This window comes from Malus sylvestris, chromosome 9 (assembly GCF_916048215.2).
Source record: "Malus sylvestris chromosome 9, drMalSylv7.2, whole genome shotgun sequence".
NCBI classification, from domain to species: Eukaryota; Viridiplantae; Streptophyta; class Magnoliopsida; order Rosales; family Rosaceae; genus Malus; species Malus sylvestris.
This window is the reverse complement of record NC_062268.1, coordinates 4,901,681-5,128,592: the sequence shown is the minus strand read 5'-3', so window position 1 is coordinate 5,128,592 and position 226,912 is coordinate 4,901,681. Positions and strand designations below refer to the sequence as shown.

At 38.0% G+C, this 226,912-nt stretch overlaps 13 protein-coding genes, 3 long non-coding RNA genes and 1 pseudogene across 79 annotated transcripts in view; 6 read left to right on the top strand and 11 right to left on the bottom strand.

Annotated features, from left to right (window-relative positions):
* The first annotated feature begins 3,146 nt into the window (after nt 1-3,146).
* Nucleotides 3,147-4,714, top strand: LOC126582962 (uncharacterized). The gene is made up of 4 exons (XM_050247246.1): nt 3,147-3,368; nt 3,499-3,606; nt 4,074-4,148; nt 4,310-4,714. The coding sequence occupies exons 1-4, from the start codon at nt 3,235-3,237 to the stop codon at nt 4,539-4,541; spliced, it is 549 nt and encodes a 182-aa protein (XP_050103203.1). The 5' UTR covers nt 3,147-3,234; the 3' UTR covers nt 4,542-4,714.
* A 451-nt stretch (nt 4,715-5,165) lies between these two features.
* On the bottom strand, nt 5,166-24,025 carry LOC126582961 (auxin transport protein BIG-like). The gene is made up of 14 exons (XM_050247245.1): nt 23,625-24,025; nt 23,259-23,365; nt 22,567-22,732; nt 16,399-22,472; nt 15,660-16,277; nt 15,347-15,527; nt 14,610-14,844; nt 9,972-14,516; nt 9,648-9,870; nt 8,930-9,331; nt 8,251-8,394; nt 7,137-8,156; nt 6,286-6,792; nt 5,166-6,183 (listed from the first exon to the last, which is right to left on the bottom strand). The coding sequence occupies exons 1-14, from the start codon at nt 23,881-23,883 to the stop codon at nt 5,359-5,361; spliced, it is 15,306 nt and encodes a 5,101-aa protein (XP_050103202.1). The 5' UTR covers nt 23,884-24,025; the 3' UTR covers nt 5,166-5,358.
* A 1,442-nt stretch (nt 24,026-25,467) lies between these two features.
* LOC126582960 (uncharacterized) lies at nt 25,468-27,067 on the top strand. Its single transcript, XR_007609641.1, has 3 exons — nt 25,468-25,569; nt 26,318-26,461; nt 26,544-27,067. It is a non-coding gene; the product is annotated as an uncharacterized LOC126582960 (long non-coding RNA).
* Nucleotides 27,068-41,494: 14,427 nt separating this feature from the next.
* On the bottom strand, nt 41,495-144,486 carry LOC126582944 (uncharacterized). Of its 50 annotated transcripts, none has more exons than XM_050247192.1 (7): nt 144,234-144,486; nt 143,451-143,876; nt 143,385-143,411; nt 124,981-125,070; nt 63,263-63,280; nt 54,288-54,443; nt 41,495-42,144 (listed from the first exon to the last, which is right to left on the bottom strand). In XM_050247192.1, exons 1-7 carry the CDS (start codon nt 144,397-144,399, stop codon nt 41,651-41,653), a joined length of 1,377 nt encoding a protein of 458 aa, XP_050103149.1. In that variant the 5' UTR covers nt 144,400-144,486; the 3' UTR covers nt 41,495-41,650. The 50 variants fall into 50 exon arrangements, with proteins under 50 accessions (XP_050103149.1, XP_050103153.1, XP_050103145.1 ...); XM_050247196.1 differs by having other exon boundaries at nt 143,394-143,411; XM_050247188.1 differs by adding an exon at nt 54,444-54,461 and having other exon boundaries at nt 54,288-54,398; nt 143,385-143,876; nt 144,234-144,485.
* On the top strand, nt 79,658-81,430 carry LOC126582958 (uncharacterized). Its single transcript, XR_007609639.1, has 2 exons — nt 79,658-79,754; nt 81,238-81,430. It is a non-coding gene; the product is annotated as an uncharacterized LOC126582958 (long non-coding RNA).
* On the bottom strand, nt 82,593-85,266 carry LOC126582954 (AUGMIN subunit 5-like). 3 transcript variants are annotated; one of them, XM_050247236.1, is made up of 5 exons: nt 85,112-85,266; nt 84,713-84,922; nt 83,791-84,013; nt 83,251-83,383; nt 82,593-83,099 (listed from the first exon to the last, which is right to left on the bottom strand). In XM_050247236.1, exons 3-5 carry the CDS (start codon nt 83,889-83,891, stop codon nt 82,971-82,973), a joined length of 363 nt encoding a protein of 120 aa, XP_050103193.1. In that variant the 5' UTR covers nt 83,892-84,013; nt 84,713-84,922; nt 85,112-85,266; the 3' UTR covers nt 82,593-82,970. The 3 variants fall into 3 exon arrangements, with proteins under 3 accessions (XP_050103193.1, XP_050103195.1, XP_050103194.1); XM_050247238.1 differs by lacking the exons at nt 84,713-84,922; nt 85,112-85,266 and adding an exon at nt 84,216-84,367; XM_050247237.1 differs by lacking the exons at nt 84,713-84,922; nt 85,112-85,266 and having other exon boundaries at nt 83,791-84,367.
* On the top strand, nt 89,166-90,856 carry LOC126582955 (MADS-box protein AGL24-like). Of its 2 annotated transcripts, XM_050247240.1 has the most exons (5): nt 89,166-89,400; nt 89,478-89,540; nt 90,003-90,199; nt 90,320-90,420; nt 90,520-90,856. In XM_050247240.1, the coding sequence occupies exons 2-4, from the start codon at nt 89,484-89,486 to the stop codon at nt 90,381-90,383; spliced, it is 318 nt and encodes a 105-aa protein (XP_050103197.1). In that variant the 5' UTR covers nt 89,166-89,400; nt 89,478-89,483; the 3' UTR covers nt 90,384-90,420; nt 90,520-90,856. The 2 variants fall into 2 exon arrangements, with proteins under 2 accessions (XP_050103197.1, XP_050103198.1); XM_050247241.1 differs by lacking the exon at nt 90,520-90,856 and having other exon boundaries at nt 90,003-90,210; nt 90,320-90,352.
* Nucleotides 105,283-110,814, bottom strand: LOC126582951 (uncharacterized; annotated as a pseudogene).
* Nucleotides 133,864-135,012, bottom strand: LOC126582956 (uncharacterized). 2 transcript variants are annotated; one of them, XM_050247242.1, is made up of 3 exons: nt 134,565-135,012; nt 134,356-134,481; nt 133,864-134,148 (listed from the first exon to the last, which is right to left on the bottom strand). In XM_050247242.1, exons 1-3 carry the CDS (start codon nt 134,709-134,711, stop codon nt 134,110-134,112), a joined length of 312 nt encoding a protein of 103 aa, XP_050103199.1. In that variant the 5' UTR covers nt 134,712-135,012; the 3' UTR covers nt 133,864-134,109. The 2 variants fall into 2 exon arrangements, 1 of the variants encoding a protein (XP_050103199.1); XR_007609638.1 differs by lacking the exon at nt 133,864-134,148 and adding an exon at nt 134,272-134,286 and having other exon boundaries at nt 134,565-135,011.
* Nucleotides 141,298-141,586, bottom strand: LOC126582959 (uncharacterized). Its single transcript, XR_007609640.1, has 3 exons — nt 141,534-141,586; nt 141,368-141,378; nt 141,298-141,334 (listed from the first exon to the last, which is right to left on the bottom strand). It is a non-coding gene; the product is annotated as an uncharacterized LOC126582959 (long non-coding RNA).
* On the bottom strand, nt 143,042-184,835 carry LOC126582952 (uncharacterized). Of its 2 annotated transcripts, XM_050247235.1 has the most exons (3): nt 184,609-184,835; nt 183,551-184,184; nt 143,042-143,222 (listed from the first exon to the last, which is right to left on the bottom strand). In XM_050247235.1, the coding sequence occupies exons 1-2, from the start codon at nt 184,772-184,774 to the stop codon at nt 183,559-183,561; spliced, it is 792 nt and encodes a 263-aa protein (XP_050103192.1). In that variant the 5' UTR covers nt 184,775-184,835; the 3' UTR covers nt 143,042-143,222; nt 183,551-183,558. The 2 variants fall into 2 exon arrangements, with proteins under 2 accessions (XP_050103192.1, XP_050103191.1); XM_050247234.1 differs by lacking the exon at nt 143,042-143,222 and having other exon boundaries at nt 183,350-184,184; nt 184,609-184,834.
* Nucleotides 155,774-164,692, bottom strand: LOC126582957 (AUGMIN subunit 5-like). The gene is made up of 6 exons (XM_050247243.1): nt 164,650-164,692; nt 163,929-163,974; nt 158,492-158,604; nt 158,093-158,302; nt 157,454-157,639; nt 155,774-156,680 (listed from the first exon to the last, which is right to left on the bottom strand). Exons 4-6 carry the CDS (start codon nt 158,300-158,302, stop codon nt 156,462-156,464), a joined length of 615 nt encoding a protein of 204 aa, XP_050103200.1. The 5' UTR covers nt 158,492-158,604; nt 163,929-163,974; nt 164,650-164,692; the 3' UTR covers nt 155,774-156,461.
* Nucleotides 184,836-192,969: 8,134 nt separating the features above from the next.
* LOC126582943 (AUGMIN subunit 5-like) lies at nt 192,970-199,116 on the bottom strand. The gene is made up of 10 exons (XM_050247183.1): nt 198,247-199,116; nt 197,349-197,891; nt 196,906-197,041; nt 196,458-196,616; nt 196,060-196,269; nt 195,424-195,609; nt 194,913-195,072; nt 194,155-194,350; nt 193,615-193,747; nt 192,970-193,463 (listed from the first exon to the last, which is right to left on the bottom strand). Exons 1-10 carry the CDS (start codon nt 198,771-198,773, stop codon nt 193,335-193,337), a joined length of 2,379 nt encoding a protein of 792 aa, XP_050103140.1. The 5' UTR covers nt 198,774-199,116; the 3' UTR covers nt 192,970-193,334.
* Nucleotides 199,117-202,116: 3,000 nt separating this feature from the next.
* Nucleotides 202,117-205,657, top strand: LOC126583833 (E3 ubiquitin-protein ligase At3g02290-like). Its single transcript, XM_050248365.1, has 5 exons — nt 202,117-202,389; nt 203,220-203,583; nt 203,967-204,393; nt 204,884-204,993; nt 205,438-205,657. The coding sequence occupies exons 2-5, from the start codon at nt 203,464-203,466 to the stop codon at nt 205,462-205,464; spliced, it is 684 nt and encodes a 227-aa protein (XP_050104322.1). The 5' UTR covers nt 202,117-202,389; nt 203,220-203,463; the 3' UTR covers nt 205,465-205,657.
* Nucleotides 205,658-208,042: 2,385 nt separating this feature from the next.
* On the bottom strand, nt 208,043-210,259 carry LOC126583968 (uncharacterized). Of its 3 annotated transcripts, none has more exons than XM_050248533.1 (8): nt 210,093-210,259; nt 209,778-209,913; nt 209,354-209,476; nt 209,206-209,249; nt 208,945-209,070; nt 208,652-208,736; nt 208,408-208,464; nt 208,043-208,313 (listed from the first exon to the last, which is right to left on the bottom strand). In XM_050248533.1, the coding sequence occupies exons 2-8, from the start codon at nt 209,901-209,903 to the stop codon at nt 208,233-208,235; spliced, it is 642 nt and encodes a 213-aa protein (XP_050104490.1). In that variant the 5' UTR covers nt 209,904-209,913; nt 210,093-210,259; the 3' UTR covers nt 208,043-208,232. The 3 variants fall into 3 exon arrangements, with proteins under 3 accessions (XP_050104490.1, XP_050104489.1, XP_050104491.1); XM_050248532.1 differs by having other exon boundaries at nt 209,778-209,907; nt 210,093-210,258; XM_050248534.1 differs by having other exon boundaries at nt 209,778-209,910; nt 210,093-210,251.
* Nucleotides 210,260-213,167: 2,908 nt separating this feature from the next.
* Nucleotides 213,168-217,415, top strand: LOC126583958 (ultraviolet-B receptor UVR8-like). Of its 2 annotated transcripts, none has more exons than XM_050248516.1 (9): nt 213,168-213,321; nt 213,531-213,796; nt 214,226-214,419; nt 214,512-214,559; nt 214,992-215,064; nt 215,189-215,360; nt 215,891-216,322; nt 216,406-216,597; nt 217,106-217,415. In XM_050248516.1, the coding sequence occupies exons 2-9, from the start codon at nt 213,538-213,540 to the stop codon at nt 217,149-217,151; spliced, it is 1,416 nt and encodes a 471-aa protein (XP_050104473.1). In that variant the 5' UTR covers nt 213,168-213,321; nt 213,531-213,537; the 3' UTR covers nt 217,152-217,415. The 2 variants fall into 2 exon arrangements, with proteins under 2 accessions (XP_050104473.1, XP_050104471.1); XM_050248514.1 differs by having other exon boundaries at nt 213,248-213,429.
* A 3,079-nt stretch (nt 217,416-220,494) lies between these two features.
* LOC126583965 (truncated transcription factor CAULIFLOWER A-like) overlaps nt 220,495-226,912 on the bottom strand; it is a 13,083-nt gene continuing 6,665 nt past the window's right edge. The window contains exons 2-9 of one of the 7 annotated variants that reach the window (XM_050248524.1): nt 222,771-222,849; nt 222,162-222,226; nt 221,719-221,818; nt 221,542-221,583; nt 221,252-221,293; nt 220,968-221,131; nt 220,717-220,834; nt 220,495-220,644 (exon numbers count right to left, since the gene is read on the bottom strand). In XM_050248524.1, the coding sequence (XP_050104481.1) occupies nt 220,624-220,644; nt 220,717-220,834; nt 220,968-221,131; nt 221,252-221,293; nt 221,542-221,583; nt 221,719-221,818; nt 222,162-222,226; nt 222,771-222,849 (631 nt within the window). In that variant the 3' untranslated portion in view covers nt 220,495-220,623. Of the gene's footprint in view, nt 220,835-220,967; nt 221,132-221,251; nt 221,294-221,541; nt 221,584-221,718; nt 221,819-222,161; nt 222,227-222,770; nt 222,850-226,912 lie in introns of all 7 variants that reach the window. The other 6 variants (XM_050248527.1, XM_050248525.1, XM_050248523.1 and 3 more) reach the window with 6 other exon arrangements.

The window sequence follows — 226,912 nt, the reverse complement described above, 5'->3', positions numbered from 1 at the left end:
ATATGTTTTAAATTAAAAATAGAACTTTTTGTTTTATCCCTTGTTAATTTAGAGAGAATTAACTTTCTATTGAAGTGTATACAATCCACGACACTCAAAATTTTGTCTAATTTGGTTGGGTTAGGGTAGGTGTAGTTTCCATTGTGGTAAAATGGATGCATTTGCTCTTTATTTTAACTTATTGGTTTTGACATATCATTCATTTTACCTAATTAAGTAAAGTTTTTGTACTATAGTCTGATGATATTCTTCTTCATTTAGAAGTAAGAGATCTTAGGTTGATATCTTATAGATGACAAATTTGATACCAAATTAGGTTTTTCATTATGTGACTTAGTCAAACTTCCCATTCTTTTAGTATAAAAGTATATCGATGTATTTAAAAAAAAAGAAAAAGTAGAGCTTCTTCATTCACATTGGGAATTCCAAAGTTGGGAATATATATATTGATAAAGAAAGCTGAACTACATACCATATGACTTCTTCGAAAAAATCAAAGACACAATTATTGTAAGAGGACAAAGTTTTTAACCATCCAAATATTACTAGTTAAGAGATTTCCATTTTTTGTACAATTGATGCCAAAACAATCAGGCTAGGTAATCCTTTGGGTAAAAGGTACAATCATCTATTTATTTGGGGCCTTTTCGTTTGCTCATTTCAAAAAAAAAAAAAAAAAACTAATGAAAAGGGTTTGAAAACTTTGACTTTTAACGATAAGGCTAAAATAAAGGATAAAATAAATAGTACCATGATTGACTTTTTAGTGTAAAAATATGGTTTTTCATTAAAGTGAACAATACCGGGAACTTTTCGTTAAAATTCAAAAAAAAAAGAAGCATATATATATATATATATATATGAGACGGAGACGAGATACTACTTTTTTTACACATAATGTATTTTAACGATATGAATCATCGACCTCTTAAGTCTTTCCTTAAAAAAAATTATGTATATAAAATATCAACAAAATCTAAAACCATATGACCATTGGATTAAGGGTTTACAATTTCTTTGTAGAATTATATTCGTCCATTTTCTTCACTACAAATGAATATTGTAATAGTTCTGGAATTGTCTAATGTTTTTGGAAGGATGATATGAATGGTGTTCTAAAAGAAAAATGGCTCGGATCGTTAAAATATATTACGGGATGAACCTCACAAAATGTTAAAAGATTGTGTAAAATAAATGGTGTCATGGATCTGCACTATATATATACATATATATATATATATTTGTTTTTTATAAAAAAATGTTGAAAGTTCAATTGAGTGGTTACATTGTTTTACATTGCTATTTTATTGCTCTGCAATCAGCATTGCATTTTTAGTGATGGGCAAATGAAGGTAAACCTTGTGATTGCCACTTGCAAGTCTGCAACCTGCAAACAGTGATGGGGCAATCTGCAGAGCTGAATTTAGTGTTTGCGGTGCCTGACTACTTCCCTGTCATCACATATGGACATTAAACAAACACAAGTTCTGTTTTGGACAGTTTTTGGCTAGCTGTTAATAGCTCTCAAAGATGTCACTGTGATAGTAATTCAAGCTAAAACATTATCATGTTATTTTATAGTATATATAGTGTATGATTGACTTACGATAACCGCCGCAGTAGTGACTTATCCGTTGTATACAAGTTTGTTTTCTTACATTTAGGGGTAAAGTAGCCAATTGCCTTGTTATTTCTTTCATTTAAGTCAGTGAGAGTCCTGTGACCGTTTGTGCTCATGTTTTGCTTAGAGAGAGAGAAGGTTTGGAGTTTGCAATTGTGACACATGCCCGTGATATCTGTCAGTCTTTTGACAGACCAATTTGGTTTTGAATGTCATTTGATCTGAAAATGCAACACACATTCATTTGTTTATGAGAAAGCGAATGAATATTATCTCCGGATTTTACTGTCCTAAGCTCAAAGATAAAGAATTGCGAACCAATCAAATTGAATCATGCGGCCCTCATTAATCTATTTTACTGGCCTACTTCACACAAAACAAAGGCCCGATCTATCTTTTGAACGGTCTGAATTTCTTGGTTCTTAAACTCTGGACAATGAAATCTGGAGAGGATCTCAACTCCATTATATAGAACAAAAAGGTAATTCAAGCGTTAAATTAACCCACATAACTCACATCTACGTCTAAATATGAAATAAGTAACATGTTTGTGCTTTGTTCTTCCATCACTCATCATTCACATTCACTTTTTGGTCAAAAGTGAGACTTCTCTTCATTTTGTTGTGCTTTGCCATGTAAATGAGCGGTGCCCTCATCTGAGTCGTGGGCAAACTATGAACTTTCGCCATAAAAACTATGTGTAGTTCAGTTGCTCTACACGATCAATGATTTGCGTACAAGAATAATCATTCATGCGACCATGGGATAATTAAAGTGATTTTTATGTATTTTTTTTCTCATAGAAATTTCTATAACATTGGTATACTGTCATTGTAGTGTCCGTTGTAATGATACAAAAACATGTATTTTTTGCACGGTTTGTCACAGTTATGGTACCCCCCCCGGGCCGCAAGTTCTCATTTGGGTGGCGTTTGATCATTTTCAATTGATTCGATTCGACGATCAGAAATTCGGAGAAATATGTAGAAGGTAAAAAGGGTTGTGTAGGTATCACCATCCTTCTCCTTTATCCCCCCTACATACGCTATTTATTCTCGTCATTGAGTTGAACAAATTTAAAGTGGTCTTACTTATACTTCTATGACCTTTTCTTTTTTAAAAAAAATTATTCTTATTAAAAAGAAGGGAATGGTTAAAACTATTAGAACAATTTAAGAAATGAGTGTTTTAAACCTGTGAAGTCTGAGTGAAAACTCAACATCCTATCCACTAGGATATTGGACCACATGTATTTTTTATTTTTATTTTTATTTTTATTTTTAATACTTGTACGACTATATCTTCATCAAAAATCAATTAAAAACTGTGAATTACGTCATCGTTGAGTTTTTGCGTGATCTTTTACAAGTGCAGTAAAATAACATTACTGAGTTCAATAAGCAAACGTTGGTGAATATTCAGCATAAATGTAAAAGGGCTTGAGCGATTTGGGCTTTAAGGCCCAAACCAAATATTCAAATGGGCTTGCCTGGTAATTAAGATTGAAATTTGCGTCCCAATCTAGGGTTTTGCAACACTTTTTCCCCCATTTTTTTCTCCAGCTAGGGTTTTAGCTCTTTCATCTCTCTATCTCTCTCTGCGGAGAAGGAAGCATGAGGGAGCTCAAGTTTCATGAGAAGAAGCTGCTGAAGAAAGTTAACTTCTTGGACTGGAAAAGAGAAGCAGGTCACAGAGAAACTCAGGTTCTGCAGCGCTACCATGTCACCGGTCGCGACGACTACAAAAAGTAGGATTTCATTTTTTTTTCCCTTAATTTCATGTCATTTTTTTCAGGTTTTATCAGTCGATTAATCTTCCGATGAACTGGGTTTTGTTTCTTTCCAATTAAAAATTTGAAAAAAAAAATTGGAAAATAGGTACTCGGGTTTGTGCCGGATGGTGCAGAAGCTGGTGCACATATTGAAGCAGTTGAACCCGAACGATCCGTATCGGATCGAAATGACCGATATGCTCTTGGAAAAACTGTGAGTCTTATTTTTGTGTGCTTCTGATGCTGCATGTAGTTGAATTGATATGTCAGTTGAAAGTATTAATATTACAAAGCTGCATAAGAAACCCTCATAAAAAGTTGCCGAATTTTGGTCAGTTAGGTCCTAAGGAGTGTTTCTTATGGACATTATGTGTTACACTATGGGTTATCGAAAAACAAAGTAGTGATCGAGTCGAAATTTAGAAAGTTCAACCCCTCAAGTTTGGTTGTTATTGTGTTGAAATAAAGAGAGAGGTGTTTGGGATGTATCGAAATTGAGAAACTTTACCCCCGAATTGTGTTCATTATTGTGTGACATAAAGAGAGAAGTGTTCGGGATCTATTCAAAGAGGTTCCGGTTGTAGATGACTTGAATATTGTATGATCCGAACTCAATAGGGTTATGTCTGTTTTAGCATCATCTTAAGTGCTCCGTGCTTAAAAGGTTTATGTTGATGACAGGTACAATATCGGTGTGATACCATCCAAGCAAAGCTTGGCATTGTGTGAACGCTTGTCGGTGTCATCCCTTTGCAGGTAATCTTCTCCTTCCTTACGCTCAATGAATTCTTATGAAACTATTGACAGAAAAGTTTGCAACAAAAGTTAGAAGACGTTCTGCCTTGGTAATTGCTAGTGTCACTACTTTATTTGACACTGTCATGAGTGATGATGGCTTACCATGTCTACGTTTACAGACGGAGGCTTTCAACCGTTTTGGTTCGATTGAAGTTTGCTGAACACCTGAAAGAAGCTGTCACATACATCGAGCAAGGACACATCCGTGTCGGTCCAGAAACTGTTACTGACCCAGCATTCCTCGTGACAAGGAATATGGAAGATTTCATTACATGGGTGGATTCATCGAAGATTAGGAGAAAGGTGCTGCAGTACAATGACAAGCTGGACGACTACGATGCAATGAATTAGGGCATCGTAACTTTAGGGTTCTTTCGGCCTTCTTCTGTTGGTGGCCGAAAAAAGAAGAACCACATTTAGTTTGCCTGGTGTATCATGTATTAAACACCTCAGATGGAGGGTTCCTTCTTTTGTTTTAAACACATTTTTCTCTACGGGTTCAATACATACATACTTATCAAGAATTTCCTATTGAAATGAGTTCGGCTTCTCTCCTAATCTCCTCACTTTCATTGCTAAGTCCCGTAATAATTGCAGATGTGTTTGGAAATGCTTTTAAAATGATTGAAAGCACTTATGATGAAAATGTTTTTGAACTCAATTTTTAGTAAAAATTTAAGTGGATCATGAAAAAGCATTTTGTGAGAAGCACATATTTGGTTATTTCTCTAAAATCAATTTCACAAAAAACGACTTCAGTCGTTTTGAAAGCAATTCCAAACGATTTGAAAGAACTTCCAAACGAGTCTATAGATTGATGAGTTAAACCGATCTGCAAGCAACTTCCCACCAAACCTCGAAATTTGAAGAGAAGCTTACACTTAAAGTAAAATTGTCAAAATTGTCGCGGTAGACTCATAGGGCGAAACATATAAATTTACCAAAATTGCAGATTTTAGGGAGAAAAAAAAAAAATTACACTACCAAGGAGCCATATGCACACAACACACTCAAGAAGATACAGAGATATGTACGTAGTTTCAAGATTCTGAACCCCATTTTTCATGGGGTATGTAATTTTACAAGTATCACTATCGCCTAAATTAAAAGAAAACCCGGCAGATACTACGACAGCAACGCATACGACGCCGGTAGCTTAACCCAACTCTCAGCCTCTCCCCGCATCGATTGCTGCACGTACAAAGTCCTCGCAGTTGGTAATGCCACCAGACAGCACATCAGCTAATACACCAATTATGTCAAACGCCTCCTGCAAATCGCTTGCGGAACTCATCTCGTCAAGCCACGATAGCATTTCTTTCGATAAATCCACCATCTCCTTCACGTTCAAAAGCCGCTCTTTCATCACTACCTCCCAAGCTTCCAAGCTTCCACTGTCATCCCCCTTCGATACTTTTGATGTACCTTCTGCTCGGGTGGGTGCCGTATTTGCTGGTTTTTTTACCTTGAAGAAACGTTGGAGCTGCTCAATCAAGCCAGTGTAGACAAGCATTGGTCGAATGACGGACAATAGCTCATCAGCACCCCCGATCTCTGCACTAGGACTTTGGCTTGTATTACCAGACTCTATCTTGACTATAGGAGATGAACTGGATGATGTGCGACCTGCTGACCGGCCATGAGTGTGCTGCATGTAGGCATGGTATATTCCACGCTGCAAGAAGGCACGGCGGTGTTGCAACCAAGATTCATGAGATTCCGAAAGAAGTGAATTCACCATCATAAACTGGACAGTTTCTTCAGATCCCATAGACGGTTGTTTCTCAGGAGTGGAAGGCCTAGAATCTGATGCAGACGATGACAAATATGCTTTCAGAGACTTGGCTATTGTATTACGTTGAGATGGGCTTCCCTGATCAAGAAGGTGACGTGCCATTTGGATCATGAAAGGAAGAAATCTGGAGTTGCTTTCCCTTCCGCCACCCCTGCTTTCTGCACTAAATGATGCCCCGGTCGCAAAACGAGCTAGCATCTACATAACAAAACATTCATAAATATAAGGTCCACATTCAAGATAATATACAACAGAAAGGTTAAATAACAAGACAGAAAAAAGTGAAGGAAAATACTGTACCAGAACAATGTCATAAGTCAACAGCCGAAGACGGCTCCCATCAGCACGCCCAAGAGCATTGAGGTTGTCCCAGAACTGGTCAACATAGCGAATATACTGAGGTAAAGGAACAGATGGACCTCTCACAGGAAACAAAGAATTGCAAAGAGATTCATTGTTTCGAAGAGTTGCTCCTTCCCACTCTTTCTTTGGATTCTTCAGAGCAGCATCTGCTCTCTTGGCTTCCTGATGGCACTGGAAATGAATAATGTTGAAATAACTAACAGTTGTATAAACACACTCCCCACGTGCGCTTCCAGAAGTCCCTGCACCTAAATTCACTCGCTTGCTATAAGAGTAAACACCAAGTAGGTCAGTGGGCCTCAAACTGTAACCCTCTCGGCAAACCATGCATGCTAAGCCATCCTCCTCCTCTTCCTCCACGTCTTCTAAACCTTCAAGTAATGGTCGTGAAACAACAATACGCTCACCACCGTCTGACGCTAGCTCTTGTCGCATTCCAAGATCCTGAGTATTTGGATACGAAAGGAACCATCAGTTTCACCGCTAGTAATTAGTTCTACTCATTTTCTCAATACAAATTACACGAACATCAAATAAGAAAATAAATACATTAAGGACTAAATTCTATCCTAATTTACCATGAGAATCATATTGCTTTCACTCGCTGACCCTAAGGAAAACTAAACTCCTGTTTTAAGTCGAGAATAGATATTTTCTACCATCATTTTCCATATCAAATTCAGTAACATGATAACAATCTACTTCAGTAGGCACCTGCTTTCATATAATTCATATATAAACTATAAAAAGAATTTTCAATTACTATTAAAAAATGCTCAATGAATTACCTGAAGCAATTCCTCTCTTTTCCTTAGAGCTCTACGCCTCATTTCATCCCTAGTGGCATGTCTCAACCTCCGCACCTTCTCCTCCAAAAAGCCATCTCCTTTTCCCTCCTTATTTGAAAGGGTGTCCAATAAGTTTTCAGCCCTTGCGCCTATCTCGTTTTCCCCCGAGACCCCTTCCAAAGCATGAAGCAAAGGTAAAATTCCTCCCTCATCAATACACTTTTGAGTGGCCAAATGTCCTGTTGACAAGCCTCTCAGCATAGACAATATCAGTGGGACAGATGGCAGTTTTAAGCCTGTTGCCCATTCTGCACTAGATTTAAAGCCAGCCTGTCCTGCAACTGAAAAACTATCACTCAGATGTCTAACTGCAACGCCAGTAATACCCCTCTCAAGAATAATGTCTTTCAATCTGTCTCCGCAGGAACTTGTTTTAAGAGACTCAGATACCCTTACAAAATTTTCCAGCGTGAACCTCTGCTTGGCAGCTTGCTGGGCGATGCTTTCATCCTTTGGGTCATCTACATGTTCTCTTTCCAGCCGGTCATATTCCCTCCAGTCCTGCAAGGGTGGGCTGAAGTGCTGGATAAGCACTTCCATTGCAGCAGGTTCACCATATGTCAAGTAGGGCAAGATTCTTGCAACCATCTCATTGTTCCTCTGCTGTTTGTTTGATTTCTTAAGGCCCAAAGGATGAGATAATCTCTCCAGAAACATGAGGACTATTTTCTTGGCCTGTTCACCCGTCTCTTCACTAGTGACAGTAAGAGCACTTTGTGTGATGCTAATGTTATCACTTTCATTAGCTTCCAGAGTCAGACTCTCAACAATGAGAAGTATGCCTTCAGCTGGCTCCATGGCATCAACAGAAAAGGCACGTCTCGCCGTTTCAAGGAGTAGACCTAAAGCTCCTAACCTCAGCAAAGCTCGCCTGTTCTCTCTTATTTTACAACAATGCATGAGGAGATTTAGAACAGCTACCAACTGCTCTTGGTTGGACTTGAAATCATCTCGCAGACGCTGTAAATCATATTAAAAGTCAGTTATTTCAGCAATATGTAGCAAAAGGTTTCACTTCAAATGTCAAGTAGGAATAATGAAATAGGAAATGCACCTGGATCATGCTCAATATAATTTCCAGCCCACCATACTCACGAACAGCACCTGCAATGGCAAACTCAACCTCTGGATCTTGTGACTCCTCTCTATCTTCTTCCAATTCTTTAATCATAGGCTCAGTTGCTTCACCATCTAAGCCCTGGAAATTGTACCCAAAAAGAGAATAGTTATGATCAAAAGAATATCAAGGTAAGAGTCGCAAGACCAAAAATAATAGAAAACGTGACGTATTGATCCATTAGGAATAAATGATGTCAGGTTGCATTTGGATGAACAATTTTGAAATATGAGATTAGTTTCAATATCAAGCTTAAGTTGGCTGTTATAATGAGTACCTATCTTTAGATTTTAGCAAAATTCATGGATTGATTCAAAATTTAACACAAAATGAATTTAAATGATTGGGTGAAGCATAACATCTTAAATCTATGCTTTACATGATCTGTTAGAGATTATACATGATTTGATAGAGAAATAACTTTGTTTTTCTATGGAATTTAAATGTCAGTTTTGTTTGAACTTCATTTATGCAATTTGAATGGAAGTGTGACCAAACAGCCTATATATCATATATTGGTACAGAAATGGAGAAAAGGCGACTCCTTTGTCATTTAGAAGAAAATCCTTATCAGTATGCAGACTTGTACATGGGAAAATACACAGCTATAACAAACCTGAAGCCGATAGGTCACTGTCATAGGAGGAGAGTCTCTAGCTGATGGGACAGCATTAGGCGATAACAATGTCGTATTGGCTATGGCATTCGAAGATTGACTTGACTTCTTCCAGACTTGCTCATAGACTTGAGCTATGCTCAAATCAAGAGAGATGATGTTCCCAGCAACTAGCAATTCCATCCCATAGTCATCTTCAACAAGACCTAGCAGATCCAACTGATGGCAAATTTTGTTCTTGACATCACGCATCAGAGGACCAATCTCAGAGCTAGAATAGGGATTCTTTGTCATAGATCCCCTGATGAACTCTTCTTGTGTATGTGCCTTGTTAAGAACCAGCAGATACACTGGCTCTGGTTTTGATGGGCATATCAGATTGCAGAGCTGCTCCAGGATAAACTGTTCATATAGTTGAATGTTAGTGCTGGCACCTAAGTCAGTGAAAGCAAAACAAAGGAACCCCATGCTTACATATACAGAAACACAACAAAAAAGAAAGCGGAGAACACATGCAAATATGAGAAGGTGAGCCTTGTACCAACTATAAAGAACCCAAGAAATATTGGCTTTTATCTAGACAGCAAAAATTTTACCTACTACAAAAGTGTAATTAGGTATCAGTACATTATAACTTTGATGAGTTATTTTGATAAACCAGTCTTAAAGCATCATTTACAAGGCAGAGAAAACCCGAATGTTAGTTTATCATCCATACCAGACAAGTTCGTCCTTTTCTCTCCTCCCCATGGTTTTGCAAACCACAGACGCAGGCTCTAATGAACTGCCGCTTATTTTCGCTGCTTTCAAGCAGAAGGCTATCTAAAAGGTCTTTTAGAAGCCGATTGCAATCACTAATCAACTTTGTCTTCTGCACTACCAAGCCGCGAATAACAATAAGAGCCTCAAGAACTTCCGACAGCAAATTGTCTCGCATGAATCTGGCATTAATACAAACAAAATTTGCTAACCACAAAAGTTGTTTAAAAAAATGGAATCAGTTAAGCACAAAATTTGAAATTAGTAAAGAAACCAGTCATACCTGGATCGAATATTCGGAACCTGCAAAAATTTACCCAGCAGCTCTATAAGCTTGTGAAGTATGAATCCTTGAGAAATGTCAATACGCATGCTCCTTTCTAGAGATTCAACATTGCCTACTTCTTGAGTAATTAGTTTACAAATTGTACCAAGACATCCACGCACAGTCAAAAACAGGCGAGCCTCTTCTGAATCTATCATCTTGAACAGAGACTCAAAATATTCTGCAGCACTTTCACCAGCAGAAAGAGTTGCAGGTAGCAAGGACACTAGTAAGTTTAATAACCGAAATCGTCTTGATGTACTCTGAGCACAGAGCAGAGTTATCAACATGCACATCTCTGACCTTATAGATTGAGAGCAAGCACTAAGAGCAAGTTCTGTAACCCAAGACCCCAGCTCAAATGCTGACAAGTCGTTCTTAGCTGTCTTACTAGTACGCCTCTTCCACCTGAGTGCATATTTAAGAGCCAGGAATTCTTGTCTCTGAGGTCGAGTCTTCTGGCTACCAACTTTAACAGACTGGGACACTTTGTACTGCCTTCTAACAAAATCAAGATATGATGCTCCCTTCTCCCACTCCACATAGCTTAATAATTGAATGTCCTGAGTCTTCTGAGATGCATCCCAGTTCTTATCTAGTGGTTCTGCTGACTTGGTACCACCACTATGTCCGCCCAAAGATCCAGACATATTTGAATTACTTTCGTCCTTGATCTGCAAACCAGTGCTAGCTTTTCCTGTATTAGGCTCTTTATCTGGTACATCAGGTTTTGGAGGAGTACATGCCTGAGATATAACCCTCAGACAAGGAAGAATGACATGCTCAGAAATGGCAGGATGCTTAGCACCCACTTTGATAGAAGAAAATAGCAGCTGAAAAACAACACGCAATCTTGATTCCCAAAATTCATCAGTGAGAGAACATACTTCTGACAGCAATGACAACTCTTCACGAGTGGCCAGAGCAACGTCCATGGAGCGATGATGTTCAAGGCAGTACGTAACCTTTTTCTGAATTAAGCTGTTCAACTCGGTCACTGCATTTATATCACCCTCAGAGAATGCACAAAGAACAGCCCTAGCTTGGACACGAGCTGTTTTAGGACCTTGATGAATGTTATTTTCAAATAGTTCCGTTAAAATGCCAGCAGCAACAAGCTGTTTCTTGGAATTTGGATGCTTTGATAGGACCTGTAGGATTTCAAGACACTGTGTCGCAAATGTAGAAGCACAGCCATAGCAATTATTTGGAGATCTGGAAACCACAAATCTGGAAGCAGCCACTCCGTTAACAGACTGTTTCTGGTGCAAATAATTCATCAAAACCCGGCGTAACCCTTGCAATGTCTGGACACTTTTGCTGACAGAATCAAAAGCTGCTTTGCACTTCTCACCATACAGGACACCAAGAAGAGCTATTTTACGATTGATCTTACATACAGGCCCAGGTAAGGAGACCATCATTTGCTGCACCGAATCCTTCTGTTGTGAGTCTATTTCAATCTCACCAACACTCGACACAATCTTAAGCAGGGGCTTCTTGAATCCTAGAAGTTGCTGATATTTCCTATGAGCATTTTCTGATTCAGTTTCTATAGCAGCCAACCCTCTCTTCATATCTTCATCATTCTCCATGTCATCAAAAGCAAAACTTGGCTTTGCCATGAAGTTGAACTCAAATCTACCATATTTACTATAGCCACACTCGTTGCATAGAAAGGAGTCCAGATTTTCATAATTAATGTTGCGGCATTGCCTGCACTGATAAGCATTCTCATGGCAATTGCTACAAATACCATGCTTATCAGTGACAGGTCGACTGCAACGTGGGCATTGCAATGGTTCAAGAGACAAAGCCTGGAGATTTTCGTAGAAGGAATCCAGCTCAATCATGAAGTTACAAGCTGTTATTGGAATGGGAAAGTCCACTTTCAGTTCAGTCTGATTGAAAGTAAGATGGCAACTCTTGGCACGTTTCCAAAGAGACCAATTATTTTTCAACTCTGACAAGTCAGCCACGGGTCGGTTGTTGTAATACAGGTTCAAGACTTTCACTGATTTAGACTTCCGCGCATCATGGACGTTCATGGTCACTGTCTGGATGGTGTAACTCCCAGTGCATTTCACTATGATGCGATTGTCAGTGAACTTTGTTTCAGATTTCAGACTTTCTAGCTTCATCCTGCTGTATGGCACCTCTGGAGAACTGCAAGCAACACAAGGCTCACTCTCAAGATAGTACCCATCAAATTCGACTAATCCACTTAAAGTGTTGTATATGCGGGAATTTGGATGATTAGCTAAAAGCTCATTTTGTGAATGAAGTGTCTCGAAGATGCATTTGACTACATCAGGGGTTAAGCATCGATCCACAAGCTCACTGCTCTGTTGCTTTGAGCTGTCATCCAGAGCTTTACCCAGCAACCATGTGATAAGTTCAGTATACTCAACAATATTTTGACCATACATTGGTAGACATTTTACTTTCTCCAAGAGAGTCACCACCATAGTTTCCTTGAATGATGACTTAGCATGATGCCACACACCATAAAGAACACACTTGGCCTCTGCACGCACAGAACTAGAATTCCATTCAAGCAAAAAGCAATCAATGAATTGCTTCAAGACATCTCCACCCTTGTCAGTGAAGATATTTATCAGAGACTCCACATCCACATAGGACTTTTCCGAACCAGATTCTGTTCCTTCTTCACCTTTCTTCTTCTTTTTGGAATCATGAGATTGTGTCCCTGATTTGTTTGAATTCATACCTGAATCCACAACTTCAGTTTTCTGTAATGAATGACCAATCTCCTTTCCTGTGTAAAAGGAAAGATTCAACAGCTTCAAAATCTGAATAACTGACTCTTCTCCAAGATAGAACACTCCATTAATCAAGAATGGTAGGAAATCTGAATGTTTCAAACAGTACTTCTGCCAGTTCCGAGGTCGTGCTGCAGCTACTTCAGCCATAGTAGAGAGGCACTTAACTATCTTAACACTTCTCTCATATGACAAATGACTTTGAAACCCGCCCGACTTGTTTACATGCTTGAAAAGTTTTTTCATCTCACTTGAGAATTGCCAGGAGTCTCGCACAGTGTAATAGTGAGTTTTGCTTCCACAGAGATGGAGGAAAAGCCTCCTTGCATATCTTCTCACAAAAGTTGTGTGAGGATTGTTAATGTAACTGCAGAGAACATCTTGATATCCATCTAGCTTCAGATCCTTGCCAGATGAGATCTTTGAAACCTTCTCTTTCTCCCCAGTCTTGTCTTGCTTTTCAGGTCTAACCAAGGTGTACACCAGCCGGAAGGTATTCTCCAACAACAATCTATGGTAGTCAACAAAGATATCTGTACGGTGGGCTTTTGCATATGAGTCTGAAAAGAAAGGAGAAAAATTGCCAGCTGCTACATCCCTTCGAACTGTTAATAGAGCACTACATCCAGAACCAGGTCCTGCGTTTTCATAACTAACAGCAGGGGACTTAAAAACATGCACTAGCTGTTGCAGTATCTCCATCAGGTAATTGACAACAGATTGTTGCCTAAGAGAATTGCATGCTCGGAGCAGCTGGGATGCAAAGTCGTTTTTCTCTTGATCATCCAAGGAAGATGAAGCAGCAACCAAAGTGGAGGGCGAAATCTGGATGATGCTTTTATCATGTGTATCTGTTGTCCCACTAGGTTTTGGCGTAGAACCATCACTGCCAGGCTGGTGCCAGTTTCGTAACATCAATGTAAAGAACATGAAAACAAGTATTGCAACTTCCCCAAATGTAGAGCGGGATTTAGTAACAAAAGGTTGGTTCAGATTAAGCTCATCCAGAAACCATCTAATCAATTTCTCCAAATCTAAGCTTTCAGGCTTCGAGATATCTATGAAAGGCCCACCAACAGCAGATGATAATCTGTAGAAGAGCTGCATAACAGGGATTGCCTGGACCCCCGACATCGATTGCATCCACCCTTTTAATTGTTCAAGAAGCTCAAACAGAAGTAAGGAATTTAAAGCCCGTTTCGAAGCAGAAATTGAAACAGAGTCATTCACTGAAGCAGAAAACTCCCCAGACTCATTGGGTTCCAGGTCATGAATTGATGGGGCAGAATTCTGAGTCCTGGCATCTGCAGATGCTTGCAATATGCTTGAATCACTTACATCATCTGGTGTGAAGTGAAACTCATTGCCATCTCTGCCTAATGATTCCACTTCAATGGGTATTGCTGTCATAGGATGATCTCTGGAGTGCGGTAGAGGGAGACGATCTGCATCCAGTACTTCATAGCATGCCTCACACAGATCAAAATCAGGACAAATAGTACAATGCCATCGCCTTCTGAGTATAGGAACAGTGGTGCAACCATCACAACAGTATTGAACAGATGAAGTGATTGAATCTTCTTCAGTTGTGACTTGGGCTTTTCCACCAGTTGTGCCGGCATGCACAGGTGCAGATACTGCATTTTCTGCAACATCATCGGTGGCCAACATAGTTTGCTTTGGAAATGGAACCTGAAGCAACCTTGAAGATATTGCCAAGCTGAAACAGAAATGGTAGTCCAAGTGAATAATAGAATAAGCTAAAATCAAGTTGAAGATATAAATAAATAAATAAATAATAAGAATTTACTACCTTGTTGATGTTTGAACAGCCTCATTGGACGAAAAGAGAAGCTTTTTGAATAATACAGCAGCAGGTCCAACAGAGTGTACCCCTGTATCCTTTCCATGTAAAGCCAGGCATTCAGCATAACAATAAATGAGCTCTACAGAAGAAATAACAATGTTGTTCATTGTTTGTGTGTCAAGCTGCTCTAAGTCCAAAATTCCCCAAAGAACTTGAATAAGCCCATCAATAACTTCAGAACCTGGATGAGGGATAGGAATCACAGATCCGTTAATTGCAAATGAAATAAATGACAGATGCAGGATGAATACAGCAACCCGTGATAACAAACCGAAACTTATGCATAAACTTGTAACACCACCCAAAGTTGGGTGAACAAAAATTAACCCAGCTAACACCACGAAAATTCCAACATAACATTTTAGCAAAACACAATTGCAGGAGAAATAACTTAAAAGTAATGCAACCATCCATATGATTAATGTACAAGAATCATATCAACTTTACAAGAGAAACTACAAAGGAAGTAATTCAACAAGCACTTGATTAAATATTATGGAAAGTAACCTACCATGAATCAGATGCAAATAACTTAAACAATTAACTATATTGATTGGACATGTACCCTATGTTATTTATATGAAGATCTGGTTCCTGCTTAAGGTTCATATACTACATTCAACACAAGAGAGTGAATTCTTAAAAATGTAAGCAATTCAGTGCACTGGATAATGTGAAACTACCATGTATCTCCAAGAAAGTCGCCAGATTCGAGCGCCGGTGCAATGCAATCTTAGATACAGCACGCATCTGGGCTGTAAACTCTTCAATTATCCATGCCCCTGCAGTACCACCAACCCCAAGCCTTGAAGAGAGTACAGAGGTTGATTTCACCACTCCAAGAAGCTGCATGGTGTCCTTAACCTGAAGAAGACGATATCAGTTAATAATTAAACAAATGTCTTCATTTCCTCATGCATAAATAAGGACGCTGATAGAATTGCTAAACTGTCATAGAACAACAGTGGGTAATTTATTAATTGCTAATTCACATACTTGATAGTAAGTGTCCTTTTTGGTGAACACAGCCTGCAAGACATGGCAAGCAGCAGCCTGCAACAAGGGCTCTCGATCACTCTCAAATATTTTTTCCAATAACTGCTTGCACCTGAGTTTGCTCAGCTCCGGACTAATTTCCTCAACTCTTGAGCAACCACAAGACCTACACAATGAGTAAATCCTGGATAGAATCTTAAGACCATCAGCTATGACCTGCTCCTGCATAGGAGCAGACTGCATTGACCGGCGTTTTTTCCCAGATCCTGAAAGCAACGAATTACAACCAAGGACATGAGCTTCCATATCAAGTACGGCATCCATCTTCTCTTTCCAGCCAAATTCATCTTTAGCTCTACCATATACTTCAAGACAGTCGATTCTAGGCAAAGCAGATCCATTAGATGTGGGTCCAACAGAGATTGTAAATTCTTCATCAGCAAGGAGTGACTCGGCAACTGTAAATGGTATATCATACCAAGACCGCATGCCCTCATCTAATTTAATCACCCTATGGAAAATAGTTATATCAGAAGGTATATGGTTTGCTGATGTATTACCCACATACACACGAAGCCCAACCATGATGATATCAGGGTTCGAATTGAAGACGGATATCTGAGGGGAAAAAAAAGTAATGTTAGAATCAATAACTATAGAAGAAAGGAGATGAAAACCAAAAGATCAGACACTAAAGCATGCCATGAGTGTCAGGTCACTAGACCCTAGCAACAATTACCTTACATCCTGCAGGGCTTGGACCTTCTAGAAAGCCATCCTCAGATGCCAAGCTCTGCTTAGCCCCTTCAGAATCACCATTTCTGATGGCATCGCCACCCAATTTCACATCTGCTGTTATGCACACTGTTTTCTCGAAAAAGTCAAGCGGGAATTCTGGGTTAGTGCCAGCATAAGCCTTGTTGCTGAGAATTCTGGAACCCAATTTTTTTACTTTCTCCGCTGTTGCACTAGCATCGGCATCAACTCCCATTGGGGTATGTGAGTATATCTGCAGGCTACCATCATCATGTAAAACAAGACAGTGAATCTTATCTTTGGATAAAGGCTTATAAGCAGTGACTCCAACTAGAGGTGAAGTAGAACCCACTGCATGTCGCAAGTTTTGTGCAAATAACTCATGCGATCCCATTGATACAGCAATGGCAGAGTTCAATTTTATACTTGAGAAGCAAACAAATAAACCACTGCCAGCCAGCAATTCCTTCCAACGATGAAGTCCAGCAGACCGCTGTTTACCATCTTGTTCCTCCTCATAAATGGTAGATATTTCACTTAGAGATGAGGCATTGGGGCTTAGCCGTCCTACCAAGGTAGTGCCATCTTGATAAGATAGGAAAAGTAATTTGTACGCTGAAGAAAAGTACAACGATGAGCCCTTCACGTCTATTACTTTATCCTGTATCGGGATTACTTCCTTCAAAGGTGTAGCCCCCATATTACCTTCGACTGACAATTCTAGCCTGAACAGCTTTCCATGTTCTGAGAGAACAATAAGATACATCCTTCCCTGAGAAGCCACAACAAGTGTTGCATCCACAATCACATCATCTGGCAGAGTGAAGTAGTGTATAGGACTGATGTTGTCCTGAGATAGATCATATATTTTTACAAATTTGTTGGTAACGACCATCAACTGAACCTGAGAACCTGGAACCCAGTCAACCCGTCTAATATGTGCACCTTGCAGTGCCAGTTCAATGGCAAGACGATCAGTCACTTCACCACGAGGATTCACTGTGAGGACCTGGCAATCTTCATATCCTGCTACTGCAAGATAATTCTCTACCACTGGATTGAAAGTAAGATGCACGATTTCAAACCGAATAACATTCTTAGAGAGAGGCTTAACATTGGTCTTGTCTGCTGTCACTGGTGCAATGGTTGCCTGTCCAATCAACTGCCCAACATCAAATATAGCAACCTTATCACCTTCTCCAACAGCGAGTCGCCCTCGAAGACTGACACTGAGCAAGGATTTGACAAGAGACCCACTAGCTAAATGTGATTTAAGTTCCTTGGCATTTGAATAGTCGGCCTTTATCTTCAGGTCTAGGGACCCACTTTTATATGCCTTCTTCAATTGCAAGAGTTCAACACCAAAAGAAAGCATTTTGTCTTTACCAAGAGTGATTTTATTATCTTTTGACATGTTGGAGTCTCGTTTACAAGTTATATATGCGAACAATGAAGAGCAAAGTTCAAGCACGTGACCTTCAACGTCAAGTTCTTCAAGCAATGGCGTGATCGCATCTTGAAGCTCCCTGGGGATGGATAGTCTGAGAGGGTTATCTACATCAGTACTGGTATCCTCATCAAAATCTGAATCACTTTCAGGCAGCTGCTCTCCATCATCTGTGAAGGGTAAGAAAGCCTGGAAATTACTAGCACTACGGACTGGCGCGCTACTACTTCCAGTGAATTTGCGTGGCTTTAAGCACTGACAGTTGCTTCCTCTAACACCCCCAGCTCCACAATCACAAAAGAAACGACTAGAGCGAGAATAAACAACACGATGACCGCGATGACAAACTTTTGCACACACAGAGCAACAGCCCTTTGACACTGTTAGATCACATGTATAACAGAAGTACCAGTGTTGTTCCATGAAATTGCTACCACTAGAAGTAAATGTGCAAACTTTAGAAGCAAGGGCCTTTTCACTGTTAGTATCCTCTTCATCATCCTTGTCCAAGCTGGCCACCTCACCATCAGAAGTTCCATCATCCTCATCCTCATCTACAGAAGTTGCATCACATTCAAGAGCCATGGAACCACCTTCTTGATTAGAAGAAAGGACCAATGCCTCGGAGTTTTTCCTTGATCCTACTGGCCTTGGAGCCATAGATCCCACACCAAGAGCATTTACAGGCAGAGACTTCCCAGACGACCTTTCCTGGGTGTTCTTGCCAGACCCACAATCGCTTAAGACACTCCCGAAAAAGCCGAAAAGAAACTTCAGGCCTGGTAGCAGGCAATCATTGCCAGCAAGCTTCTCCATCAGCATTATGGTCTGCTTTAAAAGCAATCTCACTGAAGCATCCCCCTTAGATAGTTGAACAACGAACTGGAAAAATGATTTGGCAACATGAATATCAAATTGCAAAAATGCAGGTTCAAGGGAAACCAGAACAGCTTCAAAAATATGACTCTGCAGTTCTGTTGATTTCAAATTAGAAGGTGAGGATACGATACATAAAATAAAGTTCATGGTTGACTCTCTGAGAGAGACGGAACTTCCTTTTGCACTATTAACTCCACCTGAAGCTTCCGTAACACAACCTAACAGCCTCTTCTCCAACCATTTGGAAAGCAAAACCAAGTCCATGCCAAGAAATTTGTTTTGGATCTTCTGTTTAAGACCAGGAAACAGCTCTCCAGTTAACAGAGCAACAAAAAAGTTAAGAACCTTTATGTTAACTGTTTCAGAGTCACAATTGTGTAGAGTGTCAATTAGAACCAGTAGATCGCCACGCTGCACACAAAATAGCTTCTTCACCTGCTCAGGGACATCTTCCATACCAAGATAGAATTTAAAATAATCAACTTTTACAGGGTCTTTCCTTAGGCTATCCATCGTATCAATAGCTTTGGTAACTATGCACTCATGGATACTGCTGTCACTTACTCCTCTGGCATTGATATCCCTTAAAAATCCTTCTAGGTGCTCTAATAGAATTAAATTGGCAAAATCTGATGCTCCCAAGCCTACACTCAAGCTGTCATATATGGTTTCACATTTCCCATGAATGCTTTCAAAAATCCTATCAAACTTGATTGTCACTACCATATCAAGAATTTGATGGAGCACTTCAGTCTCCAAGCAGACATTTCCTATCATATCTTTCATTTTAAGCAGACCAACCAGAATGGAAACGATCCCTCTAATGTTAAGAATGCAAGAAAAGAGGAAACCACTGGAAGTCCGAAGATTCAATGGGAAACCATGCAGCATCCATTCCCAGGAGGCCCTACACAAAATTCCTGAAGCTCTTTTGTCAATAATAACATCAAACTTTGCCAAAGGGTCAATGAGAGACTCCAGACGGAAAGAATAAGTGCCAGTCTTTCCTAGCTCATCCTGAAGGCATTTGTCAAATCCTGAATGCTTAAAAAGCAATAATGGCGAAAACCCATCAGCATCCTTCTGGCTATTACCAAAGGTAGCAACAAAAGCTTTCTGATAAGCCAGTAAGTAACTGTTCAGCAAAGATGAAAATGTCTTCAACAATATTGAAACTTGATCAGCATTCATTAAAGAGGCAATCAGCCCTTCAGCAACAGCAACATACTCATTGTCCTTAGACGCGTTCTCTATCCAGTTTGAACCCATTCCTGGGACTTTATTCTTCATGCCATACCTCCAGATCCCAACATCAAGCAAGGAGAGTGCCAAAGAAAGCCATGTTGCATTTCTCAAGAAACCCCAGCCTAATTCCTCAGTGTGATCAGATATATGTTCAGTATGTAAGAGCTGAAGCAGCCGAACTATAACTTCAGAATTAGTTTTCGCACCAACAGCGGCCTGATGACCTAGAATTGAATGGCTGAAGAAAATGAAATTTTCCATGTCAGAAATGTCAAGATTCTGTGGATTGCTACTTGAAAGAACCTGATGGTCCCTTGAAGTACCGATTGTTGGAAAATCCCAACAAAGTATGAAAATGTATCTTTCAACAATAAGATCCTCCACCACTGCAGCCTGTTTGCCTTTCCACAACCCCAGAATTAAGGACATGGTTGAACAAATCTCATCCCAGTTCAAGCATAAGGAGTCAATATCCACATAATCTATGGACAGCAAAGCAGGGAAGGCAGATATATCAATCAGCTGATGAATCAAGGGACTGATATCAGACTCTTCTTCAAATGATGCACTCATTACATTCTTAAATATCACTGAGACCCAAGATGACAAATGATCATTCACCCCAAGCTGTGCATTAGAGTACGGAGCCTCCCTCAATTTGGACCGCAGATGTACAAGCAAGGATGAAGGACAAGTCTGTGGGTAAAATACCATATGTCGAAGCACTAAAACTAACCTTGAAACCAGTAAAGCCCAGCAAGACAAATGCGTACTGTTAAAACCCAAAGTTGGAGCACCAATTGCTCGAAGAGCAGAAAATATTAGGTTCGCCTGTGATACTTTTTCCTCTTTGGATGATAAGTGAAATGCCACAAGAAGAATCTCAATGTGAAAAGCAGATGGAAGGGCCTCAAGAAGTTCCTTCAAGGTAGGGCAATTTAAAGAAACAGTTTTGGTCTTCTCAACAACAAAATCAACAAACCCCCTGAAAATTTGGGTTCTCAAGCAGCTACCAGCCAAACCCACCCTACAGAAAAGGGTGTGAGCTAGCAAGGTAAGGGTCTGATTATTGTAAACGAAAATATCATTCTCAACGTTCAAAATCTTCTCAACCAAGTCCTCTTCTATCGAATCAGATAATGCATGGCGGGTGACCAGGTCTTGCAACAAATCAAAACAAAGTTCATGGGTATGCCCAATCTTTTTCTCTTCATGTGAAAGGGAATAGCACTCAGGAGTCCTATCCTCGGGACATCCCTGGCTGTGGAGTAAGGACAGAAAAATATCAATATGGCTTCTGCTAAGCTTTGCACAACCATCCTCAAAAACAGACGGATGCCATTCAGGAGAGAAGATGCACACTTTAACAAAGCTCAACAGTTCCATAGCAGCTTCCATTGGCATATTACTCTGGCTGGAGCTAGAATTAGCAACCACTGATGGCTGATCATATCCGTCTGTAGACCCACGACCAGTCTCAGAGAAAAGGTCTCCAAAAAGGGGCTCGTCTTCATGGCAAACCACATTTTCTAATTCAGAGCTGCAAGTAGCTTTTGCACAGCTAGAATATGACCTCTCCGCTTTTGGTCTCAGTTTTACTCCCTCGGAATGAAGGAAAAAGATAAGATGCATCAGATCGTCCATCCATTGTTTTGAGGAAGGGAATATTATTTGCACAAGATGTTCAAATGTGTACCTTTGGAGTAACGGAATTTTCTCAGAATGAACAAGGCACAAAGGAGAATCAATAAAATTGGCACTACTTCCAGTAAGCTCTGTGTCTAACTCCTTCCAATTGACAGCCCGACTAGTCTGTCTCTTGAGGTCTTGAATGAGCATCAACATGTACACAACAATACGTGGAAAATAAGCTAGTGGGGGCTTCAGGTTAGCAGCAGCCTTGTCATATCTCCATACAGAAGCATCTAAATTGTCTAGCATGGAAGCTACCACACAGACTTGGACATTCAGGAAAACACTGCTGTTGCAGAAAGTAACCCGAACAAGTTCAAGAAAGTCTTCCAATAGCAAAAGACTGAGGCTCTCAAAACTACCCTCAACTGCAACGTGGCTATTTACAAACTCGAAGCAAGGCCTAAACAACCGAGGCACTGCATCAGCAAAAGAAGCAACTGCTTGCACCAATGATGCATCATATTCAATATATGGGATGTCCTTTGTGAGACTTCCAAGTAACTTTATGATCCTCAAACTAAAAGACAACCTCTTACAGACGTATGTCCCAGCACTCTTCTCATCAAACATATCTGGGAGCACAATGAGTCCCTTGCAGAGCAAAATCAAACGTCGAATGCACCCTGCGTGAACAGCTGCCCAATGCTGGGATAGAAAAACTAATTTGTTGAAATCCTGGTGGAAAGCAGGCCCACCAAACCCAGTGGCCTGCCTATCTGATTGTATGCACTCAGAAGCTAAAGACAAAAACAGACGATCCACTGGTTTCTCTGCCCTTGAACAATTGACACCTTCTCAGAAACATTAAAAGTATCTCATCAGTATCAAGTAAACCATGATGCAATAACACTAGAAGACATCAATTATTATGAGCAAAGCTCTTACCTTGAGGACCACACTTATTGTGGTTGTCAAGATCATTACCACAAGAATTATGGGTAACAGATGGCAACAAGTCCACCAGGCTATCTACAGAACAAGGTTGCAGTGTGCCAGGTGTTTTATCCATTCCATCGATCAATGCCATCTCCAAAAGATGCACCATATTATTCTGCAAAACCAAACAAAATTTGGATTATAAAAAAAAATTAGAGCCACAATTCACCCCTCCCCAAGCGTGCATAAACACGAATCACCACTCATAAAATGCGCCAACCAACAAGAAAAGACAATTAATTCAATAATACACTGCACTAGAAAAAAAGTTTGATCCCCACCATAGTAGTTGATTTAACAAATATGAAAACCAAGTAATCTGTTTTGTAGCACCAACAACCATACAAGCTGATATTAGAGAATAATAGCAAAATGTGCATGAATAATTCATAGCGCAATGGGAGTTTTAACAAAAAACCCACGGTATGTTCACTTTTGACAAAAAACCACATTTTTCCACTAAAAAGTCAAACCTGGTACTATTCATTTTACCATTTATTTTAAAACTCAAAGTTTTCAAACTCTTTTCATTAGTTTTCCTAAAAATAAAACCAGCTGCCTTTCAAATGATTATCGCGCAAAAGTAACATTCAAACTAAACTAATCATAGCAACTTGACATGGGAAGAAGAACTAACTAACCTGAATGCTCATATCTTCGGTGCTAAATTCTGATCTTTCCAAATAACATACTGCAAATTCCAACGACTGTTGCACAATGGCAACTATTATAGCATCCGCTTGATCCACTGTACAGGCAATCAAAACAAAATTAAGTAAACTTATTACCAAAACACTTCATTAACGATCCAAAATTGCAATCTTTAAGATTTATAAGCAAAAAAATAAAAAAAAATACTAGAAATACATAGAAAATTAGCTGCAACTTAGAAATAACTACTTCGAATATCGTCTACTTCTATATTAACAAGAAAGCATCAAGACTCAAAAAACAAACAAAAGGCAACTAATTTCACGTAGAAGAAGATGAAAAGAAGGCCACAGTACCCGACATAGAACGAGAGGCGGAAGCGACGGCGTAGGCAATCGAATACACAGCTTGAATTTGCGAATCGGTCCATGATTGGAGCCCTAGCTTGCCGTCTCCGTCGGCCTCAACGCCGCGTTTTAGAATCGGGAGAAGGTTCTCGAGTCCAGGTCTGATCGAGTCGGAGGAGGAGCGCAGTCTCTGTAGGAGATCAGTGGACGAGATAGGCTTGCCGTCCGAGTAGACGGACTCGGAGAGTCTGGCGAAGGTCTCGGCCATGGCGAGCGAGACGATCGGTGAGATGGTCAGTGCATCAGAGAGCGAGAGAGAGAGGGGAGGAGGAGGAGGAGGAGGAGGAGGAGGAGGGAGGAGTGTTGTTTGGGGTCGGAAGTAGTGATGGAGGAAATTAAAATGGGTTCAGGGAAGAGAAGGGAAGAAATAAAAATGTTTTAAAGGAGGCGGAGAGGAATTTTAAAATAATTGAAAAAGTTTTTGTTAAAAATATTTTTGGAATTTATTTTTAGTAAAAATGCAAATAAATCTTGAAAAAATATTTAAAATGCTTATTGCACATAACTGGTGCTTCTTGCAGAAAGTATTTAAAAGTGATTTTGAAACCTAAAAACATTTTCTCTAAAAGCGCTTTTAGCCATATTAAAAGCACATCTAAACAAGTTTTTAGTAAAAAGTATAAGATTTGTTTTTAACTATTTAAAACAAACAACAAAAGAACAAAGTATAGTATTATTCACACACTTATTTTCATCAGCGCATATCCTTGTTAGTTTTTTGCCATTAATTTCTTCTATTGTAAAAAATTAAGAACAGTGTGCGAAGTATAATTGGGTATATGAATGAATAATAACCAATTACCTATAACTTATCATTTGTTATTTATTGTCTACCCACGACGAATAGGGGTACCCGGTAGGCCTAGAGTGACATACGACATTTAATTACCATATTATTTTAAAGTTATGGTTAATTATAAGCTCACACTAATAAATTCGCCTGAATAAAATTATCTTATTACTTTGATTTAAAGTGAATTAATTATAAGGGTAATGTTAGGAATATCAATTTTTAAAACCAGATATGCAAACTAAATGATGTGTTACCAATAATAAATAAACATGTTAATTGATATTTAATTATAATCTAATCGTCTACAATCACATTATTTGGTTTAAAAAAATTTTGATCTCCCTAATATTACTCTAATTATAATTAGCCTGTGAACACTACTTTGTAATGAAGTCCTTGCGGTGTTAATTATTTATATGAAATGCATCTTTCCTTGTGACTGAATCTCTTCAACCTTCCCCGTCGAACTCCTCTCCTCTTCAGACAAACAGATTAAGCTTTAATTTTATCAAAGAAGCTCATATAAGATCAACGGACAAAAATTATCAAAGGGTGTGTGAGAAGTAAAATAAGGTGTGTGGATAGCACATTCCTATTTTTTAATTCTACAAGTTAGTATTTAGTTTTCTAAATCTAAGAGAGTGTATGGGCGAATATGTAATTTAATCAATCTAAGTTGTCTTGTTGGGATTTCCTTTTTCTTTTGGGTCAATCAAATGCACTTTTTATTAAAGCAAATAGCATCAATTGAACTTTGTGGATTCTTTTCTTCTCTTTTCACTCCTTCCTATAATCTCACTCTCTTTGTATGAACCATCCCTGTCTGTCCTCGAATCTCCACCACCAACCAATATCTGTGGGAGGGAGAGAAAGATAACATGGCTAGCTAGCAAGATCGGCCTCTAGAATTTAGAGTGACAAAAAAAATGGCTTCTTCAAATCCTCCAGAGCTTACATTGGGTCTTAAACTGGCTAACATTGAACATGTTTCACAAAAATTGTTTGTTCTAAATGAGCATCTTCAAAAACATCAAGAAGAGCTCTGTAAATTAGAGGCGTTTCGAACAGAGATGCCTCAATGTGTGCTTCTCTTGTTAGACGGTGAGCGCGTTATCTGTTTGTTCCTGCATTTACACATTTGGCTGGCTCTAATTTTTTTCCTATTACTCTTTGAGAAAATAGTTGGACGGTCTGATATATGTTAAATTAATTACCTCTCATGGGTTTTTTTTGATTAATTTTTTTTGCCTCATCGTGTGCTTTTTTTTATTATTGTCAAACGATAAATTTTATTAAATTAATTACTGATGAAATTTGAACCACGCTATCATGTAAGGATTATGTTATTGTAAATGATTTGATGATAGTGTGCTACCTGTTTAATCCATATCTGGTCGGCCCTTATTTATATTTTTTACCCTATTTCTCTTTAGAGAAAAGAGTTGAATGATTTGATATATATTAATTACCTCTCTTGGGTTTATTTTGATCAATCTTTTTTCTTTTCTCCTTGTGTGCTCCTGTTACCGAAACGGTGAGAGTGATATCTGTTTGTTCTCAAATACACACATGATCATTATTTTCTTTCCTATTTCTCTTTTAAGTAAATAGTTGAAAGGTTTGATTTATTTTGATTTATTTATTTTAGCCTCATTACTATTGTATGAAACGGAAGGGTGCTACTTGTTTTTACTGAGTTTTACACATGCGGCAGGCCCTTATTTTATTTTTATTCCCTATTTCTCTTTAAGAAATTAGTTGAAGGGTTTGATACAAGTAAAGTTACCTCTAATGGGCTTACATGATTTTTTTTTACTTATTCAATTTTGTTGTTGTTGTGATCATATAGCTATAGAAGTCCTCAAGAATGAGAGATCGAAACTCAGCGATCATCAATCCGAACGACGGAGTGCGTTCAAAAAAAATACAAGAGCTCGTCTCCTCCCTTCGACCCTAAGCCATATGGCATATAGATACTACTGATCACAAGCAGGTAAACAAGGTGACATAGACATGCAAATGTTCATTACTGATTTCATCTAATAATTTGTCTCATTTTAATTATTTTGTAAAAGGTGATGACTTTAATGTTCCCAATCATCTAGTCGGATAGGAATGGTGGCGATGAACAAAGAGAGCCAACCCTACGCCGTTCCCATGTGATTTGGACATGGCGGCCGACGATTTTGAGATAGAGTCAAAACCACAGGCAGAACCGGAGTCCCAGCCACAGCCACAGCTTCCACTGCCACTAGCGCTGCCAAACATGAAGAACAAAAGGAGGAGCTGGACGCCGGAGCTCCATGCACTGTTTCTGGCGGCCTTGAGTTTAATTGGAGGTCCTGAAGGTGAGGCTAATGAGTTGTGACAATATGTTCATAGAATTAGTTGAGTAATTCTTTATGGTGGGATATGATATCTAGTACCGCAGGTTTCTTGCTTGATCTAATATGTAGTTTGTTTATGAGCTTATTGTTGAGCAAAGTAAAACGAAGTTGGTAATTAGGTGATAATACAAGATCCTCCAGCACCATTTTTTGTTTCTTTGTGAGCCCCAAAAAGACGGGCATGCTCACAAAGATGTTTCGTTTTTAGTACTTAGAACTTGAAAGATGTTTTACAATTGTTTTTTGGTATTACAAGTATGTTGTATTTCTTTGGTTGAAACAAACATGTTGTATTTCATGTGCATTGCTGTGATAGATAATTTCTAACTAACATATCTCAAACTGGAATAATGACTTACATGACATTGGTACACCGTTACGGTGGTGTCCCAAGCAATTATAATAACGACAATGTAAGTTTTTGTTCTTATTTTATTGGCACAGAACGTCATATGATTATGTATCCGTACTATATAAGTTGTTTTTCTTAACTAGTGAATAAATTTTTAAATTGGCATTGCCAACACAGTGTATGCACATCAAATCAATTTCCAATTGCGACAGAAGGTCTGCGGCTTTGTCTGCACGAAACAAAACCCTAGGCCCACTATGGTCAATGTGGAGTCTTATGTTGTGCAAGGACTTGAGGGGCGTACGTAACGGTCTCAATGTCGGAGTACAGCAACCGGCGGGTGAGGGGTAAGGCGACGCAACATCATGGCCCGTACTTGTAGAGGTGAAATTGGTGATGGTAATGGTGGAGGGTTGGGAAGCATGGGATTTTAGGAAGAAGGTCAAATCATCAAGGGGAAGTGAGGCGAAGTAGCCACCATAAAGTGACTAGTGTCAAGGTGAAGAACAGTTTTCCCGGCAATAGAAGCTGCGGCGGCTATCACTGATCCAGGAAGGCCCGTTTAATAATAAAGGTCAAAGTTAGTAGGCTTAATTGGACCGTCGTCGTTAAAGAGTTTATTCATAGCTTTTGGGGAAAGGTTGAAGACTCCGTTAAGATTCCTTCCTTTGCAAGGAAGGTCCCTGCAGATTGAGAGAAAGGACTTGCAGACTACAAATCTGCTTGAAGTCAGACTAGCAAGTAGTGTGTCTCAGCACGATAATATTCATCATACAAACCAAACCACCTACAAAAAAATTCATAAAATATTAAAACTTGATGAGTATATTTCATAGGGAACTTCAACGAAAAGTTCCCGTATTATTCACTTTAACGAAAAATCACATTTTTACACTAAAAAATCAATCATGGTACTATTCATTTTACCTTTTATTTTGTCTTTATCGTTAAAACTCAAAGTTTTCAAACATTTTTCATTAGTTTTCCTTATTTTTTATTTTTTATTATATATTTAACCCTATTCTTAGTATATTTTGGAAGAATTTTGATACTTTGAATTATATTTTCAATATAGGACTTTTGACTTCCTCTACAACAAAACATAATCAAATGGACGAATTTTGGATTAATTCCAATTGGAGGACGTTCGGGGGTCACTTAGCTCAATCGTATCAAAAAATCAGATTTTTCCACCAAGCGGTTATTTTCTGGTGATAGAATAAAAGAGCAATGTGCAGTGCTAGAATAATGACGTTTTGGGCTTGAATTGCATTTTTTGAGCCCAAGATGACCTATGATGGATTCATGGCCTTCTGAAGATGTGTTTATAACATCTTGATCTTCAAAAAAAAAGCTATCATGGGTCGGATTTGGAGGATATTTGAGGCTAAAACGTGGCTGGATAAGTACTTGGCAGATTCTCCTAGTTTAATTAGGATTTTATTTTCTAAGTTATTTTATTATTATTTAGTTTCCTAATTGGAACAAAAGACTACAATTTAGGGTTTGTGCGATGGCATAGCAGCATAAATTGCTTGGCGTTCTCACCTTTATGTACACTTTCTTTTATGCAACTTTGGTGACAGAGAGTAATTGTTAGGCTTTCAGATTTTCTACTTTAAGGTGTTTTCATTCATTTTCTTCTTAATAATATTTTCTATGATTTTACTTATGAATATACGTAACTAATTCATTTTGTTAGGGCGAAACCTTGAGCCTTAGCATGCATATGTAATTTTTATTTAATTGTTTATGATTGATTGCATGCAAACTTTGAATTATTAATCACCGTGATTAAAAATATCTAAATGTCTTAATGCCTGATCACCATTAGGATCTTTAGAAAAGTAATTTGATGCAATTTTGGTCGGAAGGTTCTCAAAAATTGACGCTGGCTTCTTGTGGTTAATAATTGTAATTTCACTTAGAATGAACACCACGTCTTAAGGGTTGCATGGTTTTTCAAAGGGTTTTTATAAAGCATAATGAGTCTCTCATGTTCAGATTTGATCCGAACGTCTGGACGAATTGCATGTTAGATATACGTTCTATGTTGGAGGTTTCTAGTAGAATATAAATTAGGAAAACCTAACCTTCAAAGTGGTATGTATAGATCATAAGTAATTGGTAAAAATGCATAGAATTGCTAGGTATGGTGGAACCCTAGTGCTTTTATAAATTGGTATTTAAAACTTTTTTTCTTTTATCATATTATTTTTAATTAAAATTCGTTTTTAATATTATCCAATTGCAAAATCTCTTTTGTCAATTTTTAATTCTAAGTAGTTAATTAGGAATTATTTCTACATAAATTATTCAAATAGTCCTTGAGGAGAACGACCTTGCATGAGCATCAACATCCTTGTATTTTTGCAAGTATTTCATGTGATTTTGACCCTATTTGCATAGACAGTAAAATCGCTATCAAAACTCAGTGTTAAATTGTTAATAATATTTGCGGAAAGTAAGCATAAAATTTATATCTGGGTATTTTAATGAAAAGGGCTTGAGTTAAGTTTATGTCAGTGGCTAAGGTTATGATGATTTTGTAGGGAACTTTAATGAAAATGGTTTGGGTTAAGTTTACTTTAACCAAAAATCATCATATACTATTATTTAACCCAAAGGGCTTTATATTTCATGATAAGGACAAAACTATTATATATCAGGCCTTATAAACCTTGAATACACATGGGTTGAATTAAAGGAAAACTAATGAAAATGGCTTGAAAACTTTGAGTTTTAATGATAAGGACAAAATAAAGGGTAAAGTGAATAGTACCAGGATTGATTTTTTAGTGTAAAAATGTGGTTTTTCGTTAAAGTAAACAGTACCGGATGCTTTTCGTTAAAGTTCCCTTGAATTAAAAGCTCAAAACGAAATAGATTTTTGTTTTTCCAGCTCTTACCCCTAACGGAACCCCACTCTGCCAGCCACTCCCGTTAGAAATAGACTTTCCTTTTTTTACAAGTATGCCACTTCCTCACTAAAAAAAATTGAAAAAAAAACCCCAATAATTCATACGATCACAAATCCCATCTTGAATTTTGTTCGTTCTTGCTTCGTTAATTTTAAATCGGAGGGAAAAATGTTAGGACCTGTTGGTTGCTCAGAAAATTTCACTGAGATTTTGTTTTCTGTTTAGAGTTTGAAACTTGCAGAACTAATTTCAATGGACGAAGCTCAGAATGTGAGGAGCCCTCATTTTTTGGGTTTTATTTTGCTGATTTGAGCTCCGAAAGACTGAAAATCCCATAAAGATTCATGAGAAAAATGGAAGGCAGAATAACTGGGTTAGTTTTGTTGTTCGACCCTAGCGGCAGTGCGTGGAGTATTGAATTGATTCAACAGAATGGTGTAGTACCCACATTAGTTTCATAAATAGTCAGTTTAAGAAATAATCAGTGTTCAGTTTAAGAAATAGTGATAGTACTGATACTCAGTTTAAGAAATAGTGATAGTATCCGTGTTTAGTTTTCAAAAATAGTCGGTATTCAGTTTAAGAAATATTGTAATATTTGTATTTAATTTCAGAAATAGTCTGTTTAAGAAATAGTATAGTATCCATTTTTAGTTTAAGAAATAGTACATCTGTCTAGTTTCAGATATAACCATTAAAAAAAAAGTTTAATGAAATAGGCTTGAACTAATTTTATTTTAATTAAAAAACATCCTATAATCTTCTTTAATATAAAAGGCTTGAAATTAAAAAACAGGACAAAATACAACATAACAAAAAGAAAAACTAAAGCCTCGTAGGTAGGAAATAAGCCCACATGCAAAACCAAATTTTTTTATTCCAACCAATACCCTTCCGTCAGTCCAATTCCATCAGAAAATTGAATTTTCCTAGGTTTGAACTGAGTGAAAGGTTTGTCGGGGCCACACTCCCATTAAATATTAGTTTGGTTGTTGTGTGTTGTGTCTGCATGTCCATGAGTTTTGGACCAGGATCCTCTCCTGAGCAGATGGAGATGATCCTCCTGATCAGACCCATCGGGCCATTCATTTTTTATCAAACGGCTACAAACATGAGGTCCCTTTAAAAGTTATAATAATTATAGCCGTTAGATAAAAAATGAACGGCCCGATAGGCCTGGTCAGGAGGATCCTCTCCATCTGCTCAGGAGAGGATCCTGATTCATGAGTTTTAGCCCCCAACTCTCTTCTCCTAGTATTTTAGCCAATAAGATGCGTCACATGCCCCACCACCTTCTCTAATCTTAAAAATTAGAACCTTCATCCCCAATTATTACTCCGTTGTTATTATTTTAATTATTAATTTATTAGCACTATAATTAGGCATATGTATGTAAGTATATCCACCACAAAATAGCATATTAAATTTATTAGCACTATAATTAGTCAACATCTTCCTCATTTGTTTGCCATATCCATATACTCATTTACTTGCAGAACATTAATCATATATAATTAAAATTGAATTGATTAAATCTCGAATGGTCTCAACTATCAAGGAAAATAGAGGAACTAAAATGAGAAAGAAGGATTGCTTATTTACTAATTTATAAATTAGTAAGAAATTAGAGGAATTGAATTAAGAAGGTTTTAGACTGAGGAAGATTCAAAATCAAAATCATGTTAAATGCTTATTAAAATATTTATAGAATCAAAGTAAGATTAATATAAATTTCATATAAGCTATTTATAAGTTAAACACTAACTATTTCTTAAACACACAGTCTCTCTCCCTCACTATTTTAAACTGATTATTTAAAAAAAATGAACACGGGTACTACAGTATTTATGAAACTAAACTCTAACTATTTATGAAACTAAACACAGCTACTACACCATTTCTGAAACTAAACACTGACTATTTATGAAACTGAACACGGGTATTATCACAATTTCTAAAATTAAGCAATGATACTATCATTATTTTTTAAATTGATCACTAACTATTTTTGAACTAAACACGAGTATTACACTGTTTTTGAAACTAAACACTTACTATTTCTAAAAATCGACCAAGAGTATTATCACTATTTCTTAAATTAATCACTGACTATTTCTGAAAACTAAACATGAGTATTATCACTATTTTTTAAACTGGACATTGACAATTTCTGAAAATTAAAAACCTTGATCATACAATATGCACTCCTATAGATACAAATTCAAGATCAAATGTGTATGAACCTTGAGCATTGATTTCTTTCGTATAAGGACAACAAAATCAATATCCCTTGGGGAAAAGTGCAAAGAATATGCCTGCCCTTACACTAGCGCAGAGTTCCATTGACCCTAGCTTGGCAGCAATTCGTGCTACGTACGCAACCATCCACAACAAATATTGTTGAGATATACCAACGGGGTATTTCCAATCAGCTGCAGGAATCAAGAGGACAATGAGAGTGAATCATAGGCCAAATCAAAATATTAAACAAAATAAAATTTAAAGCTAAATTGAATGCTTAAGTTTCATGAAGAAAAATGGTAATTCGGTGACATCGTTCTTGATTGCAAATTTGACTTGCATAGTTATCTTCTCTTGCAGCAAGCTGTGAAAACATATTCAAATGTTCAATTCTACTGCAAACCAACCAATCTTTGTTAGCCTTATAAGGTTATACAATTAAAACACAAGCGAAAGAGTGACTAACCTGATTCCAATGGCGGCCATGGAAGTTGAGCACAAAAGTAGCAGAGCACGGCAACACCATGATCTTCTATAAACTCCTAACCGAATACAACTACTTTATGGGAAGCATTATGTTGTGTGTTATAGGGCTTATAGGGACCGGTGTTTTTATATAGGCTAAAAGCTAGGGTTTCCATACATAAAGGAAACCTAAACTTACTTTATTAGCCTCCAAGTCAAGTATCATAATCATATTCAATTAAGGATTCCATCAATCCTATTTCCAATATAAGACACCTTATATAGGACTGATATCTTTAAGAGATCAAATCACAATTAACATTATTCTCCAATATTACATTCCTATTACATGTAGTAGACCACTTAAAGGTTGATTTATATTGGATAAATCCAACATTCTCCTACTTGGTCTACAAACTGTAATATTCACGTTTATACTTGAGATTGGAGACTAATGTCACTTTAGTGGCCATGTAAGAGTGATTACATCTCGTCCTTAATGCAATTTCTGTCAAATGCATTTCTTAACATGGAACTAACAAGGTTGTAGGGTTGACACAACCCAGAACCTTCATAATCACACATGCTAAGATCCTCATTCACATGAAACACAAATTATGATCAAGAGATGAAACTTTAAATAAACTTTAAATTAACCAAAATGTCTTACTTTATATCATCTCAGGTCCACTTTATTGTAACTCACAAGTTACACTTTATGCTTCTTCGAAGCCTTAAATCTGCCAATGCAGATATCCTTCATCTAATGAAACCACCATAACCTGCAGGTCTGAATACATCTCCAAAACAATCATGCATCACTTTCATTAGATCAGTAATAATACAAACAATGTTTGTAGCCAACGGACACAACTGAAAATACCAAATAGGCACATGTCCAAGTAAAATATCCCAAAAACTTCATAAAACAAATTAATTCAACACTTGTGAGCAAGATGAATTAATATGTTTCTGACACTGATCTATGCACCATACCAGTTACTTTCATAGTGATTTCCAACACCTGCGGGCAAGATGGAAATCCTCACAACTGAGGTAGTACATAAACCATGTCATGCCATTTAATATGCAATTTGATAACAATTTGATATCTTATATATATTTTATCAGATGATTGACTAGCACACCAAAAAATGTGACTTAATGAATCCAACTAGAGATTAAAATGAATACATGGATTCTATACATACCTTATAGGTCATCTGCAACTGTAAGACATTACTAACACGAAACTCAAACTCCCACTGATCTGCAACATCGTTACTTAATTTGCAAATCAATACTTAAATCATACTTTTGAAAATATGCCTTTGGGAGTAGCCTTACTTAGTCAATGAATGCATATTACCTCAATGAAAGGTACAACTAAGCTTGAAAGCATTCACTGCTGTTACACAAAACATGTATCCAACAACCATCTTATATGTATTAATAAGTCCACATTTATGCTAAGTCCTTATGAGCCCCAAAATAAATGATCAACCAAGAAATCCAAATGATTGCAAGTAATAGAAAATGTACGCATATACCAAGTATCCATTCGTGCAACTTAAACATATTATAGACATTCAAGTAACACAAATTCATGGAAGATAGAATAATGCTTTAATAGATTCATGCAAGTCCACTTAGTGCTCAAAATTTTAGAACAACTCCCACTAAGTTTTCAGAGTTTATACTTGCAAATAAGTTAATGAGTGTGAAGCCCAATTTTTGTTCACTAATTCTCCCACTTGGGCAAACACTCGTTAATATATTCTTTCAAAGATGTTCCTAAAGAAAATTGCTCTATATTTTAGACATAATAAAATAGACATCTCAACCAACATAAAGTTGTCAAACAGAATTTCAGCAACGAGTTACACTTACTTTAGAATTAATCATAATTAATTTATAAGCTTGATTGCTACCAAAGTTATACTGATCAAAATTGACATACTAATCTTCATAAAATAAAAATATAGAGCCGTTTTGGGTCAAAATAGTAGTCTAAAATCATGTCTCAAAAAGACCAACACAATCTGCCAGTAAAACTGCCTATACGAGCATGGGTTACTAGTAAATTCACCATAATTAAAATACATGGCAGAAAATTACGAATATTTGTAGAGACATATTAGACATCTATATGTTGAACATATCCAAAATTCAGGTCATTTGGTGACCATTAGACGTGTCATTCACCGGATTTAAATCAAGACACACAATCTGCCAGAAACAATTATGTAAATCTATCATGAATTTATATATCCATAACAAATTCAATTTCATATCATTTCAATTTCGATGTCCAAAAGAAACTTTAGTAGTCAAATTTCATCCTCTAAACCGACATCATAATTCAAATTGAAAAGATTTACAAGCATAAGACTTAAACAATGCGTACCTTAGCAATCATTGATTAACCTTCATGGATCCAATACTTTGCATCAACAAGTCTCATAAAGAGATACAAAATACATCATGATGCAACCGATTTCCATGCCTTCAAACCAAAACCTTTTATGGGGCTCATTGTGGAAATATTTGTCCCTAATGGCATGGAACTTTATCCCAATTAACTTCATGAAACTAAATTAATTTACACCTGTAGGCAAGAAAATTAACTAGTTTCTAGTACTAGATTTTATGTCACAAAAGTTCCTTCATGAAAAACTTCCACACCTGTAGGCAAGATGAAGGTTTTCACAACTTCTGTGAAATAAAACTCATACTATGCCATCTCAATTAAACTAAAAGAAGTAATCCACACCTGTAGGCAAGAAGATTATCCCTTTTATTCTAATTAAGATGCAAAATTGACCGAAGTAACTCAAAAACACAGTTTCATCGTCAACTAAGCCGTTGCGGCTTGCTTAGTTGAAAGGGCATTGATCAACTACGCCCTGAAACGATACAAGAAGTCACATGGATTAATTAACTGTAAGTGACAAAATTATGATAACCTGATTCGAGTTTTGAGTCTTGCCAACAAATGGCACTAATTCCTTCATGACTCCCTTTGACATTAAATTAATCTCAAGAAACCTGACAGCATACTTGAAAGAGATTAATCACATATAGAACAAATTTTATTCCACCAAAAGAATGTCAATACTTATCATTATGGAGTCAATTGTTTGAAATAGAAATACTTTATGTAATGCAAAAGAACAATACATTCCTTTAATTTAAAAACTAAATTGCTCAAATGTTTTCTTAAGTCAAACGGGTTCCTTTTCTTTTGTACCTTTCTTTCCGTAATACAAGGCTCCTAAAACATTAGCATCAAAATCGTGCATTAGCCTTGTAAATACCAAATTAAATAAAGGAACTACCAAAATTCTTTTCTTCCAAAAGAAACATCTCCAATACATGCCATACATTAGCCTTGATTAATTTCTTTTCTTCTCCCCTTATGGCACATAAAAATTGATTGATTAAAGCATTGTTTAAATTCTTTAGGCATGGGAAAAACTAATAAACTATATACAAGTTTGAAGACTTATGCTTATCAATTTAGTCACATGCTTTGAATGAAATACATACCTTATGCCTTCATATGTTCACCACTTCTTTATAAACATATTTATAATCACATGACCAACCACAATTCTCAAATAAATAGTTAAAATACAAATGAGAATTGTCACATAATTACTACAAACCTCATTCATCTGTATACTGTACTTGTTCTTGCCACCGAATGCTTTCTGTCACTCTCAGTCAATCCACAAGTTATGCATCAATTTCATAGTTAACTAGTCACGTACAATTGAATGACTATACTGAGATAGGAAAGCAAAATTATAGACAAAACTAATTTGATTAGTCAAGCAAATTTCTTATGGAGTTAATATCATTATAAACCGTACTTGAATTAATCCCCCATCATGCTTAGTATACTGCATTACTAATCAACACATTTGTGTTAGGACAACCCAATCCCTTTAATAAAACACGCCATATGTCAATTTTGCTCCATGCTTGCATGCTTAAAATTGAATCCATATTAGATATTTCCGACAGCAACCAATGACATGGCTATTTAATTCAGTCTATATATATTTCCTACACATGTAATGCAAAAAGGAAAACAGAACCTGCAATAATCCGTGAGGCATTCGAAGGGTGGTTAGTGTCCCCTTGTTGCCTGTCCACCCAGGACGCACCTCACACAGGTGTTCTCGCGTGTGGCAGTAAAACCCCCTTAAACTTGCGGCTGGAGCTTTTGATTCCAGCAAGCTCGCTCTTATGTGGCACTAACAAAAATTAGCCGCGAACAAACAAGATAGATTTGACTTTTACATACTTCTTGGCATGTTTGCATATCCCAATTGCCGACACTTATGCAATTATTTCTTGTTAAATTGGAGTATCACCTCAAGCCATTTTGTAGAGAACAAATCAGTGAATGTGTAATAGAAATTTATGGCAACCAAATTATATCATAACGGTACCTTAATTTACTGGAGTAATAATTCAAATAAATTGCAAAACCTTAAATTTATCATTGCTCTTCCTGATCGAAAAGAAGTATATTAACATATACCAGATTAAAAATTGATAATGTCAATTCTTAGTCAAACACATAAATCATGTGCCTATTTTTATACAGTTGCCAAACATAAAATAATTGGATCCATATTCATGACATACTTAACTGAAACATGGTATTCAATGTATGTACATGCTCTACAATACTTAGCACATCACTCATGCAAGTACATATTTATCTTATTACCAATTTAAGCTTTCAGGGATCAACCCAAATATATATCAGCCAAAATATCATAAACCATCATGGAAATCAAAGTCAATGATACAAACCGTTTTGCTATGGTGGATGACTTCGTTCTTGCTAATTGGAGGGGCCTCTTCAGTAAGGTCAGAACAAATATGGCATGCTTACAAAAATTGAGATCATCAGTGGCACATGGTAAATCATTCCAACCAAAACATTAGCATGAAAATTGAAATAGAACGAAACTATTATTCTTCTCAGTGCCTGGTTCGTGGTTTTATACTTGTGATTTCATGTGTTTCTAACGCAAGCTATTTTCAATGCTTAATATGGCTGGTCAAAGGGAATCACTTTAAATTATATTTGAAATAGAAAAATCTCCCATGGTTTCCATTGTAAAATAGTTATGATACCATGATTTATATATAAGAATTGATACCACGATTTGCATTCGTGCCATAAAATTATTAAAATTCTTGACTAAAACCGAATGGTTATATAACCTATTAACAATCATCAATTGTACCGATTGAAACAACATGGTGGTGTTGCCAAGTATATGCAATCATAACATGGATTAAAAACGCAGCTCATAAAAATATTATATAGTCCAACCTAAACCCTAATAGGTTTTAATCATATAACCAATGGCTCTGATACCAATTGTTAGCCTTATAAGGTTATACAATTAAAACACAAGCGAAAGAGTGACTAACCTGATTCCAATGGCGGCCATGGAAGTTGAGCACAAAAGTAGCAGAGCACGGCAACACCATGATCTTCTATAAACTCCTAGCCGAATACAACTACTTTATGGGAAGCATTATGTTGTGTGTTCTAGGGCTTATAGGGACCGGTGTTTTTATATAGGCTAAAAGCTAGGGTTTCCATACATAAAGGAAACCTAAACTTACTTTATTAGCCTCCAAGTCAAGTATCATAATCATATTCAATTAAGGATTCCATCAATCCTATTTCCAATATAAGACACCTTATATAGGACTGATATCTTTAAGAGATCAAATCACAATTAACATTATTCTCCAATATTACATTCCTATTACATGTAGTAGACCACTTAAAGGTTGATTTATATTGGATAAATCCAACAATCTTTACATTTCAAAAATAATTCATTTATTAATTTAAACAATAAAAGTTCTACAGATCAAAAGCAACCAGAAAACTCCAAACACTTAATCATTTCATCTTCTTAAAAAATCACTTGAAAAAGATATGAGTAAAATATTGCGAAAGCCCAGAAATAGTCAACATAATCAAAACTAGAAGACCCCAAATATGCAGAAAATAAATAGAGAAAAACAAATCCACACTTTTCACAAATTCGAAACCAAACGTACCTCTTAGAGTCCATCTTTAAGCTATCTCTGATGATTGTCAGAACTCGCTCGAACTCCTAGTTATTAGTGGAAGACTGGTCGGGAGCGTCCCCAACTTCTCGAACTTTTCTTGGCCTTGACTTCCTCATGGATCACAAGGGTAGCGTCATCTCCATCATAGACGATCATATCGAAATTATAAATTGAGAAAATAACAGAGAGAAAATGACATGAGATTTGTAGAAACTTGTAGAAACCGTACATAAGTTTTTTTTTATTTCATCCGAAGTGAAACAGATTTAGGCCTCGTTTGGCAGTTCGGATTGTACTGACTATTTCTGTTGGATACGATTAATAGTCATCTGATCAGGTACTGACTAAATTAATCGAACGTTTAGTTCAGTATCGGACTAATGATCGTATTATTTATATTGCGTTTAATATTATAATGGACAAGAGAAATCAAACTTAAAATAAAATTAAAAAAAAAACTGAAATCATTTCTCAACTCTTTTGTTCCCCAGATCTCTCCGCCGCACCCCCCCCCCAAACTCCCTCCCTCTCTCTCCCTTCTTCTTCTTCCCTGATTGATATCCGACTCCAAAGCTTTGCAATTAACACCCACAGACTCAGTTTTCCTTCACTACAATTTCAGTCAAGAACCTTTCTGCAAATACACCATGTTTCTTTGCAAGACCCGGTTGCAGAAGAAGTCCAGAAACATATAATCCCTGCCAACATCATTGCAGGTTTGTCAATTTAGTACATTTTCTCATTTGAAGAGATGACCAGGTACCTCGATTGGCATCAGAGCATCTAACGTCAAATTTTATTTATGAAAAATTTCTATTGAAAAAGCAGCTCTCTATGAAGGGAAAAGAATCAAGGGTTTCCACTTCTGTGCCCCTAACAAAAGAGAATGGAGGGTAAAGCCTTAGGCCCTATTTTGGGTCAATGGTGATTTGGCCAACGGTGAAGAACAGAGGGAGGGGGAAGAACAGAGGGAAGGGCAGAACCTGGGAAGAAGAAGAAAAATGACAAACGAACTGAGATTCAAACGAAGAAGAAGAATTTGAGAAGATGGACCTGAGATTTAGACGAGAGAGCAAGAGTGCGTCTGGAGAGGAAGAGAGAGCGTCTGGAGAGCGAGAGTGCGTCTAGAGAGGAGCCCGACTAAATTGTACCGTGGTTTTCGACGGTACAAGCAAGCGGGTATAGATCGTATAAAAAAGGTGGGCCAGATTATTTAATCTGGTGACTATTTAATTCAAAGGAACATCAAACACCATACTCCGTATTATTAGTATTATTTGGTGACTTATACGGTGTGCCAAACAGGGCCTAAATAAACGGGAGAAGGGGCTGCCATCAGGTAAAATCAGAAACTCATTGTTTGAGCCAGTTTTGATTGGGCTGATTTAATGTTGGGTTTGTCCTAACAATTAAATAAAGTTAGTAGGTGGTTTTTGGTTAAGATTCAAAGTTGTGAAACCCTTTTCATTATTATTATTATTATTATTATTATTATTATTTTTCACCAAAAGGAGAATGATTTTGTGAAAACAATCCAAAACCATAGTAACTAGTCACTAACTTATTCTCCAAAACCTAAACCCTAAACTTTTTTCTTTTTTTTTTCTTCACAAAACCATTACCCTGCTACTCGGTCGAAATAGGAGTTGAAGTAGATCGAACTCGATGGAAACAGGAAATGTGTGTGATACGGCTCGTCGCGCTCAAAGAAGACAACCTAGTTATGCAACGTTGTAGTTTTAGAGATATTTTTCAGTGTACTGGGAACACGGCTCGATACACTAACTATCATAATACAAGTTATTGAAATTTTTTTTTCAAGTATCCAACTACTTATATTATAACACTTATTGTACCAGACCGTTTTTTTGTCATATTGAAAAATTTATCGTCGTACCGGGCTTAGCCTCACAATAGGCTATCAATAATGTTGTTCAAATTTGCATTTGGCGAAAATCGATAATAAGACCCCTTACTTACAAGTGAAAAAGAATACCACTAAACCGTAGTACTAATTAAGTGGCTAATAATTGAGATAATATATTATGTTTATCTCTGAATCTGCTCTCTTATCTTGAAAGTTGGAGTTTCTATGATATAGTATTGTATCGCCGTATTTGTATTTGTCTTTAAACGACACATGACTTGATTGACAGTATCTTAAGCCTTTTTATTTTAAACTGCTGCTATGTATATACACCCTGATCGCTTGCTTCAAGTTTTCTTTCATTTTTGTTTCCTTCCCTTGTATGTGTTTTGAAGAAGTTCAGGCATCCTCAGAGGGTCAGTTTTTATTCTTTGTTTGGAGAGTCATGGGTTTTGTTTGTTTGGAGAATGATGTTAGTAGTTGAAATGCATATACGGCTCAAAATTTATGATATAATCGTACATGTATGATTAGCAGTTAAATTCTCTTACATACAAGGAGTCTAGCTAGTAGTATATATTATGAAAATAGTAAGGCAAAATCTCATTAAAAATAGGGATCCTATACAAAGTAAATAAAAGTCTGTCAGATGATATAGTTAAAAAAACACAAACCCTACTGTGTAAAACATATATATTCTTCTGATAATTGCACAACCAAGAACCAACCATACAAGAATTTTTACATAATTAAAAACTTAAACCAACACGTAACACCTTATTTGAAAATTAATTATACATGATTCGTAGTTAAATCTATTAATTAGATTAGATCAAGGTGAAGTGCTTTGTTTTGAAGAAGAAGCTGGGGGGATTCCAGGGATCCGAGGCGTAGGTGGGAGTGGGAATGGGAATGGAGGGAGGAATGGGAGGGTTGGTGGTGGCGGTGACGGCGATGGAGTGAAACCAGGTATAGGTGGCAGGTTGGGAATCAATGGTGCGGGACCTGCTGGTGGAGAACCTGGAAGAGGAGGCAAATTAGGAATTAATGGAGCCGGTGGGGGCTGAAATGGATTAGGGATAATTGGTGGAAAGAAAGTATCTGGATGGACTACTTCTTTATTATCACCTAGTTGCCCATTCTTTGAAGTTTTGGAGTTGGACGACCCAGATGAAGTTTTTCCAGCAGCAAGGGGAGAACCTGGAATTCCAGGAAGTCCTGGGAGGCCTGGGAGACCTGGGAGGCCTGGGAGTCCTGGGAGTCCTGGGAGTCCTGGGAGTCCAGGGAGGCCTGGGAGGCCTGGGAGACCTGGGAGTCCTGGGAGACCTCCTGGGAGACCAGTTGGGGTGGGAGAGAGAGGAGGAAGCTGTGGCAGTGGTGGAAGATAAGGGATCCTAGGGACGGGAGGGAGATCAGTCATTGTGGGGTCCGCCTGAGAGGGGGATGGGAATGCCAGCTCATCAGTAGGAGGGAATGAGAACTTCTGGGAATTTAATTTCTTGGAATTCTGAATGCTGGGTTTCTGGTTGCATAAACCGGGTTGCTTGAGAGGCTTGAAGGTGAAGAAACCAGCAGAGAATATGTGGGTCCCTTGCTTTCTTGCCTTGAGGTGTAGGGAAGATGAGGTGGCTGATGAGGCAACAGCACAGTAGGGTTCACTGCTGCTGATTAGTTTCACAGAGCATCCTTCAATTTTCTTCACATGTTTGCTCACTGAGAAGGGCAGATGGACTTTGAATTGTCCATGGCTATTTGTTTTCACTTGTGCCTTAAAACTTGGTTTCGTTGAACTCCCATCATTGCATTCCACACCAACAAAAGCCCCTGCACAAAAACCCCATCAGATTATTGATGTTGTGGAGAATGCATTCATAAGATGTCGGGATGTTTTGTTGACTGACAAAGAAATCGACAAGTTACTGATGATATAACTGTTTGGCAACAATGATATCGACACATACAACTGATGTATCCTCCATCTTTTCTTTAAGAGAAATAATATCCCAACACTCGTTGTCTGTTGGAAATAAACTGTGATTGAAAGCAGAATCCTACGGTCAAGAAGTTAGATTAGGTGAGATTTTGTTGTAATTGATTTGTGTTATTTACTTTTTCTCATAGGAAATATCTGTATAAAGGGTTTACAATCAGCAGTAATGAAATGTTTCATTCTGGCCAATTCTATCTCTCAGCAGTCACTTTATTGGATTTTACATTTTTTTTCCTTTTGTACACCTTTGTTTATTTCTTTTTTTTTATTTTTCTTTGATTTATTCAAATTTAAAAATTAAAAAGAAACATGAGAGAAGGGAGAGAGAAGGGGTGTACGGAAATCATTGAACGAACGTCTGTTCTATAGCCAGACTACAATATAAAAAGAAACTTGATGACGAACTTTTTGAAAATTTGAGATGAATTTACCTGAAATGAAATGGCTGGTATGTGAGAAATCCTCTTGGAAACATGTGTCACAGTAGACAGTGCCTACAACAACTGCAGAAGGATCGTTCTTCTCATGGCTAGCCTCTGAAGGAGTATGAAATGTAAGAGTAATAACCAGAAAGATAACTGTAAGCCAAGACATGTTTTAGAGCCTATCTTTTCCCCCTCTAAGAAGCTTTCATATTCCTGACTCTAAGAATGAGTTGATACAGGCTGCCTTTTATACAATTGCAGAGGCTTTATAACTAATATAAATATTCTCTGTAGGATTAGACACTTTTTTAGGCATAAAAAAGGACACTGCTAGACTATTTTCTGCAATTCACAATACGTACGCAAAATTAACTCATTAAATTAACCGTGATTGATAGACAAATAAGGAATGACTGTTTTCGAAATTTATAGCCTGCGGTCCATCAAGCTTCATTATTTCACTCATGGAAAAACCAGTCAACTGCAAACCACAAGAAGTGAATGTAGCTAGGTTTCATTTCCTACCACCAAACCATACAAGAAAAAAAAGGGTAATATTTGTAATGGTGGGCAAGTAGAAACAAGGAGGTCCCTAATTTTTGTGTTGCTGTGTGTTTTGTTTATTTTACATTTATTGAGGTTGTTTCTTTGTTGGTGTAAGAATGCCAAAGAGAATAGTTGGGTCCCCGTTGGTTCACGAGATAAGTAGAGTGGCCACAAATTTCATGAGGATGAAGCTGTACACCGTCAACAACAGGTTGCTGCATTCATGTTTTCTCTTCACACAGAAACAAATGATGCATGGGCGCCTACTATATTGGTAAGAAACAGGTATATATGACATTCTTGTGAGATTCTATCGTGTAACCAATGATCTCTCTTTGCATCTATCGCATACAAGCAGATGATAAGCTCCTATCATATTGACTACAAACATAGATATATATAAACAGAAATATCTTAATTATAGATCTTAGATTTGATAAGAGTTGTAGATACAATGTGATATATTTGCGGTTGTCTCGCACAACATAAATACATGTGAAAACTAAAACTCACAAAAACAAAAATGGCAACTTTCCATGGTGTCAGAATATGGTATTTGAGCAGGGAATAATTAAGATCTTATCATGATATAATAATGTGACATTAATAAGGGAAATGCTTCTACTCCAAATCTCGGGGATGTCTTCTACTTCTATGAGGACACTTAGCTGAATCATTAGCATCATTATTAAAAGAGAAATGCTACAGAGATCCCTTTAAAGTGGGACTCTCTATGAATTCTCTGCTACATCACAATTTAATATCAATTTCTGTGTTAATATTATAAAATATTATGTCAAAAACATAAGGTAACAAAGAATTCATAAAGAATCTCATTTTTTAGAGAATTTCTTTAGCATTTCTCTTATTAAAATTTGCTTTAAATTGTCACCAGTAAAAGGAGAGAAAGTTTGACTAATGTGATGATGTGTATAACATCCAAATTAGGGTTTCTCCGTACACTCATGTTGTTGTTTGCACCAAGTTTCTTTTTCATCTAAATATCCTTTCCTACCCACAATCTGTTTATTTTGTCCTTAATTGAATTTCCGCTTTGTGAGGAAACCTAAGGCTACTTCAACAATTCTCATTTTCCAATAACTGCTTGGAAGTTTAGTGAAAAACTTCTCTACTGATAAAAGGGAAACACTTCGGTGTCACCAAAAATATATCCTCGTCTAAAATATTTTACTCATTACATAACTACAGTCGTATTGTCCACAATCGTAACGTACCTTGTCACATGCAAGAAATATTCCCCCACATGACAAAGGCACAACTCCAGAATAGTACTGTCAAATGGATTTGCACTGGAATTGACAAATTGGCTGCACGAAGTTTTGCATTGAGCTGCTAACAAAACCACAAACATGTGCCGTTTCATTCTTTGTCCGTGTTGCAATTTTTTACAACGTAAGGCGGTTCTTGAATGTCCAAGTTTTATCTACGACAACCAAAAGTCCACTGCTATCTTGTGATGAAATGTTTTTCTTTTATACAGTTAAAAATGGATGGCAATTCAGTAGTGTTTGATTTATCTATATTTGTGTTCGTATCTACTCAAATTGATCGATGTACAAATAATTCATATTTATTGAATAAAATTGAGAAGTTTTCATCTTACTAATATAATAAGATGTAAACGGTGTTGCTTGTTTATTTGTATTAACGTGTTGTGTCTGAAATTATTGAGATATGATTCTCGTCGGATCTTCTTTGTGAGGATCTTGGATATCCTTTAATCATGTCATTTCATCGTACATCGTATGGTCAGAAATTATTTTAAATTATATTTATTTAAAATTGAACATAAATAATATTTAAAAAAAACTGATCGCACGATTTACAATGAACGAACAGAATTAAAAAAATGATGCTTTTGTCCAATTCGCTGTCATCACGGGTTACAAGACGTCCTGTCTTCTCACGGGCGAGTTTAAGCCTTGTGGGGGAGTGACATGGGCTAGGTTTAAGGACTTTTACAGGTCTCACCAATTTTCAAATGGTGTCAAATTTGAAATATATAAGATAATAGTGTTATTTTAATTTGTTTATCTTCGGATTGGGTGGTCTATTATTATTGGAACTATAATCTACACGTCACACTTGAAATATGGCATTTTCTCCTAGGAGGATCCTCTTTGTAAGGATTATAGGGATTTTTCAATCACATCCGTTTATCATACATCGTGCGGTTATAAATCATTGTAAATTTTTTTATATAAAATTGATAACAGTACCTGACAAAAACTAACCGCACGATGTACGATGAACGAATATGATTAGAGGATCCGACAAGGATCCTCTCTCCCTTTTCTCATTCTATATGAGTGAATTTATGCATATTTTAAGGTTGTAGGATTAGCCGAGCTATTGAGAATAAGAAAGAGAGCTATTATTAACATTTTAAAATAATCATCATGAACTAGTAATGTAGCTAGAATTTTCAAATAATGAAGTCATAATATCAACAAAAAAAGCTTCATTGGGCCATTTCATCAAGCACCTAGTAAGCACCTATCAATTCCTGTCAACATGTGCCAAAAGTTTTTATGACAACATATGTTGACAACTGCTATTATTTGTACAGGCTAGTTGAGGGTGGATGCAGGATATACTGGAATAATGTTGAAGATTACAAAGTCTTTTCAGCTAAAGTATTTCATACAAGAAGAAGAGAGAAAAGGAAGACAAATATGATAGAAGAAAATAGAAGATGTAGGAGGAGAACGTTGTAATTGAGTTTGACTTAGCTATTTATAGGTGTCAAATACAATATACAAACAAATATACATAGGGTTTTTAAAGTAATTGTTAGGGTCAAGAACAACTAATGACCCTATACTGACTCCGCCATTGTCATAAACTCTCTTCGTGATAACATATTGTGACTTTCAGTGCACTGAAGCATAAATGTAATAGATAGAAGTATAAAATTTTGCTTCTTTAAATTTCACCCCTTCGTCAATGCAACGCAATATATAGTAGATTCTCAAGGAGTTTTAGATCAATGTAATTGTATATTGTACCCCATACACGTATTGACTCAGGCAGGGCTGCAGGTTAGTTATGTAAGAATTATATACCATTATCCACATGCATCAATCCCCAAGCCCACCAAGAGACTTCGAAAGGCAAACCTGACTCCATTTAACCAAGTTAACTTTAGTTTTGGATTGAGTGGAGCTGCAGATGAAATTCTTATTCAACCTGTCAAGTTGATCACAAATGGTAACTGGTAATTTTCACTGTCTACATGGGATATACTGGGACAACGAAGGTGACAAACTGAACAAGAGTAGCCCAACCAGCAAGAGATAACAAATTCACTTTCCAAGTAGAAAGTCAAGCTTGAGCCTTTTCTATCAGGCCTTTGTAAGTGTTTTCAGTGATGCAAGAATGAATGAGACCAAGGCTTTGAAGAAGTGGCAAATTTGATCCAGGAAGAACAGAGAGATCCCCGAGAAAATAAGCATTAAATTGTTAATAATATTTGATGAAAATAAGCATAAAATTTTACATTGGCTACTCATTAAATTAAAATCATAGCAGGTGGCTAAAGTGAAGAATGATTTTGTGAAAACAATCCAAAACCCTAAACCCTAGTCACAAAATTATTCTCCAGAACCCAAAACCCTAGTCACAAAATCATTACCCTGCTACTCGGTAGAAATAGGAGTTGAAGTCGATCGAACTCGATGGAAACAGGAAAGGGTATGTGATATGGCTCGTTGCGCTCGAAGAAGATGACCTAATTCTGAGACGTTGTCGTCCGTACAGCTATTGGCCTCCTTTTAATGAAACGGTTCATAACTTCATTTCATTGGTCTTTTAATAGGTTTCTCAGTGGCCCGTATAGTAAAGCATGACCGTCGACCCACTTCTATTTTTCTTCTCTCGGCAAAGGTTACCCAACAAACAAGTATATCCTTTTTCATCCTTGGTTAATATTCAATTATAATATTATCTTTATCTCTGAATCCCTGCTTCTCTCCGGACTAGTGAGCAGTTATACTGAATCTGTTTCAAAGTGGCGTAAGAGACTCGAGCATTTCTTTCTTCAATTTGGGTTTGTGCATTTGTCTTTTTTCTACGATATAATCATATGTGTATTGAACTAATAAGTGTATCGTACTACATTGCTGTACTCATATCTGTCTATGAACGAGACATGTGATAAAGTTTGTTGATCTTGTGTTTTTGATTGAGTGTTTGAATCGGTTTTTTTTTATTAGGATGGCAGAGAAAAATGGAGAAAACTAGAAGGTTGGATACTGGCTTAGCAGCCTTGATTGATTAAGTAAGGTGAGATTTTACAAGGGTATGGTGCATTGCCATCACCCATACTTGTTTAAAAAAATGATTGACAAGAGACTTTAACAACCATTTAAGTCTTACTACTCCAGATTACATCCTAACCCTTCATTTGGGGGTTAAGTGATTTAATCTGGAGTGTACACTTGTCACTCACACACTTACACCCACATTTAAACAAAAATAGCCGTTGGAGACTAAAACCCTTCATCTTCTTTCTTCTTCTTCGATGCAGACAACACCCTTTGCTCGGGAGCCCCTTGCTGCCTTTGAATCCTCGACTCCAGGAGCTGGTTAGCTTCCAACACTCCATTCTAAACTGCTTCTGGGAGTCAATCCGAGCAAGCCCCTCAGGTAATTGAATCTCTCATTCGGTAGTGCTTTTGTGAATATGTCTGCGATCTGATCTTATGTGCTGTAATAGATTAGCTTGATTGTGTTGTCCTGCAATGCTTCTCTGATGAAATGATATCTTCTCTTGATGTGTTTTGTTCTTTGATGAAATACTAGGTTTTTAGTCATGGCAATTGCAGAGGTGTTGTCACACAAAAGTGGTGTGGCTTCAACCTGCAATTCACCAAAATCTTTAAGTATGAACCTTAGCCAAATAGCTTGAGCTGTAGCTTATGATGCACTCACATACTCTGCCTCGGCTGTGGACAGTGCAACACTTTGTTGCTTCACAGAGGCCCATGAAAATACCCCTGATCCGAAAGTGAAAGCATAGCCAGATGTGCTTCTGCTATCATCCTCACTACCACCCCAGTCACTATCATAGAATCCAATTAGAATAGATGACTTTCCCATCTCATATTTGATCCCATAATCAAGAGTTCCTTGTACATATCTTAGCACTCTCTTAGCTGTGCCCATATGTATCTTGCTAGGATTCTGCATAAACCTAGAAAGTAGGCTTGCTGAGAACATTAGATCCGGCCTTGTTGTAGTTAGATACAATAGACTGCCAACAATGCTTTTATAGAGACTAGCATCTGCAGGTTCACTTCCATCCTCATTCTTAAGCTTCTCATTTGCAATTAGGGGTGTAGAAACTGGTTTGCAACCCTTCAAACGAAATTTCTCAAGCAAAGTTTCAGCATACTTCTTTTGATGAATAAAGATGCTGCTTACTTCTTGAATTACCCCAATGCCAAGAAAATGATGCAAGAGGCCTAGGTCAGTCATTTCATACCTCTTCATCATCTTTTCTTTGAACTCTTCCATCATTGCAGCATCATTTCCAGTGTAGACAACATCATCCACATAGATTGAGACAATGAGTGTCTTGTTGTTGCTTTCTATCTTGGTGTAGAGTGTAGCTTCACTAGGGTTTTTCTGAAATCCTTTCTCAGTGAAATAGGAATCAATCTCACTGTACCAAGCTCTTGGAGCTTGTTTTAGGCCATAAAGGGCCTTCCTTAACTTGTACACTTTTTCTGGAAACTCTTGACTTGTGAACCCTTGAGGTTGTTCCACAAACACCTCATCCTCTAGCACTCCATTTAGAAATGCAGATTTAACATCCAATTGATGCAGCTTCCAACCCTTCTTGGTTGCTAGGGCTATTAAGGTCCTTATGATGTCTAACCTTGCTACTGGAGCAAAGGTTTCATTGAAGTCTACACTAGGCTTCTGTGAGTAACCTTTGGCCACTAACCTGGCCTTCTTCTTTTGCACAGAGCCATCTAGATTTAGCTTCACTTTGTACTCCCATTTTACACCAATCACAAGCTTGTCACTTGGTCAATTTACAAGTTCCGTCATTCTTTTCTATCATTTCAAGCTCTTCCTTTATTGCTTTCTTCCAAGCTTTGTCTTTCTCAGCTTCTTCATATGTTTCTGGTTCTACTACACAATAATTACATGTAGCATAAATCTTATCTAGGTTTCTCAACCTTACTGGAGTTGAACTAGGAGTTGTTGTCTGTGATTGACTTAATTGTGGACTCATAGTAGCTTGCTGTGGAGTCCCTTGTATGTCACCATTATCTGTGACTTCTTCTTGAACTGAGGTCTCCATAGGCTCCCTTGTTTGCCTTTTGCCTAGGTCAATTTGTAGAGAGACACTGTCCTTTTCCTCTACCATTGTATCCTAGTTCCACATTGAGTTTTCATCAAAGATAACATCCCTTGATAGGATTATCTTCTAAGTCAACACATTATAAACTCTGTATCCTTTCTCACTGGTACCATAGCCTACAAAAACACCCTTGTTACTTGATTTCTCCAACTTGTGCCTTAGTTAGTGAGGGATGAGAGTGTAGCACACTAAGCCAAACACTCTCAGATGCTTCACAGAAGGCTTCCTTCCACTGAACACTTCAAATGGAGTCTTTTTCTCCAATGCTTTAGTAGGACACCTATTCAATAGGTACACTGAGGTGTTCACAGCTTCACCCCAAAATTTATAAGGCATGTTCTTTTCATGCATCATAGACTTAGCCATTTCGACTATAGTCCTATTCTTCCTTTCTGCAATCCCATTTTGTTGTGTTGAATATGCCACAATGAGTTGCTTCTCCAACCCCACATCTTCACAAAATGCATTGAACTCATGTGAGGTGTACTTACCTCGCCTATCACTTCTCAGTCTTTTGATTGGGGTATCCACTTTGCAATTCCACCATTGCCTTGAACTTCTTAAATATTGTGAATACCTCAGACTTGAACCTCATGAAATACACCCAACATATCTGTGAATAGTCATCAATGAAAGTTAGGAAATACTTGTTTCCACTGATTGTTGTTGTTTTCATTGGTATACACACATCTGAGTGAATCAATTCGAGTGGCTTTGTTGCCCTCCAAGCCTTTCCAGCTTCAAATGAATCTCTGTGATGCTTGCCAAACACACACCCTTCACAGGTTTCATTGCATTGATCCATCTTTGGTATACCTTGCACCATTTCATCCTTTTGCAGATTTTGTAAGTTTGTCATGTTTAAATGACCGAGTCTCTTGTGCCATAGCTTCATAGAACTTGTCACACTTGCTCTCTTTGCCATTTTTTCTAAGTACTTCAGCACAAGTGGAAAGCTTCTGTTTTTCACTTCCACTTTGGTCACCAAGTTTGATAGGGATTTGTCATCATAGATCTCAACCACAGTTCCCTCAAAGAGTAGGAAATAGCCATGCTCCATCATTTGACCCACACTAAGTAGATTCTCATCCAATCCAGGCACTAGCATTACCTCCCTTATGCATCTTCTTCCTTTCTTGGTGTTGATAACCAGAGTTCCTCTTCCAGTGGCTTTGACAATGTTTCCATCTCCCATTTTCACTTTTCCAGTGAAGTTTGTGTCGATGTCAATGAATAATGACTCATGTGCAGTCATGTGGTTGCTGCAGCCACTGTCAATGTACCATACTTCATAGTTTCTCTCCACTTTTGCATTGAAAGCACATAACACATTTGCTTCTTCTTCCACTTGATTTGCACAGTTCACTTGTTGCACATTCTTTGATCTGCAGTCCTTCATAATGTGCCCAAACCTGTTGCATTTGTGGCATCTAGGCTTGTCCTTGAACCAACACTCCCAAAGATGGAATTTATCACAGTGCTTGCATTGTTGCTTGGTTCTTGGACCTGCATTGATGTTGCTGCCTTAGTTAGGTCTTGAGTTGTGATACCCTTTTCCTTCCCATTTCTTGTTCTTGCCCTTCCATTGTGGTTTCTGATTGCTTGCACTGGCTTGACTATTAGATCCAACATTGAGTGATTGAAAAGCTTTCTCAAGTGCAGAGTCAGCATGCCTCTCGAGCCTTTGATTAAAAGCTCTTAAGGATGCCATCACATCTTGTACACTAAGAGTTTCAGCGTCTTTGGTTTCTTCTATAACACTCACTATTGAATCATAGGGTTTAGTCAAACTAATCAACAGTTTTTTGATAATTCTTTCATTAGGCAGTTCCTCACCATATGTTTTCATCTTGTTTACAACATCAAACAGCCTAGTGAAGTAGTCTTTTAATAGCTCATTTTCCCTCATTCTTGTATACTCAAAATCTCTTCTAAGGGACTGAAGTTTTACCTTTCTAACTTTAGTGTCTCTTCTGTACCCTTGCTGTAAAACTTCCCAAGCTCCTTTTGCAGTCTCTTCATTTGCTATCCTCGGAAAAATGGTGTCTGAGACAGCACCTTGAATGATTCCAAGTGCTCTAGCATTCTCCATCCGATTCTGCTTCAGTGTTTTGAGTTGTGTTTCTGTGAGATCCTCCTCTAAAGCATCGATCTCCATCTCAGGTAGTTCATACCTGTGTTGAACCATATCCCATAGATCATAGGATTTGAAAATGGTTGTCATTCTTATTCTCCAAAAATCATAATTCTCCCCATCAAAGACTGGAGCTTTTAGCTCAATGCTACTGCTGGATCCTTTCATTTCAGGGTAGTTTGTTGATTGTTGTTGTAGAAGACACTACGTTGGTACTCCCAGAAATCTCTATTTGCACAGATTACGCCCAGACTTTTTTTTTTCTTTAAGATCAGTAACAAAGCTCTGAGGCCATGATAAAGTTTGTTGATCTTGTGTTTTTGATTGAGTGTTTGAATCGGTTTCTTTTGATTAGGATGGCAGAGAAAATTGGAGAAAACTAGGAGGTTGGATACTGGCTTAGCAAAAATGCAGCAGCCTTGATTGATTAAGTAAGGTGAGATTTTACAAGGGTATGGTGCATTGCCATCACCCATACTTGTTTAAAAAAATGATTGACAAGAGACTTTAACAACCATTTAAGTCTTACTACTCCAGATTACATCCTAACCCTTCATTTCGGGGGTGATTTAATCTAGAGTGTACACTTGTCACTCACACACTTACACCCACATTTAAACAAAAATAGCCGTTGGAGACTAAAACCCTTCATCTTCTTTCTTCTTCTTCGATGCAGACAACACCCTTTGCTCGGGAGCCCCTTGCTGCCTTCGACTTCTCGACTCCAGGAGCTGGTTAACTTCCAACAACATGAATTAATCACTTAACTGGGAATACCTTAACCTTTCTTATTTTGTGAATGAAACTACTTCTATGTATATAAACCCTACTCACTTGCTTCAAACTTTCTTTCATCTTTGTTTCCTTCCCTTGTATGTGTTTTGGAGAATGATGTTAATAGTTGAAATGCATATATGGGGTTCAAAATTTATGGTATAACTGTATATATATATATGAGACTGTGATTTGTAGTTAAAATTATCTTATATACAAGGTAGTATTATGAAAATATTAGTGCAAAATCTCACCAAAAATAGAGATTCTTTACACATACCAAAATTTTAAACCAAATTTTGTAAACCAAATGATGTGGCTGTTGATGAATTAGATTATTAATTAAGTGTTAATTAATGTACTTATTTTCTATTGATGACACATAATTTGATTTGCAAATCTAATTTAAAATTTTGGTCGGCCTAGCACTACCATTACCCTTACAATAATTTTGTGTCCACCGCATACTCATTACAAAAAGCACAAACATACAAACCCTACTATGTAAAATATATATTGTTCCGATACTTGCACAACCAACCATACAAGAACTTTTACATAATTAAAAACTTAAACAAACATGTAAAACACTATTTCGAAGGTAATTATAGACGATTTGTAGTTAAATATAGTAATTAGCTTAAATCAAGGTGAATACTTTGTTTTGAAGAAGAAGCTGGGGGGATTCCGGGCATCCGATGCGCAGGTGAGACTGGGAATGGGAATGGAGGGAGGAACGGGAGGGTTGGAGGTGGCGGTGACGGTCAAAAAGTGAAACTAGATGGGACCCATTCTCGTAAGAGAAGAAAGAGGGAGAAGTAGAGAGAAAAGGGGAAGAGTACATAACACTAAAACATTCAACATTTCATTCATAATTCTCAGATGAGTAGGAAGAGACCTAAATACATAGAAGTTCAGGAAACTACAACTCAGAATACCTAAATGGGCTTATTATACTTAAACGGGTAGCACCCAATAGGATAGGAACCAGGTATAGGAGGCAGGTTTACGGGAATCATGGTGCTGAAACTGCTGGTGGAGAATCTAGATTGGTCACTTCTTTATTATCACCTAGTTGCCCATTCTTTGAAGTTTTGCAGTTGCAGGACCCACATGAAGGTTTTCCACAAACATGGGGCAAACCTGGAGTTCCAGGAAGTCCTGGGAGACCTGGGAGGCCTGGGAGGCCTGGGAGTCCAGAGAGACCTGGGAGGCCTGGGAGTCCAGGGAGACCTGGGAGTCCTGGAAGACCTGTACCTGGGACGCCTGGAAGACCTGTGCCTGGGAGGCCTGGGAGGCCTGGGAGGCCTGGGAGGCCTGGGAGGCCTGGGAGGCCTGGGAGGCCTGGGAGGCCTGGGAGACCTGGTAGTCCTGGGAGTCCTGGGAGATCATTTGGGATGAGAGGGAGATCGGGCATTGTGGGGTCCACCTGAGAGGGGGATGGGAACGCCATCTCATCAGTAGGAGGGAATGAGAACTTCTGGGAATTTAATTTTTTGGAATTCTGAATGCTGGGTTTCTGGTTGCATAAGCTGGGTTGCTTGGGAGGCTTGAAGGTGAAGAACCCAGCAGAGAATATGTGGGTCCCTTGCTTTCTTGCCTTGAGATGTAGGGAAGATGAAGTAGCTGATGATGCCACAGCACAGTAGGGTTCACTGCTGCTGATTAGTTTCACGGAGCATCCTTCAATTTTCTTGACATGTTTACTCACTGAGAAGGGCAGTTGGACTTTGAATTGTCCATGGCTATTTGTTTTCACTTCTGCCTTGAAACTTGGTTTTGTTGAACTCCCATCTTTGCACTCCACACCAACAGATGCCCCTGCACAGAAACCCCACCAGATTATTGATATTGTTGATAATGCATGCATAACATGTTGGGACGTTTTGTTGACTAACAATAAAATCGAAGTTACTGATGACATACATACTTGGCGACAATGATATCAACACATACAAATGACATATCCTCCAACTTTTATTCAAGAGAAATAACATCCCTACACTCGTTGTATGTTGGAAAGAAATCGCGATTGAAAGCAGAGTCTTACCGGCAAGAAGTTAGGCGAGATTTTTTTGTAATTGATTTGTTATTTACTTTTCATAGTTGTATAGTTGACTCATATACAGGAAATACTTGCATAAAGGTTTTTAGTCATTTTCTTGGATTTTACTTTTTTTTTTCTTTTCATTTTGTACCCTTTTTATTTCTTTCTTCTGATTTTCTTTGATTCATTCGAATTTAAAGATTACAAAATAAACATGAGTGTAAGGAGGAGAAGGTGTACGGAAATCATTGAAAGGATGTCTGTTTTATAGCCGGACTACAATACAAAAATAAATTTGATGAAGAACTTTTTGAAAATTTGAGATGAATTTACCTGAAATGAAATGGCTGGTATGTGAGAAATCGTCTTGGAAACATGTGTCACAGTAGACAGTGCCTACAACAACTGCAGAAGGATCGTTCTTCTCATGGCTAGCCTCTGAAGGAGTATGAAATGTAAGAGCAGTAACAAGAAAGAGAACTGTAAAAAACCAAGACATGGTTTTAGAGCCTATCTATTCCCCCTCTAAGAAGCTCTGATATTCTTGACTAGAAGAATGAGTTGATACACGTTGCCTTTAAGTTATATCAAATGCTGAGTCCTTATAACTAATGTAAATATTCTCTATAGGATTATACACACTTTAGATGTACGCAAAATTAACTCATCAAATTGATTGTGATTGACAGACAAATAAGGAATGACTATTTTCGAATATTATGTAGCCTGGCGTCCATCAAGCTACAGTATTACACTCATGGAAAAACCAGTCAACTGCAAATAAGAAGAAGTGAATGTAGCTAGGTTTCATTCCCTACCACCAAACCATACAAGAAAAAAAAGGTAATATTTGTGATGGTGGGGAAGTAGATAAAAAGAGGTCTCCAATTTTTGTGTTCCTGTGTGTTTCGTTGTTCTTTCTTTGTTGCTGTAAGAACGCCAAGGGAATACTTGGGTCCCGGTTAGTTGAGAAACTTGAAAAAAAAAACTGACTTTTTTTCCTAACTAATTGTATTATTAGTGTTTGTATCTACTTACAGGTTGATCAATACACGTACAACTCATAATAATTATTGAATAAAAGAAAGAAGTTTTCGTTTTACTAATGTAATAAGAATGTTGACTGTTTACTTGTATTGATGTTTTGTGTTCGAAATAGTCAGTGTAATGAAGAGAGAATGCATGGGATGCTTTTACTAACAAAAAAAGAGAACGGATGGTTTTGTCCAATTTCCTGTCACAAAAGACATGTCTTCTCATCACGGGCGAGTTTAAGCCTGCCTTGCGGGGGGAGCGAGGTTCAAGGACTTTTTCATGTCTCACCAATTTCCAAATGGTGACATATGGCATTTTCCCATTCTATATGAGTGAATTTATGCATATTTTAAGATTGTAGGATGTACCAGACCTACTAGCATAAGAATAAGAAAGAGGATTGTTATTAACATTTTAAGGTAATTATCATGAACTCCTCATAAATAATATCGAGACTTGCGAGACTTGCATTGGCGAAGCCACAGAGGTGTGTTCGCACCTCCGGTCGCCGGAGTTTGTTCCCAAAATCCTGGTTTCCACCCCTCTGATCTGAAGAAGAAGAAAACGATGGAGGAAGGAAATGTTAGAGAATAATTAACACTAATAACTAGTTAATTAGTTAATTATATGAAGGCAACATGAATTTTTCATGGCATAAGAGAAGACCATGCATGTTACTGTTGGAAATTTTGAGTAGAAATTTTTTTGTCCCACATTGGCCATTCCCAAAAGATTTTCTAATTTTATAAGGCTTTGTCCATTATAGAAAGTAATTAGAGTAATAGGCCTTGAAGAATAAAACTGGGCTCACTCTTGAGGTTAATTGGGCCTTGGGACTTTGCAAATTAAATTATTTAATTAATTGTTTTTAATTAATTTTGAATTTAATTAAATTATTTTTTATTTGAACAGACTCAATTGAAAATTAAATTCTTTAATTAATTTTGAATTAAATTAAATTATTCTTTATTTGAACAGACTCATCTTTTCATATGAAGTCTAAAGTTAATGAAAAAACGCAGAGAACACAGCACCCTATCTGAACAGATGTCTCCCAACAGTCATATCCCATTCTCATACTTGTTGCGAACATCTATATATACATCCATCTGTATGGCATTTAAGACACAGAAAAATCAATATTCTTCTTCTACAATCACAAATATCCTTTTTGAGAGAACCACACAAAAATTCGCCAGAAGTTAAGTTTTCTGGTGCTGGAATTCTAACTTGATCGTTGAATTCTGGTGAAGCAGACGTCCGTAGAACTACAAGCACTGAGTAGGGGCGAAATTTATGTTCAAGGACATTGCAGTACGCAAGCCTCGATCTTCAATATTTCTGTTTAATATTATTTTATTGTTCATATACTGTTTATTTATTAGCATATATAAATTTATCACATATTGTTGACATATCTCTAACAGCTACCTCTGCAATGTTGATTCGTAATTTTCCTATAGTGGTGCCAGCAACCTTTTTCTCCTTGGAGTCGTCCGAGCCTACAATTGCAATGTCTAATATTATATCACCCCGCTCCTCAACTTTTATATTTTTTTTCTGTGTGCCATTGCTATGTTTTTCTTTATTTTGCTCACTCGGAATATTATTCGGCAAAATGCTAATTTTTCACATCTAATGTTTGGTTTAGCCAATATCTGCACAATTAGGTGTTGAGTCGATCATTATTTTTTGTTTTTAGTAGGAGTAGGATTTTCTCCTCTCTTATTCACATCATCTTCCCTCCTCTTCTCTCACACATTGCTTTTTATCTTATTGTCTTTATAAAAAAATCAATATAAAATGTTGATATGACTTAACCATAACCGTTCAAGTAGGAGAGGGGGGAATAGGAGAGAGATTAGGAGAGGAGATAATCTTCCTCCGTTTTAGCATGTGATATTCACCTTAAAAAAGATTGACCTAATTGTATAAATAGTCCTCGTGATGATATGATATTCAGAAGATAGCCCATGTGGTAAAAAAATTCGGATTTATGTTCTTGTGGGAAAGTCCGTTATGATTTAAGCCCAAAAATCAATTTTCTGTTATTTCACGTGCATGTGATATAATCATATAATCGCTGACCTAATGATGATTTTGTGTTTATTGATTTGTTAGCTGTGTTTGTAATCCTTTTGCTATGTGGTTTTGCTGTGGGGAAGGAACGTACAAACATCCTACTCCTTTTCAGCCTATGTACAAACATCCTTACTCCTTTTCAGCCTATGACACATCCCTATGTGGTCTTGTTTGTAAATTTTCGTGGAATTTCTAATCACGTTAAATGTATAGTGTAAAGCAGCAATTTTCAACCGTACAATAATACATGAGATGTTTTTTCATCACATGGAGTTGTCAATTTTCAGAACAGGAAGACAATAATTGGACTGAAGTCTGAAGTGGTATTATTCAAAGCAGAAGCCTGCCCTTTCCTCCCGGCCGGCTTCCCTACTCTTCCTTTCTCTCCTCAAATCGTAACATAGAAGTGACGATATCCTCAGTATATGATTCCATACACGTATTGCCTCTGGCACGGCTGCCGGTTAGTTATGTAAGAGCAACTCCAGTGTAGGAGCCCTCCCCCCAGGCTATTCACTATTTAATCCACCTAGTGAACAGTAACTGCCCTTAATGAATAGTGCATTCCCCTGGCAATTGCCTTTTGCATCTCCACCTCTGCACTGAATAACCATGGCAATTGGCAATAAAATATTAGTATTTTTTTTATTTATAATTAATATTATATTATTTACTTTGTATAAATTAATATTATATTAATATTATAAAGGAATCCAACACTATCTCCAACAGTTCACCACAACTAAAAAAAACAAAAAAAAATGCACGAAAGCTGCGAGACAGAAACCATGAGCTCCCAATTGCGCGAACACGACGACGAGTTGTCGAAGCTGCGAGACGGTGCGGACGATGACAAAGCCAACCGCCTGCTGCAGCCGCAGTCCCTGTCGCTGCCGTCGTCGACATGGGACGAGGAGGAGGAGGTTGCGTTCGAGGCGCGAGAGAAGATCCTGATCTTCGACGATGCCGTCGATGACGAGTCCATGGCTGTCCCACCTTTTTCGTGGAAGAAGCTGTGGCTGTTCACCGGACCGGGTTTCCTGATGAGCATAGCGTTCCTGGATCCAGGCAATTTAGAAGGGGATCTCAATCATTACAGAGGAGATGATGACTGACGTCGCCCAGACGTCAGCCTTGTGTCACATGACCTTCGAGCTCTCGGGCTGGCAATCGCTGCCAGGCCTGTCGCTCGGGCTCCCAAACGCTGGAGCATGTCCACCGGGCAACAACCCACTGTTCAATCCACTGTCCCCCGAGCAAATGCTCCCGCTTTCTTTCTTACAACCATCAACATTAAGTTTAAATCAATTTTGAATGAAGAGCTTCCCAGTGGAGCAAAGATTCAGTCTTATGGGGTTTATCAATTTTGTGAGTATTAGAAAGCTAACCATTCATGAAAATATGCACAAATAGCGATGGTAGGTTCATCAAACATTGCAAAATCCTGCTCGAAAACAAATGTATTTCGCCAATACCAAATAAACCAACAAGCAATGGAAAATACTAACATCTACTCTAAACCCCCCAATATGAGTGATTTAGTGGTGAAATTAAAATGAAGCCAATCATGAAAATTAATTGCCTTAGGAAAATCTTTGACACTCAGGGTTATCTGTAATGGTAATTGGTAATATTATCTGCCAAGCATATACTGGACAACGGAGGTGTCAGACTGAACAAAAGTGGCCCGACTAGCCAGAGATAATGAATTCACCTTCCAAGCATAAAGTCGAGCTTGAGTTGGGGGCCACTCTAACAAGACCGATAGAGTTTCCAACTTTATCACTTGCCCAATCCGTCAGGTATAGAGTTTTACCACAAAAGACATTGATATTAGTTAGAGTAGTAATCATATTTATAGCCACCATTGTTGACTTCCCCCATTGATGTGGGACTGCCAACAGGAAGACCAGTTAGATCCCCAGAAAATCTTGTTTGTTGAGTACTCAAATAATATTCACAAGTGCTCCTGATCATAAAATTCAAGGAGCTGCTTCACATGATTATGCCGGGCAGCAACATTTAATCCATCAACACAGACCCAGTCAACAACAGTTGCTGTTGGTTGCTCCCACCTAGGGATGGGCAACAATTATGGTGGGTGGGAGTCCCACCATTCATCAAGCTGCAGAAACGTATTGCAGTTCAGACAATTAAAGAGAGGAAAAACAAGATGAAAACAAAAAGAATTTGTCTATACAACTACTGTACAACGGTTATGGTGGGTGGGAGTCCCACCATTCATCCAACTGATAACGTAGAAAAATGGACTGTCTATACAACTTCTGTACAACTAAAAAATGCAGACCAACTCCGCGAATGATGGTCACACACCAAACCCCTAACATAGTTGCAATCTTCCAAGCACTTCTGAGCACTCAAAATTGCAGCCTTAAGTTTGGGCAACCGTTTCTCCATGACAATTTTCTCTTGCTAAGCGCATGTTAATCTAAAAACATAGTCAGAGATATTCCTAAAAGGCTTATTATATTTACACCCCACATATTGTTGAATAAACTCCACATACTTAATACACCCCATATTTACTTTTTCAATTAAAATTTATCTTAATACACCCCATTTACTTCCTCCTATTACCCTCCCACCCCATTCTCAACATACACCTTACATTTTCTATATACACTCTACATTTTTTATATACCCCACATTCTTCACGTCTTATAATACTCAATCACAATCAAGATTGGAGGAAGATGAGGCTGCTGAGACTCTGTTGAAGGTGGCAGATGAGGTAATACGCTGAGGTTTAATGACAAAAATTCAAGGGTAAAAGCAGCAAGGGAAAGGAGAACAATCAGAGGGTCTCTTGTAATGTGAATTGCACTAGGACTTTGCCCAGATTGGCAAAAACGTAGCTGAATGTTGATGTAGTTTCATTGCATTTTCAGATGTATGAAAAAAAAACATATTTATTTATTGGTGTTGAATTGTAGAACAGAGATTGTGTTTAGCCATTTTATTAATATTATCATTTCTTTAAATTTGGGTTATGCTGTGAGATGACATACACAATGAAATATCGTTAATTTCTTTGCACTCCATTCAAGTTCTAATATGGCAGTTTCATCATTTTGCTTGCATTTGTTGGGAAGACAAAAAAAGTAATACGTTAAAAGTGATTTGGGGTTTATTCAGAATTTTTTTTTTTAAACCTAATAAGGTCAAAATTGGCATTGCATAGTAGAGTGTATAAGTCATTTAATATCAAATTTGAATGTGGGGTGTATTTAATAGTACGTGGGGTGCTAATAAAAAAAGCCTTCCTAAAATGCTTATTAATAAACATCACATATTTGAATGGTTTAATATGTAGAATGAATTTAACATAATAGTTTCTGGCACATTCCCTTATCTCACAATGCTCAAAATGGAGTTCAAGTTTATATTATTTGACCGAGGTTTGCTTATATTATGTTGTGCAAGGACTTGAGGGGCATATGTAACGGTATCGGCGTACAGCAACTGGCGGGTGAGGGGTAAGGCGATGCAACCATCATGGCTTGTACTTGTAGAGGTGATCAAATTGGTGGTAGTAGTGGCGGAGGGTTGGGAAGCATGAGAATTTAGGAAGACAGTCAAATCATCAATGGGAAGAAAGGCGCAGTGGTCACCATAAAAGTGGTTAGTGTCAAGGTACGTGAAGAACAGTTTTTCCGGCAGTAGAAGCTGCGGCGGCTGTCACTGATCCAGGGAGGCCCGTTCCGATAACAATAAGGTCAAGGTTAGTGGGCTTAATTGGACCGTCGTCTTTAAAGAGTTTATTCATAGCGGGGAAGGGCTGAAGACTCCGTTAAGATTCCTCCCTTTGCAAGGAAGGTCGCAACTAGAGAGAATGGACTTGCTGATTGCAAATTTGCTTGAAGTTGGACTAACAAGTGTGTCTCAGAACACTAATATTCATCATACAAACCCAACCAACTACAAAAATTTCATAAAAAATTAAAACTCCATGTTAAATTGTTAATAGTATTTGCGGAAATAAGCATAAAATTTTACATTTAGGTACTGATTAAGTTAAAATCATAGCCTACTGCTATTATTATGGTGATTTATTTCCCCAGTGGAGAACGATTTTGTGAAAACAATCCAAAACCCTAAACCCTAGTCACAAAATTATTCTCCAAAACCCTAACCCTAAATTTTTTTCCCATAATCATTACCCTGTTGCTCGGTCGAAATAGGAGTTGAAGTCGATCAAACTCGATGGAAATAGGAAAGGTATGTGAGACGGCTCGTCGCACTCGAAGAAGATGACCTAATTCAGGGACGTCTTCGTTCCGTACACCTATTTGCCTCCTTCTGATGAAACGGTTCATTTTTAACAGGTTTTCTCTAAGGCGCCCACATAGTAAAAGCATGGCAAACCCACTTCTTTTTTTCCTCTTTCGGCAAAGAATACCCATAACCTTTTTCAACCTTGGGTAATATTCAATAATAATTGATATATATAAATTTTTTATCTCTGAATGAATCCATGCGGCTCTCTTATCCTGAAATTTTGAGTTTCAACGATAATCATTGTATTTAAGTAATAATTGGATCGTATTATATTATTGTACTTGTAGCTGTCTATGAACGACACATTCTTGTTAGGGAAGAAAGAGGGAAAAGTAGAGAGAAAATGGGAAAAGAAGATAAAACTTAAACATTCAACATTTCACGTAGTTCCCTTAATATTTTTCATAGTTCTCAAAAGAGAAGGAAGAGACTATATACGTAGTAGTTCAGGAAACCACAACTCAGAAGACCTAAATGGGCTTATTATACTTAAACGGGTTACGCCCAATAGGATAGGAACCCAGCAGAAACCAGGATAGGTTGCAGGTTGGGAATCATGGTGCTGAACCTGCTGGTGGAGAATCTGGATGGGCGACTTCTTTATTATCACCTAGTTGCCCATTCTTTGAAGTTTTGGAGTTGGAGGACTTAGATGAAGTTTTTTCAGCAGCAAGGGGCAACCCTGGAAGTCCTGGGAGGCCTGGGAGGCCTGGGAGACCTGGGAGTCCTGGGAGACCTGGGAGTCCTGGGAGATCGATTGGGAGACCTAGGAGATCAGATTGGTTGAGAGAGGGATCAGGCATTTTGGGGTCCACCTGAGAGGAGGATGGGAATGCCATCTCTGAGAACTTCTGGGAGTTTAATTTCTTGGAATTCTGAATGCTGGGTTTCTGGTTGCATAAGCTGGGTTGCTTGAGAGGCTTGAAGGTGAAGAAACCAGCAGAGAATATGTGAGTCCCTTGCTTTCTTGCCTTGAGGTGTAGGGAAGATGAGGTGGCTGATGAGGCCACAGCACAGTAGGGTTCACTGCTGCGGATTAGTTTCACGGAGCATCCTTCAATTTTCTTGACATCTTTGCTCACTGAGAAGGGCAGATTGACTTTGAATTGCCCATGGCTGTTTGTTTTCACTTTTACGTTGAAACTTGGTTTTGTTGAAGTCCCATCTTTGCATTCCACACCAACAGAAGCCTCTGCACAAAAACCCCACAAAATTATTGATATTGTCGATAATGCATCCATAACATGTCAGGACATTTTGTTGTCTGTTGGAAAGAAATCGTGATTGAAAGTAGAATCCTACCGTCAAGGAGTTAGTTTAGGCAAGATTTTTTTTTGCAGTTGATATGTGTTATTTAATTTTGGGAGACTTTGGATGTGGTCTTTAGCTATGAATATTCTTTGATTGAAACCTTGTTGATTTTTAATTTTTGATCGAGGTCCCTGAAATTAATGTGATAATTTATTTCTATGTACGTTACTATATTTTTTAAATTAAAAATTAGAAATTTTAGTTGTTTATATAAATGAGATTTTAAATAAAAAATCATAATTTGTGGGATTAAAAATATTAAAATATAAATATACTATTGTGTGTGTATATATATAAACATGGGTACATTCATCAAAATTAACCAAAAAAATTATTGTATCAAAACATGGGTAAATTCTTCAAAATCACAAAAAAAGAAGAAGAAGATAATAGCTTAATAACATTAGTAAATTTCTTCGATTAAACTTGACATGGATACATTTTAAAATCAAAGAAAAAAGAACGTACCCATATAAGTTTAAAAATGGATTAGAAAAAAATTGAATAGATTATATATAAAAAAAATGGTACATTTTACATATAACAAATTGGTATATTTAAGAATGAGTACATTTGAAGATTAAAAAGTTTTAAATGAATGGGTACATATAATTAGCATGGGTACATTTAGCAAAATAAAAAGTACAAATAAAAAAAATATGGGTACAAATACAAATAAACTTTAAAAAATATGGGCACAAAAATAAATTAATATATGGGTACAAATTAAAATTGAAAAGAAAATTGATACAAATTAAAAAAGAATTACAAATTAAAAATGGGTACAAACTAAAACTAAAAATATATGTTAAGTCATAAATATAAATATACTAATTGTAACATTTTTAACATTAAATGAATATATTTAGAAATAAAAAAATATTTTATTATTAAAATAATTAATGATGTTATTAATACGCAAAGACCTTGATCAAAAATTGAAAAAGAATATGATTTTAATCAATGAAGTAGCAAAAGGAAGGATGAGAACCTAATTTCTCCTTTAATTTTTCGTAGTTGTATGGTTGACTCTTAGGAAATACCTGTATAAAGGTTTTCAGTCATTTAGATTTTACATTTTCTCCATTTGTACACTTTTGTTTATTTATTTCTTTTAATTTTTCTTGGACTTATTCAAATTTAAAGATTAAAATATAAACATGAGTGTATATAGAAGAAGAGAAGGGGTGTACGGAAATCATTGAACGGGCTGCAATAGAAAAATAAAATTGATGAAGAACTTGTTGAAAATTCAAGACGAATTTACCTGAAATGAAATGGCTAGTATTTGAGAAATCCTCTTGGAAACATGTGTCACAGTATACAGTGCCTACAACAACTGCAGAAGGCTGGATCTCCTCATAGCTAGCCTCTGAAGGAGTATGAAATGTAAGAGTAGTAACCAGAAAGATAACAGTAAGAAACCAAGACATTGTTTTACAACCTATCTATTTCCCCTCTAAGAAGCTCTGATATTATTGACTCAAAGAATGCGTTGATACAGGTTGCCTTTTATATCAATTGCCGAGGCCTAATATAAATATTCTCTGTAGGATTATACAATTGTTTTAGATATAAAAAGGACACTGGTTGGCTATTTTACAAGTACACAACAAAATTAAGTCAACAAATTAATTAATTGTGAATGACTATTTTGGAATATTATAACCTGGGGTCCATCAAGCTTCGTTTTTCCTGAAACGGATCCCATCCATTATGTGGTTGGCTATTTTACAAGTACACAACAAAATTAAGTCAACAAATTAATTAATTGTGAATGACTATTTTGGAATATTATAACCTGGGGTCCATCAAGCTTCGTTTTTCCTGAAACGGATCCCATCCATTATGCAAGAATCATAGGGATCTTTACATTTTAATCGTTTATCATGAATCGTGTGGTCATAAATAATTTTATTTTTATTATTTTAAATTAAACACAAATAGTACCTGACAAAAATTGATACATGATTCACGATGAACGACTGAGATGTGGAGATTGTGCAGCAAAAAATAATCACAAGGTGACACGTGAATTTTTGGGTAAAGAGGACAAAAATACCCTTGAGGCATATCGGGATTCCTACGCGCGAGCAGCAGACAATCATCCGTCAATCAAGTCAAAAGTGTCCAAAATAGGTAACAAATTCAAAGATATTCTCATCCATCCTCATCTTAGGTAATTATTTTATAACCTACATAACATTCCATTTAAGTGGAGGTTAAATGACTAATTAATGGATTAATTCCTAATTAATCCATTAATTACCAATTAAATCATCCATTACACCCCCAAAAATACCCAAGGGTCGGCCACTCTTTCTTCCAAAGAGGGCTGGTCATGCTCTATAAATAGGACTCCATTTTCTCTAAAAACCTAGTTCCACACTCTTGCAAAACTTCCAAAAACTCTCCAAATACTTTTCTCTCTAAATTCTAACTTTGGCATCGGAGGTTCTTCCGCCAAAGCCCCCCCATTCATCGTGGGCATGTGAGGCTCTTGGCCTTGACCTAAGGTGTTAATTGTTTTGTAGATGCAATTTTGTCCAAGAAAAAGAAGGCGAAAATTTGCATCCACAGGGATCCGTAGGATCCTCACATAATGGATGGATCCGGAGGGTATCCGTGTTTCGTTTTTCCACTAATGGAAAAACCAGTCAGCTGCAAACCAGAAGAAGTGAACATAGATCAGTTTCATTCCCTACCACCAAACCAGACAAGGAAAAAAAGGTGTGGGATGGTGGGCAAGTAGATTGAGCCTTGAGGTGGTTTCTTTGTTGCTGTAAAAGTCCCAAATAGAATAATTGGGTTTCGGTTAGGCAGACCTGGCAATTCCTGACATGACCTGATAACCCGACACGACACAACATAAAATTAACAAGTGTTTGGGTCGACACGATAACGAATTGGATCGTTATCGGGTAACCCGATAAGCACTTGTTAAGATAACGGGTTGGTTCAGGTATACATGTGAGTAACACGATACACGATAAGTAAAATATTAATTTAATAATTTTATAACCCTAAAAAAAAATACTATAATAGTTATATATATTAATTTAACAATTTTATAGCCCTAAAAACTATAATATATATTAAATATTAAAAATTGGTGACCATTGGATCGGCTTAAATATACATACCATTCAATTTCTTAAGTGTTATATGTACAAAATAAATAAATTTAAATCTACTTAATAAATATATATATTCATCATTGAACTTGATGGGATACGAATTCTACGAAACTAATTTCAACGATCCAATCATCAAACTTGTTTGTATATGCTTCGAAATCGTATCAGCAAAAAATTGCAAAAAACAAACATTCAGAGATCGAGATCGCATGTGGCAATGTGTGGTATGTGCAAATTTAAGGAAATTTTTTTTCTTTTCTTAACGGGTCATAATGGGTTAGGTCACTTTACCCGACCTATTAAGGACCCGTTAAGATAACAGGTGTGACATGACACGACCCGTTAAGATAACAGGTGTTACACGAAAACGACACGAACACTACAGACACGATCCGTTTGCCAGGCCTACGGTTATGTGAGAAACTTGAAAAAAAGATTTGAAATCTTGTTTTCTAATCAATTGCATTACGACACTTGATGTATCGAGTCCAACATACTTGATGTACCACTCTACACACGAGATATGTAGAGTGGCTACAAATTTCATGAGTCTGAAGCGTACACTATCAGCAACAATAGGTTGTTGCATGTATTTATTCGTGTTTTCTCTTCGCACAGAAACAAATGATGCATAGGAGCCTACTTTATTGGCTATGACATTCCTGTGAAATTCTATCGTGTAACCGAGGATATCTATCATGTACACACAAATGATGAGCTCCAACTATACTGACTAAAAACATATAAATATATACAATTGGGAATATCTTAATTATAACTCTTAAACTTGATAAAAGTTGTACATACAGAAAGATTTATTTGTGGTTGTCTCGCATAACATAAATACATGTGAAAACTAAAACTTACAATAAAAAATGGCTACTTTCCATTGTGTCAGAATATGGTATGAGAAATATTAAGGAGACCCTCTTAAAGTGGGACTCTTCATAGACTCTCTGTCACCTTACAGTTTACAGTCATTCTAGTGCTAACATTATAAAACATTATGTCAAAAACATGAAGTGACAGATAGAGAGTCCATAGAGAGTCTCTTTAGCATTTCTTATATGGTACTTGCAGGGAATAAATAAAGATTTTATCAATGTTAGAATATGAGTATGAAACTGAATATTATAGCCGGTTGTAGTGTTTCAATTGACATAGAAAAGTCTTGCTAGAAAGCTTAAAACTATCCTAATTCTAGTAGGATTGTATTTCATATATGATTTGAATTCATAGTTGGTATCCTATGGTGTTTCTAATAGGAGAATTATGAGGATTAATCTATTATAAATAGTGGCCACTGCTCTCACAAAATGCACGCTCAATATTGAACTAAGACCTATTGTTAGTTTGAGTACTTTTGGTTTTGAAAGAGAGGAGAAGGTGCATTGTTTAGAAGTCTGCTTTGGCTTCTTCGTCTACTACATTTACAGGTTAGTTTGTCATTGTGTTTATCGAATTGTGATTTTAATACTTGAATAAATTTGTGGTTCATGAGCTTAATCTCTTAACTTATATTTTTTGATAAGTTTAATCTTACATGTGGTATCAGAGCCTAAGATTGTTGCTCTTGAATTCAAATTGAAAGTTAAAAAAATAAAAATAAAAAAACAAACAGCAAAAGACGTGATGGTAAATTAGCAGTTGTCAAGCTTAGTTTGTGAGATAATATGTAGGTTTTGAATGAGTTTGCTATATGCATATCATGTTTGCCGCAATACAGGTTTGTAATATTTACGATTGCCTGCCAAACGAATGATGGCTAAATGTTGAATTCAATTTGGTAAAATTGAACTACTAAGCTTCAACAGCTATTAATTTTTCTTCTATGTGTTTGATACCATGATGATGAATTTTTATAAGAATTAATCAAGGATTCATTGGGTAATTATGGAATGCGAGTACATAAGCTATTGTTTTCGTGGGTCTGATCGGTTTGGATTAATGAATTTGATTATAAAGATGTTCATAAAATATGCCTTGTACAGACCAAATATAAGTAAGATAAAAGAAATATGAAATCTTGGTTTGAAGACATTAATAAGTTTTTTGTTTGTCCAAGAGATATTAACGTTTACGGTTTGTCTTTTTGCTGGGAATTTGTGTCGATGGGATTTGGGCCATCACTTTGGCGATGGGTTCGGCGGGTATGTAACAATGGCGATGTACTTCGATAATCTGCGATGATACGGGTCCACTGGAATTGGTGGTGATGACAATCCACATGGATGGGTCTCGAGGATTGATGAGTAATTTGTTTTGTTGATTTGTGGTCGAGAAATCTCGGTCGGGTCAACGAATATAGGTCCAGTGATGCATTTAGGTAACTTAGTTCATTGTTTCATGCATGATTAATTTGTTCTCTTATATGCATGATTATAGTGTGATGATTTAGAGCATGATGAATTAGGGCTTTCATAAGGTTTTATCTTGAATTGAATTAGGGCTTTTATAAGGTTTTATCTTGAATCCTTTTCTGCTAAACCTTTCTTCTCAGTTTCGAACATTTGTTATATCATGTCATTTTGCTTGTAAAATTGAGTGTCGTGCATCAATTATATTTTGATGGATATTATATAATAAAAGTTATATTATATAATATCAAGGGGCTTCCAAGTATAAAGAAGCACAAACACGAATCTATTTCAATATATACATGGATGCATAGTGTGCTGGTGCATGTATCTACTTTGCCATTCACATTGGTTAAGCCAAAATTTGAACTTATGAGCATATATGATTAAGGATTTTTGTATAGGTTGAGTCTCATCGATTGTCATGATGAAGCAAATATGCTTAGTCTTTCTGACGGCTTAAAAGAATGCTAACGATTTGTATGTTATGCATTGTTTCCCGTATGAATCTCGATATATATATATAATTATACGGAGCGGCACATGCACATCTTATTGTATCTATATCAAATAGAACTTGCATAAGTTTATTTGCATATTGATGCATGCATACAAGAAAATATGTGAACAGATGAATGAACATATATATGTGAAATATGCTTTGGCTAGAATCGTTATTGTGCATATATGGCGAATCTGTATACATTGGTATAAATTGGGTTTTATCTTGTAATGATCTTATTTTTCATTAGTTGACCCAAATTAGATTTTGTGGCTATATATATTGATCGTAGCCTTAAAAATTTACTTGTATGATTATATAAGTCAAGCTATAAATTTTGAGAATTAGCTTGTGTCATTTATATAGAGGAATGAGAAACAAATTAGATTATGTGACTTGTTGTCCATATTTTTGTACAACACAAATTGACATTGCCGAATGCATATTGATTTAATTTATGAATTCGTAAGAAAGCATGTGCTTATTGTATTGTGAAAATCATGGAGTTTAAGATGCATTCTTATTGTATAGGTGTATTTGTGATTTCATTTATGATGCATGCTTCCGCAATTATGTTTTCATTGAAATCTCAAATAGGGAGGAAAATGAATTTTGAGTTCTCCAAAAGAAATAGTGGTCTTGATTATCTCGTTTTAATCAAGACATATTGTTGTGATATATATCCAGACATTATCAAAATTTGGTTGATCTTGCTTGATGGATATTGAACTAGGATCAAATTGAATGCAAAAATATTGTGCTTGCTATTTTGATTTTGATCATTGTTGAAACTGGTGATTTTGAGTTTATGTGAGATAAGTTTTTCTGAATGGATTGTGACTATCTTTTGATACATAGACTGTTTGCATAATGGTTTAGGAGTATATTGACTAAACTGAGATTATGCAATTGGTGAGGAATTGGGAACCAATTGGTTCATATCTCCGGTTTCTTTATTGGTTGTGCAGTACATTTTGCTTATGCTTAAGTGGGAGAATCATATGTTCGAATGTAAGCATAAGGCTAAGAGTATTTAAGCCAGTCATTATAATTCATTTGGATGCTGAAAACCAATTTATGGTTTTATTGAAGCAATTGGTTGAATTATTTATCTTACTTAATTAGTTTAAGTAATGACAAGTTTAGTGCTATTTGTTGGAGCTAAACTTGACTTGATATAGTGGGAGAAAACTAATTTATGTGTTTGTTCTGGTCAAGTAAAAACACATTGTTATAAATACAAATTGGATGCATGTGATCATGGAATCTGTTTGCATATTGGTTGCAGCAATGTTTCTTTGATTCTACATTTTGAAATGTATAGATATAATATATGTGATGTGAATTTCTTATGCGATGAGACTAATTGATCACATTGATCACTTCTATTAAAAGTTTGCGAAGCTGAAAATTTAGCTTAGTTCATGCTCAAGTGGGAGAATATAAGATATAAAGATATGAGCATGATAGTAAGCTGGGATTGATTTTTGACAGCTTGTATGATTCAAACTAGAATAGAAGGTCATATGATAAGAATGCTAATTAAGGAACAAGATTGCAACTACACGAATTTGGTTTCCTATGTGGATTATGATAAGTCATTCACTGTATTGATTCTGATAAGTCATTCAGTGTATTGCAATGATTGTTAGTTAATATAGTTGATATTAACTTGTACTTAACTTGGTTGTGTTAAGTATGGCCTAGATGAGTGGGAGAAAATTGGTTTGGTTTTGCTACACAACATTCACATAATTACAAAGTGCAAATTAAGTATGTTGTGATTTTTGGGTTAATTCTGTGATAAAACAGAAAAGATTCTTAAGTTCCATACTTTAAAATGCATTGGTAAGTTGTATGTGAGGTTAAGCTTTTGCTATCCAAAAGATTTGGCGATCACTTCTATGAATATGAAAGACTGTGTGATTAATATGTTTCATACTCAAGTGGGAGAATGTTAGAACATGAGTAAGAAATTAAATATTATAGCCGGTTGTAGTGTTTCAATTGACATAGAAAAGTCTTGCTAGAAAGCTTAAAACTATCCTAATTCTTGTAGGATTGTAATTCAGATATGATTTGGATTCATAGTTGGTATCCTATGGTGTTTCTAATAAGAGAATTATTAGGATTAATCTATTATAAATAGTGGCCACTGCTTTCACAAAATGCACGCTCAATATTGAACTAAGACCTATTGTTAGTTTGAGTACTTTTGGTTTTGCAAGAGAGGAGAAGGTGCATTGTTTAGAAGTCTGCTTTGGCTTTTTCTTCTACTACGTTTATGGGTTAGTTTGTCATTGTGTTTATCGAATTGTGATTTTAATACTTGAATACATTTGTGGTTCATGAGCTTAATCTCTTAACTTATATTTTTTGATAAGTTTAATCTTACAATCAAGACATAATAATGTGACATTAATAAAAGGCTTGTTGAATTGTAATCTTGTCTTGGACCAAGACAATGGATCCAACCCATGTTGAAAAAGGCAACATAAGCACAATGGATGGTTCATGCAAATGCTAGAGAATTCTAGAAAAAGCATGTATGTTGAATGCATGCATAAAATATCTATGGTCTTTTGTAGAAAGACCTAGAATCTTGTAAAATTATGTGGACATTAGGAAAAAGCGAGAAATATCTAGAAATAAGGAAGGTTGGCAAACCTTGCCTATAAATAGGTGAGGTGTTAAGCTATGTAACAACCAAGAGAGTAAGTAGTGAGAAGTGAGAGTGCCAAGAGAGAAGTGAGAAGAAGCAACAAAGCCTCTAAGAGTGTTTGAGTGTTTCATCTTGTACTAAGTTTGTGAGTGAATAAAAATCTTGTGTAATACTTTGAGTATTCTTTCTTTCTCTTTCCTATCAATTCCGCTGCATTACATTCTTCTTTGTGAGATAAACATCTCCAAAGTAGTGAAGTCTTTTTAAGCCCCAACAAGTCTTTATTTGTATGCGTGACATCCAAATCTCGTTGATGTTGGAAACACGGTCTGATACATCATATGATATAAAAAGTTGGAAATTTCTTTTTTTTTTTTTACAAGTTTCCAACCAATTGTATTATTACACTCAGTGTACTAAACAGTGTTCTTGACACACTAAAAAATCTGTCTTTTCCTACTCACAATCTGTTTGTTTTGTTCTTAATTCAATTTCCTGCTTTGTGATGAAACCTAGGTTTATTGGATTTGGATCCACTCCAAACATTAGTGTTCGGAGCCTCCAAGTCAACAAATCTTGGCCGCACAAATTGAATCCAACGGTCTCCATTAATTCATTTTCCTAGCCCACCACACACAACCAACGGCCCTGATTTGACTTGCACACTAATCATCGATCAAGATTTGTGGACTTGCAGGTTCCAGACACTGAGGTCCAGATCATATCCAAATCTAGGTTTATCTACGACAACCACAACCCTCTCTGTCCCCACTGCAATCTTGTGATGAAATGTTTTCCTTTTATAGTGAAAATGAGTGGCAATTAAGTCGTTGTTCATATCTACTTATAGGTTAATAGTTATACGATAATTCATAACAATTATTGAAACAAAGAAGGGATGGTTTTGTCCAATTCCCTGTCATTCGCAAAAGACATGTCATGTCTTCTCATCACGGTCGAGTTGAGGGCTGCCGTGTGGGCGAGGGAGGATTAAGGAACTTTTCATGTCTCACCAATTTCCAAACTGTGTGAAACCTGCCATATGGCATTTTCTCATTGTACATGAGTGAATTTAAACATATTTCGAGATTGTAGGGATGTAGCCGCCTACCGAGAATAAGAAAAGATAATGTTATTAACAATTTAAAATAATTATCATGACCCCTCATTGATAACTTCGAGACCGACATGCATAAAACACTGTTTGCAAGTGCTGATAACAACTCTGAAAAATATTAGACTCATCATTCATGAGGAGAATTTTAGGGTTTTGGATATAATACATCAACGTAGTAGATGAAGGTATAAAATTTTGTTTTTTTTATATCTCGTCCGTTCATCAATGCAACGAGATATTGGAAATTTTCACGGAATTTCTAATCACTTTAAATGCAATAGTGCAAAAAGCAACACTTTTCATCCGTACAATAATACATGTGATGTTTTTTCATCACTTGGAGTTGTCAATTTCCAAAACAAGAAGACAATTGGACTGAAGTTGGTATTAAGCCAAGCAGAAGCCTGTCCTTTCATTCAATAAGGGACCAAGTTATAAGGATGGTATTCTTTCTCCTCCCTTTTTTTCTCCCCTCCAGTCTTCTTTCCTAGATATTTCTCTTCCCTCTCTACTTTTTTTTCTTCTTTCTCCTTACAAAGATAAAATTTTGAGCGTTTAAACAGGAGGGGAGGAAAAAAAAGAGAAGAGAGCTTACAACCATCAACATCAACATCAACATCAACATATCCTTTGTCTACTGTCGGTTGGTTAGGTAAAAAATTCTTATTTTCCTTCTTACAACCATCAACATTATCAATTTGAATAAAGAGCTTCTCAGTGGAGCAAAGATTCAATTATACGACATTGACCAATCTTCGTGAATGGTTGAAGGCTAATACTCACAAGATATGCACAAATAGCAACTGTAGGCTCATCAAACATTGCAAAATCTTGCTAAAAAAAAATTATTTTGCCAATACCAAATAAACCAACAACCAACGAAAAAACTAACCTCCACTCTAAACCTCCCAATATGAGTGAATTAGTGGTAAGATTAAAATGAAGAAAATCATGAAAATCAATTTAGTTGGTTATACATCCTCAACATCAGCCAAACTTTGCTTGCCTTATGACTATCTTTAAAAACATGAGGCGTTGATTTAAAGCCACATGTACATCTTTAACACTCAGGGTTATCAGTCGTAATCCCTCCAGCCTTTGATCATTAGTTATGAGCTTATCAAGAGTGAGCAGCCATAAGAAACTCTAAACTTTTGAATGAATATGAAGATTCCAAATGAGATTCTATCGCAAATTAGGAAAACCACTAGAATTAATGGCCAACATATTAACATCACTTGTGTTCCACACCTGCTACACTTATCCTCCAAAGTATCAAAACCAACTAAAATGCTAAGAATTTGTTCAACAACCTCATTTGGTAAAACAAGTAGTGTATATCCCAAACATTATTGTAACAATAATCAGCTACGGTAACCTTAAGCATATTGTCCGAGAGCAGGCAGCTACCATAATGAAGCAAAATACCACATTTAGCCCATCTGTCAGTCTAAAATTTTACCGTGTTACCATTTCCAAATTCGCCAAAGTAGTACGAAAGTTTAGTCCTTTCAAGAACACTTTTCCAAGTGCAAGAAGAGCCTAAAGCAGTTTGATCTTTGAGTAATTGACCCAATGGTCAATGTACTTGCCACTAAAAACTTTTGCCCACAGACCATTATCCCCTCCATCAATCTCCAAGAGTTCTTAGCAAGAAGAGTTGTTCATAACTCTTATGTTTTTCAAGCCAAGCCCACCAAGAGACTTCGGAAGGCAAACTTGGCCCAACCTTCTCTGCATACCTAAACTTTAAACCCTAAACCCTGTCTGCATATCATATACTGGGATAGTGGAGGTGGAAGATTGAACAAGACTGAACAAGACTGGCTCGACCAGCAAGATATGACTGATTTATAAGAAATAAGCCTTGTATTATTTCTTTCTTAATGAGTAACGAAAATACAACTCAGTATTTGTACACTTTCCTAATAAAGCTTAGTGATTAATTGTGCTTAATTAAATCTCTAATTACAGAGATTAGTTACAGAAACTGTTACAATTGAAACTATAACTGTAAAACACAGCTATACAAAACTGTTAGCTATGAGTTATCCCTTTACACCCCCTCAAGCTAATTGGAGGGGAACCCAGAGAAAACTTGGACTGAAGATACTTGAACCTTGCCTTGGACAGTGATTTAGTGTGAATGTATACAATCTGATGCTCAGAGTTGACATACAGAATTTTGACTAGGTTGGCAAGAACAACCTCCTTGATGTAATGATAATCAACTTCGACATGCTTTATTCATGCATGGAACACATGATTTGAAGCCAAGATATGGTAGAAACATTGTCACACCATAATGTAGGAGCATGAGAAAGAGGAAAAGTGATGTCCTTGAAAATCTTGCAGATCCAGGTAATTTCTGCAGTAGTAAAAGTAAAGGATTGATACTCGGCTTCAGTTGAAGATCATGTAACAGTTGGCTGCTTTTTTGCACTCCAACTTATAAGATTGAAACCCAAGTAAATACAATATCTAGATTTAGACCTTTTATCAAACACACATCCAGCCCAATCGGCATCCGAAAAAGTTGTTAGCTGCAGAGAACTCTTTTTAAACTAGAGTCCTTGATCAACTGAGCCTTTGAGAAATCTGGGAATACGTTTAACTGCCTGAAAGTGAGTATCTCAAGGACAATGAAGAAATTGACACACATGGTTCACATCAAAAGAGATATCCGACCTTGTCCATGTTAAATATTGAAGATCACCAACAATAGACCTGTACTCCTTTGGATCAGACAATAAGGTTCCAATGTGATCCAATTTATGAGTGCCAAGAGGAGTGGCACAAGGTTTACATCCTTCCATTTTGATCTTGATAAGAAGATCTATGATATATTTACCATGTGACAAGAAAATACCTTCAGATGATCTATGAACTTCAAGACCAAGGAAGTAGTGAAGAGGCCCTAAGTTTTTGACATGAAACAAAGAACTGAGCTTGTGAATGAAAGCTTGACAATCAGATGCATTTGGACTGGTGACTAAGATGTCATCAACGTAGACTAATACAATCACAAAGGAAGGATATGTATGCACAAATAAGGAGTAATCGGATTAAGAGTTAGTGAAACCAAGAGACAGTAATGTATGACCAAGCTTATCAAACCAGGCACGAGGGGCTTGCTTTAAACCATAAAGAGATCTATTGAGCTTGCAAACAAATAAAGGCTGAGAAGCATTAATAAAACCAGAAGGCTGTTGCATAAACACCTCTTCTTTGAGTGTACCATGAAGAAATACATTACTAATGTCCAACTGATTGAGAAACCAATCATTTTGAACAACAAGAGTTAATAGAATTCAAATGGCCACTGGTTTGGCAACTGGACTAAAGGTGTATGTGAAGTCAATACCTTTTTGTTGGTGAAATCCTTTGGCTACAAGGCGAGCCTTGTATCTGTCAAATGTACTATCAGGTTTTCTTTTTATCCGAAACACCCATTTACAGCCTACAATGTTTTGATGTGGAGATGGAGGTACTAAGGTCCAAGTGCCTGTGTTTTTTAGAGCCTGAAACTCTTCGAGCATGGCTTGATTCCAGTGAGCATGCTTCGAGGCTTGTAGATGAATGGTAGACACAAAAGTATCAATATCAATTGGATGTTTGGTGGCAGATAGAGCTTTTGATTTAAAGATACCTGCTTTAGACCTTGAAATCATAAGATGAGAGTTGGTAGGAATCAATTGCTGAATTAAAGATGAATGATCTGGTTGCAAAGGTAATGAATGAGATGATGATGATACTTGTAGAGAGAACTGAGATGGTACTTGTGAAGATAGAGGTTGCTGAGATGTTGTAAGTGATGGAGATGCTGCTGACTGTGATGCAGGCACTGTGGAAGATGGTGAAACATGCTGAGATATAGGAAATGAAAGATTAAATTTTATGGAAGAAGCATGCACTGGAGACTGTGGTGTTGATGAGGTAGAAAACTTCTGTACATCATGAAAGGGAAAATGCCCCTCATTGAACAATACATGCCTTGAAATGTAGATTATCTGAGATTGAAGATCTAAACACCGATATCCTTTGTGCTGAAGACTATAACCAAGAAAGACATAATGCTTGCTTTTGCCTTCCAGTTTTGAGGAAACATAAGGTTTAAGCCAAGGACAGTAGCTGTAGCCAAACACCTTTAATTTTGAATAATCTGGAGTTGTCTTGAAGAGGAGTTCCCATGGAGATTTGTCCAGTCTTGAAATTGGTAATCTGTTGATGAGATAAATGCCAGTAGAGAAGGCTTCAACCCAGAATTTGTGTGGGACTTGAGAAGAAACCAATAGAGTCCATGCAGTCTCTGTAAGGTGCCTATGCTTCCTCTCAACACATCCATTTTGTTCAAGAGTTGATGGCAGCTATATTGATGAGAAATACCACTATTTTATAAAAAAAAAGTTGAACACAAAGCTAGTGAACTCACCCCTTGAATCTGATCGCAAGATTTTTATTTTATTGCCAATCATGTTCTTTACATAAGCTTTGAAAGATACAAATATAGAGAAAACCTCAAATTTAGTTTTCATAGGAAACATCCAAGTATATTTGGTGAACTCATCCACAATCAACAAGTAAAACTTGTAACCACTGACAGAAGAAACTAGAGATGGACCCCAAACTTCACAATGTAGTAACTCTAAACTAGTAGACACAGAACTAGTATTGGAAGAAAATGATAGCTTATGATTTTTGCCTATGGCACAATATGTGCAAAAGAAAGATACAAACTTGTCCCTATTGTGAACAAGATTATGCTTATTTAATACTTGTCTAAACATAACAGAAGAAGGATGACCAAGCCTGTTATGCCAGGTCTTCAATGATGCTTTAGTGCTGAACATAGCAGAATGTGAGAAGGGCACATTGGAGAGACCTTGAAAGGGATAAAATCCTGCTTTAACTGGCCTTCGAAAAATCGTCATCCCAGAAGAATGATCCTTGATTTCAGAACCATCAGAATCAAGGGTCAAAGAGCAATGATTATCTTTTAAGAATTGATAGGCAAAGAGTAAATTGAATTTCATCAGTAGAACATAAAGGACATTACTCAATCTGAAATTAGCATGTGGTGTTGGAATGATAGAATTACTAATGTGATGGATATCCATACCTTGTCCATCACCAATGTACACCTTGTCTTCGCCAGAGTATGGATATGGAGATTGAATTGCAGATATGTCATTAGTAATATGGGATGTAGCACCCGAGTCCATCAACCAAATAGGATGAGATTGCTGAGAGCTAGTGTGAGCACACATAGCAGCAAGTTTTGTAAGAGGGATTTTTCTAGCAAAAGCATGATTCATTCTCTCATAACAGTCAATAGCTTCATGATCAAAGGAATGACATATTTGACAGGGAGTTCTTCCACCAGAATTAGAGTGATTTCCACCAAAATTGTTACGATTTCCAAAATTGTTTCTATAGTTGCCATGATTACCACCAAAATTGTGAAAGTTACCTCGAGGATTATTGAAGTTATTGTGAAAATTGCCACGATTATTGCGTTGAAAAGATCCTTGGCCACGATTGTTGTTACACCCACCCCCATTTATAAAAATATAATTATGTATGTATCCCCAAAATATTATGAATTTATCAATTTAGTCCTATTTTGACTACCCATTCAGGATTATTCCCAAGCTGCCACATGGCAGCACCCCAAGACTTTTCTCATTGCTCTCTCTGTCCCCTACCCCTCCCGTGAGCTTCATCTTCTTCTTTCTGTCTTTCTCTTCTCTCTCTCTCGGAATCCTCATCTCTTTCCTTTTCTTCACTGAAATCGCACACACACTCACACGTAAAGGCACGCTCGTGCTAGAAGGAGTCATCACTATCATCAATCCCTCATCAGCTCTCTATCTCTTTCCCGTGCTGTGAGGATGAAACCAAGGAACTCTCCGGCGAGATTTCCTATTCCTCTGGTTAGGTAAGCCTCGAATTCTTCCTAATTCGTCTTAGAATCTTGCGTGAATGTGTTTTAATTAGGTTTATTACGTTGTTGTTGAGGTTTTAGAACGGAATCAGGTCGGGGGAAGGCACACCTAGCTCCGGGGAGGCCGTGGGTGTCGAGGGAGTTTTCGGTCACCTCCGACCGTTTTACGGCAAAAGGAAGGTATAACGTTGTTCTTCTCATCTTGTACTTCAATTTGATACCTAGATTGGACCCTAAAAAACTAGGTTTGCAGTCGGCCGGAGCTGTAGAAGCTCCGGCGTTCTTCCCCGGCGCACCCAAGGCCTTTCAGGTCGTTTCCCAACCCATGGGCCTTAAGCCCGTTTTGGTTTTAGCCCAGCCTGTTTCCTTTTGTTTTTATTTTGTTTTTGTTTTTGTTTTATTTCTTTAAAACCCTTAAAGGCCTTCGGGCCGTTTCTTTTAGGGCCTGTGGCCCATTAGATCAACCCAAAACCTTTTTAGGTTTTGTTTAATTATAGTTTTAAGAATTAAGGCCTGGGGCCATTTTATTCAGGGCCTTAGGCCCGAGTGTATAGAAACCTTTATATTTAAGGCCTTTGGGCCATTTAGAGCTTGGGCTTTCAACCCTTTCCCAAACCCATTAACCTTTAATCCAAACCCAAACCTTTAGGGCCCAATCGGCCCAACCCAATCCAAGCCCAGTCTGACTTTGACCGTTTGACCCAGTTGACCGTTGACTTGGTCAACGGTTAGTGTTGACTTTGACCTGTCAACGGTTAACGTTGACTTTTTAAGTTGACTTTTCTGGGTTTCGTCCGGGACCTCTCCTAGGCTAATTTCGACGTCCTGGACCTGTTTTTGAAGTATGTTTTTTTTCCAAATTCAATCGTTTGAATAGAGTTTGACTAAAGGTACCCCTTTATGTGAATATGTGCAATTATTAACGGTGATTCCGTTATTCCTTTTTGGTACAGCTTTGCACCATCGGTGTACGGTGAGTGAAATCATGTTTTAATAATAGAAATGAATACATGAAAAGCATGATTTAATGATTATGTTTTATGAAATGTTTTGTGAGATAACATGCTTACTGAGGCTAGATTAAATTACTACTATTTTTCATATAACCCATGTTCTTATAGAATATCTGATGGATGACGATATGATATTTAGAACATGTTTAGAATACCTCTTTATAGTATAAATGATGGATGACTTTATACTATGAAGTTGTTTTTCAAAATAGATATATTCAATGGTTTTGTACTTACCTAGTGATCATTTCCGCTACGGGACGTAGGGATAGATTCTGGTCCGTCCCGAGCAACGGTTTGGTGTTGGTATAGGGCTTGGAGTGTGTTTCCTCTGGCTATTTAGCACAAAGATGGGGAGCTGGCATGGGGCCTGAAGTGTATTTTCCTTTGACTGTCTGCTCAAAGACGGAGAGCCGGCATGGGGCCTGGAGGTTATTGGACAAATCACTAGTGCTTGTTATATATATAAGTTATGAATTTGAGACATTACACAGCATGCTAGGTTTCGGAAAACCTATGTTTTTATTATATGTATGTTTTCATAAATCTGGGGGTTAGTAGGTTGATAACTGTTTTATTATATATATATATATATATATATATATATATATCAAATTGGTCCACTTATGTTTGTTTTGCGCCCCCTTCAGGACCTATGAACGAGGATTACGATTTGAGCTACGAGGCATTTCCCTACCAGTGATTCAGTGCTATATTTCCTCTGCTTCAACACCTATTGTAATATAGCATTTCTCTATCTTAAATTCTGCTTGTACTCTGTAATAGATGTATGCTCTGAACTTATGTGTATAACCATAATTTTATTAATTAGCAGTTGAACTTTAGTTTTGTATTATTAGTTCCTATTGCTTGTTTTAGTATATTTCTCAGCTTTTACTTAAATCAAATGGCTTTCGTCACCCTTCGGGTGTTGGCCAGCACGTGACCATCCCGATGTCTCGAGGACATCGGGATCGGGGCGTGTCAATTGTTGTTGTGAAACTTTGGTGGAGCATTATGATTAAACTGTTGAGCAACATAAGCAAGAGGAGAATTGTAATATTGTGACGGTGTAGGAAGAAGAGAAGGTTGAAACTGCACAGCAAAGGCATGAAAAGGCACAGAACCAGATGAGGCAATGCCTTTCTTTTTACGATTCATGAAGACTTCCTTATTGATCGGCAAACCATGAAGTTCATCCAGTGTTATGGTGGAAATCCTGACCATGATAGAGTCAATAAACGACTCATACTCATTAGGTAAGCCATTTAACGTAGCAATAATCAAGTCATGATCAGAGACAGAAGCTCTAGGAGCCATTAGAGAATCAGATAGGCCTTTAATTCTTTGTAAATAATCCGAGATAGGAAGATCACCTTTGTGAATAGAGTGAAGACGAGAACAAAGCTGATGAATATAAGCAGCTGAAACGCCATCAAATCGATGCTCGAGATTTAGCCAGAGTACTCGAGACGATGTGACACCGATGGTGAACGGAATAATCTCCTCAAAGAGAGTAGAATTCAGCGAAATCAGTATATTATGATCTTTTTCATACCAAATTTCAAAGTCAGGATTTGGAATTCCAGAGTTTTGACTAGATTGATCAAGAACATAAGGCGGCGGGCAAACTTCAGATCCATCAATGATTCCGGTAAGTTTATATCGTCGGAAAATTGGAGTGAAAAGAGCTTTCCAGACAAGGTAATTGTCACGCTTAAGCTTCGGAGGAACCATACAACTGATATTCTGAACAGTGATGGAAGAAATCGACGAGATCAGAGAATTTGAGGAATTAGGGTTTATCGCTGCAAAATTGGGGGAAGGAATTGCAGGATTTGGGGCAACAACTTTAGGCTGCACAGGAGACGAAGTCGAAGACACCATGATCGAAGATCAAAGGTCGAAAAAAAATCGAGAGGAATTTGCAGATGCACCAATCGAAGAAGAAATCGCAAGGAAGAAGGATCGAGAGGCGGTGAAGTTGAGAGGTGGTGATACCATGTAAGAAATAAGCCTTGTATTATTTCTTTCTTAATGAGTAAGGAAAATACAACTCAATATTTATACACTTTCCTAATAAAGCTTAGTGACTAATTGTGCTTAATTAAATCTCTAATCACATAGATTAGTTACAGAAACTGTTACAACTGAAACTAAAACTGTAAAACACAGCTATACAAAACTGTTAGCTATGAGTTATCCCTTTAGAATCACCTTCCAAGCAGGAAGTCGAGCTTGAGCCGTTTCTACCAGGCCTTTGTAGGTGGTTTTAGTAATGCCAGAATGAATGAGACCAGGGCTTTGTAGAAGTGGCAAATTTGATCCAGGAAGACCAGGGAGATCCCGAGAAAATCTTGTTTGCTGAGTACTCGATTAATATTCACAAGTGCTCCTGATCATAAAATGCAAGGAGCTGCTTCACATGATTATGCCAGGCAGCAACGTTTAATCCATCGACTAGGACCCAGTCAACAACAGTTGCTGCGGGTTGCTCCCACCATTCATCAAGCTGCAGAAACGTATTGCAGCTCAGACAATTAAAGAGGGGAAAAACAAGACAACAAAAGAATTTGTACTGCTAACGTAGAAAAATGGACTGTCTATACAACTACTATAGAACTAAAAAATGCAGGCTAACTCTGCGTATGGTGGTCACTCACCAATCCCCTAACATAGTTGCAATCTTCCAAGCACTTCTGAGCACTCAAAATTGCAGCCTTAAGTTCAGGCAACCATTTCTCCATGACAATTTTCTCTTGCTCAGCAGCCACATTTAAACAATAGCTCGTTGTCCTGCAGAGTAGTAGATACAAATTAAGTGCATGTTAATCTAACAAATAGTCAGAGATCCTAAAATGCTAATTAATAACCATCACATATTTGAATGGTTTAATATTTAGAATGAATTTAACGTAACACCAGAGCTATGCATCCTGAGTTTTGACAACAGATTAGAACAAAGAGCAAACTGTAATATATTTAGAATCTGGATGAAAAAAATTCAGAACATCCAGAGCAACAAACCATGTGAATCTTAAATGAAATAAGAAAGCAGTTTCTGGCACTTTCCTTCATCTCACAATGCTCAAAATGGAATTCAAGTTTGTATTATTTGACCGAGTTCCGCTTACTGAAACTTTCGGGTTTTGGAGGATAACACAGTCTAGTTTCCTGTAAAATAAGGCCATGTGAAGTTTTACCTTTCATATTCTTGTTGAGCTCTATAGGCATGGTTCAACAACACATGACCACTTTCAACAAGATCCTGTGGTGTATGGACCAAATTAATTGCCTTTACCATGTCCTCCAACACACTAGCTTCAGAACCACGAAGTTTCGAACAGAATTCCAGGGACTCTAGGATTGATGCTAGGGCAGCGTCTGAACCCTCCAAACCTTTTATCCAGTAAATGTAAGTTCGAACTGAAAGCACCCATTAAGCAGGCACACAAACAATGAAATAGAACAAAATAAGACATCAGAGCATGCATATTGTTGGGGCTTAAAAAGATTTCACTACTTTGGAGATGTTTATCTCTCAAAGAAGAATGTAATGCAGCGGAATTGATAGGCAAGAGAAAGAAAGAATACTCAAAAGTATTACACAAGATTTTTATTCACTCACAAACTTAGTACAAGAGGAAACACTCAAACACTCTTAGAAGCTTTGTTGCTTCTTCTCACTTCTCACTTGGCACTCTCACTTCTCACTACATGCTCTCTTGGTTGTTACATCACATAGCTTAGCACCTCACCTATTTATAGGCAACGTTTGCCAACTTTGACATTGCTAGAACTTTCTAGCTAGTGCTTAACAACCACACAATTTTACAAGATTCTAGATCTTTCTACAAAAAGCCTTGGATATTTATGCATGCATTCCACCAACTTGAATTTGCTAGAACTCTCTAGCATGTGCATGAATCTTTCTTTGTGTATGGGCCTGATCAATTGTCTTGGGCCAAGACAAGATTACAATTCAACATTATATATATGACCTTTTGCCTGGAACTTAGAGAAAAAGAGCCGACACTTCATGGAATGACGAGACATGGCTTATACAATGCCAGTATATGAAGTTACTAGTAAATTTATAAGCACTATTGAAGCTGAGATCCTTACCATGTTAACTTTTAGTAAAGAGGTATATATGATTTCAAGTTCTGATCTGCGGTAATCAAATTCTTCAATCTTCTTCCACTTCTTTTTCAAAGAACCTTCAACTTCTTTCCCTTCCGCACATAATTTATTTAAGCGTTGTATTTCAGACATCAGTGTATTCAAGCTAGCCCTCAAGCCAGCAACTTCTCTTTCCTTGGCCCAAACCTCCAGCTACACAAAGAAAATGGAAGACTGTAAAAAACCAGATGATAACACAGTGCAGGTTAAAAGTAACCTAGTATACAGTATACAACTATGAAAAGGATCAAAAGACTGAAACTAATCAAACCTGTCACCCATGGTGCTATTTCCACCCAAACTATTGGTAGTTAATACTTTTAATATGCAAGGAAGATTTACCTCAAGTTGCCTAAGACTGCCCACATTTTGTGATGTTCCTGAAGAAATTACATCAGTATTGCCATGCAAGCGTTTAATAAGTTTTTGACATAGATCCCTAACTTCTGCAGCTTTTTTCAGTGCATCTTCAGTAGCCAAAAATTTCTGAACATGTGCTTTCTGTGAACAATATATTCCAAATAACAAGTTAAACTCTTGCAACAAAACAAAAGCAGAAAATGTGGGGGTAAAATGGAACCGAGCAATTATTTCATTTAAACAGTATGGTCGTTTATGGAATTAGGGTTTAGACCAACTATTATACTTTGTATGGGGATAAATCATTTAGACCAACTATTATACTTTGTATGGGGATAAGTCATTTAAAGTTACTGATGACATACATATGTGGCGACAATGATATCAACACATACAAATGACATATCCTCCAACTTTTCTTCAAGAGAAATAATATCCTTACCACTCGTTGTCTGGAAAGAAATCGTGATTGAATGCAGAGCCTTACAACCAAGGAGTTAGGCGAGATTTTTTTGTAATTGATTTGTTATTTACTTTTCATAGTTGTATATTTGACTCAGATATAGGAAATACTTGTATAAAGGTTTTTAGTCATTTTCTTGGATTTTGCTTTCTTTTTTTTTTTCATTTTGTACACTTGTTTTTTTCGTTATTTTGATTTTCTTTGATTCATTTGAATTTAGAAATTACAAAATAAACATGAGTGTATGGAGGAGAAGGTGTAAGGAAATCATTGAACGGACGTCTGTTTATGAGGAGAAGGTGTACGGAAATCATTGAACGGTTGTCTGTTTTATAGCCGGATTACAATATAAAAATAAATTTGATGAAGAACTTGTTGAAAATTTGAGATGAATTTACCTGAAATGAAATGGCTGGTATGTGAGAAATCCTCTTGGAAACATGTGTCACAGTAGACAGTGCCCACAACAACTGCAGAAGGATCGTTCTTCTCATGGCTAGCCTCTGAAGGAGTATGAAATGTAAGAGCAGTAATAAGAATGATAACTATAAAAAAACCAAGACATGGTTTTAGAGCCTATCTATTCCCCCTCTAAGAAAGCTCTGATATTCTTGACTCGAAGAATGAGTTGATACAGGTTGTCTTTTAGTTATATCAAATGCTGAGGCCTTATAACTAATGTAAATATTCTCTGTAGGATTATACACACTTTACATGTACGCAAAACTCATCAAATTGATTGTGATTGACAGACAAATAAGGAATGACTATTTTCGAATATTATACAGCCTGGGGTCCATCGAGCTTCAGCATTACACTCATGGAAAAACCAGTCAACTGCAAATCAGAAGAAGTGAATGTAGCTAGGTTTCATTCCCTACCACCAAACCGTACAAGAAAAAAAAGGTAATATTTGTGATGGTGGGCAAGTAGATAAAAAGAGGTCCCTAATTTTTGTGTTCCTGTGTGTTTCGTTGTTGTTTCTTTGTTGGTGTAAGAATGCCAAAGGGAATATTGGGTCCCGGTTAGTTGAGAAACTTGAAAGAAAACAAAATGATTTTTTTTTTCTAACTAACTGCATTATTAGTGTTTGTATCTACTTACAGGTTGATCAATATACACAACTCATAATAATTATTGAATAAAAGAAAGAAGTTTTTTTCATTTTACTAATATACTAAGAGTGTTGACTCACTGTTTACTTGTATTGATGTTTTGTGTTCGAAATAGTCAGGAAGGAAGTGAGAATGCACATTGAAGTTAAAAAAGGGGATGCTTTTACTTAACAAAAAAAAAAAAAAAGGAAAAACGAATAAAAAGGGCTTGAAAATTTTGAGTTTTAACAATAAAAACAAAATAAAGGGTAAAGTGAATAGTACCAGGATTGACTTTTTAATGTAAAAATGTGGTTTTTCGTTAAATTGAACAATACTGAAAGCTTTTTGTTAAAATTCCCATTAAAAAAAGGATGCTTTTAAAAAGAAGAAGCGATGGTTTTGTCCAATTCCCTGCCATTCACAAAAGACATTTATTTATATATACTAAACTCAGCAACAAAAATACCGTTCATCATGTGAGAGAGAGCATTGTTCACTAACAGTGAAATGGCGGATTTGCCGCTGCTTGGTCTATTTGATTTTAGTTGCGCCATGTTTTACACGTGTTTGTCATCAGTGAAATGGAAGCAGGCTGAGAGCAGTTCCAGCGTGGGAACACCCCCCAGGCAATACACTATGCTATCCACCCAGTGAACAGTAATCGCCTTTTGCATTTCCACCGTTGCACTTCAATAGCCCTAGCAATAGGCAATAAAATATTAGTATTTTATTTATTTATAAAATAATACAAAATAATTTTATTTGTAATTTCGGATAAGAATTTTAACCGTTCTCGTTGCGCCACGTGTCATTATCCGAAAAGTTATAAAATAATACAAAATAATTTTATTTGTGATTTCGAATAAGATCTTTAATCGTTCTCCTTGCGCCATGTGTCATAAAATCTGAAAAGACAATTATTGGTGATGGATTTTCGATAAGATTTTTAATCATTCTCGTTGCGCCACGTGTTATTATCCGAAAAGTTATAAAATAATACAAAATAATTTTATTTGTAATTTCGGATATGATTTTTAATCGTTCTCGTTGAGCCACATGTCATAAAATCCGAAAAGACAATTATTGGTGATAGATTTCCGATAAGATTTTTAATCATACTCGTTGCGCCACGTGTCATTATCCGAAAATACAATTATTGGTGATGGATTTCCGATAAGATTATTAACCAATCACGTCGCGCCACGTGTCATAATCTTTGAGGATAGATTTCCATTAGATTTTTAACGAATGAAGGCATGCCACGTGACATTATCTACAACCTAATCCTTTCTGAATCCTCTATATAATCCACCATCCATCCTCGCAAATCTCACACCAATTTTCTCAAGATCTCTATCATTATTCATAGTTTCTGCTTCATTTTTACAATGTCTTCTTCTTCAAGGATGATGTGGGAAATCGATCAGCAAGAGGAATAATTGTTTAACCAATAAGAAGGAATGTTCAATCTCCAGGTGGCCCAAAATGAGAGGGAAGAGGATGAAGAGTGTAGAAGGAAAGATGACGAAGCAAGAATGGGCAGAGCCTCACATTCCCGTCGAGTCATCCAAGTTGTGGGTTAGATTTGCAGGCCCTGTCGAGTCATTGATTCTTTGGTTCTTTTCCCACCCATTTTCTCAAGATAATTGGTATGAATAAGACTCCACATTTTTCGCAACTGCATCTCAGCTAGTACACAACGCAACATCTTCAAGAAGCGTCATATTCGTACCTGCATTAGTAGTCATTTGTTAAAAAAATTTGGACTGAAACTTTGAGAGAAAGATAAGAATGTGGTTGAAAATAGTTGAGAAAATATAAATTTGTGGTGTAAGGTAGATGATAATGAGAAGGTATATATAGAAAAGTAAAAACAAATTTTTTTAAAAAATTTCAAAATTTTTTTTTCGGATTTTTATTTATTTTTAAATTTTTTTAATTCAACTAATTAATCTCTGCCTTTGGATTTAAAAAAAATTGAATTCCAACACTCCAGATTGTGCCACATGGCACAACGGTAACATTTTTGAATTTTAAAACTACTTTTTCTTTTTTTTATTTATAAAGGAAAATAATATAAATTGTTGATCCCAGATCAAACGGTTGATATTAAATAAGATTTATTTATTTTTTTTACCGTTGCAAATTTGACGGTCCACATTTTCTTGCCGTTGAGATCCAACGGACCATGGGAAGCCACGTGGTTTCCCAACAGTAATAATTTGAAACTGCGCCGCATGCCCCATTCGCTGAAAACATTTCGGGTGACGCGCCCAAAGCACGGGTGCAGTGCACGCGTCTGACAGAAAAAAATAAAAAAAGGAGCTGATGTTAGCCTTGCGTCAAATAGCCTTTGGGCTAACGAGTTGGCAATTCGTGACAGGCCTGGTGCTCGGGCCTGCTTGTCCCTCGGGCTCCCACAAGCTGGAGTCAATAAGCCGGGCTCTCGGGCCCTATTTGCTGGCCTGTCCCCCGAGCTCCAGCCAAAGCTGAAAGTGCTCTGAAAGAGCTGGGGTGTTCCCCCTGCTTCCTTGCTCTTCTTTTCCTCGGCACTTTTCTTTTCCTTATTTTCCATCGACTTCTCTGTTTCTATCTCGCAACCAGCTACAGCACCGATTCACCCTCCATTTCTCCTGCTTAGCATAAGAAAATCAAAGGGGTTCACCAGCGTGGGTTCCGTCGGATTCCATAGACAAGGGCGTGGTGACCCGGTATAAGTTTGGGGATTTTGTTTATAGCTTTGGATTCCCCATCATGGTGTTTACTTTTGTTTTATTTTTTTCTTTAGGAAATCATGGTTCTTCGGATTTGGGGCTTTTGTTTGCAGCCTTCAAATCCCTATCTATTTAAGGTGAGTGATTTCAAGATTTTAGAGTTTTGTTTGGTCTTCTCCGCTCAATCTCTATGGTCATATGTTGCTTCAGAAATTTGGAATGTTTGAATTTCTTTCTGGGTTTATATGGTTCTGCCTCTGATTGAATTTGTTTTTTGCTTCATGAAATCATCTGGGTTTTATTGATTTGATTGTATTTTGTAAAATTAGGGAGTTTTGCTTCTTTTTTTTTTGGGTGTTAATCAAGTTTGGTAAATACGAAATATTGGACAGTTGATTGTGGTTGATGGGTTGATCTGGGTTTTGTTTTACTTATTTAGATTTGAAATGCTAGGTTTTGTGGTCAATAATCCTTAAAATTATCAGAAACCCAGAAAATATAACGTAGTTTTTGAGTTTGTGGACATTTATATATATGTGGAAATTCGAAGTAGTTGGTTTATTTTATTTTACTTGAATTATTGTTTCTGAAAGGGGTAGGAAGAATTGGAGAAAATGATGAGGGAGAAGATCAAGATCAGGAAGATCGATTACTTGCCGGCAAGGCAGGTGACCTTCTCAAAGAGGAGAAGAGTGGATTTGAAGAATGCTGGAGAGCTGTCCATTCTGTGTGAATCTGAAGCTGTTGTTATCATCTTTTCCCAAACTGGCAAGCTCTTTGATTTCTCAAGCTCCAGGTACCAACCCTGTACAACATCCCACCGCCTTATAAATTCTTTCGAATTTTCCAGTTTGTTTTTGCAATTTTTCAATCCAGTGTTGGACTTTGAGAAATAAGTTTTGGAATTGCTTTTTAGGTATGGATTTTATGGGAGGCGTCTAGAAGGTTCAACTTTGATCGTCGAAAGCACGGGATGCTAAGGATCGACTTGGAACAGTTGCCTCGCATGCTCAAAAGGTCGTATACTATATGCTGATATGCTTCCTACAATCTTCGGTCTATGAGACTATGAGTATGGTGTCATTTTGCAATTGGCTTCTTTGTCTTTGCTTGCAGATGAACAACATTTTTTGGTGAACAATGGATTCAAATTCAGCGTCTTGAGCAGGCTTTTCATATTACTCAAGTAAGCATTTGTACTTGAGACTGGCTTCTCATTCTGTGTGCAAGTTTTATCGAAATGAGCTTTATTAATTGGTTTAACTCGGTTAGGACTATGAGGCTTCAATGGCAAGTGAGCTCTAGAAGATGCACATTCTTGAATAGTTTAGATCAGTCTGTATGTGTGAGTCAGTGAGGCTTCATTTAATCAATAAGAAACCACTTTCCTTAGGCCGTTGTGAAGTGTATAATTAGAGTAATAGAATGCAATGAAATATAATGTTTTTTTTCACTCTCTTTAGACTTTTTTTTTTTTTACTTTTATTCTCTTTGTGCAAGATCCTAGGCCGTTGTGTGGTCGTCGTTCTCATCCAATTTTCTATGGATATATCTAAGATTAAGTTCGATGTATATAAGCATTGAAGTGGTAACCTTTTCCAATATCTTTCATATAATTTTCAACCCTGCAGCAACGCGCGGGTACAAATTCTATCACGGGCGAGTTTGAGCTTGCCTTGTGGGGGGGAGTGAGGATCAAGAACTTTTTCATGTCTCACCAATTTTCAAATGGTGTCAAACTTGACGGAAAAGGTTCTCACCGGATCCTTTTCCTGGGGATTCTAGGGATCTCGTGACCGTTCATCGTATATCGTGTAGTTAGAAATTATTTCAAAATTTAAAATTTAAAATTAAATATAAATAGTACTAAACAAAAACTGACCGTATAATGTACGATTCATGATCATGATCAAGGGATTCTTAAGATCCCAAGGAAAAGGATCCGGGGAGGATCCTTTTCCAAACTTGAAAATGACACAAGGCATTTTCTCATTCTATGAGTGAATTTATGCATATTTTAAGATTGTAGGGTGTACTGGACCTAACAGAATAAGAAAGAGACTGTTATTAACACTTTAAAGTAATTATCAAGAACTCCTCATAAATAATATCGAGACGTGCATTGGCGAAGCTACAAAGACGCAAAGAGGTGTGCTCGCACCTCTAGTCGCTGAAGTTTGTTCCCAAAATCCAGGTTTTCACCCCTTTGCTCTGGTGCTGCATTTTGGTTTTCTATAGTGGGGCGTGTTGAAATTATTTTATATCGACAGGTCCGAGGGGGGCGCTCTAACGACACCGATACTATCTTCAACTTTAGCACTTGCCTAATTTGTGAGGTATGAGGTTTTATTACAAAAGGCCTCTGTATTAGTTAGAGTGGGGTATAATTCTATTTAAAGTTATTGCTTTTCTTTACCCCCACTGATGTGGGATTGCTAACACGCCCCCTCATGTGTAATCCCATTTAGTGGTTCACACGTGAAGATCCACACATCAGAAATTGAAAATCAAAGATCGGCTCCAATAGAGTCCAAACTTGTTTTTTCAAGAAGTGACTCTTAAGAACTCAGAGGCTGGCTCTATGTTGAGTTCAAGCTTGTTTCCAAGCCCACACTTCCAGGTGACAAGCCTTTGGTTTGCATAGGCCCGTAACTGTGGGCTCTGATACCATGCTGAAATTTTTTAGATTGATGGGCTTTGGGGGGGCAACTTTAACGACACTGATACTATCCTCAACTTTACTATCTGCCCAATCCGTCAGGTTTTACCACAAAAGATATTGGTATTTCCCACAAAAGATATTGGTATTAGTTACAGTGGAGTATTCCTATTTAAAGTCATTGCTTTTCTGGACTGCTAACAGGGCGTTGCTCCGTTTTAGTTTTTTTATTTTTTTTATTTTTTTATATTTTTATATTTTTATATTTTTTTTTAACCCAGGCCAAACAACATTGCTTTGCACCCGAGGAAACAAAAATTTAAAAATGAAACGAGTCAAACTACGTCGTTTCGCTACAAAGAGTTCATAAAGTTTTTTCATAGATGCTACCACAGCCTCTGCTGGTTCAAGTATGCTCCCTTTTTCCTCGAACACGCCCTGCAACAGAAGCACACGAGCTAATTAAAAGGCAACCTAAAACTAATCGCTAATATTGTTAAAGTAAAAGGTATTTAAAAAAAAAAATTGATTGAAACTTTGTTCTGAAGAAGAAGAAAACGATGGAGGATGGAAATGTTAGAGAGTGCTCTCTAGATAATTAACACTAATAACTAGTTAATTAATTAATTAATTATATGAAGGCATGAATTTTTCATGGCAGAAGAGAAGACCATGCATGTTACCTCTGAAATGTTGATTTGTAATGTTCCTAATAGTGGTGCAGGCAACCTTCTTCTCCTTGAGTCGTCCGAGCCTACAATTGCAATGTCTAATATTATATCACCCGGCTCCTCAACTTTTATATTTTGTCTGTGTGCCATTGTTATATTTTTCTCTCTTTTGCTCACTCGGAATATTATTTGGCAAAGTGCTAATTTTTCACATCTAATGTTTGGTTTAGCCAATATCTGCACAAGTAGGTGTTGAGTCGATTAGTATTTTTTGCTTTTAAGAAAGTTCAATGAAGAGAAGTTTTAGCATGTGATATTCACGTTCAATGAAGAAAGTTCACGTATAAATAGTACTCGTGATGATAGGGTATTCTGAAGATAGCCATGTGGTAAAAAAAATTCGGTTTTAAACCCTTTTGGTGAAGTTCGTTAGGTTTAAGCTCAAAAACCAAATTTCCATTATCTCTCTGTTAAATCCAAAAACGAAACTGTGAATTTCTGCACTCCCTTCGTTGTGGCTCAATAGAAATGGACTGTTTTCCAAATACCCTATCACCATTAGGTTTAAATCCGAATTTTTTACTACATGTGCTATCTTCCAAATACCTTATCACCACAAGAATCACGTATCCAATTAGCCCAAATAGATTTTATTAACCTTAGTTGAGCAGGAGAATTATTTAATTGACATGCATGTGATATTATCATATAAAATGACTTATCGTTGACCGAATGGATGATTTTGTGTTTATTAATTTGTTAGCTGTGTGTGTAATCCTTTTGCTATGTGGTTTTGCTGTGGGGAAGGAATGTACAAACATCCCTACTCCTTTTCAGGCTATGTACAAACATCCTTACTCCTTTTCAGCTATGACACATCACAATGTTGTTTTGTTTGTAAATTTTCATGGAATTTCTAATCACGTTAAATGTGTAGTGTAAAGCAGCAATTTTCATCCGTACAATTATACATGAGATGTTTTTTTCATCACATGGAGTTGTCAATTTCCAGAACAGGAAGACAATAATTGGACTGAAGTCTGAAGTGGTATTATTCAAAGCAGAAGCCTGCCCTTTCATTCAATAAGGGACCAAGTTATAAGTTTATGATATACAACATATCCTTGTCTTTCTATACAATAATTAATTTGAAAAAAAAATATATATCTGGTCTGCCAGGCTACCCCCTGCCTCCCGGCTAAGATCAGGTGCTGTTCCTCCCGGCCGGCTTCCCTACTCCGCCCTTCTCTCCTCAAATCGTAACATAGAAGTGACGATATCCTCAGTATATGATTCCATACACGTATTGCCTCTGGCACGGCTGCCAGTTATTTATGTAAGGATTATTATTTTCCTTCTTAAAACTATCAACATTAAGTTTAAATCAATTTTGAATGAAGAGCTTTCCAGTGGAGCAAAGATTCAATCTTACGGCGTTTATCAATCTTGTGAGTATTAGAATGCTAACCATTCATGAAAATATGCACAAATAGCGACTGTAAGCTCATCAAACATTGCAAAATCCTGCTCGAAAACAAATTTATTTCGCCAATACCAAATAAACCAACAAGCAATGGAAAATACTAACATCTACTCTAAACCCCCCCCCCCCCCCCAATATGAGTGATTAGTGGTGAGATTAAAATGAAGCCAATCATGAAAATCAATGTGGTCTGACTATTGTTTATACTTTCCAACTTTTGCCAAACTTCTCTTGCCTTAGAAAAATCTTTGACACTCAAGGTTATCTGGAATGGTAATTGGTAATATTGTCTGCAAAGCATATACTGGACAGCGGAGGTGACAGACTGAACAAAAGTGGCCCGACCAATAAGAGATAATAAATTTACCTTTCAAGCATAAATTTGAGCTTGAGTTTCTACTAAGCCTTTGTAGGTTTTTTTAGCGATGCGAGAATGAATGAAACAAGGGCTTTGTAGAAGTGGCAAATATGATCCAGGAAGTGTTGGAATTTTTTAGATCAACGAGCTCGAGGAGCCCCCTAACGACACCAATACTGTCCTCAACTTTACCACCTGCCCAATTCGTCAGGTGTGGAGTTTTACCACAAAAGGCCTCAATATTAGTTAGAGTAGGGTAATCATATTTAAAGCCACCCTTGTTGACTTCCCCCACTGATGTGGGATTGCCAACACGCCCCCTCACGTGTAACCCCATTTAGTGGTTCACACGTGGAGATCCACACATCATCAATTTAAACTTAGAGGTTGGCTCCAATAAAGTCCAAATTTGTTTTCAATCTTTTCAAGAAAATGATACCGATACTATCCCCAACTTTACCACTTGCCCAATCCGTCAGGTGTGGAGTTTTATCACAAAAGACCTCGGTATTAGTTAGAGTAGGGTAATCATATTTAAAGCCATCCTTGTTGACTTCCCCCACCAATGTGGGACTACCAACATGCCCCCTCACTTGTAACCCCATTTAGTGGTTCACATATAGAGATCCACACATCGTCAATTGAAACTTAGAGGTTGGCTCCAATGAAGTCCAGACTTGTTTTCACTCTTTTCAAGAAGAGGATCATCAATTGAAACTTAAGGGTTAGCTCCAATGGAGTCCAGACTTGTTTCAATCTGTTCAAGAAGTGCCTCTTAAGAACTCAGAGACTGGCTCTATGTTAAGAGTCCAAGCTTGTTTCCAATCCCACACTTCCTGGTGACAAGCTTTTGGCTTGCACATGCCCTTAATCATGGGTTTTGATACCATGTTGAAATTTTTAGATCGACAACTTTACCACCTGCCTAATCTGTCAAGTGTGGGGTTTTACCATAAAAGACATCATTATTAATTAAAGTAGGGTACTCATATTTAAAATCACCATTGTTGACTTCCCCCACCGATGTGGGACTGCCAACAGGAAGACTAATTAGATCCCCATAAAATATTGTTTGCTGAGTACTCAAATAATATTCACAAGTGCTCCTGATCATAAAATTCAAGGAGTTGCTTCACATGATTATACCATGCAGCAACATTTAATCCATCGACTCAGACCCAGTCAACAACAGTTGCTGCTAGTTGCTCCTACCTAGGAATGGGCAACGGTTATGGTGGGTGGGAGTCCCACTACCATGGACGGAGGGAGGTAAGGCCTATTGGGGGCACTTGCCCCCTCCCATCCTTTTTTTTTTCATTACAAATTATTCAATTAATCATTCCCAATTATTTTGCTTTGCGGATTATTCAATTAATCATATTAAAATAGTGAGAATCCTCTTTTAGTTTTTAAATGTCCCTTTGTCTTGTATATTTTTCTCACGCACTAATGTCTAAACCTTGTTGAGTTGCATGTATTTGATTAAGGGAGCTACTAGATCCACCCCGTTGTCTTATTTTCCCACCCATGTTATATTTACACCCACTATAAAAAGGTAAAAAATTAAAATGTTATTTTCCCACCCACTATTATTCCTAATAACCCTTAATATATATATATATATATATATATATATATATATATATATAATTAGAGATAAAAAGTCACAGAGCTATACTTCAATTATATGATGTCGACAAATCAAGATGACCCACATAAAATTATCTTTTACCTCTTCGACGGAAACATAATCATCTACTTCTTCCATAAAAACATCATTTGCTAAGTTCATTCTTTTTGCTTTCTCTGAATGAAAAGAGATGGGAATGATGAGTTAGGGTTTAAGGGAGACAAATCGTCTAAACATAGTGCGAGAATTATCACGCCCAAACTTTTCTTTTTTATTTTTTATAAAAAAAAAAGTAATGCAAAAGTGGGTAACTAAGGTCCTTGTTAGTCATTTTACAAATTGACAAATTTGTAATTAAAAAATTCATAAAAAGGTGGGTGAAAAAATAAGACATTGGGGGTGGGAATAACAGCTCTCTTGATTAATTAGTACAAATGAGCATTATATTGTCAACAATTAAAGACAAAATTAGCATTTGTAAAAGAACTAGCTTTATTTGTCTAAAAAAGGAGCTCAAAAATTTTAAGGTGCCCCCTTTTAGTAAAATTTCTGGTTTCATCTCTCAGTCCCACCATTCATCAAGTTGCAGAAACGTATTGCAGTTCAGACAATTAAAGAGAGGAAAAACAAGATGAAAACAAAAAGAATTTGTACTGCTAACGTAGAAAAATGGACTGTCTATACAACTACTATACAACTAAAAAATGCAGACTAACTCTGCACATGATGGTCACTCACCAATCCCCTAACATAGTTGCAATCTTCCAAGCACTTCTGAGCACTCAAAATTGCAGCCTTAAGTTTGGGCAACCGTTTCTCCATGACAATTTTCTCTTGCTACATGTTAATCTATTTTGATGCACAAAATCGGTGAGGACTTTGGTACAACAGAAAGTGTTAAGTTTGTGACCTTTGCTAGATTGCTCTGGTCACTAGTGTGGATAAGTATGTAAATGGATAGAGACAGAGAAGCAAACACAAGATGTACGTGGTTCACCTAGATTGGCTACGTCCACGGAGCAGATGAGTTCTCATTAATTGTGAAGGGTTTACACAAGTACATAGGTTCAAGCTCTCCTTTAGTGAGTACTAGTGAATGATTTAGTACAAATGACATTAGGAAATATTGTGAGAGAATGATCTCTATTTATAGAAGAGAGTTTCTAGTTTCATTCTGACATTGACACGTGTCGTGTTGTGATTGGCTTCTGATGTTGACACGTGTTGCGCTATGATTGGCTTCTGATGTCAACACGTGTCGCACTGTGATTGGCCTTCTGGTTGGAGGGAAACTCTTCTAGGTCCTTGACGGTATAACGTTGACCAGTGCTTAGTAGTTTCAGGATTGGTCAAGTATGGTACAAACAGTGCTCCCCTAAGTTCCCGAGTGAGGGAAGCTCCTCGGTTGGGGACTTGCAAGATCCAAGCCATTGAGTAATCACGAAACTTCTAAGTACCGAAGTGTGGTATCATTTTCACTTGCCTTATCTGTCTCATACGTAGATGTGGCATCTTCTCTGGAAGTACTTTTCCTCCATCCAGGGGTGGTATCTTTAACCGATGAAGATGCACAAGGTAATGTATCAATTTCACTTGAAGCTTACTTGTAGTTTCGGGCTTGGTCAAGTGCGATACAAACCCTATAGTATGAGTCCCCTAAGTCGCCAGGCTAGGAGATTTGCCGAAGGAGGTAACAGACAAGGTAAGCAATCAGACTTCCAAGTAAGCAACCTGGATCGGAAGTTCGACTTCGACTTCCGGTTGATTGTTTTCTTTCTCCTTATGTCGTAAATAGCACTAAGGATAATGAGAAGCAAATGGATAAGAGATGATATGAGATACTTTTGCTTTTGAACAAGTAACTTTCCGCAGGCTTATTCTTGAACTGGGCTGGAGGGTTTTCTGGTTTCTTCAAGAGTATAAGGCCAACTTAAGAATTTGAGGGTCAAAACAAGTCCATCAAATCTAGAGTACATTCGACCCTGATGATATGAGATACTTTTGCTGTTGACAAAGTAGTGGATATATCGGCACGTGTTCTGTTACGCTTGTCTTCGCATGCTTTCTTGTATCGTTCTCACTTGCCCTATTTGTTCCTCAGGCAGATGTGGTATCTTCTCTGGAAGCATAAGATGTTGAAGATGACTACTCGAGAGCAATGCCAGGTAAGTAATCAAGCAAGGGGTTCCAGGCAGTCAGTTCCTGACTGGAAGCTTGATTCTAAGTGCTGACTGATTGCTCTCTTTCTCCTTGTCTTGCAGGTAAGAATGATGCCAAAGGAAAAGACAGGGAAAAAACATGATATGGGATACTCTTTCTTTTAACCCTGGTGATATGAGATACTCTTGCTCTGGCGTGGCTTGTTTGTAGAGATATTATCGGGAGGAAAAAAAGCTAAGTATTTCGAGAGACTCTGCTGAGAGTGCCCTCTCGGATGTGAAGAAAAGTTGAGCATTTTTTTATTTGCAGGTTTGCCTGGCTGTGGAGGATGGAGGTCGACATATATAGGAGTATCCCTAACAATAAGTAGTAGTGTTATTCCTTTACCTTTCTTGGTCATAGCAATGTAGTGGGAGCTGCAAGTTTCACGTGTTTTAACTTTGTCAGAGCACTTTGAAAAAGTGGTATATGGTATCCGAAAAGCTGATGTTGCGTGTGAAGATTGCAGATAAGCTTTATCCAAGGAAATCTGGCTCTCGAAGTTCTGAGAGCGGTGCTCTTCGGTTTTCGAACAAGCAATCCTGTCGGGGATCTGGCTCTCGAGATTCAGAGAATTGTGCCTCTTCGATTTTTGAGAAATCAGTCTTGTTGAAAGTCTGGCTCTCGAGATTCGGAGAGCAGTGTCTCTTCAATTTTTGAGAAAGTAATCCTATTGGAAGTCTGGCTCTCGAGATTCGAAGGGGCGATGCCTCTTCGATTTTTAAGCACGTAATCCTATTGGGAGTTTGGCTCTTAAGATTCGGAGAACGGTGTCTCTTCGATTTTTGAGAAAGCAATCCTATTGAGAGTCTGGCTCTTGAGATTCGGAAAGCAGTGCCTCTTCAATTTTTGAGAAAGTAATCTTGTTGGAAGTCTGGCTCTAGAGATTCAGATGGCGGTGCCTCTTTGATTTTTAAGCAAGTAATAATGCTATTCCTTTACCCTTCTTGGTCGTAGCAATGTAGTGGGAGCTGCAAGCTTCACGTGTTTTAACTTTGTCAGAGCACTTTGAAAAAGTGGTATGTGGTATCTGGAAAGCTGATGTTGCGTGTGAAGATTGCAGACAAGCTTTATCCAAGGAAATTTGGCTCTCGAAGTTCAGAGAGCGATGCCTCTTCGGTTTTCGAACAAGCAATCCTGTCGGGGATCTGGCTATTGAGATTCGAAGAACGGTGCCTCTTCGATTTTTGAGAAAACAATCCTGTTGGGAGTCTGGCTCTTGAGATTCGGAGAGCGGTGCCTCTTCAATTTTTTAGAAAGTAATCTTATTGGGAGTGTTTTCTCGAATATGAGTAAAGGTTGGGCATTTTGGCCAATCTACCTTGCCACGGAGCACGGAGGTTGACACACATAGGGACTCTTCAGTTATCAAGTAGTGGTGTTGTTCCTTTACCCTTGTGAGTAATAGTAGGGTAGCTGGACCTTCAAAATTTATATGTCTAAACTTTGTCAGAGATCTTTGGCAAAGTTATCTGTGGTACCCGAGGAGCTGATGTTGCGTGTGGAGAGTGGTGTCTCTTTGAAATCCGAAGAGTGATGCCTTTTCGATTTTTGAACCAACGACCTTGTTACCCTTTCTTTTATAAGGGCACCAATTGTGTGCAAGAAGTACATTCAGAGAGTTATTGCTTGTATGAATTTTCCCCTTACTTCAGAGATTTATTGCACCTCATTTCTCCTTCATCATTTCTGAGAATGTCTGGCCCTTCCGACCGTCGTTTTGACTTGAACTTTGGTGAAGAGGCAGCCATGCCTTCTCAAGACAACATATGGCGCCCATTCTTCTTATCCCCTACTGGTCCTCTTACCGTTGGGGACTCTGTGATGAAGAATGATATAACCGCTGCGGTGGTGGCCAAGAACCTTCTCACTCTTAAAGATAACAGACTAATTTCCAAACGGTCTGATGAGTTGACTGTTAAGGATTCTCTGGCTCTCAGTGTTCAGTGTGCAGGTTCTGTGTCTAATATGGCCCAACACCTATTTGCTCGAACCCGCCAAGTTGAATAATTGGCGGCTGAAGTGATAAGTCTCAAACAGGAGATCAGAGGGCTCAAGCATGAGAATAAACAATTGCACATGCTCGCACATGACTATACTACAAACATGAAGATGAAGCTTGACCAGCTGCAGGAATCTGATGGTCAGATTTTGCTTGATAATCAGAGGTTTGTGGGTTTGTTCCAAAGGCATTTATTGCCTTTGTCTTCTGGGGCTGTACCGCGTAATGAAGCTCCGAATGATCAACCTTTGGTGCCTCCTCCTTCTAGGGTTCTACCCAGTACTGAGGCTCCGAATGATCACCTTCCGATGCCTACTCTTTCTGGGGCTCTGCCGATTGCTGAGACTTCTCATGAGCAACCTTTGTGAAGGCTCTCTCTTGTTTGTTTATTTTGATTCATGTATATATACATATTTGTAACTTATCGAAGATATCAATAAACAAGCTTTGCTTCATTTCAACGTATTGTGTTGAATACACCAAGGCCTTCTTCACTAAGTTCTTTGAATTTTTTCTTTTGTTGAAGCTTGTATGTTGAAGCTTTGAGAGTGAAACATGTATGTTGAGGTAGTACTTCCTTAATTTCCCGAGTGAGGAAAACTTCTCGGTTGGAGACTTGAAAAATCCAAGTCACTGAGTGGTCGTGAGACTTCTGAATATCAAGGTGCAGTAGCATATGGTAGGTGTCCCCCAAGTCTCCGGTCGAGGGAGTTGACGAATGTGGCATTTCCTTTTTAAGTGGTAGCCCAAAACTCCTCATTCATATATATATTTGTTATGAAAGTTGTTAGGCCTAAAGAAGAGGAGACCTAGGCGAATTTTTTTTCTTCGAATTTTTGAATTTTTTTTTTGAATTTTTGAATTTTTGAATTTCTGAAAAAATATATATATTTTTAAGCTTTGTAGGTGAAGCTTTGGTGTTGAAGCTTTGTAGGTGAAGCTTTGAGGTTAAAGCTTTGTTGGGCACCATGAATTGATCAAGATAGTGTGAAGCTTTTGTAGGTGAAGCTTTTGTGTTGAAGCTTTTGTAGGTCAAGCTTTTGTGGGTCAAGCTTTTGTGGGTCAAGCTTTTATGGGTCAAGCTTTTGTGGGTCAAGCTTTTGTGGGTCAAGCTTTTGTGGGTCAAGCTTTTGTAGGTGAAGCTTTTGTGGGTCAAGCTTTTGTGGGTCAAGCTTTTGTGGGTGAAGCTTTTGTGGGTGAAGCTTTTGTGGGTGAAGCTTTTGTGTTGAAGCTTTTATGGGTGAAGCTTTTATGTTGAAGTTTTTGTAGGTGAAGCTTTGGAGTTGAAGCTTTTGTTGGGTACCATGAATTGATTTTGCTTCACACTATCTTGATCAAGATAGTGTAAAGCTTTTGAGAATTCGTAGTTGTCCTCAATTGATGAAGCTTTTGTGGGTAAAGCTTTTGTGTTGAAGCTTTTGTAGGTGAAGCTTTGGAGTTGAAGCTTTGGGCCCGAGTGTTTCATTGCTAGGAATGTAAGAGGATTAGGACCGAGTTATCTAAATCACCTCTTTATTGAATTCATGCCAAATAGTCTTCGTTACATAGGATGCTGAACTGTTGAAGCTTAACACTTGTACAATGTGAGTTTACTTGTAATAGTACTTCAAGTGATCAGCGTTCCATGGATGGCCAATGGTCTTGCCATCGGAGCTTCTAAGCTTGTAGGAGCCAGGGTGACTGATGCCAACAATTTTAAACTGTCAATCCCAGTTTGGACTAAGTGTTCCTTCACTCGGGACTCTGTCGCAGAGTAATCTTTTCTTTAATACCCAATCCTCCACTTTGAAAGAACGAGGTTTGACCCTTGAGTCATAGTAGTTGGAGATGCGCTGCTTGTAGGCGACATTCCTCAAGTGAGCCTGGTTTCTGTGTTCCTCAACTAGATCTAAGTTGAGGGTAAGTTGTTTGTCATTTTCGCCTTGCACGTAGTTCTGGACTCGAAATGTTGCTTATTTAAGCTCAACTGGGATAACTGCCTCTGTACCAAAGGCAAGTGAGAATGGGGTTTCTCGTGTTGATGTCTAATACGAAGTGCGGTATGACCAAAAAACTTGGGGTACAAATTCTGGCCAACAACCTTTAGCCTTGTCTAAGTTGGTTTTCAAAGTTCGCTTGATTATTTTGTTGATAGCTTCAACTTGTCCATTAGACTGGGGATGAGCTGGGGAGGCAAAACATAAGTTGATGTTGAACTTAGAGCAGAACATCCTGAACTTATTGTTGTTGAACTGTCGCCTGTTGTCAATGATTATCGCATCGGGAATGCCGAATCTGCAAAGGATGTTCTTTCATACGAAGTCTTCTATTTTTGCCTTAGTAATGGTTGCTAAGGGTTCTACTTCGGCCCACTTTGTGAAGTAGTCAACTGCAACGATTGCATAGCGAACTTTGCCCTTCCCTGCAGGCATTGGGCCAATCAAATCAAGTCCCCATTGGGCGAAAGGCCAAGGGCTGATCATAGGAGTGAGCTGCTCGGGAGGGGAGTGAGGAATAATTACGTTGCGTTGACACTTATCACATGAGCGGGATATTTTGATGGCATCTTGGTAGAGTGTCGGCCAGTAATATCCTTGGCAAAAAGCCTTGTGTGCTAGGGATCGAGATCTAGCATGATCTCTGCAGACTCCTTCATGTATTTCCCGAAGGACAGTTTTCGCCTCTACGGGCGTAAGGCATCTTAGGTATGGTAGGTTAAAACCCCACTTGTAAAGTTGATCATTAATGATCAAGTAACAGGTAGCCTTGTATCGAATTTGCTTAGCTTGGACTTTGTCATTTGGAAGGGTGCTATGAGTAAGGAATCTATAAGTCGGGGTAATCCAACTATCCCCCTGTTGTAAGTTGCACACTTCCGCAACCATGGTGCTTGGTGCTGCCAACAATTCGACCTGAATTCTTCTCCCAATCTTGTCTTCCACCGCTGAGGCGAGGTGAGCCAAAGCATCTGTATGACTATTTGCCGCTCGAGGAATTTGGGTGATCTGGTAGTGGAAGTGCTTGAGCAACAATTGTGTTTGTGCCATATATGCTGCCATTGAGCTATCCTTAGCGTCAAAGTTGTTGGTGACTTGGTTAACCACCAATTGAGAGTCACTGAAGATATCAATTCGTTTAACCCCAAGGTGTTTGGCCAAACATAAGCCTGCTAGGAGGGCTTCATAGTCGGCCTCATTGTTCGACTCCTTAACTTTGAAACGAATAGCATACTTCATTGCCACTTTGTCAGGGGTCGTAAGGACTAGTCCTGCTTCACAACCCTGTTGGTTGGATGAGCCATCAACATATAGGCTCCATGCTGGGGCTGTTGGTTCTGTTTTCTGAGGTTCCGAGGGTAATGAAACCACTTCTTTGGGCGTAGAAACAATGTTAATAGGATATGTGAAGTCGGCGATGAAGTCTGCCACTGCTTGGCCCTTCTCAGCTGGCTTTGGTTAGTAGGAGATGTCAAACTCACCCAATGCTATCGCCCATTTGATCATTCGCCCGGAAGTGTCAGGACTTTGGAGTATTTGTCGAAGATGATGATTGGTAAGCATGATGATGGAGTGTGCTTGGAAGTAAGGGCGAAGTTTTCGAGCAGACACGACCAATGTTAGAGCTAATTTCTCAATGTTAGAGTATCGTGTCTCCTCATCTTGTAAGGCCTTGCTAGCGTAGTAGACAGGCCGTTCGACATTACCATCTTTTCGAATGAGAACAGAACTTACTACTGAAGCTGATACCGACAGATAGATAATGAGAGTGTCACCAACCTCAGGTTTGGAGAGCAGAGGGGCTTTACTCATGTAGTCTTTGAGGTTCTTGAATACCTCAGCACATTCATCAGTCCATGTAATGTACTTTTTACTTCCCTTAAATGCTTTGAAGAAAGGAGCACATCTGTCTGTGGCCTTAGAGATGAACCTAGTTAAGGCTGCCACCTTGCCAGTAAGGCTTTGGATGTCTTTTGAGGTTACCGGTTCCTTCATGTCGATGATTGCTTTGATCTTCTCGGGATTAGCCTCAATACCTCGTTGGCTTATCATGAAGCCTAAGAATTTGCCAGAGCCTACGTCGAAGGCACATTTGTTGGGGTTTAACCTCATTCGATACCTCTTCAGAATGGTGAAAGTTTCAGATAGGTTGGTGATGTGTTGGTTAGCATGTTTGCTCTTGACTAGCATATCATCAACATAAACTTCCATCCTCTTCCCAATCTGTTCGGCAAACATTGAATTGACCAGTCTCCGATAAGTCGCTCCTGCATTTTTTAGGCCGAAGGGCATGACTTTATAGCAATCACTAGTACAAAAAAGACTTTGCGCGACATAGGACCGTCGTCGCGCAAAGTCAAAAATATGTCGCCCAAAAATTAGCTAAACGAACCTTCATCGCCCAAGAACCGTCATGCGAAGGCATTGAAGGAAGGGTTTGTACGACGCAGTGCCTACCTACGTCGCGCAAAGCTACTTTGCGCGATGTAGGTCCTGCGTCGCTCAAAGTAGCTTTACGCGACGTAGGTAGGCACTGCGTCGCTCAAAGTAAATTTATGCGACATAGGTCCTGCGTCACGCAAAGTAGCTTTGCGCGACGTAGGTAGGCACTGTGTCGCACAAACCCTTCCTTCACTACCTTCGCGCGACGGTTCTTGCGCGATGAAGGTTCGTTTAGCTAATTTTTGGGCGACGTATTTTTGACTTTGCGCGACGACGGTCCTATGTCGCGTAGGCACTGCGTCGCTCAAAGTAAATTTGCGCGACGTAGGTCCTGCGTCACGCAAAGTAGCTTTGCGCGACGTAGGTAGGCACTGCGTAGCGCAAACCTTTTTTTTTTTTGTCATTTATATTTTTTTATTTAATTTTTAATAAATATTATAATTAAATTCTAAACAATAATTAATAAACCAAGAAAAAGTAATTAATTATAAAATATATGAAAATGTACGTTTGTCCGAACAAGAAATTAAAAAACTACAAGTCTTCTAAGTTTAATACATCATGCTACTCGGTATCATCTGGGTAAAGTGGCTGGGAAGTCGAAGGTGGAGCAACATTAGGTGCTGGCATCGTCGGGATTTGGAGGCCAGACATTGCTAAGGCCTGAACAATCATATTCATCCTCTCGTCCTGGGCCCTAATGTGGTCGCCCTGGGCCGTAACCTGACCTCTTAGGGTTGTCACTTCCTCCTTCAAGGAATTGACCTCTCCTGTGGACAATCTGGAAGAAGAGGCACCCGTTTCACGAACCCCCGCCTTCCCCGTACACCTAACAACCTTACCATGATGACGACCGAACTTCTGATCCAGGACCTCAATCACGATCTGAACATCTGCATCCTTGGGTACAATGACGTCCTCGATCGGGGTCTTTGGGGGAAGCTGCGATGTTGCTTCTTGGAGAATAACAGTGCTCTTTTCCACTATGTTTAATAACAAAATATAAATAATATTTGAACGATTCATAAAAATAAGAAAAATAACAATTACATATACTTACATAAAGCTGGTCACTATTCTCATTGTTGGGATGAACGTAAACATGCTTGAACAGGTCAATCTGTGGGAACTTAGAACCCTTCTAAAGAAAAAAAAAACATTAAGAAAATTTTATTAATCAATAATAAAAAATAGATTGTATAAAATTTCAAAATTAATATACTTTTACCTCACGTCGTGCCTCAACCCTATACGAAAAGGGCTTCGAACTGGAATGGTGGAGAAGTGTCTTTGAGTCCCGAGCTTTCTTGCCAACAACAGATTTATTCTGTTAAACATACAATATACATGTTAGTGCGACTATTTGAAAGAAATTATTAAAAAAAGCTTAAATGAAATAACAAAAACAATAAATTATTATTAAAGTATTATGTACATACCACAAATTTTGGATCCGTAAAATGTGTGCAGAGCCACTCCCAATCCTCTCGCCGCTCCTTATACTCGAGTGGGCAACCCTGTAGGCGAGCAATCTCCGGAGATTCCCATAGCTAAAAATGCTTGTGAAGAGCGCTCTTCCAATCTTTGTACTGGCTTGCAAAGGTCTCCTCTAAGTAGGCACTGACCTCAGGGGATATGTCCTCCATTTCAAAAACGACCTACAAATATGAAAAACAAAATGACAAACAAAATGACCATGTATCAGAATAATTGACAACTAGTTTATAAGATACTGATAAAGTTTGTCGGTTTACAATAATAACTAGAATCTTAATTTGTTAGGAAGCAAACAATATAATGTTTATATTCTGAAAGATCTCAAGAGTGGGGTTTTGATCTCCCATGCGAGCCTCTTTCCACCGGTACAGAGACCAAAGGTGGAAATTCAACATTTTATAGAGAGGTTGTAACTGCACTGACTGTAACTCAAGATCAACTATTCCAGTAGCATGTTAAATGATTTGTTAGGATGTAAGCCAACTACTATTATATATACTTTACCCAAAAAGAAAAAAAAAGTCATGCATGTACAATTTAATGCAATTCCATAAAGATAACCTATTGCATACAAGCATTTCATATCCCACTTTAACAGTCAGTTAATCATGTTGGCTTCCAAATAGCTGTTACTAAGGACATGCTCTAATTTTTACAACCAAAAACCAATTTACCCCTTAAGATGTGAGCTTCGTTAAAGTAATTTACAACATCATGCCTGTTTAAACTGGTTGTGCTTACAATCCAGAAGTAGTAAAACTGACAGAATGAAAATTATGCTGCTGCAACTACAGAAATCAAATTGTGTAACATGTTTATGAGACTCTTGTCCAACTGCAACCCACTAAGAATAGCATGTAGTAAGCATGTCATTTCTAAATGACCCAACAAATATTAGCAGATTCGAAGAAAAACTTCATAAGAAGGTAAGTAAATGTGTAGAAAGTGGTTACAGTAATATACAGGAAGCTTACAAAATTATAAACAATTTTTATATATAGGATCATTCATACTAGTTCGGAAAGTAGTGTCAAACCTCAGCTTCACGCAAGTGTCAAACCTTTAATGTTCAAACCATAAGGTTAACACTCAAATTATTTATCAAATTCCTTTCCTTAGCACAATTTCTCAACAAAGGATTTAACTTGACTATTTAAGGCTGCTTTCGTAGTTCACTTTAATAAATAAAACCAGGACAACAACTAAAAACAATTCACTATCAAATTGAGGCAAAGTCAAGAACCATACATAGGACTCGCTCGGTAAAAGATAGATTATTTGATTAGTATAGCCAGTCCCAAGAAGCACTTAATGATTAAAACAAAACAGCATGTATAGGCATAATGTTTAGGTATCACGATGTTGCTCAACCAGTGGATACTATGGATCAGGTTAACTGATGCACAACACAAGCAAAGCAATGTACTAGAGACGGCATGCATACTCACTTAAACACTATCATAAATCATTAAGCAAGGACGTAGACCAAAACTAAAAACCAATAAATATGCATCAGATAAGATAGTAATCCTTCCACCTAACCAACATAATCATTATTTTAACATTGGTTAACGGAATTATTTTTCAATTTCCTTCCCATGAAGCATTCAGACAACAAAGAACAGTGCCGCAAATCACTGAAATTAACCAAAACTAAAGGACCACACCTGCTCCCAATTATGAATAGAAGAAGAGTGTGCAAAATACATGACCAAATTATTCACCACAACAACACTCGGCTATCAGGTGCAAAACAATGAAATGCACCTGATTTCTCTTTCCCCCCTACATTTTCTTAGCAACCAAACAGAAATTGAGAGAAAGATCTTGACTTTATTAATCAAGATGATGGCCCTGCAATAGTTTAAGCAGAGAAAGATGTTGACTTTGCTAAAAATTAATTTACTAACCTCCAAATTATCTTGCACCAGGGTCCTCGTCTCATCGGGAATTTTTGCCCAACTCTCCCACCGCATAGGACAAAAATTCCTAATAATAAAACCACAGCAATTAACGACGCTGTTATGCTGCTGTGAGGTAACCGCTCCACAATGTCGCTCATCATACGCAATCTTGATCAAGGAGGCAGACATACGTACAAGCTGTAGCTCCTTCAACATTCGATTGGGCCCCTTGGTGTTTTTTTTTAGCTGCCCAAAAAAACTTTAATGGTAAAAACCCTAAGCTTAAATTTGTACAAAAAATTCAGCAAAACCTCCCCTAATCATAAAAGTACCTTAAAACAGTAATTCACAACCCGCAACACATTTTCACAATCATAAAAGTAATAGTTTTGAAATGAAAAAAAAATGCAACGTAGTGAGAATTAGAAAAAAAACTACCTGGTTGGGAGGCCCCATCCTCGACTCTGGAGGACAAGGAAGTGTGATCAGAAGGCTCCGGCTCGCGGCGGCGCTAGGGAGGCCGCCGTGCACTGAGGGGTTGAACTGACACTGATGACGTTGATGATACGGGCACCTGGGACGTCGTAGGAGTAGCCTCCGTAAGGGGTGTAGGCTCCCCAATCAATGGAGCACTCACGCTTGGAGCACTCACACCTGGAGCACTAGATGCTGATAATGCAGGAGCTGCATTGGACACACTCCGACGACGAGTGATCAACTGCGACATCTATACACTTTATGAACCATACAAATATAACATTAGAAACTAATCATTTCTTGCATTTGAAACTAATAAAATAGCAACCAAAGTAATATAAGTAATTAGAGCAATAATATCAATACAAGAATATTTAAACTAATCCTTTCTTGCATCTGAACAAACCCTAAAAGAGAATCACTATATAAGGATCAAATTAGTTAAACTGTGGCAGTATGTGTATTTTGTGAGCAAAAATGATAGATTTTTTCACTAATTTGTTCCACCTCATGAAAGGTTTAGAATAAACTTTACATGGGATATGTGGGTTATAATGCAACTGCTCAAAAGTACAGTATTTAAATGGTCGGGTCCTGCACTGCTTAAGTCTATTCAAGTAAAATTCTCATCTAAGGTAATACCGTAATAGCTTGAGGCAGTGGGTTAAGCAATCAGGCATATCATATATAAGTATGTGCATCAAATGTTTTCTAGTTTCAATCCCCTGTGAAAAGTTAACACTTCCTACAAATCTGGAAAAGCCATATGCAGGGCTCATTCTTCAGAACAAGAATACAGGTTTTTCACAACAACTATTTAAAAGAACAAGATATTCCAGAATACATCTAACATGCATGAATACTATATGCAAGTCAATGCCAATTAAATAAGCAAAAGGAAAATTTCTGAGGTATTTACCTATTAGGTTCATGTTATTCCCGAACTCACTCATAATATAATTAACTGACGATTGAGTCTGGGATGTAACAGTTAGCATCATATATGAGCATTATTATGCTGCTACAGGACAAGAAAATCATAATGCTCAAAAGACTTTGCTAGCATAATATTTACAAATCTATAGCAGGATCTCTCCATGTTTTAATTCGAAGTAAAACAAATGGTGGTAGGTCAAATTAAGTTCGAAGCTTGGTAGCACCGCCTACTGAAATTCAAAGCTTACTTTCGTTGACAAACATCAAACCAGTCCTAGGCATCTCTCAATAAACAGACGTCCTTCTTTTATTATTATCAAATTACAAGTCCTAAATTGCAAGTAAGCCATTCCTGTTCCATTTGTAACAAAAACCAAATGAAATTTACGGGTAATGAACTTTACATGTCCTTGTGACTGAGATTTCCCTTTTGAAAGAAAAAAAAACCCAGAAAATGAGTTTAATTTGGAGAAGGATGAGCTGAGTGTGGATGTGATGACTGATGAGTGAAAGAAAAACAGTTTAAAAGCTATGATTAACACTTAATTAAGAGAGAAAGATTGAGAATTTCACCAGGAGACTGACAGATAACCACCACCTCACAGCCGATGAACATGCCCTGTGAAGAAGAAGATCAAGATGCTATATATATATATATATTTGGTTCAGAAATATACAAAAATAAGTTGAAATTTTGTAATAGGGACGACAGAGTAAGGATTCATGTTTTTAAGGTTCTTCGAGAAAACCCACCACTGTGCTAAATCAGAACCTCAAACCCTATCAACTGAACAAAATCAACAGACCCACATAACCTCAAACCATCACAAATCTGAAACCCTATCAAATCAGAACCAACATCCAATTTTATCTGGAGATTTCGACAAAGTACTCAGAAATCAACATGCAATTTGACCCTAAACCCTAAATAACAAAAACCCATCGAAAATGAGAAACCCTTACCTTGATTTTGGGAACCTACTTCGCGTCGGCTTTGAGATTTGGGGGTTGAAGGTTGCGAAGAGGAGAGAGAGGTCTACGGGAAAGAGAGAGAAAGAGGGAGAGATGCAGGTCTACGTACAGGAAAGAAAGAGCGAGAGGGAGAGATGCATGTCTACGTGCGGGAAAGAAAGAGCGAGTGGGAAGAGAGAGGTATACGGGAAGAGAGAGATCTATGGGGTTCAAAAGTTTGCCAAACTTGGAAAATTGAAAACAAACGCCTATTTTTCACTATTAGAGCGCCAAAATTATCACATCTGACGCGACGTAGGTATACAAATTGACGTCACGCAAAGTAGTTTTGCTCAACGACTACATTAAGACGTCGCGCAAGGTTTTGTTATTTTATTTATTTTTTAAATATTATAAAAATTACTAAAAATGTGATTTTACTTCTTTCAAATTCAAATTTATTTTACATAAACCCCACAATAATATATTTTTCTAACAAAAACTCACAATAATTTTTTTTTACATATATATCATTAAATTTCTTAAGTGTTATAAGTACAAAATAAATAAATTAAAATCAACTTAGTAAATATATATACCATTGAACTTGATGGGAAACGCATTGTACAAAACTAATTTCAACTATCCAACCGTCAAACTTGTTTGTATATGCTTCGAGATCGCAGACGCCAAAAATTGCAAAAAACAAACATTCAGAGATTATGTAAAGGGACAAAACTTTTTTACGGTTATAAACGAAAAAGCACGATTTTTCTTTACAAGTTTATATTAATCATCATCCGAACTACAATAATTACTCTCGCTATCCTCACTACTATCATTTCCGGATTCCCATTTGTCTTCATCTTCGTTTTCCTCTTCCGATGCATTGTATTGAGGTAGATCACCAAGGTCAATTGATATTTCGAATTCAGGAAATCCAACTATGTCAAACGGTTCTTGGACAATATTAGTATCCCGGAGTGTTTCTTCACCAATTTATATCGAAGATGATAACTGTTGGTCAGCGACGTTATCATAATTGTCATCATGATCTTGTTATGGAATATCATATAGCCCTCTTCGATCAATCTTTTGAACAACTTTCCAACCATTGCCAGCTTTAGGGTCGTCTAGATAGAATATTTGTTTTGCCATTGTTGCCAAAATGTATGGGTCTTCATCGTACCAATGTCTCATAATGTTTACTGATAGTAAACCATGGTCTCGCTTAACACTCGTTCGGTTATGTGGGTTTGTATCAAACCAAAGACACTTAAACAATATCACTTGACACCTATCTTTGTAAAGCAATTGTACTACACTAGTTAGTTTGCCAAAAAAATCAATGTCTTCACTGTCACCCGCACCTGGGACATGGACACCACTATTTTAAGTAGACAACTTGTCATCACGTGTTTCCCCCAAGAACTTGATCCCGTTGACATGACAACCTGAGAACAATTCAACGTGAAGCGGTCATCTCGCCAAGTTATATAATTCTTCATCGTAAGAGGGTGAATTCAATTCCTTCAATTTGTTCATCTAATATAACATATACAAAAAATTAACTTGTTAGTATAACCAAATTTAAAGACGGGCATGAACAAGTTGGAAAATATGCTCAATTCAAACCACATACAACTTACATGTGCATGAAACCACGAAGGAAACAAGTCACGGTGCTTCTTGGCATATAAATGTGAAGGATGTTCCCGCTTCATCAATTGTTCATGCTCTTCAAGGTATGGCAAAGCCTCGTCACAATTGTTGAGTATGAACCAATGCGCTACCTCCATGTCCTTTTTGGTAAACGATTTGTCTTTTACAGGATCGCCGAATGGTCGTGCAATTTGGGGAAAAATAGACAGTTTCTCTTTTCTGACACCACCATCATTATTGTGTTCTGGACGATTGAAAGCTGTCTCAACATCTTCAAGATACATTGCACAAAAAGTAAGTGACTCATATGTGACCCATGCATCCACAAGTGATCCTTCGGGCTTTGCCTTGTTTCGAACACAAGTTTTCAACTCACCAAGATATATGCACAAATAAAAGGTATGCTACAAATTATTCAAAGCGTTCGTTGATCATGAATATGTTATATATATATATATATATATATATATATATATATATATATATATAGACGCTTAATTAAGTACCTTTCTATTGGATACATCCATCGACAGTTCACTGGTCCGGCAAGCAATGCCTCATCTGGCAAGTGAATCATCACGTGAATCATACTTGTAAAGAAAGCTGGGGGAAATATCTGTTCGAACTTGCATAAGACGTTCACTATGTCGTCCTGCAATTGTTTAACATCTGACTTCCACAAACACCTTGCAGTCAACTGCGAAAAAAATCTCGACAACAACACGATTGGTTTCACCACATCAAGAGGCAATAAGTGTCGAATACCAACTGGAAGAAGGCGTTGGAGTATCACATGACATTCATGACTCTTCATGTTTTGAAATTTACACCCCTTCACGTTCACACAACGCGAGATATTGGAAGCATACCCATCTGGAAACTTTACAGAAGAAATAAAGTTGAAAAACTCTTTCTTCCCATTCGGCTTAAATGTAAAAAAGGGATGGCCTTTCTTCAATGTACCACCGACATTCTTCATCCACAAGGATGACCTAATACCCATTCGTTCCAAATCGAGGCGAGCTTCGATCGTGTCTTTTGTTTTTCTTTCAATGTCTAGAATTGTCCCGATCAAAGTGTCAAACACATTTTTCTCAATATGCATAACATCGAGGTTGTGTCTCAATTTTAACTTTGACCAGTACAGAAGCTCAAATAACATACTCTTGTGTGTCCAGTTCAGATGTGTAGTTGGTCTGGGGTTACTGACCCCTTTGCCGAAATGACCAAATTCCAAACGGTTTAACTGATCCAAAATCTCATCTCTGGATTATTCTCTTGGTCTTGGCCGAGTTTCTTTTGTGCTGTCGAAGGATTTATCATTCTGACGCCACTCGTTGTCCCAAGGGAGCCATCTACGATGACCAAGATAACAAACTTTTCTTGCATGCCAAGATAATGTTACGTTCTCCTTGCATATTGGACATGCCAAATAACCCTTAGTCATCTATCTAGAAACCATTGCATAAGCGGGAAAATCATTTATTGTCCACATCACTGCCGCTCGCATGGTGAACATCTGCCCAGTATATTTATCGTATGTACAAACATCGTTTTCCCATAAATCTTTTAGCTCATCAACCAACGGCCGCAAATAAACATCAATGGACTTTCCTGGATCTTCGTTAATTAATAGAATTAACATCATGTATTCTTTTTTCATGCACTTCCAAGGTGGCAAATTATAAGGAAACACGACGACCGGCCAAGTGTTGTGCATTAGGTTTAAAACCCCGAACAGATTAAATCCATCGGTGGCAAGTCCTAATCTGACGTTGCGCGGGTCAGCTGCAAAATCAGGGTACATCCGATCGAATTCTTTCCATGCCTCTCCATATGCATGATGCCTCATAACATCGTCATTTACCCATCCTTCTTTATGCCATCTCATGTCGGTTGCGGTATGCATCGACATGTACAATCGCTGCAACCTAGGCTTCAATGGAAGATAGCGCATTACTTTTTGTGGAATCTTGGTGTTTCTATTCTGTGATGTCATTTTAAACCTCGGCTCATTGCAGACAGGGCATTTATCCAACGCTTTGTTCTCCTTATAGAACAATATACAATTATTTACACATGCATGAATTTTTTCATACCCCAATCCGAGACCCTTCAACACTTTTTGGGCACTTTTATGATCTTTAGGTAAACAATTCTCCTTTGGAACCATCCTTTTGATAACTCCCAAAAAGTAATCAAAACACTTGTTTGACAAACGAAACTTGATCTTGCCATGCATCAACTCCACAATTGCTGTGAGCATTGAAAAGTTCTCACAACCTGGATATAATTCTTGCTTGGCATTTTTCAATAGTTTTTCGTAGTTTTTGAATGCCTCACTGTCCATGGTTGGACGGCCGTCATCTCCCTCTTCTCCCCCTTCCTGATTGGTGTTGCTCGAGGCGTATGAATAAACGTCATTTAGAATATTCATAACTTGTTCATTAGGATCCACATTTGATTCAACAGTTTCCACTCGTGTCACGTATGAAGACGAAGCTTGGTCTAATCGTTCTCCATGATGACACCAAGTAGTATAGGTCTCCATCATCCCATTTCTTACTAAATGAAATCAAACATTCTTGAATGTCTCCCACGTTGAGTTGTTACACCTCCTACATGGACATCGGATATGAGTTGAACCTAGGTTATGTCTAGTTGCGAATTCAATGAACGCATGTATTCCATCCAAGTACTCAACAACACATCTATTATGATTATGTATCCACTGTTTGTCCATTTTGTCTGCAATCCGAATAAAAGTACAAGAATTACAACAACGTCTACAACGGAATCCTTATAAATGTGTTACCAAGGAATAACCCTTCGTGCTTCCCCACGCTCGAGAAGTAACTGCAAAATCCACCGTGAACCAGTGAGAATAAGTTGTATAGATCTTTAAGAGATGCAACTGCTACAACTAATAATATCTAGAAAAGTTTTGCATCAAGCGATCATATAAAATTGGAATGAATAGGTATATAGGTAAATGGAGATATAACTAATTAAACTATATGAAATTGGATGCCATTGAAAATCTACACCGCTGCTGGCATTCATTCATTTTATTCAAAAATTGGAATTAAGTACAATTGAAGCAAATTATGAGACAGATTAGGACATGAAAACTATTGTCTTGTCACCTTATTCCTCTGGTCAGGGCCCTATCCCATTCAAGAATGCACAGTTATGTGCCGTAATTTACGATTCCAATGGATTAAATTTCGACGTGGGCTAATTTCCCAGCATCTCCTTACAGTTCTTCAAGTGCACGTCGTAGATACATAATATCCACCGTGTACTCAAAGAACATCGGGAAATGTTACCAAAATTTCCACTATCGAAAGCTAATCTGTGGACCGCAAACTACAACACATAACTAGGGCATTCCCAAACTGTCCAAAAAATGGGACAATTCAATAATTAATTGGACCGCAGTCATGCTTTCACATCCATGCACGAAATCCAACTAATTCTCAAACGGGAAACTAAGCTTTTCCTGAGAAAAGGGTATGAAGTTAAGTAGTATTAACTTAGTACAACACAAAACAATTTTGTAGGTGATGTACAAAAATATGTGCATACAAATAAACTAAATCACAATAATTACTAAAACTAAATAAAATAGATAAAATTAATAAAAATTAATTTAGCGAAGAAAATAAAGTGATTTATGTACACTGTGACATCTCAAATGTAGTTAAATGTCTCTTAGACTTCATTTTAATATAAAGTGATTTATGCACCCTTTATTTCACTTTACGTATCTATCTCTTAATTTAGTCCTTAGTTCTCCTTATTAGTTCTCCTCTTATATGAGATACAATAGCCATGCCTCTGTCATCACCAATCAGAGTAAATAATGACAGTGAAAAAGTTGATTACAAAAGGTAGTAACAAGTGAAAAGAAACAAACTAATACCATAAGAACAAACAGAACCAATTACAAAGTTCTAATCAAATCGTTTCCTAGTTTAATTTTTGTTAAGAATTTTTAACCGGTTTTATCTGTGCAGATATTCCTAATTTGATGATCAACTGCAAGAGGGAAGTAAAAAACTGATTTTGTACCGTTAAGTTTCTGCAATTTCTTCTTGATTTTGTGAGCACATCCTTTGCAACATGTAATAGCCGTCTTTGTTTTTATGAACTTGGGAGGCCACAGCTTAGTGAAGTGGGGTGGCCATAGCTTGGAACCCCCTAAACAACATATGCTCACCTTCAAAATACAAGTCTGCAAGAACAATATACTAGATTTAACATTCTAGATTAATCAATATGATCAACGTAAAATGACTAATTAGTAATCATATAATCATAAAAATAAAGAAGAGGTAGCTATATATATATACATACAGGACCATCGTCATCATCTTCTCTCTCTGCATGCGACTTATGATAAGAAAGAGATGTAGCTTAGACTTTAACCAAACCTAAAGAAAAAGGCAGGGGAGGACCACAGACAACAAGAGCAAACATACATCCTCACAAATTCCCATATCATGCACAAATCCAATTTCAAAACTTTCCCTACAGAAATTTATGGATGCTGCTAATCTTATACAAGTTATGAAAGCCAATTTACGAAGATAATACGCAAGTCATTTACTAAGCATGAGACATTTGTTACTAAATACATTGACATATTCTGCTTGCTGATTGCATTTGCAATCAACTGATAAAATCTGACTTATGAATGGAACTAGGTACACAAACGTAAAACTGTACAAACAAGGTGCTTAAACTTGCAGACTGCTGACTTCTATGAACATAAGAAGATGGCGTTACTAAAAGGCTCATTGCCTGCTTACACTTGACTGACACAATCCGACTTCTAAATGCAACAGTTACATTGCTCATTCTCTTAGCAAGTGACTATTTGCAGATTTGAAATAAGGTGTTGGATCAAAACAAAGAAGGGAGTAGGTGTTGACAGGGGATCAAAACTGTAAACTTGAACAAGTGTTCAAATGATGATAGGCTGCAGTCTGAGGATTGGCAGCATCTTAATGTCTGTTTGATAAGTACTCAGAGCTAAATGTTACTCACGAAATATTATTAAGATATGTCAAACATGCAAGTAGTTGAAGATAAAGAATGTCTTAAGACATAGACTTGGGATTAATAAGGGATTAAAAAAGGAGGAATAAGTTCTGTGCTTTGTTTAATCGGTCTGAAAAAACGAATAAAGCAGGCTGGGTTTACATGGAAGTTTGTAGGCGATCATGTGTCTGCTCTCTTATTATTTGTCCTCTTTCATTTTCTTCCTTGTTATATATATATATAAAATTTCTCTAACAAATGATATTATCTACACTAAAAGAAGGCCGCTAAGCCGTGCTCTTGTTCCTAGTAATTTCTTAAGCTGTGCTCAGTGGCTGTTGAATGATTGAAGAGTAAGACGAATATCTGCACCATTCATATCTGCAATAGCTTGCATAATATCCAAAAGACTGCAACTTATCAGAAAACCATGTCACCTATCACGGATTCACTTATTGTGAAACTGTTAGTAAGACAAGCACCATCATTAACCTTACGTAAGCAGTAGCTCTTGTTCGCGTAACTAATGTGAGTACCAGCTGAAGAGTGACTTTCCTCCAGTCATCGGAACTGCTGGTTTTCTGAACCAAAATATGGTAAAGAAAGTAAAAACACAATGTCTCCAAGCCAAATACAACCTACAATTATGAAATTCTATGCAAGTAGTGAGTGTATTTTCAACGTATTGGCAAGTAGGCGACACGAATACCAGCTAGGCAACATCAGCTTGACAAATTTGATGTAATTAAACACGACTAGTTCACTTTTTTGACAAATGAATAGATCAATTCAATAATATGTACACATCATGAGAAAGATATAAGCATAATTTATTTCCCATGAATTTGGATGAATTTGCAACAACCATGTTTTTTGGTCATTGAATCCTTATTTTTGGATCGCATGCAAAGAATGATACATGAGTGGTGGAGACATAAATTAACCATATACAGTAGGAATATAACAATTGATTAGGAGCTCAAGATGACACTTCTACTCTTAACGTCGTGAGAAAACCATCTTCGTCATCTCAATGGGTCTAACTTCCCATTGCCAATTAAATCTTCCAACATGTTGGAGACATCATGAATTGCTTCGATGGATTGGACGCTAATTTCTTATCCATTTGATGGTGGCGTTTGAATCCATACATATACGGTATTTTGTCCTTCGTAAAAACAGCTAACCGGGTACTTCATCAAGGACATACCCATCATCATTTAGATGTTTTTACTAAAGACCAAAATTGCGCACGTATGGAGTCCTGGCCAATTGACATTTAGGCCTCACAATGCTATTCCTAGTAATTTCTTAAGCTGTGCTCAGGGTCCTCCTCACCTGGATATAAGCCTATTTGTCTTCCCCAACTAATTTATCACCTCTGCTTTTATGTACGAACAAATAAGTCGCTACAGAAAGAAGAGATCTGGTGTATAGAGAAAAAGAAAATCAGCAAGATAGTTATCTCCTTTGATTTTGCAATTTCAATTTCGTAAATGAATCACATGAAGGATCTACATATTATTAATTCAGTTTACATCATGTTTAAGAGCAAAGGGGAAGGATTGCAATCGAAAAAATACAAAGAATTGATATCAATTCAAACTTCAAACCTGATCTGGTAGACGGTTTTGAAGAGAGAGATGGGCAATGGAGGTAGTTGCTGCAACTGGGTATGCAGTTTCTGCCTCCCAAACTGATCAAATGAAAAGAAAAAAAGTTGTTGACTTTGCGCGACGCATCCCCACCTACGTCGCGCAAAACAACTTTGCGCGACGTAAGTGGGCATGCGTCGCACAAAGTTGGGAAAAAACGGTAAATTCTTTTGGTTTGGCACCAAAAGTTTACGCGACGAAGGACATCCTCGCGTAAAATTACGTCGCGCAAAGACGTTTTGCGCGACGTACGTACACCTACGTCGTGCAAAACGGCTTTGCGCGACTTAATTTTATGCGTCGCGTAAGTTTTCGTCGCGCAAACATGTTTTTGTACTAGTGAATATAGTCCCCTGTCAGTAGTGAAGGCTGTGTGTTCTTGGTTCAGAGGGTTCATAAGGATTTGGTTGTATCCTGAGTAAGCATCCATGAAGCTCAGGAGTTCACACCCTGTTGTAGAGTCTATAAGTATATTTATGAGAGGAAGAGGAAAGCTATCATTCGGGCATCCTTTGTTTAGGTCGGTGTAATCGACACACATTCTCCACAAGACCTTTTGGAGTAGGAGACTTTCCTTGGTCGGATTCTTCTTAACAAGGACAACATTTGCTACCCACATTGGATAATTGACTTCGCGGACGAAGCCTATGCCTTTGACTTTTTCAACTTCTGCCTTCATTGTCTCCTACAAATTCAACGTCATAGGATCTTCGCTTCTGTCTCACTGGCTTGGTTTTGGGGTCAATACTTAAGCGATGAAAAATGATATCGGGAGAGACGCTTGGCATGTCCTCGTATGACCAGGCGAAAACCTCAGTGTTCTCTTGCAAAAAAGAGATCAATGCCAACCGAATGGGTAGTGACAAGGTGGTGCCAATCTTCACCATGCGATCCGGATAATCTTTTAATATAGAGACCTTCTCCAACTCTTCAGCGGGTTGTGCTTGCTGGGTAAAAAAGTCATCTCGAGGATCATCGGGTTGACTGTTGCCACCGTGAAGATCCAAGTTGGCTTCGTCTGGGCTGGTTTTTATGACTTGGTCATGTATAGAAAGGGTTTCCTTGGGCACATGCAGGTGTTGTTGCTTGACCGAAGTGTTGTAACATGATCGTGAACTAAGTTGATCTCCTCTGATGTAACCATTGCCATAGTGGGTTGGAAATTTTATCAACAACATATATATGGATACCATGGCCTTGAGATCATTGATGCCTGTGCATCCCAAGATGACATTGTATGTCGTTGGGCAATCAACCACCAGGAAGTTAGTGGTAATGGTAGATGTGTAAAGGTCTGTACCAATGGTGAAAGGTAAGTGTATGCTCCCTAAAGGTTGCACAATATCACCGGAGAAGCTTATCAGAAGGGAAATCGAGCGATCGAGCAAGTGTTCAGCTACATTAAGTGCCCTGAAAACTTCGGCAAACATGATATTGACCGAAGCCCCCGTGTCTACCAGGATTCGTCGTACTTTAAAGTTGGTTATGTGAGCTTCCACGATCAATGGGTCGTGGTGAGGGTAGATGATACCTCTTTCTTCCTCAAGGTAGAAACATATTAGATCCCAGTTAGGCTTTTGATGCTTGCCTCCCCTAATGTCTTCCACGTGAAACACTTGGTGGCCATACCTTAAAGCTCGTTCACTATTTTTCATGGCCCTGTTGGAAGATTTAGATATGGGTGTGCCACCACTTATGGAATATATCACATTCACCTGGGGTTGGTTACGGTTACCCCTTGAAGGGTGAATGAGGAATTGATCAATTTTTCCTTCACATGCCAAAGCTTCAATATGATCTCGAAGGGTGATACACTTTTCGCCGTCATGGCCGTTATACTCGTGGTAGCAACAAAATGTGCCTGTGTTCTTCGTGGACTTGTAATCCAGGTGCCTCGGCTTTGGCTTCGATATCAGGTGTGCTATGCTGGGGTAAATGGCCACGCATGTGGCGTTCAAAGGTGTGTATGCCTCATACCTCGGGATATGGGCTATCCGGACACGTGCTTGACCCACTGTGTTGACTGCCTGGGGTCGGGGATTATCGTGGTGATACCCTTGGTTATCGCGGTAGTGTCCCTTACTCATTTTACTAAAATGAGACTAGTGAGGATAGAAATCTTTCCTTTTGCCCTGAGATTGATATGTCTGTTGACTTGGCAAAATATTAAGTAAGGCAGAGGGAGGCACCGCTGCTGTTTGGAAGGTCGAGGTCTTCTCATTTGGTTGGATCTGGCTTCCACTCCCTACTTGCTGATAAGGGGTGGCTGTGGGGGGTTTCCCTTGATATGTCCTTGCCTCGGCGGAGGCATGGTTGTAAGCCTATGCCATCACCTCAGAGTAAGTCTTCCAAGTGTTGGCATTGATCATGTACTTGAAGAAACAATCACGAAGGCTTGCCGTGAAGACCTTGAGGGCGATCTTGTCATCTACCTCAGCGCATCGAGAATACTCATGGCTAAAGCGACTGGCATACTCTCGTAGTGACTCGTCCGGCTTCTGGCGAATAGTGTACAAGTCATCTGCAAAATGTAAGCGATCAGTCTGAAAAATGTGTTGAGAAACAAACAGTTTCCTTAATTCCTCAAATGAGTCTACCGTCTCAGGTGGAAGACGACAATACCAGTTTAGAGCTCCGCCAGAGAGGGTGGAGGGGAAGAGAAGACATCACTCTTCGTTGGTATGCATCCGGTATGCCATGGTGGACTCAAAGAGGTTAAGGTGTTCAATCGGGTCCTCTTTTCCAGTATAGAGTTGCAAGCCAAGCTTCTGCTTTGTCTTTGTTTGGAGGGGGTGTCGAGGATCCTCCTTGTAAGAGGGCCAGGCCTAGGTTGGTTCCAATCAGGTATCTCAGCTTGTCGTTCGGCCTTCAACTTGTTTACTTCCTTAAGAAGTTGTATGACAAGAAGGTCTTGAGTGGAGTCATGTACCACTGGAGCTTTCTTTCGTAAATGTTCATCTCCTCTTGGAAGTATGAAGGTTTGATCAAGAGCATGTGATTTTTCCTTGGACTCGCCGTACTGACTTTCAAGGTATGTCTGTCGAAACATCTCTGAGCCCCCTATACCTTCGTGTTTCTCTAGGACTTGTTGCCCTTTCCCCAAATTGGTAGCCGGCCTGGGACGTGGGAGGGGACCAAGTCTTTCAGAAACCCTTGGGTCATTGATCTTCGAGCTTATGTGGAGGAGATTCTCTTGACATTGCTTTAGGAAGTCTCGGCAGTCATGATAAATGGATTTCGATCCTTCCAACCTTTCTGCAAAAAGGTGTCTTCCTCCACTTCTCCTGTTTCGGGTCGAAGCATCTGAGTTGAAAGAAGTCTCATGTTGATCAATGTTTTGATGATTAGCTCGCTCCTCATCAGGGATACCCATGTCGAAGGAAGGTGACCCTCCTTGTTGGGAGGCATCCAGATGATGGTTGATGTCCACAGGGGTAACGAGTTCGCGTGTTTGAGTACGCCTAGTTTCGTGGAGCATCTTAAAGAGCTTCTCATACTGCTCTTGGAGGACCTCATTCTTCATTGCTATCTTGTTGTTTTAAGATTCTAGCTCATCGACTTTAGCTTGAAAAGCAACCCTCTTTCCTTCCTTCTTTCGTTGCTTCACACTAGGTGCAAGAGGGGTGTCATTCTGTGTGTTGTGGCTTCCGTCGCTCCCCATGTTGGAGAGGGATGCCTGGTCAAAAGAGAGTGTACAAATGGTGGAAACCAGCTTAACAAAGCTAAAGAGAGTGAGAATAAGTGTCGTTCCCACAGACGGCGCCAAATGTTGATGCACAAAATCGGTGAGGACTTTGGTACAACAGAAAGTGTTAAGTTTGTGGCCTTTGCTAGATTGCTCCGGTCACTAGTGTGGATAAGTATGTAAATGGATAGAGACAGGAAAGCAAACACAAGATGTACGTGGTTCACCCAGATTGGCTACGTCCACGGAGTAGATGAGTTCTCATTAATTGTGAAGGGTTTACACAAGTACATAGGTTCAAGCTCTCCTTTAGTGAGTACTAGTGAATGATTTAGTACAAATGACATTAGGAAATATTGTGAGAGAATGATCTCTATTTATAGAAGAGAGTTTCTAGTTTCATTCTGACATTAACACGTGTCGTGTTGTGATTGGCTTCTTATGTTGACACGTGTCGCGCTATGATTGGCTTCTGATGTCAACACGTGTCGCGCTGTGATTGGTCTCCTGGTTGAAGGGAAACTCTTCTAAGTCCTTGACGGTATAACGTTGACCGGTGCTTAGTAATTTCGGGATTGGTCAAGTATGGTACAAACAATCTAAAAACATAGTCATAGATATTCCTAAAATGCTTATTAATAAACATCACATATTTGAAAGGTTTAATAAGAATGAATTTAACATAATAGTTTCTAGCACATTCCCTTATCTCACAATGCTCAAAATGGAGTTCAAGTTTATATTATTTGACCGAGGTTTGCTTCTATTATATTGTGCAAGGACTTAAGGGGCATATGTAACGGTCTCTGTATCGGCGTACAGCAACTGGCGGGTGAGGGGTAAGGCGATGCAATCATCATGGCTTGTACTTGTAGAGGTGAAATTGGTGGTAGTAGTGGCGGAGGGTTGGGAAGCATGAGAATTTAGGTAGACAGTCAAATCATCAATGGGAAGAAAGGCGCAGTAGTCACCATAAAAGTGGTTAGTGTCAAGGTACGTGAAGAACAGTTTTTACGGCAGTAGAAGCTGCGGCGGCTGTCACTGATCCAGGGAGGCCCGTTCCGATACCAATAAGGCCAAAGTTAGAGTGCTTAATTGGACCGTCGTCGCTAAAGACTTTATTCATAGCTTTTGGGGAAGGGTTGAAGACTCTGTTAAGATGCCTCCCTTTGCAAGGAAGGTCGCAGCTAGAGAGAATGGACTTGCTGATTGCAAATTTGCTTGAAGTTGGACTAACAAGTGTGGCTCAAAACACTAATATTCATCATACAAACCCAACCAACTACAAAAATTTCATAAAAAATTAAAACTCCATGTTAAATTGTTAATAGTATTTGCGGAAATAAGCATAAAATTTTACATTTGGGTACTGATTAAGTTAAAATCATAGCCTACTGCTATTATTATGGTGATTTATTTCACCAGTGTAGAATGATTTTGTGAAAACAAACCAAAACCCTAAACCCTAGTCACAAAATTATTCTCCAAAACCCTAACCCTAAATTTTTTTCCCAAAATCATTACCCTGCTACTCTGTCGAAACAGAAGTTGAAGTCGATCAAACTCGATGGAAACAGGAAAGGTATGTGATACGGCTCGTCGCACTCGAAGAAGATGACCTAATTCAGGGACGTCGTCGTTCCGTACAGCTATTTGCCTCCTTCTGTTGAAACGGTTCATTTTTAGCAGGTTTTCTCTAAGGGGCCCACATAGTAAAAGCATGGCCGACCCACTTCTGTTTTTCCACCCCTGCAAAGAATATCCATACCCTTTTTCATCCTTGGGTAAGATTCAACAATAATTGATATATATAATATTATATATATATATATATATATATATATATTATCTTTGAATCTCTTATCTTGAAATTTTAAGTTTCAACGATATAATCATTGTATTTAACTAATAATTGAATCGTATTATATTACCTTACTTGTAGCTGTCTATGAACGGCATATTCTCGTTAGAGAAGAAAGAGGGAGAAGTAGAGAGAAAATGGGAAAAGAGGATAAAACTTAAACATTCAATATTTCACATAATTCTCGAAAGAGAAGGAAGAGACCTAAATACATAGAACTTCAGGAAACCACAACTCAGAAGACCTAAATGGGCTTATTCTACTTAAACGGGTTACGCCCAATAGGATAGGAACCCAACAGAAACCAGGATAGGTGGCAGGTTGGGAATCATGGTGCTGAACTTGCTGGTGGTGAATCTGGATGGGCTACTTCTTTATTATCACCTAGTTGCCCATTCCTTGAAGTTTTGGAGTTGGAGGACTTGGATGAAGTTTTTTCAGCAGCAAGGGGCAGGCCTGGAAGTCCTGGGAGGCCTGGGAGACCTGGGAGTCCTGGGAGTCCTGGGAGTCCTGGGAGACCTGGGAGACCTGGGAGTCCTGGGAGACCTGGGAGACCTGGGAGACCTGGGAGACCTAGTAGATCAGATTGGTTGAGAGAGGGATCAGGCATTTTGGGGTCCACCTGAGAGGAGGATGGGAATGCCATCTCTGAGAACTTCTGGGAATTTAATTTCTTGGAATTCTGAATGTTGGGTTTCTGGTTGCATAAGCTGGGTTGCTTGAGAGGCTTGAAGGTGAAGAAACCAGCAGAGAATATGTGGGTCCCTTGCTTTCTTGCCTTGAGGTGTAGGGAAGATGAGGTGGCTGATGAGGCCACAGCACAGTAGGGTTCACTGCTGCGGATTAGTTTCACGGAGCATCCTTCAATTTTCTTGACATCTTTGCTCACTGAGAAGGGCAGATGGACTTTGAACTGCCCATGGCTGTTTGTTTTCACTTGTGCGTTGAAACTTTGTTTTGTTAAAGTCCCATCTTTGCATTCCACACCAACAGAAGCCCCTGCACAAAAACCCCCACAAGATTATTGATGGATAATGCATCCATATCATGTCAGGAAGTTTTGTTGACTGACAATAAAATGACAAGTTATGATGACATATCTTCCAACGTTTTGTTGTCTGTTGGAAAGAAATCGTGATTGAAAGCAGAATCCTACCGTCAAGGAATTAGTTTAAGCGAGATTTTTTTTGCTGTTAATTTGTGTTATTTAATTTTTCGTAGTTGTACGGTTGACTCGGAGGAAATACATGTATAAAGGTTTTCAGTAATTTAGATTTTACATTTTCTCCATTTGTACACTTTTGTTTATTTCCTTCTTTTAATTTTTCTCTGATTTATTCAAATTTAACGATTAAAATATAAACATGAGTGTGTACAGAAGAAGAGAAGGGGTGTATGGAAATTATTGAACCGGCTACAATAGAAAAATAAAACTGATGAAGAACTTGTTGAAAATTTGAGATGAATTTACCTGAAATGAAATGGCTGGTATTTGAGAAATCCTCTTGGAAACATGTGTCACAGTAGACAGTGCCCACAACTACTGCAGAAGGCTGGATCTCCTCATAACTAGCCTCTGAAGGAGTATGAAATGTAAGAGTAGTGACCAGAAAGATAACTGTAAGAAACCAAGACATTGTTTTACAACCCATCTATTTCCCCTCTAAGAAGCTCTGATATTATTGACTCTAAGAATGTGTTTATACAGGTTGCCTTTTATATCAATTGCTGAGGCCTAATATAAATATTCTCTGTAGGATTATACAATTTTTTAGATATAAAAAGGACACTGGTTGGCTATTTTACACGTACACAACAAAATGAGCTCAACAAATTAATTGTGATTGATAGACAAATTGGAATGACTATTTTAGAATATTATAACTTGGGGTCCATGATGCAAAAAAGACCAAGGGTCTCGAAAAGATAAAGGGTAGTAATCTGAGAATCATTCATCCAGAGGGGACGGAATCACTCACGTCTCTACGGGAATAAAACTTGGGAATCACTCGACTAGGGGCAACGAATTCACTCACGTCGTTCATCGTGTATTCATCCGACACAACCAAGTCTCACACTTGATTTTAAGGAGGAAAAAACTCACTCTCTTCTTAGATTAACTTTAATTCACTAATTTCACTACTTTAAGGATACATATGGAGCCCTTTAAATAGGGAAATTACAAAGCATTGGTATACTAAATATTTAAGAGTAGGATAGTTATTAGGCAATTCAATTAAAAGGGAAGGTCACAAAGGTTTTGGGAGATGAGAAGCCACGAAAACCTTAAATATATTTGTTCTCCATGCACTGCATCATTTTCCTCTTAAAAACTCGTCCTCGAGTTTCCTTTAATTTTGTTTTCCTTGATCTTTTGGATACCTTTCAATTTTTTTCCACAACAGCCACAATAGCAAAAGCAAATCCAGAGCAGTCAAGTTGTTCTGTCACACAAAATATTCCCTTGAACTCCACTGCCATGTTATTCCAAAGCAAGTACACCTTAGTTCCTCCTTATGAAGCTACATGTAAAATGTTTCCGCCATTGTACTCATATTATGTGGATAACCCCAATAGCCTTCATCTCCTAGCAGCATATAAACTCCTTGATGAGCCACATCAACGGTATACTCATCGTCATATTTGTCATAAATTGGTGGAGATTTCCAATCGACAAAACTAATCTCTTCAACGATGTGATCTTGAAATGGATTGATAATCATAACCATGATCTTTAACTGCAGCAAAAAACATGCTCTGATGCCACTTGACGTAGAAAAGACCAAGGGTCTCGAAAAGACAAGGGGTAGTAACCTGGGAATCACTCAACCAACGGCAACGGATTCGCTTGACATCTCTATGGGTATAGAACCTAGGAATCACTCGACTAGGGGCAACAGAATCACTCACGTTGCTAATCGTGGATTCACTCAATACGACCAAGTCTCACACTTGATTTTAAGGAAGAAGAAAACTCACTCTCTTCTTGGATTAGTTTTAATTCACTAATTGACTACCTTAAAGATACATTTGGAGCCCTTTAAATAGGGAGATTTCAAAGCATTGGTAGAGTAAATATTTAATAATAGGATAGTTACTAGGCAACTCATAAAAGAGAAAGTGACAAAAGTTTTGGGAGATGAGAAGTCACGAAAGCCTTAAATGTATTTGTTCTCCATGCATTGCATCATTTTCTTCTTCTCGACATGACTAAGTCTCACACTTGATTTTAAGGAAGGAGAAAACTCTTTCTCTTCTTGGATTAATTTTAATTCACTAATTGACTACCTTAAAGATACATTTGGAGCCCTTTAAATAGGAAAATTACAAAGCATTGGTATACAAAATATTTAATAGTAGGACAGTTACTAGGCAATTCAATCAAAAGATAAGGTCACAAAGGTTTTGAGAGATGACAAGTCACTAAAGCCTTAAATATATTTGTTCCCCATGCACTGCATCATTCTACTCTTCTCGAAAAAACTCGTCCTCGAGTTTGTATCTTTTTAATCTTAATTTGAATTTAGGTTTTCGACCTTCCCAACGATATGCCATCGGTTGTAATGTCCCCAAAACGTGATCTTTAAAAATGTGCTGGAGAATTAAAAAGCAAATTTGAACAGTTCCTTCATCACTTGGCCGTGACCACAAATTTACATGCCCGTAGCTTATTGATGAACTTAACATTGGACTATCAATCTTCTCATCTTGAAAAAATCCAAATCCTTCATATTCTGAACTTTCCAAGCTGCAAATATCTATCAAAGCATGTTCTTCAACATTCACTTCAACGTTAGCACCTGTTTGGATAGGAATCATCAAAACACCATCCTCCGAATACTCATCATATAGTGGAGGCAAATTCCAATCAATTCTTTGTGAATAAAACAGATCTTCCTCCATAAATATCATACTAGAGTGGTTTTCATATACCTGATTATTATTCATTGGAACAAGATGCTGGTATATCTCTTCGTTGAAAAAGAAACCGCGCCTTGCAAATTTTGCACAAAACGTACACCTTTCACTATTTGCTAGCAAATTGCTGCAAAAAAATTTGATTGAGGCACGATCTGTTCTGTTGGAAAGTGGACTCGCAGACCTTTCCAATTATAGGTAACCTTTTAGGTGACTGAACTGAAATTTGAAGAAGTGTAGAATCAACAACATGATTTTTTTTCCTTTTAACTCCACAACAGAAAACCTGCTCTAATGCTAGGGACGGCAACGATTCAGTTTGGGGACGGAAATCCTATATCTATCCCATAAACATGATAATTAACCATATCCATAATCGCAAAATAACCATCGGGGATTATCCATAACCATACCCACCGGGTAACGAATTTCCTATCGGTTAACGGTTATATCCATCTTCGTCAAAAACAAAAAAATTATATTCATCCAATTGGCGCACAATGGTTTAGTGAATACTAATTTTTTCATTAAATAGCCACGTCTAATAATAAATAAATAAAACATAACAATAAATGAATTTTGTAATACATTATGCGGCGAATAATACTATACTAAATACATTATGTGGCGAATAAGGAATATGGTAATGATGGTATAGTTTCACTCAAATACAATATATATATATATATATATATATATATATATATATATATATTACATAAACTATAATACATAAACCAAATAATATTATATATTATTCGGTTCGGATTCGGGGACGCATATGGATTGGGGACCCTTATAATCATATCCAAAACCATAACCGATTAAAGTTCACGTTTTTCCCCATATCCATAATATACCCAAATCCTCTCCATTTAGGCGGTTATCCACAGTTATCGGGTTTAACGGTTTGAATTGTCATCTCTATTTGATGCCACTTGATGCAGAAAAGACCGAGGGTCTCGAAAAGACAAGGGGTTGTAACCTGGGAATCGCTCAACCAAGGGGGACGAAATCACTCACGTCTCCACGGGGATAGAACCTGGGAAGCACTCAACCAGGGGCAATGGATTTACTCACGTTGCTAATCATGGATTCACTCGACACGACCAAGTCTCACACTTGATTTTAATGAGGAGAAAACCCACTCTCTTCTTAGATTAACTTTAATTCATTAATTTCACTACTTTAAGGATACATATGGAGCCCTTTATATAGGGAAATTACAAACATTGGTATACTAAATATTTAAGAGTAGGATAGTTACTAGGCAATTCAATTAAAAGAGAAGGTCACAAAGGTTTTAAGAGATGAGAAGTCACTAAAACCTTAAATATATTTTTCCCCATGCATTGCATCAGTCCATGAAGCTTCGTTTTTACACTAATGGAAAAACCAGTCAACTGCAAACCAGAAGAAGTGAACGTAGATAAGTTTCATTCCCTACCACCAAACCAAACAAGAAAAAAAAGGTATGGGATGGTGGGCAAGTAGATTGAGGTTGTTTCTTTGTTGCTGTAGAAGTCCCAAAGAGAATAATTGGGTCCCTGTTAGGTGTAAAACTTGAAAATAAAGATTTGAAATCTTGTTTTTTAATTAATTGCATTATGACACTTGATGTACCAAGTTCGACACATTTGATGTACCACTCTACACACGAGATATGTAGAGTGGCTACAAATTTCATGAGTCTGAAGCTGTATACTATCAGCAACAATAGGTTGTTGCATGTATTTATTCGTTTTCTCTTCACACAGAAACAAATGATGCATAGGAGCCTACTTTATTGGCTATGACATTCATGAGAGATTCTGCCATGTAACCGAGGATATCTATCACGTACACATAAATGATGAACTCCAACTGTACTGACTAAAAACATATAAATATATACAACCGGGAATATCTTAATTATAACTCTTAAACTTGATAAAAGTTGTACATACAAAAAGATTTATTTGCGGTTGTCTCGCATAACATAAATACGTGTGAAAACTAAAACTTACAATAAAAAATGGCTACTTTCTATGTTGTCAAAATATGGTATGAGAAATGCTAAGAAGACTCTCTTAAAATGGAACTTTTATAGACTATCTGTCACCTTACAGTTTACAGTCAATTATGGTACTAACATTATATATATTGTGCCAAAAACATGAAGTGACAAACAGAAAGTTCATAGAGAGTCTCCTTAGCATTTCTCATATGGTAGTTGCAAGGAATAAATAAAGATCTTATCAAGACATAATAGTGTGACATTAATAAGGGGTTTTATTTGTATGCATTACATCCAAATCTCGTTGATATTAGGAACACGGTTTGATACACCATATGATATAAATAGTTGGAAATTTTTTTTTTTAACAAGTTTCTAACCAATTGTATTATTACACTTGATGTACCAAATAGTGTTCCCGACACACTAAAAATCTGTCTTTTCCTACCCGCAATCTATTTGTTTTGTTCTTAATTCAATTTCCTGCTTTGTGAGGAAACCTAGGTTTATCTACGACAACCACAACCCTCTCTGTCCGCACTGCAATCTTGTGATGAAATGTTTTCCTTTTATGGTAAAAATGAGGGACCGGCTTCTCTGCCCTTCCATTTTTCATACATTCTCATCTCCTCTTATTTTGTGCTGTCACGGTTAAGTCATGTCAACATTTTATATTAATTGTTTAATAGAGATAATAATATAAAAATAATAATAATATAAAATGTTGACGTGATTTAACCGTAAACGCACAAATAGGAAATGATAGAAGTGTATGAAAAATGAGAAGGCAGAGAAGTCAGGTTGGAAAATGAGTAGCTATCTTATCTACTTACAGATTAATCGGTATACGATAATTCATAACAATTATTGAAACAAGGATGGGATGGTTTTGTCCAACTCCCTGTCATTCGCAAAAGACATGTCATGTCTTCTCATCACGGGTGAGTTTAGGGCGGAGTGAGGAAATTGTGTCAAACCTGTCATATGGCATTTTCTCATTGAACATGAGTGAATTTAAAATATATTGAGATTGTAGGGAGGTAGCCGCCTACCGAGAATAAGAAAAGATAACTGTTATTAACATTTTAAAATAATTATCATGACCCCTCGTAGATAACTTCCAGACCGACATGCATAAAACACTGTTTGCAAGTGCCGATAACAATTCTGAAAAATATTAGACACATAATTCATGAGGAGAATTTTAGGGTTTTGGGTGATTTTCGGTGCGCCTAAGCATCAATGTAGTAGATGAAAGTATAAAATTTTGTTTCTCTATATCTCACCCGTTCATCAATGCAATGGGATATTGTAAATTTTCACGGAATTTCTAATCACTTTAAATGTAATAGTGTAAAGCAACACTTTTCATCCGTACAATAAACATGAGATGTTTTTTCATCACATGGAGTTGTCAATTTCCAGAACAAGAAGACAATTGGACTGAAGTGGTATTAAGCCAAGCAGAAGCCTTTCCTTTCATTCAATAAGGTACCGTTTGGTATAAAGACGGGACAAAACGAGATAGAACGGGACGGAACAAAATGGAACGGAACGGAGGTTCCATGCTACATTTGGTGTACGCTCAGGCCGAAATGGAACGAAAGATTAAATGACAATCGTACCCATCCACTCCGACTAGTTCGACCTTACCTGAGCCACCTACTACGAGTTCAACGTCATCCCTCACATCTTTAGGCTAATCCTCGCCGTCCCATCCCTCGAGCGACTGTGTCAGCCACGTCCTTTCATTGGCTTTCCTCGGTGCCCTTATGTTCTTCCTCAAGAACCTTTTATCTGATATGAGTTTTCTTCGTTTTGCTATTTTCTTCTTTGAATATAGAAATCAAATGCAGAGAAAATTGCTTTTTGTTGGGTTTTTGTCACTTAGTTTCCCCGAAAATTTGAAGTGCGATAAAAAAGCTTGATTTCCCGGAAAAACAAGAGAACTCAGTTTTTGAGTTGATCTGTTGAGGTAAATTTTGATTTTTAATGAATATTTTATGCTACTTGTGCATAAATGGAGAGATCTCTAGAATTTTGATTAATTTTATTTAGTTTTCGAAGTGAAATTAATGAAAAAGATGAGGGGTATTGTCGTCCAAAAAGTTATAATTTTGTGTTCCATGGGCTAGAACGAGTCGTTCCAGGGGGGAGGGTGGCATACAAAATTGACTAAAATCCATTCCACGGGATAGCGTGTCCCAGGAAAATTGGCGCACCAAACGTGGGACGAGTGCATCTCCTATCCCATTGTGTTCTGTCCCATCCCACGTACCAAACGAAACAAGGGACCAAGTTATAAGGACGGTGTTCTCTCTCCTCCCTTCCTTCCTCCCAAATTTTTTTTCTAAACACAGAAATTTTTTTTTGAATACAGAAAATTTCCTCTCTTTGGCTTTCTCAAGAACCCTTTATCTGATCTGGGTTTTCTTCGTTTTGCTATTTTCTTCTTTGAATATAGAAATCAAACGCAGAGAAAATTGCTTTTTGTTGGGTTTTTGTCACTTAGTTTCCCCAAAAATTTGAAGTGCGATCAAAGAAGCTTGATTTCCCGGAAAAACAAGAGAACTCAATTTTTTATTTTTAATGAATATTTTATGCTAATTGTGCAGAAATGGAGAGATCTCTAGAATTTTGATTAATTTTATTTAATTTTCAAAGTGAAATTAATGAAAAAGATTAGGGGTATTGTCGTCCAAAAAGTTATAATTTTGTGTTTCATGGGCTGGAACATGTCGTTCCACGGGGGAGGGTGGCACAAAAAATTGACTAAAACCCGTTCCACGGGATAGCGCGTCCGAGGCAAATTGGCACACCAAACGTGGGAGAGTGCGTCTTCTATCCCACTGTGTTCCGTCCCATCCCACGTACCAAACGATACAAAGGACCAAGTTATAAGGACGGTGTTCTCTCTCCTCCCTTCCTTCCTCCCAGATTTTTTTTCTTCTCTCATCTTTACGTTGATGTTGATGGTTGTAAGCTCTCCTATCTTTTTTTTTCTCTTCCCACCTGTTTAAACGCTCAAGATTTTATCTTTGTAAAGAAAGAGAAGAAAAAGGTAGAGAGAAAAGAAAAAAATCGAGGAGAGGAAGAAAGGGAGGGGAGAGAATACCGTCCTTATAACTTAGGGACCAAGATTGTCCCACCTCATACTTTCCATCCCGTGCTACTTTTTCAGCCATTGATTTTATGACAAGTTTATTTAATGCTCCAGATTCTGCCATCTCACCAACAGCTTCAAAGTATCTTTAAAGCCCAATTTTCTAGGCTTTTTCTGCTGCCTTTCCTGCCCCCTCCTATATGCTTTTAAGATGCTTTTGTTTCTGATAATCATTTTACATTGCTTTGTTTTATATCATGTTTTGATGCTAAGACAAAAGTAGAGTGCCTTGGTTGGAAAATGAGATTTCATGCCAATACATGCTTCCATTACAAGCAGAACTTTTCTGCATATTCAAAATTAATAAGCACAAAATCAATAGATTCAAAATTACACACACAAACTTTGTTTTGCAGAAACCAACAGGATTCAAAACTATCTAACTCAATAACTTTGCCTACAACCTCTTGTACTTTACAATAGAAGCAAAATTTTCAATTAAGCCTTTGGTAATGCAGACTCAAGAATGGGCTTTCTGCAATCTCTATGTATGGCATAGCAGCTTCGGCAATAACAATAAGTTGGCTTCCTCTCTTCATCTCCAGTGGTCACCGCTTACATTCAAATTCAAAGCCTACAATAATTTTTTAAGGATACAAATAAAATTATACCATGAACATAACAAAAGCAATAAAAATATATGAAATATATCTGAAAGCTTGACTTGACCACACGTGGTAGAACGAGTGGGATTTGTTACTATACTGAGGTTCTTCATATGTCATCCATGGCATGGAATTAAGCATTTCATGTCCCTCTGACTATGAAAATTGCCACTCACCGAATTCAAAGTATGCACCACTGGAAAAGGTCCCCTTGGTTCAGCCATCACGGGAGCACAAAAGAAAGGTGGAGGAGAAGCAATATAACATCCCGCTCCAACGGTCTCCTTTGGCATACAAGTTTCCTTTAGAATGTCATAATATAGAAAAGTAAACCATATGACTTAGTTTACTGCTATTATAATTTTTAGAAAATTAATAACTTTACCTTCGATAAATGGGAGTTAGATGAAGGCTTCCTTTTGGCTATAGCTTTTCCCAAACAACTCTTAAGTCGTCTTCTTCCCCGACAAATCTCTCTCTTCTTTAATCCTTTTGCTTGGACAACAGTGGCATTATTCATGGGGAACATCATTAATCCATTATAGCTGGAACTTCCCCGTATTGTTCTTGAAAATCCTCAAATATTGCTTTCGTGTTAGTATCACCTGCTTGTTTGACCATCATAGCTGCAACTTTCACTTGTGCATTCTTATAACACAAGTTATATTCAGCTTGGTACTCCTTACACCTCTGATCATCAAGTACTCTCTCAAAATGCATGAAAAATTGTACCACATTATAGTCAGATTGTAAATACTCTTTTAACCTAGCATTGAAGCTCTCACTAATTCCCGTAGTTGTCATTCCTGCAAACTGCCATCTTTACTTATGCTTTAGCCCATTTTTTTCTCAACTTCTTTATTCTGTGCTTTCCCCTGCACATTATGTTTCACAAGTATATGTGCACATTCTCGATGATGATTCAAGCCAGCAAACACGATAAACGGACGGCCTACTCAATTAGTTTTATAGGTAGTGTCAAATGAAACAACATCTCCAAAATGACCATAGTCACTTACCATTTTAGCATCCGCCTAGAATATATTGGTTATTTGCTCTTCATTATCCAATTGTACTGCATAAAAAATGAAGGATTTTCAACTGTCTTACTTTGAAAATATCTCAACAAGCTTCCTGCTTCACCATACACCATTTTTCTTTGCCTTTTAGACAGGAGATAGTTCTTCTAATCAACCTTTGTATAACCAAGAGATTCCCTTCCTCCAAGATGCTTAGCCATCAACTCATAAGACGAACGAAGTGGGATACCAGATTCTTCTGCCAAGTCTAACTCAGCAGCCTGAGAGTCTGATATTTTTCGCTAAGATGGTAGCATATGTGCACACTCTGGTTTCTAAAGAGCACGATTGTGCTGTTCCTCAAATTCATGCACAAAAAACCTTCCATTAGATCTATTCAACTTAATAACCATTTCAGCATGACAACTTGTTCGTGTCTCTGCCCTTGGCTTATTTGTCTTGTAATCTTGCTTATCTTGGAGCCGAAAACCCTCCTTACTACAAGCAAATATTCTTGAAGTGACTTCATTAGTTTTCTTATTCTTGTAGTGACACTCTTTTCTAAAACTAAATCCCACTTCTTGTCTGTAGGCATTATATAAATTATAGGCTACTTCTTGTGAATCAAACTCCATACCACACCTCGGTGTACAATTGAATTCGTTCAAGTCATCATTGTTGATAATATTTGCTTCTTCAGAATCAATCATTCTCAATCGTATCTGCAATATAGAAAAAGGTATGGTAGAGAAAAGAATCAACATTTCAAACTTTGTTTCTTTACGAAGGTTGTGGGCTTTAATCAACTAGTATACTTCAAAATTGTTCTCAATTACTCTAGAAGAACAAATAATGGGACACATTCAATCTGAAAAAGAAGACCCCAACATGTCATAAAAAAGAAAATACAAATCCAATAGCAAAAAGGCGCAAAAACAAGTAAAGAAAATTACATAAACAGACCTGGGAAGACCCAATGAAGATGCAACATTGTAAAATGGCATAAGGATAGAGTTGCAAAAGGTAAGAAGATCAAACTTATTGCGATTTTGACTCAGAAATCGAATTGGCGGGAGGTGAAGTTTAGGAAAGGTGGAAGATGCGCTATACAAATGGTGGGAAATGTATGTTAGAAAGTTAATAACTTAAAAAATAAAATTTCTCACCATGTATATAAAAACACATGGTATATCACATGTGTTCTGGTCATAATGAAAATTTTCTCACTGGAAAGACAACAAAAAGAAGTTAGGAAATTGGGCTTTAAAGATGCTTTGGAGCTGTTAGTGAGGTGGCAAAATCTGGAGCATTAAACTAACTTAACATGAAATCAATGGCTGAAAAGTAGGAGGGGAGGGAAAGGGATAGAAAGTAGGAGGGGAGACAATCTTGAACCCCAAGTTATAAAGATGATATTATCTCTCCTCCCTCTTTCTCTCCCCTCCCTTCCCTGATTTTTTTCTTCTCTCTCTCAACTTTTTTCTTCTCTCTTTACAAAGATAAAATCATGAGCGTTTAAAAAGAAGGGGAGAAAAAGAAAAAGAAAAAGAGGAGAGATTACAACCATCAACATCAACATATCCCTTGTCTGCTGTCGGTTGGTTATGTAAAGAATTATTATTTTCCTTCTTACAACCATCAACATTAAACTTAAATCAATTTGGATAAAGAGCTTCTCAGTGGACCAAAGATTCAATCATACGACATTTATCAATCTTGTGAGTATTAGGCTTCAACCATTCACGAAGATATGCATAAATAGCAACTGTAGGCCCATCAAACATTGCAAAATCTTGCTAAAAAAGAAATTATTTCGCCAATACCAAATAAACCAACAAGCAACGAAAAAACTAACCTCCACTCTAAACCTCATGATATGAGTGAATTAGTGGTGAGATTAAAATGAAGACAATCATGATAATCAATTTAGTTAATTATACATCTTCAACCTCATCCAAACTTCTCTTGCCTTATGACAATCTTTAACAACATGAGGTGTTGATCTACAACCACATGTACATCTTTAACACTCAGGGTTATCAGTCGTAACCCTTTCAGCCTTTGATCATTAGTTAGGAGCTTATCAAGAGTGAGCAGCCATAAGAAACTCTAAACTTTTGAAGGAATGTGAAGATTCCAAATGAGATTTATCACATATTAGGAAAACCACTATAATTAATGGCCAACATATTAACATCACTTGTGTTCCACTCCAGCTACACTTATCCTCGAAAGTATCAAAACCAACTAGAATGCTAAGAATTTGTTGAACAACCTCCTTTGGTAAAACAAGTAGTGTTTACCAATATCCCAACCATTATTGTAACAATAATCAACTACGGTAGCCTTAAGCATATTGTCAGAGAGTGGGCAGCTACCATGATGAAGCAAAATACCATATTTAGCCCATTTGTCAGTCCAAAATTTTACCATATTACCATTTCCAAATTCACCATAGTAGCCATTCATACAAAAAGTTAGTCCGTTCAAAAACACCTTTCCAAGTGCAAGAAGAGCCTAAAGCAGTTTATCATTGAGTAACTGACCCAATGGTCAATGTACTTGCCACTGAAAACTTTTGCTCAGAGCCCATTATCCTCTCCATCAATCTCCAAGAGTTCTTAGCAAGAAGAGATGTTCATAACTCTTATGTTTTTCAAGCCAAACCCACCAAGAGACTTCGGAAGGCAAACTTTGTTACACCCTACCCCCAAATTAAAGTTAATTTCATATATCCCCTAAAAAGTTTATAAAAAATGGGTTTTAGGTCTTAAATGGTGTGCCCAAGTGGCCCACCCTTGATATCTGTCCCCCGTCTCCCGTGCTCCCTTTCCCCTCTCTCTCAGTTCTCTCTTCTCCCTCACTCTCCCTTATCTCTCCCTCTCGACAACTCTCTCAACCTTTTCTCCCCTGAGAAACAACACACACACACACACACACACATAGACATTCACCACTCCGCATCTTCACCATTTGGACTCGTGAGCTCCACGGATCCTGGAGCAAGGAAGAGCACTCAACCCTCATCGTATCGCGTACACCGGGACTGCACCACTGTGCAGTCTCCTCTCCGGCGAATACTTGGCCTAGGTGAGTCCATGAACCTCTTTGGTTGCGTTTTAGGAGAGGGAGAATAGGAGAGAGATTAGGAGGGGAGAGAATCCTCCTTCGTTTTAGCATGTGATATTCACCTTAAAAAAGATTGACCTAATTGTATAAAGGGATACTTTGGATGCGGTCCCTAATCCTCAATATTCTTTGACTAAAATCTTAATAGTATTGAAAGTTTGATCAAAGTCCCTTGATTTTGTACACCTCATTATATTACAATTAATATTTATATTTTTATAGTTTTGACATTAATTGTTTGATATTTTATGAGATTTATAATCCTATAAATTTAAAATCCCTCATTAGAAAACTATTAGAAACTGTTACAATTAAAAAAATTCAAACATTTTGATTGAATAAATGGAAAAAAAAACTATGTAAAAATAAGAAATAATAAATGGCAAAAGAATGTATCCATAGTGTTAAAAAAAATTGGTACATTTCACATGTAACAAAGTGGTACATTAATAAAGAAGAAAGGGTACATTATAAATAAATTAGGGTACAGATAAAAGATTAAAAAATTATGAGTACAAATGAATTTATAAAAAATATAGGCGCTAAAAGAAATTAATACATGGGTACAAAATAAAACTAAAAATAAAATACTACCAATTTAAAAAAAAATGTTGCAAATTAAAAGTTGGTACAAACTAAAAATATAAATATATGATACAAAGTTTAGGCATAAAACATAAATATACCATATGTAATTTTTCTATCATTGATTAAATACACAATGTCACGTGACGGTATACACATAGGTACAAACACAAATAAAACTTTAAAAAAATATGGGCACAAAAAGAAACTAATATATGAGTACAAATTAAAAATGAAAAAAAAATTGGTACAAACTAAAAATAAAAATATATGATAAAAAAATTTAGCCATAAATATAAATATACTAATTGTAACATTTTTAACACTAAAGGAATATATTTAAAAATAAAAATATTTTATTATTCAAACAAAGAATGATGTTATTAATACACAAGGACCTTGATCAAAAATTGAAAATGAATAGGATTTTAATCAATAGAGTAGCAAAAAGAAGGATGTAAACCTAATTTCTCCTTGTATAAATAGTCCTCGTGATGATATAGTATTCGGAAGATAGCCCATGTAGTAAAAAATTTTGGATTTATATTCTTGTGGGGAAGTCCGTTATGATTTAAGCCCAAAAACCAAATTTCTGTTATTTCTTTGTTAATCCCAAAAACAAAACTGTGCATTTCTGCACTCCCTTCATTGTGGCTCAATAGAAATGGACTGTCTACTAAATATCCTATCACCACAAGAGTTTAAATCCGAATATTTTTTTAAGGTCATGAGCTATATTACAAATATTCTATCACCACAAAGACAATATCTAATTAGGCCAAATAGGGGGCTTTTAGTGACCTTAGTTGAACATGAGAATTATTTAATTGACGTGCATGTGATATAATCATATAAGCGTTGCCTAATGATGGTTTTGTGTTTATTGATTTGTTAGCTGTGTTTGTAATCATTTTGCTATGTGTTTTTGCTGTGGGGAAGGAACGTACATACATCCCTACTCCTTTTCAGCCTATGTACAAACATCCTTAGTCCTTTCCAGCCTATGACACATCCCTATGTGGTTTTGTTTGTAAATTTTCATGGAATTTCTAATCACGTTAAATGTATAGTGTAAAGCAGCAATTTTCAACCGTACAATAATACATGAGATGTTTTTTCATCACACGGAGTTGTCAATTTTCAGAACAGGAAGACAATAATTGGACTGAAGTCTGAAGTGGTATTATTCAAAGCAGAAGCCTGCCCTTTCATTCAATAAGGGACCCAGTTATAAGTTTATGAGATACAACATATCCTTGTCTTTCTATACAAAAATTAATTTGGAAAAAAAAATTATCTGGTCTGCCAGGCTACCCCCTGCCTCCTGGCTAAGATCAGGAGCTGTTCCTCCCGGCCGGCTTCCCTACTCCGCCTTTCTCTCCTCAAATCGTAACATAGAAGTGACGATATACTCAGTATATGATTCCATACACGTATTGCCTCTGGCACGGCTGCCGGTTAGTTATGTAAGGAACATTCTTTACTTCTTACAACCATCAACATTAAGTTTAAATCAATTTTGAATGAAGAGCTTACCAGTGGAGCAAAGATTCAGTCTTAAGGCGTTTATCAATTTTGTGAGTATTTAGAGGGCTAACCATTCATGAAAATATGCACAAATAGTGATGGTAGGTTCATCAAATATTGCAAAATCCTGCTCGAAAACAAATGTATTTCGCCAATACCAAATAAACCAACAAGCAACGGAAAATACTAACATCTACTCTAAACCCCCCAATATGAGTGATTTAGTGGTGAAATTAAAATGAAACCAATCATGAAAATTAATGTGGTCTGACTGTTGGTTATACTTTCCAACTTTTGCTAAACTTCTCTTGTCTTAGGAAAATCTTTGACACTCAGGGTTATCTGTAATCGTAATTGGTAATATTGTTTGCAAAGCATATACTGGACAGCGGAGGTGACAGACTGAACAAAAGTGGCCCGACCAGCCAGAGATAATGAATTCACCTTCCAAGCGTAAAGTCGAGCTTGAGTTTCTACCAAGCCTTTGTAGGTGGCCCGACCAGCCAGAGATAATGAATTCACCTTCCAAGCATAAAGTCGAGCTTGAGTTTCTATCCCCAACTGGCCACTCTAACAAGACCGACAAAGTCCCCAACTTTATCAACTGCCCAATTCGTCAGGTGTGGGGTTTTACCACAAAAGACTTTGGTATTAGTTAGAGTAGGGTAATCATATTTATAGTCACCCTTGTTGACTTCCCCCACCGATGTGGGACTACCAACAGGAAGACCAGTTAGATCCCCAGAAAATCTTGTTTGTTGAGTACTCGAATAATATTCACAAGTGCTCCTGATCATAAAATTCAAGGAGCTACTTCACATGATTATGCCAGGCAGCAACATTTAATCCATCGACTCAGACCCAGTCAACAACAGTTGCTGCTGGTTGCTCCCACCTAGGGATGGGCAACAGTGGGTGGGAGTCCCACCATTCATCAAGCTGCAGAAACGTATTGCAGTTCAGACAATTAAAGAGAGGAAAAACAAGATGAAAACAAAAAGAATTTGTATTGCTAACGTAGAAAAATGGACTGTCTATACAACTACTGTACAACTAAAAATTGCAGACCAACTCCGCGTATGATGGTCACTCACCAATCCCCTAACATAGTTGCAATCTTCCAAGCACTTCTGAGCACTCAAAATTGCGGCCTTAAGTTTGGGCAACCGTTTCTCCATGACAATTTTCTGTTGCTAAGCGCATGTTAATCTAAAACATAGTCAGGGATATTCCTAAAATGCTTATTAATAAACATCACATATTTGAATGGTTTAATATGTAGAATTAATTTAACATAATAGTTTCTGGCACATTCCCTTATCTCACAATGCTCAAAATGGCGTTCAAGTTTATATTATTTGACCGAGGTTTGCTTATATTATGTTGTGCAAGGACTTGAGGGGCATATGTAACGGTCTCTGTATCGGCGTAAAGCAACTAGCGGGTGAGGGGTAAGGCGATGCAATCATCATGGCTTGTACTTGTAGAGGTGATCAAATTGGTGGTAGTAGTGGCGGAGGGTTGGGAAGCATGAGAATTTAGGAAGACAGTCAAATCATCAATGGGAAGAAAGGCGCAGTGGTCACCATAAAAGTGGTTAGTGTCAAGGTACGTGAAGAACAGTTTTTCCTGCAGTAGAAGCTGCGGCGGCTGTCACTGATCCAGGGAGGCCCGTTCCGATAACAATAATGTCAAAGTTAGTGGGCTTAATTGGACCGTCGTCGTTGAAGAGTTTATTCATAGCTTTTGGGGAAGGGTTGAAGACTCCGTTAAGATTCCTCCCTTTGCAAGGAAGGTCGCAGCTAGAGAGAATGGACCTGCTGATTGCAAATTTTCTTGAAGTTGGACTAACAAGTGTGTCTTAGAACACTAATACTCATCATACAAACCCAACCAACTACAAAAATTTCATAAAAAATTAAAACTCCATGTTAAATTGTTAATAGTATTTGCGGAAATAAGCATAAAATTTTACATTTGGGTACTGATTAAGTTAAAATCATAGCCTACTGCTATTATTATGGTGATTTATTTCACCAGTGGAGAATGATTTTGTGAAAACAATCCAAAACCCAAAACCCTAGTCACAAAATTATTCTCCAAAACCCTAACCCTAATTTTTTTTTTTTTCCCGCAATCATTACCCTGCTACTCGGTCGAAATATGAGTTGAAATAGATCAAACTCGATGGAAACAGGAAAGGTATGTGATACGGCTCGCCGCACTCGAAGAAGATGACTTAATTCAGGGACGTCGTCGTTCCGTACAGCTATTTGCCTCCTTCTGATGAAACGGTTCATTTTTAACAGGTTTTCTCTAAGGGGACCACATAGTAAAAGCTTGGCCGACCCACTTCTGTTTTTCCTCTCTCGGCAAATAATACCCATAACCTTTTTCATCCATGGGTAATATTCAATAATAATTGATATATATAAAAAATTTATTTCTGAATCCATGCGGCTCTCTTATTCTGAAATTTTGAGTTTCAACAATAATCATTGTATTTAACTAATATTTGAATCGTATTATATTACCGTACTTGTAGCTGTCTATGAACGACACATTCTCGTTAGGGAAGAAAGAGGGAAAAGTAGAGAGAAAATGGGAAAAGCAGATAAAACTTAAACATTCAATATTTCACATGGTTCTCAAAAGAGAAGGAAGATACTATATACGTAGAAGTTCAGGAAACCACAACTCAGAAAACCTAAATGGGCTTATTATACTTAAACGGGTTACGCCCAATAAGATAGGAACCCAACAGAAATCAGGATAGGTGGTAGGTTGGGATCATGGTGCTGAACCTGCTGGTGGAGAATCTGGATGGGTGACTTCTTTATTATCACCTAGTTGCCCATTCTTTGAAGTTTTGGAGTTGGAGGACTTAGATGAAGTTTTTTCAGCAGCAAGGGGCAACCCTGGAAGTCCTGGGAGGCCTGGGAGACCTGGGAGACCTGGGAGTCCTGGGAGACCTGGGAGTCCTGGGAGTCCTGGGAGATCGATTGGGAGACCTAGGAGATCAGATTGGTTGAGAGAGGGATCAGGCATTTTGGGGTCCACCTGAGAAGAGGATGGGAATGCCATCTCTGAGAACTTCTGGGAATTTAATTTCTTGGAATTCTGAATGCTGGGTTTCTGGTTGCATAAGCTGGGTTGCTTGAGAGGCTTGAAGGTGAAGAAACCAGCAGAGAATATGTGAGTCCCTTGTTTTGTTGCCTTGAGGTGTAGGGAAGATGAGGTGGCTGATGAGGCCACAGCACAGTAGGGTTCACTGCTGCGGATTAGTTTCACGGAGCATCCTTCAATTTTCTTGACATCTTTGCTCACTGAGAAGGGCAGATGTACTTTAAATTGCCCATGGCTGTTTGTTTTCACTTGTGCGTTGAAACTTGGTTTTGTTGAAGTCCCATCTATGCATTCCACACCAACAGAAGCCCCTGCACAAAAACCCCCACAAGATTATTGATGGATAATGCATCCATATCATGTCAGGAAGTTTTGTTGACTGACAATAAAATGACAAGTTATGATGACATATCTTCCAACGTTTTGTTGACTCGTAGGAAATACCTGTATAAAGGTTTTCAGTCATTTAGATTTTACATTTTCTCCATTTGTACACTTTTGTTTATTTCCTTCTTTTAATTTTTCTCTGATTTATTCAAATTTAATGATTAAAATATAAACATGAGTGTGTATAGAAGAAGAGAAGGGGTGTATGGAAATTATTGAACTGGCTACAATAGAAAAATAAAATTGATGAAGAACTTGTTGAAAATTTGAGATGAATTTACCTGAAATGAAATGGCTGGTATTTGAGAAATCCTCTTGGAAACATGTGTCACAGTAGACAGTTCCCACAACTACTGCAGAAGGCTGAATCTCCTCATAGATAGCCTCTGAAGGAGTATGAAATGTAAGAGTAGTGACCAGAAAGATGACTGTAAGAAACCAGGACATTGTTTTACAACCTATCTACTTCCCCTCTAAGAAGCTCTGCTATTATTGACTCTAAGAATGTGTTCATACAGGTTGCCTTTTATATCAATTGCCGAGGCCTAATATAAATATTCTCTGTAGGATTATACAATTTTTTTAGATATAAAAAGGACACTGATTGGTTATTTTACACGTACACAACAAAATTAGCTCAACAAATTAATTGTGATTGAAAGACAAATTGGAATGACTATTTTGGAATATTATAACCTGGGGTCCATGATGTAGAAAAGACCAAGGGTCTCGAAAAGATAAGGGGTAGTAACTTGAGAATCATTCACCCAGAGGGGACGGAATCACTTACGTGGGGATAGAACTTGGGAATCACTCGACCAGGAGCAACGAATTCACTCACGTCGCTAATCGTGGATTCACTCGATACGACCAAGTCTCACATTTGATTTTAAGGAGAAGAAAACTCACTCTCTTCTTCGAATAACTTTGATTCACTACTTTAAGGATACATATGGGGCCCTTTAAATAGGGAAATTACAAAGCATTGGTATACTAAATATTTAAGAGTAGGATAGTTACTAGGCAATTCAATTAAAAGGGAGGGTCACAAAGGTTTTGGGAGATGAGAAGCCACGAAAACCTTAAATATATTTGTTCTCCATGCACTGCATCATTTTCCTCTTCTCGAACAAAAACTCGTCCTCGAGTTTCCTTTCATTTTGTTTTCCTCGATCTTTTGGATACCTTTCAATTTTTTTCCACAACAGCCACAATAGCAAAAGCAAATCCAGAGCAGCCAAGTTGTTCTGTCACACAAAATATTCCTTTGAACTCCGCTTCCATGTTATTCCAAAGCAAGTACACCTTAGTTCCTCTTTATGAAGCTACATGTAAAATGTTTCCGCCATTGTACTCATATTATGTGGATAACCCCAATCCACAAAGCCTTCATCTCCTAGCAGCAGATAAACTCCTTGATGAGCCACATCAACAGTAAACTCATCGTCATCAACATATTTGTCATAAATTGGCGGAGAATTTCAATTGACAAAACTAATCTCTTCAACGATGTGATCTTGAAACGGATTGATAATCATAGCCATGATCTTTAACTGCAGCGAAAAACCTACTATGATGCCACTTGACGTAGAAAAGACCAAGGGTCTCGAAAAGACAAGGGGTAACTGGAAATCACTTAACCAATGGCAATGGATTCACTCGACTTCTCTATGGGTAGAACCTGGGAATCACTCGACTAGGGGCAACATAATTACTCATGTCGCTAACCGTGGATTCACTCGACACGACCAAGTCTCACACTTGATTTTAAGGAATGAGAAAACTCACTCTCTTCTTGGATTAGTTTTAATTCACTAATTGACTACCTTAAAGATACATTTGGAGCCCCTTAAATAGGGAGATTACAAAGCATTGGTAGATTAAATATTTAATAATAGGATCGTTACTAGGCAGGCAACTCATAAAAGAGAAGGTGACAGAAGTTTTGGAAGATGAGAAGCCACGAAGCCTTAAATGTGTTTGTTCTCCATGCATTGCATCATTTTCTTCTTCTCGATACGACCAAGTCTCACACTGGATTTTAAGGAAGGAGAAAACTCTCTCTCTTCTTGGATTATTTTTAATTCACTAATTGACTACCTTAAAGATACATTTGGAGCCCTTTAAATAGGGAAATTACAAAGCATTGGTATACAAAATATTTAATAGTAGGATAGTTACTAGGCAATTCAATCAAAAGATAAGGTCACAAAGGTTTTGAGAGATGACAAGTCACTAAAGCCTTAAATATATTTGTTCCCCATGCACTGCATGATTCTACTCTTCTCGAAAAAAACTCGTCCTCGAGTTTGTATCTTTTTAATCTTAATTTGAATTTAGGTTTTCGACCTTCCCAACGATATGCCATCGGTTGTAATGTCCCCAAAACTTGATCTTTAACAATGTGCTGGAGAATTAAAAAGCAAATTTGAACAGCTCCTTCATCACTTGGCCGTGACCACAATTTTACATGCCCGTAGCTTATTGATGAACTTAACATTGGACTATCAATCTTCTCATCTTGAAAAAATCCAAATCCTTCATATTCTGAACTTTCCAAGCTGCAAATATCTATCAAAGCATGTTCTTCAATATTCACTTCAACGTTAGCACCTGTTTGGATAGGAATCATCAAAACACCATCCTCCGAATACTCATCATATAGTGGAGGTAAATTCCAATCAATTCTTTGTGAATAAAACAGATCTTCCTCCATAAATATAATACTAGAGTGGTTTTCATATACCTGATTATTATTCATTGGAACAAGATGCTGGTATATCTCTTCGTTGAAAACGAAACTGCGCCTTGCAGATTTTGCACAAAACATACACCTTACACTATTTGCTAGCAAATTGCTGCAAAAAAAATTTTGATTGAGGCACTGTCTGTTCTGTTAGAAAGTGGACTCGCAGACCTTTCCAATTATAGGTAACCTTTTGGGTGATTAGGACAAAGAGAACTGAAATTTGAAGAGAAGTGTAGAATCAACAACATGATTTTTTTTTTTCCTTTTAACTCCATAGCAGAAAACCTGCACTGATGCTAGGGATGGCAACGGTTCAATTTGGGGACGGAAATCTTATATCTATTCCATAACCATGATAATTAACCATATCCATAACTGCAAAATAACTATCGGGAATTATCCATAACCATACCCACCGGGTAACGGATTTCCTATCAATTAATGGTTATATCCATCTTCGTCAACAACAAAAAATTATATTCATCCAATTGGCGCACAATAATTTAGTGAATACTAATTTTGTCATTAAATAGCCACGTTTAATAATAAATAAATAAAACATAAATGTGGATGCAAATTTCCACCTTTTTCTTATTGGACAAAATTGCACCTACAAAACAATTAACACCTTAGGTCAAGGCCAAGGGCCTCACACACCCACGATGAATGGGGGGGGCTTTGGCCGAAGAACCTCCGATACCAAAGTTAGAATTTAGAGAGAAAAGTATTTGGAGAGTTTTTGGGAGTTTTGCAAGAGTGTGGAACCCCTTTTTTAGAAAAAAATAGGGTCATATATATAGGGAATGGAGGTGGCCGGCCCTTAAAGGTTTTTTGTGTGAAAATGGGTGATTTAATTGGTGATTAATGGATTAATTAGGAATTAATCCATTAATTAGCCAATTAATCTCCATTTATATGGAATAATTTGTAGGTTATGAAGTAATTACCTATGATGAGGATGGATGAGATAATTTGGAATTGGTTACCCTTTTTGGACACTCTTGGCTTGATTAAAGAATGATTGTCCACTGCTTGCGCGTAGGATAACCGGTGTGTCTCAGGGGTAACTTTGTCCTTTTTACCAAAAATCCACGTGTTGCCTTGTGATAATTTTTTGCTCCACAAATGCCCCCACACCTGTTGGGCTACTCGTAAGAAAGGGCAGCAGGTGTAAAGATCTTTTTGCTCTAGGAAACTTAGAACCGCTTCCTGTTTTGATGTAGAATCCCTCTTTAATATGAAATTAGATCATTCTAGGAAAGGGAAATAAATTTCTCTCAAAACCTATTTAAGTCCACCTTAAGTGGGTTATTAAATCAACTTTGGAGAGTGATTTATTCTACCTTACAAGAGAGAGAGAGAGTTTAGAGGATATTTGTTCCCCCTCATTTAGCAATCTTCTACATCTTGCCCATGCAAATGACCGTCTTTTGTTGCTTTCTTCGTCTTCTCTATGCCGCACCAATGTAATAAAAACTTAATTTCTTCTTGTCTTCTTCTTGGGTGGTGCTGCCACAGGGCAGTAATCAGGGTGGTACGACACATTAGCTGGCAGGGGCCAAGAGTCGGCTTAGCATGAGCCAAGGAGGTGATGTGGCAGGGGCCATTGCTTGAGCAACTCGGCTGGATTGAAGCCAATGATTGGTTCGACATGGGCCGAGGAAGTGGCGTGGAATAGGCAATTGTTTGGGCTGCCTGCTAAATATGAGGAAACTGCTTAAGTTTGATTTTTCAACTGCCATAGATGGAGCAGTCAAGGATAAAGCTGCCAAGATCAGAGTTTCTGAAAATGAAGTGTCGGATGAGCGAACTATTAAGTGTAAAAGTGGCTGCTGCCCCCTAACCATTTGTTGCTTAGTTGATCTTCAAGCATTTGATCTTTTGAACTATGCAGCCTTCTCGCACTGGAGAGCTTACCCAAATGGTTGTCAGGGATTTAGTTTACCGTATCGCATTAGAGAGCAATTAGTTTACCCTCTTGCACTGGATAGCAATTAGTTTATCCTCTCGCACAGGAAAGCAAACATATATGAATGTCAAGGAATTGGTTTACCCTCTCACACTGGAGAGCAATTAGTTTATCCTCTCGCACTGGAGAGCAAACCCATACGAGTGTCAAGGAATTGGTTTACCTTCTCGCACTGGAGAGCAATTAGTTTATCTTCTTGCATTGGAGAGCAAACCCATATGGGTGTCGGGGAATTGGTTTACCCTCTCGCACTGGAGAGCAATTAGTTTATCCTTTCGCACTGGAAAGCATGGAAGTCGTTGTCGTGAGTGCAGCTGAGGAAAGCTGGACTGCTGGACAACTGAAATAATCTTCAGACTGCGAGGTCTTGTTTGGTGAACTGTTTGTGGAACCCACGTTAAGGTGTAAACGCAATGAGCTGCTCTCTGAATTATTGCGCCATCATTAGGTGTTTCATCTTGTGCCCTTTTGAGGCTTTGGTTGGCGCGAGAAATTGCGCAATCGCTTGGTCAGGAGCCTTTCTACTTCTTCCTGAATTTTCCTTTGTTGGGGTGGCAGAGCTCTTGATTGCCCCTGATTGTGATGTGATAGTCTAAGCTGTTCTTCCATATGTTCGGCTTGTCTATGCCGCGGCTACGGTGGGTGTGGTATATTCCTAGCAGGCGAGTGTGTAACTCACAGGCTACTGGTTGAACTTGAGCCGGATTGAGTGACTGCTTCTTTCCGTCTGCTGTGTTGTCTGCTCCGATATGATGTGGATGATATTCTTTACGGGCCTAGCTGCGAATGAATGCATTGCCTGGAAGGCTGCTCATGTTGATTATCTAAGTGTGGCCCCAATCGTGAGTGTATACTTATCCTCAGGCCTAGTCGAGAGTGCACGCTCCTCCGTGCTATAAGATGGAAGTATATGCTATCTCGGGGGCCTAATCAGAAATGTACACTACCCGAACGCTCGGCTCGTGGCTGGTCGAGTAGCTGCTTACCGGGATGCTGCTGGAAAGATTCGTCTACCCTTGTCCTACTTAGGGATACCTTGTCCAAGGCACGTTAGATCTCGGTGCATTGCAAAAGTTGATTCATCAAGGTCGTCTGTTGTGCAAGGGAGCTCGTCAACTTTATGACTTGTCGAGACAAGTGTTGTTCGCCATTTAGATTGGAAGAGCTTAGAAAGAATGTGCCTCATTAAGCAGTGGAAGTATGGAACACTCTAGGCATGAGATTTGAGTTGGGAAATGTCAAATCCGTGGAGAAATATGGTAAAAATGCCCCCGGCTTGATGGTTGCTCTGGATGGTCGAGATATTCTCGAGCCGACTTGGGCTGCTTGGGAAATCATGGGAGCAGGCAGGGCTATGGGAGCAAGCAGAGCTGCGAGAGCAGGTTGGGCCACGAGAATGAGCTGCTCAAAGGGAGCAGGCTGTGCCACGAGAATGGGCTGCTTAGATAGAGCATGTTGTGCCACAGGAGTAGGCTACTCGGCGGGAGCAGGCTCGGCCATGGGGGCAGGCTCGGCCACGTGAGTAGGCTGCTCGGCGTGTGGCGTATGTGGGTGCGAGGCTAGGGCTCGGCTTGGCAACACATTGGGCTTGAAGTGACATGTCTTGGGATTGCTTTAATGGCACGACTCAGGCCGTGGTAATGGTGCCATAGACCTCGCCGCGGTAATGGTGCCATGGACCTCACCGCGAGTGGCTACCGAGGCAGCCACCACGGTGGTTCCCATGGAGGAAACTTGTGGTTGTGGTGCTGCTCCACTTATTGTCACATTTAGCCTCGTGAATCGCCGTGGTCCCATCTCTTGAATGTTGAAATTTTCATTTGTTGAATTTTTTAAATTTCTAGCCATTGTACTTCTCTTTTACGTTTTATCAAAGAATTTTTGCAAATAAAAAATTCTAATAATAAGAACGTACGAAAAATCTACAAATGGACAAGAAAATAGAAAACCTTGGATGCGAGAGTCTTCTACGAGTGTGGTACTCATCTCTCAATGAAAACACCAATTTATGAATGCAAATTTCCGCCTTCTTCTTCTTGGACAAAATTGCACCTGACAAAATTGAACCTACAAAACAATTAACACCTTAGGTCAAGGCCAAGAGCCTCACCCGCCCACAATGAATGGGAGGCTTTGGCCGAAGAACCTCCGATGCCAAAGTTAGAATTTAGAGATAAAAGTTTTTGGAGAGTTTTTGGGAGTTTTGCAAGAGTGTGGAACCCTTTTTTTAGAAAAAATAGGGTCATATATATAGGGAATGGAGGTGGCCGGGCCTTAGAGGTTTTAGGTGTGAAAATGGGTGATTTAATTGGTGATTAATGGATTAATTAGGAATTAATCCATTAATTAGCCAATTAATCTCTATGTATATGGAATAATTTGTAGGTTATGAAGTAATTACCTAAGATGAGGATGGATGAGATAATTTGGAATTGGTTACCTTTTTTGGACACTCTTGGCTTGATTAAAGAATGACTGTCCACTGCTCGGGCGTAGGAGAACCGGTGTGTCTCAGGAGTAACTTTGTCCTTTTTACCAAAAATCCATGTGTTGCCCTATGATTATTTTTGGCTCCACAATAACAATAAATGAATTTTGTAATACATTATGCGGCGAATAATATACTAAATACATTATGCAGCGAATAATGAATATGGTAATGATGGTATAGCTTCACTCAAATACAATATATATATATATATTACATAAACCAAATAATATTATATATTATTCGGTTCGGATTCGGATTTGGGGACGGATATGGATTGGGGACCCTTATAATCATATACAAAACCATAACCGATTAAAGTTCACGTTTTTTCCCCATTTCCATAATATACCCAAATTTTCATACCCAAATCCTCTCTCAGGCGGTTATACACGGTTATCGAGTTTAACGGTTTGAATTGCCATCTCTATTTGATGCCACTTGATGCAGAAAAAACCATGGGTCTCGAAAAGACAAGGGGTAGTAACCTGGGAATCGCTCAACTAGGGGGGACGGAATCACTCACGTCTCTACAGGGATAGAACCTGGGAATCACTCGACCAGGGGCAACGGATTCACTCACGTCACTAATCGTGGATTCACTCGACACAACCAAATCTCACACTTGATTTTGAGGAGAAAGCCCACTCTCTTCTTAGATTAACTTTAATTCACTAATTTCACCACTTTAAGGATACATATGGAGCCCTTTAAATAGGGAAATTACAAACATTGGTATACTAAATATTTAAGAGTAGGATAGTTACTAGGCAATTCAATTAAAAGAAAGGTCACAAAGGCTTTAAGAGATAAGAAGTCACTAAAACCTTAAATATATTTGTTCCCCATGTACTGCATCAGTCCATGAAGCTTCGTTTTTACACTAATGGAAAAACCAGTCAACTGCAAACCAGAAGAAGTGAACGTAGATAAGTTTCATTCCCTACCACCAAACCAGACAAGAAAAAAAAAAGGTATGGGATGGTGGGCAAGTAGATTGAGGTTGTTTCTTTGTTGCTGTAAAAGTCCCAAAGAGAATAATTGGGTCCCTGTTAGATGTGAAACTTGAAAATAAAGATTTGAAATCTTGTTTTTTAATTAATTGCATTATGACACTTGATGTATCAAGTTCGACACATTTGATGTACCACTTTACACACGAGATATGTAGAGTGGCTACAAATTTCATGAGTCTGAAGTTGTACACAATCAGCAACAATAGATTGTTGCATGTATTTATTCGTGTTTTCTCTTCACACATAAAAAATTGATGCATAGGAGCCTAGTTTATTGGCTATGACATTCCTGTGAGATTCTGCCGTGTAACCGAGGATATCTATCACGTACACACAAATGATGAGCTCCAATTATACTGACTAAAAACATATAAATATATACAACCGGGAATATCTTAATTATAACTCTTAAACTTGATAAAAGTTGTATATACAAAAAGATTTATTTGCGGTTGTCTCGCATAACATAAATACGTGTGAAAACTAAAACTTACAATAAAAAATGGCTACTTTCTATGGTGTCAGAATATGGTATGAGAAATGCTAAGGAGACACTCTTAAAGTGGAACTCTTCATATACTCTATGTTACCTTACAGTTTACAGTCAATTATGGTGCTAACATTATAAAATATTATGTCAAAAACATGAAGTGACAAACAGAGAATCCATAGAGAGTCTCTTTAGCATTTCTCATATGGTACTTGCAGGGAATAAATAAAGATCTTATCAAGACATAATAATGTGACAGTAATAAGGGGCTTTATTTGTATGCATGACATCCAAATCTCGTTGATATCGGGAACACGGTCTAATACACCATATGATATAAATAGTTGGAATTTTTTTTTTTTTTTTTTTTTACAAGTTTCCAACCAATTGTATTATTATACTTGGTGTACCAAACAGTGTTCTCAACACACTAAAAAATCTGTCTTTTCCTACCCACAATCTGTTTGTTTTGTTCTTAATTCAATTTCCTGTTTTGTGACGAAACCTAGGTTTATCTACGACAACCACAACCCTCTCTGTCCGCACTGCAATCTTGTGATGAAATGTTTTCCTTTTATGGTGAAAATGAGTAGCTATCTCATCTGCTTACAGATTAATCGGTATACGATAATTCATAATAATTATTGAAACAAAGATGGGATGGTTTTGTCCAATTCCCTGTCATTCGCAAAAGACATGTCATGTCTTCTCATCACGGGCGAGTTTAGGGCTGCTGTGTGGGGGAGGTAGCCGCCTACCGAGAATAAGAAAAGATAACTGTTACTAACATTTTAAAATAATTATCATGACCCCTCATAGATAACTTCCAGACCGACATGCATAAAAAACTGTTTGCAAGTGCTGATAACAACTCTGAAAAATATTAGACACATAATTCATGAGGAGAATTTTAGGGTTTTGGGTGACTTTCGGTGCGCCTAAGCATCAATGTAGTAGATGAAAGTATAAAATTTTGTTTCTCTATATCTCACCCGTTCATCAATGCAATGAGATAATATAAATTTTCACGGAATTTCTAATCACTTTAAATGTAATAGTGTAAAGCAGCACTTTTCATCCGTACAATAAGCATGAGATGTTTTTTCATCACATAGAGTTGTCAATTTCTAGAACAAGAAGACAATTGGACTAAAGTGGTATTAAGCCAAGCAGAAGCTTTTCCTTTCATTCAATAAGGTACCGTTTAGTACATAGACTGGACGAAACAGGACGGAACGGAGGTTCCATGCTACATTTGGTGTATGTTCAAGCTGAAATGGAACGAAAGATTAAATGACAATCGTACCCATCCACTCCGACGAGTTCGACCTTACCTGAGCCACCGCCTACGAGTTCAACGTCATCCCTCACATCTTCCACCTAATCCTCGCTGTCCCATCCCTCGAGCGACGGCATCAGCCACTTCCTTTCATCGGCTTTCCCCGGTACCCTTCTGTTCTTCATGTTTGTTTCCCCAGAAAATTTCCTCTCTTTGGCTTTCTCAAGAATGCTTTATCTGATCTGGATTTTCTTCATTTTGCTGTTTTTCTTCTTTGAATATAGAAATCAAACATAGAGAAAATTTCTTTTTGTTGGGTTTTTGTCACTCAGTTTCCCAAAAAATTTGAAGTGCGATCAAATAAGCTTGATTTCTTGGAAAAACAAGAGAACTTAGTTTTTGAGTTGATTTGTTGAGGTAAATTTTGATTTTTAATGAATATTTTATGCTAATTGTGCAGAAATTGAGAGATCTCTGGAATTTTGATTAATTTTGTTTAATTTTCGAAGTGAAATTAATGAAAAAGAGAAGGGTATTGTTGTCCAAAAAGTTATAATTTTGTGTTCCATGGGCTAAAAATAATTATTTCCTTCTCTTCATTGATGATTTTTCAAGGAAAACCTGGGTGTATTTCTTGAAGCAGAAATCAGAAGTCTTTGGAGCATTCAAGAAGTTCAAAGCCGTTGTAGAAAAGTAGAGTGGTTGCAAGATCAAAGCCATGAGATCTGATCGAGAAGGAGAATTCACTTCGAATGAATTTCAAGAGTTTTGTGAAGCAAATGGAATTCGTTGACCTTTGATAGTTCCAAGATCCCCTCAACAAAATAGTGTGGCGGAAAGAAAAGATCGAACTATCCCTCGACATGGCTCGAAGCACGCTCAAAAGCTAGAGATTGCCTAAGGAATTGTGGGCAGAAGCTGTAACATATGTTGTCTACCTATCCAATCGGTCTCCAACAAAGAGTGTGTAGGGAAGGACTCCGCAAGAAGCATGGAGTGGAAGAAAGCCAGGTATCTTTCATCTAACAGTTTTTGGAAGCATAGCCCATGTACATGTACCAGACAAGAGGAGCACCAAACTTGACGACAAAAGTGAGAAGTTCATCTTCATCAACTATGACACAAATTCAAAAGGCTATAAACTGTATACTTCGAACAATGGGAAGACGGTGATTAGTCGAGAAGTGACGTTCAATAAAGAAAGAGAATGGGATTTTGGCTTGCATGCAGGTGATCTTCACTTCTTTCCTCAATTTGAAGAAGATAATGAACAAACAATAATGGAGCAAGCAAGAGAAGATCAACAAGAATCCACTACTCTACCTGCTTCACCAACATCAACCAATCATGGCAATTTACCAGCATCAGCATCGTCAAGTGGGAGTCTAAATGAAACAGAAGTACCACACACAAGAAGTCTACAAGATCTCTATGAGGTGGCTGAAAGACTTGATAATCCTACATTTTTCTGTCTCTTTGCTGATTGTGAACTAGTCAACTTCTAAGAAGCAGTGCAGGATACTAAATGGAGGAAAGCAATGGATGAAGAAATCAAAGCAATTCAAAAAAATGATACATGGGAACTCACTATTCTTCCGAAATGACATAAAGCCATCGGAGTCAAGTGGGTGTACAAAACAAAGAAAAATGCCAATGGAGAGGTCGAAAGACACAAGGCGAGACTAGTGGCGAAATGTTATAGTCAGACAGCCAGAATCGATTATAATGAAGTATTTACACCCGTTGCTCATTAGGAAACGATACAATTACTAATTTCTTTGGCAGCTCAAAACAAATGGAAGATTCAACAAATGGTTGTGAAGTCCGCTTTCCTAAATGGAGTCCTTGAAGAAGAAGTCTACATTCAGCAACCATCAGGTTATGAAATCAAAGGGCATGAAGACAAAGTTCTGAAGTTGAAGAAAGTCCTCTATGGGTTAAAATAAATGCCATGAGCATGGAATAGTCACATCGACAAGTACTTTCAGGAGAACAACTTCATCAAGTGCCCTCATGAACATGCTCTCAAAGTCAAAGATGGAGACATTTTGATTGTGTGCTTATATGTGGATGATCTAATCTTCACCGTGAGTAATCCAAGTATGTTTGAAGAGTTCAAGAGAGTGATGACCAAAGAATTCGAGATAACCGACATCGGGCTGATGACATACTACCTAGGCATTGAAGTTAAGCAAAACGAAGAAGGCATTTTCATCTCCCAAGAAAGCTACAAAATGAGGTATTGAAAAAGTTCAAAATGGAAGACTGCAAGCCCATAAGCACGCCAATGAAGTGCGGAGTCAAACTAACCAAGCATGACAAAGGAGAAAGCGTAGATCCAACATTTTTCAAAAGTCTAGTTAGAAGCTTGCACTATTTGGCTTGCACAAGACCAGATATTCTCTATGTCGTCAGATTAGTTAGTCGATACATGGAGAATCCCATAAGTACACATTTGAAGACCGCCAAAAGAATTCTTTGATACCTTAAAGGTACTATTAACTTTGGCTTGTTCTATTCAAGCTCTAATAACTACAAGCTTGTTGGATATAGCGACAGTGATTCGACAGGAGATTCCGACGATAGAAAAAACATTACTGGATTTGTGTTCTTCATGGGAGACACTGCATTCACATGGATGTTGAAGAAGCAACCAATTGTCACACTGTCTGCCTGTGAAGTTGAATATATAGCTGCTACCGCATGTATCTGTCATGCAATTTGGCTGAGAAACGTGCTGAAAGAATTAAGCAGGCCACAAGAAGAGCCAACAGAGATCAATGTCGACAACAAGTCTGTAATAGCTCTAGCAAAGAATCTGGTGTTCCATGACAGGAGCAAGCACATAGATACTCGTTATCACTACATAAGAGAGTGCATTGCAAGAAAGGATGTGCAAGTGGAATCCGTGAAGTCTCAAGACCAAGTCGCTGACATATTCATCAAGCCACTCAAACAAGAAGACTTTGTTAGACTGAGGAACTCAATCGGCGTCACAAGACAAGATTAAGGGAGGATGTTAAAAGGTAATCTTGTCTTTGGCCCAAGACAAGTGATCTAACCCAAAGCAAATGTGTGCAAATGCTAGCAATCTATGTCGATAATATAGCTGGAAAATTTCAGCAATTTCAAATGGTTATCACCTAAAATATCCAAGTTAAAGAAAGATCTAGAGGCGGCAAATCATGTGGTCATTGCTGCAATGCTCAAGTCGGTGGTAACAAGGATAGTCGGGGAACACCACCTTTAAATAGGTGTGTGGTGTTGTGTAACAAAGAAGCAAGAAGAAGTGAGAGTCAGTAAGAAAGCAAGAAGCGAGAAAAAGAGTGAAGAAGTGTATGAGTGTTTGAGTGTTTCCTCTTGTACTAAGTTTGTGTGAGAATAAAAATTTTGTGTAATACTCTGAGTGTTCTTTCTTTTTTCTTGGCTATCAATTCCGCTGCGTTACATTCTTCTTTATGAGATAAACATCTCCAAAGTAGTGAAGTCTTTTTAAGCCCCAACACAAACCTGTGGAATTGCTGGAATCATGTAGAGGCTATTATCAGGACTTTGGTCAAAAGCAGAAACTTCTCTTTCAATAAGATGTTTTTCACTATTTGAAAGATCCATGACTACTGTGCATGCAGGAATAATTGTGCTTGATGCATACTCCCGTGCGGCTAATGGCTGCTGATTCCAGAAGGCAGCAGCATCCTACCATGTACCAAGACAAAAATAACATTAGAAAATATTCCCGACAGAAGACAAAGAGATGGATAAGCATTATCCTAGCTGCCTCTATTGAAATATTCTACCATATGATACGAATAACAAATGAAAACTATGCAATTGGTGATATCATTTGCATAAGTTCCAGGGAAATTGAAGTCTCCTGGTGAGTTAACCCCAGACCTATAACCATAAATAGGGTCTTTGGGCATCTAAAGAGGAGACCGTGGATTTCATTTAAAAAAAAAAAAGAGTCCATCTACTCGTTGGGCTGCTAGAAAAATTTGTCTTGAATTTTATATTATATATATGAACTTTTGCCTGGAACTTAAAGAAAAGGAGCCGACACTTCATGGAATGACCAGACATGGCTTATACAATGCCAGTATATGAAGTGACTAGTAAATTTATAAGCACTATTGAAGCTGAGATCCTTACCATGTTAACTTTTAGTAATGTGGTATATATGATTTCAAGTTCTGATCTGCGGTAATCAAATTCTTCAATCTTCTTCCACTTCTTTTTCAAAGAATCTTCAGCTTCTTTCCTTTCCGCACATAATTTATTTAAGCGTTGTATTTCAGACATCAGTGTATTCAAGCTAGCCCTCAAGCCAGCAACTTCTCTTTCCTTAGCCCAAACCTCCATCTACACAAAGCAAATGGAAGACTGTAAAAAATCAGATGATAACACAGTGCAGGCTAAAAGTAACCTAGTATACAGTATACAACTATGGAAACGATCAAAAGACTGAAACTAATCAAACCTGTCACCCATGGTGCTATTTCCACCCAAACTATTGGTAGTTAATACTTTTAATATGCAAGGAAGATTTACCTCAAGTTGCCTAAGACTGCCCACATTTTGTGATGTTCCTGAAGAAATTACATCACTATTGCCATGCAAGCGTTTTATAAGTTTTTGACATAGATCCCTCGCTTCTGCAGCTTGTTTGAAATGGTACCAGGCATATTGTTTTTGGTTGATAAAGATTGAAACTTGAATAAAAGGTTTGACGAAATTTTGTGTTTGTTTTGGCTCGAGAGAAAACAGAAGAGCAAGAGTCACTTTGTATATTTTCTTGATATCCAAAAAACAAATTACAAAGACTATATCCTTTTTGTTTCACAGCCGGTCTACAAACCAGAACCTACATCTAGAGGCCTAGTACTCTTCTCCGATCATAAATGGTTATCAGAGGATATCATCCATCCACTTGGAGGAAGATGAGAGTGCTCAGTACAAATAATGGATAAAACACCAGCTGTAATCTTTCTAAAAACAGGGGAAGAAACTAGCTGTTGAAAAATAAAAAGCTCCTTCTAATTTTAGTAAGGGTCTTCATTTCTTCACACTTTCCTGCTTCCTTTTGACTTCATCTGCAGGATTACCTTCTGCAGGATACCTCTGAAGAAAGGTGGCAGCTTAATTCTCAACAGCCTCTCCTAAGCTGCTTACTGGCTTTACTCCTAACTTCATCCTCAAGTAATTGAATCGATCCTTAGGCAAGGCTTTAGTAAATATGTCTGCAAGTTGTTCTTCACTTCTGCAGAACTTCACATTAATCACACCTTCTTGTAGTGCTTCCCTTATAAAATGAAACCTCCTATTTATGTGTCTGGTTTTCTGGTGAAAGACAGGATTTTTCACCATGGAGATTGCAGACATGTTGTCACAGAATAAGGGTGTTGCATCAGCTTGCATTTCTCCAAAATCATCGAGTACAAATCTTAGCCAAATAGCCTGGGCCGTGGCTTCTGCTGCTGAGACATACTCGGCCTCTGCAGTTGATAAAGCAACTGTATTTTGCTTCACAGACGCCCAAGAGAAAATCCCACTACCAAAGCTAAAAGCATATCCTGAGGTGCTCCTGCAATCATCCTCACTCCCTGCCCAGTCTGCATCACAGAATCCTACAAGGATTGCATCACTATCTTTTGCATACTCAATTCCATAGCTCAGCGTGCCTTGCACATATCTCAGAACCCTCCTTGCAACTCCAAAATGTTTCTTTGTAGGACCATTCATGAACCTTGACAACAAACTAGCAGCATACATCAAATCTGGTCTAGTTGCTGTCAAATACAGAAGACTGCCCACAATTTTCCTGTACATGGTTTCATCTGCCAATTCACTTCCATCTACCTTCTTGAGCTTCTCACCAGTAGGCAGAGGAATGGAGACAGGTTTGCAGTCTTCAAGACCAAACCTCACAAGTAATGATTTTGCATACTTGCTTTGATGAATAAATACACCATTTTCAGTTTGTAGGATTCCCATTCCTAGAAAATGATGGAGTAAGCCTAAATCCGACATCTCATACTTCTGCATCATCTCCATTTTGAACTCACTGAGTAGTGTTTTGCTGCTTCCAGTATACACAATGTCATCAACATATATTGAGACAATAAGTATACCACCTTCTTCATCGGACTTGGTGTACAAAGTAGCTTCACTTGTGCTTCTGATGAAATTGCAGCTGGTGAGATATGCATCAATCTCACTATACCAGGCTCTAGGTGCCTGTTTTAAACCATACAAGGCCTTCCTTAATTTGTAGACCTTATGACAAGCATTTTTAACTTCAAAACCTTCAGGTTGTTCAATGTATACCTCTTCTTCAAGTATGCCATTTAAAAACGCAGATTTCACATCTAGTTGGAATAGTTTCCACCCTTTTTGTGCAGCCAAAGCTATAAGGGTCCTAATTGTATCCAACCTTGCCACTGGTGCAAAGGTCTCATTGTAATCGATTCCGGGCTTTTGTGCATACCCTTTTGCCACCAGTCTAGCCTTGTGCTTCTGAACTGTTCCATCTAGATTTAATTTAGTTTTGAACACCCATCTCACCCCAATAACAGGCTTATCCGTGGGTCTATCAACTAGCTGCCAAGTGTCATTCTTTTCAATCATATCGATTTCTGCATTCATAGCTTCTTGCCATGCTTGATCCTGTGCTGCTTCTTGATAATCTTCTGGTTCAACAAAACTCATGTGACATCTAGCATATATCTCTTCTAGACTCCTTAGTTTTACAGGTGTTGAACTAGGAGTTGAGTTTTGACTTAGTGATTCACTTCGGCTAGTTGATGCACTGGTTGGGCTCGAACTTGGTTGAGAGCTTTGAGCAGTCTCAACCTGAGTCTCATTTGGACTTTCCTGCACATCACCACCATGTGTTTGATTCTCAAAGACTAGGGACATCACAGGTGTTTCAACTTGCCTGTATTCCCAACTCCAACACTGATCCTCATTGAATACAACACTCCTGGAGAGGATTATTTTCTTGGACTGCAGGTCATAAACTCTATACCCTTTTTCGCAGCTTCCATACCCCATAAAGATACCTTTTCTTGCCTTTTCATCAAACTTTTTTCTTAGCTGTGAAGGTATGTGAGTATAGCATATGCATCCGAACATTCTCAAATGTTTTATGCCTGGTTTTCTACCTGTGAAGGCTTCAAATGGAGTCTTGCCCTTCACTGAGGTTGTGGGACATCTATTCTGCAAGTATACTGCAGTTCCAACTGCTTCAGCCCAAAAAACTACAGGGATATTCTTCTCGGCCATCATTGACCTTGCCATTTCACCAATGGTTCTATTCCTTCTTTCAGCAACTCCATTTTGCTGAGGGGAATATGCAACTGTTAATTGCCTCTCCATTCCAGTGTTAAAACAGAAATCTAAGAATTCATGAGATGTATATTCACCTCCCCTGTCACTTCGCAGCTTCTTAATCTTGAAACCACTTTGTAGCTCCACAAAGGCTTTAAATTTTTTAAATACATTGAACACATCAGATTTGTTTCTAAGAAAGTACACCCAGCACATTCTTGAATAGTCATCGATGAATGTGATGAAGTACCTGTTCCCACCAATGGATTCATTTTGCATTGGTCCACAGACATCAGTATGTACCAATTCTAGTGGATGGCTTGCTCTCCATGCTTTCTCCTTATCAAATGGTTCTCTGTGCATTTTTCCAGCAATACAACTCTCACAGATTTCATTCACTTCTGATAGCTCGGGTAAACCAAGTACCATTCCCTCTCTTTGCAATTTTTTTAGGTTGTCAAAACACAAGTGACCCAGCCTTTTATGCCAGATCCATGACCCTTCTTCAATTGAAGCTCTTTTAGCTACTGGATTTATAGATTCCAAGGACAATGGAAAGCACCTATTTCCAGCCATAGTTACCTTGGCTACCACATTTTCAAGATTGCTGTCATCAAAGATTATAGCCATATTACCACCAAACAGGACATAGTAACCGTGTTCCATCATTTGACCAACACTCAAGAGATTTTCATCTAATCCTGGAACTAACAGAACTTCATTAATGTATCTCTTCCCATGCTTTGTATCTACTACAAGTGTTCCCTTGCCTGTAGCTTGAACCAGATCGCCAGTCCCCATTTTAACTTTGCAGGTAATTGATCTGTCAAGATTTAGTAGCAAAGACTCTTGAGAAGTCATGTGGTTGCTGCAGGCACTATCAACAAACCACACGGATCTGTCCTGAGATGTTGATGCTGCGTGACAGGCATAGAACATTGTGCCATTGGTCACACCTTCCTCTTTTGCATAGTTAGCAACCTGTTTGTCATTGTTACAATCCTTTGCAGTGTGTCCAAATCTGCCACACTTGCCACATTTTGGTTTTCCCTTATACCTACAAATGCCAAAATGATATTTATCACAAGTTTGACATTGTGGTTTCATGACACCTTGACTACTGCTTCCTTGTTTGCTTTGAAAAGTGCTTCTATTTCCCCAACTTCCACCATTTTGATTGTTCCAACTAGAGTTACCATTGCCATTCCAGTTGCTGCTTTGTGACCAATTTCTTCCTTTCTTGTTTTGTTGCCATTTATGGTTCTGTTTACTCTGTGCACCTTTATAACTTCCACTAGTACTACCATGAACACTACCTCCAATCTTTAGACTACTAAATGCCCTCTCAGTACCAGTAACCTTGTCCCTTTCATCATGCAGGTCTTCCCTTTTATCATAGACTTTAACCGAGGCCAAGACTTCCTCAACCCTTATAACATCCAGATCTCTTGTCTCCTCTATTATAGACACTATGGATTTGTATCTTCTATTTAAGCTCATTAATAGCTTCTGCACAATCCTTTTCTCAGGCACATCCTCACCTAGTGATTTCAGATTATTCACTATCTCAAAAAACCTAGCCAAGTAGTCATCTAAGGGTTCACCATCATGCATTCTCAGATATTCAAACTCAGCTCTAATGGCTTGAAGTTTAACAGCTCTTACCTTTTTGTCTCCTCTGAACTCTCTTCTCAGTATTTCCCAAGCTCCTTTAGCAGTCTTCTCATTTCTGATGCGAGGGAAGAGCTCATCAGTTATGGCTCCCTGAATGAGGCTTAACGCCTTGGCGTTTTTTATTCTGTCTTCTTTGGAGATAGTGGGTGCTTCTACTGGAGTGTGCTCAGCCTCACTTCCTTCATCTACAGAACCTTCTTCCTCCTCGGGAGTCTGCTGCGGCTGTATTCCGAGTTCTATCACATCCCATAGATCATGTGCTATGAGGATTGTTTCCATTTTGACAGCCCAAAAATCGTAGTTTGCACCATCAAACTGTGGAGTTCGTAAATCTCCACCAGAAGAACTCGATCCCACCATTTCTTAGTGAGTATCAGTGAATCAACCAACAAAGGAACCACCTTTAAGATTTTCTGGGTTTCCTTCGGAGCTAGATCTCACCCACAGTATCACGCCCTTCTTCGGAATCAGACCAAGAGCTCTGATACCATGTTTGAAATGGTACCAGGCATATTGTTTTTGGTTGATAAAGATTGAAACTTGAATAAAAGGTTTGACGAAATTTTGTGTTTGTTTTGGCTCGAGAGAAAACAGAAGAGCAAGAGTCACTTTGTATATTTTCTTGATATCCAAAAAACAAATTACAAAGACTATATCCTTTTTGTTTCACAGCCGGTCTACAAACCAGAACCTACATCTAGAGGCCTAGTACTCTTCTCCGATCATAAATGGTTATCAGAGGATATCATCCATCCACTTGGAGGAAGATGAGAGTGCTCAGTACAAATAATGGATAAAACACCAGCTGTAATCTTTCTAAAAACAGGGGAAGAAACTAGCTGTTGAAAAATAAAAAGCTCCTTCTAATTTTAGTAAGGGTCTTCATTTCTTCACACTTTCCTGCTTCCTTTTGACTTCATCTGCAGGATTACCTTCTGCAGGATACCTCTGAAGAAAGGTGGCAGCTTAATTCTCAACACAGCTTTGTTCAGTGCATCTTCAGTAGCCAAAAATTGCTGAACAAGTGCTTTCTGTGAACAATATATTCCAAATAACAAGTTAAACTCTTGCAACGAAACAAAAGCAGAAAATGTAGGGGTAAAATGGAACCGAGCAATTATTTCATTTAAACAGTATGGTCCTTTATGGAATTAGGGTTTAGACCAACTATTATACTTTGTATGGGGATAAATCATTTAGATCAACTATTATACTTTGTATGGGGATAAATCATTTAAAGTTACTGATGACATGCATACTTGGCGACAATGATATCAACACATACAAATGACATATCCTCCAACTTTTCTTCAAGAGAAATAATATCCCTACCACTCGTTGTCTGTTGGAAAGAAATCGTGATTGAATGCAGAGTCTTACCGCCAAGGAGTTAGGCGAGATTTTTTGAAATTGATTTGTTATATACTTTTCGTAGTTGTATAGTTGACTCATATATAGGAAATACTTGCATATAGGTTTTCAGTCATTTTCTTGGATTTTACTTTCTTTTTTTTCATTTTGTACCCTTTTTATTCCTTTCTTTTGATTTTCTTTGATTCATTCGAATTTAAAGATTACAAAATAAACATGAGTGTATGGAGGAGAAGGTGTACGGAAATCATTGAACGGACGTCTATTTTATAGTCAGACTACAATATAAAAATAAATTTGATGAAGAACTTGTTGAAATTTTGAGATGAATTTACCTGAAATGAAATGGCTGGTATGTGAGAAATCCTCTTGGAAACATGTGTCACAGTAGACAGTGCCTACAACAACTGCAGAAGGATCGTTCTTCTCATGGCTAGCCTCTGAAGGAGTATGAAATGTAAGAGCAGTAACAAGAAAGAGAACTGTAAAAAACCAAGACATGGTTTTAGAGCCTATATTCCCCCTCTAAGAAGCTCAGATATTCTTGACTCGAAGAATGAGTTGATACAGGTTGCCTTTTAGTTATATCAAATGCTGAGGCCTTATAACTAATGTAAATATTCTCTGTAGGATTGTACGTACACTTTACATGTACGCAAAATTACTCATCAAATTGATTATATATATTGTGATTGACGGACAAATAAGGAATGACTATTTTCGAATATTATATAGCCTGGGGTCCATCGAGCTTCAGTATATACTCATGTAAAAACCAGAGTCAACTGCAAATCAGAAGAAGTGAATGTAGCTAGGTTTCGTTCCCTACCACCAAACCATACAAGAAAAAAAAGGTAATATTTGTGATGGTGGGCAAGTAGATAAAAAGAGGTCCCCAATTTTTGTGTTCCTGTGTGTTTCGTTGTTGTTTCTTTGTTGGTGTAAGAACGCCAAGGGAATACTTGGGTCCCGGTTAGTTGAGAAACTTGAAAAAAAAACTGATTTTTTTTACCTAACTAATTGTATTATTAGTGTTTTATCTACTTACAGGTTGATCAATAAACACAACCCATAATAATTATTGAATAAAAGAAAGAAGTTTTCATTTTACTAATACTTGTATTGATGTTTTGTGTTCGAAATAGTCAGTGGAATGAAGAGATAGAAAGCATGGGATGCTTTTACTAACAAAAAAAGAGAAGGGATGGTTTTGTCCTATTTCCTGTCATTCACAAAAGACATGTCTTCTCATCACGGGCGAGTTTAAGCCTGCCTTGCGGGGGGGAGCGAGGTTCAAGGACTTTTTCATGTCTCGCCAATTTCCAAATGGTAACGTATGGCATTTTCCCATTCTATATGAGTGAATTTATGCATATTTTAAGATTGTAGGAAGTACCAGACCTACTAGCATAAGAATAAGAAAGAGGATTGTTATTAACACTTTAAAGTAATTATCATGAACTCCTCATAAATAATATCGAGACCTTCATTGGCGAAGCCACAGAGGTTCAAGGAGGTGTGTTCGCACCTTCGGTCGCCGGAGTTCGTTCCCAAAATCCAGGTTTCCACCCCTCTGCTCTGGTGCTGCGGTGCTGCATTTTGGTTTTCTGCAGTGGGGCGTTGCTCCGTTTTAGTTTTTTTTTTTTTTTTAACAAAACCACGTCGCTTTGCACCTGAGAAAAACAAAAAATTTAAATGAAACGAGTCAAACGAAGTTGTTTCGTTACAAAGAGTTCATTATGTTTTTTCATAGAGGCTACCTTTGCTACAGCTCCTGCCTGTTCAAGTATCCTTCCTTTTTCCCCAAACACGTCCTGCAACAGAAGCACACGAGCCAATTAAAATACAACCTAAAACTAGCTAGTAGAATTGGAATCGCTAATATTGTTAAAGTAAAAGGAATTTAAAAAATAAAAAAAAACTATTGAAACTTTGATCTGAAGAAGAAGAAAACAATGGAGGAAGGAAATGTTAGAGAATAATTAACACTAATAACTAGTTAATTAGTTAATTATATGAAAGCAACATGAACTTTTCATGGCAGAAGAGAAGACCATGCACGTTACCTCTGCATTGTTGATTTGTAATTTTCCTATAGTGGTGCAAGCAACCTTTTTCTCCTTGAGTCGTCCGAGCCTACAATTGCAATGTCTAATATTATATCACCCGGCTCCTCAACTTTTATATTTTTTCTGTGTGCCATTGTTATATTTTTCTCTATTTTGCTCACTCGGAATATTATTCGGCAAAGTGCTAATTTTTCACATCTAATGTTTGGTTTGGCCAATATCTACAGAGTCGATCATTATTTTTTGTTTTTAGCATGAGTAGAATTTTCTCCCCTCTTATTCACATCATCTTTCATTTCCTTCTCTCATACATTGTGTTGATGCACAAAATCAGCGAGGACTTTGGTACAACAGAAAGTGTCAGGTTTGTGACCTTCGCTTGGTTGCTTCAATCACTAGTGAAGATAAGTACGTAAATGAATAGGGACAGGGAAGCAAACACAAGATGTACGTGGTTCACTCAGATCGGCTACGTCCACGGAGTAGAGGAGTTCTCATTAATTGTGAAGGGTTTACACAAATACATAGGTTCAAGCTCTCATTTTTTGAGTTCTAGTGAATAGTTTAGTACAAAATGACATTAGAGATTATTGTGGGAGAATGATCCCTATTTATAGAAGAAAGTTTCTAGTTTTGTTCTAACATTGACACGTGTCGTGTTGTGATTGGCTTCTGATGTTGACACGTGTCGCGTTGTGATTGGCTTCTGATGTCGACACGTGTCGCATTGTGATTGGTCTCCTGGTTGAAGGGAAGCTCTTCTGGGTCCTTGACGTATAACGTTGACCGGTGCTCAGTAGTTTCGGGATTGGTCAAGTATGGTACAAACAGTGCTCCCCTAAGTTCCCGAGTGAGGGAAGCTCCTCGGTTGGGGACTTGCAAGATCCAAGCCACTGAGTAATCACGAAACTTCTAAGTAAGCTTCAAGTGAAATTGATACATTACCTTGTGCATCTTCATCGGTTAAAGATACCACCCATGGATGAAGGAAAAGTACTTCCAAAGAAGATGCCACATCAACATGCGCGGCCATCTACCACCGGTCAACGTTATACGTCAAGGACCCAGAAGAGCTTTCCTTCAACCAGGAGGCCAATCACAATGCGACATGTGTCGACATCAGAAGCCAATCACAGCGCGACACGTGTCAACATCAGAAGCCAATCACAACACGACACGTGTCAATGTTAGAACAAAACTAGAAACTTTCTTCTATAAATAGGGATCATTCTCCCACAATAATCTCTAATGTCATTTTGTACTAAACTATTCACTAGAACTCAAAAAATGAGAGCTTGAACCTATGTATTTGTGTAAACCCTTCACAATTAATGAGAACTCCTCTACTCCGTGGACGTAGCCGATCTGGGTGAACCACGTACATCTTGTGTTTGCTTCCCTGTCCCTATTCATTTACGTACTTATCTTCACTAGTGATCGAAGCAACCAAGCGAAGGTCACAAACCTGACACTTTCTGTTGTACCAAAGTCCTCGCTGATTTTGTGCATCAACATTTGGCGCCGTCTGTGGGAAAGACACTTACTCCCACTCTCTTCAGCTTTGTTAAGCTGGTTTCCACCGCCCGTACACTTTCTTTTAGCCAAACATCTCTCTCCAACATGGGGAGCGAAAGAAGCCATAGCACACAGAATGACACCCCCATTGGACCTAGTATGAAGCAACGAAAGCAGGAAGGAAATAGAGTTACTCTTCAAGCTAAAGTCGATGAGTTAGAAGCTCAGAACAACAAGATAGTGATGAGGAACGAGGTCCTCCAAGAGCAGTATGAAAAACTTTTCGAGATGCTTCACGAGGCTAGGCATGCTCAAACACACAAGCTCGTCGCCTCTGCTGAGGTCAACAATCATCTGAATGCCCCCCAACACGGAGGGTCACCAATATCCAACACGGACATCCCTGATAGGGATCGAGCTACACATCAATGTGATAATCAACATGAGACTTCTCTTAACCCAGCTGCTTCAACCCGAAGCAGAAGGAGTAGAGGAAAGCACCTCCTCACAGAAGGAGTGGAAGGATCAAAAGCTGTCTATCGCGATTGTCGAGACTTCCTAAAGCAACGTCGAGAGAATCCCATCCACATAAGCTCGAAGATCAATGACCCAAGAGTTTCTGAAAGACTCGGTCCTCTCCCACGACCCAGGCCAGCAGTTAATCTAGGGAATGGGCAACAAGTCCCAGAAGAACATGAAGGTACAGGGGACTCGGAAATGTTCCGACATACTCACTCTAGGAGTCAGTGTGACGAGTCCAAGGAAAAATCATGCTATCTTGATCAAACTTTCCTACTTCCAAGAGGCGATGGGGACTTACGGAAGAAAACTCCAGTGATGCACGACTCCACTCAGGACCCCCTCGTCCTACAGCTCCTGGAGGAAGTAAACAAGTTGAAGGCTGAACGTCAAGCCGAGATACCTGACTGGAACCAACCCAGGCCTGGCCCCCTCACAAGAAGGATCCTCAACACCCCCCTCCAAGCGAAGACAAAGCAGAAGCTTGACTTACAACTCTATACTGGAAGGGAAGACCCGATTGAACACATTAACCTCTTTGAGTCCACCATGGTATACCGGAGACACACCGATGAAGAACGGTGCCTTCTCTTCCCCTCCACCCTTTCTGGCGGAGCTTTAAACTGTATTGTCGTCTTCTACCCGAGACGGTAGACTCATTTGAAGAGTTGAGGAAGTTGTTTGTCTCTCAACACATCTTCTAGACCGATCGCTTGCATTCCGCAGATGACTTGTACACTATTCACCAGAAGCCGGACGAGTCATTACGAAAGTATGCTGGTCGCTTCAGCCATGAGTATTCCCGCTGCGCTGAGGCAGATGACAAGACCGCCCTCAAGGCCTTCACGGCAGGCTTACGTGACTGTTTCTTCAAGTACATGATCAATGCCAACACTTGGAAGACTTACTCTGAAGTGATGGCACAAGCTTACAACCATGCCTCTGCCGAGGCAAGGACATATCAAGGGAAACCCCCTACAGTCACCCCTTATCAGCAAGTAGGGAGTGGAGGCCAGATCCAACCGAATGAAAAGACCTCAACCTTCCAAACGGTAGCAGCACACCCCCCGGCCTCATTTAATGCTTCGCCAAGTCAGCAGACATATCAATCCCAGGGCAAAAGGAAAGATTTCCATCCTCACCAATCTCATTTTAATAAAAAGAATAAGGGGCACTATCGCGATAACTCAGTATATCGTCACAATAACACCCATCCCCATGCAGTCAACGCAGTGGGCCAATCGCGTGTCAAGACAGGCCATACCCCGAGGTATGAGACATACACACCTTTGAACGCTACATGCGCGGCCATCTACCCCAGTATAGCTTACCTGATACCAAAGCCAAAGCCAAGACAGCCAAATTACAAGTCCACGAAGAACACGAGCGTGTTTTGCTGCTACCACGAGTATAATGGCCATGACGGCGAGAAGTGCATCATCCTCCATGATCATATCGAAGCTTTGGCACGTGAAGGAAAAATTGATCAGTTCCTCCTTCACCCTCCAAGGGATAACCGTAACCAACGCCAGGTGAATGTGATATACTCCATAAGCGGTGGCACACCCATGTCTGAATCTTCCAATAGGGCCATGAAAAACAGTGAACGAACTTTGAGACATGGCCATCAAGTGTTTCACGTGGAAGACATCAGGGGAGGCAAGTATCAAAAACCTAACTGGGATCCAATATGTTTCTACCCTGAGGAAGAAAAAGGTATCATCTACCCTCACAACGACCCGCTGATCGTGGAGGCTCACATAGCAAATTTTGATGTGAAACGAATCCTGATAGACACAGGTGCTTCAGTCAATATCATGTTTGCTGAAGCTTTCAAAGCACTTAATGTAGCTGAACACTTGCTCGATCGCTCGATTTCTCCTCTGATAAGCTTCTCTGGCGATATCGTGCAACCTTTAGGGAGTATACACTTACCCCTCACCATTGGTACAGGCCCCTACACAGCTACTATTACCACTAACTTCCTAGTGGTCAATTGCCCGACGGCATACAATGTCATCTTTGGGCGCACAGGCATCAATGATCTCAAGGCCATGGTATCCACACATATGTTGTTGATGAAGTTTCCAACCCCTTTCGGCAATGGATACATCAGGGGAGATCAACTTAGTGCTCGATCATGTTACAACACTTCAGTTAAGCAACAACACCTGCCTGTCCTCAAGGAAACCCTCTCTATACATAACCAGGTAGTAAAGACCAGTCCAGATGAAGCCAACTCGGATCTTCATGATGGCAACAGTCAACCCGACGACCCTCGAGATGACTCATTCACCCAGCAAGCACAACCCGCTGAAGAGTTAGAGAATGTCTCTATCTCCAAAGACCATCCAGATCGCATGGTGAAGATTGGCACCACTTTGTCACCACCCCTTCGGTTGTCGCTGATCTCCTTTTTGCAAGAGAACGCCGAGGTCTTCGCTTGGTCATATAAAGATATGCCGGGCATCTCTCCCGATATCATCTGTCACCACTTGAGTATTGATCCCAAGACCAAACCAGTAAAACAGAAGCGAAGATCTTATGATGTTGAACGATACGAGGCGATGAAAGCAGAAGTTGAAAAACTCAAGGACATAGGCTTCGTCCGTGAAGTCAATTACCCAACATGGGTAGTAAATGTTGTCCTTGTTAAGAAAAATCTGACCAAAGAAAGTCTTCTGCTTCAAAAGGACTTGTGGATAATGTGTGTCGACTACACCGACCTAAACAAAGGATGCCCGAAGGATAGTTTCCCCCTTCCTCTCATTGATAGACTTATAAACTCTACGGCAGGGTGTGAGCTCTTGAGCTTCATGGACGCTTATTCAGGATACAACCAAATCCTCATGAACCCCTCAGACCAAGAACACACAGCCTTCACTACTGACAAGGGACTATATTGCTACAAAGTCATGCCTTTCGGCCTAAAGAATGCAGGAGCAACTTATCAGAGACTGGTCAATTCAATGTTTGCCGAATAGATTGGGAAGAGCATGGAAGTTTACGTTGATGATATGCTAGTCAAGAGCAAACATGCTGACCAACACATCACCAACCTATCTGAAACTTTCACCATTCTAAAGAGGTATCGAATGAGGTTGAACCCCAACAAATGTGCCTTCGGCGTGGGATCTGGCAAATTCTTAGGCTTCATGATTAGCCAACGAGGCATTGAAGCTAACCCCGAAAAGATCAAAGCAATCCTCGACATGAAAGAGCCAGTAACTTCAAAAGACATCCAAAGCCTTACTGGCAATGTGGCAGCCTTAACCAGATTCATCTCTAAGGCCACAGACAGATGTGCTCCTTTCTTCAAAGCACTCAAGGGAAATAAGAAGTACATTACATGGACGGAGGAATGTGCCAAGGCATTCAGGAACCTCAAAGAGTACATGAGTAAAGCCCCTCTGCTCTCCAAACCAGAAGTTGGTGACACTCTCATTATCTATCTATCGGTCTCGGCTTCAGCAGTCAGTTCTGTTCTTATCCGAAAGGACAGTGGTGTCGAACGGCCCGTCTACTATGCTAGCAAGGCCCTACAAGATGCGGAGACACGATATTCCAACATTGAGAAATTAGCTCTAGCATTGGTCATGTCTGCTGGAAAACTTCGCCCTTATTTCCAAGCACACGCCATCATCGTGCTTACCAATCACCCTCTTCGACAGATACTCCAGAGTCCTGACACGTCTGGGCGAATGATCAAATGGGCAATAGCATTGGGTGAGTTTGACATCTCCTACCAACCAAAACCAGCCGAAAAGGGTCAAGCAGTAGCAGATTTCATCGCCGACTTCACATATCCTGTTGACATTGCTTCTACACCTGAAGCAATAGCTTCTACACCTGAAGCAATAGCTTCATTACCATCGGAAGCTCAGAAGACAAAATCAACAACCCCAGCATGGAGTCTGTATGTTGATGGCTCATCCAACCAACAGGGCTGCGGAGCAGGATTAGTCCTCACTACCCCTGACAAAGTGGCGATAGAATACGCTCTTCGTTTCAAATTCAAGGCATCGAACAACGAGGCCGAATACGAAGCCCTTCTAGCAGGCTTACGTTTGGCCAAGCATCTTGGAGTTAAACAAATTGATATCTTCAGTGACTCTCAATCAGTGGTCAACCAAGTCACGAACAACTTTGATGCTAAGGATAGCTCCATGGCAACATATCTTGCGCAAACACGACTTTTGCTCAAGCACTTCCACTACCAGATCACCCAAGTTCCTCGAGCGGCAAACAGTCATGCAGACGCTTTGGCCCGCCTCGCCTCGGCAGTGGAAGACAAGATTGGGAGAAAAATTCATGTCGAATTGTTGGCAGCACCAAGCACCATGGTCGCAGAAGTGTGCAATTTACAACAAGGAGATAGTTGGATCACCCCAATTTATAAATTCCTTGCCCATGGCACCCTCCCAAATGACAAAGTCCAAGCTAAGCAGATTCGATACAAGTCTGCTCGCTACCTGATCATTAATGACCAACTCTACAAGCGAGGTTTTACCCTGCCTTACCTAAGATGCCTTACACCTGCGGAGGCGGAAATTGTCCTTCGGGAAATACATGAAGGAGTCTGCGGAGATCATGCTGGGTCTCGATCCCTAGCACACAAGACTTTTCGCCAATGATACTATTGGCCAACACTCCACCAAGATGCCATCAGAATATCTCGCTCATGTGATAAGTGTCAACGCTACGCAACTATCCCTCACTCCCCTCCCGAGCCGCTCACTCCTATGATCAGCCCTTGGCCCTTCGCCCAATGAGGACTTGATTTGATCGGCCCAATGCCTGCAGGGAAGGGCAAGGTCCGCTATGCAATCGTTGCAGTTGGCTACTTCACAAAGTGGGCTGAAGTAGAACCCTTGGCAACCATTACTGAGGCAAAAATAGAAGACTTCGTATGGAAGAACATCCTTTGCAGATTCGGCATTCCCAATGCGATAGTCACGGACAATGGGTGACAATTCGATAACAAGAACTTCAAGATGTTCTGCTCTAAGTTTAACATCAACTTATGTTTTGCCTCTCCAGCCCATCCCCAGTCTAATAGACAAGTCGAGGCCGTTAACAAAATAATCAAGCGCACTCTGAAAACTAGCTTGGACAAAGCTAAAGGTTGTTGGCCAGAATTCGTACCCCAAGTTCTTTGGTCATACCGCACTTCATATCGGACTTCCACAGGAGAAACTCCATTCTCACTTGCTTTTGGTACAGAAGCAGTTGTCCCGGTTGAGCTTGAGCAAGCAACATACCGAATCCAGAACTACATGCAGAGTGAAAACGACAAACAACCCACCCTCAACCTGGATCTAGTCGAGGAACATAGAAATCAGGCTCATCTGAGGAATGTCGCCTACAAGCAGCGCATCTCCAACTACTACGACTCAAGGGTCAAACCTCGCTCCTTCAAAGTGGGAGACTGGGTACTGAAGAAAAGATTACTCTGTGATAGAGTCCCAAATGAAGGAACACTCAGTCCTAACTGGGATGGACCGTTCGAGGTCATCGGCATCAGCCGCCCTGGCTCCTACAAGCTCAGAAGCTCCGACGGCAAGACTCTTGGCCGTCCATGGAATGCTGACGACTTGAAGTACTATTACAAATAGACTCACATTGTACAAGTGTTAAGCTACAGCCGTTCGGCATCCTATGTAACAAAAACCATTTGGTATGAATTCAATAAAAAGGTGATTTAGCCAACTCGGCCCTAAACTCTTTTACATTCTGAGCAATGAAACACTCAAGTGTTGAAGCTTCAACGCAAATGTTTCTAATACAAAACAAAATCTAAGTATGTGTCAACAAGACTATACAAAGGATAAACATCATACATTCCAACACATTCATACATAAACATCATACATTCCAACACATTCATACATAAACATCATACATTCCAATACATTCATGCATAAACATCATACATTCCAACACATCCATACATAAGCCAACTGTGCTTCGAAAGGGTTCAACACACTTTGTGTCATTCGACATTTGCCACAATGTGCCTCGACACCTTGCCCTTATTCTCACCAACTAGGCGATGAAGGAACTCACCTTCGTACCACCAACTAGGTGATGAAATGTACAACCCGTACTCTAATATTATTTGGAAACTTGCCACCCTTATCACCAATCAGGTGAAGAAGGAACTCATCTTCATGCCACCAACCAGGTGATGAAATGTACAACGCGTACTTTCCTTCATGCCACCAACCAGGTGATGAAATGTACAACGCGTACTCTCCTTCATGTCACCAACCAGGTGATGAAATGTGATGAAAGGTGATTAAGGAATTCACATTCGTACCACCAACCAAGTGATGAAAGCAACCCACCCTTCATTCCACTAACCAGAAGACGAGTGGTACAACTTGTACATGTGAACTCCTAGCATTCACAAATAATCAAAAACCATCAAGCTTTACAACTCAACTAAGGGAGCACTTATGCCTAACAAGAGCTATAGTCACAAACAAAGTCTTATTGCAAGCCAACAATGGCTTCAGTGCATGGTATACGAAGATCAAGCTCTTCAGCCCTCTTGCATCTGCTTCAGACATTTCTCCTCTGTAACAATGCAAACACTACAACTCATAGAAAGCTTCACACGCTCTTGATCAAGACTGTTCGAAGCAAATTCAATTTATATGGTTCATCCAAACCTTCGACTACTACAAGATGTGGCTTGCATCACAATCTCTCGCTTAACAGTATGGAAGCAAAATTTGTATATGTTGTCTCTCCCACATTTTCAAATTTCTAGTTTTCCCAAAAAAAAAAAAAAAAAAAAAAAAAAAAGGAAAAACAAAGCTTCAACAATGGAACACAACTACAATCCTCAAAAGCTTCGTACTATCTTCATCAAGATAGTGTGAAGCAAAATCAATTTATGGTGCCAACAAAAGCTTCATCAATGGAGGACAAATATCAATCTCAAAAGCTTTGCACTATCTTCATCAAGATACTGTGAAGCAAAATCAATTTATGGTGCCAACAAAAGCTTCATCAATGGAGGACAAATATCAATCTCAAAAGCTTCGCACTATCTTCATCAAGATAGTGTGAAGCAAGATCAATTTATGGTGCCAACAAAAGCTTCATCAATGGAGGACAAATATCAATCTCCAAAACTTCGCACTATCTTCATCAAGATAGTGTGAAGCAAGATCAATTTATGGTGCCAACAAAAGCTTCATCAATGGAGGACAAATATCAATCTCAAAAGCTTTGCACTATCTTCATCAAGATACTGTGAAGCAAAATCAATTTATGGTGCCAACAAAAGCTTCATCAATGGAGGACAAATATCAATCTCAAAAGCTTCGCACTATCTTCATCAAGATAGTGTGAAGCAAGATCAATTTATGGTGCCAACAAAAGCTTCATCAATGGAGGACAAATATCAATCTCCAAAACTTCGCACTATCTTCATCAAGATAGTGTGAAGCAAAATTAATTTATGGTGCCAACAAAAGCTTCACCTATAAAGCTTCAACACCAAAGCTTCACCTATAAAGCTTCAACACCAAAGCTTCACCTATAAAGCTTCAACACCAAAGCTTCACCTATAAAGCTTTCAACACCAAAGCTTCACCTATAAAGCTTCAACACCAAAGCTTCACCTATCAAGCTTCAACCCCAAAGTTTCACCTACAATACAAAATTTCAACACCAAAACATATAAAAGCTTCACACACTCTTCATCAAGATAGTGTGAAGCAAAATCAATTCATGGTGCCCAACAAAGCTTCAACCTCAAAGCTTCACCTACAAATCTTCAACACCAAAGCTTCACCTACAAAGCTTTTAAATATATATATATATATATATATATATATATATATATATATTATTTTTATTTTTTATTTTTCGGAAATTCGAAAATTCAAAAATCCGGAAATTTGAAAATTCAAAAAAAAAAAAAATTTGCCTAGGCCTCCTCTTCTTTGGGCCTAACAACTTTCATAACAAATATATATGAAGAAGGAGTTTTGGGCTACCACTTCGAAAGGAAATGCCTCATTCGTCAACTCCCTCGACCAGAGACTTGGGGGACTCCTACCATATGCTACTGCACCTTGATACTCGGAAGTCTCACGACCACTCAGTGACTTGGATTTTTCAAGTCTCCAAACGAGAAGTTTTCCTCACTCGGGAAATTAAGGGAGCACTACCTCAACCTACATGCTTCACTCACAAAGTTTCAACATACAAGCTTCAACAAAAGGAAAAATTCAAAGAACTTAGTGAAGAATGCCTTGGTGTATTTAACACAATACGTTGAAATGAAGATAATCTTGTTTATTGATATTTCCGATAAGTTACAAATATGTACATATACATGAATCAAAATAAACAAACAAGAGGGAGCCTTCACAAAGGTTGCTCAGGGGAAGTCTCAGCAGTCGGTAGAGCCCCAGAAAGAGAAAGCACCGGAGGGTGGTTATCTGGAGCCTCAGTACTGGACAGAACCCCAGAAGGAGGAGGCATCGGAGGTTGATCATTTGGAGCTTCATTACGCAGTACAGCCTCAGAAGACGACGGTAATAAATGTCTTTGGAACAAACCCACAAACCGCTGATGATCAAGTAAAACCTGACCATCAGATTCCTTCATCTGGTCAAGCTTCCTCTTCATGTTTGTAGCATAGTCATGTGCAAGCTGGTGCAACTGTTTATTCTCATGCTTGAGCCCTCTAATCTCCTGTTTGAGACTCATCACTTCAGCAGCCAATGATTCAACTTGGCGGGTTCTAGCAAATAGGCGTTGGGCCATATTAGACACAGAACCTGCACACTGAACACTAAGAGCCAAAGAATCCTTAACAGCCAACTCATCAGACCGTTTGGAAAGTAGTATGTTATCTTTGGGAGTGAAAAGGTTCTTGGCCACCACCGCAGCGGTCATATCATTCTTCATCACAGAATCCCCAACGGTAAGAGGACCAGTAGGGGATATGAAGGATGGGCGCCATATGTTGTCTGGAGAAGGCGTGGCTGTCTCTTCTCCAAGGTTCAAGTCAAAATGACGGTCAGATGAGCTAGACATTTTCAAAGGTGTTGAAGAGGGAAGAGGTCAGACAAATCAAGATCTTAGAAGTGCAAGAAGGGAGCTTCTACTGGTGGAGATTCAAGTGTGATGTGGAACTTAATGCCAACCTCTATAAAAATCTGCACTTGACAGAGCTTCAGAAATCGAAGAGGCGTTTGCTTTCTCGAAAGCTGAGTTGCTCAGAGACCACGAGGGCCGATCTCAGAAATCGAAGAAGCACCTGCTTTTTCAGCCTCGTCAGCACCTGTCACATGCACACTCAACTTTGCGGAAATTATGGGCAATCTGTCGAAGATTTCTGGTGAAATAAAAAGCACGTGAATCTTACTGTTCAATCACCACTCTCCACACGCACCATCAACTCCTCGGGTACCACATATAACTTTGCCAAAGATCTCTGACAAAGTTTAGGCACGAGAATTTAGAAGTTCCAGCTACCCTACTATTACCCACAAAGGTAAAGGAACAGCACCACTGCTTGACAACTGGAAAGCCCCTATGTGTGTCGACCTCCGTGTTCTGTGGCAAGACAGGCTGGCAAGAACGTCCAACCTTTACTCACCTTCGAGAAAAGACTCCTAACATAATTACTTTCTCAAAAACCGAAGCTGCACCGCTTTCCGAATCTCGAGAGCTAGATCCCCGACGGGATTGCTTGTTCGAAAACCGAAGAGGCACAGCTCTCAGAACTTCGAGAGCCAGATTTCCTTAGATAAAGCTTGTCTGTAATCTTCACACGCAAAATCAGCTTTCCAGATACCACATACCAATTTTTCAAAGTGCTCTGACAAAGTTAAAACACGTGAAGCTGGCAGCTCCCACTACATTGTTGTGACCAAGAAGGATAAAGGAATAGCATTACTACTTGTTATTGGGAAATCCCTATATACATCGACCTCCCTCCTCAACGGACAGGCAAACCTACAAAAATGCTCAACCCTTTCTCACATTCGAGAATGCACCCTCAACATAACCTCTCGAAATACTCAGCTTTATTTCCCCCCGATAATACCTCAGCAAATAAGCCACACCAAGAACAAGAGTATCTCATATCATCAGGGTCGAAAGTAAGAGTATCTCATATCATGCTTTCTCCCTGTCCTTGTCTTCGTCCTTGTCCACACCTGCAGGACAAAGAGAAAGAGAGCAGTCAGTCGGAACCTGAAATCAAACCTCCAATCTGGAACTGACTGCCTGAGACCTTTGCCTGGTTGCTTACTTAGCATTGCTCTCGAGAACTCATCCTCAACTGCTGTCAAGGTCATGAATTCCACCGGCACATACCTCATGACAGTTGATCAGATATTGGCTCTTTACACTGAAGCTGCCAAGCGTGGATGAGTCACTATGAAGGAATGTTCTGAAGGACCATTTAAATGCAAAGGTTGCACACCACTTCTGCCATGCAAAAGATTAAAGCAGAAGGTTTAACGGTGAGCTGAAACAGATCACTACAGCACGACACTTTTCCATACCACATTCACTATTCCGTCAACAGCAAAAGTATCCCATATCATCAAGGTCGAACGTACTCTAGATTTGATGGACTTGTTTTGACCCTCAAATTCTTGAGTCGGCCTTATACTCTGAAGGGAACCAGAAAACCCTCCAGCACAGTTCAAGAATAAGCCTGTGGAAAGTTACTTCTTCAAAAGCAAAAGTATCTCATATCATCTCTTCTCCATTTGCCTCTCCTTATCACGGCAGCTAAATGAGAGACAAGGAGAAGGAGAACAATCAACCGGAAGCCGAAGTCGAACCTCTGATCCTGGGTTGCTTGCTTGGAAGTTTGACTGCTTACCTTGTCTGTCACCTCTTTCGGCAGATCTCCTAGCTCGGCGACTTGGGGGACTCCTACTATAGGGTTTGTATCGCACTTGACCAAGCCCGAAACTACAAGTAAGCTTCAAGTGAAATTGATACATTACCTTGTGCATCTTCATCGGTTAAAGATACCACCCATGGATGAAGGAAAAGTACTTCCAAAGAAGATGCCACATCTACATATGAGACAGATAAGGCGCGTGAAAATGATACCACACTTCGGTACTTAGAAGTTTCGTGATTACTCAGTGGCTTGGATCTTGCAAGTCCCCAACCGAGGAGCTTCCCTCACTCGGGAACTTAGGGGAGCACTGTTTGTACCATACTTGACCAATCCCGAAACTACTGAGCACCGGTCAACGTTATACGTCAAGGACCCAGAAGAGCTTCCCTTCAACCAGGAGGCCAATCACAATGCGACACGTGTCGACATCAGAAGCCAATCACAGCGCGACACGTGTCAACATCAGAAGCCAATCACAACACGACACGTGTCAATGTTAGAACAAAACTAGAAACTTTCTTCTATAAATAGGGATCATTCTCCCACAATAATATCTAATGTCATTTTGTACTAAACTATTCACTAGAACTCAAAAAATGAGAGCTTGAACCTATGTATTTGTGTAAACCCTTCACAATTAATGAGAACTCCTCTACTCCGTGGACGTAGCCGATTTGGGTGAACCACGTACATCTTGTGTTTGCTTCCCTGTCCCTATTCATTTACGTACTTATCTTCACTAGTGATCGAAGCAACCAAGCGAAGGTCACAAACCTGACACTTTATGTTGTACCAAAGTCCTCGCTGATTTTGTGCATCAACACATTGTTTTTTGTCTTATTATCTTTATAAAAATATCAATATAAAATATTGACATAACTTAATCATAATTGTTCAAGTAGGAGAGGAGGGAATGGGAGAGAGATTAGAAGATGAGAGAATCCTTCTCCGTTTTAGCATGTGATATTCACCTTAAAAAAACATTGACCTAATTGTATAAATAGTCCTCGTGATGATAGAGTATTCGGAAGATAGCCCATGTGGTAAAAAAAATCAGATTTATATTCTTGTGGTGAAGTCCGTTGTGATTTAAGCCCAAAAACCAAATTTCTGTTATTTCTTTGTTAATCCCAAAAACAAAACTGTGAATTTCTGCACTCCCTTCATTGTGGCTCAATAGAAATGGATTGTCTTCTAAATACCCTATCACCACAAGGGTTTAAATCCGAATTTTTTTTTTTAAGTCATGAGCTATATTACAAATATCCTATCACCACGAAGACCATATCTAATTAGGCCAAATAGGGGGCTTTTAGTGACCTTAGTTGAACATGAGAATTATTTAATTGACGTGCATGTGATATAATCATATGATCGTTGACCTAATGATGATTTTGTGTTTATTGATTTGTTAGCTGTGTTTGTAATCCTTTTGCTATGTGGTTTTGCTGTGGGGAAGGAACGTACAAACATCCCTACTCCTTTTCAGCCTATGTACAAACATCCTTACTCCTTTTCAGCCTATGACACATCCCTGGTATTGTTTGTAAATTTTCATGGAATTTCTAATCACGTTAAATGTATAGTGTAAAGCAGCAATTTTCAACCGTACAATAATACATGAGATGTTTTGTTATCACATGGAGTTGTCAATTTTCAGAACAGGAAGACATAATTGGACTGAAGTCTGAAGTGCTATTATTCAAAGCAGAAGCCTGCCCTTTCATTCAATAAGGGACCAAGTTATAAGTTTATGATACAACATATCCTTCTTAAGATCAGGAGCTGTTCCTCTCGGCCGGCTTCCCTACTCCGCCTTTCTCTCCTCAAATCGTAACATAGAAGTGACAATATCCTCAGTATATGATTCCATACACGTATTGCCTCCGGCACGGCTGCCGGTTAGTTATGTAAGGAGCATTATTTTCCATCAAGTGTAAATCAATTTTGAATGAAGAGCTTCCCAGTGGAGCAAAGATTCAGTCTTTCGGCATTTATCAATTTTGTGAGTATTAGAAGGCTAACAATTCATGAAAATATGCACAAATATCGACGGTAGGCTCATCTAACATTGCAAAATCTTGCTCGAAAATAAATGTATTTCGCCAATACCAAATAAACCAACAAGCAACAGAAAATACTAACATCTACTCTAAACCCCCCAATATGAGTGATTTAGTGGTGAAATTAAAATGAAGCCAATCATGAAAATTAATGTGGTCTGACTATTGGTTATACTTTCCAACTTTTGCCAAACTTCTCTTGCCTTGGGAAAATCTTTGACACTCGGGGTTATCTGTAATGGTAATTGGTAATATTGTCTGCAAAGCATATACTGGACAGCGGAGGTCATAGACTGAACAAAAGTGGCGCGACCAGCCAGAGATAATGAATTCACCTTCCAAGCATAAAGTCGAGCTTGAGTTTCTACCAAGCCTTTGTAGGTGTTTTTAACGATGCGAGAATGAATGAAAAGGTGTTTTTAGCAATGCGAGAATGAATGAAACAAGGGGCTTCGTAGAGATCGACGGACCCAGGGACCACTCTAACAAGACCTATAGAGTCCCCAACTGGCCACTCTAATAAGACCGATACAGTCCCCAACTTTATCACCTGCCCAATCCGTCAAGTGTGGGGTTTTACCAAAAAAGACCTTGGTATTAGTTAGAGTAGCGTAATCATATTTATAGCCACCCTTGTTGACTTCCCCCATCAATGTGGGACTGCCAACAGGAAGACCAGTTAGATCCCCATAAAATCTTGTTTGCTGAGTACTCGAATAATACTCACAAGTGCTCCTGATCATAAAATTCAAGGAGCTGCTTCACATGATCATGCCAGGCAGCAACATTTAATCCATCGACTCAGACCCAGTCAACAACAATTGTTGCTGGTTGCTCCTATCTAGGGATGAGCAACGGTTATGGTGGGTGGGAGTCCCACCATTCATCAAGCTGCAGAAACGTATTGCAGTTCAGACAATTAAAGAGAGGAAAAACAAGATGAAAACAAAAAGAAATTGTACTGCTAACGTAGAAAAATGGACTGTCTATACAACTACTGTACAACTAAAAAATGCAGAACAACTCCGCGTATGATGGTCACTCACCAATCCCCTAACATAGTTGCAATCTTCCAAGCACTTCTGAGCACTCAAAATTGCAGCCTTAAGTTTGGGCAACCGCTTCTCCATGACAATTTTCTGTTGCTAAGCGCATGTTAATCTAAAAACATAGTCAGAGATATTCCTAAAATGCTTATTAATAAACATCGCATATTTGAATGGTTTAATAATTTACGGAACGACGACGTCCCTGAATTAGATTTTTGGAGTGACAATAACAATTCCCTATATATATATATATATATAAATTATTATAATATTATATATATAAATTATTATTGAATATTACCCAAGGATGAAAAAGGTTATATTCAATAATATTCAATAATAGGGAATTGTTAATAAACATAGTCAGAGATATTCCTAAAATGCTTATTAATAAGGGAACTTTAACGAAAAGTTCCTGGTACTGTTCATTTTAACGAAAAACTACATTTTTACATTAAAAAGTCAATCCTGGTACTATTCACTTTACCCTTTATTTTGTCCTTATCATTAAAACTCAAAGTTTTCAAGCACATTTCATTAGTTTTCCTTATTAATAAACATCACATATTTCATCCTTGGATAATATTCAATAATAATTTATATATATATAGGGAATTGTTATTGTCACTCCAAAAATCTAATTTTACACACCTCACAAATGTTTTTTTCTTTCCAAACATAGAAAATTTGGAGTGTAGAATGAGATTTTTGAAGTGCCAATAACAATTCCCTATATATATATATATATATATATAATTTTTATATCTGAATCCATGCGACTCCCTTGTCCTGAAATTTTGAGTTTCAACGATAATCATTGTATTTAACTAATAATTGAATCGTATTATATTACCGTACTCGTAGCTGACTAGCTGTCTATGCATGACACATTCTCGTTAGAGAAGAAAGAGGGAAAATTACAGAGAAAATGGGAAAAGAAGATAAAACTTAAATATTCAATATTTCACATAGTTCTCTTAATATTTCACATAGTTCTCAAGGAGAAGGAAGAGACCATATACATAGAAGTTCAGGAAACCACAACTCAGAAGACCTAAATGGGCTTATTATACTTAAACGGGTTACGCCCAATAGGATAGGAACCCAACAGAAACCAGGATAGGTGGCAGGTTGGGAATCATGGTGCTGAACCTGCTGGTGGAGAATCTGGATGGGCTACTTCTTTATTATCACCTAGTTGCCCATTCTTTGAAGTTTTGGAGTTGGAGGACTTAGATGAAGTTTTTTCAGCAGCAAGGGATATTGGAAGTCCTGGGAGGCCTGGGAGGCCTGGGAGTCCTGGGAGACCTGGGAGTCCTGGGAGATTGATTGGGAGACCTAGGAGATCAGATTGATTGAGAGAGGGATCATGCATTTTGGGGTCCACCTGAGAGGAGGACGGGAATGCCATCTCTGAGAACTTCTGGGAATTTAATTTCTTGGAATTCTGAATGCTGGGTTTCTGGTTGCATAAGCTGGGTTGCTTGAGAGGCTTGAAGGTGAAGAAACCAGCAGAGAATATGTGAGTCCCTTGCTTTCTTGCCTTGAGGTGTAGGGAAGATGAGGTGGTTGATGAGGCCACAGCACAGTAGGGTTCACTGCTGCGGATTAGTTTCACGGAGCATCCTTCAATTTTCTTGACATCTTTGCTCACTGAGAAGGGCAGATGGACTTTGAATTGCCCATGGCTGTTTGTTTTCACTTGTGCGTTGAAACTTGGTTTTGTTGAAGTCCCATCTTTGCATTCCACACCAACAGAAGCCCCTGCACAAAAACCCCACAAAATTATTGATATTGTGGATAATGCATCCATAACATGTCAGGACGTTTTGTTGTCTGTTGGAAAGAAATCGTGATTGACAGCAAAATCCTACCGTCAAGGAGTTAGTTTAGGTGAGATTTTTTTTTTTGCAGTTGCTCTGTGTTATTTAATTTTTCGTAGTTGTATGGTTGACTCTTAGGAAATACCTGTATAAAGGTTTTCAGTCATTAGATTTTACATTTTCTCCATTTGTACACTTTTGTTTAGTTCTTTCCTTTAATTTTTCTTTGATTTATTCAAATTTAAAGATTAAAATATAAGCATGAGTGTGTATAGAAGAAGAAGGGTGTACGGAAATCATTGAATGGGCTACAATATAAAAATAAAATTGATGAAGAACTTGTTGAAAATTTAAGATGAATTTACCTGAGATGAAATGGCTGGTATTTGAGAAATCCTCTTGGAAACATGTGTCACAGTAGACAGTACCTACAACAACTGCAGAAGGCTGGATCTCCTCATAGCTAGCCTCTGAAGGAGCATGAAATGTAAGAGTAGTAACCAGAAAGATAACTGTTTGAAACCAAGACATTGTTTTACAACCTGTCTATTTCCCCTCTAAGAAGCTCTGGTATTGACTCTAAGAATGTGTTCATACAAGTTGCCTTTTATATCAATTGCCGAGGCCTAATACAAATATCGTCTGTAGGGTTATACAATTTTTTAGGGCTTATTATATTAATACCCCACAAATTGTTGACTAAACCCTATACACTTAATACATCCCACATTTGCTTTTTTCAATTAAAAATTATCTTAATACACCCCCACATACTTCCCTATAATACTCTCACACCCCACTTTCTCAATATACACCTTATATTTTCTACATACACCCCACATTTCTCAAATGTTATAACCCTCATTTTTTATTTTCAGGGGCTGAATCTAAACATTTGAATGTTTAGCTGGCCAAATGATTTCAAAAATATTTAGATTCATTTGAACGTTTTTCAATAATAATAAGAACGATTTCAAAGCTACCATGTTGTTTCCATTTTCTTGTGCATATTTGGTCAAACCAAGTCACCTGCAAGAAAGCATCTTAGTATTGTGCAAGAAAGCACCTTATGAATGTCATTGACTCACTCTGCAATCAGTTCGGAGGCCATGGCTTTTGAATTATGAGATTCATAAGTGCTAAGTCTTGAATTATGAGATTGAGTAGGACTTCGGGGGCCATAGCTTTTGCCCTCACTTTGCCACCAGTTCATGATCTACCAAAAGGACATGGCCATACCATAGTCACTGCAACCACTGCCTAGTCAAAAATCATCATTAAAAATGATTTGGGGTGAGAGGGATTTTGATAGTTGAAGAAGATAAATAATACGTTAAAAGTGATTTGGGGTGTATTTAGAATTTTTTTTTTAACCTAAAAAGGTTTAAATTGTCATTGTATGGTGGGGTAAATAAGTAATTTAATATTAAATTTTAATGTGAGATGGATTCAACATTTTGTGGGGTACTAATATAAAAAAGACGCTAGTTGGCTATTATACAAGTACACAACAAAATTAACTCAACAAATTAATTGTGATTGACAGACAAATAAGGAATGACTATTTTGCAATATTATAACCCGGGGTCCATCAAGCTTCGTTTTTACACTAATGGAAAAACCAGTAAACTGCAAACCAGAAGAAGTGAACGTAGATAAGTTTCATTCCCTACCACCAAACCAGACAAGAAAAAAAAGGTATGGGATGGTGGGCAAGTAGATTGAGGTTGTTTCTTTGTTGCTGTAAAAGGGACTTGGATCCTCTCCTAAGCTCAAGAAGAGGATCCTCTTGACCAAAGGACTTGGGCCGTTAGATGAAAATCCAACGGCTACAAACAAGGAGTCCCTTTAAAGTTATAATAATTATAACCGTTAGATTTTCATCCAACGGCCTAAGTCCTTTGGTCAGGAGGATCCCCTACTTGGGCTCAGGAGAGGATCCAAGTCCCTGTAAAAGTCTCAATTGGGTCCTGGTTAGGTGAGAAACTTGAAAAAAAGATTTGAAATCTTGTTTTTTAATCAATTGCATTATGGCATTTGATGTACCAAGTCCGACACACTTGATGTAACACTCTACACACGAGATATGTAGAGTGGCTACAAATTTCATGAGTCTGAAGCTGTACACTATCAGCGACAAAAGGTTATTGCATGTATTTATTCATGTTTTCTCTTCACACAGAAACAAATGATGCATAGGAGCCTACTTTATTGGCTATGACATCCCTGTGAGATTCTGTCGTGTAACCGGGGATATCTATCACGTACGCACAAATGATGAGCTCCTACTATACTAACTAAAAACATATAAATAAAACTTATTAAGAAATATTAGAGTTTGAAACTTATGCAATTAACCTCCTTCTTTTGGTTAACTCGAGGAAAAAAAGGGATATATCTCTAAGAAATCTCATTCAATTAGATAGGGTAATTAAAAATAGGACACCAAAAGAATTTGACCGCTGAGCCGTATGAGGTCGGAAACTCTCATGTACGGTTTACCCCCTATTCTAACCGGGGAGAACAAGCCGTTCAACAAGGAGATTCCGAAATTGCGGAGGCTTGGTTTGATCAAGCCACCGAGTATTGAAAACAAGCAATAGTGCTTACTCCTGGTAATTATATTGAAGCACATAGTTGGTTGAAAATTACAAGGCGTTTCAAATAAGAATAGTTTATTATTTAATTTATATATTTAGTTTTATAGATTTTTTATATTTGTTATAATTCATTTTCTAGTTAATTGTTTGTTGTCCTATCAAGGATCATTTCTCTAGGAAAAACCAATCAAAGAATTTCATATATACAACCGGGAATATCTAATTAATTATAACTCTTAAACTTGATAAAAGTTGTACATACAGAAAGATTTATTTGCGGTTGTCTCGCAAAACATAAATATGTGTGAAAACTAAAACTTACAATAAAAATGACTACTTACCATGATGTCAAAATATGGAATGAGAAATGTTAAGGAAACCCTCTTAAAATAAGACTTTTCATAGACTCTCTGTCGCCTTCCAGTTTACAGTCAATTTTGGTGTCAACATTATAAAACACTCTATTAAAGACATGAAGTGACAAATAAAGAATCTATAAAGAATCTCACTTTTAAGAGAATCTCCTTAGCATTTCTCAATAGGACTTGAGCAAGAAATAAATAAAGATCTTATCATGACATAATAATGTGACATTAATAAAGGGCTTTAATTATATGTGTGACATTAATAAGGGGCTTTATTTGTATGTGTGACATCCAAATCTCGTGGATGTCTTGTACTTGTGCCAGGACACTTAACTGAATCATTAGCATCATTATTAATTTATTTTTTTAATCCATCGATATTTTTACATTAAGGAAATAAGGAGTTCGGCTAAACCACATAATGGGTAGCCTAATTTGGTATCGAATTCATTATCCACGAGATTCAAATCTAAAACCTCTCACTTTCAAGTGAAGATGTGTATAACATCCAAATTAGGGTTTTGGTACAGTCATGTGTTGGTGTCGCACCTAGATTCCCTTTGCATCAAACTATCGTTTCCTATTAGAAATTTTTTTAGTACGTCGGAAATACGGTATGATATACTTCTTTGTTTTTTTCTACAAGTTTCCATCCAATTATATTATTAGAGTAGGTGTACCAAACAGTGACACACTAAAAAAAAATTATTTTCCTACCCGCAATGTCACAGCCCGTCCCCGAATTATTATTATCGGTAATGTAAAATGACGGTTTTATCCTTGGACGTTAAATGATGTGTGTGAGTTATTATTGGGTTAAATTGTTTTAGATTGATGACCCAATTAGAACTAAGACTTTTCTTTGTGTTGATTGGTGGCTTTTGGACCACACACACACCCATCTTTTTCTCTCTCATTCTCGTGCTCTCTCTCTCTCGCAGACTCTCACTCTCTCTCTCCCTTCTTCGAACGAACCAACCCAAAAACCCTCTCAAACCTTGTAGATCGAAGGTTTTAAGATCACCATTGTGTTCGTGAGGACCATACAAGTTCAAAGGTACCATTTTCAGGTAAGGAAACCCTCGAAAACCCGTGAACATCCTATCTCTGATTTGAGGTACTATTCATGTGGACGTAAAATCTTGTGTTTCAGGGAATTTTAAGGACACATGGAGCTTTATAAGGTCTTCATGAGGCTCGGAGTAGTTCGTTGGAAGAAATTGGACGTCAAGATAGCTAGTTTCGAAGTTGGCCAGTTTTCTCGAATTTCTCCGGCAAGAATTTGTGGGTTACAGGTCCTAAAACATGTATAATGTCGTTCCTCTCATCTCCAGCTTTCCAATGGTGCAAATTTCATAGAAAATGGTGAAGAAAAGAGTGAGAAAATAAGATTTTTCGAAATCCCCAGTTTCCGGCGATGGCGACGGTCGCTGGGGATTTAGGAAGAAGACGACGGAATTCCGTCAATTTTGACGAAATATTCTGACGCCGTCAATTAGAGTTAACAGTTACTGTTGGGTTTTAACTGAATATTCCATGGAATATTCCTAACGGCAGTTAGAGAATCCGTTAGGATTCCCTGCGCGTGTTACCGCGCACTCGTCGGCGCATGGCCGCGCGTGAGGGGTCAGAAAAATATTCTAAAAATTTAGGAATGATCCTGAGGTTGTGTAGGTCACTGTGGTATATTCAAATACCAAAATTGAGCATTGTATGAGAAGTTATTAGCTAGTTTTGCCTATGTGCTTTAAATAATGTTTTTATAGTTAATTCGCATATATGTGAGACTTATCCCGAGGACGAGCGTGTTCAAGGGCGACTCGGGGGCTACGACCCTTCGACATACCAGTGAGTGGGCTTTTGGTTTTCAGTATATATTTATATACTTGATATTTTCCCAGAAAAATAAGTTTAAATGAAAGTATGCCTTAAATGCCATGCATATGAATTTATATTTCGTATATGAATTGGTATATGATGCATTATATATAATTGCGGTGTTGTGGACGCTCAGGTAAGCTCAGGTGAGTTATGTTTGGTTATGTGAATTATCAATGATGCGATATGTGATTGAATAATGTTGAGCTCATAAAACTGCACCTAGGGTGATTGTGATTTAGCCAGAGATATGGCACATGCCTGTATATAATGTCACCTCCTGCACCCTATGCTCACATTGGATCCAATTTAGGTGCACAGTCCTGTCGTATAGACCATCTTAGTGGTTCCGACTCATAGGTGACTAGCGATTTATCGCCCAGCTATTATGTGTGAGTAGTATTGAGCATGATTATATTACACCCATTATTGTCGTACAGACCTTTTCATTTGATTCCGACTCTTGTGCAGTTTAATGTCGTATAGGTCATTGTAGTGAGTCCGGCTAGATTGACTTTTGAGCTATGAATTCAGCCGTACAAACTACCACCGGGATTCCGGCTAACATGTTATATTTATATGAAATTATTCTCACCTGAATTGTTTACTCTGTTATATCTTGGCATGGCGTACATATGATTATGATATTGCGAAGCATGATTTGAATTGATATATTTATGTATATGCTTATTTTCTGATTCTAAGAAGAATTATACATGTTTTACAGCGAGGGGTTTGAAATATTGATGAATGAAATGATTTTGTAAAACATTTGTTTTTGCCCACTCACGTTTCCTGTTTTGCGCCCCTCTAGGTTTTAGGTAAGCTTGCTATCGGTGGCCTTGAGGATTTCGGCGGTTCTGACATATCTAAATAATAGTAGGACATTCCTAGTACTGTATAACCAGTACTTGTCATACTGGACTGCACCTAGGCTTATTATGCTCTGATTAGGAGTATTTACTTTTGTAACTGACTCCTAACACTTCCTATTTTCTAGTACACTCTAGTAGTTTCGGTTTTTAAATATTCGTATATTTCTTATCTTAACTACTTCCGCACTATACACATGGCTACACCACCCTCACGTGACGGCCAACATGCCTTGATCTCGGTCGAGGTGTGTCACGCAATCTGATTGTTTTATTCTTAATTCAATTTCCTGCTTTGTGAGGAAACCTAAACATCTACGACAACCACAACCACAACCCTCTCGGTCCCCAGTGCAATCTTGTGAAGAAATGTTTTCCTTTTATAGTGAAAATGAGTGGCAATTTAGTCGTGTACGAGGTATCTATATTTGTGTTGGTATCTACTTACAGGTTGATCGATATACAATAATTCATAACAATTATTGAAACAAAGAAGGGATGGCTTTGTCCAATTCCCTGTCATTCGCAAAAGACATGTCATGTCTTCCGATCACGGGCGAGTTTAGGGCTGCCGCTTGAGGAGTGAGGTTTAAGGACTTTTTCATGTCTCACCAATTTCCAAATTGTCTGTCATTGGCATTTTCTAAATGTACATGAGTGAATTTAAGCATATTTTGAGATTGTAGGGATGTAGCCGACCTACCGAGAATAAGCAAAGAGAGCTATTATTAACATTTTCAAATAATTATCATGATCCCTCATGGATTACTTCGAGACTGACATGCATAAAACACTGTTTGCAAGTGCTGATTACAACTCTGAAAAATATTAGACACATAATTCATTAGGAGAATTTTGGGGTTTTGGGTACAATAAACCGTGACTTTCGGTGCGCCTAAGCATCAATGTAGTAGATGAAGGTATAAAATTTTGTTTCTTTATATCTCACTCATTCATCAATGCAACGAGATATTGTAAATTTTCACGAAATTTCTATTCGCTTAAAATGTAATAGTGTAAAGCAGCCTTTTCATCCGTACAAAAATACATGAGATGTTTTTTCATCGCATGGAGTTGTCAATTTCCAGAACAAGAAGACAATTGGACTGAAGAGGTATTAAGCTAGGACTAGCATTATATTCTCTCCTCTTTCCATCCCCTTCTATCCTCTCCTCTTATATTCTCTATTTTATCTTTCTCTTTTTATAAAAAATTAATATAAGATGTTATCGTAGCTTAACTATGACCGTTCAAATAGGGAAGGAAACTGCAGGGAAAAAAAGAGGGAATATAATCATACTCCATTAAGCTAAGCAAAAGTTGTCCTTTCATTTAATAAGGGACCAAGTTATAAGGACGGTATTCTCTCTCCTCCCTCTTTCTCTTCCCCTCCCTTCCCTCCTCTCATAGATTTTTTTCTTCTCTCTCTCTCTCTCTCTCTCTCTCTCTCTCTCTCTCTCTATTTTATTCTTCTCTCTTTGTAAAGATAAAATCTTGAGTGTTTAAACAGGAGGGGAGAGAAAAAAAAAAGTGGAGAGCTTGCAACCATCAACATCAACATATCCCTTGTTTACTGTTGGTTGGTTACGTAAAGAACCCTTGTCTGTTGTCGGTTGGTTACGTAAAGAATTATTATTTTCCTTCTTACAACCATCAACATTAAGCTTATATCAATTTGAATAAAGAGCTTTTCAATGGAGCAAAGATTCAATCATATGTCATTTATCAATCTTGTGAGTATTAGCCTTCAACCATTCACGAAGACATGCACAAATAGCAACTATAGGCTCATCAAACATTGCAAAATCCTGCTCAAAAACAAATTTATTTTGCCAATACCAAATAAACCAACAAGCAACGAAAAAACTAACCTTCACTCTAAACCTCCTAAATCAGTGGTGAGATTAAAATGAAAACAATCATGAAAATCAATTTGGTTAGACAGTTGATTATACATTCTCAACCTCAGCCAGACTTCTCTTGCCTTAGGACAATCTTAAAAAAAATGAGTTGTTGATTCAAAGCCACAAGTACATCTTTAACACTCAGGGTTATCAGTCGTAACCCTTTCAACCTCTGATCATTAGTTGGCTTATCAAGAATGAGCAGCCATAAGAAACTCTAAACTTTTGAAGGAATACGAAGATTCCAAATGAGATTAGATTGCAAATTAGGAAAACCACTAGAATTAATGGCCAACATATTACCATCACTTGTGTTCCACTCCAAATACACGTATCCTCCAAAGTATCAAAACCAACTAGAATGCTAAGAATTTGTTCAACAATCTCCTTTGGTCAAACAAGTAGAATATACCAATATCCCAACCATTATTGTAACAATAATTAGCTACGGTAGCTTTAAAGCATATCGTTGAAGAGCGGGCAGCTACCATGATGAAGCAAAATACCACATTTAGCCCATTTGTCAGTCCAAACTTTTACCGTATTACCATTTCCAAATTCGCCAAAGTAGCCGTTCATACAAAAGTTTAGTCCCTTCAAGAATACATTTCCAAGTGCAAGAAGAGCCAAAGCAGTTTTATCAGAGTAACTGACCCAATGGTCAATGTACTTGCCACTGAAAACTTTTGCCCAGAGACCATTATCCCCTCCATCAATCTCCAAGAGTTCTTAGGGCTGGTTTGGTATTACTGTGCTTTGAAAAAAAGCTGCTGTGAGAATAAGCGGCTGTGCTGTGAGAATAAGCGGCTGTGAAATAAAGCCAGTAGAGTGTTTGGTAAACTTTTTTGTGAAAGTGCTTTTGGAAAAAAAAGCAGGATGATAGTGTGTCTTTTCATTAAAGGAGCACTGTAGCTCCGTGTGCTTTGAAAAAACTGGCTTTTTTTCAAAGCAGCAAATAGCAGCTTCAGCTTTTCCTTTGATTTTCAGCTTATTCTCACAGCAGCTTCCAAAATAAGCCCTTTTTTTTTAGTTTACCAAACACAAAAATGACCCTCAACTTTTTTTCACAGTGGTTTTTTTTAAAATCACCTCAATCCCAAACGGGGCCTTAGCAAGAAGAGCTGTTCATAACTCTCATGTTTTTCAAGCCAAGCCCACCAAGAGACTTCGGAAGGCAAACTTAGCCCGACCCTTGTCTGCATACCTAAACTCTAAACCCTAAACCCTGTCTGCATACCATATACTGGGATAGTGGAGGTGGAAGACTGAACAAGACTGGCCCGACCAGCAAGAGATGACAAATCACCTTCCAAGCAGGAAGTCAAGCTTGAGCCATTTCTACCAGGCCTTTGTAGGTGTTTTTAGTAATGCCAGAATGAATGAGACCAGGGCTTTGTAGAAGTGGCAAATTTGATCCAGGAAGACCAGGGAGATCCCGAGAAAATCTTGTTTGCTGAGTACTCGATTAATATTCACAAGTGCTCCTGATCATAAAATGCAAGGAGCTGCTTCACATGATTATGCCAGGCAGCAACGTTTAATCCATCGACTAGGACCCAGTCAACAACAGTTGCTGCTGGTTGCTCCCACCATTCATCAAGCTGCAGAAACGTATTGTAGTTCAGACAATTAAAGAGGGGGAAAACAAGACAACAAAAGAATTAGTACTGCTAACGTAGAAAAATGGACTGTCTATACAACAACTATAGAACTAAAAAATGCAGGCTAACTCCGCGTATGGTGGTCACTCACCAATCCCCTAACATAGTTGCAATCTTCCAAGCACTTTTGAGCACTCAAAATTGCAGCCTTAAGTTCAGGCAACCATTTCTCCATGACAATTTTCTCTTGCTCAGCAGCCATATTTAAACAATAGCTCGTTGTCCTGCAGAGTAGTAGATACAAATTAAGTGCATGTTAATCTAAAACATAGTCAGAGATCCTAAAATGCTAATTAATAACCATCACATATTTGAATGGTTTAATATTTAGAATGAATTTAACGTAACACCAGAGCTATACATCCTTAGTTTTGACAACAGATTAGAACAAAGAGCAAACTGTAATGTATTTAGAATCTGGATGAAAAAAATTCAGAAAATCTAGCGCAACAAACCATGTGAATCTCAAATGAAATAAGAAGGCAGTTTTTGGCACTTTCCCTCGTCTCACAATGCTCAAAATGGAATTCAAGTCTATATTATTTGACTGAGGTCTGCTTACTGAAACCTTCAGGTTTTGGAGGATAACACAGTCTAGTTTCCTGTAAAATAAGGCCATGTGAAGTTTTACCTTTCATATTCTTGTTGAGCTCTATAGGCATGGTTCAACAATACATGACCACTTTCAACAAGATCCTGTCGTGTATGGACCAAATTGATTGCCTTTACCAAGTCCTCCAACACACTAGCTTCAGAACCACGAAGTTTCAAACAGAATTCCAGGGACTCTAGGATTGATGCTAGGGCAGCGTCTGAACCCTCCAAACCTGTTATCCAGTAAATGTAAGTTCGAACTGAAAGCACTCATTAAGCAGGCACACAAACAATGAAATAGAAAAAAATAACACATCAGAACATGCATATGGTAGCATTCATTAAGCTCAGGCTAAGCATCTTTAAGTTTAAGGAGCAAATTTAAAAGCCAAACTGATTATCTTTATATTACTATTGATACAAGTAACAAGCTTAGGGAGCACGAGGTCACTTATGCACAATGTCCCACTGCCTACTAGGGCTTAAAATTATTCAAAACAAGATCCTTGCAGGCTGTCATGTAACAGCACCTCCATACTCACCAGCATGAAATCTAACTTTGCAGTGAGCTTTACCAATTTATTGAAAAACTGATGCATTTTGTTTTTATTCTTAAGTGCAATTGACAAACCATTACACACACAACTCAAAAAAGAAGGCAAAATGGATCTTCTGTTGCCAAGCCTGGGACAAGTGGGGAGGATGAATTTCTTCCAAAACCAAGCCTATAATGGAGGCAGTGCCTTCCAATCTTAGGCATTCCTATAGTGTCATAGCGGATGAATGAAGACTCACCACCAGGATACTGAAGGGCCGCAGATATGCGACATATGGATGGTATTGCTGATGGATCCCTAGCTCCTGCTTTTGCAGTTAATATAGCAGCATTTTTTTCTGCAGCAGCAACAGCTTCAGGTCCAGTAGACCCATTTGTACCCATGGACTCCAATAGTGCCTGATACAAAGTAATTAATGGTTTACATCGTTACATACACAGATTATAGAAGGTGAACAAGAAAAGACAGATTCGTATTTTCTAGCCAAAGAACAGTCAGAAAAACTTCAGGATAATCAAGATCTTACACAAATTATATAAGTCCTGAATTTTAAAATCGTAAAGAGATTATATACAAATTATGATTAGTCGCTAATTATGACAACCTGATAAGGGACATAAGAAACAGATTCATCAATTTTTACTTTCTAGCATTAAACCAATCAATCGCCAACTTAAAAGTAAAAGAGTGATACTTACAGGAATAACAATTCTTTAATAATGATAAAGCCACAAATTTACTCAACAAACCTGTGGAGTTGCTGGAAGCATGTAGAGGCTATTATCAGGACTTTGGTCAAAAGCAGAAACTTCTCTTTCAATAAGATCTTTTGCACCATTTGAAAGATCCATGACTATTGTGCATGCAGGAATAATAGTGCTTGATGCATACTCCCGTGCGGCTAATGGCTGCTGATTCCAGAAGGCAGCAGCATCCTACCAAGTAGAAGACAAAAATAACATTAGAAAATATTCCTGACAGAAGACAAAGAGATAGATAAGCATTATCCTAGCTGCCTCTATTGAAATATTCTACCATATGATACGAATAACAAATGAAAACTATGCAATTGGTGATATCATTTGCATAAGTTCCAGGGAAATTGAAGTCTCCTGGTGAGTTAACCCCAGACCTATAACCATAAATAGGGTCTTTGGGCATCTAAAGAGGAGACCGTGGATTTCATTTAATAAAAAAAGAGTCCATCTACTCATTGGACTGCTAGAAAAATTTTTCTTGAATTTTATATTATATATATGAACTTTTGCCTGGAACTTAAAGAAAAAGAGCCAACGCTCCATGGAATGACCAGACAATGCTTATACAATGCCAGTATATGAAGTGACTAGAAAATTTATAAGCACTGTTGAAGCTGAGATCCTTACCATGTTAACTTTTAGTAATGAGGTATATATGATTTCAAGTTCTGATCTGCGGTAATCAAATTCTTCAATCTTCTTCCACTTCTTTTTCAAAGAATCTTCAGCTTCTTTCCTTTCCGCACATAATTTATTTAAGCGTTGTATTTCAGACATCAGTGTATTCAAGCTAGCCCTCAAGCCAGCAACTTCTCTTTCCTTGGCCCAAACCTCCAGCTACACGAAGAAAATGGACGACTGTAAAAAACCATATGATAACACAGTGCAGGCTAAAAGTAACCTAGTATACAGTATACAACTATGAAAAGGATCAAAAGACTGAAACTAATCAAACCTGTCACCCATGGTGCTATTTCCACCCAACTATTGGTAGTTAATACTTTTAATATGCAAGGAAGATTTACCTCAAGTTGCCTAAGACTGCCCACATTTTGTGATGTTCCTGAAGAAATTACATCACTATTGCCATGCAAGCGTTTTATAAGTTTTTGACATAGGTCCCTAGCTTCTGCAGCTTTGTTCAGTGCATCTTCAGTAGCCAAAAATTGCTGAACATGTGCATTCTGTGAACAATATATTCCAAATAACAAGTTAAACTCTTGCAACAAAACAAAAGCAGAAAAGGTGGGGGTAAAATGGAACCGAGCAATTATTTCATGTAAACAGTATGGTCGTTTATGGAATTAGGGTTTAGACCAACTATTATACTTTGGGGATAAATCATTTAAAGAAAGAGTAGGAACAATGTATCCTTGTAGTGAAAATGAGAATGATATGATGGATGATACAAGTGAATAGATGAAAATATAATTAAATATTAATGAAAAGCTACTATCTAGTAAAGAATATAACCTGTCTTTCAAGAAGTTGAGTTCCTCTAGAAGGTGCATCCGCTCTTATCTTTCCATTACCATATAGTTGATAGTGTAATGGTGAACTCACATCAGGAGAAGAAACATCCATAACTCGGTTGTTCTCATACTTGTACCTGATTAAGGAATTTATGAAACAATAGTCAAGCATATGAAGAATGAATGAGAATTCAGACGCTGAAATGATCGAATTTGAAAAAGGTATGCTATTATTTAAATCAAGCAGCTTCAAGTATTAAAGGTAAGAGGGGATTGGGCAGGGATGGGGAGACCATATTATCAACAATCTTTGGCTCAGCTACTCTTCAAAGAAAAAACAAAGAAGGTATATTGTGGTTGAACAGCCTTGTCTGTAGAAGCTAAGGCAAAGAGAAAATTGAATAAACTCCAAATCTCCAACAGAACTAACAAGGAAGTATTTACCTCAAAGTTTCTGCATCAGCTCTAACATCAATTTTCTCTATCTCTCTGGAAATTAGAGATTTCAACCGTGATGTGTATGAAGTAATTGCCTCAAGCAATTGAGGAGGATTCTTCAACCCATTCACAATTGCAGCTCTAACCTCATCGGGTAATTCCCCATCAAAATTAAAGCCTAACTTGGCTGCTTCTAACTGAGGATTCAAATGAATACCACTTCCTTCATATGCAGGAAAAGAACATCGAATTTTTTCTATCATATGTGCTGCAAGAGATTCACAGGCATTTCGGATATTTCTTTCCTTAGTGGTTTCAATAAGAAGTACATCTTCTGCAGCTTTACTGCCCTTAAGAGTTGAATAAACAGCTTCCTTTTCACTATTTGAACCAAAACTGTTAACCAATTCAAGAGATGAATCAACACCAGACCTTTGAGCATCTCTTGCTTGATTAACATAATAACGAAGACGTTTATGATACTCTGCAAATATCTTTTCCGCTTCATCACACTGTTGATAATAAGCCTCCAACATTACTTGCTTATGCCTGCATTAAGATCAAGGATATATCAACATAGCCCGCAATCCACATTGAATAACTAGAAAATTGAAATACTATACTGTGAATATCATTTGCATTTACACGGCCTTCCAAAAAAAGGTGTTATCTTTTTGTTGCGTGGATCAATGAACTAACACGATTTTTCAAATAATAAGATCATTCTCAAATAAACCTTGCAAAGAGTAATAGCATAGCATTTCCTCCCTAAATAATCTACGTAGCTCATATCAATCTTGTATATGATGATAATCACATATCACAATAGATTTTACAAAGCAAGTTTTCAACTGAACCAAATCATGTACACATGATAATGCCAATCTTTCAGAAAAGTGCAAACCTTTTTTTAGAGCGTTCATCAAGCATCCTCTTCCGTTCGGCCTCGGCCCTTGAAACCTCCAACATTCTGGCCTTCAAATCCTTCCTCTGCCTCTTCACAATGTTCCTCAACTTCTCCACCTCCTTTGCCGCCAAGTCCCTCTCTTGCAGCGCGGCCTCCCTAGTCTCCGCCGCACTCGTACCCTCCCCAAGCTTCTCCTTTCTCCTACCTCCTTTACTCCTGGTACCCTCCTCCTTCCTCGATTTTACCAATGCGCCACCATCCCCGCCACCGCCACCACCGTGAACCGTTATATTCCTCCGAATATTCTTCACCGTGTTCTCCGACTTCACGCAGGTAATCAAGAAATTCCAGATGGGTATCATGTTCCCACGGCAAATCTTCCTCATCGAGTCGATTGAGGGCAATTGCGATTTGCTAGAAGAAGCACTGTACGGACCCAAAGGCCGGTACCCCATTTCCTTCTGAAGCCATTGCAATATCGCCTCCGGCTGAGCCGCCGCAGAGCTGTGCGACGAGCCCTGCATTCTTCCGTATACAACCTAGACTCTCACGACTCCTCAGAGAACAAAAGATTCAGGAACTAAATCGGCATCCGCGGCGAACATTCAATCCCCTAATTCGTGCACTGGCAAAATGAAATTGGAGCTAAATTACTTCAAACGCCTCACACTGACACTGCTACCAGCGCCGGGAGAGTGCGAAAGGTTGCGGATTGGGGGCAATGGAGGTGTCTGCGATAGTTTGTGAGAATTAGGGTTTGGAATTTGGGGGAAAATGTTGGAGAGGGAGAAGTAGATCTGAGACGTCGCCGGCGGAGAGCTTATGTGTTCAACGGTAATTTGATGTTTTTTAAACAACTGAAACGAGCCGTGTAATTTTGTTTGATTCAAATTAAAATTTACGACAAGACGTACGGTATCAATCCAATTTGTCAACCTTTTAAATTTAACTAATCAAATTTAATGCTTCCCTTGACATATGCTGATGTGTCAAGTTTTGAGTTTTGAGTTTTGAATAAGTTTATACACACTTTTTTTTTTTGTGTATTTTAATTGTTAATTTTGATTTTCAGAATTATTAAAAAAAATATTTTTAATATTAGTTATTCAATGTTCGTACCACTTAGTGCTAGGTACTATTAAATTTAAATTCTTTGTTTTTAGTAATAATCAGCATCTTTATTATTTTTATACGAGAGGGAAACTAAATTTAAAATCTAACAACAAAAGTAAATATTCTTAACTAAAAGCTTTTTACTACTAAAATGAAAACAAACAAAAATTTGAAAATCACAGTAATTTAGTGGCTAAAAATAAATATGAGTATGCACGAAGATAAAAAAAAAAAAAAAATATATATATATATATATATATGTATGTATGTATGTATGTATAAGTCACTTCCCTTACATCGTCTATTTTTCTTTTCATACAATTGAGAAATTGAACATAAAAGTTGAAGTGGAAATGTGAGGAATTCTCAACCAAAAGCTCCTTACTAAGAAACCGATTTTTTGAATCAAAATTAGAGTTTGGGGTGCAATGTTTGTCAAGATAATGCGTCCCTTCTATTGTTTCTTTCTCAAACTGTAATATTTATTTGGAGCCCGGTGTTTGTTGCATATAATAGCAAGGCCGACACTTTGATAAACAACAAAAGAGTTTTTTTAGTTAAAATAGTCTATAAGATTGGTAAAATTCTTCATTTTGATTTTTGAGATTTGAAATCGATAAAAGTAGTCATCGAGTTTGTCCACATCAATCATTGAGAGTTGTTTTGTCATTTTATTCTTACTCAATGAAGATTTTCACGAAAATGACCAAAATAATTTATGGTAAACAAACTCAAGGACTAATTCCATTGATTTAAAAAATCATAGACCAAAATGAGAAGTTATATCAATCTCAATGACCATTTTGGCCAAAAAGCCAAAACAAATTGCTAATCTCTTTATAGACCATCAATATGATCATCAACCACTAATTCATGCATCCTACCAAAAATGGGAAAGGGTAATGCAAGTGAAATCATTTGTTTAAATCATATTTTGTAAATAATATGACGTGGTTGTCGATGATTAGATTATTATTTAAGTGTTGATTTACATGTTTTTTATTTATTGGCGACACATCACCTGATTTGTGAATGTGGTCTAAAATGTCTTCTGATTTCATATGTATCATTACACATGAAAAATTAGAAAGAATGAGTGTGAGAGGACAAAGAATGATTCTAACTCTTTGACTTCTCATATAAGAAATGAAAAACAAAGGTAGGTCTTACCTTAATTTCTGAAATCAAACACAATGGTATCTAGAATTTGCATCACCGATTCACTTAATGAGATAAAATTAGTGGTTATAGTTGATAAGAAAACAGATCATTAACAATAAAAAGAAAAACATACCATGGGTAAATACAAAGAAAAATTAAAGAACAGAATAATTGCAACTCCTAGCCAATTCAAGTAAACATATCATGACAATTTATACTTCACCAATAGAAAAGATAAATAAATAGACACCAATTTTTTAAGGTTCTACCAATATAAATAGGCTTAAATATCAAAATGGTCTCTGTGTTTTACTTTATTGTCTAATTTAGTCACTGTATTTTTAATATGGCCAAATTGGTCCCTATGTTTACATCCGTTAGTCAATTAAAGACAATATGTTAAAAGACAGTTAATATTAACATGTCCTAAACTATGTAGTACTCAAGTGAATTAAACAAAATGTCAATTTCTAAAGATAGACATCATATTTATTTAGTGGGTGATTACGTTTTTTGTCATCTCGCGTGCCTGACACATGTCAATTTTAACGTTCCTCTAACGGATTGTCTTGAATTGGCTAACAGATGTAAATATATAGACCAATTTGACAAAATTGAAAACACATAGACTAAATTGGTCTATAGAGTAAAACACAGAGATTAAATTGGCCTATAGAGTAAAACACAAAGACCATTTTGACATTTAAAGCATAAAAATATAAAAAACACAAAACTTTTTTTTTTTGGGGGGGGGGGGAGAATTTTTTATTTTATATTTGGATTGGGATTGGGATCATTAAAGTAAAGTTAATTTCCATTGTTAATGCAAAATAAAATATGAAGGAAATATAGATTCTTCCTTCCACCCACCCACCGTTAGAGCAGTTCCACCGGAGGGCTTTTTGCCCAGCACCCAGCTGAAAAAATAGGCCAGCACCCAGTGAATCCCCTCCAGCCGACGCAATTGACTGGCACCCAGCCCAAGCCGACGCAATCCCCTCCAGCTGACGCCAGCGTGGCATCCGACGCCTGGAACCCCATCTCAATCCTTCGAACTCCATCTCCGGCGAGGAAGATGGCTGGACGACGCTACCTTCGAGGACGAGGTCGCCGACCCGAAACTTCATGTTGAGGACAAGCTGGTCTTGGAAGCTGTTGAGGATGATGACATCAAATCTAGCGATGCAGCTGAAGGTCAGGGTGTAGGTCCAGAGGCGGCGGGTTTGGAGCTGGCGAGCCCAGGCATCGATGTCGACCAATTTGGGGCGGGTCAAATCGCAGAGGGCGGTGGAGAGGAAGCGGAGGGTGAAGGGGAGGTGGGGATTTGATGAAGGGTGGAGATGGGGAGGGTGAGAGAGAGAGCTCACGGTGATGGTGAAGGAGAGAGAGGGAGAGAGAGCTCACTGTCAAATTATTATTTTTTATTATTTTATAATAAAAAATAATAATATTTTAATAAAATGGACTAGATTATTTTTTGTTATGGACGGAGATGCTTTGGCCTATTACTGTTCATAGGAGTCTATTACTGTTCATTAGAGTGGATAAATGCACTGGGTGCTGGCACAAAGTCCTTAGGGTGTACTTGCTCTTAGGAGACAAAAGATTAAAGGAGCGCATTCATGGCTTCTATCTCCCAAAATCCAAAATACAACGAAAGTCCAACACATATTTTACAAATTCGAAGACCCAAATTTATCAACCCACCCACCCAAATTTAGCATCCGATTTTTTAATCATCTATTTATCAAAACACCCAGTTCCTGATTCTGCTGAATTTCCGATTCCTTGGTGACACTTGTCTCTGTCCACCCACCAATATCAATCTCCATCTCTCTCCTTCCACTTCCTTCCCACCTCTCTCAGGTACTATTCAATTTAAAAATCTATGTATCTGTATTTTTTTCTGATAGTTATATGCTTTCTGCAGTGTTTTGAATATTCATGCATCAGGAATGAATTGATATCTGCAGAAGGGATTGATTTTTTTATTTGTTTGCTTTTTCTGATAGTGGGTTTTATTCCATGAACATTCTGATTGCTGCAAATTTGATTTTTGCAATGGGGTTTTGTTTTTTGAACCTTTTGGATGTTCCAAGATTTGATTTTTGCAAAAGGGTCTGTCTAATTACATTGGTTTATGTGTTTTTCTGGGTTCTTTTAATTCAATCATCTTTGAAAAATTGGAATAACTGCTTGTTTTCCTTTCACAATTTACTTTTTAAAGTTTTTGGATAGATTGACTTGACCTTCACATTGCTTTGAATTTTTGTGTTGGTTGGTATATGCCTTTCTTTGTCACCAGACTAGAGGGAGGGTGAGGAACCAAAAGATGGTTGCTTTCTGAATAGATGTGGGGAATTTATGTCTAAAAATACCTCTTTGGTGGAACATTATAATCATAATGACCTTCTCAATTTTCTATGTTTACTTATTATTGAAGTCATGGTATTATGTAGCTGCAATTGGTTAGGTGCTTACGATCTTTCACAGGAAACATGACAATGACATGATTGGTTTATTTCAAATGTATGAACTCTCTGTACCATTAAACTGATCAACATGAATTGCATTTTTTTGGGTCTTTTGCAGCTGGTGAATTTGTTAGAGGATAGCACTCTTGAGTCTTAGATCTTTCCTTGTCGATGTTGTTGTTTTGTTTGAAACTTGAATATTTACTGTCTTCTATTTTGCAGGTGAAGAATATAACCTTAAGTTATACCAAAACCACTGAGGCATTCAACATTGTTAAATAAAAGAGGGAGGGTACTAGTCCGCAGAGGCAGTGGAACTTCTGTGAGCTTTGTGTCCTCTCTCATACTTGTCAAAGTACAGTTATTGCTCCTAGCACTCTTTTGGTTATTACACGAGTGGAGCTTGGTTGGTTTCGGTCGATGAGAGTGTGGAATTGTTGCGGAGATTTATTTTGAAGCTGGCACAATGGGTTCTGTTTGTTGTTGTTTGAATGCTGAGGATTTTGAAGATTATGTGAATCCAAACAGTTCTGCGTATAGGGAATGTGTCTGCCTTCGTTGCTTTCTTCAGAACTTTCTAAATGTGGTATGCTTTCTGCCTTCGTCATCCTCATTACTGAACTAATTCTTCTTTTTTCTTGTCCTTTTTATTTTCTGAGTTCCACATATTTAGAATGCATAAAAGTTTCATCATAGTTCTTTTGTTTATTTGTAGTTATGCTCAGTGCTGCTTTTGTGCCCTCACTTATCTTCTATTGCATTGGCAACCCTGTGGATATTTTGCTGGAACAAATTAAAAGCCGTTTTTTCTAGTTTACTTTTGATTGCTCAAGTAGGCAGGTGCTCACTGTTTAGAAGTTTTGAAGAGTATAAAAACTGAAACTGATGCTTCTTAAGATATTAATATTGATATAAAAACTTAAATCTTCAAGATGGAATTATAACGTGCTATCTTCTCTTATTTTGCAGTATACATCACTATTCAGAAGAGGGGAAGTGCATTCAATCCCCTCATCCATTCAGGGGGCTGCATCAATGAATTCCTCGGCATCACTTGACAACTCCTTATCTGACATGTATCGTTCGCCTCCAAGGCCCTTGCCTTATGATGCTGACCCTAGATACATCCGGTTACAGCGGGATGGGTTGATTTCTAGGCGGGAGAAGGGCTCAAGCCACTCTCATGAGGAGGCTGAACCTCTAAGAAGTGATACTGATGCAGATTCTGAAAGTTTGAGTACAGGAGAAAAATGGAATGGCTCTGCTTGTGAAGATGGGTCAATAGAACATCGTTCCAAGTCCTCAATGAAGTTATCATCAGCCAAAGCCACAACTGGAGTTGGGAACTTCTATACATCATCAGAGGATGAGGATGTTTGCCCAACATGTCTTGAAGGTAATTTTTATTTGGGTTTCTTTGACTGGTGGTGTTTCTCCTTCTTCCTCAATCTCTAGTACCAAAGTTTCTTCATATTTACTTTTTTGTGCGTCTGATGGTCGTTTCCACTTTAAAATACTCGACATGAATGATGACCCTGCCCTGTTTAGAATCTGGTAATTGCAAATGTTTGTTTACCGAATTGAATAAACTCAAATACATATGCAAAGGGTGCATTTTCATGGTGCATTTGCTTTGCTTCCCTAGAAATTCTGCTCCTTCATTAAGTTGGGTCCGAAGCTAGGAGGGAAGGGTCTGGGTAGTGATATTCACCTCCATTCATGTCAAATTCTAGCTTTGCTAGGATAGAGTGTTAAACGCACTTAAGTGGATTTGCAATATTTGTTGCAATTTTGATTGGTTTATGGTTCTGGAAAGTGTACCCTTATGGTACATATAACTTCTGATATATAAATTCTCATTTTTTTTCCGTTGTCGTTGTATGCAGAATACACGCCAGAAAACCCCAAAATAATGACAAAATGCTCTCATCATTTTCACCTTGGTTGTATATATGAATGGATGGAGAGAAGTGAAAGCTGCCCTGTTTGTGGCAAGGTAACATTTTCTTTCATAATGATGATAATCTGTAGGTCGTAACGGCTTTTAGTTTTCAACTACAGTCAAATATTTGTGTTACTGTGTTACGTTATAGGCAAATTCCACCATTGCCGATGTATTGCTATGCATCTTTCGTATTTTATGACTAGTGGAAAGATAACTGTTCTAGTCTACTGCAGTCACGTGAAGGTTAGACGTTTTAACGATTTATTTTTGTTCCTGAAGCACTCGAATATCTTTTTCCCTCACGAACACGCACAGACTCGAGCTGCTTGATCAAGCAATTTGGTTTTGTACTGTCGATTATAAAAAATAAGAAAGTTCATCCTAAAGTTATTTCTCTAGGCTTTTTATCTGATATGACAAATTGTAATAAAGCATATTGCTTTTCTCCTGCAACCTCTATTGTTTTACTCTGGATTTATATGTTTGGCTTTCTAGGTGATGGCATTCGATGAAACGACTTGATCGCGATCGAAAAGGTTTGCGTCGTTGATGAATCCAACAACTTCGGAAGAGAGAACACTACAGAAGTGATTTCATTGTCAATACCACATGTCAAAAAGTGTCCTTTGATAGTACATATAAACTTGATTTCTGATTACTTGTAATTAAATTTTCATTCTATATAAGTTTTCAGCGAAAAGAAATTTATCTGGTACTTCTTGCATTGGCACAAAACCGAGCATTGTGGCGTTCTAGGATTATATAGGCTCCACTTAGTGGGATAAGGCTCGGTAGTTGTGTTTTTGAATTGCTGTGGTCATTGAGTAGTAATTGTCTTCTGTGGAGTAGAAAGTTGGTTAAACTATGAATAATTGTTTCACTTCTTTCTCCCTTAATGGTGTCTCTTAAATCTCACATCAGATTAGAAAGACTGAACAAAGCTGGCCGAATTGTTTATTGGGAATTGTTATCAGCGCGCTAAAATACTGAATGCAAGGGAATGTATTTTTATCGGGTAAAACTAAAAGCAGGATAGGTAAGGATAAATATATGCAGATGAATAGCGCTCATTTGTCGGATATTTGATATTTTATTAGACTGTAAATCAAGATTGCACATTCAAATATGATTTCGCTCGATTAACGATTGTCATTAACAATACTGTAACATTCAAAATTTTTTAACAAAAGGAAATTGCTCAGCATTTAAAACATGTTTCCAAGGCTGCATATTCTTGTTAGAGCCACATAGAGAGAATGCTTTGAGATGGGAAGTTGCATCATTTTGTGGCTGATTCAAAGGCAGAAAGACCTCAGTTGGCTGAGCACCACTAAGGTATCGTTTGGTATGCAGACGGAACGAGACGGAACGGAATGGGACGGAACGGAACGGAACGGAGAGGGAGCAAACATGACCTCGGATGGAAACAAGGATGAAGAAGAAGGAGACGGAGATGTTATAATTTTGTGTTCCATGAATGTGGAACGAGTCGTTCCAGGAGAGTGAGGTAGAACGAAAATTCACCCAAAACTCGTCCCGTGGAACAGTGCGTTCCACCCGTTTTAGGCGCACCAAACGTGGGACAGAACGCCTCATCCCACTCCGTTCTGTCCCGTCTCACATACCAAACGGTACCAACTCTTCCTTTCCAGTAATCTGCCCAAAAAAAAAACTGAAATAATATGTGGATCCGGATCAATGTATTAGTAAATCAAACATAAATAAAACGAAATAATTATCAAATGGGTCACAATTTTTACGGAATGTGAAGTTTTCATCATCCACTGCAAAATATGGGACTCCTTTTTACTCCTGAGTACTTCTTGAGCTCTTCCATGACCTTCTCAATTCCATAAAAAAGAATCATAAATAAGAAAACCACAATGCGCTGTTTTTGTTTTTGCTCGTGTTTAATTCTTGGTTGTTCCCGGATGTATCACCTTCATCGTATGTCTTATTACATGATGATTACGTGATGAGAGCTACATAGAGATGGAAATATATCTCTGGTTGTATGCTAGAATCTCTCAAAGAACATTCCTCATTGAGCCGATTGTTAGGGCCCCTTCTACATCAACCTTTTCAACACGTTGCAGAAGAAAATAAACGATTCAGATCATTGAAATACAATGTAAAGCCTGCCCTTCGAAGGTGTCCCTCGAATAAACTAAGGATTCCTCCTCCCTCTTTATATGGATTTATACGTTGATATTCTTGGTGCATGACAATAAACCAAGGATCCCTCCTCCCTCTTTATATGGATTTATACGTTGAGATTCTTGGTGCATGACGTCTTACATCTGACATACGTTCCTCGAACACTTCGGACAAATCTTCGCGGAGATTTTTCGTCGTAGTACTCTTTCCTGTGGGTGCCTATTTCAGGGCCATCGGGGTCGAGTTGATACGGACGCCATCGGAGCTCGAACTCATATCGATCGTTACCTACCACCAGAGCTTAGTCGAGATTTCTTTTCGCCACAAAGCACCACGGACACACAGTGTCTGCAACTATATCAACTTCAACAGGTTTTTTCCTTCTAGCCATATCGATTGAAATGTGCATCTGCAAAAGATGGATCAAACAAATGGAGCTAAACGTACGAGGATTTGATGATGATTTTGTTTTAAAGTTGTTCATGAATTGGCTTAGTGGGTTTCGGACAACCTTGTGGACTGCAAACGTTGGAAAGTTTTACAACCTACCACGTAGCTCTTGTGCTTTAAGTTTGAGTTTTCATGCAAACAAAATTTTGACCTGGCTAGTATATTTGGGCATGATGAATATTTCTCATCTAAATGAACCAATATAACTATTTTCTTGCAGTGGTTAAAAGCTTTTAGTCTTCTGCACGAGCATCTGTGTTTGATTCCTCTTCCTTGATATCATTTGTATGAAGAAAAAAAGGAACAGAATAATATTTTCAAACGACTTTGAGATTTTGCCTATCGATGCAGTTGTGGGCGTTGCAGAAACATGTCGAAGTTCAAGCATTTTAATCTTATACTAGCAACATGATTCGTGAAAACACAGCGATTTGAAACCATGAACAAAATAAAGGAACAAGAGAAAACCCGGTGTCACATGGATAGACATATATAAACAAACCATTGATGCACATTACACTCAGAACCATTAGCATTCTTACGTCACGCGAAAGAATAAAAGTTTCATGATTCACACTCAAACAACATGAAAATTACTCGTATGTATTGAAAATATATTTCCAACGTTGGATTCTTATTGGAGATGGAGAGCGAAATCTCGTATACATGAGGTTGCAGTTGCATCACTTTGTAGCTGCTTCAAAAGCTCTCAAGAACACCTCAGGCGGCTGGCCGCCACTTAACGCTTGCTTTCCGTTGTTAATCTGCCGAAAGAACCAAGGGATTCATAAGTAGAGGATCTATTAAGCTAATCCAACAAAAGTTCAACATTCATATATGTGAGTTTTCATCACTCACCAAAAAATGTGGGACTCCATTGATGTTTCTCGAGTACTTCTTTAGTTCTTCATTGACCTTCATTTTATTAACGAGCAACATCAGATTTATCGAAAATATAGACGGTTGTTTCTAGCCAGATGTACTTACCAGGTACATATAAACAGAATCTTATAAGTTGAATCAGTCGATCTTCAAATCTACGTTATGTTCTCGTTTGTTAACTTGGCAAATAATAGCAACGTGAAGGAATCAGCAAACAAACCTCATCGAGCCCATTGTTGGGGTCTTCAAGAAACTCTGCGGCCCCTTCTACTCCGACCTTTCGAGCACTTTGCAGAAGATATTCCCTGTATCCAAATTGCAAATATTTGTGTTGTGCCTCTTAATTCAGATTTAAGGATGTAAAAGCATTTACTCCTACTTCATTTGTTCTCCCATGGAAGCGGTTCACAACATTTGACACATAACTATAAAAACAAAGAAATCACTACATACAACCCTAAGGCATACAGATGTAAACTCATCGAAAACTGGCCTGAAACTGTGCGTAATTACCCGTCCGCGATGTATTTTGCCTGTGTGAAGTATCCTAGAAACAGTTCACCCACAAGATCGTGTTGCTTATCATGCCCTTGAGTCCCAGCAAAATAGATAAGCCTGTGGCTATTTAGAGTACTTCCCCTGTACAATTTCGACACAATGCTAATAACTAAATACATAAACTGCAACCCTCCTTCCATCACGAATTTGTTGTTTACAGTTTACACAATCAGCGTAACAATGGAAAAGGAAGAAATAAGTATCCTTTACACTTACGTGAGTCCGGACAGGTTATATTCGAGGCCATGGCTTCTGAAAATCTGCACTTGTCAAAGGGGACACAGTGAGTGACCGGACAGATGAGAGGAAACATGTATTTTATGTGTTCGATTTGTACAGGTGAGTCATAGAATTGCAGCGATACCTCTTGCATCCGAGCCTCCATTTGTTTCGACCTACTAGACCCGAATTTTTCCTCGTAATAACTTCTCTTATCAACGCCTTCTTTAGGCGCATTGGGATTAAGTTGGAATGGATGCCATCTAACCTGAAAAGTTCATATATAGTGACAACAATTTAGGATGGAATCACGGCACAACACAACACCAACAACTTATATACACTTAGGGTCGGTTTGGTACTGCTTTTGTAGGAAGCACTGCTGCTCATAACCGCTTTTACTATAAGTGGTTTTATTAAAAACACAGTCAAAATAGTTTTAATTTTTCCTACCAAACCTATTCAGAAGCGTTTTTTGTTGTCAAAGACGGCTTTTAAACAACACCATCAACAACAACAACAACGTCAACATCAACAACAACAGCCAACAAAAGGGAAAAAGAGAGAACCTCAAAGTTGAATCGATCACGAGATGCCTCGAAAGCTTTTTCAAGATTTCTCTTGCCCACAAAGCACCACGGGCACACCGTATCCGAAACGATGTCGATTTGGATGAGCTTTTTCACACCAGCCATGTATCTACTTCTACCACAAAATTAACGGCAGTTAGAACAATTCCCTTGGGCAATTTTGACATCAAAAGCCAACCAACACCTACCAACATATCCATACAAATTCGAACACAACGATTGATGAAACAAATGAATCTAGTAAAGTAGAAAGCTTTGATGCCTTCATTAAAAGTTACTAAGCACTTAGGTTACCTGTCTGTCTGTAAAGACTGTAAATTCTGTAATTTTATCAAGAGCTTGCGTCTTTGGAGAAAGAGAATGCAATCGCAATCGCAATCGCACTCGCACGTACTGGCTTTATAGATGCACTGCGGACTTTTCCATCTTTTTATTTTCAGGCTATTACCCACGCAACGCAAAAGTCAATGAGAGATAATCTTGAGTGGCATATTTGATCAAAAAAAAGTGGAGGACTTGCATGGCATTTTGACGCGATCCAATGCCTCAGCGATGCATAAACAAGATTCTAAAAAATGATAGGTGCTAGTCGGGCGACGGGTTAGCGCCTAATGCCTAGCTCCTAGGCGGCTAGAGCGGGGTCTATGCGGCCTATAAGGATTTAGGTAAATTTCTAGTATATCTTGTAAATAAGTGCATATTGATACTTACAAAAAATTATAATTATATGAAATTTATAGATATAATAATAAAATAATGATAAAATGCAAAAAGAGTATCCAACAAGTCCAAAATTTAAAAACACATTAAGCATATATGTCATATAACCATAGTGAGGAGTATTGTAGGATGATATATATACAACAAGCTCACAATTTAAAACCACATATTCAACAGATTTAAGTAAATTTATTATATATCGTATAAATAAATGTTTGTTCATATCTAAAATATACATAATTTTATTTAGAATTATAAGATAATCAAATTTAAACATTAAATAATATGTTTTTTTTTAAGCGAGAGCTTTAGCATTTTAAGTACATAATAAAAATACATATGGTATGATCTTAAAAAAAAAATAAAACATTACAACAAAAAAATTAAAAAGAATGAAAAGTAATAACGGGGTTAAGAGTGGAAAAAGAAAAGGGTATAAAAAGTAGTTAAAAAAAAAAGAAAACTAATGAAAAGTGCTTAAAAATTTTAAGTTTTAACGATAAGGATAAAATAAATGACAAAATGAATAGTATCAAGATTGACTTTGTAGTGTAAAAATGTGGTTTTTCGTTAAAGTGAACAGTACCGGAAGCTTTTTGTTAAAGTTCATTTTAAAAAAATGGTGGGGACCATTCAAAGAAAACGTGCAGGCTGCAGCTATAGATCCTTTTCCTAGATAAAAGATGGTGGGACCATCTTAATTGAATCGTGCAAAGTAAGGTTTGGAACAAAGTCGTCTTCTTCGCAAAGCCAACTCTACAACAGAAAAAATTGCAGATTCCAGCTTGTTCATATAAGCCCAATTAGTCTCTGTCTAGTCCTGCCCAGACTTGCATATCTCCACCTAGTCCCACCTAATGTGCTCTTCGATTTTGTAGCCGATTTGGAGTTAAGCGCAGCGGTTGGCCGTCGTCCAACACCTAGGTGGCTGCCTAGGCTGATTTTTAGAATACTGTGCATAAAAGGTAATGATATTTTTACCCTCAAAAGTCAAAAGTTTTCCTGGTTGATGGACTATATGACATGGTGGTATGTCATCCTAATGAAACTAGGAGAATCCTCTTTGTGAGGATATTGGGAATCCTCAAATCATGACTGTTCATCTTATAGCATGCGGTCAGTTTTCGTCATGTATTACTTATATTTACTTTTAAATAAAAGTATTTAAAATGATTTCTGACCGTATGATGTACGATGAACGGACACGATTGATTAATCTCGCGATCAATTTTCGTCATGTATTACTTATATTTAATTTTAAATAAAAGTATTTAAAATGATTTCTGACCGTACGATGTACAATGAACGAACACGATTGATTGATCTCTGGGGATCAATCAATTGTGTCCGTTCATCGTATATCGTGCAGTCAGTTTTCGTTAAGTACTATTTCTATTCAATTTTAAATTCAAAATTCAAAATGATTTCTAACCGCATGATGTACGATAAACGGATTCGATTGATTGATTCTCCGGATCCCCACAAAGAGGATCCGGAGATGATCCTATTCCAAATAAAAATATGTGTAATTTGTTTGTTTAAGTATCGTTTTTTCTTACCACTTAGTACTACGGTCTAGTGGTATTCCTCTTCAATTGTAAGCGAGAGGTCTTAGGTTTGATTCTCATCAAATGTGAATTGAACATATTATTGATTGCCCATTATGAGGCTAAGTCCACCCCCTTCCCGTTAGTGTAGATAATCGTTTATTAAAAAAAAGTATCGTTTTTCTTATTGGCATGAGACATTATGTGACGATGTATTCGTGTCATATAAATTGTTCATCTCAGGTGGACTACACATGACAAGAAGGGACGACATGTTAGACTGAAAATTTGAAAATCTAATAGTAGAAAAAAATTGGCTAGTTATAAAAATTCATAAGAGTAATTAGTAGTGCCTCATAAGGTCAGACGCAAATTGACGAATAGTTCTTAAATTATACAAAAAATAAAAAAAAATTGAAACAAAGACATATTTATTTAGACTAAAGTGGGACAGAATAAATTAGTTGTGAATTTTGAAATTTGAATTTAGGATCACTCACTCATAAACGAAGAAGAATACCAGTAAAACATAATATTAACTAAAAAAATGTGTGTTGTTATTAGTAATAAAAAAATCATTGTGCATTGGTCTGTATTATTTCTCAACTTAAAAAATCTTGAGTGTAATTAAATTTTTAGAGTTGCAATAAAAAATACATAACCTTCACTAACAATATGCTTGGATGAGGAAAATAAACTTGAAATTTTGACAAAAGTCAAAATTTATAAGTTGACATGCACAAATTTCCTTATTTGTATTTATAAACATAGAATTACAGAATTTTTGAGAGGAAAAAAATTTGGAATTTGAGACCTTCAATTCTCAAGTTTAAATTCAATGTAAATATGTGTTATTTCTAAGTTTCTACGAGTGAGAATTTAAAAATAAGAATTATGTATTCAAATTCCATTATTCTTAGGTTAACCAAATAAGAAAATTCATAAATCATAGAAAATAAAATTCCATCATTTATATCTCTGTCATTTTAAAATTTCATAGTAATCTTAAATTTTCTTGTTCAGGCACAAATGTAAATTTATTGAAATATATTTTTGTGGTGAGAAAATTTCATTGGTTCTACACAGCTGCGTGCGTGTCATGCATGCGGGCCTCAACTACTGACCCGACCCGACTCCGCCTTCACCTCCCAGATTCTCGGAACACAACATGTAACTCTTTATATTTCACAGATGACCAACGGCAACCATTTTTCAGTTTCTCCCTTCTTTCTTCCTCTTCCACTTTGACTCCTCAGGTATCTCCACCACTCGCCCTCTCTCTCTCTCTCTCTCTCTCTCTCTCTCTCTCTCTCTCTCCTCTGCTTGGCTGCCGAGAAAATCCAACCAAACAGAGCACCCATTTTGTAAAGCTCCCAACTTTCTCCTTTAATTGGATTCAAATTTGTTAACTTTTTTCAAATTCGTTGACTTGCAAGTTTGCAACTTTGTGGTTCAATTTGTGAAGGACATTTATGAAAATGGACATTGATGAGCTTCTGGGTCGCAACCAGCCGGTCAGCATTCCGACGAAGAGTGCGATATACGTGTGGGGATATAACCAGTCCGGGCAGACGGGTCGGAACGGGAAGGAGCAGCAGCTGAGGATCCCGAAGCAGCTCTCGCCGGAGCTTTTTGGGTGTACGGCGGGGGCTAATTCGCGGTGGCTGGACATTACTTGCGGCCGCGAGCACACCGCCGCTGTTACCTCAGACGGGTCGCTTTTCACTTGGGGTAATTAAGCTTTCATCTTCTTTTTTTTTTTTTTTTTTTTTTTAAATATTTCTGTTAATTTTTATAAATTTCAATTCTTCCATTTTTGAATTTAATCAAATTGCAAATTATGAGTAATGATAAATGGTTGATTTGTGGTGGTTGATGAAGTAAAATTGATCTTTCTGAAAAAAATGAAAGTAAATTTGATGACTTTTGGTGAATAAAATCAGACGGTTGTTTTTTTACCCGGGTTATGATTCATCCGTATGGCTCTGTGATGATAATATTTCAGTTATGAGTTCAATCAATGGCATTGTGGGAACGAACGATTTCCCATCTTAAACCGCCATTTCTCGGTTTGGAAATGGTTGATTACAATGATGGAGACAAGTCGTATGTTTGTGATAGTTAATGGAGTAAATATGTATTGTGTTTGCAATTGATCAGGGGCTAATGATTTTGGTCAATTGGGAGATGGAACGGAGGAGCGAAGAAAAAATCCGAAGAAAGTGAAGCAATTACAGGCAGAGTTTGTGAAATCTGTGTCTTGTGGAGCACATTGTACCGCTGCCATTGCAGAACCTCGTGAAAATGATGGAACCGTCTCAACAAGAAGGCTTTGGGTGTGGGGGCAGAATCAGGTCCTACTATGATTTTCTTTAGCGTCATCCCTGCTTTCATTCCTCTTTGGCAGATAATAATTTGTTTACCTTTCCCCTACTTCTCATGACAGGGATCGAATCTTCCACGTTTGTTTTGGGGAGCCTTTACTCCAAACACGGTATGCTACACTTCCTATTCATTATGCTTTTCCTTATAGGTTGGAATTGTTCGGTCTCAGAATTACGATTTCAAATGACTCGGTATGAGCTCATCAGCTTTCAGTTGTGGGTAAAATCATTTTCTTTTATCAGGTAAATTGGTTCTGTTAAGAAAAAGTTGGGGTGGTAATTTTAATAACCTTGATTAGTATCATCACCCGGGTTGGTTGATGAACAACTGCTAGGGTTTACTGTCACTGCAGGAAATGCATAAAAAAAGTTCGAAAACTAGTCTTAGGTCACAACTCCAAAACCTACGAGAAGATAGAGATGAACACCTGTCGTATCGAATGCTTCAGAAAAGGATCACTATATAGTGAAATGCTTTTATAAGGGTAGAGTGAATGGTTATCAAACTTAATACCTGCAACTTACTAGAAGGTTTCTCACAGATTATCCGTCAAGTGTCTTGTGGGGCAGTTCATGCGATGGCTTTATCAGAGGATGGCTTGCTACAAGCTTGGGGTAAATGCATATTCCATTTCTTAGTTTCTGATGATGTCATATCCCATTGAAAATGAAAGAAACCTGAAATTCATCTTCTCCCACCTCTAATTAATCAAAATTTAATACTGTGATGATACACCAGGATATAATGAATACGGTCAACTTGGCAGAGGATTTACATGTGAAGGATTACAGGGGGCTCGTATAATAAATGCATATGCGAAGTTCCTAGATGAAGCCCCTGAGCTTGTGAAGATTACCCAAGTGTCATGCGGGGAGTACCACACGGCAGCTATATCTGAAAAAGGGGAGGTGTAAGTGATTTGAGGAATTCTTAGATGGAGATTAGGTTATACATCTAAGCTTAAGTATTGTGGTTATCCCCATGGCACATTTAGTTCAGAAGGTTTGCGAAAATCTTCGTATGGGAATCTCACATTTAAAAGGAGACAGGATGCCTAGAATACTGGACGCATTTTATGCGACTATGCATTCTCGGAATTTATATTTGTTTTTAATCTGTGATTTTTTATTCATATCGAACCCTTGTTGATTCTGAACTTCGTTCGTGAAGGAACCGGGCTTATGACAGGCCAGCCATTTTTTATCAGAAATGCTTTGGTCTCAGTTATTTTACTAACCAAGGTTCTAGATAAAGAGGTTATCTGATATTGATGTGTTATGAAGAAGTGACATGCCAGTTATACTCGTATACTCTTGATCTGTTATGTAGTCTTCCCAACGGGTCGGTTATTATTGTACTACAATGTTTATTCATTTGTTTGTTTACCTGTAGTTTCTTTTCGGAATTCTTCCTCACAATACTTTTATTTGGCCCTCATAGGTATACTTGGGGGCTAGGAAACATGGGTCAACTTGGGCATTGTTCCCTTCAATCTGGGGAGAAAGAGTTATTGCCGAGGAGAGTGGTCGCACTTGATGGAATGGTCATAAACGACGTTGCATGCGGTGGCGTACATACGTGTGCTGTGACTCAGAAGGGAGCTCTTTATGCTTGGGGTGGTGGTCGTGCAGGGCAGTTAGGCCTTGGCCCTGAAACGGGATTATTTTCATGCAACCCTAATGAATCTCAGTCATTTTTCCGGAATATTCCTGCGTTGGTTATTCCAACTAGTGTGCAACTCATTGCGTGTGGACACTCCCACACACTTATCTCTACAAGGGATGGAAGAATTCATGGATGGGGCTACAATAGCTATGGTCAAGCATCTAATGAGAAACTGACTTACGCTTGGTATCCATCTCCAGTTGATTGGTACGGTACAGATAAATTGTTCACGATCAGTTTTTTTTGTGGCTATCTTGATTGGCACATTGATTGAAGTTTGCATCGCACAGGTGTGTTGGGGAAGTGCGAAAACTTGCAGCTGGTGGTGGCCATTCAGCCGTGTTGACTGATGCATGTACCTTGAAGGAATTGTGTGAATTTAGGCTTGCAGATAGTGTTAATCTAAAGAATGCTTCTACGATTGAGGACATTGCGTCTAGAACAGGTTCAGATGCTTTAGCACGGCTTTGTGAAAGATTGAGGTATGGATTTCTTTTCACTACGTCAAAAGGTGAACAAATTTGCGCTTCGTCCATGTCCTTATTCCACAATTACATAATGATCATTTATCCGCCTTGGTAAAATCAGGATAAATCTCATAGAACTTTTTTTGGTTGAGAGAAAGTAAATCTCATAGAAATTTAAATATGAATCACATTGAAAATGTTAGTAAATAAGGGTAATTCAAATTAGAATTACAGGGACAAGATTGGAATCGGATCTAAACTATTGTTACAAACAGAAAAAGTGTAGCTTTTGCTTCTTTTACATACAAAGTTCCTTTTGATAAATGAACTACCCTGAAAGAGTTCACTAGTTCATAGAGGTGCGCATTTCCTCCTCAAGAGTGTTATTTGTTGATCACATAATATTCCATGAACTGGTAATGCTCTCGGAGCTTTGCACCGTTGGTTGCGATGTGCTTCTTTTCACTTATTCGTTATGTGTATCTTTGATGAGGATACCAATGTGAGTTTCTATTTCGTGCAGGCAGCATGTGAATGAGAGTGGCGACTGTGAACACGAAGACGATTAGACCAGCAGTTATTCGATGTGAAGAAACGATTGGATTAGATTTAAAATTGACATCCATTAATTCAAGTTAATCACTTTATGGAAGAAGTTGTAATCAGATTATGAAGGGGTTAAACCCATGTATATATGTCAAACTAATATCGTTTGTAACCACAATTAAGTCAAGTACACGGTTGTATTCAAAACATTCACATTGAGATGTCGGACTTGTTTATGTAATTATTCAATATGTGTATAAAAATGAAAGACTTGATTCTCGACCAAATCTGATGACTTCTCAATATAAGCTAAACTGTCGTTCGAGCCCTGAACTATTTACTCCAGTTGAAATTGATTCCCCAAACTATTTTTTTGATAAATTAACCTCCTAAACTATTTGAAATTAGTCAATTAACCCCGTCAATTTTGATGAAAGTTCATATACTTTGCTGTCAAATACTAGCTTGTGATTCACTTTTGAGGGTCAAGTTGTGCTAGTATTTGACAGCAAAGTAGACAAAATTTCATCGGGTTTAACAGTGGGGTTAATTGGCTGATTTTAAAAAGTCCTAAAGATTAATTTACCAAAAAAATAGTTCGAATTTACTTTCAACTGGAGTAATAATTCAAAGAGACAAACAACAGTTATGCTCAGGTCAAAATATAATTGTTAGGTTTTTGACGCGGGACTTTGCATAATTCTTCACTTACAGAGGCGGATGCATTGAGAGGTAGGGGTCAGCTGACCCCACGAACTTCAGTGAATGTCCAGAGATAACTTGAGTGATGATCCTCTGAACTTCGGTGAATGTTCATAGATAACTTGGGTGGTGCCTCTTTAAAGATTGGAGTTGGGTTCATACATGCCCTCCAACTGTAAGAGTGGCTCTTATTATTATTATTATTATTTAATAAATATTACTTTGTTAAAACACATAGTTTCGGACCCTTAGTTTAATAAAAAAAATAAACGCCAAGAGCCAAAAAAATAAACGCTTGGATGATGGATATGTTACTCTAGGGAGATCACAGCGTAGAGCTCAAAGAATCACAAACTTCCATCATTATCATGTGGAGCTCTTTGTTGCTATCGTTGATAAGCAACTTGTGAAATTAAATAGTCGCTTGATGAGGTAAATATAGAGTTGTTTCTTTGTTTAGCAAGTTTGAGCCCGAATGATTCATTCTCGACTTTTGATGAACAAAAGCTAATTTGTTTTGCTCATTTTATCCGAATGAATTTACTACTTGTCAACTCTTGGCACTTGAAGATCAACTTGGGCATTATATTTTTTATATGCTCTCAAATAGTGAATTTTTTCAATTGAAAGGAATTGGTAGCCTTGCAAAAAAAAAAATGGTGGAGACTGGAAGGAATAGAGTATATAATCATGTGTATTTGCTAATTACATTGGCTTTGGTTCTACTAGTTGCTACTGCTTCAGTGGAGAGAGTTTTTTCCGCTATGAATATTGTGAAGATTCCATTGCGTAACAGAATGGAAGATCAATGGTTGAGTGATAGCATAGTGGTTTATATTGAGAGCATGGTATAAAAAATCGATAATATCGGCGATATTTCGCCGATATTATCGTTTTTTTCGGAGTCCGATATTTCCACACACATCCAATAGGTTTTCGTAAAAAAATATCGAAAATATCGCGATATTAGCGATATTATCGCGACATTGCTTGAAAGGCGACGCTGACGCCGATGGAGTAGACGGCGATGCCGATGGAGTAGACGGCGACGCCGATGGAGTAGACGGCGACGGGCATGAGGGCTTGGAGCATCTGGATGAAGGAGACGGAGAGGAAGATGTAGGCGGAGTTGGAGAGCCAGAGGGAGAGGGAGTAAAGAGCGCCGATGGGGACGACGGACGAGATGGTGATGGTGATGTTCCTCGCGCAGGGAGATGGGTGCGTGCGTGCTGCGGTGCAGAGAAGAGAGATGAGGGAGATATGAGAGAGAGCCGAGAGGGAGACAGAAGAAAAAGAAAAGAAAACAGAAAGAAGAAGAAAAGAAGAAGGGAGTCACGGGGGAACAGAGAGAGAAAAGAGAAGAGTGGAGGGGGGGCTGCCACATGGCCACTTCAGAAAGAAAGGGATCCAATGTTTTGGATCCTGATTGGTAGTCAAAGAGGACCAATTTGATATATTAAAATGTTTAGGGGATAATTACACAAATATATCTTTATAAATGGGGGTGGGTGTTACATATTGCCCTAAAAAACTCCAAGTAATTACAACATCGTATTAGAATTGTAATTTATCCTTGTTAGATTTGGTTTAGAAATTCTATGTAATTTAGTGATTGTTTCATATTAGGTTTAGATTTGAATTTTTTACTCCATTCAGATTTTAAAGGATTATAATAGATTTAAAAATTTATGAATTTTGATGAAGTTTAATAAATTTTAAAACTTTTATGTAAAATTTTAAGTGAATTCTCTCAAATTTTCAGGGAGCGATTTGAGAATGTTTAAAATATTATGTAAAATATTTCTATTTTTTTCGAGTTTCCCAACTTTTTAAAAATCTCTTCGAATCAATTTCGAAATGAATACATTTGGAATGTATGAATTTCTTAAAAATCATGATCGAATACCCCTTAAACTTTAAAGAATAACTTAAAATCCTGATTAAATGCCCTTAGATTTTTAAGGAGAATTAAAATGTTTATAAGCCCCAATTGGATGTACCGCTTAATTTAACTAATTGACACAACACAACAAAACCAGTTAAGATTACAAATTAACATAAAAGACGACTTGATGCGAGGTCATATCTAAAAAACTTGCCGCAATAAGCCCCAATTGGTGTGTTTAAACTTCTTTCATTAATTACTACATATTTTCTACATTCACAATGTTTGTCAGCTCGCTATATAATCAACTTGATAATGTTAAATCCATCATGCAATGCATTTCCTTCCAATTTTTTGTGATAAACTAATAGATAATTGACTAAATAAACTTCCTGCAAAGTTTCAATAAAAATTTCCAAGTTTTTCTTACAATTTCCGTGGTTCCCATGTAATTTTTATCGATATCGATATTATCCCGATATTTCCATTGATATTTCCGTGTTTTCGGACTACCGATATTTCCGATATTACCGATATTTTATTCCTTGATTGAGAGCAATGTTTTTTCTTTCATTGACAATGAAGCTATAATGCAACATTTTCAAAATATGAAAACGCGTCGAAGACTATTGTAACTTGTATTGTTATTTGTTCTATAAGTTATGAATGCTGGAACTATGATTCAATTTTTAAAGTTATTATATGTCTAAAATTTGTTTGTAAACTTTTACATGTGACCCCTGAAATATTTTTCCTGGATCAGCCACTGATCACTCATGTGAACCCCAAAATTTCTTTCAAGACGATTAGAATATTAATTACAAGTTTGAAGAAACATTGTTTTTAATATTATTCTTTAATTACAATAGCAAAGCTTATATTTTATTCAAATGGCGAAAGCTTATATTTCATTCAAATGGCGAAAGCATTAGAAGGTATTCCGCCGGTCGAGGTGGTCGTCTTCCGGCGAAGCTTATATTTCATTCAAATGGCGAAAGCATCCACAGTGGCATGCGTGTGTTTGTAGCAGCAGCCGGTCGAGGTGGAGGTCTTCCGCCTTTATCAGAATCATTGTCATCCACTGCTCCTCTTGCCTGGACTCCCCCACTGCATGATTTTCTACATACATATAATTAGCTTTTCCACGCAACCCTAATGTGTTTCCGGTTCTTGTACTTTTTATAGTTCTAAAATAATATGATCATTGGAAACATCGCTCTGAGAGAGAGAGAGAGAGAGAGAGAGATCGTACCTGGTGGTTCGAAAAGTAGGTAGTGTTGGTGTTGATGGGGGTTGGGGCGGCGGCGGCATGAGCATGAGGGTGGATGAGTTGTGGCGGCCTTGGTTAGTTTGCTGCTGCCCTACTAACTGCACCTGGTCATGTTCTTCCTCAAGCATCGTTTTATTCTCCTTCACCTTGGATCAATTATATATATGTTGTTATATCCAAGATTTAATTTTATTAATATTCTAAAAAAATATTTCTCATAAATAAAACATATATATATATAAGAACGCTTTTAAATTTTTAATTACCTTCTTTGCTAGCGACTTGTTTAGTTCCCGTAGAGCCTTTCGCTGGAACAAGTCACAATGTGAGATATACAGACACGCATATATGCGCATGCATAAACACCAGTTTCATTTCATATTTGAATATGATGTTAATCCCATTAAACATACCTAAAGTTTGATGCTAAGCCCACCCGAGTGAAGGTATACTTATAGTTAAGGTAACAATTAAGCTAATTAACCCAGAAACATACAACGATTAGTTAATGTCCTCGCACACGTACAAACACATGCATATTGGAACAACATTCTACCTTCTTGTCCATCTCTGAAATGGATTCATGCACGAGTTGGTTCTGCAAATGTCAGAATTATATATGGAATAAGTATAAATTAATTTATATTAATTAGATGCCAAGGTAGCTTACCTAATCCATGACAGATATGATTAATTTGAGAGTTATTTTAATTGAGTTAAGTAACTTCATTACCTTTCTTGTTCGTATGCGCTTAAGAGCTGTATCAAGCTGTTGCTCCAAATCTTGAAGCTCTCTCAAGCTTAAGGGGTCTAAATCTTCTCCCACAAAATTCCTAGAGAAATAGACGTTAAATACAACCTATGAAAACATTTTCTCAAAACAATTTCTTCATAAATATATCAATACTATATAATATATATATATATATATATTAAATTACTATTATTAAGGCGAGGGATACTATTACAACAGTTTAGGGGGGAGGGAAGTTTCGAACTTCGGATGCATGGGTAGGAACCCAACACCCTATCCACTAGAATATATTAGACCACATGCATCTAGGAATTACTATATCACTCTCACTCGCACAACATTTATTTGATTAGATTTTCTCAATAGCGTTTCCTGTCTGAATAAAATTCTTGAATTAAATAACAATAGCTTAAATAATTTACCTTAGTTTCCTTTGTAAGACTTCAATCCTTGCCGCAAGCTTGGGGTATTCCACCGGCCAGTTTTCCTATAAGAAGCATACAAGCTTTATCAACGCAATCTAAGATTCAGAAATTATTACACGGTTTTTCAAATGCAAGAACATCTCCATGGGCAAGCATTACAAATATTGGTTAGGACTTAGGAGGCTCCTGACATTATTTCTTTGAGAGGGTTCAAATCCCCGACAAGGTTTTAACGAGGGTACATTATGCACAGTTGCTTTTGTACGGTACTATCTAAAAAATAATGAGGTGCATATAAAATGAAAAATATAATTACCAGAAAACTAGGGATTCTGCAGGATCTTTAATGGCTTAACCTAATCCAACCTTATTAGAAAGGTAGGTTTTGCAATCAGTTAACAACCCTAAATCAATCTCTTGCGGATCAGTATTGTATTGAAGGACACGCATGCATAAATCGGATGCAAAACATGAGAGGAGAAAAATGACCTCAATTTGTAACCAATTCTCAAGTCTAAAAACATATATACAAGAAAGAAACCTAATTGATGCAACTTTTCATCTTTTACTACATATTCTTAGTACTAGGTCTAGGATATTAAATACCTGTGATTCAGAATCAGCTCCGGTGCGTTGCCGTTCTGCATAGGAATATTGGTCGTATCGATCCAGAATCCTCACCATGCTTCACAAAAATGAAATCTTTCAGAATGACAAGCCAATGAAGCTTATAAATATAAAATAAGCGCACATCATACATAGTTGTCCAAGAATACATCAGATTCATAAAAGTAGATGAATTGTTGAAAAGCGAAATCAAGAATGATCACCAAAGCCCAAACTTTTGTTATATATAGATTTTGATACATATCGTCGGGAATTAAGAAAGAAGCCCCTAGCTTGAACAATCGGCCAATATAAACTTGCTCTAGAGAACAACCTTTCATATGTTGGAAACTAGCTAGACTCGCAGAGTTCTCCAACTATGCAGCAACCTACGTATTTCTTTCTCTGCCAGCACCACTCACTACGAAAAACCACATATCCAGTTCAACATTTTCAGTTGTAATCTAGTGCAATCGCTAAGGCTTCATTAGGGGGATTACATTCGTTACATTATAGTACTGTGCACGTTAACAGTATGTGTTATTTCTAATACTGGAAATAGAAGAGTTCACCATGCCAGTCATGAACGTATACAAATGTTGTTTACAATTTGGTTTCATACCCTACAACTTGATAAGCATAGGAAACACAAGGCATGTATACATTAGGTTGAGAGTCTTATAATAATGTATTCCGACAGGAAACGACAATCGAATGAACTATTCCAATTAAGACAATTTACAAGCGGTAATTTGGCCAACTCTTCTATTTTTCGAGACTAAACATTAAAATGTAAAATTTAAGATAATTGTTGGCATATATTCAGCAGAAACTTTTAAGCTTTAAAGAATAATGTGTAGTAGACCAAATAAAATCTGTCATATAGACATAATTGGCCCCTCCCTGCTTAATTTCTCCTTATATATTTGACCGTCCCCAATAAGAAGGAGAGAGGTAGGTATATAGGTTAGAAAAATATTAGAGCATAATGTAATCGTTGACTCAGCTCACATCTTGATAGCTTGAACTGAAATTAGGCATAGATTCTAGCACACCTAGTCTGACGGTTTTTGGTAAAACTGATAAGTCCTTTTATCTTGGTGACAGTAAATGCGAAAGAGTGGCTATATCTCTTTAGCTTGCAAAACCGTGGACTCAGGAGCTAGAATTGTAAGGTTGGGGGCCGAGTAAATACAAGTATAGAAAATATATCAACTTGTTGGGATCCAAAAGGACAATACAACAACAACAACAAAGCCTTTTCCCACTAAGTGGGGTCGGCTATGTGAATCTTAGAACGCCATTGCGCTCAGTTTTGTGTCATATCCTCCGTTAGATCCAAGTACTCTAAGTCTTTTCTTAGGGTCTCTTCCAAAGTTTTCCTAGGTCTTCCTCTACCCCTTCGGCCCTGAACCTTTGTCCCGTAGTCACATCTTCGAACTGAAGCGTCAGTAGGCCTTCTTTGCACATGTCCAACCCACTCATTCCTAATCTTATCCTTTCTCGTGAGCCCACACCTCCAACGAAGCATCCTCATCTCCGCTACACCCATTTTGTGTACGTGTTAATGTTTCACCGCCCAACATTCTATGCCATATAGCATCGCCGACCTTATTGATGTCCTATAAAATTTTCCCTTGAGCTTCAGTGGCATACGACGGTCACACAACACGCCAGATGCACTCTTCCACTTCATCCATCCCGCTTGTATTCCATATATTCTGTCTTTGATCGGCTTAGGCGAAAACCTTTAGATTCCAACACTTCTCTCCAAATGTTAAGCTTCGCATTTACCCCTTCCTGAGTTTCATCTATCAACCCTATATCGTTTGCGAAAAGCATACAACAAGGAATAACATCTTGAATATGTCATGTTAACTCATCCATTACCAATGCAAAAAGGTAAGGACTTAAGGATTGTTGATGCACAAAATCAGTGATGACTTTGGTACAACAAAAAGTATTAAGTTTGTGACCTTCGCTAGATTGCTCCGGTCATTAGTATGGATAAGTATGTAAAAGGATAGAGACAGGAGAGCAAACACAAGATGTACGTGGTTCACCCAGATTGGCTACATCCACGGAGTAGAGGAGTTATCATTAATTGTGAAGGGTTTACATAAGTACATAGGTTCAAGCTCTCTTTTAGTGGGTACAAGTGAATGATTTAGTACAAATGGCATTAGGAAATATTTTGGGAGAATGATCTTCTTTTATAGAAGAGAGTTTCTAGCCTTGTTCTGGCATTGACACGTGTCGTGTTGTGATTGGCTTCCGATGTTGACACGTGTTGCGCTATGATTGGCTTTTGATGTCGACACGTGTCGCTCTGTGATTGGCCTCTTGGTTGGAGGGGAAGCTCCTCGGTTGGGGACTTGCAAGATCCAAGCCGCTGAGTAATCACGAAACTTCTAAGTACCAAAGTGTGGTATCGTCTTCACTTGCCTTATCTGTCTCATAGGTAGATGTGGCATCTTCTCTGGAAGTACTCTTCCTCCGTCCAGGGGTGGTATCTTTAACTAGTGGAGATGCACAAGGTAATGTATCAATTTCACTTGAAGCTTACTTGTAGTTTCAGGCTTGGTCAAGCGCGATACAAACCATGTAGTAGGAGTCCCCCAAGTCACCGAGCTAGGGGATCTGCTAAAAGAGGTGACATACAAGGTAAGCAATCAGAGCTCCAAGCAATCAGTCCCATATCAGAAGTTTGATTTCGAGTTCCGACTGATTGTTCTCATTCTCCTTATCTTGCAGGCAATATGAAGGATAAAGAGAAGAAAATGAGAAGAGATGATATGAGATACTTTTACTTTTGAAGAAGTAACTTTCCACATGCTTATTCTTGAACTAGGCTGGAGGGTTTTCTGGTTACCTCTAGAGTATAAGGCCGACTAAAGAATTTGAGGGTCAAAACAAGTCCATCAAATCTAGTGTACGTTCGACCCTGCTGATATGGGATACTTTTGCCATTGACAAAGTAGTGGAAGTATCGGCACGTGTTCTGTTACGCTTGTCTCCACATGCTTCTTTGTATCCTTCTCACTTGCCTTATCTGTTCCTCAGGCAGATGTGGTATTTTCTCTGGAAGTATAAGATGTTGAAGATGAGTACTCGAGAGCAATGCCAGGTAAGTAATCAGGTAAGGGGTTCCAGGCAGTCAGTTCCTAACTGGAAGCTTGATTCCAAGTGTTGACTGATTGCTCTATTTCTCCTTGTCTTGCAAGTAAGAACAAGGCCAAATGAAAAGACAGGGAAAAAGCATGATATGGGATACTCTTGCTTTTAACCCTGATGATATGAGATATTCTTGCTCTAGTGTAGCTTGTTTGCAGAGGTATTATCGGGGGGAAAGAAAGCTGAGTATTTCGAGATGCTTCGTTAGGAGTGCCCTCTCAGATATAAGGAAGGGTTGAGCATTTTTGCAGGTCTGCCTGTCCGTTGAGGATAGAGGTCGACATATATAGGAGTCTCCCTAATAACAAGTAGTAATGTTATTCCTTTACCCTTCTTGGTCATAGCACTGTAGTGGGAGCTGCCAACTTCACGTGTTTTAACTCTGTCAGAGCACTTTGAAAAAATGGTTTATGGTATCTGGAAAGCTGATGTTGCGTGTGAAGATTACAGACAAGCTTTATCCAAGGAGATCTGGCTCTCGAAGTTGAGAAAGACATGCCTCTTCGGTTTTCGAACAAGCGATCCTGTCGGGGATCTGGCTCTCGAGATTCGGAGAACGGTGCCTCTTCGATTTTTGAGAAAGCAATCTTGCTGGGAGTCTGGCTCTTGAAATTCAGAGAGCGATGTCTCTTCGATTTTTGAGAAAGTATTCCTGGTGGGAGTCTGGCTCTCGAGATTCGGAGGACGGTGCCTCTTTGATTTTGAAGCAAGCAATCTTGTTGGGAGTGTTTTCTCGAATGTGAGTAAAGGTTGGGCATTTTTGCTAGTCTACCTTGCCACGGAGCACAGAGGTTGACACACAGGGACTTTCCAATTATCCAGTAGTGGTGCTGTTCCTTTACCCTTGTGGGTAATAATATGGTAGCTAAACCTTCAAAATTTATGTGTCTAAACTTTGTTAGTGTTGTTTCTGTGCTAATCTTTTACCCTTCTTAGTCATAGCAATGTAGTGGGAGCTGCAAGCTTCA

Excerpts from the sequence above, each read along its gene's own strand:
- LOC126582943 (XM_050247183.1), bottom strand. The coding sequence starts at position 198,773 with ATGCAGGGCTCGTCGCACAGCTCTGCGGCGGCTCAGCCGGAGGCGATA. Across the intron at positions 196,617-196,905 it reads CTCAACTTCTTGAAAGACAG|AATGCACATGTTCAGCAATT; the intron begins GTTATATTCTTT and ends TATTGTTCACAG. Across the intron at positions 193,748-194,154 it reads GCTCAACAAGAATATGAAAG|GACAACGAGCTATTGTTTAA; the intron begins GTAAAACTTCAC and ends ACTACTCTGCAG.
- LOC126583958 (XM_050248516.1), top strand. The coding sequence starts at position 213,538 with ATGAAAATGGACATTGATGAGCTTCTGGGTCGCAACCAGCCGGTCAGC. Across the intron at positions 214,420-214,511 it reads GGGTGTGGGGGCAGAATCAG|GGATCGAATCTTCCACGTTT; the intron begins GTCCTACTATGA and ends TTCTCATGACAG. Across the intron at positions 216,598-217,105 it reads CGGCTTTGTGAAAGATTGAG|GCAGCATGTGAATGAGAGTG; the intron begins GTATGGATTTCT and ends TATTTCGTGCAG.
- LOC126582957 (XM_050247243.1), bottom strand. The coding sequence starts at position 158,302 with ATGGAGGTTTGGGCTAAGGAAAGAGAAGTTGCTGGCTTGAGGGCTAGC. Across the intron at positions 157,640-158,092 it reads CATTACTAAAAGTTAACATG|GATGCTGCTGCCTTCTGGAA; the intron begins GTAAGGATCTCA and ends GGTACATGGTAG. Across the intron at positions 156,681-157,453 it reads TGATTCCAGCAATTCCACAG|CACGTTTCTCAGCCAAATTG; the intron begins GTTTGTGTTGGG and ends TAATTCTTTCAG.
- LOC126582961 (XM_050247245.1), bottom strand. The coding sequence starts at position 23,883 with ATGGCCGAGACCTTCGCCAGACTCTCCGAGTCCGTCTACTCGGACGGC. Across the intron at positions 23,366-23,624 it reads CGCCTCTCGTTCTATGTCGG|TGGATCAAGCGGATGCTATA; the intron begins GTACTGTGGCCT and ends TTGCCTGTACAG. Across the intron at positions 14,517-14,609 it reads GCTGTTCAAACATCAACAAG|CTTGGCAATATCTTCAAGGT; the intron begins GTAGTAAATTCT and ends TTTCTGTTTCAG.
- LOC126582955 (XM_050247240.1), top strand. The coding sequence starts at position 89,484 with ATGGTTCTTCGGATTTGGGGCTTTTGTTTGCAGCCTTCAAATCCCTAT. Across the intron at positions 89,541-90,002 it reads CAAATCCCTATCTATTTAAG|GAAGAATTGGAGAAAATGAT; the intron begins GTGAGTGATTTC and ends TGAAAGGGGTAG. Across the intron at positions 90,200-90,319 it reads TTTGATTTCTCAAGCTCCAG|GTATGGATTTTATGGGAGGC; the intron begins GTACCAACCCTG and ends ATTGCTTTTTAG.
- LOC126582954 (XM_050247236.1), bottom strand. The coding sequence starts at position 83,891 with ATGGTAAAGGCAATTAATTTGGTCCATACACCACAGGATCTTGTTGAA. Across the intron at positions 83,384-83,790 it reads GCTCAACAAGAATATGAAAG|GACAACGAGCTATTGTTTAA; the intron begins GTAAAACTTCAC and ends ACTACTCTGCAG. Across the intron at positions 83,100-83,250 it reads GCAACTATGTTAGGGGATTG|CTTGATGAATGGTGGGAGCA; the intron begins GTGAGTGACCAC and ends ACGTTTCTGCAG.
- LOC126583833 (XM_050248365.1), top strand. The coding sequence starts at position 203,464 with ATGGGTTCTGTTTGTTGTTGTTTGAATGCTGAGGATTTTGAAGATTAT. Across the intron at positions 203,584-203,966 it reads TTCAGAACTTTCTAAATGTG|TATACATCACTATTCAGAAG; the intron begins GTATGCTTTCTG and ends CTTATTTTGCAG. Across the intron at positions 204,394-204,883 it reads TTGCCCAACATGTCTTGAAG|AATACACGCCAGAAAACCCC; the intron begins GTAATTTTTATT and ends CGTTGTATGCAG.
- LOC126582952 (XM_050247235.1), bottom strand. The coding sequence starts at position 184,774 with ATGTCTTGGTTTCAAACAGTTATCTTTCTGGTTACTACTCTTACATTT. Across the intron at positions 184,185-184,608 it reads TACCAGCCATTTCATCTCAG|GGGCTTCTGTTGGTGTGGAA; the intron begins GTAAATTCATCT and ends GTTTTTGTGCAG.
- LOC126582944 (XM_050247184.1), bottom strand. The coding sequence starts at position 144,399 with ATGTCCTGGTTTCTTACAGTCATCTTTCTGGTCACTACTCTTACATTT. Across the intron at positions 143,877-144,233 it reads TACCAGCCATTTCATTTCAG|GGGCTTCTGTTGGTGTGGAA; the intron begins GTAAATTCATCT and ends GTTTTTGTGCAG. Across the intron at positions 42,145-54,287 it reads TGGACTCCCAGGCCTCCCAG|GTCTCCCAGGACTCCCAGGT; the intron begins GTCTCTCTGGAC and ends GTCTCCCAGGAG.
- LOC126582962 (XM_050247246.1), top strand. The coding sequence starts at position 3,235 with ATGAGGGAGCTCAAGTTTCATGAGAAGAAGCTGCTGAAGAAAGTTAAC. Across the intron at positions 3,369-3,498 it reads GGTCGCGACGACTACAAAAA|GTACTCGGGTTTGTGCCGGA; the intron begins GTAGGATTTCAT and ends ATTGGAAAATAG. Across the intron at positions 3,607-4,073 it reads GATATGCTCTTGGAAAAACT|GTACAATATCGGTGTGATAC; the intron begins GTGAGTCTTATT and ends TGTTGATGACAG.
- LOC126582956 (XM_050247242.1), bottom strand. The coding sequence starts at position 134,711 with ATGATGTTCCCCATGAATAATGCCACTGTTGTCCAAGCAAAAGGATTA. Across the intron at positions 134,482-134,564 it reads CTAACTCCCATTTATCGAAG|GAAACTTGTATGCCAAAGGA; the intron begins GTAAAGTTATTA and ends GACATTCTAAAG. Across the intron at positions 134,149-134,355 it reads TGGTGCATACTTTGAATTCG|GCTTTGAATTTGAATGTAAG; the intron begins GTGAGTGGCAAT and ends AAATTATTGTAG.
- LOC126583968 (XM_050248533.1), bottom strand. The coding sequence starts at position 209,903 with ATGGCTGGTGTGAAAAAGCTCATCCAAATCGACATCGTTTCGGATACG. Across the intron at positions 209,071-209,205 it reads TATAACCTGTCCGGACTCAC|GGGAAGTACTCTAAATAGCC; the intron begins GTAAGTGTAAAG and ends GAAATTGTACAG. Across the intron at positions 208,465-208,651 it reads CCAACAATGGGCTCGATGAG|GTCAATGAAGAACTAAAGAA; the intron begins GTTTGTTTGCTG and ends AATAAAATGAAG.